At 40.7% G+C, this 288358-nt stretch overlaps 3 protein-coding genes and 1 pseudogene across 8 annotated transcripts; 2 read left to right on the top strand and 2 right to left on the bottom strand.

Annotated features, from left to right (window-relative positions):
* Positions 1–61218: 61218 nt before the first annotated feature.
* Anapc10 (anaphase promoting complex subunit 10) lies at positions 61219–186885 on the bottom strand. 6 transcript variants are annotated; one of them, XM_057753411.1, is made up of 5 exons: positions 186735–186885; positions 185829–185955; positions 179409–179499; positions 172629–172749; positions 61219–61345 (listed from the first exon to the last, which is right to left on the bottom strand). In XM_057753411.1, the coding sequence occupies exons 2-5, from the start codon at positions 185941–185943 to the stop codon at positions 61250–61252; spliced, it is 423 nt and encodes a 140-aa protein (XP_057609394.1). In that variant the 5' UTR covers positions 185944–185955; positions 186735–186885; the 3' UTR covers positions 61219–61249. The 6 variants fall into 6 exon arrangements, with proteins under 6 accessions (XP_057609394.1, XP_057609397.1, XP_057609392.1 ...); XM_057753414.1 differs by lacking the exon at positions 61219–61345 and adding an exon at positions 114364–114573 and having other exon boundaries at positions 186735–186883; XM_057753409.1 differs by lacking the exon at positions 61219–61345 and adding an exon at positions 135221–136424 and having other exon boundaries at positions 186735–186882.
* Positions 186886–186915: 30 nt separating this feature from the next.
* Positions 186916–215642, top strand: Abce1 (ATP binding cassette subfamily E member 1). The gene is made up of 18 exons (XM_057753408.1): positions 186916–187046; positions 190348–190477; positions 191415–191500; positions 195946–196043; positions 197252–197369; positions 197940–198077; positions 198212–198281; positions 198509–198605; positions 199826–199915; positions 205958–206079; positions 208105–208326; positions 209227–209286; positions 209384–209442; positions 210949–211059; positions 211163–211305; positions 211432–211554; positions 213140–213251; positions 213985–215642. The coding sequence occupies exons 2-18, from the start codon at positions 190375–190377 to the stop codon at positions 214030–214032; spliced, it is 1800 nt and encodes a 599-aa protein (XP_057609391.1). The 5' UTR covers positions 186916–187046; positions 190348–190374; the 3' UTR covers positions 214033–215642.
* Positions 215643–217544: 1902 nt separating this feature from the next.
* On the bottom strand, positions 217545–258910 carry Otud4 (OTU deubiquitinase 4). The gene is made up of 21 exons (XM_057753490.1): positions 258625–258910; positions 253330–253413; positions 248746–248796; positions 242605–242651; positions 241963–242035; positions 241024–241105; positions 238887–239019; positions 235603–235657; positions 234767–234884; positions 234604–234668; positions 234053–234147; positions 232194–232276; positions 231906–232095; positions 229770–229932; positions 227549–227669; positions 226774–226829; positions 225912–225989; positions 224621–224759; positions 223865–224119; positions 223076–223116; positions 217545–222350 (listed from the first exon to the last, which is right to left on the bottom strand). The coding sequence occupies exons 1-21, from the start codon at positions 258781–258783 to the stop codon at positions 221157–221159; spliced, it is 3282 nt and encodes a 1093-aa protein (XP_057609473.1). The 5' UTR covers positions 258784–258910; the 3' UTR covers positions 217545–221156.
* Positions 258911–285350: 26440 nt separating this feature from the next.
* LOC130863715 (tubulin alpha-1B chain-like) lies at positions 285351–287027 on the top strand (annotated as a pseudogene).
* Positions 287028–288358: the final 1331 nt, after the last annotated feature.

Raw genomic sequence — 288358 nt, 5'->3', positions numbered from 1 at the left:
AAAGCAAAGAAATGCAGAATAGCCAAAACAATCCTGTACAATAAAGGAACTTTTGGAGGCATCACAATCCCTGATTTCAAACTCTACTATAGAGCTATAGTAATAAAAAATGGTATGTTATTGGCATAAAAACAGATACATGGATCAATGTAATCGAACTGAAGATCCTGACACAAATCCACACACCTATGAACACCCGATTTTTTCTTTTTCTTTTTATCAATTAAATTTTTTTAAGCCAAAACTATACAATGAAAAAAGAAAGCATCTTCAATAAATGGTGCTGGCATAACTGGATGTCAACATGTAAAGTAAAGCAAGCAGTTCTATATCAGCCTGCACAAAACTCAAGTCCAAGTGGGTCAAAGACCTCAACAAAAATCCAGTAACACTGAACCTGATAGAAGAGAAAGTGGGAAGTAGCCTTGAACACATTGGCACAGGAGACAACTTTCTGAATAGAACACCAATAGCACAGACACTGAGATCTACAGTGAATAAATGGGACCTCCTGAAAATGAAAAGCTTCTGTAAGGCAAAGGACAGTCAGTAAGTCAAAACGGCAGTCTACAGAATGGGAGAGGACCTTTACCAACCCCACATCTGACAGAGGGATGATCTCTAAAATATAAAGAACTCAAGAAACCGGACATCAAAATACCAAATAACCCAACCCAAAATGGGGATCTAAACAGAGAATTCTCAACAGAAGAATCACAAATGGCCAAGATACACTTGAAGAATTGTACCCCACTTTTATTTTTTTTATTTTTTTTATTTTTTTTATTAATTAATTTATTTAATTATTAAAGATTTCTGCCACTTCCCCGCCACCACCTCCCATTCCCTCCCCCTCCCCCAATCAAGTCTTCCTTCCTCCTCAGCCCAAAGAGCAAGCAGGTTTCTCTGCCCTGTGGGAGGTCCAAGGACCACCCACCTCCATCCAGGTCTATTAAGGTGAGCATCCAAACTACCTGGGCTCCCACAAAGCCATTACGTGCAATAGGATGAAGAACCCATTGCCATTGTTCTTCAGTTTTCAGTAGTCCTCATTGTCCATTATGTTCAGCGGGACCGGTTTTGTCCCATGCTTTTTCAGTCCCCGGCCAGCTGGCCTTGGTGAGTTCCCGATAGAACATCCCCATTGCCTCAGTGTGTGGGTGCACCCCTCGCAGTCCTGAGTTCCTTCCTCGTGCTCACTCTCCTTCTGCTCCTCCTTTGGATCGTGAGACTTCAGTCCAGTGGTCCAATGTTGGTCTCTGTCTCTGTCTTCTTTCATCGCCTGATGAAGGTTAATATTCAGGGGGATGCTTATATGTTTTTCTTTGGGTTCACCTTCTTATTTAGCTTGTCTAGAGTCACGAATTATAGTCTCAATGTCCTTTATTTATGGCTAGAAACCAAATATGAGTGAGTACATCCCATGTTCCTCTTTTTGGGTCTGGCTTACCTCACTCAGGATAGTGTTTTCAATTTCCGCCCATTTGTATGCAAAATTCAAGAAGTCATTGTTTTTTACTGCTGAGTAGTATTCTAATATGTATATATTCCATACTTTCTTCATCCATTCTTCCATTGAAGGACATCTAGGTTGTTTCCAGGTTCTGGCAATTACAAACAATGCTGCTATGAACATAGTTGAGCATATACTTTTGTTGTATGTTCGGGCATCTCTTGGGTATATTCCCAATAGTGGTATTGCTGGGTCGAGAAGTAGGTTGAACCCGACTTTCCTGAGAAACCGCCACACTGCTTTCCAAAGTGGTTGCACAAGTTTGCATTCCCACCAGCAATGGATGAGTGTGCCCCTTTCTCCACAACCTCTCCAGCAGAGGCTATCATTGGTGTTTTTGATTTTAGCCATTCTGACCGGTGTAAGATGGTATCTTAATGTTGTCTTGATTTGCATTTCCCTGATTGCTAAGGAAGTTGAGCACGATCTTAAGTGTCTTTTGGCCATTTGAACTTCTTCTGTTGAAAAGTCTCTGTTCAGCTCAGTGCCCCATTTTATAATTGGATTGATTAACCTTTTACGGTCTAATTTCTTGAGTTCTTTGTATATTTTGGATATCAGACCTTTGTCAGTTGCGGAGTTGGTGAAGATCTTCTCCCAGTCAGTGGGTTGCCTTTCTGTCTTAGTGACAGTGTCCTTTGCTTTACAGAAGCTTCTCAGTCTCAGGAGGTCCCATTTATTCAATGATGTCCTTACTGTTTGTGCTGCTGGGGTTATACGTAGGAAGTGTTCTCCTGTGCCCATGTGTTGTAGAGTACTTCCCACTTTCTCTTCTATCAGGTTCAGTGTGTTTGGACTGATATTGAGGTCTTTAATCCATTTGGACTTGAGTTTTGTGCATGGTGATAGATATGGATCTATTTTCATTCTTCTACAGATTGACTTCCAGTTTTGCCAGCACAATTTGTTGAAGATGCTCTCTTTTTTCCATTGTATACTTTTAGCTCCTTTATCGAAAATCAGGTGTTCATAGGTTTGTGGGCTAAAATCAGGGTCTTCTATTCTATTCCATTGGTCGACTTCTCTGTTTTTATGCCAGTACCAAGCCGTTTTCAGTACTGTAGCTCTGTAATAGAGTTTGAAGTCAGGGATGGTAATGCCTCCAGACGATCCTTTATTGTATAAGATTGTTTTGGCTATCCTGGGTTTTTTGTTTTTCCATATAAAGTTGATTATTGTCTTCTCCAGATCTGTGAAGAATTTTGATGGGATTTTGATGGGGATTGCGTTGAATTTATAGATTGCTTTTGGTAGAATTGCCATTTTTACTATGTTGATCCTCCCAATCCAAGAGCAAGGGAGGTCCTTCCATTTTCTGGTGTCCTCTTCAATTTCTTTCTTCAAAGACTTAAAGTTCTTGCCAAATAGATCTTTCACTTCTTTGGTCAGAGTTACCCCAAGGTATTTTATGCTATTTGTGGCTATCGTGAAAGGTGATGCTTCTCTGATTTCCCTCTCTGCTTCCTTATCCTTAGTGTATAGGAAGGCAACTGATTTTTTGGAGTTGATTTTGTATCCTGCCACATTACCAAAGGTGTTTATCAGCTGTAGGAGTTCTTTGGTAGAGTTTTTGGGGTCGCTTATGTATACTATCATATCATCTGCAAATAATGAAAGCTTAACTTCTTCCTTTCCAATATGGATCCCCTTGATCCCCTTATGTTGTCTTATTGCTATTGCTAGAACTTCAAGCACTATATTGAAGAGGTATGGAGAGAGTGGACATCCTTGTCGTGTTCCTGATTTTAGTGGGATGGCTTTGAGTTTTTCTCCATTTAATTTAATGTTAGCTGTCGGCTTGCTATAAATAGCTTTTATTATATTTAGGTATGACCCTTGTATCCCTAATCTCTCCAAGACCTTTATCATAAAGGGATGTTGAATTTTGTCGAATGCTTTTTCAGCATCTAATGAAATGATCATATGGTTTTTTTCTTTCAGTTTATTTATATGGTTGATTACATTGATAGATTTGCGTATGTTGAACCAGCCCTGCATCTCTGGAATGAAGCCTACTTGATCATAATGGATAACTTTTCTAATGTGTTCTTGGATTCGGTTTGCCAGTATTTTATTGAGAATTTTTGCGTCGATGTTCATGAGTGAGATAGGCCTGTAATTCTCTTTCTTGGTTGGGTCTTTGTGTGGTTTTGGTATCAGGGTAACTGTAGCTTCATAAAAGGAATTTGGCAATGACTCTTCTGTTTCTATATTGTGAAATACATTAAGAAGTATAGGTATAAGGTCTTCTTGGAAGTTCTGGTAGAATTCTGCATTGAAACCATCTGGTCCTGGGCTTTTTTTGGAAGGGAGATTTTTGATAACTGTTTCTAATTCTTCGCGACTAACAGGTCTATTTAGATCGTTCACCTGGTCCTGGTTTAACTTTGGTATATGGTACTTATCTAAAAAAATGTCCATTTCTTTTGCATTTTCCAGTTTTGTGGCATACAGGCTTTTGTAGTAAGATCTAATGATTCTCTGAATTTCCTCTGTGTCTGTGGTTATGTTCCCCTTTTCATTTCTGATCTTATTCATTTGCGTGTTCTCTCTCTGTCGTTTAATTAGTTTGGATAGGGGTTTGTCAATCTTGTTGATTTTCTCCAAGAACCAACTTTTTGTTTCATTGATTCTTTGGACTGTTTTCTGTGTTTCTATTTTGTTGATTTCTGCCCTCAGTTTGATTATTTCCAGTCTTCTACTCCTCCTGGGCATGTCTGCTTCTTTTTTTTCTAGAGCTTTCAGGTGTGCTGTTAAGTCCCCAATGTATGCTTTCTCCGTTTTCTTTAAGTGGGCACTTAGTGCTATGAACTTTCCTCTTAGCACTGCTTTCATCGTGTCCCATAGGTTTGAGTATGTTGTCTCTTTGTTTTCATTAAATTCAAGGAAGACTTTAATTTCTTTCTTAATTTCTTCCTTGACCCAGGTGTGGTTCAGTAGTTGACTGTTCAGTTTCCATGAGTTTGTCAGCTTTCTGGGGGTAGCATTGTTGGTGGCTTCTAACTTTAATCCGTGGTGATCTGATAAGACACAGGTGGACACTGATATTTTTTTGTATCTGTGGAGGTTTCCTTTGTTTCCAAGTATGTGGTCAATTTTCGAGAAGGTTCCATGAGCTGCAGAGAAGAAGGTGTATTCTTTCCTATTTGGGTGGAGTGTTCTATAGATGTCTGTTAAGTCCATTTGATTCATTACCTCCAACAATTCTCTATTAGTTTTCTGTCTGATTGACCTGTCCATTGGTGAGAGAGGTGTGTTGAAGTCTCCTACTACTAGTGTGTGTGATTTGATGTCTGCCTTGAGTTTTAGCAATATTTCTTTTACATAAGTGGGTGCTTTTATATTAGGGGCATAGATATTCAGGATTGAGACTTCATCCTGCTGAATCGTTCCTGTTATGAGTATAAAGTGTCCCTGTCGATCTCTTCTGATTGATTTTAGTTTGAAGTCAGTTTTGTTAGAAATTAGTATGGCCACACCTGCTTTTTTCTTAGGACCATTTGCTTGAAAAACCTTTTCCCAACCCTTTACTCTGAGTAGATGCCTGTCTTTGTGGTTGAGATGAGTTTCTTGCAAACAGCAGACTGTTGGATCCTGTTTTCGTATCCAATCTCTTAGCCTGTGCCTTTTTATTGGTGAATTGAGACCATTAATATTAAGTGATATTAATGACCAGTGGTTGTTAACTCCGGTTATTCTTACTGCTTTTGGTAGAAGAGTTTGTGTGTCTCCCTTCTTTGAGTTGTGCTGTTGAAGGGTCGCTAGATGCCTGGGTTATTGTAGGCAGTGTTGGCAATGTTGGATTCCTTGGGTTGTGATTTTCCTTCTATTACTTTCTGTAGGGCTGGATTTGTGGCAACGTATTGTTTAAATTTGTTCTTATCCTGGAATGTCTTGTTTTCTCCATTGATAGTGAATGATAGCTTGGCTGGGTATAGTAGTTTGGGTTTGCATCCGTGGTCTCTTAGTTTCTGTAGTACCTCTATCCAGGACCTTCTGGCTTTCATGGTTTCCATAGAGAAGTCAGGTGTAAGTCTGATCGGTTTACCTTTATAAGTTACTTGGCCTTTTTCCTTTGCAGCTCTTAATATTCTTTCTTTAATCTGTATATTTTGTATTTTGATTATTATATGGCGAGGGGACTTTTTTTTTGATCCAGTCTGTTTGGTGTTCTGTATGCTTCTTGAATAGTCAAAGGAATATCTTTCTTTATGTTGGGGAAGTTTTCTTCCATAATTTTGTTAAAAATGTTTTCTGGACCTTTGAGCTGTGCCTCTTCTCCTTCTTCTATCCCTATTATTCTTAGGTTTGGTCTTTTTATTGTGTCCCATATTTCCTGAATGTTTTGTGATGAGAATTTGTTGGTTTTGGTGTTTTCTTTGATCAGTCCGTTTATTTTCTCTATGTTGTCTTCAGAATCTGAGATTCTTTCTTCTATCTCTTGTATTCTATTGATTATGCTTGTTTCTGTAGTCTCTGCTCGTTGACCTATATTTGCCATATCCAGCTGGTCCTCAGTTTGTGTTTTCTTCCTTGCTTCCATCTCAGTTTTCAATTCTTGGACTGTTTCCATTACCTGTTTGATCGTTTTTTCTTGGCTTCCCAGGGTATCATTTACGTATTTACTCATTTCTTCAAACTTTTTGTTATACTTCTCATCCATTTCTATGAGGGCGTTTTTTACATGTTGTTTAAGGGACTCTATTGCTTTCAAAAAGTCAGTTTTTTCCTCTTCTCCTGTGTTAGGGTGTTCAAGTCCTTGTGTTGTAAGATCATTGGGTTCTGGTGTTTTCATGTTGTTTTTCAGATTGTTGGGTGAATTCTTGCCTTGGCGTCTGCCCATCTCCTCTTACCGATGCTATCTATTGGGTTTGATTTAATTGTAGCGTGGCAATCTGCTCTCAGTGCAGGCTTCACTGTTTCTTGCCCGCACTATCCTGCATCCAGTGCCTCCGCCGCCCGGGCCTGCCTGCCGGTGCCTCCGCCGCCCGGAACTGTCTGTGCGCTGGTGCTTCCGCCGCCTAGGCCTGCCTGCCGGTGCTTCCGCCACCTGGGCCTCCCTGCGCGCCGGTGCTTCCGCCGCCTAGGCCTGCCTGCCGGTGCCTCCGCCTCCTGGGCCTGACTGCCGGTGCCTCCGCCACCCGGGCCTGCCTGCGCGCCGGTGCTTCCGCCGCCTAAGCCTGCCTGCCGGGCCTGACTGCTGGTGCCTCCGCCACCCGGGCCTGCCTGCACGCCGGTGCCTCTGCCGCCCGGACTTGCCTGCCTGTACCCCACTTTTAAATTGGATTATTTGTTTTGGTTTGGTTTTGATATCTAGTTTCCTGTTATATATTTTGGGTATTAGTCTTCCATCAGATGTGGAGTTGGTAAAAATCTTTTCCCATATTGTAGAATGCTGCTTTCCCTGAATGACAGTGTCCTTATCTCATAGAATCTTTTCAGTTTTAGGAGGTCCTGTTTATTAACTGTCGATCTCAGTGTCTGGGCTACTGATGTTTTATTCAGAAAGTGGTCTCCTGTGACAATGTGTTCAAGGCTGTTCCCTACTTTCTCTCCTATCAGGTTTAATGTACCTTTGCTCAGTTCTCAGCACCCAAATCGGGAATCTCAACTGCCTGTAACTCCAGTTTCAGGAACCTAGCCCTCTTCTGCACTCCAACGGCACCTGCACCTGTGTATGTGTCCACGGATACACCTATGAACATACACATGTATTTTTTTAAAAGTATATAAAATCCTAAATATTTTATTTTTTAAAAGTTGGGTCTTAAACATCTTTTTAAAAATCTTTTTGGGATCATCCTTTGTATTACTCATGTCTTCATTCCCACAGTCCTCTTTCCTGGACTCCTGGCCTAATATGTATCTTGAGAGCGTATTTTTGAAGTTGTTATTCATTTTGTTTGGGTTTGAGATGAGCAATTATTTATATACTTAAATTTATTAAATTAAAATGTGATGTCACTTAACCCGAAAACATGTGTATGGTTCATTCCCCTACTTACTGTCATTAACCTAAACGTTTGCTCCAAGCATAGCATTAAGACAGCAACAGACAGTTACGGCTACTTCATGTAAGATCCTATGGCACTATGGAAACTCAGCTATCTCCTGCTGGGTGGAGCATCTGCACAACCAGACTTCTACATTGCACAATGAACACAATGAAACTTCATAAATATTTAAAGAATTTTCCTTTTCAGCCAAACTGCTAGTGTTATGATTTACAGTGCTAGTGACCCTGGCAGGTCCCACTACAGGTGTGGGACCGTGGCTGGTAAGGGACAGAAGAATACACCATGCAAAGAGAACTTGGGTATGGAAGAGTTTATTTAGTGGGTGTTGGAAGGGTAGGGGGTATGGGGGAGGAAAAGATAAAGAGAGAAAAATAGAGGGACAAGGAAAGAGGGAAGAGGAGAGAGAAGAAGGGAAGGGGGAGACAGAGAGAAAGTTGCCTCTTCAGAAGGACAGCATACAGAGAAAAAGGTAGAGGCAGGCTTGCCTCAGTGGGCAGAGAGAGACTTGGAGTGGGCAAAGCTTGTCTCTTAAAGGGACAGGGTAACCAGAAGACAGGTCAGGCCAGCAAGATCATAACAGCTGGTCTTTTATTTTTTGACCATTCTTACTTGGAAACATTAACAGAGAAGGACTTGAGATTGCATACATTGATGCTGGCAACAAAAAAGGTGGGAAAAGGTAAAATAGTAAAAGAATAGATATTTCTGTTCACAGATAAGGAAAATATAACCTCATGGTTAGAATCATTGCATCAGAATTGGAGAAAGTTCCCTTGAACTTTGTTAATAGAATCTTAATGTAATTATACCAAGGATGTTGGTTGTAGATAGAAGTTTCTGTACCACAACCATTCAGTTCCAAATAAACACACAGAGGCTTATATTAATTATAAACTGTTTGTTCTCTTAAATTTACCCATAATTCTTGTCTATGTTTAGCCATGGGGCTTGGCACTTTTCTCAGTAAGGCATTCTCATCTTGCTTCCTCTGCATCTGGTTGGTAACTGCATCTCTGCCTTTCCTCTTCCCAGAATTCTCCTAGTATGGTTGCTCTGCCTATAGTTCCTGCTTTGATACTGGCCAATTAGCATTTCATTAAACCTAAATGAGTGACAAATCTTTACAGTGCACAGGAGCATTATCCCACAGCAATGGGTGACATTGGAACACCACAGGCATCTGCCTGTACCCCAATTCCCAGTGAATCCCATCACTAAAGAAAGTAAGAAATACGCTCAACCAGCATGCAGGGCATGTGTGAGTGCTGCAAAGTTAGGCCAGCAAAGGTAGGATGTACAGGGAAGGCTCCCTCCCGACCTCAACTGGACCTGTTGTAGGAGGCCGCTTGTCTGTTCCCAGCTGCTCAGCCCCCAAATAACCACACAGAAACTGTATTAATTAAATCACTGCTTGGCCCATTAGCTCTAGCTTCATATTGGCTAGCTCTTACATCTTAATTTAACCCATTTCTATTAATCTGTGTATTGCCATGTGGCAAGTTTCCGGCATGTCTGTTTCCAGCAGTGAATACATGGCATCTACTGACTCCATCGTCTTTCTCCCAGCATTCAGTTTAGTTTTCCCCACCTACCTCTATTCTGCCCTTCCAGGCCCAAGACAAATTCTTTGTTGACCAATGGTATTCACAGCATACAGAGGGAAATCTGACATCACCTCCCCTTTTCTGTTTAAATTAAAAAAAAGGTTTTAACTTTAACAAAACAGGTATCAAGCTAGAATTACAGTTGCAATATTTATATCTACTTTGTCTTTTATCATAACTAACAAAAACTGTAACTATAACTATCTATTATTCAATTCCATCAAAGACTCCAGAAGGATATATTACCTAAGTAAACAGGAAGTGCATTGTAAGCAACTTCCAAAACTTTAGAATTGACAGAGACTATGTGGACAGTCACCCAAAGGTCTTCTGGACTGTCAGGGCATTCATCTTCAGCCTACAGTCCCATTGTGTCCAGCAGACTTTTCTATGAAGTAAGAAATTTCAAAGACAGTTCCACCTATATTGGGAGTTTGTCAGTCACTTTTTTCTGTGTCCTGCAGAATGTCTAGCAGACTCTTTCATGAAGCAGGAACCCCAAAGAATCACCTCACCTTTAGGCAAGGTTAGCAGTCGTTTTTCTTTGGGTCCTGCATGTCCAGTTCATACAGCATAACATCAAACAGTCCAGTCAAGAGCATTTCTTGCCCAAATGGTTAGCAAACTCCATAAGGAGTGTCTTCGATGCCCATCTTCCTCTTGAAGTAATTGGTGCTGTCAGGAGCAGATGTGTCTCACTGTCATGAAAAGTCCTTAACTTTCTAAAGTTCTTAAACATTTTCAATGTCATATTCTGAAGATCTCTGAATGATTTGAAGAATAACTATCTAACTGAACTATATCTCTATATATCTAGAAAACCTAACTAACATGACTACCTACTTGACTATTATAGATGATTATCTATTAACCTATATTTCTTAACTATACGTTACATTTGTAAATGAGCTGCACAAACACAATGCCTTAATGAAGATAAGAAATACATATAGAAAGCAAGAAATACGCTCAACCAGCCTGCAGGGCATGTGTGAGTGCTATGAAGTTAGGACAGCAAAGGTAGGATGTGCAAGAAAGGCTCCCTCCTGACCTCAACTGGACCCAAATGGGAGAAAAATTAATTTTACATATCAGCATGAGCTCATTGATCACATAAGTTTACCTTTTCCTTTCCTATTAGGACAAATGTCAGTAAACCATAATATGAAATTTCTTCTCCATAGAACTTAAAGAACAGAGATGAAACCAAATCTCTTTAATGAGTAAGAATGATAGACACATAATGTTTCTGGCCATTTTCTAAAATATTAATCTAGAATCAACGACGGCAATTATACCAAAACCAAGAGGAGACTTTTTGCAATTTCTGCTTAAAGAGGGAGAAAGTGAGAGAACAGATTTAATGAGCTTCCCTGTTAACCATGATTAAATCAGAGTTTGAGACCAGGTGGCCCAGTAGAACTTCAGAATGCGAAGTTCAAGTTTAACTAATGAAGGAACAAAGACTTTAATTTTAGCTGAATGGCCCTCCCACTTCTGTGTCAGTTTCACACTCTATTAGAGCTTGTGAAACAAAAGGCTCAGACCTCCCACTGGGAATCCTTCACTGGAGTCCTGGGTTCCATTGTTGATTTTATCCTAAAGGGCTTGGGAACACATTTTATAAACATCAAAATAGAGAGCAGATAAGTGTGAGAAACACCCAGTGACAGAGGTCAGAGGCAGCAATGCAGGCACACACTGTTGCAGCCCACTGGATTTCTTTCCAGACGATATGGGTGGATGCATTTCTGGTTGGTGAGTTAGATGTGAAAGCGACACTCACTCATCCTTGTCTGCGCATGTGAAAGTGGCCGCAGTTTCTCAGGCTGTGTCTGTTGCTAGGTTACATAACCTTTCCGCTCCTCCTGTCATACAACCAGTATCTTGTTCGCAGCTTGAGCACAGGACGCTTTCTTAGAACAAACCAGCACTGGCTTTCCTTCCAGGGATACTTCCTGCAAGGAAAAGCTGGAATTCCATGGCCCTTGCAGACTAAGTCTGGCTTCTCACTGGATTCAGCGCAGTTAACTCTGGCATCAGAAACAGATCTCCAGTGAACTATCAGCCAAATGGATACCATTTCAGGGCATCTCTGATGCTGTTATTTTCTCTCTAAATAAAAATGAAATAATGAATAATATGATATCATCATGATGAATTTTGCACATGGCTAAAATCTAAAAGACAGAACATTACCTCTTGACCTCCCAGTATATGTGAAATACATTTTGTACTGAGATAAACAAAAAAAATGTAGTGTCTTCACAAAGGGTGAATGAATACAGCAGTTGCCTGTTAGATGAGAAGGAAGAAAACCCCCATTCATTCACAGAATGCTGCCAAAGATAAGTACTAATATCCAACATCGTTCTCACTCCAAATCAAGGAAAAGAATGTGCCATTCAATCCTTCCTTTAAATAAAAATATGAAAACCCTTATGCTTTAGTGCAAGAACTGTCCAACTACCCAGATAAATAATTCTGCCTAAGATAGCCTGTGTTTTCCAAGACAGACACAATAGAGAGGTGTACAAGGCGAAAGTTTCCTGAGGATCTTACGATAGTTCTGAAGTTGACTTTCCCATGAGAAATGATAGCTATGATCAATCAAAGTTTTACCATGAACTATAAAGTTAATAGTGGACTTGCAGTTGATTCTGTTAGTAAGCAACTATCAACCAGCTGGAGATGACACACTTAGTACAAACCTGGACAGATTCGGTCCCTACTCAGTGCATCTTATTGATGGCCATCCACATGATAAGCAGCATGGTGAGAACCAGGATGTGGGCAAAGCAGGCTTGGCATTCTTGTAGAGGGGAGCACAGGCTTACCAATCCATAAGTGACTGTGGCCCCTCAGACTGAAAGGATACCACCACCACTGGCATCAGCGTGACCAAATTCTTAGATTCATTTCTCTCAAAGCAAAGCAATGAAATTGGTTGCAAAAGAAAGCAACGATCCAAGAATTCTTATGACTGGAAATAACGTGTATAGACCATGTGTGAACTGTTTTTGCTTTGTTTGCGTTTTGTTGCTATTGTTGTTCTCCATCTGTCTTCTCTCTTCACAGATCAAATTATTCATGGATTGGAGCAGATTTAATGTTATGAACCACAGAAGGCTAATTCTCCTTTTGAGTCTTTGGCACCAAGTAGATCCAGGCAGACAGACACCATCATCATCATCAACCCTACTGTCATCATCATCGGGAGATCTGTGGTGTTTGCTTTCTCAACTCTATTATATCCATCAGATGTGTTTATAGCAGCAAAATGGCAGCAGAGACTTGCACAGAAACATATCTCAATACATAGCTGCATATATTGAATAGCTAATGGAATAGGAATGTCAGAACTTGCAAACATGCTGACAAATATAGAGGGGTGGACTCTTTGAAAATGTAATAAACTTCTAATAAAATCATTGAGCAAACTCACACATCTGTGAACAGATGGGATGCATTATGAAACACGGGTCATTGCTACAGCAACCTCTGACCCCTAGCTGTTGCTTCTGGGCCAAGGTTGAGTGTAAAGGGCCTCTGTGAGTTTATATTCTCTGTCAGCATTCAGGGAAATTGTTTTCAATCTCCTTAAGATGAGCTATTGGCATAGACAGTCTTTGACCCACACCCATAAAAATGATGCTCAAAACACCCCAAATCTTTGACCCAGGAAACAAGGTCTCAATGGTTGTCTTTGTTTGCTTGTTGAAAACATAATATTTCCATGAATGTATTTTCTTTTGGCCAGAATGTTCTGTCTCTGACAAATAGGAGAGGCGATAATGTCTGAGGTGGACTCCACTTCAATGTCGCTTCGGGGAGTCATTTCAGGAGTGGTCAAGCAGCTCCAGAAACCGCAAGACAGGATGAGAGAAAGGTTTGGAACTTTCAAGAAGCTACTTAACCAGATTCCACAGTAATATGAAACCAATATATAGAGAGCTCATTTGAAGGAGGATGCAGACACGCCTGTGGCTATGGGTGTGTACACGTTTTAGTAAATTCCAGAATAACAGTAGAACTCCTTTGCACCTACTCACTCCTCAAGCTGAAAGACTAAAACTTCTTCTCAAATGGATTCTCTCTTTGGAAGTGGTCAACATTTAATATGGACAATTTAGAGGGACAAGCAGGGGAGAGACAACACTCTGCAGCCTGTAGGAGCAGCTTTCAGAGAGCACGGGTGTGTGTTTAGAGACAGAGACCTATCATACAAGCCTTAGTGCTGGCTATACCTGGACTCAACCCTCCCGTTTGTTTGGTTACACGTCCTAGGACATGTTCTGTGTTAGTTAGATAATGAAATGCCCATCTGTAAGGTAGAGATAAAAAGCAAGTCCTGACTCGTGAAGTTGTTGCATGATATAAATTATGTTTGGTATAAAAAACACATGCAACAGTGGCCACCCATAGTAAGTACTCAAGACCTTGGGAGTCTCAGGAGTATGGGTGAACCTCACTGGGTCTACAGACAGCAGAGCTAAGCAGGGCCAGCAGAGACTCACTAGAGTCAAAGAATGGGAGCTCTCAAACAAACAAGAGAGCTAGGACACTTCCCTGGGCCAGCCTTAGCACCAGCCTAAATGACAGGAAAGATAACAGTACCCATTTTAACCAACCTTCCTGCCACCTAGCAGATTCTAATCTTAGAACTCAAAAGAAGTCGTTGAAAAAGCTTTTTGCTTCTTTGACTCCAGTCCCCCATTTATTAGAGCTATTTTAATTTTACATTATTTCTTTTCTTTTTCTTTCTTCCTCTCTCATACAATACATCCCCACTAGAGTCTCGCCTCCTTCCAGTGCTCCCTCCCCTCCCCTCCCCCCAGATCCACTGTTCTCCATTTTCCTTCAGATAGGGCTTCCAGTAGTGTCAAACAAACACTGCATCACTAGATGCAATAAGACAAGGCATAAACCCTCACATCAAGGCTGGATGATGAAACCCAACAGAAAGAAAAGGGTTCCAATAGCAGGCGAGAGTCAGAGACACCCCCACTCTCACTGTCAGGAGTCCAACAAAATTCCCACGCTATAAAACCACAGCATGAATGCAGAGGGCCTAGTGCAGATTCATGTGGGTGCCATGGTTGCTGCTTCAGTCTCTGTGAGTCCCTATGAGACCCGTTTAGTTGATTCTGTGTTCTCCTGTTGTCTTCCACCCCTCTCGCTCGTACATTCTTTCCTCCCCTTCTTCTATGGAGTGCCCTGAGTTCCACCTAATGTTTGATTTTAGTTCTCTGCATCTGCTCCCCTCAATTGCTGGAGGAAGCTTCTATGATGATGGGGCTAGGCACCCATCTATGAGTATAGCAAAGTATCATTAGGATTAGGAATCATTACATTAGGCTTTTTTTTTTTTTTTCGGTTTTTCGAGACAGGGTTTCTCTGTGGCTTTGGAGCCTGTCCTGGAACTAGCTCTTGTAGACCAGGCTGGTCTCGAACTCACAGAGATCCGCCTGTCTCTGCCTCCCAAGTGCTGGGATTAAAGGCGTGCACCACCACCACCCGGCTACATTAGACTTTTTTTCAGCCTGTTTGGTTCTACCCTAGGTCTCTGAGCCATCAGCTTCCAGATCCTGGCCATCCAAGCAGTGTCAGGCATGAGCTCTCCCTCATGGCTTGGGCCTCAGTTAGAGCAGTCATTGGTTGGCCACTCTCACAGCTCTGAGGCACCACTCCCCCAGAACATCTTACAGGCATGTCATAGGTTTCGTGGCTGAACTGGTGTCCCAGTCCAACCAATGGGAGCCCAGTCTGGTCACATAAGATGACCAGTTCAGACTCAATATCCTACATTGCTAGGGATCCTCGCTAGAGTGACCTTCATAGGTTCCAGAAGTTTCCACTGCACTAGATTTCTACATCACCCCTAAGATGCCCACATATTCCAGTCATTTCCCCCCATACTCTTTTCCTCCATCCCTCCCTCCCCAACCTGATCCCTGTTGCTTCTATTATTGATCTTAGCCATTCTGACAAGTGTAAGATGGAATCTCATCAAAGTAGTTTTGATGTGCATTTCCTTGATGGGTAAGGATGTTGAAGATTTAAGTGTTTCTGAGCCATTTGAGATTCCTCTATTGAGAATTCTCTGTTTAGATCTGTATGCCATTTTTTGTTGTTGTTGTTGTTGTTGTTGTTTTTGTTTTGTTTTTTGTTTTTCGAGACAGGGTTTCTCTGTAGCTTTGGTGCCCATCCCGGAACTAGCTCTTGTAGACCAGGCTGGCCTCGAACTCCCAGAGATCCGCCTGCCTCTGGCTCCCGAGTGCTGGGATTAAAGGCATGCGCCACCACCGTCCGGCTTGTATGCCATTTTTTTAATTGGATTGTTTGGCTTGTTGATGTCTAGTTCCTTGAATTCTTTATATATTTTGGATATTAACCTTCTGTCAGAAGTAGAGTTGGTGAAAATCTATTTCCTGCCACTGTCCCAACGATGGTGTTCGTTGCCTTATGGAAGCATTTCAGTTTCATGAGATCTCATTTATTAGTTGTTGATCTTAGCCTCACTATCAGTGCTCTGTTCAGGAAGTTGTTTCCTGTGCCAATGTGTTCAAGGTTATTCTCTGCTTTCTCTTCTGTCAGGTTCAGTGTTTCTGGTTTTATGTTGAGGTCTTTGATCCACTTGGGCTTGAGTTTTGTACATAGTGATGAATATGGATCTATTTGCATTCTTCTACCTGCAGACATCCAGTTAGACTAGCACCATTGGTTGAATATGTTATTATTTCTCATTGTGCTTTTCTTGTTCCTTTATCAAAAATCAGGTATCCATAAGTGTGTAGATTTACGTCCAGATGTTCAATTCAATTTCTTTGGTCAATGTATCTGTTTTTATGCCAGTATCATGGGGTTTTTATTACTATAATTCCATAGTACAGGTTGAAATCAGGGGTGGTGATACTTCCAGAAATTCAGGATTGTTTAAGCTATCCTGGGTTTTTGTTTTTTCATATGAAGAAGAGTATTGCTCTTTCAAGGTCTGTAGAGAATTGCATTGGAATTTTTGGGACAATTTTGATGAATTTGTAGATTGCTTTTGGTAGAATAGCCATTTTTACTATGTTAATCCTGTAATTCGCGAGCATGGGAGATCTTTTTATCTTCTGAAATCTTCTTCGATTTCCTTTTTTAAAGACTTGAAGTTTTGTGATATGATTGGGCATCGTTTGGGTATAAGCCCAAGAGTAGTATAGCTGGGTCTTGAGGTAGATTAATTCCCAATTTTCTGACAAACTGCCACACTGACTTGCAAAGTAGCTGCACGAGTTTGCACTGCCATCAGCAGTGGAGGAGTGTTTCCCCTTGGTCCACATCCTCTCCAGCATGAACTGCAACTAAGTTCATAGTATCTTCATTTGTAATATCCAGAACTTGAAAACAACATAGATGTCCCTCAACTGAGGAATGGATAAAGAAAATGCAGTATATCTACACAATGGAGTGTTACTCAGCTGTTAAAAATAAGGACACCAGGAAATTTGATGACAAATAGATGGAACTAGGAAAAAAATCATCTTGACTGAAGTAACCCAGATGGAGAAAGACAAACATGGCATATACTCACTCATAAGTGGATATTGGCTGTAAAATAAAGGATAACTATACTACAATCCCCAGACCCAGGGAGACTAGGTAACAAGGAAGGTTTTTGAGGGGACACCCAGATCTCCCTGGGAAGGGGAACTAGAAGAGATTTTGTGAGTTGACTGAGGGCGGGTGGGGATGGGAACATGAGCTATTAGGTTGGTGAGGGGCTAGAGGGAGAGCACTGAAATGGACTACTGGAAAGGGGAAGCATTTCAGGGTCAGGTAAAAACCTGGTATAAGGGAATCTCCCAGAAGTCTGCAAGGATGACCCCAATTAAGACTCCTAGCAATGGTGGATAAGTAGCCTGAACTGCCCAACTCCTGTGACCAGACTGGTGCCTAGCCCAATTGTTATCGAGATACCTCATCCAGCAACTGACAGAAACAGATGCAGAGACCCACAACTAAATACTGGGCGAAGTTCAGGGAATTCTGCTGAAGAGAGGGAGGAAGAATTGTTGGAGCCAGAGGGGTCAAGGACACAAGAAAACCCACAGAATTAACTAACCTGGGCTCATAGGGGCTCACAGAGACCGAACAGACAACAGAAAGCCCGCATGGGTCTGACCCAGGCCCTCTGCATATGCGACAGTTGTGTAGTTTGATCCTCTTGTGGGACTGCTGACACTGGGGCAGGGCTGTCTCCAACTCTTTTACTGACCTTTGGGACCCTATTCCTCACACTGGTTGCCTTGCCCAGCCTTAATACACGGGAGGGAGGAGTGCTTAGTCTTACCGCAACTTGATGTGCCATGTTTTGTTGATACTCATGGGAGACCTGCCATTTTCTAAACAGAAATGGAGGAGGAGTGGATTGGAGCGTAGGAAAGGAGGGGGCACGGGAGGAGGGATTGGGAGGAGAGGAGGAGGGGAAACTGTGGCCATAATGTAATATATATATATATATTCCATTTTTGTCCCTCCCGGCTCCCACACAGCTAGATTTACACCTGAAATAACAACACACAAACTGTATTCATTTAAACACTGCCTGGCCCATTATATCTAGCCTCTTCTTGGCTAACTCTCCTATCTTACTTTAACCCATATCTAGTAATCTGTGTATCACCACGGGGTCGTGGCTTACCAGGAAGATTCTAACCCACGTCCATCTTAGGCTGGAGCTCCATGGTGTCTGTTTGACTCTGCTTTCTTTCTCCCAGCATTCTGTTCGGTCTACTCCACCTATCTAAATTCTGCCCTATCAAAAAGCCAAGGCAGTTTCTTTATTAACCAATGAAAGTAACACATAGACAGAAGACCCTCCCACATCAAAAGACTTGAAGTTTTATCATACAAGTCATTCACTTGCATGGTTAGGGTTACCCCAAAATATTTTATGTTGTTTATGCTTATAATGAAGGATGATATTTCCCTGATTTCTTTCTCAGTCTGCTTGTCATTTGTATATTGTAGGGCTACTGATTTTTGTGAGTTAATCTTTCATTCAGCCACCTTGCTTTTGATCATTGTATTTTATCATAGCAATAGAAACCCTAACTAGGACATACATACAGTTCATGTAACTCATTTTTAACACAAATAACCAACTATTTTACTACCGTTTGCTAAGTCACTTGCATTTAACCCATTTTAAATTTTGATTGTATATAGTTCAGTATATATATATATATATACATATATATGGCTGAAAATGATTATGATTATTATACCTTCCATAGTTATCCCTTTTTCCCTTTTTGTGACTGAAGCACCTAAAATCTCCTGAGAAACTCTTCAATATACAACAGGGTGATGATGTTCTGCATGGCATACATTTTATTTCTACAGTATTCACACCTGATAGCTTCTGCCCTTTGACCTACATTTCCTTCTTTCCCCCACCTCCTCACTCCTGGTAACTACTTTTCTATCTAATGTTTATATGTACTTGCCTTTATTAGTGTTTGCTTGTTTGGTTTTGATACTCCAAATATAATCCAAAAAGTGATGATGCATCCCTGTAATTGCAACGCTTGGAAGGCTGAGGTAGGAAAGCTGTTAGGAGTTTGAAGTCATCTAGGCTACCTATTGAATACAAGACCAGCCAGGGCTAGAAAGTGAGACCCTGTCTCATAAAACAAAATAAAGCAAAAGCAGATTTTTAAAGACATGTAAGCTATGCATGAATGTCTTTCTGTGTTTTTCTCACTTTTAGCATAGTGTTAATTTCATTTATATTTTATTTTGTATGCATGCCACATCCCTTTACTAATTTCTCTGCTGATGAATATAGGCTGTTTATACATCTTAGTCATTTGTGGCATAGGTTTTGATATTAGTCCATCTTATTTATGGCTTTTCTATATTCAGTAGTGTTTTCTGAGTCATCTAGACTAGTCTAGTCCATTATTCTATGTTTTATCTCCAGTGTCTTCATTTCTTTGAACCATGACATCAAGTAAGGTAAATTCCTCAGTGTTCCTAAAATTTGTTTTGATTCTACTGGACAGGCAAAGGCTTAATTGTGAGCATCATGGGATACAGCTAGGACAAACAGATGTATTAGAAGGTGTTGTAGATTTCACAGTATTCAAGAAATATTGCATTTGGACTCTGGCTTGCTTTGATAAAATTTGTTTTATTGTTTAAAAAACCTCTGGTTTAAACTAGTTAATAAGTAATGATTACACATAATTCAAAAAGTAAATGAATAGATTTTCATTCTCACTTTGGGGGAAGGTGCTGATTTCAAAGCAGGGCTTGCACATCTAGGCATGTACTCTTCCATTGAGCTACAACCCTAGTACTTGTAACCCTCTCTTATTGTGTGTGGAAAAGATGGACTTCTTCATTTGCTTGCAACATAAGTGCAAAATGAAATGCCCTTTGGGGCTTCCTAAGAGCACCCAGAGAAATTACATATGAGTACATGCTACAATACAGCAATATAGACACAAAAAATCCCCACGTAAGGCTACAAAAGATTATATTAAAGAGCAGAAGGCATTTTTAAAATTCTTGTCTAATGACCATTCTCTTCAGGCTCAAAGGATAAATTATACTTTTAGTAATTTCCCTCTGTACTAATGGTGTACATGTATTTGTCTGTACATGACCAGTTGGTTCTGCTATCATATGCTCCTGTTAACCTGTTTGTTTACTGTGTAAATAAAGTCCAGAATAACAGAAAAGAAAGAATATAACCTTTAGAAAAAGTGAGGTTAGAAATTCACCCCAGTTCTTCGGAGTAGAGAAACAGCTAACCCAGTAACATGTTTGCTGTTTCAAGAATGAAAATCCACATTTAAAAGTCAAGCATGCCTATAAATAAAAAGAAAGAAAAAAACCATGTTATCATCTCATTAGATGCTAAAAAAGCATTTGACAAAATCCAACACCCCTTCATGATAAAGCTCTTGGCGAGATCAGGGATACAAGAAACATATCTAAACATAATAAAAGCAATATACAGTAAGCCAAGAGCCAACATAAAATTAAATGGAGAGAAACTCAAAGCGATTTCACTAAAATCAGGAACAAGACAAGGCTGTTCACTCTCTCCATATCTATTCAACATAGTTCTTGAAGTTCTAGCTAGAACAAAAAGACAACAAAAGGAAATCAAGGGGATGCAAATTGGAAAGGAAGAAGTCAAACTTTCGCTATTTGCAGGATATGATAGTATACATAAGTGACCCTAAATACTCTACCAGGGAATTCCTACAGTTGATAAACACATTCAGTAATGTGGCAGAATACAAGATCAATTAAAAAAAATCATTGTCCTCCTATATACAAATGATAAAGAAGCTGAAAAAGAAATCAGAGAAACATCACCTTTCACAATAGCCACAAATAATATAAAATATCTTGGGGTAACACTAACCAAAGAAGTAAAAGACCTATTCAACAAAACTTTTAATTAAAAACAATTAATTAAAATAATTAATTAAAAATTAATTTAAATAATTAAAAATTTAGATAATTGATTTTTTAAAAAAACCAAAAACTTTAAGTCTTTGAATAAAGAAATTGAATAAGTAGAATCAGCATAATAAAAATGGCAATCCTATCAAAAGCAATCTATAGATTCAGTGTAATCCCCATCAAAATCCCAACACAATTCTTTACAGACCTTGAAATAACAACACCCAACTTCATATAGAAAAACAAAAAACCCAGGATAGCCAAAACAATCCTGTACAATAAAGGAACTTCTGGAGGCATCACCATTCCTGACTTTAAGCTCTATTACAGAGCTATAGTAACGAAAACAGCTTTTTCCATTTTACTTTAAAATCACCCAGGTGTAAATATTACAATATCAATATTGCTGTTTTTATTCACTAATTCAGATACATTATTTCTCATTCTATTCATCTTTAATCACTTGTGGCAAATACGTGACTGAGAAAACTTAGAAATTATTTTAATTCAATTCCTCTGAGCAAAGAGCCCCAAGGAAGTATTTCATTCATAGTAGCAAAACAGCAAAAAGAAAGTGTCTGGTGCTCAAAGGTTTCCTTCTGCTTCCTCTTACTGGGCTTCTAGACACAGATGGTGTTTCTTGAATTAAAGGTGGATCTCCCCTCAATCAGTCCTTTTGGAAATGTCCTGCCTGAAACAACCAGAGGTATGCTTTCTTAATCTTCTAGGTCCTTCTCAATCCAATCAAGTTGATAAGATTACGTGATGTGTAGGAAACTTGATTTGAATCCTTTATAGTTTCTTTAAAGCAGAGACAGAATCTCCCCAACTTGAGTCAGAGCATAGCTATATGAGCTGTCCCTACTGCATAAAACATGAGCTCAAAAGCTAACAACCTCCAAGCAAAGTTCCTGTTGTCACTGGCATCCCATGTGGGTGCTGGGTGACTGCAGGTTTGTCTTTAGCGATGGGTCTTCACCCTCAGTGCCCAGCTGATGGGGAACCTGTATAAGGGACACTCCATTGTCATGAAAATACATAAAGGTGCTTAAACCTTCACTCAGCAAATGACATGTAGGATGTCACCTCATGTCCCAGGAACCAAAGAAGGCCCAATGTGAAGATCAGTGTCAACAAATCAAGGAAGGAGGAGGAGGAGGAGGAGGAGGAGGAGGAGGAGGAGGAGGAGGAGGAGGAGGAGGAGGAGGAGGATTGGACGCACATGTGACTGATCTGTGAAAAGAGCTCAGATTTACAGCCTCTGAAGAAAGCCTGGGAGGCCAGACCACCATGGCCTCTGCAGAAATTAGCTCTGAACAGTTAGGATTCCATTAATGACTACCAGCCTCTACTTTTTACCCTTGCTTCCAACTCCCTCAACCAGAGAAAGTAAAATAGGTTTTCCAACTCAACCACATAACATGCCCCATTTCTACTCAGCCTACATCCAGTTTCCCTATCTTATATCCTCCCGCCCCAAACCTCCAAGAACTTTTTCACTGAAAGTTTTCCCAAGCCCGTGCCTGCCTGAGAATTGCTGACAAGTCCTAGGACTAAGTTCCTTCTTCCAACTGAAGAGTCTCTGGTTTGTTCTCCTTTGGGTGGTCATTGCTGATGTACCAAATTAAGCCCCTCATGGAGCATGAAGGTGGTGATGACTCTTACTGAAAATAATAGCCTTCTCTGAGGAAGGACCGAGAAATGACAGGGGGCAGCGAGACCAGTGGCCACCATCCACATCTGAGGTCACAATGAGATGGCTGCTTCTCTCCCATCCACAGGCACAAGTCCATGGAATAGGAGGAATTAAAGACCAGGGCTTCCCGAGAGTTTGAGGTCTGAACATGGACTAAAGTATAAATTATATACCCAAGATACAGAGCAGCTCAAAAGCAAAAGAATAGTCATAAACATCCAGGAAGCTGAGGAGCCGGAAGCTGGAACACTCACTTAACAATGGCGGCACTAATAATTCTCTCTCTCTCTCTCTCTCTCTCTCTCTCTCTCTCTCTCTTTCTCTCTCTCATATGTTTTATTACATTTTAACCTAAAATCACACTTCAAATTATTATGCAAAATATGTATTATAGAATTCCCCCTTGCCGGGCGATGGTGGCGCACGCCTTTAATCCCAGCACGTGGGAGGCAGAGGCAGGCGGATCTATGTGAGTTCGAGACCAGCCTGGTCTACAGAACTAGTTCCAGGACAGGCTCCAAAGCCACAGAGAAACCCTGTCTCGAAAAACCAAAAAAAAAAAAAAAAAAAAGAAAAGAAAAAAGAATTCCCCCTTTCCGGTTTTTAGCTAAATTTCCCTTATTACACACCAGTCAGAGGCATTGTTGCACCTTTTAGAATTTTAATTACATATTATTCCCTTCCTAGGATCAATTCTTGTCTTAGTCAGCTTTGCTATAATAAAAAAAAAAATAAGTGTAACCCCACTAGGAAATCAGTATGTGTAAATAAACACATACAAAGACTTAAAGACAGGTGGTCATATGACCATCTCAACTGATACAGAAAAGACCTTCAACAAAGTGCAACATCCCTTTGGGATAAATGGGAAGAAACTAGGAACCAAAGGAATGTACCTCAATATAATAAAATCTATGTACAACAAGCCTATACCCAATATGAATACATTTCATATAAAATCTGGGAAGAGACAAAGGAAACTTCTCTCCCCTCTTGTCCAGTTCAGTGTATGATCTTAGCTAGAGCATGTCTGAGAGGCACCTGGGGGCTTTAATTGATGTTAGAAAGCCCATCCTAAATAAATGTGAGCGGCACCATCCAATGGGCTGGGAACCCAGACTAAATAAAAAGGCAACTGTGAGCTAAACACTGCTTTCTTCTCTCTCTCTCTCTCTGCTTCCTGACTGTGGATGCCGTGTAACCAGCTACCTGATGCCCCTGGCACCGCGTCTTCATTCTGTGGTGGACTGTACCCTCACACTGTGAGCCAAAATAAACCCTTGCTCTTTGTCAGGTATTTTTGTCATGGCAATGAGAAAAACAACAAATAATAAAAGTTGTCAAAGCACAAAGTCACTTGCCCTGCAGATCAGTGACTAAATACCTGTCATTTTACCCTTTTGCTCTGGCCAAGTGTTGGGAGCAGAATGTCATACCTTTTAAACTGGCAGCTGCTAGCTTGTGCTGGTTCTGTGCCAACTACAGAAAAAGTGTATACTGTAAGTAAATAAATTGGATAAAGCACGACCAACATGTAGTGAATTAGTAAAAGTTGCCTCCCTGGTTCACTACTGAGAGACAAGAGACAGTGCAAGGTTTAAAAGATAGGATAGATAATAATGATGATGATGATGATAATAGATAGATAGATAGATAGATAGATAGATAGATAGATAGATAGATAGATAGATGATAGATAGATAGATGATAGATAGATAGATGATAGATAGATAGATAGATAGATAGATAGATAGATAGATAGATAGATAATAGATAGATAGATAGATAGATAGATAGATAGATAGATGATAGATAGATGATAGATAGATAGATAGATAGATAGATAGATAGATAGATAGATAGATAGATAGATAGACAGACAGATGATAGAGGAGATGTATATCTCCCCTCACTCCTAACAAGCACAGCATTTAGCCAAGGTTTTGGTTCAGCAAGTGCAGTATGGTTTGACTGCAACCCCACCACTTGTCTAGGTGCACATAACAGTTCAGCACACGAAAACACACTTATTATAAATGACAGCTCTACATTTCACATTAAGCATTAGATGCAAAAATAAGAACTTATGTGAAACTTATCCAAATGAATATTTCTTTTCTCCTAGTAAATTACATTTTCAGCTTCTGCAGAGCAGCGTTGAGTGGTTTAATTAAACTCAGTGATGTGAGCCAGTCACTCACACCCATTCTCTATTAAGAAGGGAGCCTTAGGGAAGGCAGCAATTTGGGCACAATGAGACCTTTCTCTGGTCTGTAGGCAATATATCAGGCTTAGTGCCCCCCAGTGGAGTCATACACGTCCTTAATGCAGAACCAAACCCGTGGGCTGGAGTTTGGGTGTGTTTTATTTCTGTCGTTTGCATTTTATTTCCCTTGCTGGGTCAATCCTCCGTGCTCAGATCTTTACCCTTTCCCGACAATCGCCACTAACAGCATACTTAAAGAGATTTGTGCGGGTTTCCTCCCGACAGCTGTCATCAGCTACCACGCTAGAGGCTTTAGAGTAAATAGCTCTCATTAGAGAGTTTGCTCATGCCGTCACAAAGGAGACTTTTCTCGGCCTTGGACTTCATGCAGCATCTAGTTTAACATACAGACTGTGCAATGCTTCATGCCAGTCACAGACAGAAGTTCAACAGAGTGGTAAACAAATTAAAGCTGTTAACCTTTGTGAGACGCCAATGTCAAAAACATTTCAGCATCCTAAAATATAGTGTAGGGTTGAGTTTTTCAAATTTCTAGACTTTCTACTTTGGTGGTAATGCGTGTATGTGCGTGTGTGTGTGTGTGTGTGTGTGTTCAATGTCCAAAAATAGTGGTTGGCAATTTGTTCTTTAAAATAACTAGTCATGGGGCCTGGAAAGATGACTCAGAAGTTAAGAGAACTTGTTCATCTTCCAGGGCACCTGAGTTCAGCTCCCAGTGCCCATGCTAGGTAACTTGTAGCTACCTGTAACACCAGCTCTAAGGAATCCAACACATTCTAGAGTCCACAGACACATGCATACATATATGTGATTGCACACATAGGCATAAATAAAATAAATAATACAGACACACATACATAAATAAAAATTTTAAATCTATCTAGTCATAATAAAAGTAGGTATAAATAATGTTCAACCACTGATCAGAAGCCATGTAAACCTCCAAGAACAGAAATTAACAATTAACTAATTAATGGTTTGTTTGGTTTTCTTTGTGTAGATCTGGCTGTCCTGGATCTCACTCTGTAGACCAGGCTGGCCTTGATCTCACAGAGATACCCCTGCCTCTGCCTTTTGAGTTCTGGGATTAAAGGCCTGTGCCACCACAACCCAGCCTAATTAACGTTTTTAAAACACTTGCTAAGTTCCAAAACTTATCAATATACTTTGAAAGCCAACCTCTTAAATATTAGCTTTTAAATTTGTTTACAAAAAGCCCATGACTTTGTCTACCTCAGGTGAATCTATGCAGCCGAGTTTGGGTGGCTTCTGTATTGTCAGTGCTTTATGAGTTTCCTGAGGTCTTGTCCTTTCCCCTTTATTTTGTGTAAAGACAGAAGAAATATGTATTCAGTTGCAGGTAATAGGAACTCAAATGAAGCATTTATTGCACTTGATTTAGAGTAAAGTGTGGGTAGCATCAGGAAGGTAGAAAGTGGAACATGATGGGAAGAAAAGAGACCTCAAGGGGACTGGGGAGGGCAACAGAGTATGTGTGATATGAAAGGGGAAGGAGAATCCTGGGGTGCGATAGGACTGGGGGCATAATAAAGTATAGGAGGGGAACAGAGGTGAGCAACCAAAACTAGTCTGTAAAAATTAAAAACATAATAATAACAAAGCAAGAAATAGCTATACATAAAATAAATTATTTCTAAACAGACGAAGATAACCACCAGGAGAGAAAAAAAACGTGTGAAGTAACTGATAATTTAACAGGTAAGATGGGAGCCAAAAAGGGGAGATAGAAAAGGAAGGCTAGATAATTTTGCTTTCCGCTTAAAATGTTCTCCAGTTAAAATTAAATCATGATCATTTGTTAATTTGAAAAAAATTAAAGTCGGGTTGGAGAGATGGGTGGAAAGAGCACTGGCTACTCTTCCAGAGGACCCAGGTTCAAATCCTAGCACCCACTTGGCAGTTCACAACCAGCTATTAACTCCAGTCAAGAGGATCTGACACCCTTGGCTGGCTTATGTGGGCACCAGGCACACATGTAGTACACAGACATACATGCAAACAAGCAAAACATTAGATAAATAGGTAATAAATAATCATTTACAACGAATACTTAACAGAAATCCTTGCACATAATAAAAGACTGAAAAGTGACAGGTGGTGGTGGCACGCCTTTAATCCCATCACAGAGGCAGAGGCAGGAGGAGCTCTGTGAGTTCAAGGTCAGCCTGGTCAACAAGAACTAGTTCCAGGACAGCTAGGATTGTTACACAGAGAAACCCTGTCTCAAAAAACCAAAAGAAGAAAAAAAGAAAAGACTTAAAAGTATGGAAGGTCACAGGACTTTTAAATTGGGAGCTAATGGGATCACTCACTCACTCTACCCTCTCTCGCTGTTTGGCCTGTCATCTCTGGCTACTTACAGGATGACTTGAGTGGCTGAATTTACCTTCTGTGACTGTCCTTTCTGCACAGAGATCATAGAGCCTCCCCCAAAAGCTCCCCACCTCCCTCCTGAGCTAGCTCTGGCCGAGGAGTGGTCTTATCTGTAATAGATCTGCCCCACCCCTAAAACTGGGCAAAGATGACCCACTCCTGGTAGATCCTGGTGGGACGTTTCTATGGCACTGGTTTACGGTGTCACCGAATCTGGTGTCTGGGTTTAGAAAGAGGAAAGAGTGACGTACATCATCTTCTCGGACAGCTAAATTCATAAGTACTTTAAGAAATTTCACTAAAATTGCCACCAAAATCTCCAGTGAGATCTCATTAAAAAACATAAGGTTTTCCCTTCCCAAGAGATTCTCCAATTTCTTCACAAGGAAAGTTCTTTTTAATGGCCAGTCATAGAGGTGCATGCCTTTAATCTCAACACACAGGGGACAGAGGTGGGCAGATCCCTAGAGTTTGAGTCTGCCTGGTCTACATAGTGAGTTCCAGGACAGCAAGGTTATATAGTGAGACTTTATCTGAAAAACAAAAAACAGAACCAACTGTTTCTAAAAGCAAACAAACTCCCATATGTTCTCAGTGAAGCCTTTATATAGTTCAGTCAATCTCAAAACAAATATCTCACTGCTTTTAGGAGTAGCTACTTAAGCTCCTAATTGCTGTGAACTCACTACAGAGAAAACTGAGTGGGTTGGTCTCAATATGAAGACTTAGGGTGAGGCTTAAAAACCAAAAGTCGTCTCAGAAGACAAGGGAAATATTGCCTGCTTTCTGCTGTCTGTCATTTTTTCTGATGCTACTGTTACTGAGTCACATAATTTTGGATTTTCTGCAAGCAATCCATGGCATTTCTAAGTAATCTAGTACCTTGCTACTCAAAGTGCCATTCCTATCAGCTTCATCTTGGAATTTGTTAGAAATATGGACTCCTGGGACAGGGTCTGATGGGGAGATGGTTCAGTGGGTAAGAGAATCTGCTGTGCAAACATCAGAACCTGAGTGTGAATCCCTAACACTCATGTAAAATGCCAGGGGTGGCCATATACATGCCTTCAATACCAAGCACTTTGAGGGTGGATAGAAACAGGAAGTTCAATGGGGCTGGCTGTCTGCCGGCTTTGCTCCAGGCTCAGTAAACAACCATGACTTGAAGAAGTCAGACTAAAAGCGATAAAGCTGAGCTTCCTAAGTCCTCCTCTGGTCTCTGTGCTTGTGTACAGGTGTGCATGGCCTCACACTCACACACACACAGAGACACACACATATACTGAAAAACAAATATTCCCAAGAGTTGCAACAGCACACTCAAGTTGCAACCGTGGTACTCTAAAAAGAATGAGATCATCCTCTGGGTTCTAGTGTCTGTGATTCAGCAGTTCCACACTCCACACATGTCCCTTTAGCTCGAAATTTGGAGAACTGAGCGAATAATATGGATTCAGAGAGCAAAATATCTATTCACCCTTCTTCCTATTCCATGAATGCAGTATCAATACCCCAGTGAGACCCATGGGTTTGCACATGTGAACAATATCAGAACACGCCTGATTTCTCCTTTTGCCACGTTACAACACTCCTGACATCTGTATGTAGCTCTGGTAGTGCACAGTAAGAAAATCAGAATCACTATTTTCTTGGAGTCACTTCCATAAGTGCTGGTTTTATTTCTACCAAATGTGGACGCTGGAAGTCTGGAGGCCAGCATGTGGCTGGTGCCAAATAAATATGCCATGTTAATTTTTTAAAGTGATAATAAGGCTCCAGTTGCACACTGCAGTCTACTCCTATGGTTTGATCGTTTAGACAGGCACTCCATACTCAGAGGTTTATCTGCCCCACAAGTAGCATACACCCCTTCTTGGCATTTTTCTCATTTCCTCGAAAAGCCTTCTCGGAACAAACTTCAGATCAGAAGCCAAAGGAAACTCGGCTCAATTTGCCCTGCTCCCCATGGAGCTCCCAGTGACTGAGGGCTTTCATTCCCTCCTCTCCCACATTAATTCTGCTGTGCATTTGTCTCCATCCAAGTTCCCCCAGGTTCCAAGAAGGAAAGTGCTGGCTGAATCCAGACTGAGATAGCAAGCTGCTGCTTCATCTTGGTTCCTCTAGAATTGTGCTCCACTTAACTGCATAAGAAACTATGACCAAATGTATATCAAAGATTGGTAAAGTCTTTGAAGGTAGGCTCTGCAGTGTAGCATGCACAACCCCTCTGCCCCTTCCCCACCACCACTGCTTACCTGTGTCAGTGACCTTTCTCATTGTTGGGACACAATACCTACCCACATAAGGATAGTAAGGACGGGCATGTTTGTCTGACTCACAGTCACTGGGGGGTGCAGGAGGGTAGGGGCCTTTACATTGCACCCAGTCAGGAAGCGGAGAGGTGAATGCCGCTTCTTCTTTTTCCCTTTTTCCGAGTCTGGAAGCTCAGGCCTTGCATGGTACCACCTACATTTGAGGTGAATCTTTCCTCCTCTGTTAAAGCTCTCTACAAACACCCTCATAAACACACCAAGAGGTCTCTCAGAGCCTTCTTACAAGGAGTCCAAACCTGCCGCACATTGCCTAGCCTCAACAACTTTCTGGAATCTTAGTATGAGCTTGCATCATCCCCTAACCCTTGTATTTCACATACCTACACATCACCACCATGTGGGCAATGCCACTAAGTCCTGCGGCTGACTGGCCTCATTGTTCCACAGCTATAGTGTCCTCTGTAAGTCTTGGTGAGCGGCCTTGGGAAAGTACTTCCCTAGACAGTTGGGAAACCATTCGGTTGGCCTTCTTCATTCATGCTCTGTTCTGAGGAGAATCTTCATTTCACAAGTGAGAGCCTTGGAGGACTGGGTCTTGCTCGCACATTCCCAGGTCCCTTTCTTGAAGAGCATAGGTTTTCTTTTTAATGGTTCCAATGTTTTCAACAATATCTACTTTTGCTGCATGGTCTTGCTGCATATTATACTTTTCCGGGCTCCTTTCATTACAAAACTGCCCATTTTCTGTATCTTCCTGCTCCTCTTAATATAGAGCTGACTAAGTGCAGTGAGAGGTAACCATGCTGCTGCCTGAATGTTACATTGTCTTGAAATTTTCTTTGTCAAAGAACTTGGTCATGACTTTATAATTTAGTCTCATTCGGATTTTTCAGGACATGAGCAGAAAGCGGCCTGGTTTTTGGCAGGATGTAACATGAATGGACTCAACAGAATCCTTGCTCCTTTCTGGAAGCACATGAGCCAAACATGTGCAGTTCTATCTGTATGCCAGTTCCCAAAACTCTCATGGGGCTGCCCTTTCAGCTTGCCCCAGGTTACCAAACTATTCCCGATACTCACCTGCCTCGGTTCTATTAGTCTATTAATTCTTCTTTTGCCTGCATCTTCAACTTTTCCAACACTCATTTGCCTTTAACCATACATACTCAACTCTCTTCTACCATAAAGAAGGTTTTCATTGGGAATCTCTAAATTGGGAGTCTCCATCAAATCCTTACCCTCAGAGCCCAGGGAACCCCAGAGAAGAGGAGTCAGTAAGAGCCAGAGGGGATGGAGGACACAAGGAGAACAAGGCCTTCTGAATCGACATGAGCAAAGTTAATATGAATTCAGAGGTTGAAGTAGCATGCACAGAGCCGGCATGGGTCTGCACCAGGTCCACTCCGCATATCTTATGGTTTCCAGTTTAGTGTTTTTATGGGACTCCCGAGTGTGAAAATGAGTGGGTCTCTGATTTTTGTGCCTTCTCTTGCATTCCTTTCCTTCTGCTTGTTTATCTTGTCTGATGACAGAAGTTATAAAATAATCCCACACTAGTTCAGAACTGCGTATAATAAAGGGTTATTTATTTAGGGGTAGACTCACAGATCACTGTCCTAGATCACAATCCTCTGCATTAATGGGGAACAGGAACCAAATTTGGCAGTCAGAAGAGAGAGCCAGAAGCAAGAGAGCCAGCACACGCTTTACAGCTGCATTTGTAGTATAAGAGACCATGCCCAAGTGGGTGGGTATCTTAAAGATTATTGGCCAAAGGAGCTCCCACAGCACTTCTCCAAATCCAAAGTGATAGTTTTCATTTTATCTTTTTATGTTTTATTGTGTTGTATTCTATTATTATCCCCTAGAAGTCTGTTTTCTAATGAGAGGCAGAAAGGGAGTAGATCTTGATGGGAGGGGAGGAAGGGAGGAACTGGGAGGAGTAGAGGGAGGGAAAATTATAATCAGCATATATTCTGTGAGAAAATAATACATTTTCAATAAAAGGAGAAAAATTTTAAAGAATTAAGAATAAATTGTAATATTTTTGTAATGATGCAACTCTGCCTTTATGAACTGTGTTCTGCTTCTCAGCGTAGTTGATGCCTCTGGGTCCTTCTTCATATCCATGACCTTTGAAACAGATGTAAAGGAGAAAGAAGCTCTTGTCTCATGTTTGTTTATTATGGTTAAATCAATGACTATGCCATTCTCTCTTTTCCAGCAAGGCAAACAATTCAAACTTGTCTACATGCCTTGTTCTTCCCCTGTCAGCTTCCTCTCAACACCTCAAACCAGCACACTCAACCTGCACACACACCACCCACTGAAGCATTGTTACAAAGCTTGCCGGTGGCCCATGTTCTCATAACTGCAAAAGCCAGCAGACTAACTCATCAACCTTCATCTGATTTGACCTCATTCCTACACTTGAAAATGCTCCCAATGCCTTTCTTGAGATGTTCCTTTCTCTTGAATTCTAAGGCACAGCCTCTAATCCTGTCTGACCAATCCTTCTTAGAATCCTTTAGATGTCCTTGTTTCCTAGTCTTATAAAAATTACTAGTTCACATGGTTCCTTTTATGCATAATTATTGCTCTCATTTACATGCTATCTGAGTAACTCCATTATCTCCTATGGCTAAATAGCACTCATACAGACAAGAGTCTAGTAAATTCCATGATCTACTCATTTCTCTGGAGCCTTAAGAATACACAGCCATCACTTATTGAATGTAGCTACTAACACCTCAGATTTAACATTCTAAATTAAATATTAATTTATTTTACCACTAAAAATTGATAGATACCAGTTGGGAGTGATGGTACATGCCTGAAATCTTGGCATTCAGGAGGTTAAGGCAGGAGAATGGCATGTTCAATACCAGGCTGAAATACAGAGTAAGTCTGATTTCCAGTCTTGGTTATATAGTGAGAAATTTTCAGAAAGAGAGACAGACAGAGAGAGAGAGAGAGAGACAGAGACAGAGACAGAGAGAGAGAGAGACAGAGAGAGAGACAGAGAGAGAGACAGAGAGAGACAGAGAGAAAGAGGAGGAGGAGGAGGAAGGAAAAAGGAAGGGAGGGAAGGAGGGAGGGAGGGAAGGAGGGAGAAAGGAGGAAACTGGCAAATACCAATTTGGAGTTAGCAATTAGAGATAGAGGATTCTCGACAGTGTTTCTGTTATCTTGTAAAAAAAAATGGCAATATGTAAATCCAGGCATAGTGCTGTATACCTTTAATCCTAGCACTCCAGAGACAGAGGCAAGAGCCCCTCTGTGAATTCAAGGCCAGCCCAATCTTCATAGTTAACATCAAGACTTCCAAAACTACATAGAGAGACACTATCTCAAAAATTAATAAATAAAAATACAAAAGATGGCAATGTAGCAATAGTCTTCAGATAGAGATGTCAAAGTGAGCTATGTATCTGTACTCCTCAAAGATCAGATGTGGCTCTTGAGGGCTGATTAGTCATGGGGGTGGAGCTTTCATGATCAGGATCCATGACTTACAATAGGTGTCCCCTTCCTACCCTGCACGAATTCAACCAGCCCCCACCACATAAATAGAGCGCAATGGCACATGCCTGAATACAGTAACTTGGAAGAAGACCCTCGCCTGAACCCAAACATGCTGACACCCTGATGTTAGCCTGTTGTTCTCCAAAACTATGGAGTATCAATTTCTGTTGTTAATAAACCACACAAGTTTACAGACATTGCTAAAGCTGCTGGCCAGTTTAAGAAGTGACAGAGCTTCCCCATGGGCCCAAGGGCAGATATGTTGTTTGGTCTTGATTATAAATATGATTTCATCCTTTTATTTTTCAGTAGATCTTTTAAAAGGTTGAGTTTTTTAATACAGTTTCAGCTCTGATAGTCCACTGTATGCTTAGTATTCTCAGAGTCTGCCTCACATTGACCACAGGACTAGAAAAACAAAGAGAATTGGTACCAAGGTGAGGTTCATACTGCCTCCTATGCCAAGAATCCAACTATCTAGGTCTAAGTATGGCTCTCTGTTTCTTATTCATTGAGTCTTTGGAAGTATGGCCATCCTCCCTAGCATCTGCCGAAATCACTCCTGCTCAGAGACTGCTGGACCACTTGACATCTGTATGCTGACACAGAGACAGTGAGAGGAACAGGGCCAAGATGCTACATGACAGTTTGGCACCAATTTGATAGATGATAAAAATTTTTAAGTAGATTAAAGGTCAGAGGGATGCAATAGACAGGTAGCCAAGAGCAGAGACAAGTAGCCCTACAAGACTCCAGCTGCTTCAGTCTCTGAGGGAGGCACAGATCTCCCTTTCGAACTGCAGAAATCATCTGCAGTGTGGGAGCCACAGAGGTATGACTCACACCCGTGAGCTTCCTGTTGCCCACCGTGGAGACTCTCATTGATTCGCTACTTGTGTTGGACATAACAGAGTATGCAGAAGATCAATAAAAATAAGCAAAATTATCTTTCCCGCGTATTCTGCATCTTAGGTAAAAATATAGTTTGCCATCATCAAGTCAAAATCCTTGATTTCTTCTGTCCTACTCCATCAAATTGAAAATTCTACCTCTACAACATCTCTGGACTAAATCCCTGTGTCCCCATCATCTGTTTGTGTGGCTCTATTTCAAGTTGTGGTCACTTTGTGCCTGGACCCTTCCTGTGGACACAATGCATCTCTTTGCCTCAGGTCTTCTTTCTTAAAGTCATCATCTACCTTGGTGATCACCCCAGAACTCTGTTGGGGTTCAAGGCTGCCCACAAGATAAACCCTGCGTTGAAAATTGCAATGTAAAGTCCAAGCCACTCTGCCCTGTACCTAGATCTCCAGCTTCATCTCCCCTCCCTGCACCTACCACCCAAGATGTGGAAACACCTGCAGTTCTCCAAAACTCTTTTGCCTTGCTTATGCAACTGTCTCTGTCTAGAATGTTCTTTCTTCTCCTGGTGAACATGGCACTTGGTTTTCTGGCTATTTATCATAGATGCAGCTACCTCTGTGGCAGTGGTTCTCACCTTCCTAACTCGGTGACTCATTAATACAGTTCCTCATGTTGTGGTGACCCCCAACCATACAATTATCTTGTGGCTACTTCATAACTATAATTTTGCTACTGTTATGAATCATAATGTAAATATCTTATATTCAGGCTATCTGACATGCCATCTCTGTGAGAGGGGCATTCGAGCCCCCAAAGGGTCCGTGACCCACAGGTCGAGCCCCCAAAGGGGCTGTGGCCCACAGGTTGAGAGCCAACATTCTCTCACTCACTTTGACACTCTTTGCCACCACGCATTGGAGCCTTCATGGGGTTTTGTCCACAGTTCAGATGAGGCCCACCCATCACAGTTCTGTGCCCGCATGCTCACTCTCTCCACACCAGATTATCTGACCATTGAGAAGCAATGTGCCCCACACCTTCTTGATGCCCCACACCCTTCATGAAGCTGGTCTAAGTACTCAGTCAAGACGTCTTGCCAAATACAATAGATAAAGAAAATAATGTTTGCTTCCTTACCTAAAGCCTTGCCAGGTTCACTAGACTGAGATAAAAGATTATAAATTAGAACAAGCAATTATTTGTGAAATAATGAAAATATTGCATCTATCTTCAAGGTAAAGCACTTAAAGAAAGTTTAAATGTTTATTTGGTCTGCTTTTGGCTAAGTGCAGAAAAGAAAGGGAGAAAGAAAGGTCATTTTATTTTAATTCAAAACGTACATAAAATATGCTGCGACATTTTTGCATCCCTAAATTTTAGATCAAGTTCAAAGGTCATTGATAATGAATTAGAGGCCAGACCTAAATCTGTGCGATCGCCTCCAGCTGTGGTCTTAGAGCTCGGTTCTTATCAGTAGATAATCATCATTGAAACCAGGAAAGAAGTTGAACCCTGTGTTTCTGTAAAACCTGAGCTGAAATAAAGATCTGGAACATTTTAGAAATAGTTGATAAAATTTTTACAGCAGAGTGCTATTAAGAAAGATTATCGGGTTTCATCTCTTACAGATTTTCTTTAAAAGTTCTTCTTGCTAAATGAAAAAACTGCCAAAAGAAATTTATCCATACTTGACCACCTGCAGACTCTTTCCCAGCCACCTAGAATCCATCTGGAGACAAACCACGCGAATGCGTGTGAGTGTGGTTCGGAGTATTTGAACTGTTTAACTTCGCTGCTGCTGACACTTCTTGAATCATCTCTAAAAACCTAGACTAAGACTGTGCTAGAGCTTTAAGACTTAGAAAACCCGTGTAATCCAAACAGCAGAGGAGAGGGTGGAGGTAACTGAAAAAATTATAAGTTGTTCAAAAAAACTATCTTGGATCAATGTGAGAGGAAAATCTGAGAACATTTTCTTTAAAAGAAATAAATAAAAGGAAACCGAGCATGGCAGCTTCAGAGCTCAATTTGTGCCTAACTCTTTGTGTGGGATTTTTCATTCCAACTTGTACCTCCCAGGACCAGCAAAATAGCAATCTCTAAATCATGTTAATCTTCCGAGAATAATACGTAATAAAAGCCCTCCTTAAGGAGATATGCAAGCCAGGGCAAAACACACTGTGTATCTCTCTTCCTTCAAATCCAAAATGTTTATACAGATACTATCTAATGAAAACAAACACGAGCTGGCCACCTTGCTAGGGAAAAGGGGATGTGGAAGAGGAGCGTGTGGCTTAGGAACGAGAACGGGTCCGGAGACATTTATAACCGCTGCTCACTGCACACATTTTAAGTACGGGTCTTCTTCCTGCTATAGCTTTGGCTGATCGGTACCATTTCTTCTGGACACTGTCACACATGGAGTAAGTTTGAGTACAAGTTCCCCACAGCTGAGATATTAGCCAAGAAAATGGCCACGCCCCCACTTTAGCAACTTCATGATTTTCATGGCTAATACGGCATCTGAGAGACACTTCACTATATTTCTTTTCCAGATCGCTCTACATCTTTCGGGGCCCAACTAGTCTGAGATCTGATAGATTCCTTCAGACAAGTCTTAGAAAAATGCCCGTCTCTAGATCATCAGTCTTGCATAGATTGTCTTACCACCTTCTTGTCTTTTTCTAAACATTCTCTGTAATTTCAGGGAAGATGGGAGATGTTACCACTGCTTTGCTATGCCCTGAAGAAAAGACAGGGAACAACAGATCGGCGGAAGCTCCACTTTGGAGCCCTGTGTGTTCACAGTGGGCGCCCTGTGTGTTCACAGTAGGCGCTCTGCGGTTCTCTGGAGAGTGCCAGAAGCTGTGAGGTGCAAGAGAAAACAGCGAGATGACTGGCTATTCTCAGAACAGAAAGGAGGTGTTTCTGCCGGACCACCACTACACCTGCTGTGCTGTACTGAAATTCAGCACTCACATCTCTCAGCTACCCACACATGGGATCCGGCTAGCAAAAACACAGGCAAACTGGGTGTGCGGAGCACGAGCGATCTGTCGGTTCCTGCATAAGTAATTCTTGCAAATCTCTTAGGTTTTCTGTGTATAACTGAGCTGTGTCTAGTTGTGTTGGAAGTATCCAAACACTTTTGCTTCTCTCTCTCTCTCTCTCTCTCTCTCTCTCTCTCTCTCTCTCTCTCTCTCTCTCTCTCTCTCACACACACACACACACACACACTTTGAGAAGCTATTTGGCAAGGCATTTTGTTTTCACATTTGTGAAGAGCAGCCTAACAGTGTTCTTACTGTAAGGCGGCCTGAAAGTGATCGTTCTCCTGTACTTTTCTAGGACAAATTTATTTTCCCTATATGCTTTTGTTGGCTAGCAGCTCTGGCATGACCTGACTGACAATGAGCCAGAAGATCTGAGTTTGGGAAAAATGCATGGTTCTCAAGCCTTGGCACAGGAGCTGGTAAGAGCAGACCAACACCATGCATTCAAGCGGAAACCCGTGTGTCAGATCTGCTCAACTCACCAAAGGACCTCACTGACATCACAGAAAGAAGCCAGCAAAACAGGGGGAAAAACAAACATCCAAGGTCTTCAATGTTAAGACAATGAAATAGTTGCCCCAAGTATTTCTAGGCATAGTTAGCTGATAAACAGATGAGGTGGTTGTAGGCTCTGCTGTTCTCACGATCGCGGTTCCAAACACAATTCCAAAAAGGTCCCTTTTGATGCTTCCCTCTGCACTGCGAAGAGGGGGAGCTGTGTGTGGTCCGTCATAGAAATCTGATTTGGGTATCAGCATTTGGAATTGATCTTTGAATCTTATACTGCCAAGTTCACTCACAGGCAATGCATAAAAGAATTTAAAATATTACATCCTGGGTCAGGGATTCCTAGGCTTTTTCCACTCAATCCTTTTCTCCCAAAAACTATTTAAGTATCTGGGCAGCTAAGTCTATAAGATAGGTATACAAATCAAAGACTGAATGACTAAAGACTTACAGAAAATTCTTTAAAATTAATTCCTCTGAGGATGGGAAGATGTGCAGCAAAAGACATTCTGGACATGGCAGGTCATCACAGCCACAATCTCACGGAAGCTGTCATTGTCTGTGCAACATGGGGCCCATCCACATCCCCCATGGATGGGAGCCCCTGAGGCCTCCCTTCACACATGCCCATTGGCAGTTAATGGTTGCCGGGAGGCTTGCTTTCTACACTGGTGTAATCAGCTGCCCACGTTCCAGCAAAGCACCTCCCAACCGTGCTCCTGCAACTCCGCAGGTCAAACAACAGAAAAGGCAGGAAGGTAGGAGGGCCCTTTGTTGGCGACATAAAGGTTTCAGCAGGAGAGGAGGGAGAGGAAGAAAGGGTATGAAAACAATGGCAATTCATCGTTTGTATGAAACTGCCAAGCAATTAAAAGTCCTTAGTTTGGCATACTAATGAGATAGATATGCTTAATTATTTTTATATAAATGATTAAATGTTAGCTGGATATTTGGTACTGCAGGATATAGAACATCTTCAACATTTTTCAAAGTTAAGTAATATTTTGATTTTAGCATCATCAGTGCTGGGAACAATGCTTTGTATAAATACATAGTACAAAATGGCAGAATTATATTTAAGGATATTTAAAATTTTGTTGAAAATTCTGTCCTAATACTAACCTGAGATTCATTAAATGATGTTTTATGAAACTCAAATTGGCCATTCAAACAGCAATATTTTCAACCAAACATTCTCTATAAGAACAGAAGACTCTCGCATGTACAATATAAATAGTGCAATTAATAATCTGAAATAGTGTTTAAAGCTGTGTTCTCCACTCTCTAATAGGGAGGGAATGCAGCAAGATATGGAAGAATGAGAGCAGTTGTTCTAAAGCCAAAGGAAATGAAATACCAAATACAAAAACAAGAAATGAGAACATAAAACCGATTGGGATGAAGAAGGCAGCAGTTCTTGTTTTTGGAGAAAATGTCAATCCCCTTGGGGAACAATGGTTGATGCTGGCTCCCTCATTTTTACTGGAGACTACTATTTTAAAATATTGGCATCAAATAGCACAGTGTTGCATTTGAAAGCATGGGAGATTTGAAACTTGAAAACGGATCAACGCTAACTGGGAGGTAGGCTCATCGCATAGGACACCAGTTCTTTTGCTAGAGCCCATTAGCACAAATTACCTATGTCTCCACTAAAATGCAATGTGTAGATGTTTCCATTACCAGGAACATATTTGGGAGGAAGAAATAAGTAGTCCTGAGTTTTTATTCGCTCACCATTTCTTTAGTTTGTGAACATCATAGGGAATGTGAAGCATATTTACGTGAGTTGTGAGTAATCTTCTAGAAGGTCCAAAGTAGCTCCTGCTGACCTCGCACGGACACCATGCAAGGAAATACTGTAGCTACACTTCCCCGTTCACCAGAGACCCTGTGCACTGCGCTTGGCTCAGGAAGGAGGGATTACGATGCTGGATCCATCTTGAGCTAGGTTGATCAAGGAGCGATGCTTCCCTGAGAATGATTCGTTTGAGTTCTGCAGTCATGCCATCCTCTATTCATCTGCCGTCAAGTTCACACGCCCTCCTGCACGTTCCATTCTGAAGTTAGGCCCTCACATCGGAAGAGAGGCAGTCCTGCCGACTCCTGACGGGTGGCATGCTCCTTTTTGTCGCCACGGTTGACATATTACAATGTGTCACCTCCTCACTTGTCCTCCACCATGAACCCGAAAGAGTCTCCCTGGCATCTGAAGTCAGAGTCTCTCTTTTGTAAATTGTGTTCTCAATGTCAGACCCACAGTGGCGATCAATAACTTTTGTTGAATGAGATCAATGAAGAATGAATGTAGGAAGGATGGTATGGATGAGTGGAGGGCGGAAGAAAAGACTAATGATTGTTCATAGCCGACCGCAAATATTTTATTTCATCAAAGAAATATCACTCCTCACCTTCCATGAGTTATCAAAAGAGTGTTACGAATAGAGACAGCAAACACCACAGGGCCTTCCTGCATCATTCAAGAATGAGTCTAGTCATCATGGGAAGCCACCAGGGTACCCGTATAAAGAAAGACCATTAAGAAAGCTAATTACTCTGCCTGTACAAAGAAATGAGTAGTCACTCAGATGATCTCTCCTGATAATATTGGGATTTTTATTGTCTCCTAAAACAATACTTAAGGCATTTAGAAAACACATTCAAAGCTACAGAAATATCAATGAGCTGAATGATTGACACAGATGTTATATTGAAAAGGCAATTATCAACAATATACTATCAAGTTAGAGAAACATCACAAGCCCTGTCGCATACCACATTTCTTACATCTTCTCCTGTTCAAAATAAAGCACTGAACATACAGCTCCCTCTGTGTGAGTATTGTGCTTGCTTGGGTGCTGTTAAGGCAGAATAACTTTGGTAAAACTGATAAATGTCCTACAAAGTGAAACAAAGCATATAGCCAGGTACAAAAGCTGTGGTTTCAGTGTGGTTTGGCCTCCCTGAAGGGCACCTTGCAACTGCATTACTGCTATAAGATATAAGGGGTAGGGGCATCTTCAGATGTTGGTTAATTCATTCATCCAATTAATGAACCAAGAGGTGGGCAGGTCATCACCAGGGTGGACCATCTCTAAAGGTCGGTTTGCCTGTAACCCCCACACGTTGAGATCTCTCCTCATCTCCTCACACCACCTGGACTGCCATCAAGAAAGCCGTTCCCAGAGATGACCCTTCCAAACTTCAGCAGAACTACGACCCTTTCTTTGTAACTTACCTAATCTGTGCCACTGTTGTTAGCAACCAAAAATGGATTGAGACAGAAACCACAATAAATAATTCAGGTGCAGAGTCAAGAACAATTGTGCAATAAACATGGACTAAAAAGAGAACATCTGGGCTCTGAGGAGGGAGACTCGACTGTGAGGGAGATGGTTTAGCAACTTAATATGCTAAACCAGTGGTTCTTAATCAGAGATGATTCTGTCCCATGGGGCACATTTGGCAACACTGGAGACATTTTTAATTGCCACAGTTGACAGTTAGGGGTCAGAAGGCAGGGCTGCTGCTGAGCAGTCAACACACAACAGAGACTCCCCAAAACAAAGAATTATCTGGCTCGGATTTTCAATACTGTCAATGCTGAGAAACAAACACATCCAAAAATTATGTGATATTGGAATTTAATAAGAGACATGATTTTTAAAACAGCATTTAAAGCTTCCCCTCAACCACACATGGATCGAGAGTTTATGAGAATATTGTGTTCTATTTGAAGCAACAGCCTTCCCAGCATTCATGACTATGTCTTTATGATCTGCCTGGTCTCAAGATTCCATTTCTGCAAGAAGCATTTTGCTATTCACTTGTCTCTCCCTATGAATATCTGGACACAAGTCATGGCCTGTCCTGAAGCTGAATTCCATGTCTTGGGATAATGTCAAAATAAATTAAATTCCTGTACTTTTAAAAAATGTTTCCAAGATGCATTGTTTGATAAACAGATAAGTAAAAAAAAATGAATAACATTAGGTAGAATGTTCTGAATAATTAAGTCAATTCCCAATTATGCACTAAAAGAAAATCTCTGGAAGTCAAAATACATAGATGAATATCAAATACACCTAAAAAACACAGATGCCACAAAACTCTTAATGAATGGGCCAAGACTCTTACATTACCAACATAAAATTATCCCAAAGGTCCAACATGCTTTAAAAATATGCATTTCATAGTTAGAAAAGTGGTAAGACGTGAAGAGTGGAGGATTCCAAAAGAAACAAACAAGCTCCAGGTCACTTTAGAGTCGCCGACGTTCAGAAAGTGAATATGGCTCTGTGTGGAGCTAGAAGTGACCGTCTAGAGAGACTGACAAGCGGGCTTCTGTGGTAAGGAGAGGTTGTTTCCCGAGGCTGCACAGAGCAAAATGACACCCTGGGACCATTTTGTGTGGTCCTGTTCATATTTCCACTCAAGAGGCAAGGTTTTGATCCGCATATACTTTACTGCCAAATATGACAAACGGTGACTTTAAACATATATATTGTTTATTATTTAAATTTCAAAACAAGTATTACATTCAGAATAAAAACCACATACTGGTAAAGTATTTTTTTAAGTGCAGCCTGTGTGTGCAGACATAGTTTCAGTCTAAGTATCCTCTAAATGCTCTTTGACGAAAAGATTTAGTTGAAAATATTTTAACTTGTTAACCAACCTGTGCATTCACAAATGCATGGGATTCCACCTTGGTAGTGTGTAGGCAATTAGCTAAAAGGGTACAATGTGTATTGTGGTCCTGGAATCGAACCTGGAGATGAAGAACATTTAGGGAAATCTAGGGACAAAACTTTTCAGTCTCTCAGTCAACTTATTTCAATCTCTTAACCAATTGAAATTATTTCCCAGGAATATCAATATAAAATTAAGGATCTTATCAGAACTTCCTTCCCTGAGCCCTGGAGAGAAGCGAGATATGACTGGGTCAGCCTCTGGGTCACTGGGAATTGCTCGTGTCCAGCATGTGGCCAATACCACTGTTCTGGGAAACTGTTTTTGTCACCGTGCCATCAAACATGGCAGTCATCATTCCTGTCCACATGTCCCATCTCCTCATGTGGCACTCCCCGTGAGACAAATGTCAGACTCCATCATTTTGTCCTTTCTGTCTTTAAAGGTCTTTTTCCCCACCTTTCCCCATATACTACATTCTCACTACCTCTCCAGACAGATCTTTTCACTCGTGAATTCTTTCTTCCAAAGATGGGCATCCCACAGTCTACTGGAGTCTACTGCTTGCAAGCTGGAGGACTAAAAAGTCAGTGTTACAATTTAATCTAAGTCCAAAAGCTTGAGATGCAGCATGCAGACTTACAGGGAAAGTACCAATGTGCTTCCAAAGGCACAAAGCCAGGCGTGCCAGTGTCGAGGCAGAAGGGGAGAAGGTGTACCATTTCCCCACCTCAAGAAAATCTCTCATTTACACTTCCCTTTGCTTTTTATCTATGTAACCCCTCAGTGGTCTAGATGATACCCATCTCTATGTAGGAGGGCAAAATCCATTCCTAGTCTACTATTTCAAATGCTACTCTCTTCTGGAAAGACTCTCAGAGACACCTACAAGTAACGTAGCTGTAGTTTGAATCTGAGATGTTTCCTCCACAGTTCATATATAGAATATTTGATCACCAGCTACTGGTGCCATTTTGAGATCTGGCTGAAACTTTGGGGACATGGAGTCTAGCTGGAGGCTGTGGGTCACTGGGCATATGACTTGGAAGATCATATGAGGCTTCCACTTCCCCTTTGCTTTGTGTTTCCTGTACACAAGGTGAAGAAGCTCTTCCACTGCACACTCCTTAATGCTTTGATTCCTCTCCCACACAGGTTCACAGGTGGAATGATTCCGCCACATAACATGGCTGACACTTCCGGGTTCCAGGGCCACAGGTGTGCAGACAAGCCCTCAGGCAGAAGTGCCTAATGGCCCTGGGAATTTTAAAGGACCCCGCATGACCCATGCGCAGCATGGTTGCATCATCTACGTAAAACGCAGCTGTGTGAGCCCTTGTGCACATGCATGAGCTCCATCATCTGCGTATGATGTAACCACGCCATCCCCCCTGTGAACATGCATTAGGCAGCCCTTCAAAGCTGGAGGCACCATCTTCAGCCCCTCCCCCATCTCTGACTCTCTCTCTCTCTCTCTCTCCACACTGACCTTCACCAGGCCTTACACCCCCCACCAATAAGCTCCTGAGTGGGTTTGGGTTTGTTGAATGTTCCGTGTTTCCTTCTCACTCATGCTTGGTAATTTCATTGGTGCCGTGAAACTCGGAGGCTCTCCTGCCCTGAGCCCCTCTCCCAGGATTGGGATCCGGAACCAGGTATTTTTTTCCACCACAACCACATGTTCCATCTGCCTGAGCACAACGTCTACACATACCACTAGCTTCAATTGGTGAGTTTCCCCATTCTGGTCAGCTTAACTGTTTCTCTGAACCCAAGGAATTGACCATTGAGATCCTGGAAATCTTCTGGTGTTCTTAGAAATGCGGGGACAGCTCCCAACCATGGCATTCATGGCTACAGTTGAGCCCTTTGCTGATAATTCATCTCTGGATTGCTTCCCTTAGCTGAAATCATGTTTGGACAACCCGGGGCCAGTCCTTCCATGACTGGGGACCCAGGGTTCCTCAGATTTTTCCTTCTCCTTTTTTCTTTTCCTTTTCTTTTCTTTTGGGCCACTTGTCAGTGGTCTCCACAGTGACCTCTCTGACTTCCTAGTCACCCCAATTGGAGCCAGTCAGGCTTTAACACCCTGCCTGTAGCAAAAGGATGTTCTCCTACAAGCCCTGTGGTGTTCGCCGCCAACACACCCCACCTATAGAGGGGAGACATCCCCCTATAAGCCTTGTGGTATTGCCATTTTTGTGGGTTTTCATGGTTTTAGCTATGGATAGGAAGCCATCCAAGATCATCAACCCAGCCCCCCCCCCACCCCGCCGGATGCCTTTTAGAGGCCCTGAAACCCCAAGCCTCAATGCCCTACTTATAGATTCCCATACTTGTCCATTTTTATTCAAATAAATGGCCTCATTACAATTTAGATAACAATCTAAAGTGGTAGCCTAATGGCACCTTTGATCCCAATATTCTACAGGAACTTTCTAACTACCATCAGCGCACAGGCAAATGGAAGGAGTTTCCTTATATCCAAGCCTTTTACTATCTAAGCTCTAAGCCTAAGCCCTCTGTCCTTGCAAGTTGTTCACCTGCTCACATGTTCCTGGCTCTGCCATCTGAGCCGGAAGAACAGTCTGCTTCCCCTCTGGACCCAGCTAATGAAACCCTGCCTTTTTGACCTCAGCAGGAAGCTACCCCTGTTCTTTCAGCTCCTGCTCTGGACCCCAGTAAGAAATCCACACCTTCCCAACCTTAACAGACAGATACTTCCATTCCCTTACTTCCCACTGCCTCACCACCTCCCTCAGCTTGCACCCATACCGTGCAGGCTCCACTGCCCTCTTCAGCTCTCTCTCTTCCCCCACTAACTACTCCATCAGCCCCGCTGGATCATTCTTCCTCTCCGGCGCCTGGCCGCAGCAGCCACCTGGCTCTAGCACCCACCTTTACCCCCTCCTCTCACATGCACACATGCTGCTATGGAACCCAACCCTGACCAAGCCAAGTCAGCTGCAGTGCTTCCATTGCAAGAGATGGCCGGCATAGATGGATTGGTTAGGGTCCACATCCCTTTCTCCTTCTCAGAACTCTCCCATATAGAACAAAAACTGGGGTCCTATATGCCTAATTCTACCTCTTTTATAAATTCCAATGTATTACCCAGTCTTACAATCTCACCTTTCGTAATATCTATATGATCCTATCTAATAACCTACTTCCTGAGCCGGGCGGTGGTGGCGCACGCCTTTAATCCCAGCACTCGGGAGGCAGAGGCAGGTGAATCTCTGTGAGTTCGAGACCAGCCTGGTCTACAAGAGCTAGTTCCAGGACAGGCTCCAAAACCACAGAGAAACCCTGTCTCGAAAAACCAAAAAAAAAAAAAAAAAAAAAAAATAACCTACTTCCTGAAGAGCATAGGCAAGTTTGGGAGCAGGCCAGACTACATGCAGATGAGAGTCACCAAACACATGCAACAACTCTCTGGGGCAGAGGCGGACCCTGAGCAGGATCCACACTGGGACTATAGCACCCCAAGTGGAATTTTAGCTAGGGACCGGTTTTTTACTTGGCTTCTGGCAGGTCTCCATAAGGCTCCTTTACAGTGAAAAATTTTAAAGAAAACACAATAATACAAAGAATCCAGACTCTCTGTGAATTTTCCATTTTTACGTGGCTTATTTTTATTTATTTCTTTTAATCTATAACTATCTGTATTCTGTCTCTTTAAAGACTTTACCCTTTTTTTTTTAAGACATTAACTTTATTCTTTATATATATTTTTTTTTTCCTCTCTCAAGCCTACGTACATTTATCCAACAGTGTCTGAATCGGTTTTATTGTGAATCTGTAATTTTTTTACTATCCAGGAGCACTTTGTTTTGTGCTTTTAAATCGCTAAGCGCTTAAGAATCTAAGCTGTGACATTCCTAGGTCAAAAACAGGTACTGCTTGCTTGCCCCGCCCAGTCCAACATGGCGGAGCCGCTCGTGCCTCTGATTCTTGCACATTGCACCAGTAGCATGGTGGAGCTGCTTGTGCCTCTGAGCCGCAGCACAAAATGACTTCCTTTTAGGCACACAGTGAGTCTAGTTGCCATCAAACAAATCATAGCACTTTACTCCAAATGCTCCATTCAAAAGCTCTGTCTCCCGCAGGAGCCAGACAGAGATCGCGATGGCGGCACAGCCCAGAAAGCCGGCATTTTAAAACAGCCAGTTTTTTCCTGTTGCTGAGTCAGGACAATTTCTTTGCCGCACGCAACCCAGAAACAGCAAAAAGCTGTCTTAATTTTCTCTCTGTCCTTTTTAAGCCCTCTCAGGTTTTACGTGGAGTTTATTAGCACGTTGGGTGCCACTCTGTTGTAATAAGAGCGGCAGGGCTGCCCGCATGGCTAGCTTATACCCCGAAATAATTACACGGAAACTGTATTCTTTTAATCACTGCCTGGCCCATTAGTTCCAGCCTCTTATTGGCTAGCTCTTACATATTGATCTAACCCATTTCTAATATTCTGTGTAGTACCATGAGCTGGCTTACCAGGGAAGATCTTAACCTGCATCTGTCTGGAGTGGGAGAATCATGGCGACTCCTGACTCAGCTTCTTTCTCCCAGCATTCTCTCTGTTTACTCCACCCACCTAAGGGCTGGCCTATAAATGGACCTAGGCAGTTTCTTTATTAATTAACCAATGAAAGCAACAGATTAATACAAGATCCATCTCCATCAGCTGCCCTCAAGCCAGTAAACCACAATAAGCTCTCAGAGGTCATTCAAGATACAAAGGAAAATCCTTTTATATTTTTGGAATGCCTCACTAAAGCTCTGTTACAATATACTAACTTAGATCCAGAAACCCAGATGTGTCAGACCATGGGAGGTAGACAGTTACTCTTGACTCATTTTCTTTTTTCTCAGTACTATCCCAACATTAAGGTTAAGCTTAGACATTTGGAGAAAGGCCCCTTGACCCCACAGGTGGAAGTTTTAGAGTTGGCTTTTAAGGTGTACCTTACAAGGAATGACAAAGCCTGAAATCATCACTGTCACGAGCTAGCCATGGCCCTCCTACCAGCCGAGGCAGCAGACCAGTCGATCCGTGCTGTCTATGTTGCTTCCTTGCCCCCCAGGGCTCGAGAACCACCAGGCCCATGTTTCAAATGTGGCAGAACTGGTCACTGGGCCCATGCCTGCCCTAATCCTTACCTTGGTTCCACGAGACCTTGTCCAAGATGCCATAGGGAAGGACATTGGGCAGTTGATTGTTCATGCACATTGTGGCATGGAGACATCAGACCCAGAAAATTCCCAAGATGACCTTCTAGGTCTGGCCATGGACGAGTGAGGCTTCCCCAGGCTCCTTTGACCTGACTATAACCATCATCTGTAATGGGGAGCCATGAGTAAACATCACGGTATCAGGATGGCCCATCTCCTTTCTCTTGGACACCATACTCAAGGCCTCCATACTCGGTACTGAGGGAGTTTTGGGGGCCTTCCTCTGCTTCTAGTTTCCCTATTGTTGGGGTAGAGGGACAGCCTTATCTACCTCAGCAGACCCCACCACTTAACTATGCTTTTAGGGGTATTTATCTCACTCATTCATTTTTAGTCATGCCTACCTGTCCGGTACCTCTTATGGTAAGAGATTTTTTTAGCAAAGGTAGAAGCTTCTATTTTATTTGCTCCTTCCATTTACCTCACCCCAGGCTCACCAAAAGCTCCCCTCCTCCTTCTAGCCTCCCAACCTCCCAGCTCCAATGTGTCTTTTCCTCTACCAGCCTCTCAGGTGGACCCCCAAGTCTGGGACACTCCAACCCCTCTGTTGCTAAGCACCATTCCCCCATCATTATCCAATTACAAGATCCTACTAAGTACATCACCCAAGCTCAGTACCCCCTCTCTCTCCAGAGCCTTAGGGGACTTAAGACTCTGACCTTCTAAGAAAAAAAGCTACTTTGCCCCACCTCTTCTCCCTTTAACATCTGTTGACTGCAGTTTCTGTCCCACAATGTCCCACACCTGTTTAGCCCCCAAAAATCACACAGATTAGTTATAAAATGATTGACCCATTAGCTCAGGCTTCTTATTAACTAATTCTTATAACTTACATTAGCCCATTATTCTTGTCTATGTTAGCCACGTGGCTCAGTACCTTTTTCGGTGAGGCAGTCACATCTTGCTTCTTCTGTGGCTGGGTCACGACTGTAGACACTGCTTCCCTCTCCCCAGCATTCTCGTTGACCGGCCTCTACTTCCTGCCTGGCTACTGGCCAATCAGCATTTATTTAAAATATAAGTGAAAGAGTACAGACCATTGTCCCACAGCAAACATCCTTATACCTGTTGTTAAAAGACTGGATGGAACCTATCACCTGTTCAAGGCCTCCAGCTCATTAACTCCGCAGTGGTCCCTCTTCATTCTGTAGTGCCTAACCCTTACATACTCCTTTCCACTATCCCTCCAGGAACCTCCCACTTCTCAGTTCTAGATCTCAAGTTTATTTTTTTCTCTATTCCTCTCAGCTCTCAATCTCAAAATATTTTTGCTTTCACCAGGCTGACCAAGCAGCTAGAATAGCAGCATTCCAGAGCCCAAACCTACCTCAGTCACCTCAGGGGGTCCATACAGTACAGCCCACATTCTCACAGACACCCCCTGACATAGACAAATCCTGTCCTACCTACATCAGCTCCTTCATCCTAATAGCAAAGCTCTGTTTCATTTTGTCAAGGCTCACCTCCAACCCACCCCTGAGAACTTAGAGTTCTTTTTTTTTTTCATTTTTTTTATTCTTTTTTAATTAAAATTTCCAACTGCTCCCCGTTTCCCATTTCCCTCCCCTCCTCCCACACATTGCCCCCTCCCCCCACTCCCCTCCCCCATCCCCACTCCTCTTCTCCTCCCCCCAGTCCATTCCCCCTCCCTCTCGATACTGAAGAGCAGTCCAAATTCCCTGCCCTACAGGAAGACCAAGGTCCTCCCACTTCCATCCAGGCCCAGGAAGGTGAGCATCCAAACAGGCTAAGCTCCCACAAAGCCAGTTCATGTATTAGGATCAAAACCTAGTGCCATTGTCCTTGGCTTCTCATCAGCCTTCATTGTCCGCCATGTTCAGAGAGTCCAGTTTCAACCCATGCTTATTCAGTCCCAGTCCAGCTGGCCTTGAAGAGCTCCCAATAGATCAGTTCCACTGTCACAGTGGGTGGGTGCACGCCTCGTGGTCCTGATTTCCTTGCTCATGTTCTCCCTCCTTCTGCTCCTCATTTGGACCTTAAGAGCTCAGACCGTTGCTCCAATTTGGGTCTCTGTCTCTCTCTCGATCTATCGCCAGTTGAAAGTTCCTGTGCCATTCTCCTTGGCCTCTCGTCAGCTCTCATTGTCCGCCACATTCCGAGAGTCCGGTTTTATCCCATGTTTTTTCAGTAGCAGTCCAGCTGACCTTGGTGAGCTCCCAATAGATCGGCCCCACTGTCTCAGTGGTTGGGTGCACCCCTCATGGTCCTGACTTCCTTGTTCATGTTCTCTCTCCTTCTGTTCCTCATTAGAACCTTGGGAGCTCAGTCCGGTGCTCCAGTGTGGGTCTCTGGCTCTATCTCCATCCATCGCTAGATGAAGGTTCTATGGCGATATGCAAGATATTCATCAGTATGATTATAGGATAGGTTCATTTCGGGTTCCCTATCCTCAGGTGCCCCAATGAACTAACTGGGGACATTGCCCTGGGCATCTGGTAGCCATTCCAAGTTCAAGTCTCTTGCCACCCCTTAGGTGGCTCCCTTACCTAAGGTATGAGTTTCCCTGCTCCCCTATCCAACCTTCCTTTATCCCCAATCACCCCGATTCCCCCAGTTCCCCTCATACTCTCCTTCACACTTTTCTCTCCCCATCACCCCTCATCCCCATCCCACCCCACACCCAAGATTCCAATTTTTTGCCCATCAGTCATGTCTATTTCCCATAGCTGGGAGGATATCTATATGTTTTTCCTTGGGTTTACCCTCTTGTTTAGCTTCTTTAGGATCACAAATTATAGACTCAGTGGCCCCTATCCATGGCTAGAAATCAATTATGAGTGAGTACATCCCATGTTCTTCTTTTTGGGTCTGGGTTACCTCACTAAGGATCGTATTTTCTATTTCCATCCATTTGCATGCAAAATTTGAGAAGTCATTGTTTTTTACCGCAGAGTAGTACTCTAATGTGTATATATTCCACACTTTCTTCATCCATTCTTCCATTGAAGGGCATCTAGGTTGCTTCCAGGTTCTGGCTATTACAAATAATGCTGCTATGAACATAGTTGGACAAATGCTTTTGTCATATGATAGGGCATCTCTTGGGTATATACCCAAGAGTGGTATTGCTGGGTCCAGGGGTAGGTTGATCCCAATTTTTCTGAGAAACCGCCACACTGATTTCCAAAGTGGTTGCCCAAGTTTGCAGTCCCACCAGCAATGGATGAGGGTACCCCTTTCTCCACAACCTCTCCAGCAAAGGCTATCCTTGGTGTTTTTGATTTTAGCTATTCTGACAGGTGTAAGATGATATCTCAAAGTTGTTTTGATTTGCATTTCTCTGATCGCTAAGGAGGTTGAGCATGACCTTAAGTATCTTTTGGCCATTTTAACTTCTTCTGTTGAGAATTCTCTGTTCAGTTCAGTGCCCCATTTTTTAATTGGGTTGATTATCCTTTTAAAGTCTAGTTTCTTGAGTTCTTTATATATTTTGGAGATCAGACCTTTGTCTGTTGCGGGGTTGGTGAAGATCTTCTCCCAGTCAGTAGGCTGCCTTTTTGTCTTAATGACAGTGTCCTTTGCTTTACAGAAGCTTCTCAGTTTCAGGAGGTCCCATTTATTCAATGTTGCCCTTAATGTCTGTGCTGCTGGGGTTATACATAGGAAGCGATCTCCAGTGCCCATATGTTGTAGGGTACTTCCCATTTTCTCTTCTATCAGGTTCAGTGTGTTCAGATTGATATTGAGGTCTTTGATCCATTTGGACTTGAGTTTTGTGCATGGTGATAGATATGGGTCTATTTTCATTCTTCTACAGGTTGACATCCAATTGTGCCAGCACCATTTGTTGAAGATGCTTTCTTTCTTCCATTGTATACTTTTAGCTCCTTTATCGAAAATCAGTTGTTCATAGGTTTGTGGGTTAAAATCCGGGTCTTCTATACGATTCCATTGGTCGACTTCTCTGTTTTTATGCCAGTACCACGCTGTTTTCATTACTGTAGCTCTGTAATAGAGTTTGAAGTCAGGGATGGTAATGCCTCCAGAAGTTCCTTTATTGTATAAGATTGTTTTGGCTATCCTGGGTTTTTTGTTTCTCCATATAAAGTTGATTATTGTCCTTTCAAGATCTGTGAAGAATTTTGATGGGATTTTAATGGGGATTGCATTGAATCTATAAATTGCCCTTGGTAGAATTGCCATTTTTACTATGTTGATTCTCCCAATCCAAGAGCAAGGGAGATCCTTCCATTTTCTGGTATCCTCTTCAATTTCTTTCTTCAATGCCTTAAAGTTTTTGTCAAATAGATCTTTCACTTCCTTGGTTAGAGTTACCCCAAGATATTTTATGCTGTTTGTGGCTATCGTGAAAGGTGATGATTCTCTTATTTCTCTCTCTGCTTCCAGATCCTTTGTGTATAAGAGGACGACTGATTTTTTGGAGTTGATCTTGTATCCTGCCACATTACTAAAGGCATTTATCAGCTGTAGGAGTTCTTTGGAGGAGTTTTTGGGGTCGCTCATGTACACTATCATATCATCTGCAAATAATGCAAGTTTAACTTCTTCCTTTCCAATTTGAATCCCCTTTATCCCCTTATGTTGTCTTATTGCTATTGCTAAAACTTCGAGAACTATATTGAAGAGGTATGGAGAGAGTGGACAGCCTTGGCGTGTTCCTGATTTTAGTGGGATGGCTTTAAGTTTCTCTCCATTTAATTTGATATTAGCTGTCGGCTTGCTGTATATAGCTTTAATTATATTTAGGTATGACCCTTGTATCCCTAATCTCTCCAAGACTTTTATCATAAAGGGATGTTGAATTTTGTCAAATGCTTTTTCAGCATCTAATGAAACGATCATATGGTTTTTTTCTTTCAGTTTATTTATATGATGGATTACATTGATAGATTTGCGTATGTTAAACCAGCCCTGCATCTCTGGTATGAAGCCTACTTGATCATAATGGATAATTTTTCTAATGTGTTCTTGGATTCGGTTTGCCAGAATTTTGTTGAGGATTTTTGCGTCGATGTTCATGAGTGAGATTGGCCTGTAATTCTCTTTCTTGGTTGGGTCTTTGTGTGGTTTTGGTATCAGGGTTACTGTAGCTTCATAAAAGGAATTTGGCAATGACTCTTCTGTTTCTATATTGTGAAATACATTAAGGAGAATAGGTATTAGGTCTTCTTGAAAGTTCTGGTAGAATTCCGCATTGAAACCATCTGGTCCTGGACTTTTTTTGGAAGGGAGGTTTTTGATAACAGCTTCTAATTCTTCACGACTAACAGGTCTATTTAGGTTGTTCACCTGGTTCTGGTTTAACTTTGGTAAATGGTATTTATCTAAAAAAGCGTCCATTTCTTTTACATTTTCCAGTTTTGTGGCATACAGGCTTTTGTAGTAAGATCTAATGATTCTCTGAATTTCCTCTGTGTCTGTGGTTATGTCTCCCTTTTCATTTCTGATCTTATTAATTTGCAAATTCTCTCTCTGCCGTTTGATTAGTTTGGATAGGGGTTTATCAATCTTGTTGATTTTCTCCAGGAACCAGCTTTTTGATTCATTGATTCTTTCAATTGTTTTCTGTGTTTCTATTTTGTTGATTTCAGCCCTCAGTTTGATTATTTCCAGTCTTCTACCCCTTCTAGGTGAGTCTGCTTCTTTTTTTTCTAGAGCTTTCAGGTGGGCTGTTAAGTCTCCAATGTGTGCTTTCTCTGTTTTCTTTAAGTGGGCAGTTAGTGCTATGAACTTTCCTCTCAGAACTGCTTTCATAGTGTCCCATAGGTTTGAGTATGTTGTTTCTTTATTTTCATTGTCTTCAAGGAAGAGTTTAATTTCTTTCTTTATTTCTTCCTTAATCCAGGTATGGTTCAGTAGTTGACTATTCAGTTTCCATGAGTTTGTAGGCTTTCTGGGGGTAGCATTGTTGCTGAATTCTAGCTTTAATCCATGGTGATCTGATAAGATACAGGTGGTTATTAATATTTTTTTGTAACTGTGGATGTTTGCTTTGTTACCGAGTATGTGGTCGATTTTTGAGAAGGTTCCATGAGCTGCAGAGAAGAAGGTATATTCTTTCCTATTTGGGTGGAATATTCTATAGATGTCTGTTAAGTCCATTTGATTCATTACCTCCATTAATTCTCTTATTTCTCTGTTAGGTTTCTGTCTACTTGACCTGTCCATTGGTGAGAGAGGAGTATTAAAGTCTCCTACTATCAATGTGTGCGGTTTGATGGCTGCCTTGAGTTTTAACAATGTTTCTTTTACGTACGTGGGTGCTTTTATATTAGGGGCATAGATATTCAGGATTGAGACTTCATCCTGATGAATTGTTCCTGTTATGAGTAGAAAATGTCCCTCTCCATCTCTCCTGATTGATTTAAGTTTGAAGTCAACTTTGTTAGAAATTAGTATGGCCACCCCTGCTTGTTTCTTAGGTCCATTTACTTGATAAGCCTTATCCCAACCCTTTACTCTGAGTAGGTGCCTGTCTTTGTGGTTGAGGTGTGTTTCTTGTAAACAGCAGAATGTTGGATCCTGTTTTCGTATACAATCTCTTAGTCTGTGCCTTTTTATAGGAGAGTTGAGTCCATTGACATTAAGTGATATTAATGACCAGTGGTTGTTAACTCCGGTCATTTTTTAAGTTGTAAATTTTGTGTGTTCCCCTTCTTTGTGTTGCGCTGGTGAAGGGTCTCTAGTTGTCTGAGATATTGTGGTCATTGTTGGACTCCTTGGTTAGTGATTTTCCTTCTATTACTTTCTGTAAGGCTGGATTTGTGGCTACATATTGTTTAAATTTGTTTTGTTTTTTTTTTTTACTTATTTATTTATTTTTATTCTTTTTTAATTAAAATTTCCACCTCCTCCCCATTTCCCATTTCCCTCCCCTCCTCCCAAATATTGCCCTCCCCCCACTTCCCTCCCCCTATCCCCACTCCTCTTCTCCTCCCCCCACTCCATTCCCCCTCCCTCTCGATACTGAAGAGCAGTCCAAATTCCCTGCCCTGCGGGAAGACCAAGGTCCTTCTATCTACGTCCAGAAAGGTGAGCGTCCAAACAGGCTAAGCTCCCACAAAGCCAGTTCATGTATTAGGATCGAAACCTAGTGCCATTGTCCTTGGCTTCTCATCAGTCTTCATTGACCGCCATGCTCAGAGAGTCCGGAATCAACCCATGCTTATTCAGTCCCAGACCAGCTGGCCTTGGTGGGCTCCCAATAAATCAGTTCCACTGTCACAGTGGGTGGGTGCATCCCTCGTGGTCCTGATTTTTTGCTCATGTTCTCCCTCCTTCTGCTCCTCATTTGGACCTTAAGAGCTCAGACCGTTGCTCCAAATTGAGACTCTGTCTCTACCTCGATCCATCGCCAGATGAAGGTTCTAAGGTGATATGCAAGATATTCATCAGTATAGGATAGGGTCATTTCAGGTTCCCTCTCCTTAGTTGCCCAAGGTACCAGCTGGGGACATATTCCTGGACACCTGTGAACCCCTCAAGAGTCAAGTCTCTTGCCAACCCTAAGATGGCTCCCTTAGATAGGATATATACTTCGCTGCTCCCGTATCCATCCTTCCTATATCCCAACCATCCCAATCCTCCGAGCTCCTCCCATCCTCCCCTTCTCATATTTCTCATCCCATTTCCCCTTTGCCCCATGCCACCTCACCCGCAAGTTCCCAGTTTTTGCCCTGGAATCTTGTCTACTTCCCCCTCTCCATGCGGATGACTATATGATTTTCTTTGGGTTCACTTTCTTATTTAGCTTCTATAGGATCACACATTATATGCTTAATGTCTTTTATTTTATGGCTAGAAACCGATTATGAGTGAGTACATCCCATGTTCCTCTTTTTGAGTCTGGGTTACCTCACTCAGGATAGTGTTTTCTATTTCCATCCATTTGCATGCAAAATTCGAGAAGTCATTGTTTTTTACTGCTGAGTAGTACTCTAATATGTATATATTCCACACTTTCTTCATCCATTCCTCCATTGAAGGGCATCTAGGTTGTTTCCAGGTTTTGGCTATTACAAACAATGCTGCTATGAACATAGTTGAACAGATACTTTTGTCATTTGATGTGGCATCTCTTGGGTATATTCCCAATAGTGGTATTACTGGATCTTGGGGTAGGTTGATCCCAAATTTCCTGAGAAATCGCCACACTGATTTCCAAAGTGGTTGCACAAGTTTGCATTCCCACCAGCAATGAATGAGTGTGCCTCTTTCTCCACAACCTCTCCAGCAAAGGCTATCATTGGTGTTCTTGATTTTAGCCATTCTGACAGGTGTAAGATGGTATCTCAAAGTTGTTTTAATTTGCATTTCCCTTATCGCTAAGGAGGTTGAGCATGACCTTAGGTGTCTTTTGGCCATTTGAATTTCTTCTGTTGAGAATTCTCTGTTCAGATCAGTGCCCCATTTTTTTATTGGGTTCATTAGCATTTTAAAGTTTAGTTTCTTGAGTTCTTTATATATTTTGGTGATCAGACCTTTGTCTGTTGCAGGGTTGGTGAAGATCTTCTCCCAGTCAGTGGGTTGCCTTTTTGTCTTAGTGACAGTGTCCTTTGCTTTACAGAAGCTACTCAGTTTCAGGAGGTCCCATTTATTCAATGTTGCCCTTAATGTCTGTGCTGCTGGGGATAAACGTAGGAAGTGATCTCCTGTACCCATATGTTGTAGAGTACTTCCAACTTTTTCTTCTATCAGGTTCAGTGTGTTCAGACTAATATTGAGGTCTTTAATCCATTTGGACTTGAGTTTTGTGCATGGTGATAGATATGGATCTATTTTCATTCTTCTACACGTTGACAACCAGTTCTGCCAGCACCATTTGTTGAAGATGCTCTCTTTTTTCCATTGAATACTTTTAGCTCCTTTATCAAAAATTAGGTGTTCATAAGTTTGTGGGTTAAAATCAGGGTCTTCTACTCGGTTCCATTGGTCGACTTCTCTGTTTTTATGCCAATACCAAACTGTTTTCAATACTGAGGCTCTGTAATAGAGTTTGAGGTCAGGGATGGTAATGCCTCCAGACGATCCTTTATTATATAAGATTGTTTTGGCTATCCTGGGTTTTTTGTTTCTCCATATAAAGTTGATTATTGTCCTCTCAAGATCTGTGAAGAATTTTGATGGGATTTTGATGGGGATTGCATTGAATCTATAAATTGCCCTTGGTAGAATTGCCATTTTTACTATGTTGATCCTCCCTATCCAAGAGCAAGGGAGATCCTTCCATTTTCTGGTATCCTCCTCAATTTCTTTCTTCATTGACTTAAAGTTCTTGTCAAATAGATCCTTTACTTCCTTGGTTAGGGTTACCCCAAGATATTTTATGCTATTTGTGGCTATCGTGAAGGGTGATGCTTCTCTGATTTCCATCTCTGCTTCCTTATCCTTTGTGTATAGGAGGGCAACTGATTTTTTGGAATTGATCTTGTATCCTGCCACGCTACTAAAGGTGTTTATCAGCTGAAGGAGTTCTTTGCTGGAGTTTTTGGGGTCGCTTATGTACACTATCATATCGTCTGCAAATAATGAAAGTTTAACTTCTTCCTTTCCGATTTGAATCCCTTTGATCCCCTTATGTTGTCTTATTGCTATTGCTAGAATTTCAAGCACTATATTAAAGAGGTATGGAGAGAGTGGACAACCTTGTCGTGTTCCTGATTTTAGTGGAATAGCTTTGAGTTTCTCTCCATTTAATTTGATGTTAGCTGTTGGCTTGCTATAAATAGCTTTTATTATAGTTAGGAACGACCCTTGTATTCCTAATCTCTCTAAGACCTTTATCATAAAGGGATGTTGAATTTTGTCAAATGCTTTTTCAGCATCTAATGAAATGATCATATGGTTTTTTTTTTTCAGTTTATTTATATGATGGATTACATTGATAGATTTTCGTATGTTGAACCAGCCCTGCATCTCTGGTATGAAGCCTACTTGATCATAATGGATAATTTTTCTGATGTGTTCTTGGATTCGGTTTGCCAGTATTTTATTGAGGATTTTTGCGTCGATGTTCATGAGTGAGATTGGCCTGTAGTTCTCTTTCTTGGTTGTGTCTTTGTGTGGTTTTGGTATCAGAGTAACTTCAGCTTCATAAAAGGAATTTGGCAATGACTTCTCTGTTTCAATATTGTGAAATACATTAAGGAGTATAGGTATTAGGTCTTCTTGGAAGTTCTGGTAGAATTCTGCATTGAAGCCATCTGGACCTGGGCTTTTTTTGGTGGGGAGGTTTTTTATAACAACTTCTAATTCTTCGCGACTAACAGGTCTATTTAGATTGTTCACCTGGTCCTGGTTTAACTTTGGTATATGGTACTTATCTAAAAAAGTGTCCATTTCTATAACATTTTCCAATTTTATGGCATACAGATTTTTGTAGTAAGATCTAATGATTCTCTGAATTTCCTCTGAGTCTGTGGTTATGTCTCCCTTTTCGTTTCTGATTTTGTTAATTTGCGTATTCTCTCTCCGCCGTTTGATTAGTTTGGATAGGGGTTTATCAATCTTATTGATTTTCTCCATGAACCAGCTTTTTGTTTCATTGATTTGTTTTCTCCATTTATAGTGAACGAAAGCTTGGCTGGGTATAGTAGTCTGGGCTTGCACCCATGGTCTCTTAGTTTCTGCAGTACATCTATCCAGGACCTTCTGGCTTTCATGGTTTCCATAGAGAAGTCAGGTGTAAGTCTGATAGGTTTACCTTTATAAGTAACTTGGCCTTTTTCCTTTGCTGCTCTTAGTATTCTTTCTTTATTCTGTATGCTTTGTGTTTTGATTATTATATGGCGAGAGGATGTTTTTTTTTGATCCAGCCTATTCGGTGTTCTGTATGCTTCTTGAACCTTCATAGGTATATCTTTCTTTAGGTTGGGAAAGTTTTCTTCTATAATTTTATTAAATATATTTTCTGGACCGTTGAGCTGCACTTCTTCTCCTTCTTCTATTCCTATTATTCTTAGGTTTGGTCTTTTTATTGTGTCCCATATTTCCTGAATGTTTTGTGATGAGAATTTGTTGGCCTTGCTGTTTTCTTTGATCAGCGTGTTTATTTTCTCTATGTTATCTTCAGAATCTGAGATTCTTTCTTCTATCTCTTGTATTCTGTTGGTTATGCTTGCTTCTGTAGTCTCTATTCGTTTACCTAGATTTTCCCTGTCCAGCTGGCCTTCTGTTTGTGTTTTCTTCTTTGCCTCCATTTCAGTTTTTAAGTCTTGAACTGTTTCCATTATCTGTTTGATTGTTTTTCCTTGGTTTCCTAGGGTATCATTCACTGATTTACTCAATTCTTCAAACTTTCTGTTATACTTCTCATCCATTTCTATAAGGGCATTTTTTACATGTTGTTTAAGGGCGTCAATCACTTTCATAAAGTCAATTTTATCTACTTCTTCATGATTAAGGTGTTCATGTCCACCTGTTGGGAGGTCGCTGGGTTCTGGTGGTTTCATATAGTTTTTCAGATTGTTAGGTGAATTCTTGCATTGGCGCCTGCCCATCTCTTTCTCCGAATGCTCCCCTCTGGATCTTCTTTTACCGGATCAGGTCTCCTTGCCTACTGATGTACCTTCCCAGTGATGGCTCTCTGCAGTGCTAGCTCTCCTGGTGTTCTAGTGATGTCTCTCCTTGCTTGTTGCAGGCAGGCCAGTGAAACAAAGGAAGTCTCGCCTACCTACTTGCCCTGAGGATTTGCCCCCAGCGCCAGACAGACTGAGCTGGATGGTGTTATGTGCCCAAAGAGGAAAGGGGACAGAAGGAAGAAGGGTTCTGGATGCAAGCTGGGTGGGACAAGAAGAGAGAGGCAGTATGGGGGGTAGAGCCCCTGCAGGGAGCCTGGGGAGTATAGGGAGGGGGATGAGGAACTTCAGAGTTCCCTGTCCAGGGCTGCTTCCGCCGCCGCTGGTCACAAACTCACCGCACTGCTGTCTCTCCTGGTGCCGAGATTAGATCTCCATGCAGGTTGGGTAGTTCATAAACAAAGCGCCTACCTTGGTTGGTGCAGGCGGGCCAGTGAGACAAAGGAGGTCTCGCCTGCCTACTTGCCCTGAGGATTTGCCCCCAGCGCCAGACAGACTGAGCTGGATGGTGATATGTGCCCAAAGAGGAAAGGGGACAGAGGGAAGAAGGGTTCTGGATGCAAGCTGGGTGGGGCAAGAAGAGAGAGGCAGTATGGGGGGGTAGAGCCCCTGCAGGGAGCCCGGGGAGTATAGGGAGGGGGATGAGGAACTTCAGAGTTCCCTGTCCAGGGCTGCTTCCGCCGCCGCTGGTCACAAACTCACCACACTGCTGTCTCTCCTGGTGCCGAGATCAGATCTCCATGCAGGTTGGGTAGTTCGTAAGCAAAGCGCCTACCTTGGTTGGTGCAGGCGGGCCAGTGAGACAAAGGAGGTCTCGCCTGCCTACTTGCCCTGAGGATTTGCCCCCAGTGCCAGACAGACTGAGCTGGATGGTGATATGTGCCCAAAGAGGAAAGGGGACAGAGGGAAGAAGGGTTCTGGATGCAAGCTGGGTGGGACAAGAAGAGAGAGCGAACTTAGAGTTCTTAAAAGCTATCACTGCCTCTTGTAAAATCTGTCAAAAGCCAGATCCCAAGACCAAATATCGTAGCTTCCCTTTTCCCAACCAGGCCAGGGGCTTCCTTCCAGGAACTGACTGGCAGCTTGATTTTACTCATATGACCACAGTAAAATGAGTTAAATATCTCTTGGTTTTGGTAGACACCATGTCTGGGGATTGAAGCATTTCCCATCTCTAACAAGAGGGCCCAGACAGTTTCTGATGTTCTTCTCCAAGAAATTATCCCCCAGTTTGAAATCCCAACCTCTCTTCAGTCAGATAATGACCCAGAGTTTACCTTCCAGATCTCTCGAACTTTATCTAAGGTTCTTAACATTCCTTGACATTTTCATATCCCATACCATCCTCAGTCTTCAAGGAAGGTAGAACGAACTAACCATTCCTTAAAAAATGTTCTTGTTAAGATGTCACAGGAGCTTCATCTTGACTGGGTAAAACTTTTGCCTCTGCCCTTCTTAGATTTAGGGTTCTCCCCCAAAACCCCCTTTTCATCTCACCCTTTGAACTAATGTGTGGGCAAACAGTTTTGAGCCCTGGCCTCTCACCTAAAACCTCTCCCCTTCCTGATCACCTGCTTACTCCACTGTTATCCCATCTTCACTCCCTATTATGGGATTTTACCGACTACTCATTACCTCAACCATGTGCCAGTTCATGCCCACCACCAATTAAAATAGGAGATCAGGTACTCTTCTCCCCCAGACCAACACCCCTCACCCCTTTCCCCTAAATGGCAGGGCCCCTTTAAAGTGATTCTTGTAACTCCCACAGCTGCCTAGCTCGAGGGACTCTCTCATTGGATTCACCTGTCCCACCTTAAACCTTTTACTCTTCCAGCTCAAGATACTCCCTCATAGGCAGTAACTCAAAAAGGGCCCTGTTCCCTAAAGTTCCAGAGGACATGAAGATCAGTCACTTTTTCTCCAGTTACAGAAAATTAAAAGTTTCATCACCGTACTCAGCCCTCCTGTGTCAAAAAACTCCATATATTCTCCTTCTTCCTCTTTCTCCTATCTGCTTTACCAACTTTCTCTATATCTCCAATATCATACTTAAATTTCCAGTTAACTGCTCAGCTGTTATTACAGAGACCATCATTAAACATGGAGCCAGAGGTACAAGGATTGCCAAAAGCCCAGATGGTAAGGAACAATAACGAGTTTGGGGATATTCACAGGCCCAGACTCAAAAAACTCACAAAACAGACTTTAATATAACAGGTTTATCCCTGACTGCAGCAGTGTCTCCTGGATGCTAAGGTAATACCATGATGCTAAAGAGAACAAGTGCCTTAAGATCTGCTTCAGGAAAAACATTAAGGGGTCTAATAAATCCCCTTTCCAATAATTCCCCCTTCTTTTCCTCCCTCCTCCCCACCGTCTTCTATACCATATAATATACCATCGTAATCATAACCTTTGAATATGTCTAAAATTTATTTCTTTACAAACATTTTTTCATAAGCTTCAGGAAGCCAATTGGACATATCTAAACGGACCAGACTCACCCAGAAAAAGTATTTAATTCTTCACTTATCATTCCTGGTCTCGGGAACCTCTGGAAAATTACTCCTCCACCCCCCCAAAAAAAATCCCCTCTATCTACCATCTTGGGACTCTCCTCCCTTAATCACCGGGATCTAAAATTTTTTCCAGACATAATTTTCTGCCTTTCCAGCATCTTGCGAGGTCCAAGCTGCCAGCCAGCAAATTCCACAGAGACTGGGAAAAAAACACAAAGTAATCAGCCACCCCAGGACATGGTCAAGCATCTCAATTCTCCAAGGCCCACAAAATCAGCAAAAAGCCGTCTTGAGAGACCTGACAACATTCACAAAATCAGCAGGAAGCAATTGCAGTCATGAGAGACCTTATGATGCCCCATTCCCAATCATTAAAGACCCCAAACTCCCAAATTTTATAATAAACAAAAGGGTGGAATGTCATGATTCAGCCACACAACATGGCTGATACTTTCAGCTCAGCTTCATGAGCCCTTGAGCGCATGTGTGAGCTTTGTCATCTGTGTATAATGTAACCATGCCATCCCCCTGTGCGCATGCGCCAGGCAGCCCTTAAAAACTGGAGGCGCCATCTTCAGCCTTCTCTCTCTGTACACTGACCTTCACTAGGCCTGTACACATACACCCCAATAAACTCCTAAGAGGGTTTGTTGCGTGTTTTGTGTTTCCTTCTCACTTGCGCCAAGTCATTTCAACAGGGCCAAGCAAGCAGGGTATCTCCTGCCTGAAGGGACTCTAGCCTACCTGACCCTGGCACACATGATCCTGGCCAACCTTCTCTCCCATTCCCCCTGCCTTGCTAAAGCCATTAGATTATATTCCAAAAGGTAGCCACCAAGGTCTATTCCCTTATTTGGATGCTTCCTCCTCCTGAAGCCAATGCTCAAGATCCAACTCTGAAATATTAAAGTCCAACAATCAAATGACCCCTTTGGTTCACCTAATTAACACGCCCAATCAAAATACACCACCACATCCTAGCCTATTCGAACACAGACCTCCCTCCCCTTTTTCTCTTCTTAAAAATTATGCCTGCACGGGCACTGACTATTGTTTTTCTGCCAGAGTCAGAAGGCAGTCAACTTTTCTTTCCCACTCTGAAAACAGGTTTTTGGGTGGAGTTTGTGCCTATTCCGGGACCCCTTCTTCTGAAGACGGTCTGCTCAAGGGCACTTCCCCCCCACACTCTTTTCCCTCTCCCCACCCCACCCCCAGGCTATCACAGGGGACACCTGTGCCTTAGTCTTCAGTCCCCAGCACAGGCTTGGAATTGGCCAACATCAATTCTAAATTCGATCCCCAACTGATGCAGAGTTACTTAAATTCACCCAGGATTCTTGAGCTCTGCAAGTCTGTTCCTTCCCCTTCCCCACTCTCTGCTTATGCCTGCTCTCCCACCATGTCTTGCTCTTCCGTTTGTTACAACATGTAACATGCCAGCTGTAATCTCCACATGGCTCTTGCCCCTCCCTTCCTCCCTCCCTCCCTTCCTCCCACCACAGGCACTGCAGCTGGCTTTCCTTTCCATACAGGGATGGCATGTGTTCATTTGCTGTGGGATGGGGACAGCACTGAGTCAGTCACCCTCTGCCTCCCTCCGGGGTTATAACTTAGCATTCTGGAGCCAGTGTCCTGTGGGGGTGCTATGGGCATCCTCACTGCAGGGTCCTCCCTCCACCTGGAAACATCCACCCCATCCCATCTAGAAAGAAAATGGTTTTCTTGGACTATTTAAGTCCTTATCACCTTGTAAGGTTTGAAATAAATAACTTACTTCTTGAGCCATTAACCCAATTGTGGGCCCTAACAAGGCAAATTTTTCTTAATCTCTTCAAACATTTTTTTCCAAAGATACCTGCATCTGAATCATCCAGTAAGATACTATCTATATAATAGTATTATAGAATAAGGAAATTGTTTATGAATTATTTGTACAACAATGGCTATTGTACAAATTATTGGCACAAGTTAAGGCTGTTTAAAATCCCTTGTGGAAAAATTTTACACTGATACCTTTTAACAGGAATTATAAGTAGGCACTGTGAAGGCAAATTTTTCTCTGTCCTGTTCTGGTAAAGGTATAGTAAAAATGCAGTCTTTTAAATCTGTCACTATAATAGACCATCCTTTAGTTAATAAAAAAGGCAAGGGAATTCCAGGTTGTAAAGTGTAGACAGAAGTTTTTGGTCTGCCAGCAGCTCCTAAGTAAACACACTAAGGTTTATATTAATTATAAATGTTCATCCAATAGCTCAGGCTTTTTACTAACTAGCTCTTTCATTTTAAATTTATCATATTCCTTAATTATGTTCTTCCATATAGCAGTGCTTTTATTATCAGGACACACTTATCTCCTGCTCTCTCTGCATTTGTCTGTCGAACTTCAGACTCTGTCATTCTTCCGAGAATTTTCCTGGTCTAGCTCTCCTTCCTAACCTTATTCTGTTCAGCTATCAGTCAGTCAGCTTCTTTATTAAACCAATCACAATGACATATATTCACATGTAATGGAATATTCCACAGAAGTAAAAAGTCCATTGGCTGGATGACCTTATTAATAGCTCTTAGATCTGTTACCATTCTCCATTTTCCAGATTTCTTCTTAATGACAAATATATGAGAATTCCAAAGACTGATTTTTCTCAATATTTTGAACATTTAGCTGCTTCTATACCAGCTGTTCTAGTGCCTGTAATTTTTCTAATGTCAAAGGCCATTGTTCCATCTAGATAGGTTCTCTGTTAATTATTTTAAAGGTAGGGTTGTTGGTACCTTTGAAAGAGTGGCAGCTATTGTGCCCTGCTCATATATATCATGATAGTTCTTGATTATACCTCTTAACATATTTTATTTTAATATTTAATCTGTTTTTTCCATTGTTTTAACAAATAACATCCCCATAAATTAATTAAATTAACTCTAACCCTTTAATTTCCCTACCTGTCCTTCCGGCTCTATATACTTGACCATCTTGTATTTTGTTTTACCTGACATAAAGTTCCAATTCCTAGAAACTACTTTCCTCCTGAAGAGGCCAATCTGATGTCAAAATTTTGGCGAAATTATTATTACATCCATGCCTGAGTCAACCAAACCTTGAATTACAATGGCATTAACTTGTATTTTTAGCTTTGGGCTTTGATCATTTATAGAAGTTTTTTAAAAAAAAAAACCACTTGTTTTATGCTCTTTCCTGAAAATTTTGTTTTGTCTGTTGAAGCTGTTCTGTCATCCAGAGCAGTATGGTTTTTAACAAAAAGCATTAAGTCTTTTAGTTGCTCTGTGGATGAGTTTCTCCAATGCTGACAGAGAACAAATGAATCAAATTTGATGTTGGAGCCTGTAAGAGGCCCCCTAAGGGATTTCCCAATGGCAAAGGGTTACCTTGTCTGTCCCTTGTTAATATGCATCCATTAATCCGATGCCAGTCTTTTCCACACCTTCTTTACATACTCCAAAAGATTGAGGCCTTCTGTTTGGATTATTTTTTGAAAAAAAAAAAAAACAAATATTTTTTCTAGGAAAGTCTTGCCTACAATCCCTTTTCATCTCACTTTGTTTACCACAATTAAAACAACTGATTTTTTTGATTGTTCTTAAAATTTTTAGAAATCACTTCTCTTATTAAAGTAGCATTATGAGATCCCGGAACAGCTATATTTCTAATGCATTCATCTATGGGTGCTGATCTTGCCTTTAAAGAACTTTTCTCATTTTGAATTTCAATTTATACTTGAAATTACCTGGCACAAGTGAGAAGGAACCACAGAACATGCAACAAACCTGTTTAGGAGTTTATTATGTGTGGAGGGGGTGGAGGTTGTATAGGCCTGGTGAAGATCAGTGTGCAGAGAAAAAGAGAGAGGGCTGAAGATGGCGCCTACAGCTTTTAAAGGCTGCCTAGTGCATTGCACAGGGGGGTGGTGTGTTTACATCATACGCAGGTGATGGAGCTCACACATGCGCATAAGGGCTCATGCAGCTGTGTCATATGTAGATAATGCAACCATGCTGCACGTGGCTCATGTGGGGTCCTTTAAGATTCCCGGGGTCATTAGGCACTTCTGCCTGAGGGCTTGCCTGCACATGTGTGGCCCTGGAACCCTGAAGTGTCAGCTATGTTGTGTGGCTGAATCATTACAATCTTGTCTAACTTCTGGGTCTAATATTATTCTATTTACAGCTGAAGTAAATCTTTGTGAAAAATTCAGTGAAAATGTCTTTTGGGCCTTGTGTAATTTTTGTAAATGATTCAGTCCTCTTCTCTGACTCTTCAACCCTATCCCAAGCACTCAAAACTGATATAAGACATAGAGCCGAGGTGTGATGATCAAATCCAAGCTGTCTTTGCAAATCAGCATACTGGCCTTCACCAAGAATCTGGTCTTGAGAAATACCAATACCTATATTGTTGTTCTACGGCCCTAGCTTCCTCTTCCCACCATGTATTTTATTGTAAGTGAGGACCAGCTTCCAATATTACTGTAGCCAAATCTTTCCAGTCTTGGGGGATAATTATATTTCAAGGTTCCCATGAATTTAACATTGACTTCACATAAAGTAAATGTATACCATTTAAAATGACTGCTTCCTTAAATCTCCTCAAATCTAACATTTCTACAGTTAACTTCTGCATAGCATCTGGTGTTCATTCTTGTATGGTAACTGATAAACTCGGGTTGGTTTTCAAGTAACCTTGGGCCACTCCTCTTCAGTTTTGTCATGCAATGGTGAGGTAGGCTCTGCTCTAATTTCCTCTGTCTCTGTGTGAATACTTTTTCTTAGTTTCATTAGTAGATCTCTCTAAGAATTGTATCATATCAAGTGTTCATATTTAGCACAGATATCAAATCACTTTTTAAGGATAAAACATGAATTGCCAAACTGAAAATGAGTATTTAATGACATGTCAATCTCAACTGAGTATCCCTTCATTTAATTTTTCCACATTTCAAATGTGTGTGTGTGTGTGTGCATGTGTGTGTGAGTGTATTTTTTAAATAAAACTGAATTTCCCACTTAAGAATTCCTTGGTGTCTCACCATATCTTCCGATTTTCAGTTTTCCACAGCAGCAGCATTGGAGCTGCCGAGGGTGGGTAGCCAGCTGCAGAGGCGTTGCTCAGCAATGGTGGGACAGCACCTGGGCTAACTCTAGTCATCTGAGGCACTTGTGCTGCCAAGAAGTGAGGAGCCTCACAGGGCAGAACCGTTAGGCAAGCCGCTGCAATGGGGTGTCCAAACAACCAGGCTAGCTGCAATGGGGTGTCCAAACAACCAGGCTAGCTGCAATGGGGTGTCCAAACAACCAGGCTAGCTGTTGTATTGCACAGGCCATGCCTGAGGTACCTACAACTGTCCTCAAGCAGCCTAGGGCTGAGAGCACATAACCCCACAATGGCACTGAGAAGGGGCAACTTCAAAAGAAACCATGTGATTTCACCAAGCATTGGTGAAGCATTGACCTAGAGTATCCTATTATTAATAAAAACTCAGGAGTCAGATATTGGGGTTAAAAACTAGATAGATACAAAAGACAGGGGAGGGGGGAATGATCAACTATCCCTAACGCTCCATGTTTCCAAGATGAAAAAAGACCATGAACCTCTCTAAGACCCTCTGTATATCTTCCTGTGCCTCCCATATGGGTCCTCCAAAACCTCTACGGCTAATTCCCTGATTCTCTCCTCTGATTCAAGGTAAACTTTAATATTAGTCTTGGTGTGTCAATATGAACAAATATTCCACAACACAAACTCTCACTTGGGTCAAGGTCATCCAACAAACTCTGACCTCAACTTCACTGACACATTCTTCAATGCTTCTCACTGCTTTCTTTGTGCCTCTCTTCAGAGACATCCATCAGTCACAGGCCCTCTTGCTACCAATACCCCAGTTGCCAATGCCCCACTCCCACTACTGACTGCTTGTCCCCTTGACATCCAAGTCCCACTGTGGGAACCAAAGCAAAGCTCTCTCAAACTTTTCACAGCAAGCCCAGAACCTGTTTCGGACCATCCCCTCTACCACTTATGTTCCTACAATACCTCAATTCCAAAACCCACCCACAAACCCCACAAAAGACTATTCTGATATAACAGAAGCCTCTCAAATTGTATTCTCACCAATACAACCAGACCCTACTTTCAGATAACAACTGCTCCCCAATTAACCTTATATAGCAACCTAAATTTTCCTAGCTCCTCTCAAAATCTCTCAACAAACTCGAGGTAAGTACTCCTGCCAACCAACAGTTTAAGTTCTCCCTCCTACTGCCTAATCCTAAGGGTGGGATCTTTCTCCTTTCACTAGATGACTCCCGGTTTTCCTGGTCTTGAAACTCCTCAGCTACCAGGACCATGAATCTAACAGTTTCAAATGTTCATCCAAAAGAAAAAATAATTTTCTAAACTCCTTAACTTCACCTCTGTCCTTAGTATATTTGTTCCAACAGATTTCAAATCAACTTCAGGTTATTCCAGCAAACTTCAGAGTCTGCCCCAACTGTTTCTTCAGAACCTATATCCTTGACCAGCCTCACAGACTGCACTTTCCTAGCCTCAGATGGTTCCACAGACCCTGGACATCAATTGACATAGCCTGTTCTTCCCAAATTTGTCCAGCGACCCAGCCTCCTAGGGTCCCATAACAACAACATCCAATGTCAGCAGGAAGTCACTAGAAAAAATGATGCCCACCTACCCAATAATCGTCACCAATTAATAAAACAAAAAGGTGGGAATGAGGGGACTCTAACCAGTCCTGGCCTGGCAAACATGGCTGTGGCAGGCCTTGTCCTTCTTCCCATTCCCTCTGCCTTGCAAAAAACTATAAGATTATGTTCCTAAAGCTAGCCCTCAAGGTCTAGTCCCACATTTAGTCACTTCATCCTCCTGAGGCTGACTATCAAGGTCTAGCTATGAAAGTATTAAAGTCCAGCAATCTAAAGCTCACTTTGGTTCACCTAATTAAGCCCAATTAAAATATACCACCTCATCTGAGCCCATTCTAACACAGACCTCCCCTTCTCCTCTTAAAAACTGCACCTGCAAAGTTATTTGCTGCTGCTTTTCTGCCTGAATCAGAAATCAGACACTTCAACTTTTCTTCCCCACTTAACAAAGGATCTCTCTGTGACAACAGGTATTTGGGTGTGGTTTGTGCCCAATCCAGGATTTGAAGGGAGATCCCTAGCTTACCTTGGTTTCCTTCATTGCCCAAGTGTCCAGTGCCAAGCAAGCATGGTCTGTCCTCCCAAGTAATGAAAATAAAGAGACAACATACTCAAACCTATGGGACACGATGAAAGCAGTGCTAAGAGGAAAGTTCATAGCACTAAGTGCCCACTTAAAGAAAACGGAGAAAGCACACATTGGAGACTTAACAGCACACCTGAAAGCTCTAGAAAAAAAAGAAGCAGACTCAACCAGGAGGAGTAGAAGACTGGAAATAATCATACTGAGGGCTGAAAACAACAAAATAGAAACAGAAAACAATCCAAAGAATCAATGAAACAAAAAGTTGGTTATTGGAGAAAATCAACAAGATCGACAAACCCCTATCCAAACTAATCAAATGGCAGAGAGAGAACACACAAATTAATAAGATCAGAAATGAAAAGGGGGACATGGAAATTCAGAGAATCTTTAGATCTTACTACAAAAGACTGTATGCCACAAAAATGGAAAATGCAAAAGAAATGGACATCTTTTTAGATAAGTACCATGTACCAAAGTTAAACCAAGATCAGGTGAACGATCTAAATAGACCTGTTAGTCGCAAAGAATTAGAAATTGTTATCAAAAATCTCCCTTCCAAAAAAAGCCCAGGAACAGATGGTTTCAATGCAGAATTCTACCAGAACTTCCAAGAAGAGCTAATACCTATACTCCTTAATGTATTTCACAATATAGAAACAGAGGAGTCATTGCCAAATTCCTTTTATGAAGCTACAGTTACCCTGATACCAAAACCACACAAAGACCCAACCAAGAAAGAGAATTACAGGCCTATCTCACTCATGAACATCGACGCAAAAATTCTCAATAAAATACTGGCAAACCGAATCCAAGAACACATTAGAAAAATTATCCATTATGATCAAGTAGGCTTCATCCCAGAGATGCAGGGCTGGTTCAACATACGCAAATCTATCAATGTAATCTAGCATATAACTAAACTGAAAGAAAAAAACCATATGATTATTTCATTAGATGCTGAAAAAGCATTTGACAAAATTCAACATCCCTTTATGACAAAGGTCTTGGAGAGAGTAGGGATACAAGGGTCATATCAAAATATAATAAAAGCTATTTACAGCAAGCCAACAGCTAACATCAAATTAAATGGAGAGATACTCAAAGCCATCCCACTAAAATCAGGAACACGACAAGGTTGTCCACTCTCTCCATACCTCTTCAATATAGTGCTTGAAGTTCTAGCAATAGCAATAAGACAACATACGGGGATAAAGTGGATTCAAATTGGAAAGGAAGAAGTTAAACTTGCATTATTTGCAGATGATATGATAGTGTACATAAGCGACCCCAAAAACTCTACCAAAGAACTCCTACAGCTGATAAACTCCTTTAGTGATGTGGCAGGATACAAGATCAACTCCAAAAAGCAGTTGCCCTCCTATACATTAAGGATAAGGATGCAGAGAGGGAAATCAGAGAAGTATCACCTTTCACAATAGCCACAAATAGCATAAAATATCTTGGGGTAACTCTGACCAAGGAAGTGAAAGATCTATTTGACAAGAACTTTAAGTCTTTGATGAAAGAAATTGAAGAGGATATCAGAAAATGGAAGGATCTCCCTTGGTCTTGGATTGGGAGGATCAACATAGTAAAAATGGCAATTCTACCAAAAGCAATCTATAGATTCAATGCAATCCCCATCAAAATCCCATCAAAATTCTTTACAGACCTTGAGAGGACAATAATCAACTTTATATGGAAAAACAAAAAACCCAGGATAGCCAAAACAATCTTATACAATAAAGGAATGTCTGGAGGCATTGCCATCCCTGACTTCAAACTCTATTACAGAGCTTCAGTATTGAAAACAGTTTGGTACTGGCATAAAAACAGAGAAGTAGATCAATGGAATCGAGTAGAAGACCTGGATTTTAACCCACAAACCTATAAACACCTCATTTTTGATAAAGGAGCTGAAAGTATACAATAGAAGAAAGAGAGCATCTACAACAAATGGTGCTGGCAGAACTGGTTGTCAACCAGTAGAAGAATGAAAATAGATCCATATCTATCACCATGCACAAAACTCAAGTCCAAATGGATTAAAGACCTCAGTATCAGTCTGAACACACTGAACCTCATAGAAGAGAAAGTTGGAAGTACTCTACAACATATGGGCACAGGAGACCACTTCCTACATATAACCCCAGCAGCACAGACATTAAGGGCAACATTGAATAAATGGGACCTCCTGAAACTGAGAAGCTTCTGTAAAGCAAAAGACACTGTCACTAAGACAAAAAGGCAACCCACTGACTGGGAGAAGATTTTCAACAACCCTGCAACAGACAAAGGTCTGATCTCCAAAATATATAAAGAACTCAAGAAACTAGACTTTAAAATGCTAATTAACCCAATTAAAAATGGGGCACTGAACTGAACAGAGAATTCTCAACAGAAGAAGTTCAAATGGCCAAAAGACACTTAAGGTCATGCTCAACCTCCTTAGCGATCAGGGAAGTGCAAATCAAAACAACTTTGAGATACCATCTTACACCTGTCAGAATGGCTAAAATCAAAAACACCAATGATAGCCTTTGCTGGAGAGAATGTGGAGTAAGGGGTACACTCATCAATTGCTGATGGGAATGCAAACTTGTGCAACCACTATGAAAAGCAGTGTGGTGGTTTCTCAGGAAATTTGGGATCAACCTACCCCAGGACCCAGCAATACAACTCTTGGGAATATACCCAAGAGATGCCCTATTATACTACAAAAGTATTTATTCAACTATGTTCATAGCAGCATTATTTGTAATAGCCAGAACCTGGAAACAACCTAGATGCCCTTCAATGGAAGAATGGATGAAGAAAGTGTGGAATATATACACATTAGAGTACTACTCAGCAGTAAAAAAAAACGACTTCTTGAATTTTGCATGCAAATGGATGGAAATAGAAAACATTATCCTGAGTGAGGTAACCCAGACCCAAAAAGATGAACATGGGATGTACTCACTCATAATTGGTTTTTAGCCATAAATATAGGACAGTGAGCCTATAATTCGCGATCCTAGAGAAGCTAAATAAGAAGGTTAACCCAAAGAAAAACATATAGTTATCCCCCTGGATATTGGTAGTAGTCAAGATTGCTGGGCAAAAATTTGGAAACTGGGAGATGGGGTGGGATGGGGGAAAGGGGAGATGGGGAGAGAAAAGTGAGAAGGGGAGGATAGGGAGAACTTGGGGGAATGGGATGGCTGGGATAATGGAAGGTTGGATATGGGAGGAGGGAAGTATATATCTTAATTAAGGGAGCCATTTTAGGGTTGGCAAGATCCTTGACTCTAGAGGGGTTCCCAGGGGTTCAGAGACATGTACCCAACTAGGTCCTTGGGCAGCTGAGGAGAGAGAGCCTGAAATGGCCCGATCCTACAGCCATACTAACGAATATCTTGCATATCACCATGGAACCTTCATCTGGTGATGGATGGAGATAGAGACAGAGACCCACATTGGAGCAATGGACTGAGCTCCCAAGGTCCAAATGAGGAACAGAAGGAGGGAGAACTTGAGCAAGGAAGTCACCCACTGAGATGGTGGGGCTGATCTATTAGGAGATCACCAAGACCAGCTGGGCTGGGACTGAAAATGCATGGGATAAAACCAGACTCGCTGAACATAGTGGACAATGAGGACTACTGAGAACTCAAGAACAATGGTACTGAGTTTTGACCCTATTGCATGTACTGGCTTTGTGGGAGCCCAGCCGGTTTGGATGCTCACTTTCCTAGACCTGGATGGAGGGGGAGGACCTTGGACTGCCCACAGGGCAAAGAACCCTGACTGCTCTTTGGACTGGAGAGGGAGGAGGGAGGGTAATGGGGCGTGGGGAGTGGGGGAGGGGGAGGGAAAAGGGAGGCGGGGAGGAGGCAGAAATTTTTAATTAAAAAAATTAATTAAAAAAGACTAGAAGAAAAAAAAAGAGTTGTTGAAGTCATGGTGTCTCTTTACAGCAATAGAAGTTCTAACCAAGATTCAAAGAAAGCATGGTCTGTCCTCCCAAGTGCACAGGGCCAAGTAAGCATGGTCTCTGCTTTTAGGACCATTGACAAAAATAATTCTTTCTTCTAATTGTTCTCATGGGCATTTGTTCACAGCTATTCACAAGTAACTGCTAAACATATTTTAACAGTTCCTTGAGTATCCACCAGCCTAGTCAAACTTAAACATAAAATTAACTGCAGCACTCATCCACTGAGTGTTGTATCTCAAGTAATAGTATTTTTCATTTCTAGAATTTCTCTGCAGCTTTTTTCAAATCTACTTTTTTTCTTTACTGATGGTACCTTCTTTTTATATTTATTCCTTATTTTGTGTTTTAATATGCTAATATCACTTCACTTAATGTGTTGATGACTCTCAACATCAAGTAATGACCTTTTATCCACTTTTATTAAAAATGGATTTTTTTATATAATATATCTTGATAATGGTTACCTGATGGAGGAGGGTCATTTGTCTATTGTTACTCTCATTGGTTAATAAAGAAACTGCCTTGGCTTTTTGATAGGCAGGATTTAGATAGGCGGAGTAGACAGAACAGAACGCTGAGAGAAAGAAAGCATAGTTGGCCAGATGCTATGACGCTCCGACCCGAGACGAACATAGGCTAGAATCTTTCCCGGAAAGCCACCACCTCGTGATGCTATACAGATTATTAGAAATGGTTTAAGCAAGATATGAGAGTTAGCCAAGAAGAGGCTAGATATAATGGGCCAGGCAGTGTTTAAAAGAATACAGTTTGTGTGTTGTTATTTCGGGTATAAAGCTAACCATGCGGGAGCCGGTCGGGACAAAAAGCAGGCCTGCTCACTTCATCACTACAGTTACCCCCCCCCCACTACTCCTCCCAGTCACCATGGCCCTGCTCCCATTCAGATTTAGCCTTATTTAGAGTTCGTATTTCTCTTACTTTAAAGTGCCAGTGGGTAGTTTCATTTGCTTACCATTAAATTATTGAAAAAACAGACTCTAACTAGGATTGGATTGAGATGCCACAGGACATTGTCCTTTCACTTCAGTATGTATCCAGACAAGATATTGACACCAAATGAAAGCAAATAATTAGTTAATTGAGAATAATACATCTGGAGGTCTTAGAAATAAAGTAAAATCTCAAAGTCTGTGATTATAGGTCTAATTGTAAGTCACTCCCAATCATATATCTTATCAAAGTCCTAGCCCTCAGTGTTTCAGATTATGACCCTACTTGGAGACACATTTGTTGCTGATTAGATTAGTAAGTTAGAACCAAAGTCATTTGAAGGTAGAGTAACATCTTCATGTACATCTAAATTAATAACCCAATACACTCTGGGTTTCTTTTGTTTTACTTGGGGTTTCATGTTTGGTTTCCTGTTTTGCAGTGCATGTGTGCTAGCCAAGTGCCAAGATATTTTTTTAATTTCACTTTATGTGAATGGGTGTTTTGCTTGGGTACGTGTCTGAGCAGTACTTGTATGCCTAGTACCCAAAAAGGTCTGATCTCAAAAACAAAACTGTCTATATTTGCTCTGGGTATTTCCTGCATGACTTTTTACTATGCTGAAGTTTGTTTTCTTCTAAAATGAGTGTGGGTGCTTTACCGTGAAAGTATGCTTAGTTTTGTCAAATGGTTATTCTGAGTCACTTAAGATAATTGTGAGTGTTTTCCTTTCATCTATTAATGTGGAGTACTACAATAAGTGATTTTTTTATATGTTGAGTCATCTCTGTATTCTAGAAAACATTTCATTTGGTTATGGCATATGATCCTTCTAACATGGTTTTGAATTTAGTATTTTGTTGATCTTAATACCAATATCCATAAGGAACACTAACTTTTGTTTTCTTTAGTTATTTGTTATCAGGGTAATGTTGGCTTCCAAGAGTGATTTAGAATCTAAAGAGATGATTCAGCAATTGAGAGTACTTGCTGCTCTTCCAGAGAACCCACATTTGGGTTCTAGTTCCCAAAACCTACATCAGGCAACTCACAACCACCTGTAACCCCACCTCCTGGGGATACAGCAACCTCTCTGTCCATTGTGGGCACCTGAATACGTACTATACACAGACACATAGACTCACATAAATAAAACTAAAACTAAAAATATTTAAAGAAACTAAGCAATGTTCCTTCTTCAACGATTTTTAAGTTTGAGGGTACCAGTTCAATTTGAATACTTAGCAGATTTCATTAGTGAAACTATTGGGTCCAGAATTTTTCTCTGTGTGGATTTTTTATTATTGATTCAATCTCCTTGTTGTTTCTAAGTCTACTCAGATATTCTGTTATGATGTAGTCTCCTTAGCTTTTATTTCTAAGAATCTGTCCACTTCATCTAGATTATGTTATCTGTTGGTAAAAAGTCATTCAGAAAACTGTTCAATAATCCTTTGTGTTTCTATAAAACCCATAATAATTTTTCTGCTTTTATTTCTGAGAATAATTTGAGTCTCTCTTTTTCCTTAGTAAATCTGACTAAAGATTAATCAATTTTATTGAACATTGAGGAAAATTGGTTTTAGAGTTGCTTAATATTTCCTAAAACAAACTGCAATTTATTATTCATGTGTCCCCTTCAACTTTCAATCCTTCAATAGAATTGAGTTTCAAGATATTCTCATCACATAGAACTTCCAGCAAGATTGCTATGTGGGTGGGAGATGGATGCCTGGTGCTTCCTACTCATCAACAGTCCCCAAATATTTCTTTATGGACAGACAATTTTGAAGAATACAGAGTTTATAAACAATAACATTTCTGTCCAATGAGGTGTGTTCTTTTTTTTAAAGAGAGGGGAGTAGACTAACATAGCCACCTGTTCCTATATGGAAGAAATCGCAGCTTACAGTGCCTTGTATGGAGTACCACTCCACTACTATATCATAGAAACATACTTTGTAGGGAACACCACTCCATGAGCTCACCAGAGACACATGGCTGAGCTAACATCACTACTGTATTATAGAAATATTATTCCTAGAGTTTCCACGATTTTGTGATTCAGCGTGTAGAAGAAAAGGAGAAAGAATGAAATTCCTGAATAAAAAAAAAGTTAGATGCATGTAAACTCTGGACTCATTGGACTGAAAGTTCATACTACATCATGGAATAGAATGATAAAATTGTCCATGACACCTCTACTCATCCGACAAATACTAATTGTCTACCATTATTCCCCTAGTGCTGCCCTAGACACAGAATATACAAAATGAAGATTGCCAAGAGTAGAAGCACTTCAAGCCTAACAACCTGAGTTCTCTCCCCAGAACCACAACGGAAGAGGTCCTCTGATGGCCACACACATGGAGGCTTACAGCCCACTGAACTGACATACACACAATAATAATAACAATGTATTATTATAATACATAAGTGATGAAAACATGTTTAAAAGCCTCTTTCTCGGGAAGGTTGCATAGAGATAGGTCAAAAAGTAGCCACAACAAGTAAGTCATACAATCTGTACAGAGGTGTAAAGACTATGGAAAAACCATAAAGGGAGGAAGGGAATGAGGAATGACAGAGCTGGAAACAAGATGCTGGCTCTCTTGAATTCCAGCCTCACTGCAGCAAGCAACCCATCATTTCATATAAAACAGTGGACATACTATCTTGAACACACGTGTTCTCATATACAATATGGAAATTAGTCTTTCTCCACCTGAAGATTCTTTTGATATTTTTCCTCACTAAATGAAAATATACCAAAATCCTGTGCCCATCACTTACTGTATCAAGACCTTTAATGTTTTTTTAAAAAAGGAGGAAAGAGAAAACCTGAATAAATATTCCTAGCCTTCCCTTAAAGCTGGTGCAATTATTGAACTGATTCTATAAAGGACTTGTTAAAATGCCAAGAGTGCCACAGAAAATACGTCAAATAAAGATTTAAGTTTTCTTTATGAAAAAAAAGTGTTTAACGAGGGTTTATGGGGTCTTATAAAAACACCTTAACACCTTATAGACCGATGGGAGAAAGAGCTCTATTTAAGTATCATACCAGACCACCCAATGCTGGTGTCTAGAAGCCTCAAACAGACCCATCCTTGGGAGCCTATGTGGAGACCCTTAATTTTATGATCATTTTAATTGTATTTGGGTTATTACCTCATCCTCCAGAAAACACCTACACCATTTAATAAAAATGAGTGGAGAACACTGTTCTAGTTAAAGTATGTATTAACCAAAAACATAAACTAAGTATGTTTCACCATAAATTAACTGGGTGTTTAGTGTTTTACCTTCAAGTTATATTTATTTTCTTATAACACGGTATGCTTCAGAATGTACCAAATCAATGTTCATTGATTTAGAGTTTAGGCAGCCTGTGCTATCTCTAACTCGTATACCAGACACACCTGCCCTATGTTATAAGGTAATGAGTAGAGCTGGTTAATTCTGCATATACTCTGAATAATAAGTACAAAAAATTACAAATCTTAAAAACAAGAACAAATAAAAATAATCCATGTGTTTTTGCAATCTTTGGCAATGTGGCTGCACTAGAATTACTTACACTAATTAATGGTTCCGATACATAATGTTGGCATCTCCTACCATAAATAAAGAATATTGAGAAAAAGAAAATTTTCCTTCTTTTTGTATTGATCTAGAATCTAGACAACAGATTTTGAATTCTTAGCTTTAGAGCTCTGATTTTCTTTCTTTTTTTTTTTTAAAGAGAGAGTCCTGCAAGAATACCAAACTATACAAAGGCCTAGGTTAGACCCATGCAGGCTCTCTGATTGTTGGTCCAGTCACTGTGAGTCCTATCAGTCCAGGATCATTGATTCTGTGGGTTTTCTTGCAATGTGCTTGACCCTCCTGGCTCTTACAATCCTTCCTTCCCATCTTCTACAGGATTCATCGAGCTCTGCCTAATGGTTGACTGTGGGTCAGCATCTGTTTCCATCAGTGCTAAATGGAGCCTCTCTGACAGTAATTATTCCAGGATCCTGTCTATGAGCATAGCAGCATACTGTTAGAAATCATTTTGTTTGCTTCATTTATTTTTATTTTTGATGGTCATGTTTGGTTCTATCCTAGGTCTCTGAGACATACGGCCTCTGTTTTCTGGTCCCCCAGACTATGTCTTGGAGTGGGCTCCCTCTTGTGGCATGGGTGTCAAGATGGCCAGTCATTGGTTGACCACTCTCACAATTTCTTTTTTTTTTAGATTTTTTTTATTGCTTTATAAATAATACCATTCAAAATTTCCACCTCCTCCCCTCCTCCCATTTCCCTCCAGCTTCCCCACTTACACTCCTCCCTCCCTCTCCAGTCCTAAGAGAGGGCAGGATACCCGGCCCTGTGGGAAGTCCAAGGCCCTCCCCCTCCATCCAGGCCTAGGAAGGTATGCATCCAAACTGATTAGGATCCCAAAAAGCTAGTATATGCAGTAGAGACAAATCCCAGTACCATTATCATTGGTTTCTCTGTCTGCCCCCATTGGCATCCACATTCAGAGAGTCCAGTTTGATCACATGCTCCTTCAGTCCCAGTCCAGCTGGCCTTGGTGAGAACCCATTTGATCAGTCACACCATCTCAGTGGGTAGACGAACCCCTCATGGTTCTTGCTCATCTTCTCCCTCCTTCTGCTCTTCAACTGGACCTTGGGAGCTCAGTCCAATGCTCCAATGTGGGTATCTGTCTCTATCTCCATCCATCATCGGACGAAGGTTCTATGGTGATAATGCAAGATATTCATCAGTGTGGCTATGGGACAAGGCCAGTTCAGGCACCCTCTCCTCTACTGCCCAAGGACCTAGCTGGGGACATCCCCTTGGTCACCTGGGAACCCCTCTAGAGCCAAGTTTCTTGCCAACCTTAAATGGCTCCCTTAATTAAGATATCTTCTTCCCTGCTCCCATATCCACCCTTCCTCCATCTCAGCCATCCCACTCCCCCAAGCTCTCCACAGTCTTTCCCTTCTCCCTTCCCTCTCCCCATCTCCCCTTCTCCCAACCCTACCCCCACCCTTATCCCCATACTCCTAACTTTTGCCCAGAGATCTTGTCTGCTTCCAATTTCCAGGAGGATCTTTATATGTTTTTCTTTGGGTTCACCTTATTATTTAGCTTCTCTAGGATCACAAACTATAGGCTCAATATCCTTTGTTTATGGATAGAATCCACTAATGAGTGAGTCCATACCATATTCATATTTTTGGGTTTGGGTTATCTCACTCAGGATAGTGTTTTCTATTTCCATCCATTTGCATGCAAAATTCAAGATGTCATTGCTTTTTTACCTCTGAGTAGTACTCTAATGTGTATATGTGCCACACCTTCTTTATCCATTCTTCCACTGAGGGGCATCTAGGTTGTTTCCAGGTTCTGGCTATTACAAATAGTGCTGCTGTGAACATAGCTGAACAAATGCTTTTGTAGTATGATTGGGCATCTCTTGGGTATATTCTCAAGAGTGGTATTGCTGGATCCTGAGGTAGGCTGACTCTCAGTTTCCTGAGAAACCGCCACACTGCTTTCCAAAATGGTTGCACAAGTTTGCATTCCTACCAATAATGGATGAGTGTTCCCCTTACTTCACATCCTCTCCAGCAAAGGCTATCATTGGTGTTTTTGATTTTAGCCATTCTGATAGGTATAAGATGGTATCTCAAAGTTGTTCTGATTTGCATTTCCCTGATCGCTAAGGAAGTTGAGCATGACCTTAAGTATCTTTTGGCCATTTGAACTTCTTCTGGTGAGATTTCTCTGTTCAGTTCAGTGCCCCATTTTTTAAATTGGGTTATTTAGAATTTTAATGTCTAGTTTCTCAAGTTCTTTTATCTTTTTGGAGATCAGGCCTTTGTCTGATGCGGGGTTGGTGAAGATCTTCTCCCATTCAGTAGGTTGCCTTTTTGTCTTAATGACAATGTCCTTTACAGATGCTTCTCAGTTTCAGGAGGTCCCATTTATTCACTGTTGCTCTTATTGTCTGTGCTACTGGGGTTATACATAGGAAGTGGTCTCCTGTGCCCAAGTGTTGCAGACTACTTCCCACTTTCTCTTCTATCAGGTTAAGTGTGGTCAGATTTATACAGAAGTCTTTAATCCATTTGGACTTGAGTTTTGTGTATGGTGATAGATATGGATCTACTTTCATTCTTCTACATGTTGATATCCAGTTATGCCAGCACCATTTGTTAAAGATGCATTCTTTCTCCCATTGTATAAATTTAGCTACTTTGTCGAAAATCAGGTGTTCATAGGTTTGTGGGTTTATATCCAGGTCTTCAATTTGATTCCACTGGTCAATGTCTCTGTTTTTACGCCAATACCAAGCTGTTTTCATTACTGTAGCTCTGTAATAGAGTTTGAAGTCAAGGTTGGTAATGCCTCTGGAAGCACCTTTATTGTATAGGATTGTTTTGGCTATCCTGGTTTTTTTTTTGTTTGTTTTTCCATATAAAGTTGATTATTGTTCTCTCAAGGTCTGTGAAGAATTTTGTTGGGATTTTAATAAGGATTGCAATGAATCTATAGATTACCTTTGGTAGAACTGACATTTTACTATGTTGATCCTACCAATCCAAGAGCATGGGAGATCCTTTCATAACGAAAGTTTGACTTCTTCCTTTCCAATTCAAATCCCCTTGATCTCCTTATGTTGTTTATTGCTATTGCTAGAACTTCAAGCACTATATTGAAGAGGGATGGAGACAGTGAACAACCTTCTCTTGTTCCTGATTTTAGTGGAATGGCTTTGAGTTTCTCTCCATTTAATTTGATGTTAGCTGTTGGCTTGCTCTATATTGCTTTTATTATATTTAGGTATGAACATTGTATCCCTAATCTTTCCAAGAACTTTTATCATAAAGGGGTATTGAATTTTGTCAAATGCTTTTTCAGCATGTAATAAAATGATCATTTTTTTCTGTTTTTTTTTTTTATATGATGGATTACATTGATAGATTTTCGCATGTTGAACCAGCCCTGCATCTCTGGGATGAAGCCTACTTGATCATAATGGATAATTTTTTGGATGTGTTCTTGGATTCAGTTTGCCAGTATTTTATTGAGAATTTCTGCATCGATGTTTATGAGTGAGATTGGTCTGTAATTCTCTTTCTTGGTTGGGTCTTTGTCTGGTTGTCCCACCTATACTACCTGCCTGGCTACTGACCAATCAACGTTTTGTTAAAATACAATTGACAGGCTATAAACCATTGTCCCACAGCAGCACTGTATTAAAAAAAAAGAAAAAGAAAAGAAAGACATATAAGAGAGCATATGGAGAAAATTAATTTTGTTAGACAACTAAATGGTCATAGGAGAGCTGGAAAGAATACCTTTGTGCCCACCAGTAAACTGCTAATTCTGACAGGACAAGGATAGCCAAGTTACTAATAACCCAAACTGCTGCCAAAACCATTGGAAACAACAAGATTTTTCAGCGATAGTATAAACACAAAGAGCCCCAATTCACCAACCGAAAGATGTGAACTAAATGACAGAAATTTAAAAATAAGAATGAGTTCCCTGCTGTCTTTGACAATTGCCTTAATGGTAAATACATCCATTGTTCCATTTATTGAGAGTCAAAGGATGGAAATCTGTCCATCAAGCAAATAGAAGCCAATATGAGCTGTGATAGCTATTTTCACAACTAGTTAAGTAGACACAAATACAAAAGATCACTGCACATTTAAAAGTGAGCACTGTCATTTAAAAGATATAACAATTGAAATATATATTTCACATGTACATAAGTATCTATGTCTCATATGACAGGGCTCCCAAGCCTAAATGACATGAAAAGTCAGGTAGGTCCTGATCCAACAGTAGTGGGAGATTTAACACCCAGTTCTCACCTTTAGGTATGTCTTCTAAACTAGGAATCAGCACAGACACTTCAAAGTCAACTCATATCATAGATCATCCTATTTAATATACATATGCAGAATATTCCATCCAACAGATAACAAATACATATTGATCTCAGTGTCTCATGAAACATCTTTAACACTCAACAACATTAAAAGACATAAAGCAAGTCTTAATAAGTTAAAAATTAAAATAAAAATTAATTTGCTTGTACCTTGGCAGAAATAAACACCAAAAGAAAACACAGAAGTCACATGAATACTCAGATACCAAAAATACACTTTTAAATGAATAGAAGGAAACTTTAAAATTCCTAGGATCAAATAAAAATGGTGGCCCAATGTACCAGAACTTTAGATACAGCTAATAAAGATATAAGAGGAAAAATATAGTTATAAATTCTTACATAATAAACTTAGAAAAAGTCAGGCAAGTTGGCACACGTCTTTACTCCCAGCACTCAGCAGGCAGAGGCAGACAGATCTCTACGAGTCAGAAGGGAGTCTGGTCTGCACAGCAAGTTCCAGTCCAGATGAGGTTATATAATGAGACCCTGCTTCAAAAAAGACAATGAAACCTCAGAGAAGGGGCAGGCGAGCTAGTTAGTGGGTAAAATGCCTTCCCCAAGCCTAACAATCTGAGTTTGAACCCTGAGGCCCATGTATACACTGTGGCATTCACACACACACACACACACACACACACACACACACACACACACAGTAAGAGGAGGAGAGAAAGGGAGGGGGAGAAAGGGAGAGAGTTTCTGTAGGATAACTCTTTTGTATGCTGTGAATATGTTTTATTACCGTTGGTTAATAAAGAAGCTGATTTGACTCATAGCAGGGAATAATAGAGCAAGGTAAAAAATCCAACCAGAGATACAGGGGGAAAGAAGGTGAAATAAGAGAGATGACAGGAGTCACAGGGGAAGCAAGATGAGAAGTAACAAGCCACACGCTTCGTGGTAAAATACAAACTAATAGAAATGGATTAATTTAGTTGTAAAAGCCACTTAATAATAATCTTGAGTTAATAGACCAAACTGTTTGTAATTAATATTAAGCCTCTGAATAAGTATTTTAAAAGTGGCTGCAGGACCAGGCGGGGGGGGGGGAGCCTCTGTTTACATACGTTGCTTCAACGTGGGGCCAGAATTTCCACATAAGACCTAACAAACTGAAAAAATGGGTCTAGATACACAAAAAGGAAGGCAAGAGCAGCTTCATAGTTCATGCCTTTCACTAGAGGTCATGGTACAGAATTGCATCCCCTGACCACAGAGGGCCTTAGCCACAGGCAGTTCCTCAGCCTCATGGGTCATGGTGAAGAGGTTTCTCCCAGATGCTGCCTGCAGCTTGAGAGCATAGCTACAGGCTTAAAAACACCACTGTATGCTACATAGTACTACTTCACAGGGATGGGGAGGTAAGCGTAACTCTCACTGGTCCCCCTAACATGTTCAAAAGTTGGTGGAATGGGACCAACTGCCAAAGCCACTGCTTGGGTCCTAGCCATTCCTACTTAACAATTTAAAAACTCTCCAGGTCAAAAAAGAATTACAGTGATGTGGGATTCTCCTCTGTATACCATGAATATGTTTTATTACCATTGGTTAATAAAGAAGCTGCTTTGGCCTATGGCAGGGCAGAATAAAGCCAGGTAGAAAATCTGAACAGAGACAGTAGGTAGAGTCAAGGAAACATCATGTAGCTACCAATGGAAAAGGATGCAAGAACCTTATTGCTAAGCCACAACCTCGTGGTGATACACAGATTAATAGAAATGGAATAATTTATGATGTAAGAGCTAGCTATAATATGGCTAGGCTAGGCTATTGGTCAAACAGTGTTGTAATTACTATAGTTTCTGTGTGATTATTTGGGTCTGGGCAGCCAGGAAACAAACAAGCAGTATTCATTTACATTATAGAGGCACAAATAAAGACAGACTCAGATAAAAAAAAAAAGACCTCTAAAAGGTAAATATATATAGGCTTGGGAGAGAGGATAAAGTATAGACAATCATAAATTTAAAAAATAATTTAAAGATAATAAACTGAGGTTTTTAAAAAGAGTATAAAAATTATAGTAAGTCACATAAAGATTGGAAATATTCATAGATTATGGATTATGTATATTATTATGCTTTCTTTAAGTTTTTTGACTGTTAATAAGCTAACTGCTAAGAGACATTTGATTGTGGGAGCTGCTAATTTAAACCAACACATATATTTTAAAGGTATCTTAACTTCAAATTTTGAGTCTAAGAACATCTTGCTTTGGAAAAGAGGTTAGGCTTTTGTTTCCATAGAAGATGAGAAGCTGTGGATTCCTTCCAGATTAATGTAGTTTGATCAAGGAAGACTGCCTGCGAGGTCTCCAAAGGGTACAATGGTGCAGGTGATTCAAAATCCAGAACAGCTTCAAAACAACTGGCTGAGATGTTACAGCCTCACAGACTGCTACAGCCAAGATTTAACCATAATTCTAAATTTTCTCAGGATCCCTCAAAGATCACTATGCCCAATAATCAGCATGAAGCAGGCTAGAAAACTATATCCAAATTCCCAAAGTATTGTTTACAAATGTTTGTTTGCATTTAAAGGGGATTGCTTACAAATTGTTATTGGTCATAGACAAACTCTTTCTAAAAGAAGAAAAGAGAGTATGATATACAAATGATCCATTCTTTTGCAGATTATTGAATCTAAATTCTTAATCTCGAAAACAACTGCTAATCTCAAAATATTTTACATTGGTATGAATTTTAGTTTATTGCTATAAGCTTAGAGCCGATTTCATTATACTCTCTCTTTATATTTCTACTCTTGTTTAAGGTATGTGTTTCTATATATCACTTAAAAATATAATGTATAAATTAATAAATATAGACTAAAGTTATCTATAATAATTAAACTTAAGGTCATGTTAATTAGATTTTCTAGATATACAGAGATATATTTCAGATAGATAGGCAATCTTCAAACACTTCAAAAACCTACAGAATCCCAACCATCCCAATCCCCCGAGCTCCTCCCATCCTCCCCTTCTCATGTTTCTCATCCCATTTCCCCTTTGCCCCATGCCACCTCGCCCGCAAGTTCCCAGTTTTTGCCCTGCAATCTTGTCTACTTCCCCTCTCCATGCGGATGACTATATGATTTTCTTTGGGTTCACTTTCTTATTTAACTTCTCTAGGATCACAAATTATATGCTTAATGTCTTTTATTTATGGCTAGAAACCGATTATGAGTGAGTACATCCCATGTTCCTCTTTTTGGGTCTGGGATACCTCACTCAGGATAGTGTTTTCTATTTCCATCCATTTGCACGCAAAATTCGAGAAGTCATTGTTTTTTACTGCTGAGGAGGATACGGGAGCAGCGAAGTATATATCCTATCTAAGGGAGCCATCTTAGGGTTGGCAAGAGACTTGACTCTTGAGGGGTTCGCAGGTGTCCAGGAATATGTCCCCAGCTGGTACCTTGGGCAACTAAGGAGAGGGAACCTGAAATGACCCTATCCTATACTGATGAATATCTTGCATATCACCTTAGAACCTTCATCTGGCGATGGATCGAGGTAGAGACAGAGTCTCAATTTGGAGCAACGGTCTGAGCTCTTAAGGTCCAAATGAGGAGCAGAAGGAGGGAGAACATGAGCAAGGAAATCAGGACCACGAGGGATGCACCCACCCACTGTGACAGTGGAACTGATTTATTGGGAGCCCACCAAGGCCAGCTGGTCTGGGGCTGAATAAGCATGGGTTGATTCTGGACTCTCTGAGCATGGCGGACAATGAAGGCAGATGAGAAGCCAAGGACAATGGCACTAGGTTTCGATCCTAATACATGAACTGGCTTTGTGGGAGCTTAGCCTGTTTAGACGCTCACCTTCCTGGACGTAGATAGAAGACCTTCGTCTTCCCACAGGGCAGAGAATTTGGACTGCTCTTCAGTATCGAGAGGGAGGGGGAATGGTGTGGGGGGGAGGAGAAAAGGAGTGGGGATAGGGGGAGGGGAGTGGGGGGAGGGGGCAATATTTGGGAGGAGGGGAGGGAAATGGGAAACGGGGAGCAGGTGGAAATTTTAATTAAAAAAGAATAAAAAAATTTAAAAAAACCCTACAGAATATGGCATTTAAAATGTTTTAATAACTTAAAATTCTTTAAAGTTTAACAACTTAAACTTAAAATATGAGATACATATGCTCCTGGTAACACCAGTTTACTCCCTGAAAAGATGATGGGAACCAAAGACATTCCATATGGAGTTTGTTTTCTTCTTAGCAAAACTGGCCTATTAGGCAAAAATAACTGCCCTTGCCTTGACTGCTGACAGTAAGTAAACTGTCCAATATGAACAAGCAGGACACAAGGATAAATGACTGCTAAGCCTTGCCAAGACAGGATAGAACAGTCTTTCTAATTTTCCTGCTTCTGAAAATGGTCTATCAGGTATTGTAAGCCTACAGCCAAAGTTGGATGCCTCAATGTTTCAGAGAAAACTTGGGTGACTGTCTAGGCAGCCAGCTGTTTCTGTCATTTCTTGTATTTTTTGGAAGTCACTTGTTTACACTTCCTGCTTACTCAGGTAATACTAATTTGTTTTCAGGTCTTTGATGGAGTTGAAGACTAGATAGCTATAATCATCATTTTTTCTTAGTTATGATAAAAAGGTAAATTAGATATAAAACTTTAGACTCACCAAGATAGAATAGTTAAATATTTTCCCTAAATTTGTCAAATATAAGTAAACTAAATATTGTAATTGCAGTTCTTACTTATAGGTGTTTTATTGTTTGCAATGTTACTGTGTTAAAATTAAAACCTTCCTTTTTGATTAGGCAGAAAGAAGAAAATGCTGTGGGATAATCCCTCTGTATGCTGTGAATATATTTTATTACCACTGGTTAATTTTTAGTCAGGCAGAATAGAGCCAGGTGGGAAATCCAAGCAGAGATACAGGGAGAAGTATGGTGGAGTCAGAGAAAGATCAGCAGCCTCTGGGTAATTAAGATATGAGGTAATAAGCCATGAACCTCATGGTAAAATAGAATATTAGACATACATTAATGTAGAAAATTCTTCTGTATATGTGTTACTTTTATTGATTAATGAATAAAGAAACTGGCTTTACCTGATAGGGCAGAGTAGAGCTAGGTGTGAAAATTAAACTGAATGCAGGGAGAAAGAAGGAAGAATCAGAGACAAGCCATGGAGCTGTTGCCAGAGACAGACATGCCAAAATGTTGCTAGTAGGCCATGACCTCATGGTGATGCATAGATTAATGGAGATTGGTTAGTTTAGAATATAAGAACTAGCTAGCAATATGCTTAAGCTATTGGCCAAACACAATTGCAAATACTAAAGTCTCTGTGTGATTATTTCAGGGCTGAGCAGCTGAGAACAAACAAGCACCCTCATACTATTTAAGTTGTAAGAGCTAGTTAGTAATAAGCCTGAGCAATAGGCCTAACAGTTTGTAATTAATATTGAGTGATTATTTTAAAAGGGCCTTGGGACCGGGCAGGACAGAAAAAGCCTCCATTTACATTACACACAAGTGCACACACAGAAAGAGAAAAAAAGGAGGAGAGGGAGGAAGAGAGAGAGTATATAAGCAAATAAAGTGTACTGTAGTAAGAAAGAAAACCAAGGAACTGTCCTTCAGGTTCCAGGTTTTCAAAAGAAAAGCTCAAAGTGAACTCAAACATACAACCTAATGAAGTACCTCAAGTTTCTAGAAAAGTAAAAAGTCAAACTCAAATGCAGCTAGAAGCTAGTAATAAAGATTACTTCAGAATAGGGCCTACACACATCTAAGCCAGTAGGAGTCCCACTCCTGAGGTGAAGAAGACACAAGCCCCATCCCAAACCAGAAGCGAACTCCAATTGATAGCCACTCACAATGGGAAAATTAGTTTTCCCTGACAGAACCTCATTGGGTATATAACCCACACATAAGGGTCAGCCCCATGTCCAGCAGTTACATGGCCAATCAACAATGGTATTTTTGGAGGGTTGCTGTCTTGCAATGCTTTGGGCATTTTTTAACCTTACAAATCTTTTATTTATATATTATGGCTTTCCAGGTTTTTGTTTTTATGAGTTTTCTGTGAGAATGTGGGTGTCTCAGCATCTATATGTTTCTTGTGTGTTTTCTTTGGCTCTTTTTTCTGTTTGTTTTCATTTTATTTTAGATGTCTATATTCTAATGAGAGTGAAAGAAAGGGTGTGGGTTTTGGTAGGTGGGGAGAATCTGGAAGAGCTGGGGGAGGGAAAACTGTAATCAGAATATATTGTATGAAAAATCTATATTTAATTATAAAAAGGATTGTTGGAAAGAATAACAGGATAGAGACTGAAAGAATATTTGCAATCAAGCAAATATTTGGTTCTTTGAAGTGATAAATGAGCTGGACAACCCAAAGCTAATTAAAATAAAGAGAGGAAAGAATAAATTTAATAAAACTAGAGATGAAAAGGGAGTTGTTAGAAGAGATTTCAGTGTAATGCCCAAGGCTCATTAGAGAACACTGTCAGCACATCATCTAAAAAGTGGGAGAATCAAGAGGAAACAGATTAACTCCTGAACACATATGCCCTACTGAAACTAAACCAAGATGATACAAACAACTTAGACCACAGCAAGCAATAAGACGAAACATATTTGTAGCCAGCATAGTCTACATAGAGAGTTCCAGGACAGCCAGGACTACACAATGAAACCCTGTCTAAAAAATAAATAAATGTAAAGAATGTAACAACTCAGTAAGTTAATGGTTACACTCAGATATGATTCTTTATGTCAACACAATGGTATTCGTCACTAAAGCATTGGTTATCTATATTGTAGAATGTATCCAGGAAAAACTGTAAAGAGCTTTTAGGTAGAACACTGGCAGTGAATTACTGGAGCATGTTGGAGCAACGGCAAACCTCTACATACAATAGAATGTTTTGAAATAGCATAGAATATTTCTGAGATGGGCCATGGGATGATACAAGTGGACTCTAAGGGACATCCGCATGGCAATGATGTCAGGAAGACTGAGAAGAAGGGACCAAGATAACAGAATAGGCCACTGATGGCTAAGTAGAGGACATTGGGGTTTAAACTCTGATAGGTAGATGGGAGAGGAGAAACGTGTTAAAGAAACATATTTTGAGCTGTAGGACTTGGTAGCTGCATTTTAAAAATAAGAATGGAGCCACAGATGCCTAGCTATCTTCAAAGACAGTAGCATCTTGATAGAAATAAGGAAGTTGGGAGGGACAGATGATGAGCCCAATTTTGGCCATGCTGAACTTTAAGTAATGATGGAACAGTTGGAGATATGAAGATGGAACTCAGAATTAGAGATCCAAGCTGGAAGTACATTTGTGTCACCAGCAAAATGTCAACTGCTGAAATCATTAGCATCTCTGAACTCTTGGGTAGAGAAATAGCAACAGGGAAAATCACAGAACGGGGAGCAGAGGGGAAAGACTGAAAATACGCACATGTGTGGCTGTACCACTTATTAGCAGAAGATATGCCAACTTATTCTAGCAGCTATAATAGGCAGCTTTGGGGATGGTACCTCCTCACGTAAATGTGCAGTCTCTGGGAAGGGGCATGACTATGTGTAGCACTGCAGTGCCCATGTCTTCTAGATGAGGCCATTAGTTAAGGAGTGTAAGTCTGACCCAAGCACACCTAGTGACAGCCCCTATAGGAGGTTCTTCTCTCTATGTGTTGCTTTCATTGGTTGAATAAAGAAACTGCCTTGGCCTTTTGATAGGGCAGAACTTAGATAGGTGGAGTAGACCGAACTGAATGCTGGGAAGAAGGGCAGTGTGGCAGACGCCATGATTCTGCTGCCCGAGAGGGATGCTGGTTAGACTCATGCTGGTAAGCCACAGTCAAGTGGCGATACACATTAATGGAAATGGGTTAAACTAATATGTGAGAGTTAGCCAATAAGAGGCTAGAGATAATGGGCCAGGCAGTAATTTAATTAATATAGTTTGTATGTAATTATTTCAGGTGTAAGCTAGCCAGGCAGGACGAAAAGCAGGCCCTCCCTCCATCAACAAGCCCCTACCTCTTTCTCCCATATTTACTGCTTACAATTAAAAGACATCAACAGCTGTCCCGTGGAAAAGTCAACAAAATCTCTTTCCTAGTATTACTGGCACTTCATTTTAAAGGCTTAAGGTACTTAGGATCAGTATTTTAATGCTACAAACAAATATATATATCACAATATCACAAATATTGAAGCTGATAGTGAATCCCAAACTTTGACGCAAACATTAATCACACAGGAATTTTGTTAAATGTTGTGTTGAATAGTTTTGTGTTGACTTGACACAGGCTGAGATCTTCAGAGAGGAGGGAACCTCAACTGAGGTTCCATAAGGTCTGGCTACAGACAAACCTGAAGGACATTTTCTTAATTAGAGTTTAATGGGGGGGGGCTCAGCTTTTGTAGGTGGGGTCGTCTTTGGGTTGGTGGTCCTAGGCTCTATAAGAAAGACTAAGGAAGCCATTGGAAACAAGTCAATAAGCAGCATCCCTCCATGGCCTCTGCATCAGCTTCTACTCCAGCTTCAAGTTCAAGCTCCTGCCCTGCTTGAGCTCCTGTCTTGACTTCCTTCAGTGATGGACTACTTACTATGCAGAAGTATTAGCTGAATGAGCTCTTTCCTCCCCAGCTTTCTTTGGTCATGGGATTTCATCACAGCAATAGAAACTCTAAGACAAATGTAAATTCTGATTCATTGAGTACTGGCTGGAGATGGAGTCTATGTATATGAGCTCCCAGCTGATGTCCTCAGGGCTGGCTGGAGGACAGACCCATGTTACCTTCATCCCAAAAGGGCATGTGATTATAGCTGCAGAAGAGTCTGAAGCAAGCAAGGCAATTGAACTTACAAGCTCAAGTTGACCTGATGGTACTGAAATATGTAGCTGGGGGTTTCTCTCCCACCCACTAGGTCCTGAATAACCACTCAAAGACTTAATATTAGTATAAACTGTTTGTCCAATTAGCTCAGACTTATTATTAGCTAGCTCTTGCATTTAAATTAACCTATTTCTATTAATCTGTGTATTGACACATGTCCCATGGCTTACCAGTGATCTTTCTCCTTTGGCAGCTGGGTGGCATTTCTTCAACCCCACTCTTCTTCTCCCTGTATCTCTGCTTAGATTTCCTGCCTGGCTCTATTCTGCCTGGCTATTGGTCAAGTCAGCTTCTTCATTAACAAATGGTAAAAAAAAAAAAAAATATTCATAGCATACAGAGAGATATCCCGTATCATCAGGACTCTAGCTCAGAAACCAAACAACAGTGGTGAGGTAAGACTGTGGAACAGAAGTTTTCTGTGTAACTTCATGAACAAGAGGGATCAGGGTAGAACAAACAGACTAAAGGAAGGGTCCTAAGACTCAAGAGAGAGGTGAAAGTAAGCTAAAAAGGCATGGAGACACAGAAAGGTGATGCAAAGGAAAGAAGTCTAACTCCACATGCAGCTTTGCAGGAGGCATGAAGAGAGAAGCAGGGAACAGACATCCCTGGAGACAACAGATGGTGGGCAGTCCAAGCGTCCCAAGCAGCTTGGTCTCCTGGAAGGTGATCTCCTGCTCAGAGACCAGGAGAAAGCAGGCAGGTTCCTTTGGGCCTCCCACTCTGGTGCAGAATTCAGTATTCTCTTTGCTTCTCCACTTCCTGACTCACTCAGGCGATGTCTTGAAGCTTAGACATTTGTTGTACCTTGGGATATAGACTGGGGAACTTCTGGGGCAGGGGAGCTTTCTGGATCTACAGGCTATGGTGCCCTTAGGCACCAGCAGAAAGTTTCTGGCATGTAAAAACAGGACCCTTCTAAAGAGAATGCAGCCTTCAAACTGACAACTTTCCCTTTATCAGCCCAACCTTCAGCTTGTGCACAGGGCAAGTTGCTATACTCCAGAAATATGATTGTGACACACAGCCAACCCCAGTTCCAGGGAATACAGCATTTCCTTATGGCTTTGTTTGGCATTACATTCACATGCTGCCCAGACATGCATACAGTCAAAAACACCCAAACATACAGAATAAAAACACATATTTCAACATGCTTTCTCTTTAAACTTTATGAATAAATGTTTCCCCTGTAGGTATTGTACCATGTGTGTGCAGGGCCTGCATAGGCCAGAAGAGGGTGCCAGGTTCCCTGAGGCTGCAATAATAAGCAGTGAATGACGTGTGGGTGCTAAGAACTGAACCTAGCTTTTTTTGCAAGATAGCAAGTGCTCTTAACTACTGAGCCATCTCTCAATTCCCCAGTTTTTCTTTTACTGTATTCTGATGTCATTTTCACTGTATTTTCAACTTTTAAAATTATATTAGAATGTTTTTGCTCTTCTTCTTACTCTTATCTACTTGATGTACATATTTATGCTTTATTTCATGATGGGATGTTTTGTCAAGTGACACTTTATGCTTCTTCACATTTCTTTCCTCTTTTCTTCTTTCCCTCTTCCCATTTATATTATTATTAATCTTACCTTTATTAATTTTGAAATTTTTAGTTTAGTAGTTTTTCTATTACGTTCTTTTCTGACTGTTGTTATAGCAGTTTAATTGGGTTTTTATATTGCTATGCCTGGTTTGTTTCGGTGTCATTGCTGTTGGAGTGATTTGTCTTGCAATTTCTTAAGAGAAAGGCTGTTCCTTCCATGAAAGAGATCCTGAGGAAACTATAAAAGCACCAACATATTTTGTGTATTGATTTGTGGTTCCATCAAGATATCTTCATAGGGCCGGGCGGTGGTGGCGCACGCCTTTAATCCCAGCACTTGGGAGGCAGAGGCAGGTGGATCTCTGTGAGTTCGAGACCAGCCTGGTCTACAAGAGCTAGTTCCAGGACAGGCTCCAAAACCACAGAGAAACCCTGTCTCGAAAAACCAAAAAAAAAAAAAAAAAAAAAAAAAAAAAAAAAAAAAGATATCTTCATAGGAGAACTTAACAAATGCTACTTTGGGGCTTTTGAACCAATCATGGATAAATTGCCTTACCTAGTAACTCGGTCTATCTTCTCCCAGAATGCTTATTATAGCTAAAGACAGCAATGACCTCATGCGCCTTAGTCACTTATCCACCTGTTTCCCTCCTGTGGGTTCCAGGAAGAGATGATGTTGTTCGTCCTGCTCTTTCCCAGAGTGTTTAACTCAGAGATTATCAGAGAGACGGTTGTAGGAGGGAGGCCATTTGTTGGTTCCCAGCTACCCGGCTAGCTTAGACCTGAAATAATCACACAGAAACTGTATTAATTAAATCACTGCTTGGTCCATTAGCTTCTTATTGGCTAACTCTTACATATTAATCTAACCTATTTCTATTCATCTGTGTGTGGCCACCTAGCTGTGGCTTACCAGCTAAAGTTCCCAGCATCTGCCTCAGGTGGCAGATCCTTGGCTTCTCTCTGACTCCGCCCTTCTTTCTTCCAACATACAGCCTAGCTTTCCCCACCTAGTTCTGTTCTTCCCTGCTATAGGCTCAAAGCAGCTCTTTATTCATTAACCAACAGAAGTAACACATACACAAGGGCTCTCCCACACCAGACGGTGTCTATAAAGCCTGGACTAAACTATAGACATTTCAAAAGTTAGTTGCAACATGACACCTTGATCCTTCAGCATTGCCTTAAGAGTGCTTTGCGGCTCTTGATATCCTGAAAAGGCCATTTTGGTGTAAAAAGTCAGCATGGTGAACATCATTAAGGGTAACCTTGAGCTCCTTTGGATATATAACAGGAAAGTGAAGAAAAGGCAATCGTTTTATGGATGGATACAGTCTAATCTCTCACGAGCAGTCTCACAAGATCCCTGAGGATGGAAGTTGTCAAACTCCATCTTAGTGACTCTCAGAAGCCCTGGAGCTACTCTGACATGGAGCAAGAGCAGCAGTTATGAGAGTGTGGACAACCAGAAACAACAGAAGCACCAGAGTAAACACTAGAACCTCAAGGCAAATAATAAAGGCATCATTCAGGCTTATGGTGGAATATAAACTGAGTTAGAATAGTGTCCCTCACCCCTGAAAACTTTGTCTGAGAGGACCCATGGGTGTTTTGAAGAATATATTGTAAAATGTAAACAGTAGTGTAAATAGAGAAAGAGTGTTAGTGTCCCGACCACATGGTCCCAAATAATCACACAGATACTTATATTAATTACAAACTATTTGGCCTATAGTTCAAGCTTATTACTAACTAACTCTGATATTTAAATTAACCCATTTCTATTACTCTACATATTGCCACGTGGCCATGGCTTTTACCAGTCTGCTGGTATATTGTTTCTTAGGCAGCTTCTTGAGTCTCTCTCAACTCTGTCCCTCCTCATTCAAGTCCTCAGTTTGATGGTTCTGCCTAATCCTGTCCTACCTGGCTATTGGTCAAACAGATTTTATTATTAACCAATGGGAGTAACACACACACTATATATGTGTGTATATATATATACTCACAGCAGACAGAAGGGTTATCCCACAACACAATAGTCTCTCTTGCTACACAGAATATATTCCTTCCATAGATAAAAAACAAAAGAGAGTTGTTAAAAAAAAAAACCTACAGCAAAGGGTAGAGATTCTGCATAGACACAAAACTGTCTTCATACAGATGATATAAGAAGACCAAGAAAATATCCTAAGTAGTCCAAAGAAAAAGTGCAAGTGTTCAGATTCATAATGAGTAAAAAATTGATGGGATATATTTCATACAGGGATAAAACCAAATTTCCCACATGGGAGAAAAAAAGCTAAAATCACCACTAGGCCAGGCATGTACACTCAGCTGCCAATTACTTCCAGTTTATAAAGAGTTAATTGCTCAAAATGATGCAAAATGATCTGATCGCTGCAAGCGTGTGCTCTCCATGGCTCTATTTCCCACTGAGACACACAGCTTGTTCCTTGCGTTTACCTGACCCTTAGTAAGAACCCATCAGCTGTGCATTAACCATGACCATTGCAGCCACATTTTGACAAGTAAATTGCTGTGATTCCGTAGCTGGGTGTTGTTATCTGAGATGCCAGTATCCCACATTGCTCATTTAAAAAACAGCTACATTTTTATATTAGCGATCTACGTGTAGCAGAGCTGATTTAATATTTTGAGAACTCCTAGGCACCTGGCATTCTTTACCCCTGGGCAGAAACAGGACACAGGTTTTTCTATAAACCAAAACCAAATTATTTTACCCCAAAGAAATATGGATTTTGTTTAAAAAGCCAGGGGAGTATTGAATTGAGACTCCTGGGTTCTGTTCCCTGAAGTGGGAACATGCTCTCAGACCTGGGAAGTCCGGAAACCTGGTGTTTCTTCGGGAGCAGAACCTCTCTGGTGACATTGTTTCTACCTCTTCCAAACGGCTTCCAGTGGTCCTATGCTCTTTTCTTCTCTGCCCAGGCAACAGATGCAGAGCGCTGTGCTTGAGAATGAATCTGTGCAGAGGCAGAAAGCAGCCACTCTTGCCTGACATAGGGTGGCCTCACCCCCCGGCGTTCCTCGTCAGGCACCACCGTGGTGGTCCTGTGTCAGCAGACTGGAGGGGGCTTTGTTCACTCATCTGAATTTGTTCTGAGCAAGTATCTATTCTCTCTCTCCACACCCTCCAATCCAGGCCACGCCTCTTCTCAGGAATGTTTCTGTTGTCACTTTTCTGTTCTCTGTAGCTGACAGCTTCATTCAGAATCTAAAGAATCATGTAATCCTAAGTAAGCAGGCTGGGAGAGGGATTCGATCCTTCCTGCAGCAAAAGGGGCAGATCCTAGGCTCTCAAAATGCTACCTGTATGTTTAGCTTGGCCCATAAAAACTATGCATGTCATCAGGCCCTCGAAGAACTTGCAAATATGTTTTAAGTAGAATTAGTTCCCAGTGGAGAAGTTAGATGCAAAATATACATTCACGCAGCTGAATGAACTGGCCCGTTGCGTGGAGTTACTTATTGTTCATTGAAATACCGAAGAGCGTCTGTCAATGGCTCTGCCGTGGCTTGGTTGATGGTAAACTGTTGTGACAGTAAGCAGCCGCCAGGTTCAGCAGCTCTGAGAGGCAAAGCCTGGCTTGTCTTAACACAAGCACATCGTCAGCCCCAGAGAAAGGCACACACTCTACTGTTTACCAAGCCTTGATGCATTCTTCCCATTTTTCTGAATAGTAGTATCCAGTTACGTCTACATTCCCTAGGATATCAAGGTGAAGTGCTCCTTTTCTTACATTTAGAACTAGAATATTGTCCTGCCCACGAGAAATTTATAATAAATACCAGGATTATAGAGTTAGATTTATAGATTAATTCAAAAAGCATGGACCAAGTAGCCCATCTACAACATAGACATATAAAGATGAATGTCATGATCTTCTACCACTTAAAGTCGACTGAAATTAGCACTGACTGAAGGCGTGCATGCATATTACAACCTCTTGCCATGCCAGCCTGGGGCTGGTGTTGTATTTCTAATGTCGAGAGTTCCTGGATTTTTACTAATTTGAATGGAAATGAAATTCTGATGGTAGTGTAATGGCTCACAGCTATATGAGAGCACTGGCAATTGATCAGACCAAAGAAGCGGCTTCGCAGTTAAGAACATATACTTCTCTTGCAGAAAACCCGAGTTTAGTTCCCAGTACCCATGTTGGGCAGCTCACAAGAGCCTGTAACTCCAGCTCCAGAGGACCAGATGCCTTTGGCTTCTTCCAGCACCTGTACTCAGGTGTACAAGGACATGTGCACACACACTGATGCACGCGCGCGCGCACACACACACACCTGCACACATGCACACAGTTAATAAAATTAATTCTTTTCAAAAAGAAAATAATGTCATTTTTTGCTACCCATCTGTTTTAGCTGAAAATAGTAATCCATGCTTTTTTGTTAATTATTCATATCCCATCACATCTTTGTTCTTAATTGTTTTGTTCTAAATGAAGAAAATGATGGTTGCTCATTCTCATTCTTCATCTGGATATTATAGATCTTTGTTTTGTTTTTTTGAGACAGGGTTTCTTTTCTAATTTATTTATTTGTGTTTTTTTATGTACACTGGTGTTTTGTCTGCTTGTATATCTGTGTAAGGGTGTCAGATCCCCTGGAACTGGAGTCCTAGACAGTTGTCAGCTGTCATGGGGGTGCTGGGAATTGAACTCAGGTCCTGGGGGGGGAAGCAGCCCGTGCTCCTAACCACTGATCCCTCTCTCCAGCTGGAGACAGGGCTTCTCTGTGTAGCCCTGGCTGTCCTGGAACTCACTCTGTAGACCAGACTGACCTTGAACTCCCTGAGATCTGGATGCTGGGATTAGAGGTGTGGCCACTGACCACCTCCTGGCGTGGATGTATCTTTAACACTGTCAAGAAGAGGAGTTTCCTGTAGAGTGGTTAAAATTAAAACACAAATTGTGGCATACAAAAAGGCTCATACTTACAAAGCATACCATCAGTTTCTTGTTTTTTTTTAATTATACTGTTTTAAGTAAATTTGTAATTTGTGTTAGGCCATGTTCACATGTTACCACTTGTGGTCCACAGAGCATAGGTTGGATATGTATGCATGTAATTTGTGTTAGGCATGTTCACATATTACCACTTGTGATCCACAGACCACAGGTTGGATATGTATGCAAGCAAATATGAAGAGGTTGCTACATCCCCTTTTATCTGAAGTCAAGTGCATTCAGCGTGGCTTGGCCATAAACAAGGTCCCATTTTAGTAAGAGATGTGAACTCTCATAGCACAAAGTGAACTGTGTGAGTCTAGATTTCGGTCAAACAGCTTCTGGTACCATTGATGTGACTGGAATCTAAGGTTCATTACTAATTCACTCTACTGTAAAACCATAGCTAGGGGCTTATGGTAGGAAATGGATTTAATCACAGTTGTACCTAAAACTACAGAGAGATTCTCGGGGTCACTCGCCCTTGCCACAGCAGCGCTACACTTTGTAGAAAGAAAGAAGACAGCAGGAACAGAAGTCAGGAAGTCACATGCAGTTGTCTGAACTCGGAGGTAAATCATTCTTCCTCTGCTAGAGTTCCCGGCATGGAATTCCCTTGAGAACTTACTGTAAGGCCCGCATTACATTGGGGGTAGGACCAGTGTGATCATCCTAGAGAAGCCTCCCACAAGCAACTCATCCCACAGCTGTGTTCATTAACTCTCCTTACTTTCAGTTCCCAGTCTTCCACTGAACTCAGTTACAGTCACCACTCGATGTTCCCAAAGATAAGCAAGTTATAAAGGGTCCTAGCTTTGCCTAAGGCACCTGTGTTAGTTTGTACCGCCTGTGATTTTGACAGGATTCATGGCCACAGTGACTAAGAGGGAATATCTTCATGGGGTTAGATATTTGGGACAAGCTCATCTATCGAGGGCCCCAGTTTGTGTAAACACAAACTCAGTTGGAAGAGGAGAGCCCAGACTGAGAACATATCTGAAGGGATTTCCTGCTCTTTGAAAGCAACTTCTCTGGAAACAACACAGAAACTTATACAGATATTGTCCAAGGGGGACAGCTACACCTTGAACTGACAGCTGAACTTGGCAGCCATTGTCCATGTGCACTAGTTTTGTAGGCATGAAAGATGCAAATTCGAGGTTGTCAATAGAGTATTGCCCCAAGGCTTTTACAAGCCCAACCCTGCAGCCATTCAGCCTCCCAAAAAACACAAAGATGTCTACATTAATTATAAACTGGTTGGCCTCTTAGCTCAGGTTTCTTATTAATTTATTCTTACATCTTAAATTATTTTTGTCTATGTTAGCCATGTGGCTTTGTACCTTTTATCAGTGAGGTGTTCTCATCTTGCTTCCTCTGTGTCTGGGCAACGACGGCAAACTGACCCTTTACTCTTCCCAGAATTTTTCTGTTCTCTACTTCCTGCCTGGTTGCCCCACCTTTACTTCCTCTCTGGCTACTGGCAATCAGCGTTTTATTAAAACAATACAAGACCATTGTCCCACAGCATCTATAGGCAGACTATTTGTGGTAGAGTCAGTGTAAGATAAAAAGGGCTAGTGTAAAAAGCAGCGGTGGGCTGCTTCCCGCTGCCTGGCTCCCTGGCTAGTTTACACCTGAAATAATTACACAGAAACTGTATTCATTTAAACACTGCCTGGCCCATTAGTTCCAACCTCTTATTGGCTAACTCTTACATATTCGTTTAACCCATCTCCATTAATGTGTATCGCCACTTGACTGTGGCTTACGGCATGAGTCTAACCAGCATCTGTCTCAGAGAAGAGAGCCATGGCATCTGCCTGACTCTGCTTTGTTGTAATAAAAGCGGCGGGGCTGCGTTCCGCCACCCGGCCGCCCGCACGACTAGCTTATGCCCCGAAATAATTACACGGAAACTGTATTCTTTTAAACACTGCCTGACCCATTAGTTCCAGCCTCTTGGCTAGCTCTTACATATTGATCTAGCCCATTTCTAATATTCTGAGTAGCACAACAATCTGGTGGCTTACCAGGGAGATCTTAACCTGCGTCTGTGTCTGGTGGGCGAATCATGGCGACTCCCTCACTCGGCTTCTTTCTCCCAGCATTCTGTCTGTTTACTCCACCCACCTAAGGGCTGGCCTATAAATGGGCCTAGGCAGTTTCTTTATTATTTAACCAATGACCTTCCTCCATCACTGCTTTCTTCCTCCCAGCATTCAGTTTGGTCTACTCCACCTATCTAAATTCTGCCCTATCAAAAAGCCAAGGCAGTTTCTTTATTTGACCAATAAAAGCAACACATAGAAAGAAGACCCTCCTACACCACTAGTGAAAGAGCTAAGGAAACAGACCCTGCCCATAACCAATAAGGGAATTGAAATCCAACCAATCCTTGAGCATAAAAACCAGCCAATCCCAACCACAAGATCCAACCAATCTCTGATTTTGTTTCAAACTCAAGACTAGAGATCCTACCAATCTCTATTCTGATAACCTTTACCCTGGAAAGCCCTGTACCTGTTCAGTTTGGGGCTGCCTTTTTCCACCCTGGTAGAAGCAGCCACTCTCCTGGATTCCTCCCTCCCAATGAATCTCTTTAGTAAGGTTTGTTGCAATGACTTTCTAGTGAAGTAGATAGAACTATAACAACTTTCACTGGAGTGGAGCAGAGCTGTAACACTTTGGCTGGGGAAACTTTCTTTTGGTGGAGCAGAGTTGTTACACTCTGGGGAACCTGAGCAGAGCTGTAGCGCTTCTCTGGAGCAGGGCGGAAGAGAGCTGTAAGAACCTTGTTGGGGAAACCTCCCCTGCTGGAGCAGAGTTGTTGCACTTGCATTAGGGAAACTGTTCCTGGAGTAAGGACTGTAACATTTTGATGGAAAAACTACTCCTGTCTGTGGGAACAGAGTTTTAACACATATACTGAAATACCTTCCCTTCAGAGCTGCAGGCAATCCTTGACTTCCAGCTGCCAGGATACCTTTCTGTTCTGAGATGTAGGTATCCCATGGCTTCTGACTGTCAGGGTACCTTCCTATCAGAGCTGTAACATTTAGCTGAAGAGAGACTATTAGTGGTAGGGGTGTGATTCTGTGAATTCTAAGTTGCATTGGAGACTCCAGGCTGCTAGAGATTCCAGATCCACGAGACATCTGTCAAGAAAAACTGCAGGCAACAAGTGAACTGGCCCGAGAAACAAGCTATGTGTTGTGAAGCAAAGTTGCCAGGGAAGAGTCACCCAAGATTTTTGGGACACAGATGGTTCTGTAACAAGTCCAGGAGCAGGACATGAAGCTGCAGGATTTGCTTATTTTTATTTTCTCTTCTGGATTTTTGTCTTCGATTGGTCAGATCATCCCTCACGGTGCTTTCTCTGCTTTGCTAGTTGCTACCTTTTGGAATATTTAGTTCATGTCACTGCGTATTAAAAGTAGGCAATTTGTCTTATGATGTTAAAAGGGATTATAGTTATTTTTTTAAACAGTGAAATCCCAGAAGAGCCTTTGGAATTTTAAACAATCTTGGAATTATTAAGGACTGCGGGGATTTTTTGGTGTTTAACTGAATGCATTTTGCATTATGAGAAGGCCACAAGACTTTCAGAACTAAGAGTAGTAAGTCATGGCTTAAAAGTGACATGTTTGGGTGTCAAGCCAATAAGGTTTTTCTTGTCATTCTGACAGGTTCCAGAACCACCCAGGAGATGAGCCTGTAAGCACGCCCTTAAGGAATTAATTACATTAGACCTGCCTGTTAGAGATTATCTTGATTAATTTAAATAAAGCTGGAAAATTTACTCTACATGTGGGCAGCATCATCCCTGCGGGCTGGGGTCCTAAACAAAACCAAAGAAAAAGGAGAAAGCCAACCTGCACAAGCGCCCATTGCACGTGGCTTCCGGTGGTGTAATGTGGCAGCTGCTGCAAGCACCCGCCACCATGACTTCCCACAAAGCCTGTACCCTCAAACTGTGAGCCAAACCATGACCCTTGAGTCACTTTGGTCATGGTATTTTGTCACAGCCAGGAACTGACAAAGCGCCTTCACAGCTAAGCCATCCAAATGCTGTTGGACAAAAATCTGCAGACTTTATTGTACTTCTCAGAGGTCTTTCTTGAACAAGATGAAATGTAAACTACCGATGTGAGAAATTCAGATTTAAAAAAAAAAAAAGCAGTGCAATTTCTTTAGAAAAAGAGCTTCTCAAACTAGTACACTGATATTCAGCATTACGAACCCAGTGAGGTATCCTGTTAACCCCAGCAGCTGAAGGGCAGAGGCGTAGGGATCTCCAGGAGTTCAAGGCCAGCCTGTTCTACTTAGTGAGCTCCAGGCCAACAAAGGATATATAGTGAAACCTTGTCTCAAAATAAGCAAATGCGTAAATAAAATTCAGCATTGTATTTGCCTCATTTTACCTCAGTCTCTGACATTGGCCTATTCATTTCTTTGCACCTATGTTTTCTCATCCAAAGCATCATATCCATCACTAGAAGGCGATGAAAACCAAGTCCTTATTAGGTATTTATGAGGCTAGCTGTTCATGGAGACCCTTTACTATGTATGATAAAGTCAATGCGAACAGCAGGTACTTCACATTTTTGAACGACAGTTTCTTCACTTCTAAAGTGATCTTCTGGGGTTGGTGTGATGCCAAAATTCTAGTACCATTGTTATCCTGCTCCAATGGGAATTATGTTCAGAAAGGTAATCAAGAGACCAAACAACACACTGGAGTCACGCAACTAATATCACGAAGACACTTCTGATTCAACTTTTTCAATAAGACAACAAAACACCAGAGAAGCTTGCCTGCGGTGGAAGCGTTCTCCATCACCTCTAGACAGCTCAGAAGCAAGGTCAGGAGTTAATGTAGTCAGAACCACAACAAGCAGGCAAGGTGGCAGAGGGAATGGAGCACATTGTAGAGGAATTGCTGATTTTCCTCCATTCTCTTTATTCAAATCATCAACAACAACAACAACAAACTCCCTAAGAAACTTTTAAGTTGCATTTAATAATAAAATGTCAAAGTAGAAACATCATTAGGCATTTCCATAGACCACTCGTCATTCCTAGGGCAGTTACGAGCCTTCGGCTCTGGCATACTTGAAGAATGTATGGATCATCTTAATGGCATATTTACTAAAGCTCTTAATCGCGTGCTTTGGAGTAAGTAGATCAACCATATCCCTGCAGAAGCAGAGAGGTCCAGGTGAAAATGCTGTCATTTCTCCCACAGCCTGGGGTTCATGGCTACCGGGGGGCTTGTTAATGATCTCAACTTGTTAAATTCGAATTTGTGACCAAGCAGTCTTAATCTGAACCTCAGGCATGTCATCCATACCTGTCAATCCTCGCCTACAAAGAGAGCAGCTGATTTACTTAATAAGTTGGCCATAACCCTGCCATGGGTTGTTTTTGTGAGCATTCATTTTTTTACCAGTTCCCAGTCCAATCCAATCAAAACCAGAGGGACCAACAGAGTCACTCTAAGTTGAGACCAAATTCCATCACTGTTCCATCAGCTCCTCCATCCACATAAGCACCAGGCCTTGCCTGACAGATAGGATCTCGGGTTATTGGTTTATTGTCAGTTAAAGAAAGAGATTAAAGCCCATCTCCAGGGATAGTGGCAGAGTTCACTGTGTAACCCACATCTTCTCCAGCACGTTGTCATCTACAAGATGGAGGATGGTAACATCAAAATTCTCCAGACACTCAGTGGACAGCAGGTAAACTTAATTGTTCTGTGCCATCGGTATGTACTCTGTGACTTTTGACCTAGAATTTAAAAACCCAGTTATTCAAAATCCATCATGAAGAAGGCCTACTATTTGATTTTTTTGGAGCGGCATGAAGTAGCTATAACTTTGATGTCATAAGCACATCTGCTAGAATGAGGTAGAGGTAGATATGTACATATATTAGATATTGCATGCAGTTTTATTCAATCTACACAAGAAATGCTAAGATCTAAAACATAAGAATTATAAAAGGGCAGCTACATGGAGTATTCACAAGATAGAAAGGTGACTTTAAGTTATGATTGGCACGGGAGACTCATAAGAGATAAACTTTGTGCTGGCTCTGAAAGGAAAAATGGGATATAGACAAAAAGAACAAGGTGGAAGACTTAACATTGTGTCAAAATTTAGGTGTCCAATTAATTCAATGCATTGGATTATGCTGTAGGTAATAGGAAATTGCATGCAACATGTAAAATTGGAAAATTATTTAAAATATCCTTAAATATTAAAAGTTGTTTAGGAAACTATACAAAAAAGAAAGAGATTAAACAAATGGTTGTGGCGCTGAATTTCTATTGTCCTGCCCGTTCTGTGGAAGAAGAGAAGAAATTACAATTTTGAAGGACTCTAGATTAAGCCAAATTTTCAAGGATCCTTCGAGGTAATTTTAGTTTAAAAGCCTCCCCACCCCCACCACCACCACGAAAAGAAAGATCCTCTACGGTATAATAAAAACTGAAGGTACCTGTTTTAGCCTAACTTCTTCCGGAATGAGAGCATAAATGGCTGCCAATGACAAGAAAGCTATAAATAAAAGAAGATTTAAAAAAATCTAAAAAATGGATTTTAAATGAAACAATGCCACATACGAGTGAATGTTGTGTGACCTATCTTTGCAAGTGTAAATATTATTTCTGGTATTGTAAGCTAGCTCACAGGCTCAGTTGGGGACAGCAGCACATCCGAAATAGCTGAAGAGGACCAGGACAAAGGAGGGCAGGTGCCACTGAGACCACAGTAGCCATCCATGCAGGGTAGAACAGCCCCTTTCTCCACTGAGGTAATCAACATCCACAGATGCCCTAGAGATGAAGAGGCTGATATGAATTCTGTTGTAACACAGAAACGTAGCCAAGCTGCTACCACCCAAACCTAAATACACCCTTGAAACCTGAGCTGCAGACATCTCTGCGTGATGGAGGAAGGTCATTGGCTAATAAAGAAACTGCCTTGGCCCATTTATAGGCCAGCCCTTAGGTGGGTGGAGTAAACAGACAGAATGCTGGGAGAAAGAAGCCGAGTAAGGGAGTCGCCATGATTCTCCCACTCCAGACAGACGCAGGTTAAGATCCTCCCTGGTAAGCCAGCTCATGGTACTACACAGAATATTAGAAATGGGTTAGATCAATATGTAAGAGCTAGCCAATAAGAGGCTGGCACTAATGGGCCAGGCAGTGATTAAAAGAATACAGTTTCCGTGTAATTATTTCGGGGCATAAGCTCGCCATGCGGGCGGCCGGGTGCCGGGGACGCAGCCCCGCCGCTCATATTACAACATCTGCGCACTTGCATTTGAGAGTTCGACTCTGTGGCTGTATTCCTGTGTATTTAGAGCTATCACTGCTACAGCCTCTGCCCACCATGACCTTGAAGATCGCTTTGTTCTGTGTATGTCTGCTTGCACTGTAGATTTCCACTCTGCAGCTCTTTTATAAGCATCCAAATCTCTAACATCTGAGCCATTTTTCCCAGCAGATAAGCTCACCGTCTAGACTCTCAGAATTGATGAAGCTCCATTCATACCTGAGCTCCACATTCTGACTCCAATTGCTCCACAAGAAGCCTTGTCTTATACTACATAACCAACTAGGAGCAGGGTACCTGTGACCCAGGTACAGGCACTTTGGACCCTGGAGTCTTATTGTTACCACAGAGGCTCAGACTTCTGCCTCTGTCTCTGCAGCCACTCCACAGACATAATACACCACCACCCTAAGTGTGCCCTCCAAGTCAGACCCAGCACCAAAATGAATTCTCTCAACTAGAACTTCCTCAATGGGCAAATAAGAGGTCAGAAGAAACCTATCCCAAATACCAACACCCTTTACCACTGAGATAGTCACTCACACCCTCAAACACTAAGGATACTTGCTTCCTTGGCCAACACTAAGGTCAGCCACCAGAAGCTAGAATGCCTCTCCATCACTGAAGCCAGAACTGCTATGGCTCCCCCAAATCAGCTGTATGGGAAGCTGTTTTCCCTCCAAACGCAGTTCACAACTCTGGAAGAGGTGACTGTTTCATAAACTTTGCAAACATCCACACAAATAACTAAGAAACTGTAGCAACCAGGTTTTCTTCTGGGTCACCAACCAGCTCCCCAAAATGACACCAATACTTACTAGTTATGAATGCTCAGCCATATCATATGCTTTAAAAACCATTAGCTCTTATAACTTAAATTAACTTGTTTATCTTCATCTACGTTTTGCCTTAGGGCTTTTTACCTTTCTTTCATTCTGTATGTCCTACTCTGTATCTGGCTGGTTGGTGGCTGCCTAGCTGACTGACCCAGGCATCTTCCTCTCTTTCTCCCTCATTCTGTCCTCTTGAGCCTAGATTCCTTCTCTTACTTCCTCTCTGCCACCAGCTCCACCTGTCCCTCTGCTGTCTACCTATTGGCCATTCCACTCTTTATTAGACCAATCAGACACCTTAGGCAGGCAAAGCAACACGTCTTTACATCTTTAAACAAATTCAGCCTAAACGAATATAGCATAGCTTTGCCTGGTTAAAGTAATATTCAACATCAAGAACTAGGAGAGGGCAAGGGAATGGCAGTAGCAAGGCACACAGTTTTCTAGCTCCTGCAAAGAGGAGATTCTGAACCGACGAGAGACCCGAAAGTGTTTTCAAGAAGCACAGCAAGCTACAAGTGAACAGAGAGGCAGTCCAATGAAATCAGGAAAACAACGCACAAACAAAATGAACTTTAACAAATATTTTGGAATAATCAAAAAGAACCAATCCAAAACTGAGAAGGAAAGGGTACAACGAATGAATTGAAAAATGCAGTAGAGAACAGCAGAAATGACCCAACAGCAGAAAAAAAATATGTGGATTCAAAAAAATGCTACTTGAAAATAAACTCAGGAGGAAAAAGAAAAGGCATGAATAGGAATGAAGAAAAACCTTGGAGTAATGGAATTCTATCATTCACATGATAGGAGTTAGGGGAGGCAAAGGGGGAAAGGGAGATGGCTCCTAGGGTAAAGTGCTGTCTGGGGAAGCGAGAGTGCCTGAGTTTGGATCCCAAGAACCCACAGAAAATCCTGGGTGTGGCAACTTGTGCCTGTGACCCCAAGCAGTGGGAGGAGGAGACAGGAGGATGGGGGTGGGCTTTCTGGCTAGACAGTCTAGTTAGTGATCAGCTCCCTCAGGAACCAGGTGGAGAGCAATGGAGCAAAACAGTGGCTATCTGTGGCCTCCACATGTACATTTACAGACATGTGGGCATATGCACACAACATGCATACAACACAGAGAATAGTTAAATACTTTCTGAGTCTAGATAAAGACAGACCTATGTGCAGAGAGCTCAAAGTTCTCCAGTAACAAGACTACACAGGCATATTGTAACCAATCTGTTGAAAATCAAAGACAATGATAGAATCTTGAAGGGAACATGAGGGAAAACATCTTTACATACAAGGAAACCTCCATCACACTATCAGCAGATTTCTCAACAGACATTTTCAGACAAGGAGAGAATGGGGCGATATGCTCAAACCATTACAAGAAAAAAACAACTGCAAAATTCTTCTTCAAAAATGAGATAAATTGAAACTTAACCCGACCACTGCGAGCTGGGAGTTAATCACCAGAACTGACTTATAAGATAGTGAAGGAAAGTTCTTCAAGCTAAAATGAAAGGAAGCCAACTAACTGTGAGAACTATGTGAAAACGTAATACACAACACTAAGGTGAGCGCTCCACCAAACGAGAACAGGCCAGACTTCGATGGCAGAGAAAACATCACGTCTGTGAAGATTCACCCCGAGAAACAGCAAAGACTAAAAGGCAAAACTAGTAGAGAAAAGTTCAGCTGCATTAACTTCTTAAAGCACGCACATGTGAAAAAGTTGTAAATTGTCAACTAGGAACAGAACATAAGAGGAAAGAGTACAGAATAGGAATGAATGCAAGAAAACAAAAATCAATGTGACTCAAACTTGATCTGAGCTCAGGAGGCCTCAGCCCTCCACAGGGAGCTGCAGGCTATGGCAACTACAGAATCCTGAGCACAGGAAAACTGTCTTCCCAGGAAGCAGTGCACCAACTAATACTAAATGGCCAGCCCTGAAAACATATGCATACATGCAACATTATACAGACGGATCAGGTTGTAAATACATATATACATATACACACATGCATTTACATAAATGTATATAACAACAGTTAATGAAAATAAGAGGCCATTAATTTGGAAGTGAGCAAAGAAGGATCCTTGGGAGGATCTGGAGGGAGAAAGGGGAAGAGAGAAATGGTATAATTATCTTATTAATCAACAACTAAAAATTGGACTTGAATAAAAATTTCCCCAAATTAGACTTACAAATATTATAAAGAATATAATCAATTCTAGCCACCATTAATCACAGAGTAATGAAAATTAAAGCCATAATGAACTGAGGCACTGGGAGCAGCTTGGGCATATGTGTTTACATATATTACACTTGTTTGTAATTATCAAAATAAAAATACATTGATGCCAACATTGCTTTTTCTGTTTGTCATTAATTTAGCCATTTGGGGTCTCTTGTGCTTCCATGTAAATTTTAGGATCATCTTTCTATTTCTGTAAAGTGTCTGGAATGTAGATGAGGAGAGCACTGAGACTGTGTAGTGTTTGGTAAAGTGGGTATTTCACACTTGGTTCTGCTTATCTGGGAGCACGGAGGAGCATCCATCCTTCAGCTTCTTGCATCTCTCCCCTCAATGGCTTAAAGTTTCCCCTGCGGGGACTTCCATTTCGCTGAATTCTCTCCTAGATTAATGCTTCTTTGGAGCAATTACAAATGGGATTCCCCGCTCCCGATTTCATTCTCAGCAAGTTTGCCGTTTGTGAACAGAAAAGCTACTGAGCTTTGTGTATTGGTTTTGTAGTCTGCTCCTTTCTAAATGTGTTTTTAAGCCCCACGAGTTTGCTGGCACTGTCTTTAGAATCTTTCAGGATTCAGACCATGTCATCTGTGAATGGGGATATGTTGATTTTTTTTTCTTTTCTCACTTTCTATTATTTCTTGCTCTGTTACCTCTAGCTTAAGTTTTGAACATTATATTGAATAGAGCTGCCCTTGTTTCATTACTGATTTTAAAGTAAATGCTTTCTTCCCCCATTTAGAATAGAATATCACCTATAGGCTTGTCATATATAGCCTATATTATTTTGAGGTGTGTCTCTTCTACTCCCAGTTTCTTTAATGTTTTTATCATCTTTTTTACTCCTCCCTGAAGAACCACAGATGGTCTTTTTTTCATTCTGACTTAGAATCACATTGAAGCCCTCTGGCAGGAGATCAACACAGCCCAACCCCAGTGAACTGTGGGCCTCAACACCCTGGCCTTCCCCACTGTGAGCTGGAAGAAGGCGGAGAAAGAGAAGCAGCCCTGGGCATAGCTGAGCTGTGGCCATGTGGACGGCTGCCACAGCTGGGTCCATCAGAGCAACACGGAAACCAATAAGAGGGAATGTCCCGTGTAGAGAACTGTGGGTCCCTAGGCTCCTCTCATGGTGGGCTGCGAGATGTTGGGAAGGATTTTATGTCAATGCAGGACCCTCAGTTCACACTGTCATCCTTTGTGAACACACATGTTCAGGGAAGTCTGTAAAATGCTGCCCAGAGCCCATCACCTCACGGAACCCACACATTTTATGCAGTCTGTCTTGCAGCCCACATAGTTGGCAGGTGAACAGGACTGCACTAAACTGATTTTCCTTCCAATGACAGTGGGCTGACACCCTGGACAGCCATCCAGTGCCAGTGGACTGACACCCTGGACAGACAGACATCCAGTGCCAGTGGGCTGACACCCTGGACAGCCATCCAATGCCATTGGACTGACACCCTGGACAGCCATCTATATGCTACTAGCAAGTGACTGTGAAGACCTTGCCACTAACTCTAGATTCTGTCTATTTGTAAAAAAAAGAAAAAAGGAGAGTTAAGGGCAAGGCAGAAAGAGTTGGGGAAAAAAAGAAGGGGTATGGTGACGAAACGCCAGAGACCACCATGCCTTTTATGCTTCAATAGCAATATTGTCATTAAAGTCTGCTTGATTAAACTTTAATACCAGTGGGGGCAGAGGTAGCTGTTTAACTTGGTCGAAGATCTTTTCTGAAAATATTGAGCTGATCAGGTGATTTCTGCTCTTGCATGTATTGGCTGCATTACATTTATTGGCAATATTGCATTTATTGACTTTTTATGTTGTCATGATGCTGATACTTTAAGATCGGATTGGGTTACAAGATGCTCAAAGTGATTTCAACTTGGCTAGCTGAGACCATGCACCTTCTTACAATGTTCTGGCCATCACTTCAAATAAAAACTTCAGAAAAACCAAACTGACCACTCAAAGATTATCTGCAACTGTACCAGACAGTAATCTTGAAACTTAACTATCATTTTAGTTTATACAGGATCCCATAGAAATAACATCACCTCCATGACAGTTGGAAGTAATTCTAGAAGACGATGTCCCCTCTCCCAGCAAAGTTTGTCCTCAGGGTTAGGGACATCTATTAGACATTGGTTATAAGTGGTATAGGGTTGGGGTGAAAGTTAAGTAGGCTCAGGGATATCTTTGGGGGGGGAAAGGGATTGGAGCTGGGCGGTGGTGATGCACACCTTTAATCCCAGCTCTTGGGAGGCAGAGGCAGAAGTATCTCTGTGTGTTTGAGGCCAGCCTGATTTACAAGAGCTAGGTCCAGGGCAGGCAACAAAGCTACAGAGAAACCCTGTCTTGAAAAACCAAAAAAAAGTGTGTGGGGGGGGATTGGCTAGGATAATAGGTAGATGAGTGTGAGCTTACTCACACTTATAATAATAGTGAGTAAGAGTGAGAATACTTGTGAGCTATTATTTATAGACAATTTAAATTGGTATAGATTCTTGTATATTGATACAAATTCAAATTATATTGTTATATTGAATATATTCATATTTCTGTGTACAATATTTGTGCATCTATGAAAAGTTATTTTGTCATATTGTATGCATGTATGTTTCCACCTCTGCTTAAGATATTTTGTATACTGATGAAATTTTTAATATATATTTATCATATTACACTATACATTTCTACCTCTGATCAAGATACTTATATGTTGTTTACATTTTGAGGTCATTGTCCTCATTTGCTACACCTTTGTTTAAGGATTGTTTAATTTTTTAATATGAAGCCTTAGTCTTCAACCTATGTAGGTATTAAGAATTATAGGTCAATAATCATCCATGTTTGTCATACTTATAGTTAGACTAATCAGATTCTTTAGATACATAGAGATTGTATTCTGCATAAAGAGGTAATCTTCAACCACTTCAAAGAACTGTAGAATATGGCATTTAAATAACTTAGGATTCTGTTGATGTGAGACACGTTTGCTCCTGGCAGCACCGATCTATTCCCAAGAGAATATTGGGCTCTGAACACTCCACTTGGAGCTTGTTTTCTTCTTGGTAAAGCTGGCCTTTGGGCAAAGAACTGCTCTTGCTTCAACCACTAACAAAATGCACGGTGTCCAGACTGGACAAGCAGGATACAAGCAAAATTACTGCCAAGCCTTGCCAAGACAAGGTAAAATGTTTTTTTATATTTTTCCTGCCTCTGAAAATGGTCTGTCAGCTACTCTAAGCCTTAGCCAAAGTTGGTCGCCACAACATTGCAAATGAGACTTTGGGTGATTGCCTAGGTAGCGGGTTGTCTCTGTCAATTCTTGCACCTTTTGGAAGTTGATCGCACTTCCTGTTTACTCAGGTAATATTATTTCCCTTCTCATGTTTTTGATGGGGTTGAAGACTAAATAGTCATAGTTAACTTCCTCTCATAACTTAGCCATTTCTAATATAAGACTTAGACTCCTCAGAAGAGGATAACTATTGAAACACTTAGCATATGTTTCTTGCTTGATATTGCTCATGTTGGTTGTAATTCTAATTTTTATACTTGATATTTGTTCTTATTGTATATAGTTTTGTATTAGGCTTAGAACTCTCTTATTTAGACAAAAGGGGGAGGTGCTGGGGGAACTCCTTCAGTCAGTAGCCTTTAAGATACTGGTCTGCTTTGGGAGTGGTCATACGTACTATAAATACAGACGTAGGGGCGTGCATGGGCCCTTGGCTGCTGCATTTGGTTCCAGTTCCCAGTGCACGCAGAGGACTGTGGATCACTCCTCTTTCTGTGAGTTCACCCCCTAATAAATAAACCTTTATTATACTCCATTCTGAATTAGTGTGGAAGTCTTTCATACTGCAACGGTAATCTGCCCTGCCATAGGCCAAACCAGCTTCTTTATTAACTAATGATAATAAAAATATATTCATAACATACAGAGGAGAATCCCGTATCAAGACTTGAAACTATAAAACAGACAACATATTCAAAGATGTAAGTATAGGTAATGACTTTCTACAAAGGACTCCATGTGAGCTGGAGAAATGGCCCAGGATTTAGAAGAAAAAGGAAGCATTTACCTGACACCCACTTTATCCCTTAAACAGAATGAGCACATAGTCCAGTTATGTTAAGTCTGGGTAGATGTGCTGGTATAATTTAAATTAGAACCATCCTCCTCCATCTCAGGTCAGACACTTGGGCCCAAGCTGGTGGTGCTGTTTTATTTTAGTTATTTGTTTATTTTTCAGGACAGGGTATCTCCGTGTAGCCCTGGCAATCCTAGAACTCACTCTGTAGACCAGGCTAGCCTTCAACACATAAAGATCTACCTGCCTTTGGCCACCCCCTGGGATAAAAAATGTGTGTGACTCTGCCAGGCTTTGTGGTGCTATTTTAAAGGCTATGAAGCCTTTTGGGGGTGAGGCCTGGTTGAAAGCAGTAGGCTCCTGCAGGTCACAGCTGTTCTGCTTCCAGTCTGTTCTCACTACTCCACCACCTGGACTTGGACCCTCCGCCACATGCTCCCACCATATACATGACCTTGAGGGACATTATGGTGAGAGAATTAAGTCAGGCACAGAAAGAAGACATCTGCCTGATCTCTCTTACTTGTAGGATTTAAAACAGCCTTTCCCATTGAGATAGTGAATGCTTAACAGGGATGGACAGTGTGTGGTGACTGGGCGGATGTTAATCCAAGAATACGAAGTTTTGATCAAACTGGAAGGGTAATCTCTAGAGTTTATTGTCTGTGTAAGGATATTAGCAATAACGTTATTTAGTACTTAAGTATCTGAAAGAGTAGATTTTTAAGTGTTATGACTACAAAAATATCATAGCTACGTGAAGACAGATATGCTAATTAGACTCCATCATTTCAAAATATAAATATAGAAAAACATTACACTATAAACAAGTATAAAACTAAAGATTGCAAATTATAAAAATTAAAATATGTTTATTAGTCAATTTAATTTGCTAAAAATAAAAATATTAAAACTTATTCAGCTTAATTACTGGGCATAGCATATAAATGTAATTATCAGTATTTTGGTCTAAAAACCAGAAAGATTAATTTTCTGGGGTTATATTTACAAACATTAAATTTCCTAGCTGTTGGCATATGAAAATAAAATATAAAATAAAAATCAACTTCTCATTTTGGCTTGTCCCATGATCAAGGAACGATGCAGAGACAGGTCTAGTCTGTAACTGCCAAATCAGGCAAAGGAGAGGCAGCACTCGCAAAATTCAGTTTCACACTAGAAGTCTAAGTTGAGCCATAGAGATCAGCTGGTGTTAGCAAAGTCATATAGACAAGGGAACATCTCCATCAAGCAACTCATTCTTGCTGTAGTGCAGGGTTAAACCAGCAATTTCTAAATGCCACCTAGAGGGTTGTTGTTGTTGTTGTTGTTTACATTGGCATCTTCAAGGATTAATCCAAATGAAAAACAGTCTGATCGCAGAGCCAGTCCTGAAAGAGACTCTGTTCACATCCAGTCCAAACCAGCCTCAGCCAGCTTATTCAAGGGTCCTTTCTCCTCTGGATTCTGAGACCAAAGTTTTACTTCAAATACTTCCCCTTTAAAACTGCTAATGGGCAATTAAAGATCAGCCAAGAGCCAAAGACGTATTCCATGGCGAGCATTTTATTGTTGTTAGAAAATTCCTAGGTTATTTTTCACTACTATACTTTCAGCCCATTTTGGAAGAGCAGTTAGTGCTGGAATTTTTTTTTTTTATTTAGCTTTTCTCAAGACTACCTGCCAGTCATTAAAAATGTATCCCCAGCTGGGCCCATAGTTAATTAACTGCTCTTTGTAAAATCCACCTGTTAAGGTTCAATATAAAACACCTTTCATTTCCCATTTTGCTTGTGACCTAAGTTATTTGGTGTCTCTGCTAAGGCTAATCTTGCTCTAAGTCTCATAAAAATAAACACATTGGTGTGAGAGTTCACAGCCTTCAGAAACTGCCATTGCCTCTTTGGGGCTGCAGTTCTTGAATCACAGAGTATAGTGTGCACCCAAGTCCTGAGAGGACGTGGTTGGAAGTGTGCATAGCCCAGGGAGCATCTATTAATGATGATGGTATTTAATTAAGTTTTATAATTAAGAATCTGACTCCATGTCATGTAAAATATTCTCTGCCCCAGGATACTAAGTGTTGTCTTATCAGGGAGGACTTTTCCTTCTTCCTCCACACTTTGTTCTTCCGCTTCTCAAGACCCAACATATACACATGGAGAGAAAGTGAATAGAAGCTCTTTTAAGTATCAATTGCCACAAATGATTATAGCTCTGATAATCCTATAGAGCTCCCAAGAGGCCATAGCATATATAAAAAGGCAAATAATTCATATGGCAATTGAACCTTTTCGTTTCCATTTAGTTAAATAATATGGTAAAATATGTGAAGAATACTCGGAGCAAAAGTTCCTAGGTAATTTACCACCTGCACTTTCAGCCTCATCTTTACCACAGAGGTGATATTGGCTCCTCTCCAGATGGGCCTGCTTTCATTACCTAAGAGGTGAGACACACAAGTATTCTCCAGAAAGCACTTCACAAAGTACATATCTAGAAAACGGAATGTATTTTCAAAGAAATTCATATTAAATGTTTTCAGAATGATTTCTGCAAGATTTCATACCAGAAACGTAAGATACAGGGTATCAGACAGCAGAAAAAAATAACAACAACAACACAGAAAGCTGCAAATGTGGCATCGGGCAAAGCAAGAGGAAAATGTCAATATTTCTAAAACAGTTTGGAAAAAAAGAGCAGCAGGGCTGTTTACTGGGCACTTGTCCCCAGATTGGCTGCTTCTTGCATCTTTACAATGGTTCTGGACACCTGAAAAATTCTGGAGGTGGAAAAAGAAAACATCGGTTCACACACGTGCCTGGACTTAGGTCTCGGCTTTATTTCCAAGGGTAGGGGTTGTGGTAGGGATCAGGGGGTGCCTAGACCATGGGACACTAGACAGATGAAGATCAATCCAGTTAACATATTATTAACTCATCGATAATTTATTGGTTCAGTATCAGAGTGCCCCTACATATCTAAGTGCTGCTTTGGCCCCAGATTGCTTAAACAAGACTGAAATAATTAAAACACCAGCAGCAGTATGGAGTAGAAACTCTTATTCAAGAAGAAGTTTGGAAAGAATTGGAATTTCTCTAAGACATACCGGGGGAGTTGATCCCTAGCACTTTCGCGGTTATGTTAAAACACATTGACTTGATTTAAATAAAATTTCTATTGAGTTGTAAAGTTATAAAGTAGCCGTGCTTCTTGTGTGCTGTGAAGTCATGGAGAAAGGTGAAACTGAACACTTTTCTCCACAGTGCAGTAATCTTCACTTCCTTCCGTCTTCTCATTTCTGTCTCTCCTTCATCCTTCCTTCGTCACCCCTCTCTCTGAAAAGCAACCAGATTTGGCTAAGCAGAAAAGAATGTGACCTGGCTAACTTTTCACAGTTCTTTATTTTCATGGCCCCATCTTGCACCCCCTTCCCTAACAGTAGTGATAGAGAATGAAGGTTTTATTTAATTGGGTCGAAGGTGAGGATCCAGGACAAAGTTGTTCTTTTAATAGTCTTTGGTAGGACTGGAACATAAAATCACATGCTTGCCTTATCTACACATGCCATCAGCCTCAATAGGTATTCTATGCAGTACCCTCAGGCAGCTGACTCCAGATTCTGCCTCTACCTTGATGATCCAGCTTGATTTTTTTTGAATACTCGTCTATTCTTTATGCTTTTGACATATCTACCTTTTATAAACAGGTTCAGTTAAATCATGTCTCGACATAGATAATTAAATCTTTGGTGCCCAAGAAATATTATTATTAGTGTTCAATACTGCTAATGAGATAGAGACAGAGAGAGAAAATGAGAATAGATAAAAAAATAAAAGTTGGACATGATGGCACCGAGCTGTAACCCTAACACTCAGAAGGCCCAGGATTCTTCTGAGGCATGTGTTCAACGTCAGTCTGGGCTACACAGCAAAAAGTCTCAGACAATCTGATAAATGGACTTGCCAGAGAGAGTGAGGGCAAGCAGGCAACAAACAATGATGTGGGACAATGGTCTGTATTCTGTCAATTATATTTTAAATAAACGCTGATTGGCCAGTAGCCAGGCAGGAAGTGTAGGCGGGACAACCAGACAGGAAGTAGTGGTGGGTCAATGAGAACAGGAGAATTCTGGGAAGAAGGAAGTCCTAGTCTGCAGTCCTGACCCAGCCACAGAAGAAGCAAGATGTGACTGCCTCGCCGAATAAGTTACCAAGCCACGTGGTTAACACAGACAAGAACAATGGGCTAATATGTTATAAGAGTTAATAAGAAGTCTGAGCTACTAGGTCAATCAGTTTATAACTAATGTAAACCTCTGTGTGATTTCTTTGGGACTAAATGACTGTGGAAACTGGGCAGGACAGAAAACTCAGTCAACAAAGCAAAGCTTCCTTCTTTGTCCTCTTATCTGGGCTGCCATCAGAGGGGGCTGCCCATACTTAGGGTGGGTCCCCCTGCTTTCAGTCATCTCTTAAGAAAATCTCTCCCAGGAGTGCCCAACAGCTTGTGTTCTCACTGATTCCTAATGTGGTTGACAATCCAATTAGTTATTGCACTGGGTTTATGGCCTGCCTCTATTTTCTCCATCTGAAAAAGAGGACACTGATAAAACCTACATTATAGGAACGTTATAAGGATGAAGTCAGTTACTGTGCTTACAATGATAGTGTAGAGGAAGTGGCCAACAGCTATGAGCCAGCTTTAACACTTGAGACCCTAAAGACAGTCCATGCTGGGAACCAAGATGAGTACCAGCTATTAGGACCTGGGCTCTCTTAATGACAATCTGTCCTTCACCACTACCTTCCAATGTTAAAAAATACAAGTGGACAAAAATCTCTGGACAGCATTCTGTATTTACACATACAAAGAAAATGGGCAGAGGACTTCCTTGTAGAAAAGCTGAAAGAAACATTTTTCCAAACAGAGGATAGATCAAATCCAACCTTTACTGTACATGATGTGGGGTCTCTGTAACATGATGTCATACTCACTGGTGTGCTCACTGGTGAGGGGTCTCTGTAACATGGCGGTGTGCTCACTGGTGTGGGGTTTCTGTAACATGGCGGTGTGCTCACTGGTGAGGGGTCTCTGTAACATGATGTGTGCTCACTGGTGTGGGGTCTCTGTAACATGGTGGTGTGCTCACTGGTGAGGGGTCTCTGTAACATGATGTCATACTCACTGGTGTGCTCACTGGTGAGGGGTCTCTGTAACATGATGTGTGCTCACTGGTGTGGGGTCTCTGTAACATCATGTGTGCTCATTGGTGTGGGGGTCTCTGTAACATCATGTGTGCTCACTGGTGTGGGGTCTCTGTAACATGGTGGCATGCTCACTGGTGCGGGTCTCTGTAACATGATGGTGTGCTCACTGGTGTGGGGTCTCTGTAACATGACGGTGTGCTCACTGACCATGCTTGAGTGTGTGGGTTTTATGATGTGGCCACTAAGCACAGGAAAACAGACTCTCATACAGAAATAGCAAATCCTAGCGGCAGTAAAGCAGATGCTGTGCAAGCATGAACACCTGGGTTCAGGCAATGGCTGTGCACACCTGCAGTCCCAGAAATGGGGGCGGTCTCAAGCAGTAAGGAGGAAGTGCACACCCACATGCTCATACAAACACAGCAAACAAATGAAGACACATAACAAAAGTATTTTATTTCACAAATACAAGTGACAAGAGACATGTTGTGTGCACACATCCACATCCACAAACAAAAGAGGCAGTGCTGGCCAAATGGCTCAGCAGTTAAGAGACTGGCTGTTCTTGCAGCAGACCTCGGTTGGGTTTCCAGTACCCGCATGGTGCCTCAGTTACTTAGAACTCCAGGTCTAGGGAATCTGATGCCCTCTTCTGGACTCCTTGGGCATTCAGTGCAAGTGGTTTATATACACACATGCAAGCAAACACATAAAAATAAATATTTCTTTTTAAAGAAAACTGTTAGGTCAGGCATGGAAGCACAGTCCTTTAACCCCAGAACTTGGGAGGGAGGGGCAAGTAGAGCTTCGTGTCTTGAGCCCAACCTGGTTGACATAGTAAGTTCCAAACCAGTGATGATGAGACCCTGCCTCAAAAGAAAAAAAGTCTCATTTCACTTGACAAATGATACATGAAAAATACCTATGCATTAAGGAAGTGGTACTACATGCTTGATGGTGGTGATTTCTTTAACAATGATTTGGACGATAAAGTATTTGGGGCATTTTTTAAATGTGGAGCACACAATGACCCCACGGGTATACAATACTCAGCTTAGAAAGTAAAATATTATGAACGTAACTAGAGCTTCCCTAATGAGCTCATTTCCCCACTCCCTTACCCCGACCCCCAGATAATCACTACACTGAATTTCACGTTATTTATTCACGTGGGATGCATTCTTCAAGGTTATTTTCTCAAGTTAAAAGGGCCAGGCTTCTATCAATCTTCAGAGTTAATTATTCCCTTTGTGCCTCAGAGTAGAATTTATGATGTGGTGAGGTTTAATGGTATCAGAACTAAGTATATGGTTTTTATTAAATCAAAAGAAGGGGGAAAATACTATTTTAAGGCCATAGCAACTATAAAAATCTAATGTTCTTTTAAAACGTTAAGAGAGGATATTTAAAAACATGTTAAGAAAAGCTTTTATAGATGTAGGAAGAATTCAAGATTTGGCTTTCAACAATATGAAAAGTCATTAAAACTCTCCAGGTCATCGGCTTAAAATGCTGAGGGGAAATTGCACAAATGTTAAAAATGCACAGCTGCGGTCCTGCAAAAATTATGCAGATGCCAGGACTAAGGAAGGACCCGAATCTAGGGGTAGTAAGTGAGGCTGCCCCTGGGTTGGCTTCGAGGTGGGCACAAATAGAAACTACAAAATTACTTTGGTTTCAAAGGGAATCCACAGGCTAGAAGAGAAGCCGGCTCCTGCAAGGTGGCAAAGCAAATCTAAGACCTCAGCATAAAACTAGAAGGGTGAATTCTCAATTAGGGACAAAACGCTCAGTCGCATAAGAAAATAACAGACAGTAGAGACTCTCGGTTGTCTATGCTTGTATGCTAGAAGAAATTGCTTGAGAATTCAGAGTTGGGCCTGGACAGCATCCTGAACTGAGTTTAAGTGACTATGGTTTAAGAAGACACACTAAGGAAACTTAAAAGAACCCAGAGAACACCATAAAGTGCACACAGAAGTAAATTCAGTACTACTCTGGAGGAACACTCTCTAATGTTAATTCTATTTGTACGCTTGTGTATATTTGTGCATGTGGTATGCATGTTGGCATTCACGCATGTGGAGGTCAGAGCAAACTGTGTGGAGCGATTCTCTCCTTCCACCTTTACATGAGTACTGGATTCAGGTCTTCAGGCTCTGGAATCTTTGTAAGGGCAAGTCCCTTCAGCTGCTGAGCCATCTTGTCAGCCCCAGAAGGGCATTCTCAACCCAGGCTGCTAGAAGTTTTACAGACAGCCTTGTTGAATGCCATCCATATTAAATGGACGCAGCAGCCAAAACCAGCAGACTGAAACACACATAATAAAAATGTCTGATGAATACTACCTATAATTATGACAGAGAATTATCACACATTTAACTAATTAGTGTAAAATCCCCCAAAGATTTTAATAACTACTGCAAATTCTCTGTTCCTTACCATACACAAAAAGAGCAAACAAGTTTAGAGAAAGACAACTAGCATCGCACTGGGGAAAGGTGGGGAATAGGAAACACTGGATCGCTTGTAGCAGCTCCCATCAGAACCGTGTAATCATATAAAGCTGTGAGTACAGTTCACAGCTATTACATGAAAATGTCTCTGCTGGCAATCATGTAAAATGGGAATCATTCCTCAATAACGCGCATGAAACAGTAATATACACCAAACCAATGCCATAGGAACTAGAGAGGTGACTCTAGTGGGGTGCAACCTCTTAGCAAACCTCATCTCCAAAAAGATCTACATTGTGGTCATAACAGTAGCAAAATTAGTTATAAAGTAGCAACAAAGTAATTTTTATGGTTGGGGTCACAACATGAGGAAAAGTGTTAAGGGGTCACAGCATCAGGAAGGTTGAGAACCACTGCTCTAGAGGGTGCCTTCTACACATTAAAGATAACATCAGAATTGGAAAGCTAGGGGTTGTGAGCCGTGAAGAAGGATGCTATTCTACCTGTACATTTCCCTGTACTTACTCACACTGCGATGTAGATTAATGATTGAAAGATTCACCATGGCTGATTACTTGATTGGTTCGAGGCTTTTCTATGGCCCCTTATACCTCTGCAGCATGTCAGCATGTTAATTCTTATGATTCTCTTTTATTTGCTTTGTTGAAACAAAGTTCTGCTATGTAGCTAAGACTGGCCTCAAACTCATCCTCCTGTCTCAGCATTCATCAGGATGCCTGGTTTGTTTGCTGATTATCTTTACCCTAAACTTAAACTTTATGCCCAGTCCCATGTAAGCAGTCAGTGAGTTCTTTCTCTCCTCTACAGAGCCATTCCCTTCTACTTCAATGGCATGTTCCTGTCCACCCCCTGATCAAAGCATCTGGGGTTTCAATCAGTCAGCAAGGCTTTCTCGGAGCTAGCTGTGCGTCTTCTCTGTGTCACAGGTACTACACTGTCACAGCACGCTCAGGAGCTGTCTTTAATGCCTCTCTTATGACTCTCTAGACACATCCTGACGGGGTGACAAGATAATACGTGATCATCCACCTTTTCAAAAAATCTTCACTGGTTTCACAAAACTCACCTGACACAGATCAAATTTTGCCCAGATTTTAAAAGTTCTACAGAATTGGCTCTACCTCATCTCTCTCCTACATGCTTATCTGGTTGACAATGATCTGGGAAGTGTTATCTCCTAAATAGGCCATGCAAATTTCAATTCCCCTGGGAGTCAGACTGAGTAAGAACCACAAGTCAACTGTTTTTTTTTTTTTTTTTTTTTAGAGAAAACAAAAAATATAAAAGCACTCACTAAAGGATGAGAAATAGCTTAACACTCAAATACTAGTCAAAAATTAAGATAGCTCTGTTAAGTTAGACAACATTGATTTTGCAGCAGAAAACACTATTAAACACAAATAAGCATACTTCAAGAGAAGTCATTTCATAAATAAAGAATTCTTAATTTCTAGTGTGGTCCACCAGAAAGACAGAACAAGTCCAAATATGTATGTGGTTATTACAACAGGCCACATATATGAGAAATGACATAATTATAAGGAAGACCAGACAAGTTCACAACTGTGTACAAGATTTCAACACAACTTTCTTATTAACTGACAAAACAAGCAGACAAAAAAAAATCAGCAGGACATAAACTACTAGGTAACATTTGTAAAACTGACCTGATTAACATATATCAAATATTTCCCAAACTGACAAGTACTACAATAGGTTGGTTGAGAAAGTCTCCAAAATAGGGCTGAGGGGATGCGTCAGTGGGTAAGAACACAGGCAGCTGAGTGTGGCCACCTATTCCTGTAACCCCAGCACTGTGTGAATGTGAGAGCAGGCTGTCTGGAGTTTGCTAGCCAGCAGCAGTCAAGCTGGAGATTCAGTGGTAGACCATGTCTCAAACAACAATGTGGAGGTGATAGAGCAAGGTGAGTGATGTCCCTCCCTGGCCTTGAGATTCAGGTACCCATACCCACACAAGCATACACACACAAATGCATACATACATACATGGTTGGCTAGACAGATTTTAAGTTGCTGTAAATAATAAGCGAACCATTTACATTTAGGGGAGGGAATATGGCTCAGTGAGTAAGACTGTCTGCTCTACAAGCATGAGGCTCCGAGTTCAAATTCCCAGCATCCTTATAAAATGCTAGGCATGGCTACACGTACCTACAATCCTGGTACTGGAGAACAGAGACAGGCAGGTCTGGGAGTTTGGCAAATAGCTGGCCTCGCCAAAACTGTGCACTTCCAGGCCACAGAGAGACCCTGTTGAGGCAAAAAGGTGGAGAGGGACAGAAGAGGACACCTGATGCCTTTCTCTGGCTTTTTCATGTACACACACAAGCAGACACACACATGCATATGACACACACACACAGGACACACAAGATTTACATAAAATATTGACACTTAGGTTAAATATTTATATTATATTAACTAGATATACAAGGGCATACACAATTTGTTAATATTACTTAAAACCTAAAGCTGTGCTACCCTAGAGCTTTGTTCATGCTTCGGTTAACATCCTATGTAAAGGGGTGTTGGGGAAAAGTCACACTTTTTCAAATCCTTCTGTCTTAAAAGAAAGCATTCTTATTACGCATCCAAAAAGAAAGAGACATAAATTGGACCCAGGAGGGAAGTTGTGTTCTCACTCACGATGATTTTGTTGTATCATCCAACATGAGGTCTTCCAAAACCTAATATTTTTGTGATAGCCTATTGCGAGACTTATTTGGAGCTGCGTATATTTTCTGACCATCCTGCTGTTGACTGAATATTCCCTAGGTATTCCACTTGTCATCCAATCCTCTGGAATGGGGAAGGGATCTGGAACCACGAATGAGAACTGAGTAGGTATTTCCATGAGTCCACAGCCATCGCCCTCTGGGAACGCCCTTTGGAAGAGCACAGGTTCCCACCCGCTCTTTATCCCTGGCAGGCTTCTGATGTTCTCCTTCAGTCATAGATATTATATACACAGAAAATATTAAATACATACTTTGATTTACATTAAGCCATTACCTCCAAAACAAAGTCTTTGGATCAGGTGGTGGTGGCGCTTGACTTTAATCCCAGCACTTGGGAGGGGGAGGCTGGCAGATCTCTGTGAATTCGAGGCCAGCCTGGTCTACAAAGTGAGTTTCACGACAGTCAGGACTACACAGAGAGAAACCCTGCTTTGAAACACACACACACACACACACACACACACCCCAAAGTTTTTGTTTCAGAGTCTCCTTCACAGCTTGTGTTTGGACTATCCAGCTTTATTAACAGAGAAATACGAAACCGGAAGTGATATATATGCACACATGCATGGTTTGCACAAGGGTGTGTCTATAAAATCACAGCCTCTATTCTCCCTACCATCTTTCTGTCGACTAACAACACCCTGACATACCACAGTCTGAATATATTCTCCCAGGCAATGTGTGTTCAGTTTTCTTCCCCTAAAATGGTCTCTCTTTTCAACTCTCTCCCTCTATTTAAACTCTTTACATTGTTCTAGAATTATAGAGAAAGTTCAAGAAACTTGCTCCCTACTCCTGATGCTTCCCAAAGATGAAAACTCAATTCCTTTACCTGAGCCAATCTAATTCTCTGTTCCGTTATTAAGAAGGCAAAATCATCTGATCTGCGCATGAAGAAAGAATACTGGCTCAGCCCTTCCCATACAAGGGAATCAACGATGTCATGAGTCTGAGAGTCATTATCAGAATCTGAACTTGGCTAAGACTCATAATTACTTGCACCCACATGCTGTATCGGGAAGATAGCTAATCTGTTGGCTTTCACTCCCATCTCCCATCTACACTTTCATTTTCCAGCTTGCCTACAACCTCCTACTTGAGGACTGGGGATGCTGTAGTTGCGTAGCAGAGCGCTTACCTAGCGTGGAACAGCAAAACAACTTACCCAGAAAAGGGCCTCTTCAGAGGCTGGGACAAAGACTCAGAAAGCACAGAACGTACCACGTAAGGATGAGGACCTGACTTATGATCCCTAGCAATCACAAGAAGTAAGAGGAAGGGGAGAGGAAGAGGAGGAGCAGAAGAAGGAAGAGAGGGAGAGGAGAGGAGAAGGAGAAAGAAGGAGGAGGAGAGGAAGAAGGAAGAGAGGGAGAGGAGAGGAGAAGGAGAAGGAAGGAGGAGGAGAGGAAGAAGAAAACAGCAGTAGCCATTACCCTTACCCAGCCTGGGGAAATGGAGACAGGAAGATTCCTGGGGCTTATTGGCCAAGCAGTCTAGCCAAGCAGTGAACTCCAGATTCAGTGAGCATCTTGCATCAAAAACTAAAGTAGAAAGTAATTAAGAAAAATACAGACATCAGTCTCTGGTCTCCACATATGTGTACACATTGCACAGACAGGAACACACACACACACACAAAACCTCTTCATAGACAACTACATAAATCCCTATATCTTACCTATATGCCTTACAGACTCACTGGGCATTGATGGTATCTTTCCCTATTAAAATATCATAAAACTCATTATCTGTTTCATTATCACCTTGCTACTTGTAAATGCTGCTGTGTTTTCTGAGCCAGTGCCACCAGCTGGACTCTATCTGAATTGCCTCTCCAGATGAACCACTTATGCGTACTCTACATAGGACTGAAGGCATCCAGTGACAGCGCTGTCTGAGACATCTGCAGCATTCTCCTCCTCAGAGCTGATCAGAGTTCTAAGCATCGTATCCAACAGGGAGGAAGAACTGAGTTTGGGCAATAATTAAAAATGAACATTTTGTATTGTATACCCTTTTAGTAAATGTATGTATGTGTGTGTGTGTGTGTATATTGCTTTCTAGCTATGAAAAACTTCAAAAAACCAAAATATCTCTTTGCATTGGTACAACTTCTAAAATTAATGCTATCTTGGTTTTCTTAGAGCTATCCAGAGTAGGAATGTCTGCTAGAAAATGACTGTTTAGGAAAAACTAGGTACTATTACTGATGTCACTACTGATGGTCAAAACAAAGAAAAGGGCACTAAAGTGGTCAGAAGAAGAGACCAGTTTGGAACAAGGTGATTCTCGAGAAATAGAATAAGTGACTGCCATCAGCTACAGGATGCAGACCAGAGTCCAGACTAAGGATGGAGCCAGCAGAACTGGTCTCAAACTAAAGATACATGTAGAATGTGCTGGAGCTGCCTTTACTTCTGGAAATGAGCATGTTTCTTTCAAAACTTACCAAATGGGTTGGGAAGTGGATGTAGCTCAGTAAAGAGCTATGGCTTAGTACATAGGAAATCCTTGGTTAGATCTCCAGCATCCCTTGAAATAGGTATGGCGGTGCACCTCAAACTCCGTGCACTCAGAATGCTCAGAATATGCAAACAGGAGGATCAGGAGTTCAAGGTCATCCTTGCCCACATAGTAACTTCAAGGTCAGCCTGGGCTACACGAGACCTTATCTCGAAAACAATCCAAATCAAAACAAAAATGTGAAAGAAAAAAGAAACTTGTCAGGTGTTCAGCATCTAGGCCCCCACAGAAACTAGAGGAGTACAATATTGGCATATGACACGTGCGTACTTTAAATGATCTCTAACATACATTACAATGCCTAACAGTGTGTTTTAGTTAGGGTTTCCATTGCTGTGATGAAACACCATGAGCAATGAGCACGTTAGGGAGAAAAGGGTTTACTAGGCTTACACTTCATTGCTGTTCATCACTGAAAGAATTCAGGATACGAAGTCAAACAGGGCAGTAACCTGGAGGCAGGAGCTGATACAGAGGCCAAGGAGGGGTTCTGCTTACTGGCTTGCTTCCCAGGGCTTGCTCAGCCTGCTTTCTTATAGAACCCAGGACCACCAGCCCAGGGATAGCACCACCCACCACAGACAGCACCCTCTCCCATTGATCACTAAATGAGGAAATGTCTCACTGCTGGATCTCATGAAGGCATTTCCTCAGCTGAGGCTCTTTCCTCTAATGTCTCTAGCCTGTGTCAAGTTGACACACAAAACTAGCCAGTACAACTGACCCCTTGTCAACTTTACACACAAACACCTCACTATTAAGCCACAACCCTTCCTTTCTTATTCATCCCTCAAGATCTTTAATAACTTTAGAAGTCCCATAGTCTTTACAAATTCAAACACATTAAAATTTCAGTTCCTGGGGCTGGAGAGATGGCTAAAAGTTAAGAGCACGGACTGCTCTTCCAAAGGATTCAGGTTCAATTCCCAACACCTACCTGGCTGCCCACAACTGTCTGTATTTCCGGTTGCAGGTGACCTAATACCAACAGCAAAACACCAATGCACATAAAAAAAAAATCAGTCCTTTAAAATAGCCAATCTTTTTAAAAGTTCAAGTCTTTTAGCTGTGGGATCCTTTAAAAAATCAAAATTAAATACCTTCTTCAAGAGGGAAGAACCAGGGCATTGTTACAATCTCAACCAAGAAAAACTAAAATCCAACAGTATAAATAACTCAGTGTTCAGTTATCTGGGATTCACTCATGATCTTCTGAACTCCTCCACAGGGTTTGGATCACTCCTCCGGCTCTGCCCTCTGCAGCACACACAGCTCATCTTCTAGGCTGCAAATGACTCCACTCCATGGGTATACTGCTGTTCTTGGTGCCATCACATGGTACTGGCATCTCCAAAATGTTGGGTTTTCTGCTGCAGCTGGGCTGTATTTCACCAGGACCTCTCACAGGCTTTCCTCATGGTGCCAAGTGGCTCTGCTCCATCTTGACATAAGGTCAGAAAGCTCGAGCCTATTATTGCTCCTTCAAGGTTAAACAACAGGATATTTGGCCTGAGGTGAAGTTGCTAAGTGTCTTACCTAGATAACAGGATGCCTAAGGTGTAGCTACTGTATGTTTTGCTCCAAATAACAGGATGTCTAACTTAGGGCACAGACATTACATGTTTTGAGTAATAAGGAAGTAATCACTCTTGTTTGTTCCTTGTATCACGATTTTTAAAAAGCGCTTTTGCCTTCCCTGTTGGTTTGGGGTATAAAAGGGCTAAGAAAAATAAATTTGAGGCATATTTAGTACTCACTGGAATGCCTTCCCAACTCTATCCTCAGTCTCTCATCTATTTTTTCCTTAATCTACACTCACTCCCCTTCTCAAGAATGTACGAACAAGTCAACTAGATCTAGAGAGCCAAGTCTCAAACTCTTTGCATGACCCCTTCAGTCCCGGGCCTTCAACTGCCACTGAGGCTATACCTTCACCAATGACCTGTCCTGGGCTCTCCCAGTGCCGAACCTCAGCTGCTCTCCATGACCTTCATGCCTTCAAAACCAGGACCACCTGGGTGATGTTTATACATTACCAAGTCCAGCTGCCAACATGAGGTACAACCTTAGCCGCCTCTGGAACACAGCTTCTCTGTGCTCTCAGGAAACACTTCCCAGAAGATTTTACCTCAGTGATGCTGGTCTCTTTTTAATCACCACTAATTTCTTAGCTCCCGCTGACCAGCATCAAGTATCACAGCAAAGAGTTTTGCTTTAGTTCTGGTATCTTGTTGATCACTGCTGATTCTTCAGCCCTAGCTAACCAGAAACACAGGGTCTTAATTCAAAATAGCAAATGGCCCTGACAGAGTCTTTAATATTCCCTTGGAAATTTCATAAGCCAGGCCTCCGTCTCCTGCATTGCTCTTCACATTCTTATCTTCCATGTTCCCACAGCACATCCCATAGAGCTCTTAACACTCAATGGATCTTCTAGACCAAAGTTCCAAAGTCCTTCCACAGTTCTCCCAGAACATGGTCAGGTCTGTCATAGCAATTCCCCGCTATGCTGATACCAAAATGTGTATCTTTAAACGACCTCTAACTTACACTTGCAATGCCTAACATGGGGTAAATGCTACAAAAATAGCTATATCACATTATTTAGGCAATAATGACAAGAGAGAAGTCTAGCAGCCTACAAGAGACTTCAACAGCAAAAAGACTATTAAAAAAAATTAGGATGGGAACTAGCTGAGAAGAGAGTGGGTTCAGCAAGTGTGGAAGGAGGAGAGATTAGTGGGATGAATGTGATCACAACATCTCATACACATCTATGAAATTGTTTTCAAAGTTAATAATAAAGGCCAAAATATTTTGGTTACAAATGCAACCCTTTTCTTTATGACTTGTCTTTTTCTGACACAGGCTTTCTGTAATCCTGAATGCCCTGGAATAATCTCTGTAGACCAGAGTGGCTTCCAATTCAGAGATCCACATGGCTTCTGCTTCACAGGTGTGCACCGCGTGAAGCCCGGCTTGCGGCACTTCCTACAGATGACGCACTGTCTTTTTTTCTATTACGTTTATCCATTTGCATGTGTGCATGCAGAAGTCAGAAGACAACTTGTTGGAGTTGGCTCTCTCTTTCTGCCATGTGGTTCCTGAGGATGGGCCTCAAACACCCTGCTGAACCTCTCAGGAACCTTCAGATGCGGTCTGTTAACATGGAGATGGGCGAGCGCTGCCTCTAGTGTTCATGTTCATCAGACACATGGCGAATGGTGTGGCAGCCGCTCACAGCTGGTAGTGCTCCTGTCTCTGTAGACCAGTACTCCCTGGAGCACTACTGGAAGGCACTAATTCATGCTGGTGACAGGATTGCTTCCTGCAGTCTCTCCGGTAGCTGTGAGGATGTGAGAGGATATAGTCTGTCTGTTGGGATGTCCCCAGCTTCTCCTTGCTAGTACGTGAGCTCTGATGGCAGGTAGGCAACTTGTCATGACCTGAAAACAAGCTGGTCCTCTCCTGGCTGGGAGAACTGTGTGTCCCCAGAGTCCTCTTTCCTGGGCCTTCTTTTCACTGTGTTCCTGGGCTAAGTGGACTGTTGTTTGCCAAATAAAGACTATCTAGGGTCCATCCGTACACAGGATGCTTATGTGGCATAAATCCTAAAAATCTAGGAAGACATTAGGATATGAAGAATGGTGACCCAATTGGGCTTTTATTCTACCCCAGCTTCCAGCCAAAATAGACTTTTGGAACTAGGTCCAACTCTTGTGTAGCTTAGATAGATTAGTTATCATTGCTACTATTCATAACAACCGCAAATAACATTGATTTAGTGCATTCTGTCCTCTCTGGATGTGCCATTTTTTATTGTTTTCATTGAGCTATACATATTTCTCCCCTCCCTTCCCTTCCCTACCTCCCCCTCCCCTTCTACCCTCTCTCATGCCCTCATGCTCCCAATTTATTCAAAAGATCTTGTCGTTTTCTTCTTCCTATGCAGATCCATGTATGTCTTTCTTAGGGTCCTCTTCGTTGTCTAGGTTCTCTGGGGTTGTTGACTGTAGGTTGGTTTTTCTTTGATTTATGTCTAAAAGTTACTTATGAGTGAGTACATATATTTGTCTTTCTGGGTCTGTGTTACCTCACTCAGTATGGTTTTCTCTAGATCCATCAATTTATCTGCAAATTTCAAGATATCATTATTTTTTTTTTTTTACAGCTGAGTAGCACTCCATTGTATAAATGTATCACATTTTCTTTATCCATTCTTTGGTTGAGAGGCATCTAGGTTGTTTCCAACTTCAGGCTATTATAAATAATGCTACTATGAACATAGCTGAAAACATGTCTTTGTGGTATGATTGCGCATCCTTCAGGTACATACCAAACAGTGGTATTGATGGGTTTTGAGGTAGATTATTTCCTAATTTTCTGAGAAATAGTCATACTGATTTCCAAAGTAGCTGTACAAATTTGCACTCTCATTAGCAATGGAGGAGCATTCCCCTTACCGCACATCCTCTCCAGCATAAGCTGTCATCAGTGCTTTTGATTTGGACAGGTGTAAGATGAAATCTCAGAGCTGTTTTGATTTGCATTTCTTTGATGGCTAAGAATGTTGAGCATTTCCTTAGGTGTTTTTCAGCCATTTGAGATTCCTCTGTTGAGAGTTCTCTGTTTAGGTCTGTACCCCATTTTTAAAATTGGATTATTTGTTCTTTTGGTGTCAAGTTTCTTGAATTCTTTGTATATTTTGAAGATCAGCCCTCTATCTGATGTGGGATTAGTGAAGATCTTTTCCCATCCTGTAGGCTGCCATTTTGTGTTGTTGACCATGTCCTTTACTTTACAGAAGCTTTTCTGTTTCAGGAGATCCCATTTATTAATTGTCGCTCTCAGTGTCTGTGCTACTGGGATTATATTTAGGAAGTCATCTCCTATGCCAATGCATTCAAGTGTACTTCCCACTTTTTCTTCTATGAGGTTCAGTGTGTTTGGTTTTATGTTGAGGTCTTCAATTCATTTGGACTTGAGTTTTGTGCATGGCCATTGATATGGATCTATTCAACAAAATTCATGATAAAAGTCTTGGAAAGAGCAGGGATACAAGGAATGTACCTAAACATAATAAAGACAATATACAGCAAGCCAAAAGCCAACATCAAACTAAATGGAGAGAAACTCACAGCGATCTCACTGAAATCAGGAACAAGACAAGATTGTCCACTCTATATCTATTCAATATAGTACTTGAAGTTCTAGCTAGAGCAATAATCCACAAAAGGAGATCAAGGGGATACAAATTGTAAAAGAAAAAGTCAAATTTTCACTATTTGCTGATATGATAGTATACATAAAAGACCCCAAAAATTCTATCAGTAAATTTCTACAACTCATAAATTATAAATGTACTAAGTTGCCTGGATGAATGTCTTATTAAAGTAATGAAAGAAACATTTTGTTGTTGTTGTTGAGAGAGATTCTCACTGTGCAACCCTGGCTGGTCTGGAACTTGCAGAGATTTGCCCGCCTCTGCTCCTGCAGTGCTGGACTACAGGAGTGTACCACCATGCCAGTAAACTTAATTTTTAAATCAACAGTAAAATCTCTTTCCTTTATAGAGATTAGTAAATGTAGTGATATTTCATTTGTACTTTAATAAATAAAGCTTGCCTAAAGATTAAAGAATAAAACTGTCCCATTGGTCAGCCTTACAGACCAGGCAGTGGTGACACACACATTTAATCCCAGTAGGCACACTAGTTTGCCACAGAAACCAGACGGTGCATGCCTTTAATTCCAGTAGTGCACGCCTTTAATACCAGCCCTAGAGAGGAATATAAGATGGAGGAGACAGCTCTCACACACAGTCTCATTCTGACATTCCTGGAGGCTGGATCGCCATTTCAGACTGAGGAAGAGGTAAGAACCAGTGGCTCTGACCTGCAGGTTGAACCCCAATTTCTGTCTCTGAGATTTTATTAATCATGACACAAGTAAAGACCTGTGCAGTTATTAATACCTGAATGGCTTGCCATCTATTTACCAAAGCTACCTTCTCATTTCATCTTTATATCCATGCAACATGTGATTCTTATGTGTTCTTTTTGGGGTGGGAGGGGGTTGAGACAGGGTTTCTCTGTGTAGACCAGGCTGGCCTTGAACTCACAAAGATCCACCTGCTGCCTCCTGAGTTCTGGGATTAAAGGTGCGCACCACCACTGCCCGGCAGTTAACGTGCGACTCTTAACATGTTAACAGCTGAGAAAGACAGCTGGCTGAACTCTACTTCGGCCTTCTGGATCCTTCACTTCTTGGTAAGTGATCAGGACTTTGATACTGCTGTAGAAATAACAGGAAATGATCTGTTAAAAATCTGGATCTCCCACTACAGATGAGTGCCAGGGTAAGAAAAAGAACTAGTCTTGGGATAAAGTCTACAAAACAGTCTGCAGAATTAGTTCAAAGACCACAATTTGCGCTCAACATTGGCAATGTGAATGCACTGCAGAGCATCTTATGGTTAACTGTGGCCCACCTCAGTGGAAAGCTGAGGCTATAATCATGGTAATTTTGACTAAGATGGTAAATGCTACAGCCTGAATGAGAATCACATTAAATAGCTTTTCCATAAATAAAAATTTCCTCACAAAGTTTCACAAGTTTGAATACTTAAAAAATAGTAAGTTGGGTCTACTCAGCAGAGAAGAAAAATAGTAGCGATGAAGTTGCCATGGACTACAGTAAGGGTGTGCACAAGTGAAGCTGGAAACTTAACTGCTTAACAGCATGGAAACGAACCTTTGCGTTTCCAACACTAAAGCTGTGATAGGCTATAAACATTTTTGTTCAATACTATAATTTCCCAATTAACGAGACTTTAGATTCTCCCTGTGAGCAGAGAATATAACTATACACAACTAATACACTAATATTTGAGGCTCTTGCCCTTACTCTCGCTACCCTCCTTCCTCAAGGCTTTCTGGGCCCAGTGAGTGAATAAAACAAGAAGCAATAAATGGCAGAGCGGGCTCGAGAGCTTGGAGGTGTGAAACTGTCTACGCAGACAATATCCCAGCACTGGCTTCAGTGCATCTCAGGGTCATCAGGAAGGCCGGAACAATGTGCATGAAGAAAGATAATCCCGACCTTAAAGACCGACAAAACAAAAATGTCTACATACAACTAAGCCATGTAAATGATGTCCCCTAATATTTTAGTTAATATATTTTGAGATTTTTATTTTAAAAAATAAGTGATAAATCCCAGCACTCGAGAAGCAGAGGCAAATTTCTGAGTTTGAAGCCAGCCTGGTCTACAGAGCAAGTTCTAGGACAGCCAGGGGTACACAGAGAAATCCTGTCTCAAAAAAAAAAGGAAGAAAGAAATGATAAATTTAAAATTAACAAAGTAAAACTCAGAAGTAATAAATCAATTGTTCTACTTAAGTTTAAAGTGGTTACAGTCTTCATAGATGTTATAAAATAAGACACACGCACATATGTGTAACCATTTGGTTAAAAGAACAGGAGACATGGGGTCTAGAATTACTTTTAAAGATCTGTTTCTTTGTTGAATGCTTTTTTGTTTGTTTGTTTGGTTTGTTTTTCGAGACAGGGTTTATTGGTAGCTTTGGCTCTTGTAGACCAGACTGGCCTCAAACTCACTTAAATCTGCCTGCCTCTTCCTCCCAAGGGCTGGGATTAAAGGCATGCATCACCACTGCCCAGCTTGTTGAATATTTTAAAACAAAAATAAATGTATCAAAATGTCTCTTGGTTCAGAATACACAAATCACATTTCAATTTAATTACTCATATAAAAAGCAATGATAGTCTAAATTTAAGAACAAATTTTTAAAGTAAAATACTAGCCCATATCACAGAAAGTATTTATGAATTCTCTGTCCTGTACAATATCTTCCTTGGCTTCAGCACTACCTTCCAGGCTGAGAAGCAAACTTTATCTACAGTCTTTTTCAGAGATCACCCATTTTCCAGCTTTTGGTTTTCTTGGTTAGATCCTGATACCGTTCCTAGTAGACTGTAAGCAACTAGAGAACAAGGTGTGTGGCGGCTTCACTTTGGTTTCTTGTATGCCAAATCTAAGCAAACAAATGAGCGGCTAGTAACATCAGCTTCCTTTCAGAGCTGCGCATGTGCCCTGTAGTAAAGAGAAACTTAAAATTCTGCATCTTTAAAAGTTCCTGTGGCATTTCTCTCCTCCAACTGATTTTCCAAGTTACACTACAGATTACATGGAAATTAAATTTTAACCCTATAGCCATAAACCGAAATTGCAAACAAACCAGTGCCTTTTCTGTCCTTGTTCTAACTGTTCGATGACTTTTCTACTGTTAGATTTCTACTGAGGGCCTATACAATAAAAGGTATTATCACTCTACCTTTTAGGTAATTCCTAAAGTGTAAATGAGCTATTTCCTTACAACTTTAGTAACATTTAATCTACATACAATAACCCGCAAAAAATGTACAGTGTGTGATCTGGTAGTGCTGGGCCTATGTGCGCACCTGTGAAGACCGTATTGCTATCAGGAGGAATTTCCTCGACTCTCCAAAGCAGCCCTCCCTCCCTCCCTCAGCCTGTTCCCTAAGCGCAGAGTCACTGCTGTACTTTCTATTACCTTAGTTGTATTTTTTGGAATCTTATTATTTTAAAAAGATGGAATCGTAAGTGTACACTCTCTTGAAATTCTCTCTTCACATAATTACTTTAAAGTGTCCAAAGTGTAGCATATAGTCTGCTCATTTCTACTGCTGAACAGCTATTTCAACCCAGTTCCCCTGCAGTTTCTTTACACACCTTCCTACTGATGCAAACCTAGGCTGTTTTGAGGCTTTGAAGTTCAGATCCCTAATCCCAACACTCAAAATCTCAGACAATCTAGAACTTTCTGAGTACTAAATCATACCAGTGAACAACTCCACACCTGACCAGTGTGACAGGCACATTACAAACACTGCATTAAAGGGCTTTGAAAGGTGTACACGAAACAAATGTTATGTTGGAAAATCTGGGTTCCTATCTCGTAAAATGTCTCATGTGCAAGTGAATTATCACATTTACCAAACTTATATCAAATATCACATAATATCAAAATTATCTCCTATAAAGTTCAAACTTCCAAATCATTTCTGGTCTTAAGCATGAAAAAGGACACAGAAGCTGTACTAGAAATGAAGCTTCAAAGAACAGGCTCACGTGACTCTTCACAGCCCATGGGAACAGAATGGCTGGTACAGCTTTACTTGGTGAACAACAATGAAATCTTTTGCTCATTTTAAATTGCATTTCTTTCTTCCTGTTGAGTTTTAAGAACTGTTAAAAGTATGTATTCTAGATATAAGTCTTCGTTAACTATATAATGTACACTTTTATGTACACAACCCTGTGCATGCCAGGCGCGTTCTACCATTGAGACACATCTTCAGCCGAAACAGAAAATGTTTAGGCTTTGCTTTTGTTTGTAGACAATGTCTGTTTAGCACAAGGGGGCCTAAAACGCCTAACTCTCATCTCAGCTTCCAAAGTAATGAGATTACAAATCTCCATTTTTAAAAGTGTAGACGGGGTGATATAACTCAGAGGTAGAAAGGGTATTTACCATACACAAGACCTTGTGTTTAATCCCAGAACACACTGAAATGAGTTTTAAAATTATTCTTTTACAATCTGTCTTTCCCCCCCTTTGATTAGGGTCCCTCTCATTATTTCCCCTTATCTCATTCCCCATCCACCAAACACTTCTCAAGTCCCCCTTTTTTTTGTTACATTTTAGGTGACCCATTGCATGTAATTAGGACTGCCTGCAGGAGCATGGTGAGGGCCCTTTCTTGAAGGGTTATTGCAGCCTTCATTGGTCTGTAGTCCCTCTGGGAGAAATGGATCTTATGTGCCCTCCGCAGCAATGGAATGTTGATGGGTGAAGTCTTGTGCAGGTGACTACTGCTGCCGCGAGTTCGTGACAGCATCATCCACATCAAGTCCAGAAGTCTGCACTTTACAGAACTTACTGCCATCTTTCAGCTATGACGTTCTTTCTGTTCCTCTTCCTTGCTATTCCCTGAACTGGACAGGTGGAGAGACAGGTGCACTCAGCAGACATTTGCCCAAGCAGTGACAAGCTGTGGATCTCTGCATTACCCTCTACCCACTACTAGTAGATGCTTCTCTGAACAAGGCTGAGATGGGGGAAACTGCTTTGACAATTAGGCTATGGCAATATAATAATCATCATCTGTATTCCAAACTATTGTTATGCTATGGGAATCCATTATCTATAATCCACAGCTATCAAATTTCCCATGCTTATTAAGCCTGATAAAATATGACAAATAGGTAAATGGGATCGGCAGAATGTCTGCTTAGTATGCATGAATCCCTAGTTCCCTCCCCAGAATCACATAAAGTTGGGCATGTGTCACAGTCTGTGATCCCAGCACCTGGGGATAGAGGAGGAGGATCAGATCAAGGGCATCCTCGGCTACATGGCAAATTTGGGCTTAGCCTGGGCTTTATGAGAGCCTTTTTTTTTTTTAAAGGAAAATAGAATATAGGAGGAAATCACAGACTTTCCTGACATTCTTTTCAGTTCTTCTTGATTGAGGAATGCCTTAGCAAATTACTAGCAGGGTAATGCACTGAATTAGTCCTTAGGCTTTTTTTTTTTTTTTTTTTAAAGGCAGCTGGTAAGCAGTGACATTATTACTTCTATAGCCTTCTGTGTCTCTTAAACTCGCATTTCCTGCCCTAGAACTAATCCCTGCAGTGTATGTGACTGTTAACATCCTTGCCTGCTATATGCTCCCATTCTCATTTCTTTGGTCCTCCTTACATTTTCCTGTAGTCCCCAGCATCCTACACCTGTATCTTTACTAAACTTGGCCATAGCATGCTTTTTACTTCCAAGAGAATAAAACAACAAAAAACCTTTTAGTTCCAAAAGCAAGTGAAGCCATATTTTCAGTAGTAACCTAGTGAACAGTACGCGCTACCAGAATAAAGCAAAGTGAACACACTATTACTTTAAACATTCTTGGTTTAGACTTTACATATTTCCAACAATGGACGAACAACGTTTCTAAAACAAAAGTGAATCGAAGGGCAGTGCTGGGACTAATTCAGATACAGGGCATACCATGTTATGAAACAGTCAACATGCATTTTTTAAGCCATGTTCTACAGGGGAAAAAAAAGCTATTTCTTCTTAAATTCTCATAGGAAATATCTATGGAAGATGTTACAATGTCAGACACAACTGGAAGTTCTTCATATAAGTTCTTTACATGGACTGAGATAAACTGCAAATTAAATGGCAATTTCTAACATGATGAGTACAGACAACCCTGGTGTTACAAATATTTCATGGAAGAGAGAAGGTAGGACAACTATATCAGACTGGCTTCTCCCCTGCTAAAGCTCCTATTCCCTTTAAGAAAGGCTTTCACTGTATAGGCCACGCTAAACTGGAACTCATAATCCCCCTGTCTCATCCTCCAGAATGCTAGATTACAGGCATGGGGGGTCAAAAGACCTCAACAGAGTGGTTCATAACAGACATCTAATGCCAGTTTATTGTGATATTACGCCTAAAAAGAATCACACATTTAAAAAATTAAATTTCCCCTATAAAAAAATTAAATCTTACATTATTAAAAACTACAGGTACACTAGAATAACAGAGATTTGTTCCTAAATACCCAACAAGCATTATATAAAATAATCATATGCTAGTACAAAAATTATGTACATCTTGAAATTTTCTTAACTAGTTTCCTTTTACTATAAAGAAAATGTAAAGATTGGCTTCAAATTCACTTTTAGTAATATAAAATATGGACTTTATTGTATAAAACAATAAACAGGCATTACCAAAAAATTATTTATCTAAGTTGAAGTGTTTTAAATGTATATAAAATTGTGAAATGACATGCTTTACCACTAAAGATACTTGATACAATATCCAATGACAGCATAAAACACATGTCTACTTTACTTCTGCCCCATTTTCAAGTCACCGTATTGAACGATACATCATAAAATCAATGGTTGTGCATCTAGGGAACTTTCCAATAGAGCTCTCTTCCACTGGTGTGTATATCTTAATCTGTCTCATGTGGGTGTCTCTTCCATTTTGGTGATTGGCTAGAACGGCGATCTGTATCATGAACGTGCGAGTTGGCTTCTTATGATTGTCAGTTAAAGGAACGTGAATCCAGCCACTTGGCTCCACCAATTCAAGTTGCTGATAAGAAAAAAAAAGTCCAATTATGCTTTCACTCTGTGAATAAGTTTATAATGAATGCATTCTATAATTATTCTTAAATTTCTGCTCACTGAAAGAATAACAATACACTAACCACCTTGCTTGGCCTACTAACCCATGGCTTCTTAGATTTGTGAGCCTTTACATGACACTGAGCATATACATAAAACAGATATAGAAAGCATATATAAAACAGATATGGAAAGCAAACATGTACTGATAATAAATCAGAAAAAATGACTGTAAAATAATTCTTTGGTATATATAATTTTATAAGTTATAAAAGATGGAAGTATTTGAAAGTAAAAGATGTAGGGCACTGTTAGTATTTTTCAGCTGACTGATATTTTGATTTTATAATCACAAATGTCAAAAACTTCACTTTGCACAAATACATAGTACAAAATTATAGAAGTATATTTAGGGCTATTTTAGAAATTATGAAGATTCTATCATATTCCTGAACCACGTCACTGAAATTCAAACCAGAGTCTGCACTGTTTAATTTGCTGTTCTATCTTTATCCTGTTCCAAATAAAACTTTTAAAGGGAATTGTCACTTTTGTAGATAAAAACCAGAAGAGGTAAACTTCATTTCTATATGATTCTACTTTCTTAGGAAGAAGTTTATAAGTTAATATAAATTTCATTACTATCAAGTTTATAGGCTCCTTCCTGGTTTAAAGTTCTTTTTCTTTCAAAGTACTAAATGTGACCTCAAAGCAAAACTCCCTTTCTTCAAAGTGTATGTGTACCATACACACACACTCCACCACCACCAACTTTAAAAAGAAGAAATACCACCTCTACGGATAACCAATTGCTTTCTGACTGGATTTGAGGCCCAGCCCAAAAGAAGGACCTTGTGCCTGTTGGTGTAAACTTGGTCAAAAGCCTAAGAGTGGGAAGGTCATGGGCCCAACAGGACCTAAACTGACATGTTATCAAGCTGTAATTTAAATACTAATGTTTATACCCATAGACCAGTGCTGCTCTCTATTGCAATGGGTGGTGGTTAACTCAAAGTCTCACAAGTGGTCAAAACGCTGACAATAAATGAAAATGAAGAGATCGCCCATAAATGGGGCATCTATCTCATCCCCTCCAAGGTTCAGAGGGTATCTCGGAAGAGAGGCAGAGAGGATGTAAAAGCTGGAGATAGAGAGGTGTGCTGAAGTCCTGTGGCTGTGCCGCAGCTACTGTACTCATGACCTCATGCCACCTATGGCTACTCCACGAGACCCGCACAAGACAGCCTGTAAACATCCACCCTGAGCGGGAAAGGAACCCATGAGGCCTCACCCCTCCTTGAGGAACTGGCAGTTGTGGGGAGTATCTTTTTCCTTAGTGGTGTATCACTAATAAATTGTCCTTATCCAGTAAATAACTTTCCACCCATGCTCATATAAGCAATCGTAATTAAAGAAGTAAATTATTTTTTCCCTTTTTTATTTTTTTAAAAAGAAAACAAACTATCTTTTTTCATTATACATACCAATCCAAGTTCCCACTGCTTCCCCTCCTCCCATTCCCTCCACACACTCTCCCACCCCACCCCACCCCCAGCCACTCCTCAGAGAGGGTAAGGCACATTGCTGTGGGGAAGGTCCAAGGCCCTCCCTACTATATCTGGGCTGAGCAAGGTATCCATTCAAAGAGAATAGGATCCCAAAAAGCCAGTACAGGCAGTAGGGATAAATCCTGGTGCCACTGCCAGTGGCTCCTCAGTCTGCCCCAGCCATGCAACTGTCAGCCACATTCAGAGGGACTAGTTTGGTCTAATGCTTGTTCCTTCCCAGTCTGACTGGTGTTGGTGAGCTCCCATTAGTGCAGGTAGACTGTAAGAAGTAAATTATAAAAAACAAAGGCAGACATGAGAGTAAGAGATGTGTTGAGAGGAAGAGTTGCAGCAGGAAGGAAGGGGGATTGATGACAGTAGATAAAAGTAATAAAGTTCACTATACATGTATAAAACTGGCAAAGAAGAAAAGTAAGCCTCAGGCTGGGCTGATATATATAACACATCTGTCCAAAGACTACACAGATAGAGTCCTATTCTAAACAGTTATATATTTGCTGAGTACGATGGTACCTATCTTTAATCCCAGCACTTGGGAGACAGAGACAGGCAGATCTGAATTTGAGGGTACCCTGATCAATAGAGAAAGTTCAATATATTAAAATGCTCATAGAAACATTATATGTAATTGTTTGAATACACACTAATGGTCAAAGAAATAAACAGTGTATTCCTAATGTAGAATACCATACAGAAAGAAAGAGACAAAATCCATGCTAATCTATAGTGAGGATTTAGACACAATACTACACGTAACATATTTCCTCTGTAAGCAAGCAAAGTGAAAGGCAGATTTTTGGTTTGTTTTTTGATGACAGGAAGCATACTAGGCTTCAGACTTTGGAAACTGTGTAGAGGATTTCTTTAGGAACTTTATTTAATTGTTCACTATTACAAAGAGCATTTTCTAAGAAAATTCAAAGCTTTTTACTTTAGTGTGTAGATTTTTGTTTGTATCAGTATTAAAAACAAGAATTGTTTCTTTCTTTAAAATGACCCAGAATTTCCTTTCTGCACTGCCGTGCTCCCTGACTGCCCTGTGACAGACAAGTTCAGTGAGGTCAACAGGTTTTCAGAGGCTACCAAGTTTCCCACTGGCCGCATCTGTATCACATGCCTTTGTAAGAGGGCAGCGGAAAAAGTTTCGGACTTTTGCTGCTTTACTGTGGAAAATGAAGGACAGAAGGAGGAACATCGCCTAGGTGACAAGCAATGACCACATCTCAGACTTGTCCATGACCGTTTACCTATTCATGCTGCAGCTGCTACTGTCTTCCTCCTCAGGGCTGCTGGAGTCAGTCCCTGGGTAAAGCATGGACCTAAACACGCTCTCCTAAGCTTCTTAGCACAGGACCCAAACCACATTATCCACAACAGCCATGAAAGAAATCCATACTAAACTAGAGGCAGATTCTGAAACCTGCAAAGATCAAGAATAGACAAGGAGACACTGACTATACATCACTGAAAGTGAGCAAAGGCTGGGGCTGGAGAGATGGTTCAGTGGTGAACAGCACTGGCTATTCCTCCATGGAACCAGGGTCCAATCCCCAGCACCCACATGGAGGCTCATAAGCATTGGTTAACTCCAGCTCCAGGGAATCTAACACCCTCTTCTGGTCAATTCAAGCACTGCATGCAAGTTGCACACAGGCATACACACAGGCAAAACACACAAACACATAAAATAAAAAGAAAATTTTAAAACGGGTCAAGGGATTAACACACCTTTAGGTGAATTACTTTCATGTTGTAAAATAAGAACTACTACCGGAGCTTCTGCTCTGTCACGTGAGACCTTTGACCCCTAACCCTAATTTCCTTTAGGGTCATCAGGATGCTGGCTTAATGCATCTTCAGAAATCTAGTTCTCAAAGTCAGTGTAACCATGCTCATCACAGGCACCTTCCAATGTCCATGCCCTATTCTGTATATTATCGGGGCTACACCTTTCTGTGAATTTCTTTTGTCACGAGAAAACAAAAAGACAAAACAACCCTCAAAGTGCTCTCACCTAACTCTAACTTGGTAAAATGTGCTATATAAGGATCATAAGGAACCTGCTTAGATGAAAATTCATTCAGTTAACAACTTCCATGCCTACTATACAGCAGGATATGGACCGTTCTGGAAGATGCAGTAAGAGAAAACAATCACCAAGTCACTGTGCTTTGTGCCCTTTATGATCAGGAAGTACATCTCATCACTAGTCTTTATGCAAACAGCATTTGACTATGATCTGCAAGCACTCTGAAAAAGGAGTTCAGCTTTTCCTCTTGCTCTTAGATTCAACAGAATTAACAACGAGGCACTGGGGAAAACATAAATCCATAAAAGCCAGGAGAAGAACGACTAGACAACAACTGAGAAGTCTGCTGGACAACTAACGTCCAGTTCAGCTCCATCCATGACGTTCACTGTATGACATGTGGAAAGACAGGGCTGAGAGGACAAGAGAGAGGACTAGAAACCAACAAAAAGCAAGGTAACTAAACTTCAGTACCTGAACCTGGAGGGAAGGCATTTCTGTGGGAATAAACAGCAGGTTGGAACAGATATAAACCACTAAGAAAACAAAACTGGCCAGCATTCTCAGCTGCTTTTGGTTCATCAAATTCCTTCCCCATTCTTACAGAGAGGTAAGGCTTTTCTATGTGGACAACTCCGAAAAGGCAAACTTTTAGAGCTAGGTAAAACCAGGAAAAGATGGCAGAATCATATGATCCAATAGCAAGGCCCTCGGTCCCTTCATCTTGCTCAGCTACAAGAACACTGACTTCTCCATAGGTCATTTGTATCTCTCTACAGACTCTCCCATCTATCCTACTAGGTACTTAGGTGAGATAAGAAATCATTTCTGGGCAAAATGGGAAGTTTGTAAGAAAGACCTACAGATAGTGAAACACAAATACCCTCAATTTAACAGATTTTACTGAATGACTAATCACTTTGTGTTGAGCACCAATCTAATTCGTTTGATAAAAATAAAAACAAATGTAAGCAGTTTGTATTCTAGTGGGGGATGATAAAAAACCCAAATATGTATTATTAAACATATCAAATAATAAAAACAGTGTGGGAGAAAGGGAGAAAAGAAAAAGCCAAGGCAGAGAAGCATTGAGAGGCACGTATATGCAGTTTTAAATAAAGTGAACATTCTAAACTTTATAAAGGGAATGTGAGCAAAGACTTGAAGGACATGTTGGTTTCAGCTTGGTCACACAATCACAAGGCCCACCTCTAATATGAGCAAAAATTGTATCAAAATGAACTCTCTGAATATGAGAAAACACCCAAGAATCTACCAGCATATGAACAAATAAAATAAAATAGAAAGTGAAGTAAGAAAACAAGTAAAATTTTAAAAGGGGAATTTCAGGGAGAAGCATTGAAGGGAATGCAAAAAATTTCGAAACAAGCAACACATAAATATCTCCAGTGACACATATCCATGAAACAAGAATAAAATGCTGTTCTCTAAAAAAAAAAAAAACAAAAAAAAAAAACAAAACAAAAAAAAAACAAAGAACAGAAAGAAAATCCTAGAAATTAAAAAATATGCACTAAGGTGAAATGTTCTTTAAGAAATATAAATTAAGGGGCTGAAGAGACGGCTTTATAATTAAGAGCACTGGTTGCTGTTCCAGAGGTCTTGAGTTCAATTCCCAGCACCCTCATGGTGGTTCACAAACATCTATAAGAGATTTGGTGCCCTCTTCTGGCATGTAGGCATAGGTGCAGGCAGAACACTATATACATAAACAAATAAATCTTTAAAAAAATAGAAGTTAAATTAATTGCTTGGAAAACAAAGGGAGATGGGAATTTATGCACAAAGTATTATAGTTAAAAATGTCAGTCTGACTACTTGAGAGAGAACAGAGAGAACAAAAGGAAAAGTATCAAAGCACATGAGCATGTTACAAGGCACATGTCCCCAAATTGACAGGGGTCCAACACAATGACAAGGTACAGCACCATCAAAGTTCAAAGCATTAACAATTAAGAAATTATAAAAGCTTCTAGAGAGATAACAGGTCACATGTAAAGTATCAGATATTAAAAGTGGTGTTGTATTTCTCAACATTTACACTGAAAACTATGAGGTGATGGAGAATGTGTTTAAAATAATGAAGGAAAATCATTTCCAAGATAGAACTCCAAACCCAGCCAAACCATCTCTCAAGGGTGAGATTAAATAAAGTTTTCAGTCATACAGGATTTCAATAATTTACCTCCCATGTGGAAGATGAATTCCACCCAAAAAGGAAGCAAAACAAGAAAGATGAGGACCTGAGATTCGAAATAAGGACTCTGCAAACAGAAGAGGTGAGAGAGATGAGAGAGATGAAGAAGTTGGAGGGAAAAGAGCTAAGGAGATAGCTATGCATGCTGGAAAGCTGACGCAAAGCTGGGGTTTAACTACAGGAAGAGTCCAAGGAGAAGGATCTAGGAGAGACAATGAGACGAGCCTGGGGAGGCTTTAGAGCTGCCAGAGGATGGTGTGGGTCTGGCCCCAGGGACAGGCAGGCTTCAGTGCAATTACAGTAAAAATCCTGCAACAAACAAGCCACCTCTATCACCCCCAGAGAGACATATGCTCAGAAGAAACAGGGAAATTGATTCTAGACAGCAGTGTTGGGGCTATGGACCACCTGTAGTGACCTTGTGATGTGTTAATGTGGTAATCCACAGTTCATCCTTTTCATTAAGTGGTAGACAAGGGACATTTTCATGCAAAAAGTAGGAAATGAGTCAGAGGTGGTGGTCTATGCCCAAGGTCCCATCTACCAAACATGCTGGCCAAAAAGGAAGACTTCATTTTATACATGAAACAAGGAGACAAATAACTGTTGCAAGGGGCCAGGAGTGCAACACAATGGTGGAAGAAGCTGGAGACCTGTGGGTTTGATTCCAGCATCTCCAAAGGGGGAGAATGTGGAAAGCAGTAGTGAGGCTGCAGTGGAGCATAGAAATGAGGCTGCGGTCCCTTTCTGTTAATACTCAAGTCTAGCAGGTACACTTCAGGAGATCTGCAGAGGCCCACCTGCAATCACCTTTTCTTCTGCAGCTTCTTCAAGTCCTGGACATGAAAGTACAAGTCTGAACTCATACCACCTGAGAGGAACAGCATCAGCTGACTCTGTAGGACACTCACATCACAAGGCTAGAGGCTATGAGAGCTAGCACACGCAGAAGTGTTAGCTAATGTTCCTGGGTTGCAGACTCTTTGCAGATTCACGGTGCCTTACGCCAATCTTCACTTTTAAACTTCTGCCCTCTGTACTTCCACAGTATTGTTTCAATATACAACCTTACAGGGAACTGTATCCTATGTGAGGAGAGCACAAAATCCCTGTGATAAATCCCTTGTTACACACCCCTTGTACAAACACACTGAAGGAGCAACTGAGCTGACCATCCAGGAAGAGATGAATACAGGAAAAAGACCTGAAACTAAGACACTAAGTGTGGCTATTTCAAGGGATACTTTATTGAGCTGTCAGAGAAGCTAGAGACACATTGATCAGTATTTGAAAAATTAGGGCAGGAGAAGGAGACTGCTATTAATTTCAAGAAAAATAAGATAATGCTCCCAAATGAATAAACATAGGGCATATATATAATACACAGATGTTCACAATAATAAAATGTGTATGACTTCAGCAAATATCTTCATGAAGTAACCATACCAAGAAAATGAAGAAATCTATGAGACGAAAACAAATAATCAAAAAACAAAACAAAACAAAACAAAAAAACAAAACAAAACAAACAAAAAAAAACAGGTACTGTAGACCTAAATCCTGATTAAAGAGGTAACTGAAGTTTCTTCACTTCATGATTTCCTACTTTTGGGCACTTACTCTATTGAGCATTCTTTTAAAAAGTATCTAGACTGACAGTTCAACCTTGCAGCAGCTCTATGAGGTATGCTATTTAATAATTTTACTATCTAAGTAATATACTATTTAATTAGTATTTAAGAGTATAGGCATTTTGCCTGCTTGGATGTCTGTATACACTATGCATGCCTGGTGTCAACAGAAGCCAGATGGTTGTGAGCTGTGATGTAGGTGTTGGGAATCGAATACAGGTCCTCTGGAAGATCAGCCAGTGTCTCCAGCACCTGTTGTGGTATATCTGTACACTGTGTGGAGATATATTGCTGTGATTGGTTTGATAAAGAGTTAAATGGCCAACAGCTAGGCAGAAGAGATAGGTGGGACTTTTGGGCACAGAAAGAAAACTTGAGATGAATCTAGATGCAAGAGGAGATGCCATCGAGATGCAGAATGAGTCACACAGAATGGGAGAGGTAAAGGTCAAATGGTAAAAATGTAGATTAACAAAAAATATGGTTTCAGTTATAAGAGCTGTGGGGGCCAGGCATGATAAGCTAAGTATGGGCATGTCACCCAAAGGAAGTTCTTTACTTCCAACCACTATCACCTGCCAGAGTAGAACTCAACCATTGATGAATTTAAGAAGAGGCCTGAGTCTCAGTACTTTACCCTGAAGCAATGCCTGCTTGCCTGAGGAAACACAAGTTGAGATAACCCGACCACCAACCACCCAAGAACCAACCATTCAAAGGAAATGCCTAACATTCTAACCACTGTAGATAGGACCACCTGCCAGGGCACTTTCACCAGACACCCCTAGAAAAAATGTCAGCCAATCAGAGGTCCTGAACCTTAGGAAACCCCCACCACCACCTTTACTACCATAAAAACCTAATTCTAATTGAGCTCGGGGCTCTCTGGTTATTCCAATATGTTGGATATATGGAGAGACAGAGTTTGCAAACTTGATTAAAATAGAGGCTCTTTGCTTTTACATACAGGACTTGGCCTCCTTGTTGGCTTTTGCAGGGACTTCGTGGATTTGGGTATAACAAGAGCTAGTGGGACAAAGCCTAAACTAATGGCCAAGCTTTCATAATTAATAAGTCTCTGTGTCATTATTTGTGAACTGGCAGCCAATGAAAAAGCTTGCTACAAGCCTCAGTACACTATTTTAATCGTCACTCTATGTAAAAAGTCTAAGTCACCGAGATGTTAGTTTTCCAGTATTATGGTAAACAACACTACAGAAATTCAGTGCTAGTAGATGATGCCAAGGCTGTGCTTTTGGATCCTTATAAACCCAAAGAAACACATTTATACATAATACTTACATATTTTTAAAATACTTTTGGTTTCATGAAATTATATGACAAAGTTTATTATATAATTCTTTTATTAAGTGAAAATAATTTTTCATATAATATAATCTTATCATGGCTTTTCCTCCCCCAGATTCTCCCTTCGCCACCCACCAAAGTCATACTCCTTGCTCTCATTAAAAAACAAACAGGCAACTAAAGCAAAACAAACAAACTAAAATAGGGCAAAAACGAACAAACAAAAAAAAGGAGCCAAAGAGAAAGCACAATAAACACATACAGACATAGAGACACGCAAATTTACACACAAAAAAATCTCATAAAAACCCAAAATCAGAAACTATAATAATATATAAGCAAGACTTGTAAGGTTAACAAAAACCAAAAGTCCCAAACAAAGCATTATGAGACAAACAAAAATAACTTCAAAATACCACTGAGTTCATTTTGTGTTGGCACATCTACTACTGGCATAGAGCCTTCTCTTAAGTGTGGCTTGTAGACCCAGTGATACTCCATCGGACTGGAGAAAACTAATTTTCCCTTTCTGAATGCTTGTCAATTGGAGACAGTTTCTAGGTCAGAGACAGGGACTTGTGTCCACTTTCCCTTTCAGTGTGGGACCCCATCTGACTTAGACCTGTGTAGGCTCTGTCCTGTGCAGGCTGCCTCACTCTCTGAGTTCAGATGTCTGTCCGGCGCTATCTAGAAGTCCTTGATTCCTTGGTGTCCTCCATCCCCACTGGCTCTAACACTCTTTTGGCCTCCACTTCAGCAGACTCCCTGAGCCCTGGGGGAGGAATTTGACACAGACATCTCACTCAGGACTGAGTGTAGTCCAGTGGTGGGTTCCTGTATTTGTCTCATCTACCATAGGAAGAAGAGTCTGGTGATGGCTGAGGCAGACAATGATCTGATTTCTAGCTGCTGTCTACAGGATGCTTTAAAACCATTCACTGAACTGTCAGAGAGTGCCATGCACCTCATTCAGTCATTTTACCACATCTCTGATACAACTGAAAATTTTGTAGTTCAAACAAGTAGCACAATTAGTCTCAAGATCACTGTGGTGATTTGAATAACAATGGCCCCCCACAGACCCAGAGGGAGGGGCGATATTAGGAGCTGTAGCCTTGTTTGAGTACTGTGTAGCTATGATGGAAGAAGTTTGTCACTGGGGGTCAGGCTTTGACGGCTCAGATGCGCAAGCCACACCCAATGCTCCAGTCTCTTCCTGCTGCCTGCACATCTAGATGTAGACCTCTCAGCTATCTCTCCAGCACCACACCTGCCTGCATGCTACCACCCTTCCTTCCACGATGATAAGGGACTAAACCTTTAAACTGTATGCCAGTCCAAAATGAATACTTTCTTTTTTAAGAGTTGTTGTGGTTATGGTGTCTTCCACAGCAATAAAATATTAACTAAGACATCTGTGTGGTAAAGGCTAGATGGCAGAATTTATTTATTTACTTTGTGTGTGTGTGTGTGTGTGTGTGTAAGTGCATACATGTGGGTGCCAGAAATAGATGTCCACGTGTTCTTTTTAATTCATTTTATGTGTGTGAGTGTCTTATGTGTACCACACAGGTAGGTGCCTTGTTGCACATAAAGGCCTGAAAAGAGGGCCGAATCTCCTGAAACAGAAGTTTCAAATAGCTGTAAACCACCACTTGTGTATGTAGAACTGAATCCAGACCCTCTGCAAGAGCAGCAGGTATTCTTAACTGCTGAGTCATTTCTCCAGTCCATACTTTATTTTTTTGAAACAGTCTCTTACTGACTGTAATGTCAATTGAGCTAGACCAGCTGGCTGGCCAGTGAGCTCCAGAGATCCACCTGTCTCCTCTCCAGCTCTCCCTGCCATCCAGCATGAGGTTGCAGAAATATCCATCTTTTATGGGATGCTGGGGATTCAAACTCAAGTCCTCATGCTTTCTAGGCAGACAGTTTATATACAGAGTCATCTCCCTGGCCCAGAAGTCAAAATCTGAAAGTACTTTCACCACTAAACTTCTGAACATCACAAAAGAAATAAAGTAACTAAACCATGTCTCTCTGGGAAAAGAAGAGTAAGACAACACATCCAGAAGATGAATAGAAATTAATTCAAAAGGTCCTAATCCTACTCAGTCTTTAGAGAAAGGTAGAACTTTGAAGAAGAGTAGAAGTAATTCAATCACAGGAGTCTCACAAGGTACAGTGAGTCTCTGGGCACAGAGACAAGTCAGAACAATGAGGGTAAGAACATTCTTGTCAGATCCAGGCAGAAGCAAAACCCAGTGTACAGTTCTAAATATCTGAATGTAAGCATCTCTGAGGGGCCTCAGGAACAAGCAAAAGAGCCTCCAAACACAATTTGCTTAAGACATTTCTCATTTCCACTGGCCCTATAATTTATATGACCAGTGTCTTTTATAAAAATACAAAAGCATGAAACATCAAATTCATACCTTACTTTCAGAAGGGTTGCAACAAATTCAGGTTATCAGGTTAAGAATAAAGTGACAGTATATAAATCAGGGTTTTGGAGTGAGATGCAACAAATTTTACTTTATGTAAGTTTTAAAATGACTGAACTAACTCTACTACTTACAAACAGGCTTGGATATAATTTGACTTCATCTTCATGTGAACTGCCATCTTTGAGAAAAATGTTAGCCTGTTTCCTAAAACTGCAGCCACTGCCAACTGTACAGAAAAAGCGAGGCATTCTGTTCTGTTCACAAGCACCAACAAACAGCCCACTGGGGAAATGGCAGTGTGCCAGGTGCCCTGTGAGCAATTAGGCTTCGTGGCAATCACAAAACTCAGACCCCTGAGGCCTTTAGAAAACTAACATGTTAAGGACTTGTGCTTTTATTTCTCCCCAGAAGCCATATGTGAGATACAGTTTGCTTAGATAGCAATCTTTTCCATCCTCTAAACTGAAAAAGAAAAGAGATTAAAAAGCACCACTGCCTACCAGATCTACTGACTAAAATGTAATAGCCTGTCCTTAAAACAGTAATCTGGTTCTGATAATCCAAATTAATAATTAAGATACATACAAGTATCAGGAAATGCAAAAGGACATTTTTATTGATCAAGAAACAAAGGCAAATGAGTCTAAAATGATCTTTATGAGAAGCAAGTGAAATGTTAAGTTAGATTTTCTCTTTTATTAACTTCTACAGTAAAAAGTTTCTAAGTGAAAAACAAATGCTACACCTTATGGGCAACTGCAATCTAGATTTTCCATCTTACCAAACTGAGTTCCCTGTCATGTTGTAATGTTCCAAGTCTGAGTGGAGTTCCGACTGTCCATCATCCACTGGATTACATCTGGAAATTCACTGCCTGACTATGACAGAAACCTCAGAAGTAGCATGGATGCAGAAACAGATGAAGTGGACAAGCTCACGAATGAAAATTACTCTTTGGGTACATAAACACACTTCCTAACATGCTTCTAGCTTAGGAAGTGATTACTTAGAGCAGTGGGCCACAACCCCTCTGGGAGTCACAAATCAGAGATCCTGCATATCAGATATTTACAATTCACAACAGTAGCAAAACTACAGTTATAAAGTAGCAACAAAATAGTTTTATGGCTATGGGTCACCATAACATGAGGACCTGTATTAAAAGGTTGCAAACCACTGATTTATAGTCAGCTGAAAATATTGCCAGGAAAAAAAAATACACTTAAGACTCTGAATTTTAAGTAAAATATAGGATATTTAAGATATTATTATGTGTATCTAGTCAACAGATTTCACTTTATAATAAAATAAATTTTAAATGGTGAAAGTTAATATTCAATCACTCTTCATGCATGTCTTCAACAAAGATCATAATTTCTCAGCCCCAATTGTCCATTTTTTTACAGTATAAATACATAAAAGACCTTATTTGACACTTTCTGATGTGACAACATATACATGCATCTGTGACAAATCACCCTATAAAGCTATAAAGGAAGCTCTCACAATCCGGGAATACAAGGACCAGCAAGCGTTTTCACTACATCCAGAAAGCACAAAGTTTTTATATTCCAAGAGGAATTTTCGGCAGGGTGTGTGGTGGGGGGAGAGGTGGTGACAAGCAGACACTGATGGCTGCACAAGCATCCTGCAGACACCCTGCGGGCAGCTCTCTAGTTTCCTGGGCTTATGCTGTAGAGGTATTGGGCACAATGGGAAGATCAACACCATAAGTGCTTATTTCCCTGTTCCTAGCACAAGAGGTAAAGACAAAAATTAAGCACAAATATATAAATATAAAATGCTTTAATTATTTTGAAAGGATGTAAATTTACAACCATTACACAAATAAGGAAGAAGCACGGGGTGGGGGTGGGGAGGGTGGGTTGAAGCAGTGTTCCAAAGGTTCAGTTTACAAGGACCTCACACAAAGTTTTTTTTTTCTTGCCTCTGCAACTCTTACTAGAAACAGTATTATTTGTTGAAAATTCACTAGCTGCCAAGAGCTACGGTCCTTCTAAAGCAAAACTCTTAAGATGGAAATAGAGTGTTAATACAAAAAAAGGATAGGATTCTATATACAAATTCCTGCAAAAATCTATTAAAAACAAGGTGAAATTTTAATTTTGATATATCCTTTTACCTAAAAATGTGTAAGAAGAGATAAAATTGTAGACCATATACTAGTGTATTGAAGCAATCGGAAGTAATAAAATTTCCACTGTCTAATTAACCTTTTCTGTAAGTTATTGGGAATTCAGCACTGCCCTTGGTTCACATGAGGAACAATGGGGAAATTTTCCGAATGGTTGAACACTAACCCTGACGAGTGTGGAGAGCCAACTACAATACATTATATGGTAGCATAACTTGCCACCCACGCTGCTGAGAGAACAGCTTTCAAACACATGCATTGAGCTGGAAAACCACAAAATCCCTTATTACACATTGTCTTTCTTACTCTAGGTGAAAAATATCATCAATTATTTCCATTATAAATCTTTTTATATCACTATTTTTGAAACCCATTTATAATGTGTTGTTTTCTGACAATGGAGAAGGTGACTTTTTAAAGGAGAAAATACAGTACTTTTCATTCTCCTACAGTGTTACAAATAAGGACTGATATGACAGGACACAAATCTATCATTTTAGGGATCCATATTATCTAAGCTGAGCTTCAAGATAAAACTCCATTTCTTTGCTCATCACTGAAAAAGAGCTCACTGCAATACTAGCATCAGTAACTCACAGAGACAAGTGCAGAGCAAACGCACACACACCTACTCTCTCAGAAATTCACATACACTATTTCACTACTTTTTTGAGATTCAAGATAGTTGAAATGTTTTTTTAATGAGCTTCCTGTAATATTTTTGCCTGATTTATTCCTCTCCCAAATGCACCTCATATCTTTTATATTTCCTTTTCCCAACTCCTGTCCAGCATGACCCATTTCCATGGATAGCCCACTAACTGAATTACAACATTTCAAAAGTTAAAGATGTTAATGCTTTTTCTAGGGTTTTCATTTACCACATTGTTGGCAAAGGTAATTTTATTTTTAAGTATTTCTATAATGATAGGATCAATTAGTTATTCAAATGGGCCTGAAACATAACAATATATAACAATAATGGCCATCCAAGGAAATTTTACCTTAACAATCTATAGCTCTATAATTTGTTCCAAGTCAATAATGCATTATTTGACAAAAACTCCAGAAGAGAACCATACATGCAGTTTCCAACATCCTCATCAAGATTTCTCCCCAAGAGAAGAAAGTGCTACCACTTCTCCGAAACTTTCTATAAAAACAAGTGTCTGCTCTACTTAAAATAGTAACAAAACCTTTAAGTTATCAAGCACTATTTATATCTTAAAGCACAGAAGAGCATGTTTATTGAATGCTTATTATGGGATAAACAATATGAACAAGCACAACAACTATGACTACAAATTTCACAGAGTTAATAAGTGGAAAAATTAAGATTTGAAACCAATTCTACCTAGATCATTTGAAGCATCAATGAGCCTAAAATGTGTAAGATGATCCTTGATTTTCTGCCACTACCATCAGTGCAAAGCTCTAACGCCATTCCAGAAAAGGATTATACTCAATTATTAACGAAGAATACCGTGAAGATTAATGAGTAAGGGTGTTTTGACACTGATATGGTTAAATCAATATCTAATTTATATTAATGGTGAATAAACATTACCACTTTTTATATCCATTCCTTCTCAAGTACACTCATGGATATAAATGTGCATGTGAATGCTGACACATGCTTGCAGCTACATACATGCCTGCGCTTTCCCTCTCCCTCCTTCTCTCCCTCCCTCCCTCTCTCCCTCTCCCCCCCTCTCTCCCACACACACACACACACACACACACAGATACAAACTATCACACATCAGTTTCTAAGGCAAAAAGTACTATTCATTATTCCTGACCACAAAACACGAAAAGCTTTACTAACGCCCCTGTTGTCAAGACATCAATTTCTTCCCAAGAATGATTTTTCAGGTCATAACTGTTCTCTAGGTATTTGTCTTTGGTTTTATTTTATTAATTTTTAAACGATGTTAAAGAGGCATGCTCTGAGTCAGGCAGTGGTAGTGCACACACCTATAATCCCAGTACTTAGGACGCAGAGGCAGGCGGATCTCTGTGAGTTCAAGGCCAGCCTGGTCTACAAAGTGAGTTCCAGGACGGCCAGAGCTGTTACACAGAAAAATCCTATCTCTAAAAACAAGAATAAAAACAAAAAGAAAAAAGAGGCATGCCTTGAACACTTGGAAAACTCAGTAACTTCTGGCAGCTTTCCCACCTTTAGGATGCTATGATGATTCTCATAGCTTCATTCACTGTTTAGCAGAAAAACTTAGGAAAATAAATGTGCAATTAGGAAAATCAGAGCTTTTCTGAAACTTTTAGCTTGGTTTACATCTTGACAGTTAAGATGCACATAAATCCTTCTTTTTTCAAAAGAAAATTTCTATTTATATTCTCTACTTATTAATTTATTGCTGTAAATTTTGCATTACCAACTAAAAATAGCACATTCTTCAAGACAAGGAAAAGTGTGAGTGCTCAGAAGTAAAACCCAAAGTAATCCATGCTACTAAATCAGCTTTATTTTAAAATGATGCCAATAAAAATGAATCTCAAAACATAAAACACCTGGAGAACAAAGTGCAAAACTCAAAGGCAAAAGTTACCCTACCAGAAGATCAATGTTCAACATAACAGGGCTCTATTAGATTTTGTGTTAGTAGACAACATGAAATATATTTAAATTGCTTAACTGTTCCTTCACACACAACAGTAATTCACTGATAGTGTAGTTTCAATGGATTAAATCTGTACTATATAAAATCAGTAGAACCTGTATTTGTATAAAAAGCAGATGAGTTGTTGGGGTGGACACCAAATGCCAAATAGTAATGATTTTTCAAAGTCAACAAGTGACACTTCCAGGCTGCATCCAGTACCAGGGAACCCAACAGTCTATTTACTTTCCCTTGATCAGACCTTAATACAGATAAAACATTTTTATTTAGTGCTGTGCAGTCTCGGGCAGCCAAATGGGTGCAAGGCTAGAGCAGCAGCCAACATTTTGCCCTTTCCAGAGGGAGAAGCTGGAAAGGGCATTTGCATATGACTGAGACCACTGTTGCTAGTGGACAGGACATAAGCATCGTGATTAAAGCTGAGTGTCCAGTATTGCTCAGTTTATAATGGATGTCTACATAACATATCTCATCTCATCTTTACAGTTATTAAATAGGGTAGGAACTGTGAATCTCAGTTTTTTTTAAAAATAAATACTAAAAAATAAAAAGGACAGATCATATTATAAAGTAAGTGATAATACCAAGATTCCGATCCTGACCTGACAGACTCTAAACATCAAGCAGCATGTGGCAAAGACAATCTAGAAACCTGTTCCTTCTCATCCTTCTGTCCTACTCTGAAAACAATGTTTAAATCCCAGATTGCAAACGATGGAGCAGATTGCCCCTCCCCATTAGCCAAGGTTGAGAACTTGGAGTTCAATGGCAAGTACACTGTGAACAGACCACCTCAGATTAAATGGAGTTCAGTGAGGCATGGGAATTCCATATTCTAATAATCTGGACTTCAATTAACAGAAAACTCTCAAACATGAATTCCAAATTTATCTTAAGCAAGTCCCTTCCAACACAAGACAGCTCTTGATGCAAAAGAAACATTCCAAAGGCAGGAGCACCCCTCAAAATCTCACTGACAAGTCTTAGAGAAACGGTAAAATGATTTTTTAAAAATAATTAATGAGACTAACATTTCTCAACAAGATCTTATCAACTAGATGAGCATATTTTTTTTTCTGATCTTACCCTTTTCTGATCTTAAACATGAAGCAGTTCCTACCTAAATCCTAAGTCAAAAAGGGAAAGGGGAGTTTTGTCTCATTCCTCTATCTGTGCTTACCCTCTAAGATGCCCTCCTTATACTGAACCAAAGTTTCTCATCTTTGATGTAAATCTCATCATAAGATGTAAATTAGGAATCTTCTAGGTTCCCCAGAAGTATGCTTAATTCCCTTTATCATTGTCTCTAAGAGCATAAAGTTCTATCAAAAAGTAGGCCCACAGGACAGATGATTTAAGGACTGATCTGCCTTTAGTCCTGTTCTTCACTAAAGCTGAAACAGATGCTCTCTTCCCTGTTTTTAAACTAAATATCAAGAAACATTGCAGGGGGGAAATGTATAAAATATTAACTGAATCTAGTAAGTAAGCCAACTATATATCCACAGTGGAAGCTAGCAAATCTCTCTCTCTCTCTCTCTCTTACACACACACACACACACACACACACACAACTATTTAATAGGTCCAAATTTGTTCCTAGTATTTAAAATAAAAGAGTGTTATTCCTGGTTCTGACACAGTACAGAGATTCTTCCACTTACAGACTAGATGCCTAAGGCCTAGCACTAAACTCACCTAAGCACATAAGCAAATTTTTAGTACAGAAACAATGGTTATATCATCTCATCTATTGGAGGCTAAGAAAGTTGGCATACTTTCCTTTCTCTCCTACTCCTGTGTGCCTATGAATTAACAATAAAGAGAAATCCTAGATATCCTATAAAATCAAGCTTATGCAGTACTGCAGTCAATACAGAATATTTACAACTGCAGATATGCATACTATCCAGACAGTTCGTAATTTTAAAATAATAAAAGTATGGGAATTTTAACTCTTGCGGGAATATTCCACAGACCCAAGAGTAAGTCTTAAAGCAACTGGCATCATAGTTATGTCAATACATATTTTGTAGGTAAAATATCCTCAGCAATTCATAAAATAAGAAAACAAAGGTTCAAGATTAAATTCTGAGGTTTGACAATTATATAAAACAATAATGAGGCCGGGCGGTGGTGGCGCACGCCTTTAATCCCAGCACTCGGGAGGCAGAGGCAGGCGGATCTCTGTGACTTCGAGACCAGCCTGGTCTACAGAGCTAGTTCCAGGACAGGCTCCAAAGCCACAGAGAAACCCTGTCTCGAAAAACCAAAAAAAAAAAAAAAAAAAAAAATCTCAGTGCACAATGAAAACAAACGTATTGTGGTTTATAGGTTATACAGAGAAAAATAATTCTTTTTTTCTCAGAAATTTCAAGGAATATGTCAAAAGCCAGAGTCATATGTATGATTATTATTAAAAATAATAACACTATGTAAACAACATACATTGCCCAGATTCAATATAGGTAAAATGAGAGGCAGATCCAAAACCAGGAGCTTGCTGAATGTTCTACTCTCCCTGGAACTGTATAGAGACATCGTCCAGTTTTAAATAATTGCAAAGTACCTTTATGTTAATTTCAGAGTCATTTCCATAGCCTGGTTAGTTGGGTTAGTTAATTCAGTACAAATTGAAATGCTGTAAGTTAAAAAATATGTTATTTTAACTGCATATTTTTAAAAATCAGGGTGAAGTATTACTACATATGAATATTACTACATGTGAATTTTACTACATGTGAAATCAAAAAACAACCACAGAGACATCTGCAAATCCCTACGTATTGCTACTCTACTTACAATACAGAAGTAGCCTGATCTACAGAGCAAGTTCTAGGACAGTCAGGACTGTAACACACAGAAACCTTGTCTCAAAAAAAGAAAAAAAAAAGGAAAAGGAAAAATGCCTCCATCATCACCATCCCTGACTTCAAGCTCTACTATAGAGTTATAGTAATAAAAACAGCTTGGTATTGGCATAAAAACAGTCAGGTGGATCAGTGGATCAGCACTAATCCACACACCTATGCTGATTTTTGACAAAGAAGTCAAAATTGTACAATGGAAAAAAGAAAGTATCATCAACAAATGGTGCTGGAATAACTGAATATCAACATGTAGAAGAATGCAAAGATCCATATCTATCGCCAAGTGGATCAAAGACCTCAACATAAATCCAGTCACACTGAACCTCATAGAAGAGAAAGCAAGAAGAAAGAAAACCTTGAACAAATTGGCACAGGAGACCACTTCCTAAATATAACCCCAGTAGTACAGACACTGAGATCAATAATTAACAAATGGGACTTCCTGAAACTGAGAAGCTTCTATAAGGTAAAAGATATGGTCAACAAGACAAAATGAGAAAAGATCTTCACCAACCCCACATCTGACAGAAGGCTGATCTCTAAAAAGAACTCAAGAAACTAGACATCAAAATACCAAATAATTCAATTTAAAAAAATGGAGTACAGATCTAAACAGAGAACTATCAAAAGAGGAATCTCAAATGGTTAATAAACACTCCAAGAAATTGTTCAACATCCTTAGCTTTCAGGGAAATGAAAATCAAAAGGACTCTGAGACGCCATCTTACACCTGTCAGAATGGCTAAGATCAAAGACACAAGTGATCGCTCATGCTGGATAAGATGTGTTGCAAGGGGAACACTCCTCCATTGCTAGTGGAAGTGCAGACTTGTACAGTCATTTTGGAAATTAATATGGGGGTTTCCCAGAAAATTGGGACTCAAGATGCAGCTATACTACTGATGAGCATATACCCAAGGGATACTCCACCACACCACCAGGACACTTGCTCAACTACACTCATAGCAGCATTATTCATAACAGCCAGAACCTGGAAACAACCTAGATGCCCCTCATGACCCAAATGAAGAATGGAAAAAGAAAATATGGTACATTTACCCAATATTACTCAGCTGTTAAAAATAATGACATCATGAGGTTTACAGGCAAATGGACAGTACTAGAAAAAAAATCATCCTGAGTGAGGTAACCCAAACCCAGAAAGACAAACATGGTATGTACTCACTCCTAAGTGGATGTTAGATATAAAGCAAAGGATAACCAGGCCACAGGCCACAGTCCTAAAGAAGCTAGGTAACAAGGAGGACCCTATGAAGGACACACATCAATCATCCTAGGAAGGGGAAATAGAAAAGATCTCCTGGGTAAATTGGGAGAGGGAAGGATAGGGGATGAGAACATGAGGGAATGAGATGATTGAGTTGGGGGAGGAGCAGAGAGAGAGAGCGCGCAATGAAAAAGATATCTTGATAGAGGGAGTCATTATGGGATTAGGGAGAAACCTGGTGCTAGGGAAATTCCCAGGAATCCACAAGGATGACCCCAGCTAAGATTCCTTAGCAATAGTGTCTGGATTGGCCTCCTGTAATCAGATTAGTGACTACTCAAATTGTCATCATAGAACCCCCATCCAGAAACTGTTAAAAGCAGATGCAGAAATCCACAGCTAAGCACTGGGTTCAGCTCCTGGAGTCCAGTCAAAGAGAGAGAGGAAGAATTATATGAGCAAGGAAGGTCAAGATCATGCCACAGAGACAACTGACCCAAGCTAGTGGGAGCTCATGGACTCTGGACTGACAGCTGGGGAGCCTGCATGACACTTAACTAGGGCCTCTGAACGTGAGTGACAGTTGTATGGCTTGGCCTGTGTGAGGGACCCCTGGTAGTGGGACTAGGATTTATCCCTGGTGCATGAACTGGCTTTTTGGAGCCCGTTCCATATGGCAGGATACCTTGCTCAGTCTTGATGCAGAGCAGGGAGGGGCTTGGTCTTGCCTCAACTTGATCTGCCAGGCTTTGCTAACTTCCCATGGGAGGCCATACCCTCTCTGAGGAGTGGATAGGAAGGTGGGAAAAGGAGTGAGAGGGTAATGGGAAAACGGGAGGGAGGAGGGGAGAAGTCGGTATGTAAAATGAACTTAAAAATTTTAAATAATAAAAGAGCAGAATGAGAAAAAGAGAAAATGCCTCCATAAGATCAGGTTGTAAGTAAGCCTATACTACATTTTCTTAATTAGTGATCAATGGAGGAGGGCCCAGTACATTGTTAATGATACCATTCCTGGGTAGGTGGTCCTAGGTTCCATAAGAAAGCATGCTAAGCAAGCCAGTGAAGCAAGCAAATAAGTAGCACTCCTCCATGGACTCTGCATCAGCTCCTGCCTCCAAGTTCCTGCCCTGTCTGAGTTCCTGTCCTGATTTCCTTCAGGGATAAACAGTGATATGGAAGTGTAAGATAAACAAACCCTTTCCTTCCCAACCTGCTTTTTAATCACAGCAATAGTAACCCTAACTAAGCCAGTGAAATAATCCAGAACTGACAAGAACTGTCTGCCTTCTCTCACATGTGGAACCTATAAGTGTCTTATGAAATTTAATACTTTGTATGCTAATTAAAATTCAAAAGAAATAAATGAAAACATACATATATAAAACTGGAGAACAGAAAGGTGGATGCCAGAGATTAGAGGTGTAGGGGCTGGCAAGATGCTATTAAAGGATACAAACTTTCAGTCAAATAGGAGGAATCAGTTCAAGAGATCTATTTACATCATGGTAACTATGGACAGTAATATATGGTGTGGGAAGTCCTTCTGTATATGTGTTGCTTTTATTGGTTAATGAATAAAGAGGCTGCTTTTGGCCAATGGCTTAACAGAACATAGCCAGGCTGGAAGAGATACATTTAGAGATAGTAGGCGGAGTCAGTGAGAAGCCATGTAACCCCATCAGTGATGGGCATGGCCGATCGGAAGTTGTAATTAACCAAACCAACTTAATATTCAGCTTTAATAAATAGAAGAAAGGAAACTTACAAAACCAGGGTTCCAGCAACTCAGGAGAGCAGGAACACAAAAAGAGAGAGCAAGAGCACATGGATGTTTTTATTGACTATGTGTGGCCCCAGGAGGACACACCTTAAGCAGCATGTGATTGGCTGAAGTCCCCCATCACACCAGAGACAGGCAGCAGCGGACAGAACCTTGTGGGTAAGCCATAGCCACGTGGCAATACACAGGTTAATAGAAATGGGTTAAATTAAGAGGTAAGAAGAGCTAGCCAATAAGAAGCTAGAGCTAATAGGCCAAGCAGTGATTTAATTAAGTTTCTGTGAGGTTATTTCAGGGCTGAGCAGCTAGGAACAAACAAGCAGCCTTCTCCCAACAAATATATTCTATACTTGACAATTACTAAGACATTCTTTTTTTAATGTTTACTAATTTATTATGTATGTCAGGGGAGGGGTACAGTCAGCTCTTTGCTTCTAACCATATGGGTCTCAGGTATTGACCTCAGCTCATCAAGTTTGTCAGCAAGCACCCTTACCCAAGGAGCCATTTGACAGGCCCAATAAATGGTAGATTTTAAGATGTTCTCAATACAGAAGAAAGAAGAGGAAAAGAACAAGAGGAGGAGGAAGGGGGCAGAGGTGAAGGAAGAAAGGAAGAAGTGTTAGAGCTGGTGGAGTGCTTACTGTGCAAACACGAGGGACTGAGTTGGACCCCAGAACCCACATAAAAAGCTGGTCATACTGACACATGCTTGTTGTAATCCTAGCACTGGGGAGGTGGAGATAGGTGGATCTTTGGGGCCTGGGAGCCAGCATCCTAGCCTATTTGATAACCTGGGGGGGGATGTAATCTGAAGAGGAACACCTACAGTTGTCCTCTGGCCTTTACATGCGTACACATACACAAAAATGTTGTGAAGGAAAGTATATGCTAATATGCTTTATCTAATTCTTCTGCAATGTATGCACATACCAAAACATTTTGTTAACATAGAATTTTTATTAGGTTACATAACCAACACACTATCTGAACCATTTCCCTAGGGAATCATTTAGTCAAAACCCAGACCTTCTTTTGTTACTAGTTCTTTGAGGGCCGCAGAGACGATTCAGTGGGTGTAGTGCTTCCAGGAACCTGAGTTTACACAGTCAGTCATCACAGTATGTGAGTCTGTGATCCTGACTGCTAACAGAGGCAGAGAGGAGAATCACAGCCTGGCATGTGCAGTGGAGAGGAGACTGGCTCAAGAACAGTAGAAGAGGAATTCCAAGACTGTGCTAGCTCCTGCTGTGACCACTGGGGAGAGGAAGCCTTAATTGAGAAGATGTCACCACCAAATTGCCTATAAGCAAACCTGTGAGTCATTTTCTTAATGATCATTGTGGGAGGGCCCAGCCAACCAAGGGTGGTACCATCCTTGGGCAGGTGCTCCTGGATGTTAAAAGAAAGCTGACTGAGTAAGCCTGTTCCTCCATGGCCTTTGCTTTTGTTCCTGCTTCTGGATTCCTGCCTTGAGCCCCTGCCCTGACTTCCCCTAGTGATGAACTATAAACTGTGATGGACTTTAACATGAGCTTTAACATTAAATAAACCTATTATGAACAAACCTATTTAACATAAAACAAACCTATTATGAATAAACCTATATAAACTCACCAAGCTGCTTTTTGGCCATGATGTTTATCAGAATAATAGAAAGCAAAGTAAGACAGACCTCAAGGTCATCCACTGACTTCCTCAAGGCCGTCCACTGATCTCTACAGGTGCACCATGGCTTGCAGAGTTCTGTGTTTTCTTTCTCTTTCTCTCTCTCCCTCTCTCTCCACCCCTCAAGTCTTCCCTACCTACTATCTCTGCCTACTTGACTAAGCACCCAAATCAAAACTAGTTGTGATCATTCCTACACTAACTACAATGTAGAATCTTCATTCTAAAAATATCACCAAAACAGCTTAACCTTAACTTTAAGCACAAGAGGAAAGATGTTCAAAACCATACAAATCCTCGTATGATGACTTTTCTTAATTCTTTAGGAAAGAGAAACACTCACTGCCGTTTACACACAGCCTTTCATCCCAAGCTTTACTCCAATGTTTTCATTTCTTCGTTTTGAAAACTGAAGATCCAAAGGTCCTCTGCTTACCTAAACCGGTAAACCGAGCTGAGAGAAAAAGAAAGGTGCCTGACTAAACTCCCTTCCTAGGATATTCTGCAAATGCTACGGTGAGAAGGGGTGCAGAGCAGTTGCTGCAGTTCCTTCAACTCACTCATCAGTACTCAGGGCACTGAGATAAGAGAAGCTCATGTTCAAGGCCAGCCTGAGCTACAAAGCAAGGTAGAGGTGAGCCTGGGCTATACAGGAAAACACTATCTCTAATAAGGAAAGAAAGAGAGGAAAAGGGAGCCACTTATAGTGGGAGGTTTAAGCAGGAAGACTAAGAGTTCCAAAAAATACCTGGACTAGTGAGATCTTGTTTCAATAAAACAAAAAATACAAGTCACCACATTGCTAAGGGTAAGAGGGTCATGTAAATAGGACAGCCATGTAGTAAAAGTTTAGTCCTTAGCTTGGCACTATGTAAACTGTAAGAAGTGGGTTCCTGGAACTAGAGATGGCTCAGCAGTTAAGAAAAATGGCTGTTCTTCCAAAGGACCCATGTTCAGTTCCCAGCACCCATCTGGTGGTTTCACAGCCATTTGTAACTCCAGTACCCACGGATATGAAGCACTCTTCTGGCCTCCATGGGCATCAGGGTACACATGTAATGAACATACATACATGAAGGCAAAACACTTGTCTTAGTTAGGGTTTTATTGCTGTAAAGTGACACCATGACCACAGCAACTCTTATAAAGGAAAACATTGCATTGGGGCTGGCTTACGGTTCAGAGGTTTAGTCCATTGTTAATATGGTGGGATATGGCAGCATGCAGGCAGACATGGTGCTAGAGAAGGAGCTCAGAGCTCTACATCCAGATCCACAGACAGGAGGAAGAGACTGCTACACCGGGCGTGCTACATCTGAGACCTCAAAGTCCTTGTGCCCCTCCTGTGACGCACTTCCTCCAGCAAAGTCACACCTCCTAATAGTACCTATGAGCCTATGAGGTCATTTTTACTCAAACTACCACAACACTCATACACATAAAATAAAATAAGTAAATGCAAAAAAAAAAAAAAAGGAGGAGTAAGAATCGGTTCTGGGTGAGATAACCCAGTGGTTAAAAGGACACACTGCTCTTGCAGAGGACCTGAGTTTGGCTCCTAGCATGTACACTGGATGGCTCACTCTAACTCCAGCTCAGGGGACCTCTTCAGGCAACTGCACTCAAGTGCACACACCCACACACTCATACACATAATTAAAAATAAAACAAATCTTTAAAATTGTATTTAAAGAGTAGGATTCAGGTTTTCCAGACACCGGGACATGTCCATGAAGGGCATCCTAGGACCCTCATTACTTCCAACTATGATGCGAGCATCTCTGTCCTACTACATGCTTTACACCAAGACTCCATGACTTGCCATAGATAGGTTGCAAAGCAAAAGGACCGAAATCTCCCCAACTGAGAGCCAAAACCAACCTTTCTTATTCCTAAGCTGACTGTGCCCAGTACTTCTGTTATAGCAATAAAAGCTGATTAACTCAGGGGTTATGTAAAAATTGTGTATCTATCCATGGGAACAAAAAATAAAAGTGACCAGGTATGAGAGGTCAGTAAATAAAGCCTATTATAGGCGTAGGTGTTTTCCCCACTCCTGGCTATCTATTTCTCCTCTTGCATCTACCCAATTCATTCTATGTGTGCTACATCTTCCCTTATCTAACAGTTTGCTGTATTCTTTAAAAACATCAGTTTTTACATGCTCCTTCGCCTGACTGCCCAATCCAGCATATATCTCCTTTACCCACCAACCTCTCTTCTTGTTGCTGCAAACTTTGCTTCTATTTCTTGTAAGTCGAATTTATAAGGGAAAAACACACACACACACCTATCACAGGATCCATCAACCCTTCATCTGAGTGTACATCCAAGGAGTTGAAGCTAGGTCTGGAGACATGCACACTTGTGCCCGCAGCAGCATCAGTCTTTAAACTGACAACACGTGGGACCAATGCAAGTGTCCACTGGACAGAAATAGGCAAAATGTCAAGTGTGGGAGTATGTAAATGAAAACACAAACATTGCATTATTTCACTTGCATAAAGATGTGTAGTATAGTCAAATTCATAAAAACCAGAAAATATACAAATTCATGAGGAATACAGAGAAAAATGAAAAGCTATGATTTAATAAGTACAGAATTTCAGTTTTGAAAGTAAAAAGTTCTGAACATCTGTTGTACTACTGAACTATATATTTTAATTTTAATATATGTTGGTAAATTTTACAATTGAATTTTTTCAACGTCTATGAAAGAAAATCCAATTTTCCTGGACAATTTTGGAACAAGCTAGACAAGCATAGGTTACTGGCCAACCTATATACTAAAAGATTTAATAAGTTTTTGTGTGCTAGGTTTCAGCCACACATCCTCCTCCCTGCTTAGCTGGGCTATATGATGCCTTACAAGAGGAACTGGGCCAGGTCTGGCAGTATACAACTGTAATGCCAGCACCAGAGGGCAGAAACACGTGGACCATGAGCTCTAGGCCAGCCTGGGTTGTACACAGGAAGTTCAAGGCAAATGGATGAGGGGCGAAGTAATCAGTAATCTGTATCTCTAAGATCACACCATCTTCACTTCTGAAAGTAAAGCTTGTATTTCTATCAAAATATATTCCACCATCGTGTAAACAAAGTTACAATATTTTGTTTTCCTGCTCTTTAGCTGTCATTGTTACCACTCTGCATGAAAGCAATAGCACAAATCTGTAACTGCTAAGAAAAACAGTGACCTTAAAAGCCAAGAGGTAGCACACACCTTTAATTAGTCAGATCTCTTGGAGTTTGAAACCAGCCTGGTCTACAGAAGGAGCTCCAGGGCAGACAGGACTACACAGAGAAACCTGTCTCAGAAAAAGAAAAGAGAAGAATAGAGAAGAGAAAAACAATAAATGAGATGAATAAATAAATAAAAAATAACAGAGGTAGGGTAGTGACCTTAGGGCTAGCAAGATGGCTCAGCTGTGTCCATATCTCCAGGAACCAAAGCCCCCAAATGCAAGTCTGAACACCTGAGTTTAATCCCACGAACCTATGTAAAGGTAGAAGTAGAGAACCACCGCATAAAGCAGTCCTCTGACCCTCACATGTGCCAACCCTGTCTCTGTCTGTCTGTCTGTCTGTCTGTCTGTGTCTGTCTGTCTGTCTGTCTCTCTCTCTCTCTCTCTCTCTCACACACACACACACACACACAAGAATGTCCTTCAAAATCATCCTATTTGGTACAAATACTATTGTTTGAGTATCCCTAATCCAAAAATCTAAAATTCTCAGAACTCCAAGTACTGATTTTAACTTTATAAACAAAAATTCCACAGGACAAAACTTTCAAGAACAAAATGACTAAAAGAGTCATAAAATTACTTTCATACTACATATATATGAAGAATAAGTGAACTGCATTTTAGTCCTTATATTTTTTTAAATCTTAAGTCCTAAGTACTTTTAGTCTCAAGTACTAAATAATTGAATAATGGCTATTAATCCCTGCTGGCATTTCCATGGACCCAGCCCTAACCAAGTCTTTTCCTATGACTATTGTTAGTATTCAGGCATCTGTACTGGCCTGCCCTTGAGGTGCTGACAGGATACGTCTTCTCCTATGCATATTCCCTATGTTCCCTTATAAAAGGTGGGCCTTAACCACCTCCCGTCTCTTTCTCTGTGTGTCTCTCCCCGAGCCCTCGCTCTGCCTCTCCTCTTCTGCCTGCCTCTCCTGTCCCTAGAAGTTGGTCTCCCCTCTCCTCCTTTCCCATTCGCTGTGTCCCAATAAAAAACCTCTCCACTTGAGCACTGTCACATGACATCTTTTTGTCATATGCTACTTTTTAAAAAATTACAATTACACTCCCTGTATGAGCTAATACCACTTCTAAGCTGCTACTTACATACTGATGATCCTCAAATCTACCTGAAGAGAAGCCAAAAACTAGTGACTAAAATTAATCTCATCTATTCATCCTCTTCCCACCCTCCCGATACACAATCTCTAACCCTGCACTCAGTTTCTAATAAATGCTAACATTCAACCAGTTGAGAGAATCTAAGAATTCTAGATGCTCATTTCTCCTTACGTAGACCCTAGTCATAGTCCTGATATACCCCTGGTGGCCATCAGCCACGATTCCTTCCACATACCTTTAGATGCACTCCTTCCTCTTGAACTGCTCTAACCTCAACTAAATCCTAATGTTACCAGGATGTCAGCAGCCAGGTCCGCAGCACCATCAAGTCAAAATTATTAGCATTTTCTAATCTAAAATTTAAACTCCAAAGTCCAACTATTTGATTTCTGCCTCCTATATATTTTCATTGAAACACTTTCATAAGTGTCTCTAGGCAGAGTGAGGATTTTTTTTATTTCAGAGTCTTTGTTTTAATTTCTCTTCAACTCTATCAGTTCATCTGTGCTACCCTTCTTCAGGATTATTGCTATTCAGGCAGAGCTTTCAAACAAGGGCACTATTGTTGAATTTTAAAATCTTCCTGAGTGCTGGGACTGCTGGGATTGCTGGGACTGTAGACCAAGCTGGCCTCAAAGTCAAAGATCAGCCTGTCCCTGCATTCAGGATTAAAGGCATGTACTACCTACCACCACCCAGCTGCAAGCTGTTTTGTTTTTTTCCAACAAGAGTTTAGAAACAACTTTGAGTGCCTTCAAGATATGTGTAAGAAATTACTTCAGCTGGGCAAGGTGGTACACACCTTTAATCTTTGATCTCAGCACTAGGGAGGCAGAAGCAGGAGGAGCTCTGTGAGTTCAAGGTCAGCCTGGTCTACAAAATGAGTTCCAGGACATCAGGGCTATATAGACAAGGGGGGGGGGTTGGGGCACGAACAGGGGGACAGGGGGACGGGACGATGGACACAAACCCAAAGCCAAAATGACTTCAGTTCATATTTAAGCACAGAAAGTTCCATAACAATATTAAAAAGAACTAGAATTAGCAAATTGTTAAGTTTTTGTTTGATTTTTCTAAAATGTTTAAATAATTACATCAACTCTGTTATTTAGATAAAATTTTCTTTACATATTATTTTCCTTTCACAAAGCAAAACACAATTAAGTGAAAATATAACGTTAAAATACAAAAGATTTACCAGGAGGTGGTGGCATGTCATCAGTCCCAGCACTCAGGAAGCAGAAGCAGGCAGATCTCTGTGAGTTCAAGACCAGTATAGTCTACAGAAAGAGTTTCAGAGCAGCCACGGCTACATAGAGAAACCCTGTCTCAAAAAAACAAAAAAATAAAAAGATTTTAAAATTCAACAATAGTGCCCTTACTTGAAAGTTCTCCCTAAATAGCAATAATCCTGAAGAAGGGTAGCACAGATGAACTGATAGAGTTGAAGAGAAATTAAAACAAACACTCTGAAATAAAAAAAATCCTCACTCTATCAAGAGAATCTCTTCTATATATGCAGTGTTTTGTTTTTTGGTTTTTGGTTTTTTTTTGTTTTTTGAGACAGGGTTTCTCTGTAGCTTTGGTGCCTTGTCCCGGAACTAGCTCTTGTAGACCAGGCTGGCCTCGAACTCCCAGAGATCTGCCTGCCTCTGCCTCCCGAGTGCTGGGATTAAAGGCGTATGCCACCACTGCCCGGCTTATATGTGCAGTTTTTGCTTATAAAATCTCATCAATAGGTTATACAATTCTCTTAAACACCAACTTATAAAGTTTAAAAATAGATATGTGGCAAATAAATAAAATCAATTTTGGCAAAAATAATCAATTTGGCCCAAGCCAGTTTTTAAAAAAGATTTATTTATTTGCTATATATACAGCATGTTTGCCTACACACCAGAACAGAGAATCAGATCTTATTATAGATGGTTGTGAGCCACCATGTGGGAATTGAACTCAGGACCTCCGGAAAAGCAGTCAATGCTCTTAACCACTGAGCCATCTCTCCAGCCCCCAGGCAGTTTTCTATCAATATAAAGTCCATTTTAAGTGCCTCCTCAGCTACACTGCAGAATACTACAGATCCTCTGCAGAGAGTTTTCAGTAGAGATACAAAGATCTAGCCATGTTCTATAACTGAAATGAAGGGAATGATGACAGAAAAAGAATCATTTTAAGATACATAAGGTAGTCATTCATTTTTCTCACCTTCAACTCTTAAGTTACTATTTTAAATCAGTAAGATTACAAAAAAATAAGTATTTAAAATGTTTTAAGTAAGCAGATCCATAATTTCTAGGGGAAAAAAAAGAACTATTTAAATACCTCACTATATACTAGAGCCGCTCATAGGCAAAAATCCATGGAGAAATACAAAAGGATTTATTTAGACTTTCCATTCAGTTAAACCAGTCCTATAATTTATGAAATGATGGCTCCAAGCTCTCATAAAAGTTCAGTGATTTAATCATTTGTCTTTAGCATCTGAATTCAAAGAAGTCTCTCTTTAAATGTAAGTCATGTAGTGGAGAACTGTTAAAAAAAATATGATCTTACTTCATCTCTCCTTAAGACACAAAATACTATTTGACACTTCTTGAGCATATAAAAGGAAAAAAGTAAATGTAAGAAATTACCTAAAAAGATGTATAACTAAAAGTATCATTAACTATAAAGGTGCTAATTAAAAGAACTTCCAGAACTTGTGGTTCTTTAGTGAGAATTAAACAAAGCATTATTCTATTCATTAAGTTATTCCGGAAAATAGACCGTCACCTGGCACTCCTTAGGATTGCTGGTCTCATGAGGCCATATCGTCACCACATAGAAAGATACAAGAGAAAACTAAGACACTGCCTGTAAGACTCCCTTTTCTAAACCAGTAATACCACAAATTTAAACAACAGATGCAAAGACTAGATATTAAAGTATACCAAGGTCCAAAAAATATCATTTAAAGTTTCTCCTATTTACCTCTCAAACCCTTATTTTGTATTGTCAAACTCACTACAGAATAGAAGAGCTCCTCATAAACACAGAGATCTTGTATGAGAATATAAACTTCCCAAAATTCATCAGAGTTTTTTTTTTTAATACAAATATATTCTAGGAAAAACTACAACTAAGGCTAGTTGAAGCTTTGAGCTGATGACTAGCAGCAAACAAGACTAGAAAATAAATGCCAACAGTGACATCTAGTGGGCATTTCAGACAGCATTCGCCAGACCAGACTATTTCTAGTGCTATATTCACACAGCCTACACTAGGACAACTTTTACCTGTAACCCCAAATAAGGAAAGATTGTCCCCCCAAAAAAATCTTCTCAGTATGAGCAATCCATTTTGATAAACATGAACTATGTAACAAATCATTCAATTAAATGCCTCAAGTCCTCATAATACGAGGTACTGATTAAGTGTACTGGATATATAACTAAAAGGCTATCAACTGATCAAATGGGATCTGACTTTAAAAAATCAAGATATTAGCCGGGCGGTGGTGGCGCACGCCTTTAATCCCAGCACTTGGGAGGCAGAGGCAGGCGGATCTCTGTGAGTTCGAGACCAGCCTGGTCTACAAGAGCTAGTTCCAGGACAGGCTCCAAAACGAAAGAGAAACCCTGTCTCGAAAAACCAAAAAAAAAAAAAAAAAAAAAAAACAAACAAACAAAAAATCAAGATATTTTGAATAAAAAACATTAAAGCAAAGCCAATCAATGGTGGCATATGCCTTCAATCCTAGGTGTTGGGAAGAGAAGGCAGGTGAATCTCTGAGTTTGAGGCCAGCCTGATCCAAAAAATGAGTTCCAGGACAGTCAGAGCCTCAGAGAAACCCTATCTCGGTGGGAGGGGGGAGAGGGAGGAATTAAATAAATAAAAGAAAACCAGCTGATCTATTTGTGAATTTATTCAAGAACAAGAAGTGTATAATGATGTCAGAAAACATTTCAAACTAAAAAAGTATATTATTTATAAAAATCTTTCAAAAACTAAAATTATTTTTCAAGGAAAATTCTTTAAAAGTAAAATAACCTAAGTGTGCTAGCACACACCTGTAATCTCAGCACAGGGTGGGAGGATGTTAGTTCAAGGCTAGCCTCAGCATCATGGGAAGTTCCTGTCCTAAGAAGAAAAGGAAAGTAACAGTATACATATACAGGAGACCAGGTAGCTGTCTTCAAAAACAAACAAGCCCTGACATCAGCGAGATGGCAAAATGGAACTTGGCAATATCTGTCAATTAGATCAACTTTCTACACCTGTACACAAAAACGCCGCTGTAAAAAGCTAATAAGAAAGTCAGACGAGACTACCGAACCTGCTGGAGGGTGGGGGTCTATCAGCAGGACAGGAAGAGCAATTCTGTGTCTCTCGTGCCGCTCTTCCGACAGTCCCAAGCAGTGCGGTGAGAAGAGATGTCCTCTGCCTGAACTCTGCTTCAGACCCAAATGTGCAGTGCAATCCAGGAAGGGCCAGCACAGAGCAAGACACCACAGCGCCTAACTACACCAGTACTCATGGATGCTCATCAAGGGTGCATTGTACAGGGAGACATCTAGGATCAGCTCTGCCTGGCATACTCTGGATACGGGCCTACCCCATCACCACTCTAGTCCCCAAAGACTTAGGCCCTAGGTATAATGCAGGGCCAAAGCAGCCCTGGCATCTTTGAGCTCTGGACTGTCCCAATAACAAGCTGCATCCCATGGCCCAAGGCTTCAGTCCTGCCCCACCATCACACTATCCTTCCCCAAGTCCTATTCATTAGGCTAGCACCTGCTGTGGGTTAGCATTCACAGACAGAGGCACAGTCTTCCCTCATTCCAGGCTGAAGGAATAGGTAGACTCCAATGCTGGTCTGGCTACCTATTCCTTACACACTCAGGAGCAAGACTACCACAAAGATATGTCAGCCCCTGCAGACACAGACTTCTAGCTGTTCTTCATTAAAAAACAAGCTCTAGGGGCTGGAGAGATGGCTCAGTGGTTAAGAGCATTGCCTGCTCATCCAAAGGTCCTGAGTTCAATTCCCAGCAACCACATGGTGGCTCACAACCATCTGTAATGAGGTCTGGTGCCCTCTTCTGGCCTGCAGGCATACAAACAGACAGAATACTGTATACATAATAAATAAATAAAAAAAAAAGCTCTATTTCTGTTAAGACACCAGACGTACACATCAGCTCATTTACTGGAAGCAGGCCAGACTATCAGAGGACTGAGGACTCCAATGGTACACATACTCATGAATCACATCGGCTGTCCTGCCCAGGATCTCCAGATGGGCTGGCTGGTGGTGGGCTTTCCCAGATAGTCTTCATAGACTGGGATAATTTCCTTCTTCTTCAAGTACACAGACAGTAAGATCATGGCATAAGAATCAAGAACAATCCATGAAATACTACCCAAGCAAAGCAACAAAAAAAAGCACCACTGACTATCACAGGGGAAAGGGAGTGCCCTAAAGCTGCCTGAAATTCAAACTAGCTGCTTTAAGAAAACTCAAGAAGATTTAAAAATAGAAATAACTAAAAAAATTAGTACAATAAAAACTCAAAATCAGAAATGTAAGAAGTGGATATTGTTTATTTAACCAAATTCTAGAGCTGAAAAATATGATAAAAAATTTAATGCACAAGAGTAGAAATAATCTAAAGAACATATGAAACTAATCCACAAGAGGAAAACCATGCGAAGTCCTGATGAAAGCTTGCAAAACTTACGACCTAAAAAAAAATAACCAGTAGAAAGACAAGCAGCAAGCTCATTTAAATAACCAACAGCGGATTGGAAAGAAGGCTCGCAGTTGAAAGCACTTGCTGTTTTCCCAAAGGACCTGAGTTTGGATCCAGCACCCAAGTTCGGTGGCTCACAATCCCCTCTAACTCCAATTCCAGGGGACGTTCTAGCCTCTTCTAGCCTCCAAAAGCTCCCGGAACATGTGTGCATACACTAACACAAATATACACACATACACATATAAAACAATTCACATTAAAAGCATATACCTTTAAAATTTTAATATATAAGAGCAAAAATCCTTCCCAAATCTGGGGAAAGACAAAAATCTAGAACCACAATCTCTAACCAGATTCAGTCCCAACAAGGTGACACTAAGCTCTGGCTGGGAAGGGCTTTTCAGTGATACAGCTCCTTCTGAACCCCCATGCTCTGGATGGAATCCCCACACTGAGGAACTAAGCTGGACTTGGGTGGAACGGCTTCCTCGAAGCCTTCTCACTGTGCTACTGTGTTGGTTAGTGTTATGCCAGCTTGACACAAGCTACAGTCTTCTGAGAGGAGGGACCTCAACTGAGAAAATGCCCCCATAAAGCAGGGCTGTAGGCAAGCCTATAGGGCATTTTCCTAATTAGCAATTGATGGGGGAAGGCTCAGGCCATTGCAGATGGTGCTGTCCCTGGGCTGGTGGTCCTGGGTTCTATAAGAAAGCAGGCAGAGCAAGTCATGGGAATAAGCCAGTAAGCAGCACCCTTCCACGGTCTCTGCATCGGCTCCTGAGCTGCGTGGGTTCCTTCCCTCACTGCTTTTAATGAACTGTTATATACAACTGTGAACAAAATGAGCCCTTTACTCCCCTCAGTTGCTCTGGTTATGGTGTTTCATCACAATAACTAACCTCTAACTAAGTGCCCGGCCTGGCATGAACAGACATTTGTTTCTCTTGTTTTCCCCAAGAAAACATAATGATTTTATGTAACAAGGCATACATTTGTTGAAGCAGCCAAGTAAAATTTTGCAAACGCAAGTTGTTATTAATTACAATAAACAGCCATTACAAATATAAAATCTTTTATATAAAATTTGTAATTACAAATCTTTATGCAAATGATAAAGACTAAGATCAACAAATACCACTGGGAAAGTTACCTAAGCACAAAATTAGAAAAGAAAGAAGGTGCTAAGGGCCTAATGTGATCAAAGGGCAATGAACAAATGACAGCAGCAAGTTCTGGCCTGTCAGTCATCACTGTGAATACAGAGACTAAGTCCTTCAGTCAAACACGATCAGCTCATGAGTAGTCAAGCAACTGAGTGCCTGTTGCTTACATTGTTACTGTCCTCACCTTCAGGGGCATACACAGACCCAGAGTAAAGGGACAGAAAAAGACATCCCATGAAAGTAGACTCCCAAGAGAAAAATGTTCCGCAATTTAAAGGAACAGAGGCTACATAGATGTATACATTTGTTAAACCACCAAATAATCTACTTAAGATTTGCATAAATTGTATATGTCTCCCTTAAAATGAATATTAATCCAATACTGATAACTCTTACTAATATATCATCCTCACATATTAGAAATAAATAAAGATGTTATAGTAAACATGGAATTCACCTCTAGCTGGTCTCTATCCCATCCCTTGATAACTAATTCAGTGGGAGCAGGTTAGGGACCTGGTTAGGGGACCACTAGAGGCAGGTGAGTTCCCTATTAGATAATGTGTATTTCTTCCCTAGTGCAACCCCTAGGAGCTGATGTTTGTCTGGGTCTGCCCACAATTCCTACTACCTTTTCTTCCCTGCTGCCTTTTTCTTTCAGACACTGGCTAGAGCCTAAGTATGCATCCCCATACTCTGAAGCCCCCTCCCTGCCACATAACCCTGCTACACTGTGGCTTAGCAATATGTCGGCTTATCTCAAGCAGCATGGCTTTTTCCCCTTCTCTTCTCCATTTTCCTCCTCTGGCAACTGTTAAATTTAAACTGTTTGCCTGCCCTTGAATTTTTCTTTTAAACTATAATAAATTGTCCATGTGCTTCCATGAGTTCATTCTTAATCTTTTTCCTTTTATTAATGAGATTAAGAACCCCAAAAGGAGGCCCTGATTTCCCAAGTCTCATAAGGTTGCACTACCAGGACTTGTCAAGATATCTGGTAACACTTGCTTCCTGCCTTTTAATTCTTTAGTTGGCAGAGAAACTGAACATGTTCCTGTATCCTAGGTGGCATCAGGAACCTGTAACTTATTTTGATGAATTAAAAAATAATTTTAATAAAGCAAATATAGTGAAATATTAACATATTCCAAAGGTGAAGGGATTACTGTACAATTCTTTTAGCCTTTCTTATGCCTGAAAATTCCATAATTAAAGCATTAGAAAAAAGGATGAGAATTCAAAAAACACAAATATTATATGCATAGTTTTCAATATAATTTTCTTGTTTTATGACTATCATATATAGAATGAGTTAAAGAAACACACATAAAAAAAAAGAAAAAACTAAACAACATACCCGAATTTCTTGAAGGTTGTGAAAATGATTTCCTACTCTGACTGAGATTTTGCTTGGAGTATAGCTTTCATCAGATTTATAGTCTGCATAAATACACAATGTCTTCACTGTTGTTTTTCTTCTAAAAACAGTAAAATAAAAGTACACGGTTTATCATATCAAAAGGAAACAGTAAAATAAAAGCACACCCTCTTCTGAGGTTAAATCAACAATCTCCTGTGGTTTCCCTTCAGCTTGCAGGTGGAGACATGTAAAAATGCAAGTACATATGTAGTATTTTACATAGTCAAACACACCACATCGAGAACGTGGGCAAGAACTAACGTATGTAAAGAAGCAGTTATGCAGAAGTAGGTGCTTTAGCATGCAAACAAGTATTAATGACGCCCATCCTTTTTATTTAGACATTATACAAGGAAAGGGTTCAAGCAAGCCTGGATTTCTTTTACTAATTAATTAATTAATTCTTTATACTGATACTTAAAAACACTTAGCTAAGTAAAAAAATCAGGCTCAACAAATAAATACTTTAAAAAATAAAAAGCACCAGGCGGTGGTGGCGGTTACAAAGAAGGTGTGTGTGTGTGTGTGTGTGTGTATATATATATATATATATAAAATCTATTAAATATTTAGATTCTCAGTGAGATAAAAGTATATGACAATAAAGCTATTCAGGGAATATAATGTGTGAACAATTTTATGATTTTTTTCAGTACACAGTATAGAATGAAATTTACAAAACAATTTCTAGTATTACAATACAATTAAATTTGGATGTTCAATATTGAACTTTTAAGCTAACATGTTTGTATTCCTTGACCAGCAATTTATCTCATATTTATAGGATAGGAAGTTAAAGGCACAGGATCTGAAATCAGAGAACTTATGTTCAAATTGTAATTCTACCACTTATTATATGACCCTGGTTTTATCTAAATCTCTAATAAATTACACAGATTTATTGTGTGATATTTTACTCTTTTGGCTTTTTAAACTCTTTGGGGGGGTCCACCACCCAGCTCCTAAATAAATCACACACATGGAGGTTTATTACTCTTTATGAATGCCCGGCCTTATCTTGGCTTGTTGCTAGCCAGCTTTTCTTAAATTATCCCAACTTTCTTTTGCCTCTGGGCTTTTACCTTTCTTTGCTTCTTTCTCTGTGATGTACTGTATGGCTGGGTGGCTGGCCCCTGAGGTCCTCCTCCCCTTGTTCTCTCATTCTTCATTGTCTTTCTTCCCTCAGATTTCTCCTTCTATTTATTCTCTCTGCCTGCTAGCCCTGCTTATCCTTGCTCCTGCCTTGCTATTGTTCAGCTCTTTATTAGACCACCAGTATTTTAGACACGCACAGCAACACAGCTTCACAGAGTTAAACAAAGGCAACATAAACAAAAGTCACACACCTGAAAATAATATTCCCCAACAAAGATTAAATGAAATAAATGAGGTATCAGTTATTTTTCTCATTGTTGGGAACTAATTACCTGACAAGAAACAGAGGAAGAATTATTCTGACCATGTTTTAAAGGCATAGTCCATCATGGAGGGACTGAATGACACTAGGAACGGCTTATGGCTATGGCAACAGGAGATGATGTAGGGAAATGAGGTACAGTAGTGGTATTGGGATAGCCTGACTTATTGGGCTATACCAAGCCAGGATATACTTAGATCGCAATAGGACAGCTCTGGAGGGGTAGAGCCGCAATAGGACAGCTCTGGAGGGGTAGGGCCACAAAAGGACAGCTCTGGAGGGGTGGGGCCGCAATAGGGCAGCTCTGGAGGGGTAGGGCCGCAAAAGGACAGCTCTGGAGGGGTGGAGCCGCAATGGAGAGCCCAGCACTGGAGGAAAGGTGTCCTGACTATAGGGAAGCTGGGCTACCTGAAGCTGGGGTGCAGTGGGGGATGGTCTCCCTTCAGGATATAGGGATCCTGCTCCTCTCCTGGACAGCAGCTACAGCTGAGTTCTGCTCTGTTCCCTTACAGGAACGTCCTAGCAGAGCTACCTGCTTCTTCTCCAGCCCAAGATGTTTCTTCTGCTAGCACTGTGCTAGGGGAAGCCCCCTGCAGAAATGTAGCAATCTCCTCCGGCTCCAGGGAAAAGTTGTTACTTTTCCTCAGCTGGCCTTGCTCGCCCCCTTAAGGAGCATCCTAGCAAGGATCTTCTGTTCTGTTCTGCTCTGCCTTGCTGAAGCTCCCTAGGGAGTGTCTCAGCGAGGTTTTTCAGCTCAGTCCCCTAAGGGACTTCCCAAGCCAGGTTCTTCTACTCTGCGCCATCGAATAAAGGTCAGGCTCTTTCTAGAAAGGAGTCCACTTAACAGCAGCTCTCAATTGAAGTCGTGGAGAGGCTTATATAGGGCTTCTTAGGGGCAGAGTCTTCCCAGGAAAAAGGGGGATTGGTTAATTTTTCCCTGCTCAGGGATTGGTCAGTTTAGCTGGTCAGGGGACAGAGATGGCTCTGACTTCATGGCCAAACTGTGTTTCTTTCACTGGTTCTTTTTAGCTTTTTTACTCTAATATTAGGACCAGGGCATATTTCTTTCACTGGCTCTGATTCTAGGGACAAAGTGTGTTTCTTTGACACTAGTTTCAGAGCCAGGGCACATGTCTTTACTCCTGAGACATGTTTCTTTGTAAAGATGTTTCTCTCCCTGGCTCAGGTCTCAAATACAGAGTGTGCTTCTTTGACTCTGGGTTCAGAGTCAGGGTGCTCAGTGATTGTCGGTTTCCTGCCCCAGTTGTTCCTCTTACATGAGATTGCTAGTTCACATTCACGTAGAACAAGAAGCAAAGAACAGGAAATGATAGCACTCCTTTGGCTTTCTCCTTTCTCTTTTACTCAGTTTAGGTCCCTAAGCCATGGGATCAGCCAACAACATTCAAGGTGAATCTTGCCTCTTCCAGTAAGCTCTTTGGCATTAAACTATCCAGGACAACAATTCTAAACCCAATCAAGGGGACAATGAAGACTGCTTGGTAAAGGAAATGTTACTACATCATAACATTCAAGCTGTGGCCTGTTTATTGCTTTTGCATTTTCCCACATTTGCAGTGAGAAAACAGAGAAAATGGAGAGGAAAAAGAATATGAGCCCAGTTGAAGCTGTGGACAGAAGTATATACTTTGGCAGTTGTCTGAGTCACTGTTGTATTGCCATGAAGACATTATAGCCAAAGCAACAGTTATAAAAAAAAAGCATTTAATTGCAATCTTGATTAAGGTTTCAGAGAGATAGTCCATGATTGTCATGGCATCATGGGGCTGAGAGCTTACATCATCATCTGTAAGCAGGCAAAGAGAAAAGGCCAGCATGGACTTTGGAAACTTCAAAGCACACATAATAACATACCTTTTCAACAAGTTTTCATCTCCTCTAACAGGGCTACACCTCCTAATTCTTCCCAAACAATTCTACTAACTGGGGACTGAATTCAAGTACATTAGCCTTTGGGGAGGGGAAGTGTCAATATCATTCAAATCATCACAGCAAGGAAAAAAAAACTTGAACCCAGCGGAAGTAGAAGTCAGAGCAGGTTCAGATAAAGTAGCTGTTACTGATGAGAGAATAGCACCATTACAGAGAAACCTTGGGTTCGACACTGGGACATTAGAAAAGGTGGCTTGAGTAAGATCTCACCCATTGAAAGCTCTAGGACTTAGTCTGATGAGTGAGCTATGTAAAGCTGTGAAGGACAAAATCTAATCTGCAATGGAAACCAAAGATATTAGAGAAACCAGAAACACAAACATCAAAGAAAAGCAGCGGGCATTGCATGGAACAAGCCTAAAAGAGAAGACATAAATGCTGTGCACCCCTAAGTATAAATAGGTGGACCTCTCCAAGCCCATGGAGCCCAGATGATGGGCATGAAGCTACAAATTTCAGTGTTTACTCTGCTGAGTTTTGGTCTTGCTTAAACTGATCTTTCCTGGCTATGCTTCTGTTTGTCTCTTTTCAAATGGGAATGTTTACCCTGTGCCACGGTATGCTAAAATCGTGTACACACACACACACACACACACACACACACACACACACACACTCTTACATGAGTTTACAGCTTGCCCTGAGTCTCAGAGCAGACTCTGAATTGGGATTTTGAACAGTGGAATAACTGTGGGACTACTGAAAATCTGAAGACAGACTGAACGCATTTTACATAATGAAATGGCCATGAGCCTAAGGACCCAGTAGTCAAATGGGAAACGTCCCTTAGGTTCATTTCTCTGACTAACGGAATTATTGAAAGGTGAGCCTCACTAGAGGAAATAGTTAAAGTGAGGGATGGAGGATCTATTAGCCTTTAAATTTATAACTTGACCTCAGTTCCTCCTAGTGTCAGTTTCCTTGTTTCCTAAGCCACAAACCATTTCCACCACTGTGCTATCTCCACTATAACAGGCTGTACTCTCAAACTGTGAGACGAAGTCTTTCTGTAAGCTGCTTCTCATCAGCCACATGGTTTCACTGGTAAGGGAAGTAAATACAGATGGGTAATCATTTGGTAAAGTAGCAGGATTTGGGGAGGGGCGTTGAGTCAGGGTTTCTCTTTGTAAACTTGGCTGTCCTGGAATTCACTCTCTATACCATGTTGGCCTCAAAGACACAGAGATCCTCCCGCCTCTGTCTCCCAAGTGCTGGGATTAAAGATGCGTGCTACCATACCAGGCAGTAGCTACAACCTTAACCCTTAAAAAAGATAACTACTATTGCTGGCACATACATATTACAACCTAGAATAGTGCCCAACCCGCCTCACATCTCTTTTTACGGGATAAAGTTTAACCAGAGGCACTACATTCAGTCATTTATGCATTGGTATTTGGCTGTTTTGTGCTGTAATGGTAGAACTACATAGGTGAAATGGAAACCAGAGGGACCACAAGATTCAAATATTTACTATCTACTCAAAAGAAATTTGCTGATTTGTACCATACAGCAATAAAAGGAAGCACCTAAAAGTGTAACATTTTAGGATGGTAGAGAATACATATACGGCAGTGACGACAAGGAGAGGACACTGCAGTGACGACAAGGAGAGCACACACTGCAGTGACGACAAGGAGAGGACACTGCAGTGACGACAAGGAGAGCACACACTGCAGTGATGACAAGGAGAGCACACACTGCAGTGACGACAAGGAGAGCACACACTGCAGTGACGACAAGGAGAGCACACACTGCAGTGACGACAAGGAGAGGACACTGCAGTGACGACAAGGAGAGCACACACTGCAGTGACAACAAGGAGAGCACACACTGCAGTGACAAGGAGAGCACACACTGCAGTGACGACAAGGAGAGCACACACTGCAGTGACGACAAGGAGAGGACACTGCAGTGACGACAAGGAGAGCACACACTGCAGTGACGACAAGGAGAGCACACACTGCAGTGACGACAAGGAGAGCACACACTGCAGTGACGACAAGGAGAGGACACAATGCAGTGACGACAAGGAGAGCACACTGCAGTGACGACAAGGAGAGCACACACTGCAGTGACGACAAGGAGAGCACACACTGCAGTGACGACAAGGAGAGGACACTGCAGTGACGACAAGGAGAGGACACAATGCAGTGACGACAAGGAGAGGACACTGCAGTGACGACAAGGAGAGCACACACTGCAGTGACGACAAGGAGAGCACACACTGCAGTGACGACAAGGAGAGCACACACTGCAGTGACGACAAGGAGAGCACACACTGCAGTGACGACAAGGAGAGGACACAATGCAGTGACGACAAGGAGAGCACACACTGCAGTGACGACAAGGAGAGCACACACTGCAGTGACGACAAGGAGAGCACACACTGCAGTGACGACAAGGAGAGCACACACTGCAGTGACGACAAGGAGAGGACACAATGAATGCAGTGACGACAAGGAGAGGACACTGCAGTGACGGCAAGGAGAGAAGACACAATGCAGTGACGACAAGGAGAGAGGACACAATACAGTGACGACAAGGCTGACTAGTTTTCATAGTCAACAATCCCAAAGACTAGACAAACATACAGGTGTTTTCCTATCCTCAAAATAGTAGTCATTTTAAAACTAAGCTTATAGATTCTATGTTGAGTACAAATATGAAAAGTTACCTAAATATCATACCTAAGGAACTTACAAGCATCATATATTAAGGCATAATACCAGGCTATAAAATAATTTTTCTGACTCTACCTCTTAAAATTGAATCATATTATGTGAGAACCATAAACATAAAGTATCAGCAGAAATGTACAAAGAGGACCAAGGAGATGACTCCATAGGTAAAGTGCCTGCTCACAAGCCTGATGGCCTGAGTTCAGATCCTAGAACACACTTTAGCCTTGAGGAGGAGGAAGGAGGAAAGGCAGAGAGGTGGATCCCTGAACCTCAATGGCTTAGCCAAAGTAGTGACCTGAATTCAGGTTCACTGAGAGACCCTGTTTCAAAAAAATAAAGATGCAGAACAACTGAGCAAAGTATGCAACATCAACCATGGGCCAATACATGCAAATTCAACAGTGTACATGTGCACTCTTGCACACACACCCACATCACACAACACATGCACACGCATGCATGCATGGAAAAGAGAAATACATAAAGGGTAGGGCAAAATACACTGAAGTCGCTTGCAATCTGGATGGTAATAATAATCGCTAAGACTTAGAGTCTAACAGTAGTTAAGTATATTTCAATCTCTATATTTCCTTAAATTTTATGTAAATGGTTTCCCTATACACTTATAACCCACAGTATATAAAAAAGTAAAAACTGTATTACCTGAATTGGATGTTCACTAAATGAGGCTGAGAGCCATCAGATTGCCAGTAAGTTTCCAGATTGTCATCTCGTAATTGGTCCACACCAAACCCTACAAACAGTGAAAATGGCAATAAATTTCTATGAAAAAGTTATACATTTAAAACATAAAATTATCATACATATTTGTCCAGAAATTTTGATAAAGACTTTATCAAAATATAAAACTTAATCAAAACTCTTTCACTCTTTCATTCAGATCTCAGCTCAAGAAATACCACTACTGGCTGGTTGTGTCGATCACTGTCAGACCGCTTGTTTCTTATATGTGAGGCCCTGGGTTCAATCCCCTTGACACACAGGACAAAGAATTTGAGTGGCTGGGCTTTTTTAAAAGGCATCTCTGGGGATAAAGTCCTTATTTTCTCAAATCCAAATTCTTACCCTTTTTATAAACTAATCATAAGAACGATCATCCTGTGATAGCCTTTAGAATTGGCAGATTTGAGCAGGCTCATTATCCCATCTTAGTTTTTTGCTACTTTTTAAGTTCCCTAGTAAAGATAACTAAATTTCATGGTTCTTAAGAGAGTCCTTGTTAAACAATCTATTGAGTTAAAGGCTTCTTCTACTTATTTCACTTTGGTTATATTTTTTTCCCTGTTTTACAATTTTATTTCTATCTTATCTCAAAGAATTTCATAAAGTGGTATTTAGTCTTAAGCAAAACAGTATTAAACAAAAATCTTTAACTCAAGACTAATTTGAAATTTGCTTCTAAGACATTACTTATTAAAGTATAATGGGAAAAACAAATAAGCATAATCTTTTGAGAACTGATCATTCTGGACCTTTCCTTCAGGACACTGAGTATGATTACCAGCTCCACATCCACATTTTTTCTCATAAGCAGAATGTATTATGAGCATAAATTCACATGCTGATGTCACCTCTTTCTTAAGTGTCCAATATGATTATTGTATCTGAGTTAAGACAATGGCAGATCTGTTTTAACAATTTTGACAGGTATTCTGTACCCAGGTAAAGAACATTATTCAGAGGGAAAAGACTTTTATAAGTCATATCAGGCTTCAGTGGTTCTCTTTTTAAGGTTCTATTGCTTGCAGACACTAGTGAGAGTTAGAGGTGGTTGTGAGCCGCACAATATAAAATGGCAATTGAACTCAGGTCCTATGGAAGAGAGCAAGGCTTCGACAGTTGAGCTCTCTCCAGTTGCAGTGGTCCTACAGTGCGGCCCTGCACCTGCAACATTACTCTAGAGCTCTACATCAGCCTGCCTCACTCAAAGTATGTTTGAGGAATCTTTTGGATGATTCTGTTGCATGCTAAGATGTCACAGCTACGTCTCTAAGGTTGCATTTCTTATACTTGTCTTGGCACTACTCATTTTTTAGACTCAACAATGCCTTGTTATGAGGTCGCTGTCCTGACCTCTACTTAGGTGATGCCCAGAAAACAACAACTCTCCCTCCTTCCCATGGTCATGATGACAGTCAATCAATCTGCAGACACTGCTAAAGGATGGGGCTAGGGTATGAGCAATAAAACCATCCATAAGTAAAATCAACTGTCCCAAGGCAAAGAGAAACAATATTCTTTGTGGTTATGGTTATTGTTTAGTAAATACTCACTTTTTTCTGTTGGCCCTCCATTGGGGGTATATGGTCATATTTGGGTTAAGTCCAGACTGATTTGAGTTCGACACAATGTGAATGAATATGACACAAGCTGCGGTTTTAATGTGTTTACAAGGTCTGGATTAACCTTTGAAAAGTCTCTACCACACTAAGAGAGCATGTCTGGATTCATAGGGCAAACACCATTCATTGATGGAGGAGGGTCATCTTTTTATCTGTTGCTTTTATTGGTTAATTAATAAAGAAACGGTTTGGCCTCTGATAGGGTAGAATTTAGATAGGCGGAGTAAACAGAACAAAATGCTGGGAAAAAAAAGCCGAGTCAGGAGTAGCCATGATTCTCCCACTCCAGAAAGACACAGGTTAAGATCTTTCCTGGTAAGCCAGCTCATGGTACTACACAAAATATTAAAAATGGGTTAGATCAATATGTAAGAGCTAACCAATAAGAGGCTAAAACTAATGGGCCAGACAGTGTTTAAAAGAATACAGTCTCTGTGTAATTATTTTGGGACATAAGCTAGCCATGCGGGCGGCCAGGTGCTGGGGACGCAGCCCCACCACTCATATTACAACAGAGTGGCACCCAACGTGCTAATATAATTAGAAAATATAGGTTGCTAATGGATAATCACCAATAATAGTCAAGCTTGTAGTCATGTTATTTAGATTTTCTAGATGTGCATAAATATATTTTAGATGGACAGTCTTCATATCTTTCAAAGACTGCAAAATATGACATTTAAAATATTTTAATAACTTAGGGCTTTTCATAACAATGAGACACGTCTGCTCCTGGCAACACCAATCTACTTCGAGAGGAAGATGGGCATCAAAGAAGCTCCTTATGGAGTTGGGTAGCCATTTGGGCAAGAAACTGCTCTTGCCTGGACTGTTGCATGAACTGGACACAAAGAACCCACAAAAAAAGGACTGCTAAACTTGCCTAAAGGTGAGATGATCTTTCGGGGTTCCTGACTCATAAAAGAGTCTGCGAGACATTCTACAGGACACAGCAAAAAATGACTAAACTGTCTTTAAAATTTCCTGCTTCATAAAAATGTCTGCTAAACACTATGGGCCTGTAGGCCAAAGATGGATGCCCCAACGGTACAGAGGAACTTTGGGTGACTGTCCAGGCAGCGAGATGTCTCTGTCATTTCTAGAGTTTTCTTATTTCTTGTTTGTTTAGAAAATATTATATCCTTCTAAAGTCTTTGATGGAGTTAAAAAATGGTTAGTTATAGTTATAGTTTTCCTTAGGTATGATAAAGGATAAAATAGATATAAATATTACAATGTAATTATTGCTTAATAACTGTTTTGTTATATGTAATTTTACTATGTTAAAATGAAAGCCTTCTTTTTTGTTTAAACAGAAAAAGGGGAAATGATGGAGGAGGGTCATCTTTCTATCTGTTGCTTTCATTGGTTAATTAATAAAGAAACTGCTTGGCCTCTGATAGGGTAGAATTTAGATAGGCGGAGTAAACAGAACAAAATGCTGGGAAAAAAAAGCCGAGTCAGGAGTAGCCATGATTCTCCCACTCCAGAAAGACACAGGTTAAGATCTTTCCTGGTAAGCCAGCTCATGGTACTACACAAAATATTAAAAATGGGTTAGATCAATATGTAAGAGCTAACCAATAAGAGGCTAAAACTAATGGGCTAGATAGTGTTTAAAAGAATACAGTCTCCGTGTAATTATTTTGGGACATAAGCTAGCCATGCGGGCGGTCAGGTGCTGGGGACGCAGCCCCGCCACTCATATTACAACAATTCATTACATGAAAGATATATTTTAAGTGTCCAAGCCATTTTCTTCTTAAGCATCTCTAGAAACACAATTACTTTCAGACTGGATAGGGGTTACTGTAACTCAACCATATGCCTTGACTTTGAAGACCTAACAAGTAACATGTGGTATCAGATGTGGTGTTACACACCCTTAATCCTAGAACTTGGAAGGCACAGGCAGGCAGATAGCATGTGTGTTTGAGGCCAACCTCATCTACTAGAGAATTTCAAACCAGACAGCGCTACATAGTAAGACCCCATCAGAAAGACAAAGGCAGACAGACAGACAGACAGACAGAAAAAAATATAGCCTTCGTAAAAGAATTCATCTATAATTGTATCCTACAACTGTTTACAGTTCAGTTAAACAAAACCAATGAGCTTTCTCCTTGTACTTAAAATCCAAATTCTTTTTCTTTTTTCCTTTGGTTTTCTAAGACAGGGTTTCTCTGTAGCTTTGAAGCCTGTCCTAGAACTAGCTCTTGTAGACCAGGCTGGCCTCGAACACCGGAGTGCTGGGATTAAAGGTGTGTACCACCAACGCCTGGTCAAATCCAAATTCTTTGTGTGTGCATACATGTTTTATGTGTTCATGCATATATGTGTACATGCACAGACCAGAAGTTGATACTAGGTATCTTCCTCTATCACTCTCCACTTTATTTTGAATGCATATGTATTTTGGTGTATGTATGTACACATGGGTGAAGGGTTACACAAAAACGTAGAAGTCAGGCATCAATGTTAGGTGTTTTACTGGGAGGTTTTGTGTGTCAACTTGACACAAGCTAGTATCATCAGAGAGAAAGAAGACTCCATGTGATCCAGCTGTAAGGCATTTTCCCATCTAGTCATCAATGAGGGAGGACTCAGCCTCTGGTGGGTGGTGCTGTCTCTGGGCTGGTGGTCCTGGGTTCCATAAAAAAGCAAACTGAGCAAGCCCTGGAAAGCAAGCCAGTAAGCAGCTTCCCTCCTTGGCCTCTGCATCAGCTTCTGCCTTCAGGTTCCTGTGCTGTTTGAGTTCCTATCCTGACTTCTTTCAGTGACGAACAGTGATGTGGAAGTAGAAGCCAAATAAATGCTTTCCTCTCCAACTCGCTTTTTGGTCATGGTGTTTCATTGCAGCAATAGAAATCCTAACTAAGACAGGTGTCTTGCTCAATTACTTTCTTCATTATTTTATAAGATAGTGTCTCTCACTGACCCTGAAGCTCATCAAGTCAGCAAGACTATCTGGCCAGCAAGTCCCAGGGATCCTCTTATCTCTGCCTTCCAAGCCCTGGAAGTAGAGGCACCCCTGACACACCAGGATTTTTACATAGGTTCCAGGGATCAAACTCAAGTCCTATTGCTAAAGAGGCGGATCAGCAGTTAAGAACATTTGCTGCTCTTGCAGAAGACACAGCTTCAGTTCCCAGCATCCATGTGTCATATTCATTTATAACACCAGTTCCAAGGGATCTGTCCCAGAGGCATCAGGCACACACACAGTGCATACACATACATGCGGGCAAACAACCATATATATATATATATATACTTTTAATTTATATATAATAAATTAAAAAAAGAAAAAGAAAAGCTCACTGGGCAGTGGTATACACCTTTAATCCTAGAGTGCTCGGAAGGTAGAGACAGGCAGGTCTCTGTGAGTTCGAGGCCAGCCTGGTCTTCAAGAGCTAGGTCCAGGACAGGCTCCAAAGCTACACAGAGAAACCCTATCTTGAAAAAGAAACAATGATAATGTTGATGATGATAATGGACTATGATGTAGAAGTGTAAGCCAAATAAATAAACCCTTTCTTCCCCACTTTATTTTTGGTCATAGCATTTCATCATAACAATAGTAACCCTGACTAAGTCAGAAACTATGCCAAGAAAAATGACCAGGTTTCAATAACAGCCGTAACAACTGAAGATCACTGCAGTTATGTCAAGCTGATTTCCCACAGAATCAGTGAACTGACAATAAAAAAAGGAACATCCTACCAACACCTACAACAGCAAAACTCACAAACATACTACACTATGTAAAAGAAGCCAGACTCAGAAGCTTCCATACTATAAAACTATATTCATAATAGAATTCTTCAGCTGGGTAGTGGTGCCTCAGGCCTTTAATACCAACACTTGGGAGACAGAGACAGGCAGATCTTTGAAAATTTTACACTGATCTTTTTAAAATTATTACAGAAAAGAAGAAAATGCCTATCAAATTAAAGGTTAGATAAATGGGAAGAGATACACACATATCCTACCCTGACACATACTAGCAAAAGACATCGACTCCAAGAATAAAGAGAAAAATATTAAATGCTTCCAGAAAGAACAGCAAGCATAAAATGTGAATTAAACAACTAAATAACAGCAGAAATGGCACAGGAGGAGGAGACACTCTTATAAGAAACTTAAATCTAACAAATATTAAAAATCTTGTTAATATTAGTAATACAATTGGATGAAAACTACACAATAAATGAAAACCCAGTTCATTAGAATTAAAATAAAATATCTACACACACGCATACACACACACACAAAAAAAAATTAAAGGTAGTCCAATACATAGGAAAATTATTAGTAGGTTGGGCAATGCCTTTATTCCCAGCACCTGGGAGGCAGAGGCAGCCAGATCTCTGAGTTGAAGGCCAGCCTGGTTTACAGAGCAAGTTCTAGGACAGCCAGGACTACACGGAGAAACCCTGTCTCAAAAATTAAAAAAAAAGCCGGGCGGTGGTGGCGCACGCCTTTAATCCCAGCACTTGGGAGGCAGAGACAGGTGAATCTCTGTGAGTTCGAGACCAGCCTGGTCTACAAGACCTAGTTCCAGGACAGGCTCCAAAGCCACAGAGAAACCCTGTCTCGAAAAACCAAAAAAAAAAAAAAAAATTAAAAAAAATAAAAAAGCCAAAAGCCACGTATATATAAAATAAAAGAAAATGATAAGTAATTATTATCACAGCATCCAACTTTTGTTTTGCTTTACCTGGCTTGCACGAGGAGAGTGACCAAACAGCTTGGGACCCAATTTCCCTTACTGTCGCTGTCCTTTCCAACTGCTTAGGATCAGCACCAGGAGGTGTCTTGTTCGGTGTGGTCATTTTAAAATTATTCTGCGGAGAAACAAGCAATATTCATTATTCCAAGACTTGACCATCTTTCTTCAAATGTAAAAACAAAAGCTCAGTGCCCAGCCTTGTGGCCTAAGGCAGAGGCACAAGCAGAAAGATTGGCGTTCAAGGCCAACTTGTTCTACACAGTTCCAGGACTACATAGAGACCCTATGTCAAATAAAATAAAATAAACTTTAATGACTTCATCTTTTATACCTTTTGTTAATCCTAGCAAAGGTATGAAAACATGAGGAAGAAAAAACTTCTTGGGAAGTTGAGAGTATGTTGAACTGCTCCGGTAACCGTCATGGCTACTCTACATTATTGTAAATCCTAAACAGAACCAATAGAACTATAGACCATCTCCTTGACACGTTCCTTCCGATTCCAAGCTATCCCTATAACCGCCACATCCAAGAATCATCTAAGTAATCACAGAAACATTATAAATTCCGTTAAACCCTGAATGGTCTGCCACCGGAGGAGGAGGGGACAGGACCCATCTCGACATTGGAACAGACTGAAACGACCAGGCGGGCGGAGAAACAAAAGGCTAGGAGAGGAAAGGGTCCTGGACTTAAAGCCTAACACTGCAGGAGCTGAGCACAGGAGCGGAGCACAGGGCTGGGGATGCTGCCTGACGCCGCTAGTTCACCAGGTCCGCTAAGGCTCCACCCCAGGCCCACCACGCCTGAGGAGACAGCAAGCTCAACGCCACCGAGAACAGGGAAGAGCCAGGGCGGATCTCGAACTCGAGGAAGAGCCGCGCTCGTACAGACCTGGTCCGCCACAATCCGTTTCCGCGGCGCCTGCCGGTCCACGCCACTCCCACCGCAGCTCAGTGATTCCGGGCTCCCTCAGTAGACAAGAGTCGCAGCCCAATGACGTCAGAGGCGTCCACACCTTCCACGGCGCCGACTCCGCGCTCCGGCGCGCGCGCGCGCACTACGCGCTCGTCCCTTGCGCGAGGCGGCGGCTGGACCCCGCCATCTTGGTCGGTGGCGGTAAGAACACGTTGTGCGTCGGAGAGCTGAAGGCTAGCGCCGCTCTGACCGCTGCACGCCCCTTTGTAAGGGGACCGTCGTCTCCAGGTACGTGAGCGGGCGGGAGGCGGCGGCGTCCGGTGGCCGACCGCCGCCGTGGGAGCATGTAGGGACGCTCTCGAGTGTCCGTGGCTACTAGGCCTCGGTGGCGGGACCGTGGCGCGTGGCGCCCGGTGCCGGCTGAGCATCTGGGACCGCGGAGCGCTCCTCGCGTCCGCTCAGCCACCCCGGCTCGAGGCTGCCGTCCTCCAAACCCTGACAGCTGCCGTCGCCGCAGGCGTCCGCCCTGCACCGGCGTCCACCCCGCACCGGCGTCCACCCCGCACCGGTGTCCACCCTGCACCGCCTTCCCTTCCCCCGGCTCACACCCTGGAGCCGAGCGCCTTCAGGACTCACCGCGCCCCGCAGGTCCCCCCAGCCTCCTGTCACAGGCAGATGGCTGTGTTGTCACAGCATCGCTGTGGTTTCTCTTGTCCCTTTTAATGATTGTGGAGTGAGTCACGGCATCGTGCCGCCATGAAGCCCGGTACTCCTACTCCTCCCAGGCTTCATAGAAGTGATGCGCAAGTGTTCTGATTTCTCCCGGAGCGGCGTGTTCTCAGTTGAGACTCGAGTTGGCCCAAGTGAGTTTCCGAATTGAATGCTTTGGAAAGGCACTTTGTAGCACTCCTTACTCTTCCTTTTAGTGATTTAATCTTTTTTCGTTTATTACTTCTTAAGCTTCTTGACATCAGGGATGGTGGCTTTATTCAAAATATCTTCAGATACCCTTTTAAGACGCAGTACATTGTAGGCATTTAGTATTTGTTGCAAATAAATAATGGCCAAAGCTGAAATCCTGCACCCATAAGCTACATTAAGTATTTTTTTCTTTTTCAATGGTAAAATTGGTAACTAAGAAATAACTGTCAAAACAGATTTTATTAGTTTACCCTTTTCTTTCCATAGACTACTAACAAGGGAGTTAGGATAGTAAAGTCTGCGTTGTAGTCACTGGGCCTGCCTACTGAACGTAGTCGTCCTGTGTCTCCATCAGTTGATAGTTAATGTATTCAGTGTAATCAGAAGCTTTTTATATATAGTTAACCAAAATGTATTTAAGGTTTTATTTTTTAAATTAATGTAGCTTAGTTCACCTCTACAAATAAAACAACAAACACAGACAGAAATTTGTTTCACAAGAACATTTACCAGTTGCTGAAAGGCAGTCCATTAAAAATCAAAGCTATGTGCCTTTCCCAACTTAGTATGCTTTACAGGGCTAATTTGCAGGAAGCGTAGGTCATAATATTTCATGTGACCTCAGACTGTAAGTGTTTCCCATGTGTATGCTCACATCCATGTTCTCACTGGCCTGAAAGGATGGCACTGGAGCCATCGCTCTAAGTCTTCAGATCTTTATGTGGTCCCAGAAGTTCGTTGCTATAGTCTTCCTCTTCGAGCTTTTCTGTGCCAAGTTCTTATGGGAAAGAAGGGAACTCCTTTTCCCTAATTCTTGGAAATACTACGGAAGTTGAACAAATAGTGTTTACCTATGTAAGTAACTGTTATACAAAGAAAATCTATATTTATTTTTCTTAAATGTAAAATAATTTATTATTATGTAAATCAGCTTTTAGCCACCTCTAGTGTGTTTCTGTTCCACATAAATATTGTATATTATAGACTTAATAATTTGAAAATTAGATAATCTTAGTAGTTTAACAAAAATAAAAACCAACATAAACAATTTTATAGTGAAAGAGTTGTTTAATCTCTGAAAAGGAATTCATTTGCCAGGTAATTTGTTTAAAAAGCATTTTTTTATTCGTATCAGAATGCATGATGCCCAGTTTAGTAGCAGCAGCTTTGCAAAAATAGTCAATGTCTTAGAAAAATCACATGGTTTGACTTGGGATTTTAAGTTAACTCTAAGGTAAAGTAAAATCGTTTCAATTTCTTCTTGTAACTTAGGAGACCTGGATCACTTTAAAGAAGTGACTTGTCTGTCAGCATAGCTCTGTTAAGGTTATGTTTTCATTAACATAGCTTAGCTCAACTCTACCAAAAGAACGTAGAGCATTTACCAGTTAGAAAGGAAGTGATCTGATGGTCTGTAAATGATGAAAATATTTAGATCAGAGAGGAAAACCTGTTTTTAGGGAAGAAGAGGGAATAATCTAGAGCAGCACTGAGTAGCAAGACTGCTTATGTCCCTCCAAGTCTAATCATTTTAGTGGCTATGTTGATGGAGGTTCCCACAAGAGGCCAGCAAAATACCTTTGCAAATGGCTAGTCTTGGCATTTGGATTCTTCATTATGTATTGAAGTAAACTAGAATCTGAAGGCAGTTAGGATTTATTCCCTTTAGTCTCCAGAGGGAATTAATATCAGTGCACCAAACCCAATATCAAAAGATTGTTAAATTTGCCTTGACCTAAATTTGTGAGGATATCAAGACTTAGGAAAATCTTGAAAGCATGGTACATATGTATAGTGAATTACTACTAATAGACAAAACCTGCACAGTGGATGATGGCCATAGCTCTATTTGTCCCTCGCCATCAGTAGTCAGTGTAGTCAATTGGAAATGAAAATGAATTGATGATTGGTTATAGGAACAAAGAAGAAACATCTTGAGATTGTGTGTGTGTGTTCGTGTTCATATATAGTTCATTTTATAAGTTTATGTTTGTACAGTGGTGTTAAGTATTGAAGCCGTGGATAATTTTTCAGTCTGTCAAGTCTAAGCTTGAAGTTTAATATTCCTGGTTACTCTTCCCAAAAGAGCTTTAGCTTTCATTGATTTGATATTTTCTTTTACCCAAGAGATTGGATTGTATAAAACTGAGATAACATATTTTATTTGGTTAGATCTTTTGGAATTTAGTGTTTTTTTGAGTATTTTCCTGTGCATGTGTATTAAGTATATTCCTAGTTGGTTTTTTTTTTTTTTTTTTTTTTGGGTTGGGTTGGGTTGGGTTTTGTGATATTTTACATGATACCTGTTTTCTAATCTAAATCCATTGTGTAAAGTTTTGTTTTTCCACCTGAATAGATTATTTTGCTGTTTCTAATCATTTTTACACTTTTCAAATTTCTTTTTGTTTGTTTGTTTCGAGACAGGGTTTCTCTGTGGCTTTGGAGCCTGTCCTGGCACTAGCTCTTGTAGACCAGGCTGGTCTCGAACTCACAGAGATCCACCTGCCTCTGCCTCCCAAGTGCTGGGATTAAAGGCGTGCGCCACCATTGCCTGGCTACTTTTCAAATTTCTGAGCGCCAAATGATTGTGTTCTTTTATGACCATCAATTATTTCTCTTGGGTGATTATAATGAATTTGCTATAACTTTGTTCATTTTTCTTTAATAGGCAAGCCAGATATTCTTTGTTACAATTATGGCAGACAAATTAACAAGAATTGCTATTGTCAACCATGACAAATGTAAACCTAAGAAATGTCGACAGGAGTGCAAAAAGAGTTGCCCTGTGGTTCGAATGGGTAAGCAGTTCTCTTGGCCATCCAAGGGTAGGAAGTGCCTATGGGAAAGCAGATAGTGTGATAGCAAATACTGTGCTAGTCACAGATAGTTTCTCTGAACTACAAAGGTGAGAAATTTAAAATTATTCTAAGCTTTTTGTTAATTTTTCTAAGTTTGTGACTAAACGGTCTTTTAAAAGAACTTATAGAATATTATTTATTCTGTGAGATCCTGTAATTGAGTCACAGGAAAGGATTACCAGAATCTTTAAATTAGATGTTGTTTTCATCTTGAAACCAATAAATAAATAGATTTAAGGTTAATGACAGTCATTTCTTGGGGTATTGCTAGATTTTCGAGACTAAGTAAACCTAGCAATTTGGAGCTAACAAATTGTTGGTGCCTTTCGGCGTTGGCTACATGGCTACTGCCTTGTAGTAGTGTCTCTAGATGGTATCTGTTAATGTCTCCTGTGCTTTTCAGAAATTCAGTTTGGGAGGTCTGGAATGCTGTGCTTAATTTTACCTGTGTACTAGAAAACTACATAGCTTTTTGGAGTTTTATTTACCTAGCTGAAATGCTTTATTCCTATCTACAGTATGCCTTTCCATATCCAATACTTATTTTCTTTTATGAGTTAAAGAGTCATTTATTATATGCAGGACTGTGGGGTTGCAGTCAAAAACAAATTTAGCCAGTCAGCGTAAAGACAATATTTCAAGGTTTACCATTTTTACTAGTATTAGATAAACAGAATATATTGGCCATTTGCTTATTGCCTAGGAAGAATACATAATTAATAAACCCAATTGTTTAATTTAGGATGTGTTTCATTAAACACTAATGTAAGAAATTATCTTTGTCATTGAAACTTTTGTGTGGGATTTCCAGAAGCAGCATTTTCTGAATAACAATTTTAAAAGTGTTCTGACAAAGGAAATTATTTTTCTTTGCCAGGAAAATTATGCATAGAGGTTACACCCCAGAGCAAAATAGCATGGATATCTGAGACTCTCTGTATTGGTTGTGGTATTTGTATTAAGGTGAGTGATAATATTTTATTTATCAAGTCAAAAATAAACTCTTAAAATTCTAAATACTTTGTTTTTTTAAAAAGCAAAATTAGACCGGGCAGTGGTGACACACACGTTTAAATCCCTTTTGGGAGGCAGAGGCAGGCGGATCTCTGTGAGTTTGAAGCCATCTTAGTCTACAGAGCAAGTTCTAGGACAGGCTCCAACGTAGAGAAACCCTGTCTTGAAAAACCAAAAAAAACGTATAGAGTAGATAAATGAAAAAGTTTAAGAACATAATATTTTTATGGCAATATTATTGCTTTTTTAAATTAATGAAACCACGCTTTTATTGCTATTTTAAATTTATTTTACGTCTGTGTGTATGTGTGTTCTAACGTACTACCGTGTACATGTGGAGGTCGGAGGACACTGCAGATGTCAGTTCTTCTACCATAGAGGTTCGAGGGGTCAAATTGAGATTACCAGACTTGGTGACAAGCATCTTTACCTACTAAGCCACCTTGCTGGCCCCCAAATCAAACTTAATTACTTAATTTATGTGAGAGTTCCAGTGATCTTTAATGATGTTATGTAAGACAGTAGGCTTCTTTAAGTCCCTCTCTCTCTGGGGCATCTAAGATGAAAACTGTGAGGGACATGCTCTGTGCAGTGCATGCTATGTTGAGGCAGGGACTCCACAGCAATTCTCTCTTCCTCTCACTGGGGTGGGTAGTTCAGGATTCCTTACTCTTTGGAGGTTATGTGAACTATGAGGTCCATCATGCTGTTGCTGTAGCCAAATACATAGTTATTCCTGGAAATGAGCTGAGACCAGTGTTAACCCCACCATCAAAGGTGAAAGAGAAAGTATTGCTATTAAGTTCCCAGGAGACAACCTGGTTCCCAGGATGGATGCCCTTTAGGCCTCTCTCCAGTGTTTGTCTCACTGCCTTCTTGATGTCCTCCTGTTTGTCAGCTTTCTCCAGGTCAGATTTACCATGGACACACTGTGAGTAGGAATGTGGAAGACCATACCATTGAGCATCGTATTCAACTCTGAAATGACCGCCCACAGTCTCAGTGGAGCTAGTAGGTGTAGAGATGATGTTCTGGGCAGCCAGCCCTATGGCTGTCATCACAGTTTCTCAGAGGATCCATCTATAGTCTTCTTGGTGGCAGTGATAGCGTGGACTGTGGTCCTGAGTCCCTCAATGATACCAAAGTTGTAATGATTGACCTTGGCCAATAGCACTAAGCAGTTGGTGGTGATGGAGACATTACTGACAATCTTGAGTATGTTTTTTATTCTTACCATGGTTAATGCCTATCGCAGACATGGGGGCCATTAACAGAAGTGGCAGAGATGATAAATGACCTTTTTAGTTCAATTCAAGTTAGCCCTGTCCTCCGTAATAGTGAAGATACCATTGGACCCTCAGCACCAGCATCACCCTATTTGGTGTTGGTAGAGCACACTCCCAAAAGATAGAAATAGCCTTCCTTTAAATGACAAGTTTCCCAGCCCCAGCCTTGACTGTACTTTGGAAATACCATGGTTGTAATCTCACTGGAACATGGGTACCAGGTACTAGAGCTTCAGTGAAGGGATCATTTATAGCAACAGTATCCACTTTTCCCCAGTTGAAGGCAGCATGCAGTCCAGGCACTCAATGTGGCTAAATCTGTTCACTCCAGCCTTTACCATCACGTTTCAGGGATGAGGCTGATACTGCCTAAGAAGGCGCATCTGTCTCTGCACCTGCAGGGAGCAGAAAGGCCAAGGTTAGTCAGTGAGATGTCCTGGAAGAAAAAGGCGCTTTTTGAGCAAGTCTGATGATGTGATTTCAAACTGAGCAACCCACTTAACTGTAGAGAGCAACAACTCCACAGATTTGTCCTCTCAACTCCACACATGCACCATAGCATACACACCACACACACTCGGTAATCACATCTTTAAAGCAAATAATTGTCATATACAGCTTGGTAAAGATATTTCTAACTAGATTATTTCTCTGTATTAGCTTTTTATTACACGAAAAAATTGTAGCAAGTCTTTGTTAATATTCTGGAAATTAAGTATAGCTGGCATCATATATTCTCAAGTCTATTTTTTTGCTTTGAGACTGAGCTCACTAATCAGTTCCAGATGGTCTGGAACTGCTCTGTAGACCAGGCTAGCCTTCTCCTGCCTCAGCCTCCTAGTACTGCAGTTAAAGACATGCATCTCCGCACCTGGCCCAAGTTTATTTAATTTTAAATTTACCATTCTCAAGTAGAAATATTGCAAAAAAAAAAATCTTAAGTTTAATCTAAAAATGCTTTACTATATGTTATATAGGCTTCTGTTGTACTTTGTTACATTGGATAATTGACTTTTGACTTATGCGTGGTAGATTTCCAACTTTAGCTTATAAGAAGAATTTAACAACTGGTATATAAAGTTCTTAGATATTTTTGTTTATAGGTGATATAGACAGGAACTTCACCAGAGTATGGATACTTTCCTATAAATTGTTCATGTAAGCTATAGGTATGTTTTATGTCGGTTTTTGAAACCTTGTTTAAATATCAAGAAAAGTTTCATGGATTTTGAAAATGTTTTCCTTATTTTGAAAATAAAACAGGAGATAGTACTCCTAGAAAACCATGTGTGCATGCCATATGGTAACATTGGGATCTTGTGTGGACATCACAGTGTCATCTGTTCCTAGAAAACCTTGTGTGCATGCCATATGGTAACATTGGGGATCTTGTGTGGACATCACAGTGTCATCTGTTCCTAGAAAACCTTGTGTGCATGCCATATGGTAACATTGGGGATCTTGTGTGGACATGTCAGTGTCATCTGTTCCTAGAAAACCTTGTGTGCATGCCATATGGTAACATTGGGGATCTTGTGTGGACATGACAGTGTCATCTGTTCCTAGAAAACCTTGTGTGCATGCCATATGGTAACATTGGGGATCTTGTGTGGACATGACAGTGTCATCTGTTCCTCTTTTTTTTCTTTTTGATGCTGCAAGAAAATAATAGTCCACAATTTTAGATAGATATCTGAATGCCTAAAAACAAGAATTAAATAAACTCTTAGTAATGGAGGAGAAGGTATTGTGTTCACCCTGCACACTGGGTAGTCCACAGTGTTTATAAGCAATGTGAGTTTCTTTTCCGTGTCACGGAGCAGTTTAATCACCTGCAACCTGTTTCTATGCACTTTTTACACATTGATGAAAAGACTAGAAAACATGGTTGTAAAATTTTGGCAGTATGGTTAAGGGACAGAGATTATTAGAAAATAAAATAATTTTATTTTTTTTGTTTAATTTGTTATGTTTTCATAGTTTGAAATGAAAATTCACTGAATTCTCTCTGAGTCAGTTCCCTAAACTTACTGAACATATCTGCTGAGCAGAGCTCTAAGCTGACCTTATCATTTCTGGTTATGTCTCTATCATTGTCTGTACTTTAGAGATACATTTAACCACATTAAGACTGCTTTTTTTTTTCTTTATCATGCATGTGTTTGGGTGGATAGGTGTGCATGTGGAAGCCAGAGGTCAAAAGTCAGTTGTCTTTCTCAATTGCATCCCGCCTTGCATTTTTTTAAGGGAGGGTCTCTGACTAAGCCTGGACCTCACTAATCTGGCTAGACTGACTGGCCAGCAAGCCCCAGGGATCTTCCTGTTCCTACCTCCAGCTCCGAGATTTTAGGAACACACCTGGCTTTTTAATGAGTGCTGGGGGCATGTCTAAACTCAGTGTTAGAACCGCCTGAGCCATCTCCCCAGCCCACACACTACCACTGCCCTTAGTGACTTTCTTATACTTGCCATTCTTGTTCCATGGACATTTATCTGATAGTCAGATACTATATTGAGTGAGTTAACAGAAAAGCATTAAGCTTTGATATAATATCTAGGCTATCTATTAGCAAGATAGAATTAGCCCTCTTCCCCAATGTGATACAATCCAGACATCTTTTTTTTTTTTTTAAATTTTTATTATGTATACAATATTCTTGTCTGTGTGTATGTCTGCAGGCCAGAAGAGGGCAACAGACCCCCATTACAGATGGTTGTGAGCCACCATGTGGTTGCTGGGAATTGAACTCAGGACCTTTGGAAGAGCAGGCAATGCTCTTAACCTCTGAGCCATCTCTCCAGCCCCCCAATCCAGACATCTTTAAAGACTTTACCTAATGTAGGAAAGACACAAACAAGGACAGGAATAATCCTGTTATAGACAGATTATGGAAGGCATCGAACAGTAGTGTCCGATATTCTATGAGTGATGAAGAATATTAAATGTCAATACAGCTTTAATCTTCAAGGGAATTGGTTTTTATTTTTAAGTAAATAAGATAATTGTTTTTCACTTATAAAATTCATGCTTGGAAGATTTCAATAAAAATACTCACTTGGGTCACATATTTTATAAATTAATATATGATTCTTTATTTTAAATAACAGAAATGCCCCTTTGGCGCCTTATCAATTGTCAATTTGCCAAGCAACTTGGAAAAAGAAACAACACATCGATATTGTGCCAATGCCTTCAAGCTTCACAGGTATATTCCTGTTTACTTCAGTCAGGGTTCAACGTTTCAGAGACATGGAAGAAAATTATTTTGAACATCCAACAAAGATTACTAGAATATTATAAAATACAAGGTTATATTTATTTGTCAGCAGTTACCAGGCATGGTGGCATGTCTTTGATCCCAGCACTCAGGAGGAAAAGGCAGAGGCAGGAAGATCTGTATGTTCGAGGCTAGCCTTGTCTGTATAGTTAGCTCTAGGTCAGCCAAGGCTACCTTAGTGAGATCCTGTCTCAAAAAACAAAAAAAAAAAAAACAAAAAAAAAATGTTAGTTCATTCTAACTAATAAATAGAATTAATTCCTGAAGGATTTAAAGCAACTATAAAAGCTTTAGCCCGGTTCAATTATGTCATAAATGGTTATAGAAACTGGATATCTGGAAGGTAAAAACATCTCAAATTATTCTATGATCACAATTAACAATGACCATGTTCATAATACCCTTATCCCAAATAAACTTAAAGAAATCTTATGTTTTCACAGGGGAGGCTATTCTACTTGAGCCTCATATTAAATTACTAGGTCCTTAATTCCTATATTTGCTGAATATTAATGTATTAACATGCATTATATTGAATCTGAAAGTAGACTTTACAATAAAAGGGTCTTTTCACCCTGCCAACTGTAAGAAGACAGCAACAACAGAGAGAATGATATATACAGTTTGTAGTTAGTGTTTCACTTCCTCCATATAAGTAAGTTGCAGGCTAGAAAAAGTGACAGTATGGGGTTGTGCCTGCTGTGAAATTTTCACCAAAGCATTTTGTGTGTTAAAGCTGAGCCTTGCTGAGCAGTGGCATTGCACACTTGGGGATCAGAGAGTAGGCCAGCCTGGTCTACAGAGCAATTTCTAGGATAGACTCCAAAGCAACACGGAGAAACCCTGTCTCAAAAAACCCAAACAGACAAAAATACTGAGCTTTAACTGTAAAGAAAAATGTTATTTTAGCTAAAGAGATTTTTAAAAATTGGAATATTGATTATGGAATTATGGATATATTTCTAACAATTACTTTCTCTTGGCTGCTCCCCTCTGTAATGCTTAGCAAATATTTTTTAGCTTATTAATGGATATATGTAACATGCAAATGCTTCAAAGTACACTAGTCTGCTGTTATGTTCCTTCTTCAATATAATAACGAGTCTTTCTTCCCCTCCCCCCCAATATTGTAATAGATTGCCTATCCCTCGTCCAGGTGAAGTTTTGGGATTAGTTGGAACTAATGGTATTGGAAAGTCAACTGCATTAAAAATTTTAGCAGGAAAGCAAAAGCCAAACCTTGGAAAATATGATGTATGTATTAACAGACTATGAAAATTAATATCTGGGTCTTTTATGTGATTTTTGAGGGGAGGGATGGATATAGGGTTTTTTTGTTTTGTCTGTCTGTTTGTTCATTTGTTTTGGATGTTCTTATTTTTAATTTGTGGGATTAGCTCAAAGATGTTGTTTGGTCCAAGTTTCATTTGGTTTAGTTTCGTGTTTTAAGACATGTTCTTACTATGTAGCCTCAGAGGACCTTGAACTCAAAAGTCCTTTTGACTCAGCCTCTCAATCCCAGTACACACTACCATGTATGGATTTCATTTTTTCTTTTTATTATCGTTTGGGGTTTTTGTTATCTGTTTTGTGTATATATGTGGCAGGTCTCAGTCTATCCTTTCTAAGTTAAGATCTCTTAGTGTTGCTTAACTAAAAATTTATAGTTCACTTAAACCTTTAAATTTGTATGCCTTGATTTGAAATTAGGTCTATTTCCAATTTTAACTTAGATGTCTTCATTTGATATATGTTTAATTTTATTTAGCATTCATCTCTTGTATTTTTATCTTAAATTCTGATAATTATTATATGTATTTTTAGGATCCGCCTGATTGGCAAGAGATTTTGACTTATTTCCGTGGATCTGAATTACAAAATTACTTCACCAAGATTCTAGAAGATGACCTAAAAGCCATTATCAAACCTCAATATGTAGACCAAATTCCCAAGGCTGCAAAGGTCAGTTGATTTATAGAGAGATGCTATGTTGTAGATTATTGTTAGAAGAATAAAAGTTATATCAAAATAGATTTGTTTTGCTTTGTGTCTTTTTAATGCTAAAGGAAAATAGTGATGATTTTTTGTTACGATAGGGGACAGTGGGATCTATTTTGGACCGAAAAGATGAAACAAAGACACAGGCAATTGTATGTCAGCAACTTGGTAAGTATTTGAGTGCATGCTTTTCATAGATTGCATTTGTTCATAATCACCTGAATATGGATTGCTGGATTCGTGAGGAAAGCTTTTATAATTATCTTATGTTACTATGCAGTTTTAAATTGGACTATCATTCAAACTCAGTATTAACATGCAGTGTGCATTTTGCCCAGAAGAGGTGAAACAGAATTTATAACATTGAACACAATGCTTCTGATTATTCTTTGTAGATTTAACTCACCTTAAAGAACGAAATGTTGAAGATCTTTCAGGAGGAGAGTTGCAGAGATTTGCTTGTGCTGTCGTTTGCATACAAAAAGCTGATATGTAGGTTACTTTACACTTTTTGTGTATCTTAATCTTTGTGAGTTTGTATTTGTAATACTGCTAATTCAGTAGTAATCTTAAAAGGAATAATACTTAAAGCTCTGATTTTGAGGTAATAAGTTAAAGCAGTTGTATATCCATCACCCGTTCTCCCTGTTTCAAGTCCCAAGGCAGGGAAATCATTTGTTTTTATGAGTAGTTATTTCTGCCCTACAGCGAATTTTTAAAACTTAAGCACTTTATCCAGGTCCATAAGCTTTCTAAATATCTCAAGTAAAAGATGAGGTCTTTAGATGAGTTGCAGTCAGAATAGCATGCCGTGTGAGGGAGAGATGGAGTATGAAAGGCAGTTCTCTTTCCTGCTCTAATATCTCCCTCTCAGGTACTTACCGCTTCCATATTTTTCCACATTTCTGCTCTGGTGGATAATCAAGCCCCTGCTTCTCCACAAAATATTCTGTGAAATTCTGTGCATGAGAAGCGATCTGCTTTAAAGCCTTTTGACTTGAGGCAATTAAGAAAATGACTGTTTGGGGACAGCAAAATGGCTTAGTGGAATAGGTGCTTGCCACCAAGCCCTACCAGACCTGAGTTAAATTCTCCAGAGCCACGCGGTGGAAAGAGAACCAATTCAGGCAAGTTATTCTTTGACCTCCTCATACAGACAGTGGCATCCCCAAACACACAAAATAAATACGATTTAAGAACAAAAGGAAAAGTGTTCTTCAAATTACTTCCCACTGTGTCAAGAGTATTTGTCAAAAGAGTATTTTTCATGAGAAGGTACCAATAAGTCAGTGCAATCTTCAAAGCTCTTCTCAAGTTTGTAGGTATACATTTCTTCCTTTTGTAAATATTTTCTTCCTTCTGAACAAAATACAGAGTTTTACCCTTACTGTTAGCCTCCTTTCATTGGTATGTGAAATTTTTAATTCTGTTAAATCAGAGCCGTTATTGTGCTACATAAAAAGAATATATATGGGACTGGGCGGTGGTGGCGCACGCCTTTAATCCCAGCACTTGGGAGACAGAGGCTGGTGGATCTCTGTGAGTTCAAGGCCAGCCTGGTCTATGAGAGCTAGTTCCAGGACAGGCTCTAAAGCTACACAGAGAAACCCTGTCTAGAAAAGGGCGCGGCGCGGGGCGGGGGGGGGGGGGGATATGTAGTGGAATTTAGGTTGTTCAAACTGAGCGTGCTTGCTTCTTTTTTTTTCCCTTAGATTTATGTTTGATGAACCTTCCAGTTACCTTGATGTCAAGCAGCGTTTAAAAGCTGCCATTACTATTAGATCTCTAATAAATCCAGATAGGTAAGTATAGATCCAGTTCATGTCTGTGTTCTTTTGTTGAGGGATTGTACAGATGTTTAAAGATTAAACATATTCATGTTTTTCATTTTGATCATTTGTAGCCACCACCAGAATTTGCCTTCGTCTATCCTAGAACAAAGGTTCTTAGTGCAAAATTCATTTATTGGTACCTCAGATTCTATGTAGAGTATGTATGTGTGCTGTGTGTATTTTATATTTGCGGGGCTGGGGGGAGGAACATCTTAGTTGTTGCTAGATCATCAAATGCAAATCTCAGTCTTTTGTTTGTTTGTTTGTTTTTGTTTTTTGAGACAGGGTTTCTCTGTAGTTTGGGTGCCTCTCCTGGAACTAGCTCTTGTAGATCATGCTGGCCTCGAACTCACAGAGATCCGCCTGCCTCTGCCTCCCTAGTGCTAGGATTAAAGACGTGCCCCACCACCGCCTGGCAAATCTCAGTCTTATATAAGCACACATACTTAAACATGGTCACCAGAATTATGTTCTGTGTTTACAGACTCACTGAACAGAAAAAGAGTTCTTAGCAGCTTCTGTGGTCCATTGACAATGTCATGTGTTGAGTATGATGCTTCTCAATTTCCAGAGTTTCTTAATTCATCATTGTCCTTGATGCTTCTAGTAATTTTATTAGGTCTTTAGGTAGAATGCACATTTTGCATTTGAGAGAGCATGTGATCTAAAAAGGTTGTTAGTCAGTGGTACAGATTTATTTGACAAGGATGGTAATCAGTAGGGAGGATTTCAATACAGTGTTTTTATACCATAATGCCTCTCTTGAGTTACTGGTTTGATAAACATTGTTTCAAGGTAATGCAAGTCTCAAGGGATCAGAAAACAAAGTGAAACTAGGAAAAGAAGAGATAGGTGGGTTCTCAGACATTGTTTGGGTCCATAATGTTAGTAACACCCTCTGCAAATGGAAGCTTGCTTCTTGTGTTGGATTATCATGTTGCTTTCTTGGCAAAAAGGCAAATTGGAAACACATTAATAGTCCCGAACTAGAAATGCCAAGAAAGTACATTAGAATTGGAGTGATGATTTCCCTTTAATTCTGTTTTTGTACAAACAGGTCATATAGCTGTAGATTGGAAATGTACTGAACCAGTGGAATTGATGAGGCCTTTAGAGTGAGAAAGTAGTATAAGGAGTCTTAGGACGTCTAGCCCTACGGTGTGTAGAAACAGACAACAATGCATTTGGAAAAGTATGCCTGAGACTCTATACAGCTGTTGTTGTTGTTGTTGTTGTTGTTGTTTGAGCCAGGGTTTCTCTGTGTGACAGTCCTGGCTGTTCTGGAACTCTCTTGATAGATCAGGCTGGCTTCGAACTCCTGCCTCTGCCTCCTGAGTGCTGGGAATAAAGGCATGATCCCTGTAGCAGGAGGAGCAGCTAGCTTAACCCCCGAAATAACCACACGGAAATTGTATTAATTAAATTACTGCGTGGCCCATTAGCTCTAGCCTCTTATTGATTAACTCTCATATCTTGATTAACCCGTTTCTGTTAAATCTGTGTATCACTACGTGACAGTGGCTTACCGGCAAGATTCTAACTTCCCGTCCGTCTCAGGCCAGATATTGATGGCGTCTGCCACACTGCCCTTCTTCCCAGCATTCTCTTCTGTCTACTCCGCCTGTCTAGGGGCTGCCCTATCAAAAGGCCAAGGCAGTTTCTTTATTCAACCAATGAAAGCAACACAAAAACAGAAGGACCTCCTACAGATCCCGGCTGTATAAATTTTTACTGGTAAAGATGAATATGAGCTTAACTCTCCGAATAATATATAAATAAAATATAAAAGGCAGCTATCTCTAAACTTAGTTAATATACATAACAAGGTACAGTGTGTTAGCAGTGTTAGCATATTAGCTGTAAGAGCCTCAGAAATAATGCAAAAAGTTTAAAGTCTTAAAAACTAATTAATGAATAAATGTTCAAAAGTCCAAACAAATCTAAAGGTTAAAAGGATAAAGGATTGGGAAGATGACTCAGTTTGTAATGTGATTCTCATGCAAACATGAGGTTTTAAGTTCAGTCCAAGAATCTGAGAACAGGCCAAGCACAGAGCCATGTACCTGTAACCCAATGCTGGGGAGGCAAACGCATAAAGATCCCTGGATTTTTTTGCTAGTCAGCAAAGTATAGCCAATCAATGAACTTCAAGTTCAGTGAAAGATTCTGTCACAAAAACATAAGATAAAGAAGCAATTAAAGAAGATATGAATGTTGGCCTCTAGCCTCCATGAGTGTGCACATCTGTGTGCATAGTGACATACATGCATCCACACAAAAAAAAAATGTGCAAACATACACATACACGTATTGTAACATTAAAAACTCCCTGAAGTGCCGGGCGGTGGTGGCGCACGCCTTTAATCCCAGCACTCGGGAGGCAGAGGCAGGTGGATCTCTGTGAGTTCGAGACCAGCCTGGTCTACAAGAGCTAGTTCCAGGACAGGCTCCAAAGCCACAGAGAAACCCTGTCTCGAAAAACCAAAAAAAAAAAAACTCCCTGAAGTAATTAGATGAGTTCGGGACAGCAAAACGGTATTGGGAACATTAAAAAACAACCTCACAGTTTGTCAGTGCAACTGAGAAAATGGCATTGAAATATAAGGGGAGATTTGAAACGTGTTGATTATAGCAAGAACAGTATTCCTGAGCATGATGGCTGAGCAGGTGGAGTCACTTGCTGCATAAGCCTGCAAACCAATCCCTAGAACCCATATAAAATTGGAAGGAGGGAATCAACTCCGTAAAGTTATCTCTCATCTCAGCAAACCCTCCATGGCATGTGCACACACATACAATGGTCAGTGGGCCTTGTTGGTTTTGTTTTTGAAGACAGGGTTTCTCTATGTAGCCCTGGCTGTCCTGGAACTCGCTTTGTAGACCAAGCTGGCCTCAAACTCAGGATCTGTCTGCCTCTGCCTCCCAAAAGCTATGATTAAAGGCCTCTGCTACTACGCCCAGCAATGATCCATCTATTTAAAATTAAATATTCTAACTTTTAAATTAGAGGCATTGAAGGGATCATAGCTGATGGATTTTCAAAATTGATAAAAGCTCCAACTCCTCAAACAAAAGTTCAACAGATGATCAGTAACACTTAACATGTTTTGAATTGAATCAACAAGTACGTTGGTAGACTCTTTTGATTTTCGAGACAGGGTTTCTCCCTAGCTTTTTGGTTCCTGTCCTGGAACTAGCTCTTCTAGACCAGGCTGGCCTCGAACTCACAGAGATCCGCCTGCTTCTGCCTCCCGAGTGCTGGGATTAAAGGCGTGCGCCACCACCGCCCGGCTCATAAAAACCATTGGTAGACTCTTAATTGTCCAAACAGACATACTTTTTACTTCATACACATGATTGGGCATTATAAACATGCTTGAACATTTTAATAGAATCTGAGAAGAAACAGTATGAAAACGTAATCCTAATGTTTTAAGAACTTGGCCATATGGTAAAGAAAAGAATGCATGTGTGTCCTGCCCTTAAAAAGATACAGACAGATATAGATGATAAGGTAGTTCCTAATCCAAGCCCCTTTCAGTCATCTACTTTCATCTATGATTTTTAAGTATCAAATAATGTAACTTTAATAAAAAGAGCTAGAAGGAAAATAAATCAAGTGACTCACGTTTCAGTATGTAGTTATTCAGGGAAATCACTGGACAACAAAATACAGTTATAACTGAGTCTAATTAAAAGATAGAAAGTAAAGGAAGATTTAATAGGAATCAACGGATTTTATATAGGCTAGTGAGAAAAATAGATTTTACAAGATGTTTTAAGTATGAGAGAAAGGATAATGCCTTAATTTTAACAGTGAGAGCATGTTCAGACAAATGCAGTTGACCAAGCAGAAATAGTAAGTAGAAAGCTTTTGTAGGGGCACCAATCTCATGTGTATTGGTTGAGTTAACGTAATCCCATATGAGCGCCTGGCTTTGGTGGTGTGCTCCTTTGATCCAGCACTTGGGAGGCAGAGGCAGGTGCATCTCAGAGTTCAAGGCCAGCCTAGTCTACAAAGTAAGGTCTACAGAGAAAACACAGAAACCCTGTCTCCAAAAAAAAAAAAAGTAATCCATGTGTGATGATAGGTGGTGGTAAACAGCTAAGGGAAGTCTATCTTCTTTCTTTTCTGTTTTGTTTTGTTTTGTTTTGTTTTTCAAGGCGGTTTTTTCTCTGTAGCTTTGGAGCTTGTCTTGTAACTAGCTCTTGTAGAGCAGATTGGCCTCAAACTCAGAGATCCGCCTGTCTCTGCCTTCCGAGTGTTGGGATTAAAGGCATGCACCACCACCACCCATTTGGGAAGTATGTCTTCATTCTGAAACTGTGTCAAAGCATGCATTCTGTCGGTCTTTAATGCTACAAATACTTTGAAGATCATATCCTCCAGGAAAAAAGTAAGAAATCCAAAATAAAGTGGACCTTTTAGTTGTATACATTATCTATATTTTTCAGCACAGATTTTTTACTTAGGTATACAGATGCTGTCTTCTAAACCATCGGAAAACATCTGACTTCTAAGTTAGTTCCATTTGAATTCAAGAAATGCAAGAGATTTCATTAACTAAAAAGTTTTAAGAGTAGGGAAAATTCATTTGTATACTAGGAACAGTATTCTGGTAGGGAATAGGATTTAAAATGAATTAAAATAAGAACTAAGTGGTATTTTAATAGATGAAAATTTTGGTAGGTGACCATTTAGGAAGGAATGACCCTTAAACGTACAACACAGAGAAATGCATTATTGAGGGCGTGGACTTCATTTTGTATTTCTTTTTTCTATACATAAATAAAGTAACAATAGGATAGATGAAGTCAGCCAGGCAGTGGTAAGCACACCTTTAATCTGAGCACTTGGGAGGCAGAGGCAGGCGAATCTCTTGAGTTTGAGGCCAGCCGGGTCTACAGAGCAGGATAGTCAGGGCTATACAGAGGAGCCCTGTCTCAAAAAACAAACAACAACACAAAAAGGTAGAAGCTGTAAAAGCTCTTGAGAGTCTGAAAATACTCATTTCATGTGGAATTGAAAGACACATCCGGGATCCGGAAAACAGATTTGTTGAGATCTAGTAATCTTTATTAAAGAATTATGATGAGAGCCTGATTTACAATTTAGACAGGGAAGGGACATGATAATTTGCTAGCATAAGTTAGGGAAGAATTCATGCAGTTGCCAATCTCAGCAATATCAAGGGAAACAGAATTAGTCATTTTGTGAGAGTGATTTTCAATTTATACAAATAAGAACTTTATTTGTATGGAAAGCTGATATTTGAATTGGTATTTGAGGTGTATGAAAAATGGGTAGGATAGGAATAAAGTGCTGCACAAAAGCTTCCTGGCTCCATGTTTGCTAGCTTATGTTCTAGCACCTTAGTGGAATCTGCCCTGGCATCCCTAGCACATCCCCCTTGTTCTTAAAGCACTGTAGTGCATACTAACTTTGTTCTTCCTGGGTCTCAAGTCATCCATTCTCTAGATTATATTTTGCCATATAGCCTTTCACAGGGGAGTCACCATTTCATATTATTCATTACCCCAGCCAAATTTGGGATTTTTAGATGGTCAGTATTCTTATGCAAGGGATTCTGTTTAGTCTTTCTTTGAATATCCCATACTATGAGGCAGGACATTCTAAATCTTAAATAAGAAGTTGAATGTTGAAATAGTCAAACAAATTAAAGAATCTAGTCTGTATTTTAATTTAGTATTATAATGCCACTTTGCAGCATTTACATTAGGATGTTTCATTTTAGCAAGACAATTTTATTTTATATACCTGTAAACCTTATGAGTGTTTTTCTTTTAGCTGAGAAAACATTTCAGTTGTGAGCATTGATAATGAGCCTTGTATAAGAAAATATTTTATGTTATTTTACATAAATGTTCTTCTTTTACACTTTTTTAAATTGTGCTTTTCTAAAATTTACAACTGCAATAAAAAGAAATATATTAATCTTAGCTAATGATGTTTTGTTAAATTGGAAAATGAAAGTCTGTCTTGCTTCTCAGGTACATCATTGTGGTGGAACATGATCTAAGTGTATTGGACTATCTCTCTGACTTCATCTGCTGTTTATATGGTGTACCAAGTGCTTATGGTGTGGTCACTATGCCTTTTAGTGTAAGAGAAGGTAACTTTAAAACCTGTTTCCCATAATGTTGTAGCCTCTTCTTCTCTAATGCCTAGAAATGTGCAGCAGTGGATACCCAGCCCTTCGCACTGCTCTAATGTGTGTGAGACTGAATCATTGAGGGGGTGGAGTGCATTGTAAGGCTGCACACGGCCTCAGAAAAGAATTCCTCTTTGAGAATCTTCTCCTGGGATAATAAAGATTCATTTTCACTATTTTTTATTATTATGAATCTTTACATTTTAACGTATGCAGTATTTGTCACCTTCAAATTTATTTTTAAAGACTGGAACTCACTGTATACCCTAGACTGGCCTCAAACCCAGCAATCTTCTGTCCGCCTGAGCTTAGTATTACAGGAGTATGCCATACTCTGCTTAGAGGCAGTGCCTAATGTTTCTCTTCAACTAATGAGTACTACCATGTAATGTAGAATCAGGATGACATATGAATATACTCAGTAGTCATTCTTGAAAGTTCTTCTTGTAAACACTGGATCTACACAGTGATCTGGTGAGAGACTATCCTTGCCTTTCAACTGCTACAGCTCAGCGTCTGGGTCTGGCTGTGACAATCATTAGGACATATGTTCCAGTTGACAGGATAGCAAGGACTTGTTTGTTTATTTGTGTGTTTTTTGAGACAGGGTTTCTTTGTAACAGCCCTAGCTGTGCTGGAACTCTGTAGATCAGGCTTGCCTCTGCCTGCCTCTGGAGTGCTGGGATTGAAGGTGTGCTCACCATGCCCAACCAAAGTCTTTTCCTTACTTGGTAAATGAAGCTCTTAGACTAAGTTTTCTTTATCAGAGTTTTTGGGTTTAATTTTCTGTCTTTACACTTGATTCCTTAAAAATAACAACACTCTTTTAGAAAAGGTGGTTCTCTCATTCCTAAGGCTTCCAGTCCACTGTGTACTCAAGGCTGAGCATAAGAGTCCCTTAAATGGTCCAGATGAATGACAGCGTCCTTCCTCAAGACCTCCCAAAGCCTCAGCTACTTTTCCTTCTTATACATAGAAATGCTGAAAACACATCTTTCCATATATATTTAAATAATAATCTTTTTATTTTCAATTTGCCTGCCTTTGTAAATGTTTTATTTTTAATAGAGAAGGGTTTTATATACAATGTTAGTTTACTTTCTTCTACTATAAAACACTAGAGAATGGTTTTTATCTTAGTACAGTGAAACCAAAAATATATATATTTAATGAAACTAGCTCATTTAGTTTCTTATGAAACTATAAAGTTAATCAGAAAAATATATTAATAATTTGCTTAAATTACTTATTTTTCAATTTTATTCTCAAAAGTATTTTGTGTCAATTTCATACCTGAAATTATTCCTTCCTTCTGTATTTGCCATTTTTTTAGCGGGAAAATTACTTTTTTTAAATTTACATTTGCTTGTTTCCCTTTATGAGTATGTATGTACATGTGGGGGGGGGGCACTTGCATACAGCAGTGTGTGTAGAACGCAGAGGGAGACTCCAGGAGCCGGTTCTCCTTCCATACTGTAGGGCTTAAATTTGAACTCAAGTCATCTGGTACTTTACCCACTGAACCATCTTCTTGTCCCAAAATAACAACTTTAAAATGACATCGTGTTTCATATATTTATAAATATGGTCACAGATTGTTTAAACTTAAAGCTTACAGTGGGAGGAAGAGAGTCATTTTGTTTTGGTGGTGAAATTGCGTTTTTCTGGGGCATGGCCTCACAATATTACCCAGGCTACATTGCTTCTTCTACATTGCTAAGACTACATTAGCAGTCTTCTAACTGTTAGATTATAGGCACCAGTCACCATGCCCAGCATGCTTATATTGTTGAAACAGAGTCTTGACTTTTGATTATGTGCAGAATTGATATTGACAGAGATACATGAAGAGAAAATGGATATATGGAGTATAGATGTATCACCCGTCTCCTCCCCAAAAACAGTCTTAATCATTACTTTAGCTTCATTTTATTCATATTATTTATATTTTCTTCACTAATCTGTTGGCAATTTCCTTCCCAACAGGCATAAACATTTTTTTGGATGGCTATGTTCCAACAGAGAACTTGAGGTTCAGGGATGCATCACTTGTTTTTAAGGTAGCTGAGACAGCAAACGAAGAAGAAGTTAAAAAGATGTGTATGTATAAATATCCTGGGATGAAGAAAAAGATGGGCGAGTTCGAGCTAGCAATTGTAGCTGGAGAGTTTACAGATTCTGAAATCATGGTGATGCTGGGGGAAAATGGTAAGTAGTGATGGGTGAGAGTTGGTTCTATAAATGGCCTATGTTCATCAAGAACAGACTCAGGGCTGGCATTTGAGTTTGAATCTATAAATTTATTGTTTTAACTTTTTTGTGGTATTTACTAATTTAGTCTCACTGTTGTTCAAATAGATTAATATTTCTTTATTATTTCCACAAAATAATCTGTTGTTTCTGTTCTGATGATTTTTTTTGTGAATAAACCAGTGAGGTAATCCCTCATTCTGCAAAAGGACTAGAAGAAATAGCCAGTTGATAATTCAGACACATACCAGCTTTAAAACATTTCCTTGGGTGCCCGTATTTGTAATTTTCTTATTTGAAATTCAGAGAGCTGTCTACTTTCTTGAATAGTTTTATTACCAATATTTTCAATATTAAATTGTTCCTCTGACTGTAAGATGAATCTAACTATTAAATATCTAGTGTTGGTTTTATGATTTAAAGGTAATAGTTTGTAATAGCTTATAAAACTGTAGAAGAAAGATTTTACACAAAGAGATTTACAGTGTATTGGGCTTCACTCAGAATACTTAAGTTGTCTGGGCTAAGCATGTATTAAGATACACTGGTATTATTACTCCCAATAAATTTAGGCTAATACTTGACTGGTGGGAGAGGATTCTTTTTCTACTCCTCCTCCTCTTCTTCCTCCTCCTCTTCTGTTTTCTGTGTATAGTGAACTCAGAGATTCCCCTGCCTCTGCCTCCCAAGTGCAGGGATTAAACACATGAACCACCACAGCCCAACTAGGGATTGTTTTTTTCTTAAGAACTTTTGCATAATATCTTCAAGACAGATTTCTCAGATTGTAACAAGTAGAAAAGTATGCTTTACTTCAGAATGTGAAGGTTAATTTTGTTTTTGTTGTTGTCTTACCAGGTACAGGTAAAACCACATTTATCAGAATGCTTGCTGGAAGGCTTAAACCCGACGAAGGAGGTACTGTTACAGATATTACTTTTTTACTCTATTCCACAATGTAAATTTTAAATGTCTGAGCAGGTTTTGTGTGATATGTACTTATATTATTTTGCAGGAGAAGTACCAGTTCTGAACGTCAGTTATAAGCCACAGAAAATCAGTCCCAAATCAACTGTGAGTTGTTATTTTAATTTGGTTATTAAAATGTATGTATGTACGCTTTTGCTTTAGTAAGGGGTTAGGACATTAGCTCTGTAATAGAGTATATGTTTAACATGAATTAAGGCACTGAATTCTATACCCACCACACACCAAAAAAATCATACTAATATTCTTAGCCTTATTAGCATCTATACAGCCACAGCCTGGCCTAGAATCTATTATATAACACAAATACCTGAAATTCTCAATCCACTGCCCCTACTGCCCAAGTGTTGGAGTATTGGATGTAGATACCACATCTGGCTCTGGAAGTAGCTTTAATATCTGTCATCTTTTTTTTTTCCAAACCTAATGTGAGCCTTTGCCAAAGCAAATGTTCTTCCAAAGAAGAAATCCAGATGACCCATAACCACATGGAAAGATGCTTGGCTTTCTTAGTTGTTGCAAAAATGCAGATCAAACATGGTGAATACCAATTTTTTTTATTTTTTATTTTCGTGAATACTAATTTACAATAGTTGAATAACTAAAAAAAAATCCAAAAGACAGGCACAAGTCTTGGTGACAGTGGGAAGAGATTGGACACTGCACATCATTTCTGTAGCATAGACTTATTAACAGCAATTCTCCTCATTATGTAGACCTGAGCAGTGAACATACCTCTCGACCCAGAACCTACACATAGGTGTTCTAGCAGCTGTATTTGTCAGAGCCAAACAGAAGAAAAAACCCAAATGCCTGTCACTTGCTGAATGATATATAACATAACATATATAACATAAAGTATTCTTAGAATCTAAGTTTATTCGACCATAGGGAAATGAAATGCTGGTAAATCGTTTCAAATATAAAACGTGAAAATGTTTTGCCAAAGCACAAGTGTTCATTCAGTTTCTGAAAGTGTTGTAGTGCTATCAGTGTCACAGCACCAACCCTGTTCCACATTTCAGACGGTTTACCCTCGTTAGTACTTTAGATAATCTGTCCCACGTTCTCAGACTCAGATCTGTTCTCAGTAACAAGTAAAAGCCATTTTAGGATTCATCTAAGCAGATGGTGCATTGTGTGTTATAGCCTACAGATTATCCAAGGTTTCAACACTTTAACATTTAGAATTATTCCTGCTCTTAATTATTTCTCCACTGAAACATTCATTTATTTTCTACTTTAATGCTAAGACTGTTGCCTTTTTTCTTGTGTACATGAGTGCTGTTAAATAGAAAACCTCAAAACGTGAGCAAGATGTTGAATAGGGATTAAAAACTAGAATTGCCTAGGTATAGTGGTGCATGCCAGCCATATCCCAACACTTGGAGGCTGAAGCAGGTGGCTGAGTTGGAGGCAACCTGGTTGACTACATAGTGAAACCCTGTCTCAGAAGAAGAAAAAGGTTAGAATTGGTGTATATCGGTGGCAAATTGAAATCATTTTGGTCTGAAGTTTAGTACTAAAATTTATAAACAGAAAAGATCTTTCCTGGTAATTTATTATTTAAATACTTTTTCCCATTAAAATCAGGGAAGTGTTCGCCAATTACTGCATGAAAAGATCAGAGATGCTTACACTCATCCACAGTTTGTGACTGATGTAATGAAGCCCCTACAGATTGAAAACATCATTGATCAAGAGGTACTGTAACATTATCCTTACAGTTCTCTGTGCATCCTTATTTTGGATAAATATATCTGTCTTCACACTGTCTTCACACATTTTGCTGAACTTCTCCAATTAGGTGCAGACATTGTCTGGTGGTGAACTTCAGCGAGTAGCTTTAGCTCTCTGTTTGGGGAAACCTGCTGATGTCTATTTAATTGATGAACCATCTGCATATTTGGATTCTGAGCAAAGATTAATGGCAGCCCGAGTCGTGAAACGGTAAATGTCTTACTTCTAGAATATTTTTGATTATGTTTACTGGCATACAGATGTGTTTAATAAAACACTTGAATCTCATTTTGTGACTTAAAAGCTATGAAAGGTTTGCAAATTGTTGTGTTCCAGTTTCATACTTCATGCAAAGAAGACAGCTTTTGTTGTGGAACATGACTTCATCATGGCCACCTATCTAGCAGATCGCGTCATCGTGTTTGATGGTGTTCCATCTAAGAATACAGTTGCAAACAGGTAAAGATGGTTTTTTAAGTGTTCAGAAATAAAATTTTAAGTTCTAACAATTGGAGATTTATCACACAATAAATTTCTGGTAAACTCATAAACACTGAAGTCATTGCTTTTTTCAAGGAGATAGCAAGTAAATGAGTTTCTTATTGACTCCCTAGGATATTCTTCTGTGATACTGCACGAGGCCTGTATAGTAGTTTTTGGACTAGTACAGAATACTGGATAATCTTACAGAGCCCTAGACAAATACCTTTTCTTTCAGCTGAACTTTGTTCAATTGATTATTTATACTTCACAGAAAAATACTTTTTTTTTTTTTTTTTTTTTTTTTGAATTTTCGAGACAGGGTTTCTCCGTAGCTTTTGGTTCCTGTCCTGGAACTAGCTCTTATAAACTAGGCTGGCCTCAAACTCACAGAGATCCTCCTGCCTCTGCTTCCCGAGTGCTGGGATTAAAGGCGTGCGCCACCACCGCCCGGCTGAAAAATACTATTTTTATAGATAATTCTTACAAACTTAATTTTTGTGCAGAATAAAATTCAAAGAAGTAATGACTTGCCCAAGTACAATATAGTTATAGTAGGTGGCAAATACAGGACACTGACCCACCCCAGTTTCAGTGTGTTGTTCTACCTTCTCTTGATGTTCTGACAACACTGATCATACTGTAGGGAAAACCAAAATTCAAGTCTGTCAGTGAGACATAATTTTACCATTACTGCTAAACCTACATTAAGTTGTACCTTATGAAATCACCAATGAACAAAGTTTGGGCCCATGAAAGTATCAGCCAGACATGGTATCACACTCCTTTAATGCCAGCATGGGAGGCAGAAGCAGATGAATTTCTGTGAGATCAAGCCCAGCCTAGCCTAAGTAATTTGTTCCAAGACAGCCAGATCTACATAGTAAGTCTGTATCTCAAAAAGAAAGAAAAACAAAGAAAGGTACCATGCATCCCAAAAGATCTTTGTTTTCATATTGAGTTCTGTCATCAGTTATTGACAGTATGCTCCTTACTGGAAATTTCTTAGATATGTAAAATTTATTTCTTCAATAATAATCTTTGTTTTAGGTTTGCAGAATGCTTCAAAGTGTTCCATATTTTTTGTTATTTAGCAAATTTAAAAATTAACTTGTGGGGGTGGAGTGGCTCAAGTGGTTAACTGCACTGACTACGCTTCCAGAGGACCCATGTTCGTTTCCGAGCACCTACGTGATAGCTCACAACTGTCTGGGACTCTAAATAAACCTTTAAAAAAAATTAGCTGGATATAAAAGACAAAAGCAAAAATGGTTTTTAATGGAAACTTGTTTTTAGTAAGTAATACTTTTGGAGCCATGACAATAACTCAGTACAGAGTACTTCCCTAACATGGTACAGATCCATGCAAAAAAAAAAAAAAAAATCAACAAATATTCTGTCTTAATGTTTGCTCAACATCAGAAATACATACTGTGCTTTACACAGAACTAGGACCAACTAAGTGATGTATAGTAACGTTAGCCTTGGTGCATAACTGAGAGGGAAAAGTAATGATGATCTTGGGACTTGGCTAAATTTAATGAAAACTGTTCATTTTCCCTAGTCCTCAAACTCTTTTGGCTGGCATGAACAAATTTTTGTCTCAGCTGGAAATTACATTCAGAAGAGATCCCAACAACTACAGACCACGAATAAATAAGCTCAATTCAATCAAGGTATGTAGATAACTCCTACCATTGTAAATTTAAGGTTTTTTTATTTATTTATTTTTTTTGGTTTTTGAGACAGGGTTTCTCTAGCTTTTGCAGCCTGTCCTGGAACTAGCTCTTATAGACCAGGCTGGCCTCGAACTCACAAGAGATCCGCCTGCCTCTGCTTCCTGAGTGCTGGGATTAAAGACATGAGCCCACCACCACTCGGCTTAAGTCTTTTTTCTTAAAAATGTGTGCCGTATCTATTGATTCTCAGTTTGGGTTTTATTAATGAAGTTTTTAAGAATACTTTTAAGCAGTTTTTTTTTTTTTTTTTTTTTAAGAAAGACATAGTTAAAATGAATAAACAATCTCCTTTACTAATTAAGCCATGGCTGTATACTGAGTCATTTAAGGTGTTCACAGAACGTATTCCTAATAGCTGGTCAAGTAAATGGATTAATGACCACCATCCTATAAACAGTTCTGAGGAAATCTGTTTTAAATATATTTGATATAATAAGTGATTTGCAAGCTGGCAGTATTGTCTTTTGTACCAGGAGCTTAAAGGTGGAATTTAAGCTTCTCCAAAACTATTTGAGTATATGACAGATTTCATACATGTGAACATCTTAGCAGAGGCCTTCCTTGAACTGCTGTGCAGTGCTCTGAGAAGCACTTCTGAGTAACACTGCATAGATTGCTGTAGCTTCCAGGAGAAAAACTGTTCTGACTTTTGTTACTTCTCTTTTTTTAGGATGTAGAACAAAAGAAGAGTGGAAACTACTTTTTCTTGGATGATTAAATTGAATCTGAGATTATCAATAAGCCATTTACTTACTGGGATTTTTATCATATAAAACTTTAATCAGGTTTTATGGCCCCACATACTCTGGAGTTTGAAGTATGATTTTCTTAATGTGACATCAAAAGCCAGTTGTACTGTAAATTGTTATTTAAGAGCTTTTCTGTCCTTAAGATAAATCTCTGGGCATACTTCACTAAAATGGAGACATTTCAAATATGCAAATCACCTCTGGATCTCCATGATCTGTGGAGAGATTTTCAGCTCTGTATTATATTCATGTACCAGATGCTTACTTAGTGGTGTTGTCCATATTTTAAAATCTTGGATTTTAAAAGTATACCAGCATAATGAAATTGCCCTATTTAATAGCCAGTCAAAGACTACACTGCTAAGGTCTGATAAATAAACACCAGGATTATATTTGCTACTTGTTTTCAGTCTGTGACTATATTATCAGTGTGTAGCTGCTTTCAAGGAACATTGTCTGCTACAAACACCATTGTTAGAAGGTGGATGTTCGTGACCAACTTTTGCATTTTTTTTAAATTTGGGGGGGGGGGGTTGAACATCTGTCAAAAATTTTCAGTACCCTAATTTAACTCTAGGTTTTTGGTTTTTACATTCTAAGATTTACTTTGTAAACATAAATTTATATAATCAAGATGAGAGGAGGTATTTCTGAGTATTTGCTTCCTATAAAACTACTTGGGCTGGGGAGATGGATCAGTCAGTAAAGTGCCAACTGCACACTCATGAGGACCAGATATTAGACAGTAGGATTCTAATACTGGTCCTGGGAAGGGAAGTCAGACAGATCCTAGAGCAGGGCTGGCCAGCCTAACAGAATCTGTGAGTGCTGTGTTCTGGGAAAGATCCTGTCTCAACAAGTTAGGTGGACAGCAGTTGCCTGGCTCTAGCACAGAGATTTGTATGTATGTATACACATACATACATACACACACACACCCCTACCCCTACAGATATAGTCTTTACAATTGGTGACTTAAGTATCTGGATGTTAGAGTTTTGTTTTTAGTTTTGTTTTGAGACAGTGTCCTGTAGCCCAGGACAACCTTGAACTGAGCCCATTATCCAGGCTTGGGTTATGCAGTGCTGAGAATCAAACCAGGGCTCGTCAGGCCAGGGAAGCACTCTACCAACTAAGCCACCTCCCCAACCTTCTGTTATAGACTACAGATTTTTCTGTTGAGCAACCAAGGGCAACATTAAGCCACTTCTCCAATGAGTGCCAGAAATAGCAATACAAAGTTTCCACTGCTGCAGAACATATTCATTTGTAGGTGCGGATACAAAGGACATTATCCAAACCTTACTAATATGCTGAACTAGAATTATGAGGAAGGTAGATTACAGTGAATAATGGGGCCAGCAGAACAGGAAAAATAGATTTGGCAAAACTATTAGATTATTAGAATTTTAATAATCTTGATTAACTTGATTAATGATAGAAAGTTGGTTTTGACTGGACCCCATTAGGCATTCTAAAATGAATTTATATGAATAATCCATAAATACATATCTGTTGTAAAACAATGCAAATATACAGAAATATATGGAATAAAAATTTTCTCCCTTCATTACTCTGAGATTACTGTTTGTTCATTCTTTCACATTCATTATGCATTTAATGTTGGCATAGGATTATAGTGAACTATTTTGTTTAAGGATAGGTTAATTTTTTAATATTGCAGACACATGGAATGCAGAAAAACAAAGCATTTACTGATTTAAAATTGTCCTAAAGAAAACAAAATTAATCCATTTTAGTTGCTAATGACAAGGTATATTAATAAGATGCTATTTTTCATGCAAGTGAAATTTGAAAATACAAATTCAGATTATTAAACTTTTATATAGCAGTAGGAAGGCCTGTATATAGAGGGTTGTGGTGGTAATACACACCTTTAATCTGAGCACTTGAAAGGCAGTCAACCTGATCTACAGAGAGTTCTAGGGCAGTAAAGAACACAGAAAACCTGTCTTGGGAAAAAAGGACAAAAGGACTGATACACCAACTCAGAGATAGGACAGCAGGCACGGGGTTCAAACCAAAGCCCCATCCCTGAAAAAGGAGGTGGACACCAAGTCCCACCCAACCAGGAAGCTATTTGCAACTGAAAGCTGCTGAGAAAGGGAAAATCAGTTTTCTCCCATGATGTCACTGTGTCTCCACCACACCCCAGGCCCAGCAGTCAGCCAAAACAAAAGGCACTCCTTTAGAGCAGGTGCAATCTTATTAGGTTATTTTGGGGTTTCCAAGAGGTTTCTCTCTGTAGATTGGAGGCTGTCCTGGCAGTCACTATGTCAACCAGGCTGGCCTCAAACTGAAGAGATGTGCCTGCCTCTGCCTTCCAAGTGTTGGGACTCAAGTCGGGCACTAACACCGCCCACCTGGGCAGGTACATTTTGTGTTATTGGAGTTCTCTATTTTTGCTTTTTGTTCATTTCTGAGGGAAAAACAAGAATTTGGGTGAGCAGGGAGGTGGGGAGGATCTGGCTGAAACTGGGAGAGTAGAAAAATATGACCAAAATATACTGTATTTTAAAAAAATTAAATGGAAAGTGCACACAAGACACCCCACAGTGCATACTGCGTCAGGTGCAGTGGCCCAGCAGACCTTCAATTCCTGCACTGGATCCCACCTCACAGGGCTCTTCCAGGGCCCAGGTCGGGCTGCTATAAATGCCTGCAGCTCCAGGGAATCCATACCACTGGCGTCAAAGGGCACCTGCACTCATACACACAAGTTCATACATAATCCTAAAAAAAAAAAAAAAAAGACTCCTATAGCTCCCTGACTGACCCTAGAGCAGTTTCCATCAAGTATCTGTACTGAATGAGCAGTTTTGAGCTCTGCTTCTGAGAAAACCACTTTCCTGAGGAAGTTCATAATTTCAGCAAGAACATGGCAGTATTTTTAGTAAACTACTTAATGGAGAACATGCACTTAAGAAAATCATCTCTTTCAGGACCAGTAACAGAATTCAGAGGTTGAACACCTGCCTAAAATATACTTGGCTTGTATCTCAATTCCCAAGACTGCAAAAAAGTAAATAGATTTCAAAGTATTTCAGTATACCTGAAAACCTTATTTCTGTTTCCAATTTGTTCAGTCTTTCAAAAAAGACTGAACTGGGGGCAGGGGGTTAGGGATGGACAAAAAACTAAAGAGGTCCATTAGCCTATGAATGTCGAGGTGTTCTGCACCCTGCTTCAGTGCGCTAAAAGAGATGGTGGAACTCTAGCTCTAACACCATTTACACTGGAAGTACAACTCCACCACTTACTAGCTCCATGACAGCACCAAAGCTCTGTGATGCATAAAGAAAATAGGTGTAAATCTCATTTCAGTTGTCCCTACTGTAACTATGTTCCAGCATGAAAAATACATGGAAATAATGTCATTTTCAAGAGTTTACTAAGACTTATCCTCAGAATTACATGTGATATATTGGGTTACCCAAAGACCAAAGAATCCCAAGCAGAATCGACAGACAGAATTTAATATATGCACACGGTTGTATATATAATGCAGCATCACACCATGTAGGGCATTGACTTGGTTTATACATTCAGATCGTTTGAAACACTTCTTAAGGCTACGAAACAGAACATAGAAAAATAAACAGCAATATATTCAACACTTACAAAAGTGGTATGATAAAGAATATAAAGTACTATTCCTTTCAACACTTCAAAAGATATGTATAGATATGTATATATGTTTTTACAAGTAACATCACAAATGATCACATCTTCACATGCTTATAAGTATTATTGTACTCAGTGTAAGGCTAGGATCATTTTTCCATACATAAATTTTTTTCTAACTTTGTAACAATGCAATTTTTAAACCATTCAAGTAAATTCAACCCCAAAGCTGCTGCTTCTCAGCATTAAGACATGCACCCACCCTCTTACAGGATTTTTCTAAAACTTGTAATTTTAGGGAAAGTGGAAACTTTAAAAGAAAAACAAAACCCAATTAGTGGGAAAGCCAATGGCTAAGTAGGAAAATCTTAGCTCTTTCAAACTGACATACTCAAATGAGCCATTATGAAGATTAAAAAAAAGACATAAAATAGGAAGCAAAATAACAGTAAACAGAAATATAGTTTTCTCTTCAGCTACACTAAAATGGTTCTTGCAAGTACCCTAAGTGAAAGACAAACTTCACCTCATCTAAAATTGAAGGTAAAATGAGGCAAAATAAATATTGCTAGTTTCCAGGATGGCTGAGTATTTTCTAAACCAGAAATGTTTAGAAATGAACTGTATTGCACCGAGTCAATCACAAGCGAGTTTGCAGTTCACAGGCATTTTAGTTCACCCTTGGGCCAAAGAAAATGCTACGCTCAAAGAATGGTTTGCAGCACATCAACTGTCTCAGCACTGTGCATTGTGGAAAACCTACTCCTGTCAGGTTGTAGCAGCTATGAACTTAGTCCTGCTATGAAACAAACTTAGAGGAAACAACATGAAGGCTGCCAAGGAGTACACAGGGCAAGAACGGAGGATGTGCCTTGAGAGGAAGTGACCTGAAGACACAGTCTGGAAGGAAGAGGCGGGGTCTAGTACAACTAAAGCACCTAAACAAAACAGATGAGCTTTGGTCAGTGGAAGCATTTCTTCAAAATGTACCCATCATAAGGTTTCGTCATTTCCCGATTACAATACAAAGAACTTTTAGTTGTCATTTTCCCCCTTTCCTTGTGTAGAATACAGTATGTTTCAAAATACAGTATGACAGGTCAGTTCACGTGACGGAAAAAAAGGCTTGCTTGGCACTAGTCTGACCTTAGGATAGATAAGGCAAATCCCCTGGATGAATACACCTAAACACATACCTAAGAAGAAAACTGACCTTCATACAAGATTGATCATTTCAAACTACTGAAGTCAGAGCTGCAGTCCAGAGGTCACAAAGGAAGTACCACAGGCTAGAGTTCTTCCGCTGCTCCGCCACATCCCAGGGGTCATCAGTCCCCTCAGCAGCTACTAACCACTGTTCTTCACTAAGGTGAGACAGAGCCACTGTAAGAAACCAACATTACTCTTTCCTGCCCAATTTTTAAACATCTGCCCAGTCAGAAAAACACAGGACATTGGAAACAGCTACTTCTTTTGGACTCCTGAGACCAAACATGTATCAAACTTCTAAATCTACTTTATTATATCAAAAGGTGATTTTCATCTTGAAACTACGCAATAAAGCCAATTCTACATAAAAAGCACGGACTAAAAGAAGCTCCTCTACAGTCCTTACTCCATAATCCAGCCACTGATACTGAAGCACCGCAACACAGAACCTTTACAACCGTTCTAGCTTAGAAGACAACAAATTCCTTTAAAACAGGTTCTCAACTTTTTTCAGCACATCCCAGGCTATAAATTTTTTACCTAGCACCATCATTAATAAAATGTTATCTTTCAAAGTGCTCTCTAAAATCCTATGTTACAAAATTTCTAAATGCTAATCACTACTCAAATCAGCAGTTACACAGACATGAGGGTATTTGGAACAACACAGAGGTAAACACCATCATTACAGTACAGTGGAGCGTCACTGAGCCTAGCTGACAGCCAAACATTCCCACAAGTATCAGAGGACCCAGAAAACTGTCTGCTTCTATTTGTCATATTCAAGTTAACTGTATTCGCTTTTAAGTAATCTGCCCCCCAAAACAAAAGCCACATCTATTTCTGGTTAGGTATATTACACAGAACATGCAAAGAAAATCACCACCATACTACTGATTGCATAGCATTCAAGCTGCCTGATCACAAGGTAATTGCAACATTTAAAAAAAAGGTAGATTTTCACATTGATATACGAATGAGAAATACAAAGTACAGCTAGTTTCACAAAGTAACACAGATGAGTGAATACTGTGTTAACTTGTCTGAGTCCACTCTCTAAATGAGAACAGAACACAGCATGCAAAGGAGCCTCTAGTGAATACTGCAGATCAGACACAGCACTGATGGGGAAGAGCTACGAAAAGCAAAGCTAAGCCACCTCTAGCAGCATCCTCTAGAAAAACTAGAAGTCACAATCACGTTCTTTTTACACAGTAATTCCAGCTATGACAAGTTGAACATGCAACTGTAAAGTGATAAACATAACCAATGAGCAGGGAAGAAACACTCTATAGAGAAGCCTATCAAGTTAAAAATTTCAACATTTCTCACAAAATATTTAGAATCTGTCAGTGCATTAGTGTTAAAGTGGCATTAAAAAAACCTCTGCAGTTTTAACAGATGCAGATTATTCTCAAAATGCATAGCATCTACATTCCTTTCGGGTAGGCACCATGATATTTACAGCAGTGCTAAGAGTTCTGGATGGAAACAGCCATCTCACCGGACTTCCTACTATTTCTTAAACATCTATTGTATGCAATCTCAAGTTCAACAAATACTCACCAAAATTCAAAAATATACCCTATGGATATTAAAAGAACTATATACAACAATTCTGAGACACAGGTTAATAGGCTGCCTCGTGTGTAATAGTAGAGAGAAGACGTTATTCAAGTTTGACAGATACTGAGATGAAAGGCCTTTGGGTTGGAAGCATATTAAAAGACAACAGTGTTTGAGGCTGATAACTGTTTGAGCCCAGTTTATGACTAAGGCATTGCATAATAAAATATACATTTCTATTTGGTGCAATGTTATGTTTTGGAATCTATAGTGTGTTGAATGCTTTACTTTCTTGTCACTTCAGTAAACGCTAAAAGCACACATTTCCAATGTTTTAAAATCAAACTTACACCAGAGGAAAAGAAACAAACACTATGTCTATGTTTTATATTGAGTTGTTTATAAAAAAATACTTGCAGTCATGTTTACTTTTTATGGGGGCAGTAACCCAATAAACAAATTCTGAGTAAGAAAAAAACACAATGCCAAAAATTCATCTGCCCCTTGAACTCATGTCCAAAGTTTCATCCTATTCTGGAATAGGAATTAAGGGTAAATGGGGAAGGGAGGAGATAGTTCCAATTTGGGTTTTTATTTTAATGTTTTTAAAGCCTTCAGAAATACTCCACCTACAAAAAGGCTTCAGCTCTACAATATGAGCAACAACTAGCCATTAAGTGTGCTGTCCCCTGTGGCCATCTCCCATCCCTGATCTCCTCCTATCTCCCCTATATGGGCGTCCTCTAACATTTCGATGGTACTGAAAACCTTCATCCCGGCTTCTGTTAGGCTGCCCTTTCCAGGACTCCTCGCCTCTCACATGTTGATATCCACCTCTACCAGAAGAACCCCAATCACTTTTGTATTTCCTGCTTCCATAAGTTTGATTATAGAACTGCTTGGGTCTGCCACTTCTCAATATATTAGACACTTCATTCTCATCTTCTGAACTCTCTTCTTTTGGTCTTTGCAATCTATCCACAGAATTGGCCCCAGGGCCAGCTACATCAGCAGCAGCCTTGGGATCTTTCACTTTCTCTGGTTTTTCTTTCACACTCTGAATGGTCCTCTTAGGCTCAAGTTCAGCAGACATGGTTTCTCTCTCTCTGTTTAGAATCTGAGTGGGAGGATGAGTCTTTCCCTCTGTTCCAGGAGAACCTGAAGCCAAAGCAATGTCTGCCTTTCGTGTCTGGGATGACTGTTCCACTCGGCCTTCATGCTTGCTGCTCACACTTGCTTCAACGCTGGGTTCCGGAAATTCACCCACTGCCGGGACAGAGTCGCATTCTTTAGACAGATCTAGATTCTCCAAGGGCAAATCCAGTTCCCCTTTCTCATCAGAGGGCAAGACAATATTCTGCCTCATGACAGGATTTTCTACAAATCCCTGAAATGGATAGCCATACCAAACATGAGGAAAGAAAGGAGGTGCAATAGGAACAGGGCCTAAGAACGGGTTAGGGCCAAAGGACGGTTGTGGGTACATGTTCTTGCCACTTAGTGATTCTTCATATTCAGCATGAAGAAGTTGCCCGGGATTCTCAGACTCAAGTTCAGGTTGGTAAGACAATTGTCCATGACCTTCAGACACCTGAGATGGAGGGATAACCAGAGGTGAAGAGAATGCAGGAGGTCCAATCTCTGCCTGTGGCATCTGTCCATTAACACTGGCCTCGGGATGCATAGAGTAGTGGGCATCAGGACAAGGACAGTCACTTTCACTCTGTGCAGGAGGGGCTTCTTGGAACCAAGTATTATGAGGATACACAGGAACAGGGACCTTTGGGTACATCCTACAGGCTGCCATGTAGGCCTGGTGCAGAGGATACAGGTAAGAATGTGGGGCCCACATAGGACAACTATATGCCTGAAAGACAAAAACAGTAAAATAAACAAATACTAGAGGTTAAAAAGCTGTCTTTCTGAAAGTATTTAGCTCAAGCCAAGTCTCTCATGCTTATAAAGATTATATACTCTAAGCACCAATACAAGATGACCCAAGTGAAACACAACATGTAAAGAACTAGAATCACGTCACTTCATGACCCTGATCCTGGGTTCAGACCCGATGCCGGTTAACAGGAAGCATTAACACAGCCACCAGGAGTTTAGTTAAGCCTACTCACATCTTAACTTTAACCTGCCAGGAAAATGCTAGAACAGGACATGTTCTCCAACAGGACAAATAATTCTAGAAGCCCTCAAATTAATCCAATAACCAAGAATTAACGAATCAGACCTATTAGCAGAGGATAAAAAAAGCTGGCTACTGGATTGGAGCACTTGATAGCTTATGTTTATAGAACTGCAGCAATGAAGTCAAGTCAAAGACAGCAAAACACTGACTGACATGGACAGTGAAGCTTTCACCTAACCCCCATCAAGGACATTCCCTTGAGCAGTCCCTTCAAGGCCAAACAGTCAAGAATTAAAAGAACAAGCAAGTAAAAACTACAGCCCATTCCAAAGACAAACATAAAAGGTAGCATGCAGTAAACCTTAGATTACCAATCAATTAAGAATTAAATACTTTAAATTTTACTGTTGATAGTGATAAGAAGAAAATTAACTTTAAGGATAAAATATAAATACCTTTACACCAAGATTGAAGAAGAATCGAAGAATGTTCTTATCTGAAAATAAAAATTTTTTTTTTACTAAAACTACATAGTCAAAGCTTTTCTTTCCTTCATTATCAATCATTATAGCTCTAGTGACAAACTCTCCTGCCAGACTGCCTGTAGAGTAAAACACAAAAATGGAAACAGCCAAAATCCAGGCTGTTCCTAGGGTAACTCTGGTAACTTTTCTCTGCACTAAGATTTAGTCCCTGAATAGCTTAAATTTAGTCTACCTGACTAAAATTCAATCTGGGAGAAAACTCAGATGAACACTGTATTTTTCATATACTATAGGTGGTTTCAAAAAATTATGAAAACACTGGAAAAATAGTAAGATTTCTATAAAGCAAGCCAGCTATTATTAGTTCATACTTATTACCCAGAGCCCAGGAGAGAAAGAGCAGAAAACAAGCCCCAGGCAGCCTGAGCTGCACACTGACACACGACCTACAAAAGAAATTAAAGCCCAGAAATGATTTCAAAGTGTAGAATTGTTTCTGGAACGGAGAAGGAAAAGAAAAAAGGTACACGACAGGCTTCATTAAGCACAAAAACTCATTTTTTACTAAGACCAAGCTAACTAGAATAGGCCTGAACAATCACATGGTCCTGATTTAATAGCCAAACCTCTGCTCTTTGCTGAGTGAATCCCTTCTATGGCTTGGTAAAAACCAGAGCTCTGACTTCTACTTCTATCTTTCCATTCCTCACTAAATCTGTTTGTGCTCAGAAAAACGCATGATGAAAGTGGAGGCCTCACCTTTAGGCAGGTCCTCGCCGGTCTGACACAGTGAGTAAGGTGGTGCAATGGCTCGGTCTCCCTTCTCACTACAAGGAAACCCAGGATAGAGTGGGTCTTGATAAAGGCTCATCGTCTGAGGCAAAGGCATCAAGGGCTGGTTAACTGCCTGAATTGACACAGGAACTGGAGAAGGTGTTAAATGCGCTTGTGAGACAGCAGCATCGGGTCCAGTTGTCTGTGTCACTGACAAAATGGGAATCTGAGCAGGGACACCTAAGAAAGATGAGAACAAAAACTATATAAAAAAATAGTTAAAGCCACTTTCCTTTGGAATAAAGCTTGCATTAATTTCATACTACACAACTTGCACACCCTGTAAAGCATGCAGTGAACAACCCAAAGTACGTTAGGACCAATCCAGGAACTAAGTTGAGCCAGTGTCTTCCAACTACAGTTCCCTAAAACTCCATTAAGGTAAAGGTCTGTGTAAAGAGTCCTAAAGGAGATGTAACAGTATGGCCTACACAGCAAACACAGACTGTGGCCAAACAGAGGAACTGGCTCAGATGTCACAAACCGGAGATTATAAAAAGCATATCCTAACGATCACGCATCACGCAGTGCAGTTGGTCCTCGAAATCACGTCAGGAGCCCTAACAGGACCCACATTCACACTTCTGCTGTAGTCAAGCTCTCGCTCAACAACTTGAAGCCTCTCATTTGAGACGAATTTTTATTAGCTGGCTGGAAAATTTTAAAAAATTCTTCTCTAACCTGTTGGTCCGAAAGTTGTAGGTTCACTTGGCCAGGCTGGCACAGTGGCTGGTAAAGAAGGCACCGCAGGAGTGAGATGGACTTCTGGAGAGACTAAAAGGGGAGCTGGATTTGACAAAGATATATGTTCTGCTGGCTTCTTCAAGAATGGGAGGGAAAAAAAAGAAAAACAATCATTTTTCTCTGACACAAATTTATCTTGAGTGAAGTATAAAACACCCTACTATAACACTAAGCATTTAACTGTTCAGGTCAGTATCAGAGTTCACTCGCTGATAAATACCATGTGAACTCATTTCATGTTAACAGGTTCCTAGTGCAAGTCACAGGAAGAAACAACAAAAGCTTTTAAGGCAAGTGAACAAAATCATAGAAATTCCCTTTAAAGTCGTAAGCTTCCTTTTAAAGAAAGATTCTTACACAACAATTTAAAAAATATATACTTAAGTACTTTCATTTTATGAACACAAAGTATGTTGATACAACAGTAAGTATTTACTCTTACATAAGACCAAGAACCAAAATGTATGCAAAAACTGAAGTGTGTTAATTTGCTTGACAAACTACTGGTATTTTTTTAATGTATATGGAATAATTCATTGATAATGATGTAGATAACTTCTAAAAATATTAACAATAGAAATTTTATCTTCTTAATTTTCAAGCTGAACTAGCTCAAAATTAACAAGAGGTGCCAAACACAAAACTCAAATCAAGTCACAAAATCAATGCCAGAGAATGGCTATAGAATGTAATTCCATAAACTTTTGTAACATTTTAGACTAAACAGAATGACAAAAAAATTTAAGCACCCATATTATATCAGAAATGAATCCTTCCATTTACAATGTAGATGTTTTCACATACAGAGAAAAGAAGTCCAGAAAGAAAGGAGCTCTGCTTGCCTAGTGCAGTAATGCTGTGGGATAATGCTTTTGTACTCTGTAAAGATTGTCACTTGTATTGGTTTAATAAAATGCTGATTGGCCAGTGTCAGGCAGGAAATATAGATGGTACAACAAAACTAAGAGAATTCTGGGAAAAAGAAAGAGAGTCAGTCACCAGCCAGATGGAGAGGAGGCGAGATAAGAATGTCTCAATGAGAAAAGGTACCAAGCCACTATGGCTAAACATAGACAAGAATTATGGGTTAAGTTGTAAGAGCTAGTTAATAATAAGCCTGAGCTAATAGACCAAGCAGTTTATAATTATAATCCTCTGTGTGCTTCTTTGGGACTGATGGGCTGGGGGACGAGGTGGGACAGAAACTTACATCTACACAGTAACTTACTTGTTCTACAGGAGATGGGCAGTCTACTTTCTTTGTCTTAGATGGTGATGAAACTCTTGTACATTTATCATCACTGACCTTTGGGAGTAAGAAAAAGTTACACTGTAATTAAAAGAACTCCATTTTGGGTAACTGTGGTTGCCTTTCTAATTCAATCGGAGAACCTGATCTGGGAACCCACTCCCACTTAATTTTGTCTGCACATTGGTTTAATGTCACATTACTGGAGAGTTTTTATATGGGACTTCTAAGAACATAAGTGACTCCTTTACAACATCACTATATAGAGAATAAACACAGGCTGAGTGTGGTGGTGCATGTGTTTAATCCCAGCACTTGGGAGGGAGAGGCAAGAGGACATCTGTGAGTTCAAGGCCAGTCTAATCTACACAGAGAGTTCCAGGACAGACCAGGGCCACACAGAGAAATCCTGTCATGAAAAACAACAACAACAATAATAATAAACACTGTTTTGCAAGTTAAGATAGACTAACATTAAAACTTTTAGGGCTAGCCAGGTATGGTGGTGCACTCCCAGCATCGAGAGGCAGAGGCAGGCAGATCTCTGAGTTCAAGGATAGACTGGTCTACAAAGCAAGTTCCAGGGCAGTTTAAAAAAAAATAAAAATAAAAATAAAAAAAAGAAGAAAAATTTTTGGTGGGGATGGCTCAGCAGCTAAAGTAAGTGCCACCAAGCCTGGAGCCTTGAGCTCAATTCCTAGGACTAACATAGGCTAACATAGTAGGAAGTAAGTGACTCCTGCAAATTGCCCTGTGCTCTCCACACATACAGCATGGTGTACAGACACGCATGCACACACATTAAATAGATAAATGTTTTAAAAATATTTAAAAGCCTTACCTCCAGTGTGCTTGACTCGGGTTTTTTATCCACATGAGTATGGCCACGTAGGGAATCTGTAACAGATTAAGAATAAGAAAAATAAGGAGCATCAACCATCATTCAGATTTAAATAGAGAAAAACAAACACTGTCTTAGGTCAAATCAATGATTCTAATGTCAGATATAGCTTGACAATTTTAGTGTCTTTTCCCAGTAGTGATCCTTCTTATGCACAGTAGATAATCCTCCAGCTGACATCTGAAACTGTGAACGGCAACACAGTTTCTTATGATTTTTTTCCTGTATTTATAAAGTCAGCCAAAACTAATATCGAAGTAAAACAAAACTACAAACAACTATTCTGTAACAAGTTATGTGAGTATAACCTCTTGCAAAGGCCTCTTCACTTAAAGTATTCTGACATTTTCTGGCATACTCAAAATGATAACATCACTACTATGCACGACAGAAGCATTGCTGGAACACAAGCACTGCTACACCCAGTCAAAGTGATATTCATGACAGCTACAAAGAAACACGTGTGCCAGCAGCATACACAGTATGGTAACACTAGCCCTTCACATGTGAACAGGAAGAACCAGTGTATCAAAAGATACAGCACTCAATTTGACTCTTACAAATTTATGGAATCCTTCGTTCATTTAGGATTTCCAGACCACAGTTTACTTATATACTTAAAACTGCAAAATAAACAAAAACCACAAATAAGGCAGGAATTACTGTATGAAACTTGGCAAAAGTGTCAAGTGTCTTCAGTAATGAAGTAGTATACCTTTGTCCTTCCGTTCTTCTGCATCTGTTCTCCGCATGCTTCCTTTTCTATCCCTTGCATGTGAAGACTTCCTCTGGACACATGAGTTGCTATTCTGAGGGGACTGACTGACTGATGGGCTCTTTAAAATAAAGTCACACTTTGCATTAAAATTTTACAAACATGAATACAAGTTCTACAAATAACATTTATACTTCTAACCAAAAATCTCAAAATTCATAGCCATATATTCTTAATACTTTAGAATCTAGTTGATAGGTAGTTATGGATATCATCTAGCATCCGTATTCAAATATATGCTCTAAACTAAGTCTTTTACTGAACTAAAGTATCAGGTAATCAGATTTATCAGCCTAAATTAATAATTCATGTATCATTTTAAGAAATCACACTAATTAAATTGTCATCTTGCACAAAAATAACTTCTCTACCAACCTTCCCAGGGTCCCTTGTGAAGGGAAATATATCAATCAATTAGCAAGTATCACTGAAGTGATGAAGAGCAAATCCTCTGAGGCCTGAATGGCCCAACCATATCATTGGTAAAACAAAGAGAAAAGAGTAAGTTGTTGGTGTGGGTTTTTTTTTTTTTTAAACCCCGTTTTTACAAGACAGGGTTTCTCTGAGCAGCCCTAGCTGTCCTAGAACTCACTTTGCAGACCAGGCTGGCCTTGAACTCACAGAGATATGCCTGTCTTTCTGCCTCCCAAGTGCTGGCCATAACAGCCCAGCTAAAGTTGAATTTTTAAGATAAATTATCATTGAAGGTGCTAGATCCCTGTCATCACACTCTTAATCACATAGCAGGAAGGAGACTTAGTGTTCTATTCCAGTAAACAAACCTAATCCACTATTAAATCCAACACCACACCAATCTAAATGTAAAGTATAGAAGGTTGAAAAAATTTAATGAAATTTTATAATCTATGACCACATAACAAGAGCACTTTTTTTCTCATTCACTAAGGACAAAACTTTGAGTATAAGATTAAGTAATTAAAATTAGCCTTACAGAACAGCTATGTAAAAACAACAAATAAGACATAAAAGGAATGTCTTTAGTACACAGAGAGCACCTATCACACAGGCCCCTCTGACTTGGTACGTTTTGCAACCCTCCCTAAGCTCCAGACTGAACTGGTCCAGATAAGCTCTTTTAAACAGAGCTTCTTCCTCACTGAAGACAGAAGAATGAACTCATGCAGCTTGGCTCTTGTCTTGTGGAGCTTTCAACAGCATTCTTCCTTCATTCACTATTACCATTTTATATCATCTACCAAAACTTACAGACCACAAGTACAGTTCCTATGATAATCAATTAAGCCCTCCTGTAATGTCAACAAAACCCTCACCTACACTGTAGGAAATTAAGGTTTACTAGGCTGAGAAGAGCCAACCTGTAGTCCGCCTGGTGCTGATCACGTCTAGACAATGAGGGGTGACCATGTAGTGTCAACGGATTGGAGCACCTGGGTGCTGGGAGAGTATGTAAGAGTTTCCTGTTGTTAAATAAACGAGTCTGCTGTATGCCTTCTACCTGACTTGTCTAAGACGTTGACACTGTGCCTTCTCACTCCCCTACCCTAAGTAAGACGTTAGGGCCCAGCAATTCTATATGGCAATGGCTTTCCTTTCTGATGGCCCCAGAGCTAAGGAAACTGAAGGCAGAGTTGTTGCTTTCATCAGAAGTATCTAGTTCAGCCCACAGACCGACACACAGAACAAAACAAATCCATGTGCTTCTTGCTTACACTAATATGGTACTAATGCACACATCAATGAAGTTTATCTTGACTATTAGGAAAACCTTCTAAGAGAGGCCGACTGCATCCTAAGCCTTCCCCTGCAGGCTCTGCTTGCAAACACTACATCCTTGGTCTGAAAGGAAATACTCCTCACTGTCAGATGAACAGGTGAATTGCCTACTTTTTTAACAGTATCTTTAGTCCCGGGGTTAACTACATAAAGGCTTTACTTTTACTGCCCGTCCCTCCTGTCTTTTTATCTTGACACAGAATTTCACCAAGATGGCCTTGAATTTAGGGACACTTGCTTCTCAATTAGCTGGGATTATAAGCACATAACCACCATACCAAGGTTCCCATAACCTTTAAAATAGTTTCAGTTAAAAAAAAATTAAGTTCATCATCATTATGATACTACAAACTGTGTATCAAGAAAGACTTCTTAAAGTTAATTTTTAAAATTTCTACATACGTACAGAAAGGGCAGGAAAAGCCTGTTCATCCCGGTTCTGAATCTCATACAATAAACGAGACTCTTCAATAGCTTGTTTCTCTCTGCGTTCTTCTGGGGAGAGGCCAAAATAGTAAGATTCACGACTCATGTGATCAAAATCCTCAGCTCTTTCACGATCAGGTTTTCTGTCAAATAAAACATTATTTTTTCAGGAAAAAAAAAGGCAAATATGCAGAATACAAAAATGCAATGATCTTTTCTGCTGTACAAATATTCAACTAAACAACCACACAACACTTTGAAACTTAGGACAGCTAGCAACAAAATCAGCACTTAAAGCTACTTATAAAGTTAGATAAAACTGACAGTGGTGCACAATAAATTGGAAGTTATTTTACTCACTTATTTAACTCAGTTCCTTCTACGTGATACAGACGTAACTGATTTTTTGCTGAGTGCAGAAATATAAACACTGTACATATTCCAATACTATCATAAAAATTTACTCTGAAAAGAAAGATGAAGCTGCAATGCCTTAAGGTTTGTCATCAAGCCTGGAAATCGGAGTTCAATACGCGGAATTCATATGAATAAAGGAGAACAATAACACCTACAAATTTTCTTCTGACATCAACGAATACAATGTTGCACCCACACAAACAATGAAAGTTAACTAATTAAAATGTGAAGAAAAAATAGGTTTAAGAGAGGAAGAGAAAGCATTCTGATTTCCTGCTCTAAAGGCAATAACCAGATGAGACACAAAGACATCCTAATTACTGGCTACAGCACCAAGAAAAGCAGAGAACTGACAGCAATGATAGGTGTCAGACTGGGATACTGTCTGCCACTGAAACCTCAAGGGAACTTTGGTAAGAGAGAACCACAAGAGATACAATAATGCATTTACTAACAACTCTAATATTCATATATGGCTTGCAGCAATTAAAAGCAGTATGAAGGGCTGAACATGGCTCAGCAGTTAAGATGGATGTCTTACAAAGAAACCAGGTTTTGTTTCCTAATACCAACATAGCAGCTGACAACCAACTTAACTCTAGTTCTACAAGATCTTATGTCCTCTCTTCTGATCTTTTCAGGCACTAAGTGTGCAAAGACACTGCACTAACTTATACATGTGCTTATACATAAAAACAAACATTTCTAAAAAAGCAGTATGGATACTATTTCTATCACTTGTATAAACAAGAAATCATTCATAAAATTCAAAACTTAAAAAAAATTGAGATTGTGGATACTTTTCCTGCTGATGCCTGGTCAAATTACACATCTATTCAATGGAGCACTTGCAACAGTAACAAAATAAGGAATTTTATTGTAACTTTTTATTTCAGGCGTTATAACTTTTCCTTTTTATCTGGACAATACTTGATAAAAAAAATATATGTAGTTTTACTATGTTAGAGTTAGAACTTTTTCTTCTTAATTAGACAAAAAGGGGGAGATGTGACAGGAATTCTGTCCCCTGTTGCCTAGTCAACTGAGAGAAACATTTTGGTTCAAGAGGCGAGATTTTCATTGGGGATGAACATGACTGAGAGAAAAGGCTGAGAGAAGTGTGCAGGTCCTTTTGAACCAGGAGCCAGGGACTACCAGTGTTAGTGTGATTCAGATCAGGATCCCCTTTTGGTCTTTAATATTTGTGCATGGATTTTGCCCGTAAATAAACGGAAGAGAAATTTTACATCACCTTCTTGCCTCCTGTGGATCATTTTTCTTCTGGCCTCAGTGGTTGAGAGCTCCCACAGAGCTACCATAAACATTTGCCACACTTTAAACAAAATATTCAAAAATAAAGGCTTATTCCTCTGTAGTGTTATTTTGTACCATTTGGGAATTCTATCAATAATACTTTTTTTTTAAGTTTTATGAGACAAGACTTTTCTGTATAGCCCTGGCTGTGCTGGAGGTCGCTTTGTAGACCAGGCTGGCCTTGAACTCAGAGATCTACCTGCCTCTGCTTCCTGTGTGCTGGCATTAAAGGTGTGCACAACCACCACCTGGCAATACTTTTCAATACTACATTATAAACAAATACCAACAAGAAATTGTAACCAAAAAAAAAAGAAAATGACTATAATAAAACACATACAATGCCTCTCATGACTTCTACTTCTCTTGAATTCGTGAAGGTTACCTTATTATCTGTGAGGGTGTCCTACTTAGATTCTTATGCTCACTGGAGGATTTTTGAGACTGGGACCCTGAAGAATGACTAGAGAATGCATGCTGTCTTACACCCGAAGAAGGATGCTGTAGTCGAGGAGGTAGTGCTGATGGGGCTTTTATTGGCTTGCTTAGACTCTTTGGCCCTCTGTAATCCGTATCTGTGGAAAACACAAAACGATCTCACAATTTCCCTGGTGTAAGTTAACAACTCCAAGTACTATCATCATAATCTTAAAGAACTTTGTTGTGAATTTACCTGAATTAGACTTTTTCATCTTCTTTCCTGACACTGTGTTCCAGCTTTCTGGGGGAGGTGGCTTGAGGTTCTTCGGTGTATGTCTTCAAAGTAAATGAAATCTTTATTAGTAATAATATTGCATATGAACATGGCTGGAGAGAGGGCTCAGTGGTTAAGAGCACTGGCTGCTCTTCTAGAACCAGGGTCCAACTCTCAGCACCCTGGCTCACAAAGGTCCTAATTCCAATGCTAGAGGACCCAATACCCTCTCCGAGCCTCCTCAGGCAGCAAACATGCATGCACTGCACTTAACATGCCGACAAAACATTACATCTTTAAGAATCAACATTAAAACACATATCCTGCATTGATATTAGAGATTTTCTATCTGCAATATTTCCCAATTTTAGCCAGGCATACTAGCACATGCCTGGTCTATAGTGAGCTCTAAAACAGTCAGGTTTATGTAGAACCAGTCCCAAAAAATAAATATTTATTTTAGAGAGAAAAAAAGAGAAAGGGTAAATTAGCAAGATGCTACACATCCTTAATCCAAGCCTTCCTGGAGGCAGATGCAGTTCTATTTCTGTGAGGCCAACCTGTACTATACGCAGCTTTCAAGACAGGCAGTGCAACAAAGTGAGATGTTACAAACAAAGAAAACAAAACAAAACAAGGTTCATTAAAATTACTAAGTAAGGGCTAGGTGAGGTGACCTTTAATCCCAGCAATATGGAGGTAAAGGCAGGCAGATCCCTGAGTTTGAAGGTAGCCTGGTCTACAGAGTAAGCTCCAGAAAAGCCAGGGTAACACAGAGAAACCCTGTGCAGAGAAACCCTGTCTCAAAAAAGCCAAAAGAAATTAAATATAGGGAAGTAGTGATATTTATATTGGAGTTTACTGTACTATATACTTTACAGTCATATATATTTAAATTTGTTTTTTTTAATAAAGGTTAGGGTGTAGTTTATTACCTTTTCCTCTAGTAAAGGGAGCAGTAATTCAAACAAAAGGTGCACTACTCTATCCTACCTGATAATACTGACATTCTTTAAAAAAGGTTTCACTATGCAGCCCTAGTTCACATCAAGTTTGTCTACCACCTTGGCCCAGCAAATCTGCTTGACTCTACTTCCTGAGTGCTGGGTTAATGGCATACACCTCCACATCCAACCACTGACAAACTACTGACTGTATATAATCCTGCACTAAGAAAATAAAAAGGAATATGGTGCCTGTTCTATAACTCCATACTTTATAAACTCACCAACTTATGGTGTTCTTTAAATTTCTTTCTCAATATGATTTTGATGAAGAATATATTTTAAAACTGTAGCCATTAAAATTAGCTAGCATTTCAGAAAATGTACCAATGAGCAAAACATTAGATTTAAACTCAAACTACTGTGTGTGTTTGTATGCTGCCTATGTGTATGCTATATGTGTGCATGTTTCTATCAGGTTTTTCAAGGTACACCTCCAATGAACCTGAAGTTCATTTTACATGGCTAGCTGAGCACCAGGGATTCACCTACTTCTGATGTCCAATACTGGTGTTAAAGGCATACACAGCTATGTCTGGCTTTTATTCAGAAGTTAGAGATTAAAACTGAGTTCCTGGTTTTGTTGCTTTTATTCTCTTTTGTTTGGTTAGTTCTATTTTTAGTTTTGATTTTTGTTTTTATTTTATTTTTATTTTTTTGAGATGGGGTTTGTATACCCCTGGCTGCCCTAGACCTCTATGTAGACCAGGCTGGCCTTGAACAAGTTGCATACCTAGCTTCAAAATCAGTTCCTCTGCAAGGAAACCAGTATTCATATTTACAGGAGGCTAAATCAAAGAGTTTTAGCAAACACCTCAGCTGAAAAATACATACTTTTTTCCCGGTTCTTCTGATAAAACTGGTCCATTCTCAGAGTGAATGCCATGACTGTCTGCATTAGAAAATTTTCCATTATGATCCAATCTAACCTGTTGAACACCAAAAAGAAAAATCAGACACCCGATTCTTTTTAATACATACATCAGTAGCTCATTTTTAAATGAGTTATCAAGTCACCTATATATCATTTCAACTGCTTATGATTTCAAATCAATTGAATTCAAATAAAACGGATAAAGACCCAGCACTCAGGAGGCAGTGGCAGTAGGATCTCTGTGAACTTGAGGCCAGCTTGGCCTACAGAGTTCCAGACCAGTCAGGACTATACAGTGAAACTCTGTCTCAAAAACAAAACACAAAATATCAACACCAAAAATAACAAGGACAACAAAAATTTTACAAACAAATTTCAACATTAGGATGATTCTACTTGTATTTAGCATAAATGAATTGTGAAATCCAAATAATGAACAGTCAAATTTTAGTTGATAGTTTCTTTAGAAAATAAGATAAAGTCACTTTCTCTTTTAGTAGAAATCACTTACATGGCATTTATCTCCAACTTCATATTGTAATCCAGCAGCAATGGAATAATCACGTTTCTGTTGAGCTGTTAATTTAAAAAAAAAAAATCAATAAAATACCAACTTTATCTTCTTATTTTCAAGTGCTACAAGGCCATTTTACAGAACATTCAGTTTAACTTACCTTGTTTGGACTTCAGCCAAATTTCATACTCCACATTTCTATAGACTGCTGGGTTGAGCGACTTAAGAACCTTTCTGGACAGAGGAAGGTCAGCCACATTCCCATTGTTCTCTGGGTTCTAAATAAACAATGTCAGACTTCCAATCAACACAGAAACGTATTTAAAACATTGTTTCAAATATGCACAAAAGCAAAACAACAAAAAAAAAACTTAAGAAAAAAGCAGGAAGCAGCAAATAAGTTCCTTTTTTTCTTTCCTTTTTCCTTAGTTGTTTAATGGTAGAGCTTAGCACACTCCAGCACCAGGACTGGTGTGCAGTTGAAGCAGCAAGGACCGCTGTGTGACGTCATGGAGCCTCATGGAGAAAAGGATAAGGAAGGTGATCATCAAACAGAAGAGGCCCATGGCCTCAGACAGGGCAAAGCCCAGAAGGGCATAGAAGGAGAGTTTTGCTTGCAAGACAGTACAGTCAATCAAGCTATCAAACACTGTTCCAATGCAAGTCCCTGACCCAGTCACACCAACTGAGGCAGCATCAGCACCAAGAGCATGGTGGGCTGTGTCAATGTCCTGGAAAACAACACTGGTCCTGAATTCCCATCTGGCCACTTGGAGAGGGGAGTCGCTGCAGGAAGCTGTCCAGACATAGGCCTGATTAGACCCCAGTACAGAAGCAAACCAGAACAAGCAATGTCTTGGTGGTCTGCATTTTTCAATCTCCCAGCTTTAGTCCTTGGTCTCAGTGCTGAGCTCCCCCAAATAAGTTTCTTACTAACATAGCAACGCCAACTAAGGAAAATGATCATAAAATTTGGGGCTAAGTTAAAAAAGATACCTCACTGCCTGAAGGCTTAAATCCATTCACATCAGTAGCAGCAGTACTCTTACTCCTATAAAGGAACAAAACAACAATTAGGAACCGAAGATATATTTGCATACAATCAACCTTTCTTTTGTTTTTTTCTCTGTTTAACAGCTCTGGTTGTCCTGGAACTCACTTTGTAGACCAGGCTGGACTCAACTCAGAGATCCCTGTCTCCTGAGTACTAGGATTTAAAGGCATACATACTGTTATACTGTTAATGTAATCAACTTTTTTTTTTTTGAGACATGTTTTCTCTGTGTAGCTCTAGCTATCTTAGAACTCACTCTGTAGACCAGGCTGGCCTCAAACTCACAGGTGTGTACCACCACCTGACGTGTAATCAACTTTTAACCTCAAATAAAACACTGTAGTCAGCTACATACCAAAATGTGAGGCTCCAGTAAGTTCTTAAGTTTCAGTATATGCAAATATATATTACACATATATAAAGTGAGTGTGTGTGCATATATAAAAATCAGATTTATTACTATTAATTCTTACTGGCTTAATAAAAAAAATAGGGGTGGCAGGATGCAGTATGAGTGGGTAGAATAAAAATCTACAAAAGATTCAACATAAAACTTTCAGTAAGTATTAAAAACTTTTACAACTGTTATAACCAAATTATAGCATTTAATAAAAATTTGTAACAGATGTCTAAAGAGTCATAACCATTTTCTAAAAAACACTTCCTGATCCTCAGTACAACCAAGGAACCATCATCAGTCCACTTTTCATTCATTTACTCTACAAGTATGAAAGCCTACTATGTGCTGCTCACTACAAAACCTGTGCCTATACAATCCAGTACAAGTAAACACAAACTAGGTAAGCAGTAAGTACATAAGAGCTACTACGTACTACAGCAAACAAAAGGCAGCGAGCACAGCAATGTAAGATAAAAGACAAAGTGGGGGAGTGCTGAAATAGATGCCTTTGAATAAAGACAGGTAACAAGACAGTATATCATATCTAGTACTCCATACAAAGGAAGAGCCCAAAGTTGACAAGAGGCTGAAGAGGAAAAGGGCCTATATAGCCCCTACAGTATCAACTTTGCTGTCCTACTTCTCCTCAAGAAATTGACCTCTAGGTTTCAAAATAAGCTCCAAATATTCACTAAAGGGAGCAAAAGCCTGAAGTCTAGACCAGAAATCACTCATCATTCCAAGTACACTTCAAGATCCAACAATATGAAGGTGAAAATACACCTAGAGCATATTACACCTCTTTCCTCCTAGTTACCTCACTAAATGCATCTATTACTCGACAAGATTATACAGTATTCATCCTCTCAAAACCAATGTGACAAAAAGGTATCCCCCCACTTCTAGTACAGAAACTCATACTCAGAGCCTCTCACAAGCTAGGCAAGCACTCAATCTCTAGATATATATATATATGTGCCATATATAAGTATATATACATATATATACATGTATATAGCTAAAGCAATTTTAATGTGCATATATATTATATATATTGTATAGTGCATACATAGTTATACACACATACAGCAAAAGAACTTTAATATAATGAAAAGGTAAACTACATTTCAAAGACAATATAAAAGGGAAGCCAAGCACAAAAAAAAAACAAAACAAAACATACATCCTACCACATACCTGCTCGCCTTTCCAGATGTCTAGAGTCACATTCTGGATTTGCTTCTATAACACTACAAACATCTACAGCATTCAAGAGACAAGTTTAAAGACTCTCCCACTCCAAGTATAGGTAGCAAGTTAAAACAATCTATCTAGCTATCTCGTAATTTCTCTAACACATCTGGATCGAGTTATGTGTCTGGAAAAGAGGGGCAATTTCTATTTGTGCGCAATTAATCAGCATATGTTAGGACAAAACTGACAACAAACACTGTTCAAGTATAAATAATGGTCAAATCTTCAGTCCAAATCAGAAAGTTTTAATTCAACAAATTCCTAGAAGCCAAGCATGATGACATACACCTGTAATGCAAGCACTTGGAGGTGAAGAGAGGACAATCAGGAGCTTAAGTCATTCCTAGCTACTCAGCTCAAGGATACCTAGAGCCTGCCTCAGAAACAAAACAAAGGCCAGAGAGATGGTCCAGTGGGTTTAGGATCCTACAATGTTCTTGCAGAGGACCCAAGTTCAGTTCCCAGAACCTAGTCAAGAGGTTCACAAGGACCCAAAACTCTAGCAGCAAGGAATCTAATGCCTTGGCCTCTACAAACATCTGCGCTCACTCACCACAAACGCGCACACAGATACCAATTTACATACTTTCCAAAAAAGAAAACAAAAACAAAAACAAACAAGGATCCACTAGAGAATGCAGCTCACTGGTATAGGCTTTGCCTAGATATGACTCTGAATTCACTCCCTAACACAGAAAAAGGAAAAACTCTAGGGTCCAAATCAACAGACATACATCCATTTTAAGGCATGTTTGAAAGAACTAGGGATCCCGCTAAACTCAAGGTGTACCCCTAGTGTCACATGTACAGCCATGTTCTCATGCTTCAGCAAGAATGTTACAGGACTTTCATAAAAGATAAACTTCTTAACATTTATAAGACTTAACATCATAAGTTAACACACAATACATAATGAAACTATCTTACATTACATGCTCTCATGTAACTCACAAACTGTCCTCTAAGAAAACATTGAAATACCCTCATTTTAAACTATTGAGGCATTTTTTAAAAATTTAAATATGCACCTCATCTACCTAGCTAGCAAAAAAACAGACCTCATCTACCTAGCTAGCAAAAAACAGATATGTCGATGTCTAAAACTGTGTCTAGATGTTCAGGGCTGAGAATCCTAATCTGTCTAAGCCGCCTCAGTGACTATAAAAGGTGTTTATCTGTAACCTTGAGGGATTATCTCACATAACACCACACTGAAACACTCCTCATTCTAAAAGAAGGTGGCAGAAGTAATGGAAGAAAACTATAAAAGTCATAAAGATCAAAACAAACCTTTTCCATCACAGGACATGTAAACAATAGTTAACTTTACAAATGTACAATGCACACACACAGTTGGATCAAATCTACTCCAAATATGTGTATAAATTACATACATACAAATTGTCACTAAATAAAACAACCTTCTAAGATGACCCCATGTAGAAACTAAGTCAAAGTGACAACAGCAATAAAGAAACTTCCCTGCAGGTGGTATTTTATGAGCACACCTCAGCACAGGGGATTTCCTTAGGGGACACTGGAAAGGAGCGGTAAGATTGAAATGATTCTTACTTGCAGCTGTCATCCTCAGAATCTGATATTTCACTATTGCTTTCATCAACCACTTCAGACGTTTCTAGTCCCATCATGATTTTACTAACATCAGTTTTAAATACCTTCTCATACAGCAATTCATAAAGGAGAGCTGCAATATAAAGAGGCATAGTATGCAACATTATATGCATGTTTTGAAAACAGGGAAAGTGTGACACAGTAGCACTCAGGCTTCCAAAATTCTTAGTAGGTATACATAAAACCTTAGAGTTAATAGCGCCACTTAATTTGAAAGATACCTAGAAAGCAACAGGAAATTCTGTCTGTGCATATTATGTTTGAAACCTTGCTTTAGAGTACATATTTAAAATACAATTAAAAAGTATCAGATCTATGATACGAACATGACAGGAAAGTGAGCAATGACTTCGTTCCACACACTCCACTTAGCTCGCTGTGTCCTCTGTTTACTCCCAGCACATGAAGCACTACCATTTTCAGTCTACCGCCTAGGGATGTCTCGCAAAAGGCCTAACCCAAAGGTTTCAGATAGGAAAGATTAAGCAAAATTAAGTTTGTAGATATGCAGAACAGAGTACACTAGCTGACGAGTCAGAAGATTGGAATATTAGATAAAGTACTCATCGGGTTCTGTAAAACATGAGGGAGAAGGCTCCCTGTAATCTGGCTTCATATTTTAACTTTGTATACAATGAACTAAAAAACAAACAAAAAAAAAAAAAACAACTTAGAAAATATATTCTTAGGGACTTGGAAGATGGCTCAGTTGGTAAATACTTGGCATATAAGCATTAAGAGCATGGTTTGGATCCCCAGCACGCACATTAAAAAGCCAGGTGTGGCACCGTGCGCTTATTATCCTAGCGCCAAGGAGGTGGAGACAGGAGCTGCTCTAGTGGTTGCTGGTCAGAAAACTAGCCAAAAAGGTGAGCTCCAACCAGATTCAGTGAGAGATCCGGTCTCAAAATTTAAGCTGGAGAGGACATCCAATGTCCACCCCCACATTTTAGACACACGCACAAGCAAGACAAAATGCGGGGGGGGGGGGGGGGCTGGACCTTTGGCTATCACATGCATATATACACCCACATTTACAAACATTATAATAGGCAGACTCACAAAAAAAAAATATTCTCAGTCATCCCTGAAGGAGAGAATATTTTGATTAATTTTGTCTAATTTACAAAGTTGTAATAACGGAAAAAGTTTACCAAAAATTTAAGAAATATTCAAAACCATGTGAACTGTGATATTCATTTATTTATTACAGTGCACTTCCTGAAACTAAGTGCACTAAGTTCATGCTCACCATCTAAATGGAGCCCCACAAACCATCTCACAGACCATCTATCTTCCAGATTCTGGGTAAGAGGTGATAAAGTCTCAAAATCACCCACAGTCAGTACAGGGGAAGGCACTCTAAAAAGGCTTCCTCTTTCACAACACTGAAATGTCCTGACTTTAGCCAGGAAAGTAGGAGATGCAGCCCAAAAGATAGCTAATAAATATTCCCACCTCAAATATAAAACTTGTACTTTCAAAATGTTCACACTCATACTTTTACTGGATACTTAAAGTAGAAAAAAAAGTCGGTTGGTAGTGCATACCTAATTCCAGTAACTGGGAGACAGAGACAGAGTCAAGGCTAAATAGCAAGACCCTGCCTCAGAGAACAAAAAGGAAAAATAAGAAATCAACTACATACAAAACTACTGCTCATGAGGAAAAGTCACTTAAAGCAGAGAAGGTGGCCGTTTCTCTTCTCCTAAAATAGTATTCTCACATGTGTGGGAGGGAAATTTCATCAACCAGGAAATATTTAGGAAAACCTGTAGAAACTGAGTATCAATGGGGTACCAAATGTGACTCTCATCGACTGGATAAAGGCTAAGGTGCTAGTAAGCATCCTACAAAGCACAGGGAAACACCCCAACAGAAGAATCTGGCCGAAAATCTCTACAGTGCCAAGGGTAGGAGATCCTCCCTTCAAATAAAATACAATCAAATGCCTCATTTGTTCACTCACCTGGATTTCCAAGCTATATAATAACTTGAAAAATCAATACAAATCCTAACTAAGGCTGTGTAGCTTAAGCTATAATTTCTATATGTTTGAACACAAGAGGATACTTACACTGACACACAGCAGAACTATCTTTATATGTTATAGGATAGACAATATCATAATGATTTCCATTCGAAAAACACAGTAACACCTAAAGAGAAGAAAATAAGCAACATTTCAGTCAATCACACATTTAACATTCACACACAAAAAAACTGTTTCCAAAGCCTCTGAATCACTCATTTTCAAAACCGTATTTCAGAAACAACAAAGCTCCAATGTTGTCACACTACAATACACCATATCATGGTGAAAAGCCAGACTGCACTTAAATCAAAAGTTTCAAGGCCAGTTTCCACTATACAGTGAGTTTGAGGCCAGCCTGGGATACTTGAGACTCTGTCTTAAAAACAACAAACAAGTGCTATGATTATAGTTGTGCATCACTACATTATGTTTGAAACATGCCACAGACCAAAACACTGCAGATGGAACACTGAGATCAAGTCCTACGAATACTCACCCCTTCTCTCCCCATCCTTAAACGATAGCATTTCATCACTTCCTCTCCCCCTCTTAAACACAATTAAGACACAGTATCCTTCACCTGGACCTGCATGATTCCACTAAACTAATATTCTCTTACAGTGAATCAGCTGGTTTCTTTTCTTTCTAGGCTTCATAAAACTTTTCCACTGTTCCTACCCTATGACCACACAATGCAGCGATACTGCTGCTACCAAAATGACCTTTCCAGTGGGAAACAGGCAAAAGCAGTGCTATTTCCACAAGTTGTCGGACAACTTAATTAGCAGGATGAAACAGAAATAACCTTGGTTACATAAACATCCATTTTTAAAAAATATGACTTGACTAACTTTAAAAAAACAATATAACTTTCATATAACAATATTTCAAAAGTCATTTAAAATTACAGCTTAGGAGGTCAAGATACCAATTAAGCAGCTTTTATTTAAATATTTTTTAAATATTTCAAAAAAGTCTTACCTTTTCAGGAAAATTATTTTCAGTTACTTGTGAAGGAGAAACATTTGGCTCCTGATATATTACAAAATCTTTCCTAAAAATAAAACTCAGATATTACTTTTCAAAAAATGTATTTCATTGACTTATTCATTTATCTGTGCATCAGGCAATATTCTAGGCACTGAAGACAGAGCAGGGAAAAAAAAGAAAATGAAATAACTACACTATAAAATATCAAAAGTAGTGCTTCCAAAAACTAAAATCTCAAATTAATTCATACGTAAGCTATACAGCATAAATAACTTCAAAGATTAACTGTAAAAGGAAATCTGGCACCCATATAAACTCGAGTCCTGTTCCCGGAGCCATTCATTCTACTGGCCCTTAGAGGAAGCCTTTTCTCTATAAAGTTGGTAAACAATAGTTTTTAGAACACAGTAAGACATTTTTTTTTCTGTGCATTTTATCAACAACCCCTCGAGAATTAAAACATTTAAACACTGGTATCTGATGCAATTAAATAAACGGACAAAAAGCCTTAGAGAAGATCTTCCAGAACTAAGGTATAAAACAGCTTTGAATTAAAAATTTTGGTTGAATGCACTATACTAATTTTCCAATTATTTTATTTTTACTATTTTATTTGAGAGTTCTACAGTTTACCTGTACATAAGAGAAAGGGCACTTATTTCCACTTGTCCTACCCATTCCTGTATCAAGGGAAGAAAAATTGGCATATAAGTATCTCACACTTTACAATATATAGTATACACATTCACCATAAACAAAGCCCTCCCTCACCCCAGGCTGGCCTTGGACTCACTCTTGAGACTAGGATGGCTTCCAACTTAAAGAAATCCACCTGTCCCTGCCTCTGCCTCTGGAGTGCTGAGATTAAAGGCATGTGCCACCACCACGGCTTCAGGAAGGAACGTTATGTTTCAATAGCTCTTCCAAATTCAAGACAAAATAGGAGTCACATACTAAAACAGACTTCTTGAACTACACCTTAGCCTAATTAATAATAAGGCCTCTCAAATAGTCCCAATGTGATATCCTCTAGTAGAAGACTGTTTAGCTCACAAATACTACACTCTTCACTTATGCAATATGGGCCACATCACATCTAAAAATGTACATGTTGGGCTGGAGAGATGGCTCAGCAACTAGGAGCACTCGCTGCTCTTACAGAAGACCCAGACTGCAGTCCCCTGCACTCACATAATAGCTTACAATATTGGTAATTCTAAGTTCCAGAGTACTCATCATCTTCTAATGTCCACAAACACAATGTATGTGCAGTGCACATAGATATGTGAAATTAAAACATCATAAACATAAAACAAATCTTTTTTAAAGTAAAATAGCTAGACGTGGTCACGGTGGTGGTATACGCCTTTAATTCTAGCACTAGAAAGGCAGAGGCAGGAGAATCTCTGGGCAGCCTGGTTTATAGGACAAGTTCCAGAATGGCCAAGGCTGTTACACAGAAAAACCCTGTTGGTGGGGGACAGGGGCACTAGTAAATAATGTCTTCTTACGGTTAACCTTCCAAATAAGTTCTATTAAACAACGACCATCAACAAAATACCCTCATCTCCCTTAACCAAAGATCAGTCATCAGCTATTCCCATTAATAAATATTAATAAATAAATTCTATTTCTTAAAAGAAAATGAGCAGTGGGTAGTGCACACCATTAATTCCAGCACCCAGGAGGCAGAGGCAGGAGGATCTCTGTGAGTTTGAGGCCAGCCTGGTCTACAGAGTGAGTTCCAGACAGCCAATGCTACATAAAGAAACCCTGTCTCAGAAAAGAATAATAAATAAATAAATAAATAAATAAATAAATAAATAAATAAATAAAGGGTTATTCCTTTTATAAACCTAAAAATGTCAAAACCTAAAAAGAAGATTGATAATTTCCAGGAACCAGGTGGAAAGATTAAGCACAAAAAAAATAAGGAAATTAATTTTTTGGGCTTTTTGTTTGTTTTATTTTGTTTTTCTAGACAGGATTTCTCTGTGTAGCCCTCGCTGTCTTGGAGCTCACTCTGTAGACCAAGAGTGACTGACTGACTGACTGAAACCGCAATACTTGTGCTGGTGATCTGTGGAAAAACTAAGCTGTGGATAAATGGTAAATCCATATGGCACATTACATATATGAGACAAAGTCAACTTGGCTTCAACAAAGTTCACAGAAACATTCTTAAAAAAATTTGAAGTTTTTTTTTTTTTCAAAGTATTCTCCCAGAGAACTAGAGTAAGCAATGGAATTTACCAATCAACTATAGTAGTTTTCCTTAAATATAAACCCTGTATTAAAAGAGACATGGAAAAACAGGACAGTCTATAAAAATATGTTGCCAGTAGAAGTGGAGTGGGGATAGGGAGAGGGGAGCGGGGGGAGGGGGCAATATGTGGGAGGAGGGGGAGGGAAATGGGAAACGGGGAGCAGTTGGAAATTTTAAGTAAAAAAGAATAAAAAAAAATTACTCTAAAAAAAAAAAAATGTTGCCAGTAATGAAAAAAAAAAAACTGTTTCAGAGGTATCTAAGGCATTGAGGTAACAGGGAAGTGTTTCTTCAGGACTAAACCTAGCTAGACAACCCATCCCAGGTGTTCAAGCCCCTTCCATACAGGTAGAGCCTACCCCCAACCAAATAAAACTGTTAGTTTATACAGCCTCATTTCTTCTGCCTTTCAGGGTTTTACAGATATTAGCCTGAAGATCTTATGAAACACTACAGTTTTCTAATTAAATTAATAAATGTCCTTTATAATTCTTGGTATTTTCTCTAAAGCCAGCACAAATCACCTCTAGTTGCTGTCATTTAAAGACTACTACTGACATGACTGTTTATGTATCCATTTTACAATCAATTAATATATACTGGTCATCAGCTGGGCACCTAAATTAGGTTAATTACAAAAATAACAAAGCAATAAAAATATTTATCAATCTCTGTCTTCTAAGAGACTTGTAAATTAATGGGGGAGGAGATCCACATCCAGGAAAATGAGTCTGCTCATGTTTCTGAATTAATCAAAAAGAGCCTGGGTTGTGTATTCAGTGAAAAGGCCTACTGAGTGAGGTATTTGTCTCTAAGACTAGAGTGACATTACAATTATTCTTTTTATACATAATCATCCATTTTCTATATATAAAATACTTTTTTTTCTGTTTTTGTTTTGGAAGGGGTCACTATGTCACCCTGGCTATCCTGGAACTCTGTGGGTCTAGAGAGGCGGCCCAGTGATAAAAGTACTCCAAGATCAGGGTTTAGTTCCCAGTACCCACATGGCAGCTCATAATCATTTGTAGTTCCAGTTGCAAGGGATCCAATTTCCTCTTCAGACCTAAGCAGGCACCAGGCATACAGCAACACACTTAAAAAAAATTCTTGGCGGATGGCAGCAGCACATGCCTTTAACCCCAGCACTCAGGAGGCAGAGGCAGGTGGATCTCTGAGTTCAAGGCCAGCCTGGACTAAAGACTGAGTTCCATGACAGGCTCCAAAGCTACACAGAGAAACCCTGCCTCCAAAAACCAATTTTATATATATCACATATATAATAATATATTTTAAAAAAATACAATGAAAAAGTTGTTATGACAAACACTAAGTCCTCACAACCACATGGGAACTAAAAGGCTGACCTCACAGATGCAGAAGAATGGTGGTTAGAGGCCAGGAAGCAGGAAAGGAGAGGATGATTAGCATGGCTAAAAGGAGCAGCTTCTAGTACCTAACACACAAGTGCACTGTAACTGCCTATATTTAACTGTGCATTTCAAAATACTAATGAAGACAACTACAAACATTCCCAACACCAAATGCTGAAGGAAGTGACAGATATGCTGACAGACCATATGATGACAAATCTGATTTGATTATTACACTTTGTATACACCTACAAAAAGGTACAAACCATACCCCAAAAATACGGACAATTATTACAAGTCAAAAATGTTTTAGGTATTTTTAAAAATAAGAAATGGATGTCCAGTCTCATCCACTACTTGTTATTTTCAACCAGACATGGAGGTAGCATATCTATAATCCTAACACTCTGAAAGTGGGAAGAAAACCAATGAGTTCAAATTGGCCTGGTCTATGTACAGTGAGTTCACGGCCTGCATGATCTACTTTAGTAAAGCCCATGTCCAAAGACCACGGCCTAGGAATACAGCTCATTGACAAAGCCCTCGTCTAATACGCACAGGTTCTGGATCAATTCTCAGGTCTACAAAATAGTAACATTTTATACAATACGTTTTTAATTTATCCATCCTGACTACAAAAATCTGGGGCATTACTTTTGACTCTAGGTCATACCAATGAATACAACATAGAGAATTCTAAGTTCAAAGTGATGAATTCAGGTAGAAAGAAAATAAAATACACGAAACGATAGTTGAATGCAGGAGAACATCACAGTAACGTTGAGCAAAGTAGTCACAATTCTCACTTCCTAACTCAAAACCTTCAAATGTCTTTTCAATGGTCGATACCCATTCAAGGCCTTAGGGATTTAGGATGGAAGCCAACTAATCTACATTTGCACACACTTACTGGCCCCATCCTATCCTCCATCTTATTTCTCACTACTTCTTACCCGCACATGCTCCATGCTCCGTACAAACGGCTGGCACTGCCTGACTCAGTTTTTACTGCCTTTTAGAATGCCCTTCAGCCAAAGCACTGCTTGTTTGGACCTACGCACACTTCAAATGTGAACTCAAAGTCTTGTTGCAGTTGCGGCCTAGTAACATCCACCCTCTCAGTCTTTCCTGACACACGCTTTCCTAATTTATATCCGACCTTCAGAGAAATTCTGGTTATCTGAGATATCTACATCTCTCCAGAGTGTCTCAAGCACTGAAACTGATACTACATATCCATCAAATGGATACCCCATCACTAAGACACCCCTCCTCGTGTTACTCCCTTAAACAGGTACCTCACTCTCCACAGCTTTTTCCTTTGTCAATATAACTCTTTTTATAGATTTATTGGTATTTTATATGTCTGAGTGTTTGGCCTACCCATATGTATGTATACCACACACATGCATGGTGCCCAGAGAAATCAGAAGAGGATGTCAGATCCCCTGAAACTAGAACCACCACAAGTGCTATGAACTAAACCTGGGTCCTCTACAAGAGCAGTAAGTGCTCTTAACTGCTGAGACATCTCTCCAGTCCCTGCCATTGTTACCTTTACCTACATAATAGATGATGGGAACGTCTAAACCCATCCTATGATGGTTATTCTTAGCTGTCAACCTGATTGAATCTGGAACAGCTAAGACATAATTCTCAGGGAAGACTCAAGTCAAATGGAAAGGAAGAACAAGGCAATGCATTCCCAAAACAGGCCTGTAATAAAGAAGTCTCAAGGCAAGGGGGAAAAAAAAGTCAGGGCTGCTTTTGTCTGCCTACCTTTGTCTAATGCTGGTGTACGTATGTACCCTGCTGCTATCACCTTCCACTAATGTTAGAAGCAAGTTTAAGTTTCTTCTGTCTTCTGATGGGAAATGATGATTAGAGTACCAGGAATCTCCCAGGCCTTCAGCACCAGACTGGGACTGCTGAGGCATTCAGCCTTGGACAGAGCAACAGCTACGACAGAGCAACAGCTACCAGGTTCTCAGCCTCTCCAGCATTCAGATAGCCATTGCTTGACTGCTGGACTCAGAGCATGAAGACCACCTAACAAATTCCTTTGATAATATGCATTCACTCCTTCAGTTCTATTCCTCTAGAGAACCTGAACTAATGCATATTGAATATGGAACAGCTAAGACATAATTCTCAGGGAAGACTCAAGTCAAGTGGAAAGGAGGAACAAGGCAATGCATTCCCAAAACATGACATTGGGGGTTTATGAGATGTGGTGGTTTGATAGAAAATGGCCCCGCAAAGGGAGTGGCATAAGAGGTCCAGCCTTGTTGGGAGAAAGTACATCACTGTGGGGCAGGCTTTCTCTTTTACTTAACCTCCCTCAGTGTCAGTCGATTTTGTGTTGCCTCCAAGATGTAGGGCTCTCAGATATTCCTCCAGTGCCACATGCTTGTCACCATGTTCCCCATCAAGATATAGTGGACTGTAAGCAAGTCCCTCAATCAAATGTTCCTTTGTAAGAGCTGTCAGTCATGGTGTCTCTTCACAGCAATAGAAATCCTAAGACATGGGGACTGAAGTACAACATGCTAAGAAACTGCTAAGCTGTATATCCTTAGCCTACATTCTACAACATGGATTTTCAGTGAGCCTTTTAAGCAGGGGAGGAAAAAGAAACAAAGGTAGGTAAGACAGAAGAACTCTCTGCTCTCATTTCCCTAAGAAGAAATCAAGCTCCGTCTTGTCCAAGTCATACACACACCCTCCTAACAAATCATTCCAAAAATCACCCGAGTAATTGTAGATCTTGTATGCTATATTCACGTTATAATGACAAATATAAAAGACAGAACTCTCTCCTCAGCAAGACAACTTCTAGGAAGAGCTCCAATTATCTATTTTTTTAGACAAGATTTCTCTGTGTAGCCCTGACTGTCCCAGAACTTATTCTGCAGACCAAGGTGACCTCGAACTCACAGAGATCCGCCTGCCTCTGCCTGCCAAGTGCTGGGATTAAAGGCGTGCACCACCAAGGCCCAATCCAATTATCTTTCAACTAAGCACTGCACAAAGGGTACAGTCACTTCAACTTTCATACAATGTGCTACTGTCTTCCATCAATTAATTTTAATACATATTTGAATATGCACAAGCAGAAATACGACTAATACATACCTGTGGATTTTCCAAACGTTTTAAATATTCTTCAAATGACCCTTCTATAAACTGCAAGAGAAGAAATTCTATTAGGGACCTGTAGAGGTGGTTCAGCAGGTTAAAACACTTCTCGCTTTTGCAGAAGACCTGGGTTCAATCTCCAGGACTCACATGCAGCAGAACAAACCACCTGTATCTCCAGCTCCCTCTTCTGGCTAAGATACCTGAACACATGTTATACACATACATAGAAGCACATATATATTAATTTTGTTTGTTTGTTTTGTTTTTCGAGACAGGTTTTTTCTGTGTAGTTTTGGAGCCTGTCCTGGAACTATCTCTGTAGAGCAGGCTGGCATCGAACTCACAGAGATCCACCTGCCTCCACCTCCCGAGTGCTGGGATTAAAGGCATGTGCTACCACTGCCCTTTTTTGAGGGAGGGACCATTTTTTCTTTTCTGAGACAGGGTTTCTCTGTGTAGCTTTGGCTGTGCTGAAACTCACTCTGTAGATCAGGCTGGTTTCAAACTCACAGAGATCCACCTGCCTCTGTCTCCCAAGTGCTGGGAGTAAAGGCATGAGCCACCACAGCCCAGCAAAAAATACTTTTAAGAAATTTGCCAAACAACAGTGGGTTTACTGTGTAAAGTTCACTGAGTCACAGGGTTCTTATACAAACCTAGACTTTATCAGAAATATTAAAAGATACTCATGGGTATCTGTACAAATCCTTAAGACAATAAATATGCAGAAGAATTTAAAGTAGGAAATGTTGCCAGGAAAGGTTTCCAGGAAGAAGATGCCTTAACATAAGAGCTGGCCAGAACCTGGATGGACACAGGGGAGCAGCCACTACACAGAATACCAATGTAGCAAAGGAGGAAGACCTGATCAATCTAGCCAACTGAAGCAGGGCAACCTAGGAGGGAGCTGAATTGAGAGGATAGGAAGTGGGGTCAGTTCATAGAGGGCCTGGACTTTCAAACAAGACAGAAATGGCAATTCTGGCCCACTGCAGATGGCACTCTGAACTGAAAAATAGCAATGGTACTTTCAGAGTAACTTGGCAATGGTCAGTAGGTTCAGGCCAAAAGAAAGAGAAAACAGATTATGCTAACCACAGAGAAGAGTAGTAGGAAATCAGATCATTTCAATTAAGATTTTTGAAATACAGCTTGCTTTGTTTCTGTGTCATGAAATAATCTATACCCAACTATTTTTTGTTTTCATTATAACAACTACACAAATGTGAAAGTGCTATGGTAGTTTGAATGTTTGGTCCAAAGATAACAGAAGTCTTTGGGAAGGATTAGGAGGTGTGGTCTTGGAGGAGGTATGTCAATAGGAGGGACCTCTGAGGTTTCAAAAAGCCCACACCATTCTCAATTAGCTCTCTCTGTCTTCCTGTCTGCAGATCAAATATAAGCTCGCTCCTGCCCCTCTCCCTCACCCTCCCCACCCCTGTCCGCCCTGCCTGCCACAATGCTCCCGAAACCATGATGGTCATGAACTCTTACTATGCTATGCAACTTTGAGTCACAAATTAAATGCTTTCTTCTCTAAGCTACCTTGGTTGTGGTACTTTATCAAAACAGTAGAAAAGTTACTAAGGCAAGTGCTAAAAAGTATTCTATCTGACCATTAAGTCCAACTTTATTTAATTTGCAGTACTAGTTAACTTAGCAAGAGTGATACACTTAGACATCCGTTGAGTCATTTGTGAATTCTTTTGTAAATTGTATACTATCAAATTTCAAAACTGTCCTAAATCCCAACATGTCCTTTTTACTTGTCAGGTGCTGCTTTTCCATGAAATGTTTATTTCCAAAGCAAAAAGTCCTCAAAACCTCTCACATCTGGAAGACCTTCATGGTCTCCTAACACAGCCTGCATCTGAGTTTCCTTTCTAAGTTTAAAGTTCTCACACAGGCCGTATTCCACACTGTTGGTACCAGGGACATCCCTTCCCACGCACCTATTCCCAACTGTGCCAAAAGAAACTAGAAGGTTCTGTCTTATCTTTGTTTTGTTTTGGTTTTTTGTTTTGTTTGCTTTTGAGACAGAGTTTCTCTGTGTAACCCTAAGTGTTCTGGAACTCAATCTGTAGATCACACTGGCCTAAAATTCAAAGATCTACCTGCCTCTGCCTCCCTTGTGCTGGAATTAAAGGTGTACACCACACCGGGCTGAAACTAGAAGGTTCCTATCATCAACAATGAACCCTTTTTGCATTGGAAATTCCATCTTCTGACCTTATCTCCAATAAATATATGAAAGGCACTTAAGACAATGCCTGACATACAGGGTTCAATGCTAACAATGTAAACTATTATCAATAGTTTTGTCCCAAGGTTATAATGATTAAGTCATGGTAACTCCTCCAGATATTATAGACTACTTCACTTTCCCAGCCTACATTACCACTACCACCAACCCTAATCCTTCCATATCACTAGGTTCTGCATTATCAGCTTTTTAGTAAGGTTTCAAGCCATCTAATCAAGTAGGAAACACTTCCAGAATACATCACTACCCATCCTAAACCACACTGCTCTCCAATGGCTTAAATATAGGGATACAAACCAGTAACACACTCAAGTTGAGAACTTTTTTGCATATATGTGAACATTAAAGTTTTATTTATTCATAAAATGTCAATATTCATTATCAGTAAGTAGGGAGAAATAGTAGTTAAAGTTGTCAATTTATAGAAATCTAAGTCTTAAAATCAGTAACTCAGAAATGCTAGAAGGCTTTGAACTATGGCATTTTATTCCACTGACTACAACTACATACTGAGAAAATTTCGCTACATTGCTATACAGTATTTTATTAATTATAGTATTCTAATATATAATTTCACAATGCACTCTGAAAATTAAAGATTTATAAATGCCTTCTGATAAAAACTACACAAAACATTTGGTTTTATTCTCTGCGTCTCAATTTGTTTCTAACCCACTGTTAATAACAACCACAGATACCATTATTCCTCTCAACACCTAACTCCCTTATCAAGTCAGAGAAACTCACAAGCTTAGGTCATCCTCCCATGCCCCATAGTTCACAATGCCTTAGCCATCATTCTCCAAATGAACGGCTAGAAAAATCACAACTAATATCCAGCTTGTAGCTAAGTGTTTAACTCTGGGTGTCTGTCGAGGTCAGGACATTAGACTGGACCCATGAAGTAGGGAAGGAAAAACCCTTAAGGGAAAGAAATTGTAGGACAAATGATTTCAAAGAAGAGATGGGGAATGGAGATGAAGGGTTTATGTGCAAATAGAGAACAGGAATGACAAAGAGGTGGGGGGCAGATTAACCAAAACTACTGTTATTTTAAAGCCCTAAGGAAAGACAGGCATAGTGGCACATGCCTTTAATCCCAGCACTCCCAGAGGCAGGTGGATCTCTGTGAGTTTAAGACCAACACAGTCTACAAAGAAGAGTTTCAAGACAGCCAGGCTGTTACATAAAGAATCCCTGTCTTGAAAAACAAACAAACAAAAAAGCCTTAAGGAAGCCCTACTTTAACTGCTAGACAATTTTTTAAGTTTATTTTAAAAGAAGCTATTATGCATGGTGGACAAGTCCAGTTCCAGAAGATACAGGTTATTAAATGAAATTCTCAGTACCAGGAATGGGGTATCTATAAGCTAGTGGTCAGGAATGCTTCAGAGGGCCCCAGAGGAACACAAGCTATTACCACTGCTCCTCACTGCACAGCAGACTAGATGGCAGGACCTCCTGTGGAAGGCACCACAGACTTTGGTTGGAACACGAGAAACTAAGCTGGAACCGACTGGGAAACCCCCTCCCTGCTGGCTGACTTTCATGATGCTGGAAGGTGTTGTGTGGCTGCTGAGGGAGGAATACAATGGCCTCATCTAGCCCTGAACCCTGCATGCTACGATACTGACCTGCCTGGCAGGATGTACCCACCGGTCCAATAGAGGATTCCCTGTTTAGGGGGATAACCAATTGCTTTCTGATAGATGAGACCAGCTCCATCCCTTATGACCAAAGCTCATGGCTAGGGAGGTTACAAGTCCTATGGATGAAACTAACAGTTGCTGGTTTTGCTAAATCAACAAATCAAACTGTCTTATAAATTCTTAATGGTTTTGTTTTCGGGTTTTTTGTTATTGTTTTGAGACAGGGTTTCTCTGTGTAGCCCTAGCAGTCCTGGAACCCACTTGGCAGACCAGGCTGGCCTCTAACTCAGACACACTCCTGCCAGCACCATTCAGAATGTGGTCTGAAGGACAGAGAGAAATGCTGCTGTCTTCCATACACCCTGTGCACTCAAACTCATGGCAGCTGTGGCTACTCACACACAGAACTAGTGAAATTTCACAAGACCCTCCCTCCCCCCACTCTAGCTAAGGAGCTTCTCGGTGGGTTATGAGGTTAACAAAGCAATGCATTGGGGTGAGGCTAAGGGGAATAGATGAGCAAATTACAATGTATACATTTATGAAATTCTCAATGAAAAAAAAAACTTAAAAAGGTGTAGACTGTGGAATATCCACTAGAACATTTTCAATGGTCATAATGTAAATGCAAGTCAAGACACCATCATATTTGAATTTAAAAATTACCGCTTCAAACTTCTCTCTGTTCTCTCGAAGGTAGTGAATACAAGCCATTCTAACTTCCACATGGCGAGACTGAGAGTGCAATACCTAAAACAAAAAAAGGGAACACATTATTAAGCATTTTACTGTTAAAAAAACAAACTCAAGTTACAAGTTAATGACCTTTCTCACACTCAAAATGATGTGTGAACACCTTTTAATCTTTACTTATTCCAATCTCCTCCTCTGAGCACAATGACATGACACAGTATGATGGTCTAAATGAGAATGGCCCCCTCAGGCTCATTTATTTGAATGCTTGATCACCAGGGAGTAGAACTATTTGAAAGGATTAGAAGATGCGGCCTTGTTGGAGAAAGTGTGTCAATGAAGATGGGTTTTGAGGTCTCAAAAGCCCATGGCAGGCCCAGCATTGCATGCTCCCCCCATGTAGATGTAGTTTCTGGTACTGGCTACTGCTCCAGAGCCTTCCTGCACAGCACCATGCTCCCCACCATAATGATAATGTACTAAGCCTCTGACACTGTAAGCAAGCCCCCAATTAAATGCTTTCTTTCCTAAGACTTGCCTTTGCCATGATGTCTCTTCATAGCAATAGAGCAGTGACTAAAACATAAAAATAATACTCTTTAAGCCTAATGTCATGGGGGGGGCACGCATTTCAAGACATGGTTTCTTCGTGTAGCCCTGGCTGTTCTGGACCTTACTGAACCCAGAGATGATCCACTGCCTCTACCCCCTGAGTGTGGGGATTAAAGGTGTGCACCACCACAGCCAGTCTCTAATGTCACTCTATAGAGAATTTGTCACCATTTCTACAGAGGTCATAAAAAAAAAAAAGTCACTCCTTTGAGGACATTGTACTAAGAGCCTTTCCTCTACTGCCAACCTTCTACAGTAACTCTGTTCCTCACAATGCAGGAAAGAATCCCTGCTAGGGAATGCTAGGGCTCACCCTATGCGCGTTATAAAAAAGAACCAGAGGCAAACCTAGAGGTACAAATTTAGAATTCAGTTAGTAGGAAGTCACCCGCAGTGGGTGTCTCCATGTTCAAGCTCTGCGTGGTCGACTAAGTTGCCAGTGTAGGCAACTGAGGGAGAACTGCCAAAATAAAGAAATGAAATGCAGACTGCAGAGACGGCTCAGTGGTTAAGAACACTGGCTGCTCTTCCAGAGGACCCAGGATCTATTCCCAGTACCCACATGGCAGCTCACAACTGTCTATAATTCCTGTTTCAGACATATATGCAAGCAAAGCACCAACACACCTAAAATACAAATAAATTATATTTTTAAAAAATTGAAAAACAAGACTTGATGTGGTGGCACACTCCTTTAGTGTCAGCACTCAGGAGGAGAGGCAGGCCGATCTCTGGGTTTAAGGTCAGCCTGGTCTACAGAAGAGTTCCAGGACAGCCCGGGCTATGGACAGAATCTCTATCTCAAAAAACCAACAAGGGGGGCTGGAGAGATGGCTCAGTGGTTAAGAGCACTGTCTGCTCTTCTGGAGGTCCTGAGTTCAATTCCCAGCAACCACATGGTGGTTCCAAACCATCTGTAATGAGATCTGGCGCCCTCCTCTGGCGTGTGGGTATACATGGAGGCAGAAAGTTGTATACATAATAAATAAATCTTTAAAAAAAAAAGAGAAAGAGAAGGAAAGGAAGGAAGGACGGGCGGACAGACGGGCGGACGAACGGACTGACAGGGATATCTATCACTTAATGGTATATAGCCCAGCACATACAAAGTCCTAGTTCAATCCCGAAAAACCACAAGGAAAAAAGTTCTCATCAGTAACAGTAAGTTACATAGTAGGGCTACTATGGTTTCAGAATCATTATGTGTAACTTTGTTTATCAAGCTTACAAAATTCAAAAATACCCAATGGGCAGCCATGCTAAACTGAATGATGTCATCCTAAGAGGTTGTAGATTTGTTCTTAAATCTAAATCTACCTAGGGCTAGCAAGATGGATCAGCTGTTAAAAAAGCTTTGCTGAGTTTGGGCCCCAGGACCTGGTGAAAAGAAAAGCAACTCCCACAAATGTTTGACTTTAATGCTCAAACATACAAAAAATTAACAAGTAAACACAAATAAAATCAAAATACCAACCAAAATGTATGATCTTTCATCTGTTGCTTCCCTAAATAATCAGTTCAACAACAAAAGAAAAAATTAACTGGAATTTTATCTTTTTATCAAAATTTGAGCTCTGAAATAAAACAAACTCAATTTCTTATCATATGCTAATCCCCAATACTTTCACCATGATTAAAGAGAATAAAGTAAAATTACTTTCTATTAATACATATCTCAAATGAAGGTATTCCCAGTACTCCAAAAGTTCACACATCCCCTATCACCACCCATACACACATGAAATAGCACATCACCTCAAACTGTCAAGACCTCTTGCAGTTTTAAGGGTTACGCACACCTCCAACTGAATCACCCTAATGGTAAACGGGAAAATTCAAGAGAGGCCCCAGCTGCACATTTTTACACCTCTCTTGGATAACAGTCAGGGCTCATTTACACAAGGACCAGAGATGCAATGTCCCCTGATAGCCAGATTGTTCTAACAAGCCAAGAGACTGAAGATGTACTCCTTGAGGTTAGCTTTTTAATTTACCACCTGGCTGTTAGCCTAACCTTACTATTTTAGAACGTTATTAAAAAGTAGCCTTATACAGACAGGCTAAGCTTCCTTCATCTCAAGGATCATCCACATATTTTTAAAAGCACCAACTGTTTGTCATTTCAACAAATTACATTTGGCAATATCTTTCCTAGAAGCTACATGAGACACTGTTACGAATCAAGTATTATTAATATGAGTGAGCCACAATGTCATCTGATAGGGCTTTCCTGCCATCAGCAAAGCACCTTCTGTGTTAAAGTCATTCACCTACAACAGGTGGCAGACACAAGTTGCTCCAGCTTGTTTCTCATCAGTAACAATATCAGGAATATCTATTTTTTCTCCTTTTAACAACGGTTTCAGAACACGACATCAATGTGAACCTGCTGCTCAGATGCAAAACTCTCATCAACAACCATAAGTGTAGGATATTATTAATTTACTCAGCCACACAATACGAGAAAGCAAGACTAAAATGACAACTCTTCAAATAGTCAATTACTTCTCAAGACCCTGAACACTCAAAATTCTAATGGTCTGCTATGTTGCTTCACGAAAATAGGCTAAAGGTAGAGGCTTTGAGACAAGGTAGTGATAACACTGGGAAAGGCTGAGACACTGTTTTAGCAAGTCCTCTAAGAGTGCCCTATTTTTAGCTCCATGGCTAGGACTGATTCAGGTCAGGCTTCCTGCAGGCCCAAATCCACAAGTGTAAAAAAAAAGGAAAGAGCCTATCTAAATCAGGTAATCTGAAGAGGAGCCACAACTCCCAAGAACTATCATCCCCTTCTTTTAAGACTCTTTAAAAAAAAAAAAAAAAAAGTTACTGTAATTTTTACCAGAAAACAAATTTCCCCCAAAACAAATCCTTTCTACATTAAAAAGGTTGCAAAGGTTGACAATGTACTCTTTTCCTCACCATTATTTAGTCCACATCTACCAAATTGCGCCTCCCCATAGATAAGGCTCAATATACTCAAAATAATTTCCCAAATTTGTAAAGGGTAGTTCCTTGTGTCTCACCTAATCCCATGACAAAAAACAGGGCTTACCTATATCAATGAGTCCATAGCAACTAGCTCTTGCTAGTTATGCAGAAATGAGTCTCTCGCAAGCTTCTACTCTATCCCCAAGGATCTGTGCCATACATCATGGACAGAAACACACCCTCCTGCTTCAACTTAACTAGGACCTGGATAATTCAACTTCAAACTTCAAGCATTAGCCTCTACCTCCTTCCTACAGGAACCTGCTAAAGCCAACACTATAAAAACAGACTTCATTGGACCTCTTCTGCTTCCAGAGGTGTTAAGGAGTCCAAAAAGAATGAGACACGGAAGCAGAATCTTCTCCATCTGGAAAATTCACAAATGTAGCCGACTGTTTACCTACTAAGAGTAAGGACTGCGGTGGATGTTGATACACCCACCCACATTGGAGCTTCCTATGTTCTGAAAATAAGAGATGTCTTAACGAATAGAAATTGGTAGGTTGGTTTGGGAATACAGAGAATGTTTCAATGAATATACCTGTAACACAAGGCAAGGGTCTCTGGTTTTGTGTTCCTGAGACAGGGTTTCTCAGTGTAGCCCTGGCTGTCCCGGAGGGAGCTTACTCTGTAGACCAGGCTGGCCTCACACATATTTGTCTGCCTCTGCAGGGATTGAAGGCTTGTACCACTATGCAAGGGGTCTCTCTTGTTTTAAAATGTTCTATACTTACCAATCTTTGGAAAATATATGGCCTGATGATTTTAAAATAGAAACCTTAAAAGATAGTTGACACAAAAAAAAGGAAAAAAAGAGAAAAACGAAACTAAATTCTAAAAGCCCCAGTGTAAGGCAAAGGAAGCAAGTGTGGAATGTAGGACACAGCAGCGTGCACTGGGAAACGCTTCTGAGCCAGCGGTAGTCTCACAGACAGGATGGGTTCTGGTGACCCCACACCTACAATATGGTTATATAACATGCAGAAAAGAACTCTCTCAAAGCAACAGAAGAAAATCCTGAGTATTCTTCCCTGGAACTCCTCCCACTCGCAGGAGTTCTATCTGACTTCTCTTTAATAAATGGGCCATTGGGGAATAATCTTAACCATTAACGAAGGGGAAAGGGGAAGAGTGCTGTGCCTAGACAGAGTCTCCAGTTAATACCGTAGTGTTAGTAAAAGACTTGCACAAGAGTGAATTCTTTACTACACTGTCCCTGATTCCCACACAATGCAGCGTGGGCCCGACTCAAACAGTCCCTGAGACGACCCTATACAGAGGTTGCCTTCCTTAAACTTCAAAGTTGGCCTCCTGCTTTGCGTGACACCGGGGAGACACATTCCAAAGTCCAATAGCAGAAAAAATGTGGTCCACCGGTAACACGGGGTGCAACAGCTCCTCTAGTAAACATGCGCTTAGCCGGTGCGAGCGAGGAGCTGCTAAAAGCTGGGCGCAGGTGAACTCGGAAGGAGCGCGTCGCCGGCCCCCGGCAGCACGCTGCGAGCAGGCCGCCCGAGGTGTCCTCACCCCGTCCCGTGCCGACGTTACAATGGGCCGCTGTGACGACAGCGAGCCACGCGCGGCCCCGCCGTGGGCGGCCAGGCAGCTGCGGGTGGCGTGTCGCACCCAGCCCCGAGCCTTCCCGCTCGGGCCCCGTCCCTTTACCTGCTCGGCCACGGCCCGGAACAAGCACGACCCGTCCTTGGCGACCAATTTCCGATACAAGCCCAGTTTGCGCAAATAGGCGTCCATGGGCGTCGCATCCTCGAGCGGCCCCACGCCGCCCTGGTCCGCGCCGTCGGGCGCGTCGATGGCTGCCTCCATGTTGCCGGTCCGCTGCAGGGTGCGCGGCGCGGACTAGCCCCACATGGCCGCGCCGCTGGCGGCTCGACGCCCCGGCCTGGAGCGGGCTGAGGCTCGGGCTCTGGCGCCGGCGTGGACGAAGAGAGCGGCGGCAGGAAGCGGCGGCCCGAGGCGGCGGCCCGCGCTCTCCGGGCGCATAGGGAGCCCAGCCTAGTACATGGCCATCCGCACGCGGCCGCCTCGGCGGAGGGACACGCGCCCGCGGGCCGCCCGGGGGTCGCCGCCCCCACAAGTTTCCGGGTCCCGACCGGTGTGTGGCGAGGCAGAGCCCCGCCGGCGCGCGCCACCGGGCCGACAGAGGTTCAGCAAGGCCTGCGTCTCCCGCCGGCGCGCGTCCCACGCCGAGAGCCGAGGAAAGCCGGAGAGAAAGCCGCGGCCTCTCGCTTCCCCACCTCGCGGGAGGGCGACTGAGGGGCGGGGAGCGGGAAGGGGCGCCTGGCGGAGGGCAGCAACCTCGCAGCCTAGAATTTGTTTTCGCTTTCAGCCCGCAGCGCGGAGGATGACGGGAGTGGTAGTTTGAGCAGCGGCAGGAAGTCGGCGTGCAGAGGGCGGGGACGCCTGGACCAGTCTATCCGGAGGGGAGGGGCCCCACAGGCTCACGGACTACAAATCCCGACAACCGCGGTGGCGCCATCCCTAGAGCCGACTTCGCGCTTCCCAGGCCGCGTCCACGAGCAGGCCCGAGGGTGTCTGTGGCCAACGAGGGCGACCTGCGCTCGCCGCCCCGCCCTCCTTGCCGGTCTCCCGCCCTGAGCGCGGCCGGGCGGGCGGAAAGGAGCGCGTGCGTGGAGTTGCCAGGGACACAGTGGCGGTGCCACCGGCCCTTTGTGTATTCCAAACAGTGGCACACCTGTCTGCCCGCCAACCCAGCCTTCCCTCCCCGCGTTTTCTTAGAGGGGGCTTAACGCCGTGGGCGGAAAAGCCGGCTAAGGGGCGGAGGCTCTTGGACCCCAGCCTGAGGCCGACATTCTGACCCTCAGTCGAGTCCCTTTAGAAACTGGGACAGCTCACGCTCTGTGACCAGATTTGCCTTTGCCTAAGGCACGTCTGTTTTCCGGTCACCGCAGCTGCTTACCGCCACACAAAGGGCTGTCACTGTTGGTAGAAATTTTTTTTATTATTATTTTTTTAAGTTCGGTGACTCGCTGCTTGGAATCCGAGCTGAGCAGGAGGCTTCAAACTCAAATTGCTACCCTCCAAAGTTGCATGACGGGAAATGAGCAGTCCAGTTGGGTTTTAGAATCTGGTACTTAACGTCCTTTGGGGACACCAATATTTTATTTTACTAGCATACAATAGCATGTGGCATCTATTAAAATTTTAAAACTTCGGTCTTGAGATCATGCTGGAGGAAGAAAAGTGGTAAATTACGTTGGATTTAAAGGTGTAGTCAGTCTTGGGAATGGGGCCAAGACAGGCCAGATGGTAAGAATCCAACAAGTTACTGAAAATGTAAGTTATTAATATTTAAGTGTTCCTATAATTGTGCTATTTTTAGAAAATATATTGTGACCTAAAATGAAAAAAAAAAATCCTTGTCCCAATTTAAAATGTTCACTTGTAGAGGGAAAGCACTGAGAACTTTTAAGGGTTTTGCTTTGTTTGACATTATTTTTGAGGCACACTCCGTATAGCCCAGGCTGGCTTTGAACTAGCCATACAAAGATGGTCAGGAATTCCTGATCTTCTCGCTTCCACCCACCCTCCCCAAATACTAGCATTACTGGTATGCTATGCGGCCACATCCTGGTTTATATAGTACTGGGAATAAAGCTCAGAGCTTGATGCATGCTGAACAAGCATTCTACCAACAGCTTCCACTTTAGGTGGGAAAATGTAGTTTGCCTTAAAGACCCACAATATTTTTTTGAGTAACATCTAAACTATAATGCTTAAATACAGTTTCTAAAATGAGATGCTATAGCATCAATTCATTAACAGACCAAGTGTGAACAGGGAAGGACATGCCTTTTGACTTTCATTTTGATAGTCCTTCAATAACTTCTGGGACTAACTTTTTATTCCATACGTATTGTAGGAAATATATATATATACACACACACATATATGTTAAACTCATAGTTTGATATTTTTTTCAAAATTTATCAGTCTTAGTGATTGAAATGTGCAAAATTGCATTGCATTTTTTAATCATTCAAATGAAAAGTTTTGCTCAATTTATATGCCCGGGGCCGGGAGTGGGGGGGGAGTGTTTCCATATATTTTCCACCTTAAGGCATATTCATATTTTCATTACTTAAATGTGCTTCCATTTTTTAATGAAATAATACCAACTTCTAAAGCCCAAGGGTTACTTTGACATACTTAAGGGGAACTAAAATGTCTTTCATTCTAAAGTATCTTTATTTCCATCACAGTAATTTTACTCACTAGTAATAAAATAATTAAGATATTAATGGATATAATAATTAATTTTAATTATTCTACTATAAAGCCTGGCAGTAAGGTCTGTTTTCTGGTTTTTTTTTTTAATTCATTAGTAAATGCTTAAAAACAGAAGCCCTTATCAGAATGCACTAATCCCTTTTTGTCACACTGATATGCATGAGAAGAGGTATAAAAACAGCAAATTTCTGGGTTTTCACATTGGATGTCGCCTGACAGTTTCTTGCGTTCCTGTTGGATGAGTGCGCAATGGCCCCAAGCTGCTTCCAGTTCCAAAGTTAGAAGAGATAACACCTGTCATGATGTCTGACCCCTGGTCCTCACCAGGAAATCTCCTAGGTATTCTGAGCCCTAATCCAAGACAGACCCTCTGTACGTCAACTCCCCAAATATAGTTCAGTGCCGAGGCAGCATCAAAGGATCCTGTGTCTTCAAAATGGGCCCAAACATGCAGAAACTCACTTCTAAAGAGCCTTCAGCTAGCATTAATCTCTAAAACTCTTCAAGAAACCAAACCAGTACTGATTGAAAATGTTCGTTTCTAAGAGAGCCACTTCTGACCAGTAAAAGTAAAGATGCCTTACAAATTTTTTTTTCAGGTAAAACCTGAAAAGAACAAGGCTTCTGAGAACCTAATGAAATTACTAAAACTTAATCTTCTGCGAATGTGCCCCCCAACTTTTTCCCCCTATATATAGTCAATACCTCAATTTGTTTTTGTTTTTTTACAAACTTTAGAGTTAATTATGATAGGTAGAATTAAGGATATTTATTTATTTTGGAGGAGAAGTCTTAATATTTACTATTGACCTGGAGCTCACTATGTAGATTAGGCTAGCCTCGAACTCAGAGACCTGCCTCTGTCTCTACCTTCTACATTTCAAGTGCTCAGATTAAAGGTTTACTCCACCTCCACAATCTGACGACCTTTTTCTACAATGGTTCAACACAGGGCCTTGCAAGTCCTTGGCAATGCACTCTACCACCAACTACACCCCCAGCTCCAGAATTTCTTGTTTTTTTTTTTTGTTTTTTGTTTTTTGTTTTTTTTGTTTTTTTATGAGAGGTTGGTACATTACAGGCCAGTATGGGAGAGTTTTCCCAACATTGGGTTAGCTATTATGCTAAATAGCCTTTAAGATAACCCACAGGGATTCTAGGCCATATTTCACACATTCTTAAGTGAAGGTTAGTCTAAGTGCCTAAAAGAATAGTTCAAAAAGAATGTCTCTTCTGAGGTCAGGTGATCAGTGGATTTGCATTCTGCACCCTTGACTTGTTCTCCCTCCCCCACTCTCCCTCTTAACCCTCCTCCCTCCCCCAACTCTCCCTCTTACCCTCCCCTCCACTTGTGCAAGCTGTCCGCTCTGTAGCTGGCCTATTGAGCTCCCTTTAGTACAGACCTGGTAACTCTCCACCAGAGACACAAACCAGGTTGAAAGCAAACCCTCAAGTCATGCTTTCAGGTGCCTGCAACCCTGAAGAAAAGCTTGCCTGCAGCGGCCTCTCAGGAGCAGCCCTGAAGCAGAGCAAGCTGGGCTCTGAAAGTCCAAACAACAGAAATAGCACAGGATGTTTTCTTTTCTTTTTTTTTTTTTTTTTTTTGGTTTTTCGAGACAGGGTTTCTCTGTAGCTTTGGTGCCCGTCCTGGAACTAGCTCTGTAGACCAGGCTGGCCTCGAACTCCCAGAGATCCGCCTGCCTCTGCCTCCCGAGTGCTGGGATTAAAGGATTAAAGGCGTGCGCCACCACCGCCCGGCCACAGGATGTTTTCTATCAGACTTTTGTATTCAGCAGATGGACGCTACCACAGAAACCTACAACTGGTCAAAATGCAGAGAATAAGTTAACATGTGGTGCCCAGCCCCAGCGGATACATCTACAACACAACCCCTAAGACTCAGTGTCCATCCCAGAAGAGGGGAGGAAAAGACTGGGAGCCAGAGGACCAGGGCATACGCTGCTGCAAGGTAGTGTCTTCTACAGGGCTGACAAAGTCTCAACAACATCTTCACCTAAACAAAACCAACGCAATGGCCACCCAGCCCAGTTTTGATCTAAGTTAGCATAGCGAGATGGGTTTCATTATGCCCTGCTTCCCCTGACCTGTCAACAGGTCATGCTCCCCACACCACCCTCTGTCCTGAACCACTTCTCTCTCCCACGCCTTTTGCTTTCCAGTCACGTGTATTTCCTTTTCCTCCCTTCTCATAATCCCTCTGGTAGGCCAGCAGTCACTCTTACCTGGTCCTGGGCTTCTCTTCAATGGGAGACTTTTAAAGTTGTGATCTCAGTATGTAGCCTCAGATTCCTGGAGTCATACAGACTCAGGCTAGCCTTGAAATCACACAGAAATCCAACTTCCTGTGCCTCCTGAGTGCTGGGATTGTATGTGGCACAGCAGTAGATGCTGTTGGAACCTAATTAAGTTGTCTATATCCTCTTGGTCTGAATTTGTTTTGTTTTACCTGGGTGTCCATAAAGCTGAGGCTGGCCTTGAACTTGTGATCTTACCACGACCATCTCTGGAGTTTCTTTGTTGGTTTTCCATCTGGATAATCTTTGTAAAGGTGGGAGCACTGTATTAAAACCATCTCTAGTAGCTGGGCATGGCATAACATACATGCAAACCTTGAACTTCAGAGGGAGAAGCAGGAGGTTCAGGAGGTTGGTTCATCCACACCTACTTGACAAGATCAAGACCATCCTAGGCTATGTGAGACCTTTTTGAAAAAACGACAGTGTTGCTGTGTGGTGGTGACTCGTGTTTTTAATTCCATCACTCAAGAGGCAGAGACAGGCAGATCTCTGTGAGTTCAAGGCCAATCTGGTCTACAGATCGAGTTCCAGGACAGCCAGGGCTACACAGAGAAACCATGTCTCAAAAACAAATACACCAAAAAAAAAAAAAAAAACAGTATCAACAAATAAAAAATATAGTCAGGAACTGATTTCTGTGTGTGTGTGTGTGTGTGTGTGTGTGTGTTAGAGTGACTTTTCATAGGTCTTTAAACATTGGCTTCAGAGGGGGTGAAAAGCTACTGCTCTTCCTCAGGACCTGGGTTTGATTACCAGCATCTAGGTGGTAGCTCAGAACCATCTGTAACTTCAGTTCTGGAGGATCAGATGCCCCCTTCTGGCCTCTGCTGGCATGAGGCATGCAAGAAGCACACAGACACACATGAAGGTAAAACACTAATACACAGAAAACTGGTTTTATTGCCACATAACATTCATTTATTCTGAAAATTTAAGCAACTGAATCCCACTGAGCATGGATACCTACAATCCAAGTATCAGGAAGTGAGGAAGATTGGGAGTTGAATGTCATGCTTAGTTAGCTATAACAAGCCTTGGCTACAAGAGATCCTGTTGAAAAACAAGACAAAACCAAAAAATAGAATCCTATTAAAAGTGGACATTGAACCTGGGCTCAGTGGCTAAAGGCTACACAGTCCTGACAACCTGACTGTCAGACAAAGCCAGGTGAGGCTGCATACACTTGCAGTCCCAGGTTACAAGAGTTATAATCCCAGCACTCTTACAGGAGACTCGCTCGGAGGCTAAGCCACAGAGGTTACAGTACACAGCAACTACAGAAACACCCCACTCACCCACCCATCCCACCCACCCACCCACCCCACCTCTGCCACCTCAACAAGATGAGGACCAACTTGCCAAAGTTGTCCTCTGGTCTCCAAATGCACCCTGTTCTGTTGTTTTTCTGTTGGTTTAATAACTGCATCTGAATCTACTGATATTTTAAGTCCCATCTGTGCCTCAGGGCCTGGCAGGATTTCTGGTCCCACTAGCACCAGCTCGGCCATGGCTGTCAAATGTAGGTTTTAACACAACTATCATTCTGTTTAGCAATAAAGACTTGTGAGTCAGATGTTGGGGTGAAAACCTCCTAGATCAGAAACACCAAGAAGCAATCTGCTAACCTTTCTTTTGGGCCTGAGACCCAACAAGGGAGCATCTCTCCACTTGTTCCAAACCAAAAAGACAGCGAGTCTCTAAGTCCCTCCCTACTCCTTCCTGTGCATCTTTTTATCCATTTTCCTGGTTCCTCTGTCCTCTCTATGGCTAATTCCTGTCAACTAGTCACTAGCTCCACCCGATCCAAAGCTAATTTTATTAATATAGTCTCAAAATTTCACAGTGCCATCAAATATCCTGCAATATTGTTCACCTATGCACATGTGTGTGTACACACACACACACACACACACACGCACGTGCACACACACACAAATTTGTGATATATTTTATGAAGGAAGACCTGTTTTGCCCAGATCAACAATGTTAAAGATTGTCCTTTCCTGTTCACATTTAATCTCCTTGGAATATTAATGTTTCTGGGATCTATGTCCTCCGGGCTCCCAGTCCTCATGATCTCCATCAGGTTAATCCAAATGATCGACACAGAGTGTATTACAGACAATGTGAGGCACTCTCAAGGGGGAGAATGCATAAGGAATAGAGAGAAGAAATTGCCCAACAATGGGCAGTGAGGCCATTGTGTAGGGCCTAGCTCAAGAATGAGAGCCAATCATGACTAAAGGACCATTGTGTTGACCAACGCGGTTAAATAGCTTTTTCTTTTAGATTTTATTTTTAATTATGCGTGTGTGTTTACCCACTTAAGTGCAGTGCCCACAAGTGAGTAACGTTTTGTTGTTTCTATCAAAGGTAGTTAGCCAGACAAGTACTCGTTTCCTGAGCCTTCCCATTCCCCTTTTTATTGATTAGCCAATCATAATCAACCAGCCTTATGAGAGTGTGCAGTCAAGATTCTACCAATGGCATGAGATATAGTCACGCCTAGGTCAGATCAAAGAGAGCACTGTGAAGGCCCAGTGTTTTGCTTTTTACAAAAAGAATTGTCTTGTCAAGCTACGTTAGCTTTGTGTCTTCCACAGAATGCCAGAAGAGGTTATCAGGTTCCCTGGAGCTGGAATTCCAGACAGTTGGTGGTCACTTGACTGGTGCTAAGAGCTAAACCCAGGACCTTTGGAAGAGCGGTACACATACTTAACCTCTGAGCCATCTCTCCAGCTTCAAGTTTTTTACTATAAAATTTTATAAGCACTTCAAAACTTTAGGATTTTTTTCATTTAATTTTTTATGTGCTGTTTTGCCTGCATTTATGTTTGTGTGAGGGCGTCAAATCCTAGAGTGTAGTGTGACACTTTACTCTTTTGGCTTCTTGAGGGCCACCACCCAGCTCCCAAATAAACCACACACAAAGGCTCTTCTTAGTTTTGAATGCCTGACCTTAGCTTGGCTTGTTTCTAGTCAGCGTTTCTTAATCTAAATTAACCGGACTACCTTTTGCTTCTGGGCTTTTATCTTTCTCATTTCTGTACACCTTTCTTTGCTTCTTTTCTGTGGCTTACTGTGTAGCTGGGTGGCTAGCACCTGATGTTTTCTTGCTCCTTGTTCTCTCTTCCTTCTTGGTTCTCCTATTTATTCTCTCTGCCTGCCAGCCCCACCTATCCTTGCTACTGCCTTTATTAGGATAATCAGGTGTTTGAGACAGGTAAAGTAACACAGCTTCACAGAGGTAAAACAAATGCAGCTTAAACAAAGTCACATACCTGAAAATAATATTCCCCAGCATGGATGAAGTTACAAACAGAGCTGCCATGTGGGTGCTGGGAATTGAAATGTTCTCCGAGATGTTCTGTATTGTGGGATATTTGATCACACTGTGTGAAGATGTGTCTGTTTTACCTCACCTGCCTAAGGCAACTTCTGATTGGTTTGATAAAGAGTTGAAAGGCCAATAGCTAGGCAGGAGAGGATAGGTGGGACTTCTGGGCAGAGAGAGGAACTCAGGGGAAGAATCTGAGGAAGGAAATTCACCAGTCAGACACGGAGGAAGTTGGACATATGGTACTGAGGAGAGAGAACAAGCCCTGTGGCAGAATGTAGATTAAAATAAAATAAAGTTTTAAGAGCTAGTTGAGAATAAGCCTAAGGTAAGGCTAAGCTTTCATGATAAAAAGTCTCTGTGTCATTATTTGGGAGCTGGCAGTCCAAAGAAAGACCTGCTATAGTTCTTCATTTATATTTTATAGTTTTTACTTCACAAATTAGAATGTTACCAAGGACAAAATGGATCCATCCTCAATAACCTTCAAAGCTGCTCATTTCTAAGTTAAATTGAGTGGGTTGCATTCAGCTCTGGACTACATTTCCCAAGTACCTTGGAAACAAATGTAGCCATGTGGTTATAGGACTATGAGAAGTTAGCTGATAATTTCTGACTTAAAGACGAAGCCTCATCAGGCAGATCTCTGAGTCTATAGAATGGCTTCCAGGACAGCCAGAGAGGGATACACAAAGAAACCCTGTCTCCAAACCGGAAAACAAACAGAAAAGACAAAGCCTCCTGATTCTTACTTTCCTACTGCTCATGAACTACTTAAACAAACAAACAAACAAACAAACAAACGTATCTGGGACTAACCATATAGTAAGGATTCAGTAATAGAGTTTTCTTAGTGCAAGACTCTGGGCTCAATCCCCAGCACTAAAGAATAAAAATGGAAAGAAACTGTTGAGAGAATAACCCAATAATAATGTTGCCAGTCAATATTATGCAACTACAGACAACCCGCCAAGAAATCACAGAGCAATGGGATGGAGGAAGCAAGGTCACTTGGAAACGTCCCCCATCCTCAGAAGTCTACTTCTGCTAGGCTGGCCCATCGTCATGTCTATGTTAAGTGTTGATTGCTGTAGTAAAACACCAGGATCAAAAAAGGCAAGGGTTTATTTGACTTCCGTGTCCCAGTCCCAGTTCATCACTGAGACTGTCAGGGCAGGAGCTTGGATGGGGTGGGTGGCGGCAGTAAATAAGTTGCCAACATGACTGCTCCACTGGGGAGGGTTTTTATTGTGGGTGAGAGAGAGAATATCCGGAAGCATCTGCAAGAGTCCAGAGCAGAGAGAAAAGAAAGCAGACTGGATATGACCAGGGCCAGGGAAGAGGGAGAGCAGGGGAGGTGAAGATATCAAGCAGAGAGGAGGGGTGTGGGGAGGGGAGCAGAGCATAGAAAATGTTAGGAGTAGAGAGACTGCACTTTAGAAGGAAGATGAGTAGTTGGGGGGAGGGATCCTTTGGGTGGGGGAGCACATGGAAAACCCATTTCACAAATTCCTGAGAAATGCTGACTTTTCACTATCCACCAGAAACCCTACAGCCCAGCTTCAGCTTAGTTTTAGACCTATGGAGGGCCTGAGACCTAAAGAGCTCAGGGCAGGGACCTGGAGGCAGGAACTGAAGCCGAGACCATGGAGGAGTGCTGGCTGCTTACCACCTTGCCCCCACCCCCACCCCGCCGCCGCCTTGCTCAGTGAGCTTTCTTACTTGTTCCAGGATTATCAGTCCAGCGGTGGCTCCACCCACAATGGGCTGGACCCTGCCATGTCACCCACTAAAGAAGACAATGCCCTACAGGGTAATCTTATGGAGGCACTTTCCAATTGAGGTTCCCCTTTCTCATATGGCTCTAGCTTTTGTCAAGTCAACAACAACAAAAACTGCAAGCTAACCAATAGGGCTGGACAGTGGCTTAGGCTTTTAATTCCAGCACAAGGGAGGCAGAGGCAGTCAGGGCTGCATAGTTAAACCCAGTCTCAAAAGAAACAATCAACACAGTCTGTTTTTGATCCTGGGGCCAGAAATCCTCAAGCCCCCACCATGCTGCTGCCTGTCTGTTTGTCCATGGCGTTAATAACTTTTCTGACAAACTCCTTATCCCCTCTTAATCCATCTCATTGTCCCTCTTGAATTCCCCCCAGGCTAACAGTTTATATATTCTACCATAATTTTCCATCCAAAATTAAGAATTTAGAAGATGCTCAAGTAAGAAATGAAATTATAGAGATTTACATTAATATGAAAATAGATGATGAGCAGGCTAAATTTTAAAGACGTACCATTCTTAGTGCTGTGCTCTATAGTATGAACTATGACATCTAAAGATAAATTGTATTTTTTAAATGGACGGTGTGGTGGTTTAAATGAAAATGGCCCCAGACCCATAGGGAGTGGCACTATCAGGAGGAAGTGCGACACTGCGGGTGGGCTTTGAGGTTTCAAATGCTCAAGCCAAGCCTAGGGTCTCTCTTCCTGATGCCTGATGATCCAAGTGTAGAACTCTCAGCTACCTTTCCAGTACAACGCTTGCCTGTGTGCTGCCATGCTTCCTACCGTTACGATAATGGGCTAAACCTCTGCTCATGGTGTCTCTTCACAGCAATAAACCCAAACTAAAACAGTTGGCCAGGATGGTGGTGGCACGTGCCTTTAATCCCAGCGCTTGGGAAGCAGAGGCAGGTGGATCTCTGTGAGTTCAAGGTCAGCCTGGTCTACTACAGAGCGAGTTCCAGAACAGGACCCAAAGCTACAGAGAAACCCTGTCTTGAGAAAAACAAAACCAGTTCCCACCCCCCAAAAAATCAGTTGGCAAAAGGAATACAGTATTATTCAGTTTTCAGTTTCTGTAACAGATAGCTAAGAAAATTAGCTTTTTTATTAAAAAAAAATACTTTTTTTTTTCTAAACTAGGGTTTCTCTGTGTAGCCCTGGCTGTCCTGGAACTAGCTCTGTAGATCAGGTTGGCCTCAAACTTACAGAGATCTGCCTGTCTCCACTTCCCACGTGCTAAGATTAGAAGCATGTGTCACCAACACCCAGCAGAAAATTAACTTAAAAAGATTTAGATCTTTATTAACTTTTATTATATGAATATTTTGTCTTTCATGTATGTCTGTTCACCACATGTATGCCTGGTCCCCACTGAGGTGAGAGGAGGCTATCAGATCCCCTGGAACAGGAGTTACAGGTAGCTGTGAGCCACTGTGTAAGGCTGGGAATCAAACTTATATCCTTTGTAAGAGCAATCAGTGCTCTTAATTGCTGAGCCATTTTTCCAGTCTCTTGAGAAAGTCAACTTGTCAAGAGAAAGGATTTTTTGAGGAAGTGGCCCTTGGAGAGTGCACATGGTACCCATGCACATATCAGCATCATTAACTGGACTTAGAGGGTTATTTAAAAAAATATCAGGTTGAGAGGGAATAATGGGGGGCATGGCAGGTGTTAGAAGAAGCAAATGGAGGGTATACTTGATCATATTTAATTAATGTTTGAATAATTATTAGTATATATTTAATTATTAGTAGTACATATCTAATACATGTTTAAAGTTCTCAAAAATAAAGATTAAAAAGAGAAAACATTGTTTGGTTTGCCGAGTCAGAGGTTTCAGTCTATGGTAGACTGGCTCCAGTACCTTGAGCCATGTGGCAAGATCACATCAGGGAGCATGTCATAGAATGAGCTGCTCACCTCATGGTAGCCAGTAATCAAAAGAGGAAGAGAAAGACACCACTGTCCCAGAACACCCTTCGAAGGTGTGTCCTGGGGCCTGACTTCCTCTGCCAGGTCCTGCCTCTCAAAGTTTCCACCATCTCCCTATATGCACCACTGATTAAGCAACAAGTTTTGAATACATGGGTTTGTGGTGGATATTTCAAATCAAGTTTTAGAATATACTAATAATTAAATGTTAAAAACAAAATAAGGCATTGTTATAAAACTATGCCAAAATGTAGCATAAAAATCCAAACCAGCATAAAAGTGGAAAACAATACTTTTAAGAAAGATTTTAAACTTACATAAAATAATTTTTACAAATTTTATGATATAATTGACATTGATTAACTATAATACTTAAACAACACAATTTGATGTTTTGATATAACTGTCTAGAAAACCAACAACAATCAAGAAAATGAATATATCATGTTGATGGATACTAAATTGTTTCCTAACTGTTAAGAAGGTAGGAGGGTGGCTCAACATACAAAATCTGTCAATGTAATTCATCATATAAACAAACTGAAAGAAAAAAACCTAGATGATCAGCTCACTAAATGCTGAAAAACCTTTGACAAAATCCAACACCCCTTCACGATAAAGGTTTTAAAGAAAACAGGGATGCAAGGAACATACCTAAATATAATAAAGCAATATACAGCAAGCCAACAGCCACAGCAAATTCAATAAAGAGAAACTCAGAGATTTTACTAAAATCAGGGACAAGAAAAGGCTGTCCACTCTCTCTATAGTGGTATATTATTTGTGTTTTAATAAATGAAGCTTGCCTAAAGATCAGAGTGCAGAGCTATGCCACTAGAGTCCAGGGGATGGGGGCACATACCTTTAATCCCAAGACTCAATGCCACCCTGGGCTACCCAAGAGTGAATCAGTCTAACAGAGAAACAGAGCTCACACCTTCGATCCCAGCACTTGGGCTGACAAGTTCTAATCCCAGCACTAGAGAGGAATGTATGGCAGGAGTTCAGTGCAGTCTGGGTACAGTCTTATAGAAAGCCGTGTGGAGTCACACCTGATGGCAATGTGTAGAGACCTGCGTGGAGCAGCACCTGCTCTCTACACATTGTCATCAAGTGTGACTCCACACGGCTCTCTACACAGTCTGAGATCTGGTGGCGAGCACAGCAGTCTCCAGTCACACTAGGACAGGATTGCCCCTTTGTACGTCTGGGCCTTGGTAGAGGTCAGAACCTCTAGTGGCTTGGCTGTTTTGCTTTTCTGGTCTTCAGCTTGAACCCTAATATCTGTCTCTGGGTTTCTATTATTTGTGCTACATCTCCATATCTATTCAATATAGTATTCAAGGTTCTAGCTAGATCAATAAGGCAACAAAAGGAGATCAAGGGGATGAAAATTGGAAAGGAAGATGACAAACTTCCATTATTTGCAGATGATATGATAGTATACATAAGTGACCCCAAAAGCCCTACCAGGAAACTCCTACAGCTGATAAACACTTTCAGTAATGTGGCTGGATACAAGATTAACTTAAAAAAAAAATCAGTAATCCTCCTATATACAAATGGTAAATGGACTGAGAAAGAAATCAGAGAAACAACCCTTTACAATGGTCATAAATAATATAAAATGTCTTGTGGTAACTCTAATCAAACAAATGAAAGACCTTTATGACAATAATTTAAAGTCTTTGAAGAAAGAAAGTGAGGAAAATAATGGAAAATGGAAAGATCTCCATGCTCATGGATCAGTAGGATTAACATAGTAAAAGCAATCTACAGATTCAATGCAATTTCCATCAAAATCCCAACACAATTCTTCACAGACCTTGAACGAATACTCAACTTTATAGGGAAAAACAAAAACCCAGGATAGCTAAAACAATACTGCACAATAAAGGAACTTCTGGAGGCATCATCATCCCTGACATCGAGCTCTACTGTAGAGCTACAGTAATAAAAACAGCTTGATATTGGCATAAAAATCAATGTGGATCAATGGAATAAAATTGAAGATCCTAACATAAATCCACATACCTATGAACACCTGATTTTTGATAAAGAAGCCAAAAATATACAATGGAAAAAAGAAAGCATCTTCAATAAATGGTGCTGGCATAACTGGATGGTGGCATGTAGAATGCAAATAGATTCATATTTATTGCTCTGCACAAAACTCACATCCAAGTTGATCAAAGATTTCAACATAAATCCACTTACACTGAAGCTGATAGAAGAGAAAGTAGGAAGTAGCCTTGAATGCATTGGCACAGGAGACTTCTTCCTGAATATAACACCAGTAGCATAGACACTGAGAGCAATAATTAATAAATGGGACCTCCTGAAGTGCAAAAGCTTCTCTAAGGCAAAGGCACTGACAGTAAGACAAAACCACAGCCTACAGAATGGGAAAAGATCTTTACCAACCCCACATCTCACAGTGGACTGATATTCAAAATATATAAAGAACTCAAGAAACTAAACATCAAAAAACTAAATAATCCCATTAAAAAAACATGATACAAATTTAAACAGATTTCTCAACAGAAGAATCTCCAATAGCCAAAATACACTTAAAGAATTGCTCGACATCCTTAGCCATCAGAGAAATGCAAATCAAAATGATTCTGAGATACCATCTTATACCTGACAGAATGGCTAAGATCAAAATGGCTAATGATGTCCTATGTTGGAGAGGATGTGAAGTCAACAAGACACTTTTCCACTGCTGGTGGGAGTACAAACTTGTTAGTATGGCAGTTCCTCAGAAAACTGAGAATCAATTTACTCAATATATACCCAGCGGTACCACCCTTGGGTATATACCCAAAGGATGCTTAATCATACCACAAGGGTACTTGTTCAACTACATTCATAGCAGCATTATTCGTAACAGCCAGAACCTGGAAACAACCTAGATGCCCCTCAACTGAAGACTGGATAAAGAAAATGTTGTACGGATGATAAATGGGCTGAGGACGAAATCAGAGAAACATCACCCTTCACAATAGCCACAAATAACATAAAATATCTTGGAATAACTCTAATCAAAGAAGTGAAAGACCTGTATGACAAGAACTTTAAATCTTTGAAGAAAGAAAGTGAAAAAGACATCAGAAAATAGATCTCCCATGCTCTTGGGTAGGCAGAATTAACATAGTAAAAATGGCGATCTTACCAAAAACAGTCTATAGATTCAATGCAATGCCCAGCAAAATCCCAGCAAAGTTCTTCACAGACCTTGAAAGAACAATACTTAACTTCATATGGAAAACCAAAAAACCTAAGATAGCCAAAACAATCCTGTAGAATAAAGGAAATTCTGGAGGCATCACAATCCCTGACTCCAAACTCTACTGCAGAGCTGCAGTACTGAAAACAGCCTGCTACTGGCATAAAAACAGACAGAAGGACCAATGGAACCGAATCAAAGACCCAGATATCAGTCTACATACCTGCGAACACCTGATTTTTGACAAAGATGCAAAAAATATAAAATGGAAAAAAAGAAAGCATATTCAACAAATGGTGCTGACATGGATATTAACATGTTTAAGAATGAAAATAGACTCATATCTATCGCCATACACAAAACTCAAATCCAACTGGATCAAAGATGTCAACATAAAGCCAGCCACACTGAACCTCACAGAAGAAAAACTGGGAACTACACTTGAATACACTGGCACAGGAGACCACATCCTAAATATAACCCCAGAAGCACAGACACTGAGAGAAACAATTAATAAATGGGATCTCCTGAAACTAAGAAACTTCTGTAAAGCAAAGGGCACTATCAACAAGACAAAACGGCAGCCTACAGAATGGGAAAAGATCTTCACCAACCCCACATTGGTTAGAGGGCTGATCTCCAAAATATACAAAGAACTCAAGAAATTGGTCATCAAAAGATCACACAATCCAATAAAAAAAATGGGCACAGACCTAAACAGAGACATTTCAACAGATGAATCTAAAGTGGCTGAAAGACACTTAAGGAAATGCTCAACATCCTTAGCCATCAGAGAAATGCAAATCAAAACAACTCTGAGATTCCATCTTACACCTGTACGAATGGCCAAGATCAAAAACACTGATGACAACTTATGCTGGAGAGGATGTGAGGAAAAGGGAACACTCCTGCATTGCTGGTGGGAGTGCAAGCTGGTACAACCCCTTTGGGTGCCAGTGTGGCGATTTCTCAGAAAATTAGGAAACAACCTTCCTCAAGACTCAGAAATACCACTTTTGGGTATATATCCAAAGGATGTTCAATTGTGCCACAAGGACATCTGCTCAACCACATTCACAGCAGCTTTGTTTGTCATAGCCATAACTTGGAAAAAACCTAAATGTCCTTCAACCAAAGAATGAATAAGGAAAATGTGGTACATTTACACAATAGAGTACTACACAGAAAATAATAATAATAATAATAATAATGACATCTTGAAATTTGCGGGCAAACATCATATTGAGTGAGGTAACCCAGACCCAGAAAGACAAATGTCCTATGTACTCACTCACAAGTGGCTTTTAGACATAAAGCAAAGAAAAACCAGCCTACAATTCACAGACCCAGGGAACCTAGACAACATTGAGTACCCTAAGTGAGACATATATGGATCTAATCTACATGGGAAGTTGAAAAAGACAAGATCTGAGTAAATTGGGAGTATGTGGACCATGGCAGAGGGTAGAAGGGGAGTGGAGAGTTAGAAAGGGGAGCAGAGAAAAATATATAGTTCAATAAAAACAAAAGAATTTTTTTAAAAAAAGAAAGAAAATGTGGTACACTTACACAATGGAGTATTAATCAGGGGGGAGGGGGACAACAGCATCATGAAATTTGCACACAAATGAATGGAACTAGAAAAAAAATCATTCTGAGTGAGGTAACCCAGACCCAGAAAGACAAACATGGTATGCACTTACTCATAAGAGGATATTAGGTGTAAAGCAAAGGATGACCAGGCTACAATCCACAGCCACAAGAAACTAGGAAAGTAGGACCCTAAGAGGGATGCATGGACCTCCCTGGGAAGAGGAAATAAGAGGTCCTGAGCAAACTGGGGAAGGGGTGTAGGGGAGGTGTTGGGGGAATGGAAACTTGAGGGATCAGGGGAGAGTAATGAAAGGGATTTGTTTTGTTTTGTTGTTTTTCCAAGACAGGGTTTCTCTGTAGCTTTGGAGCCTGTCCCGGTACTTGCTTTGTAGCCCAGGTTGATCTTGAACTCTCAGGAGCTATTTTGATAGAGGGGGCCATTACAGGATTAAGGAGAAACCTGGTGCTGGGGAAGCTCCCAGGAACCCACAAAGATGACCCCAGCTAAGACTCCTAGCAATAGTGGAGAAGGTGCCTGCACTGGCCTTCCCCTGTAATCAGATTGGTGACTACCCTAATTGTCATCATAGAGCCTCCATCCAGTAACTGATGGAAGCAGATGCCGACATCCACAGCCCAGCACTGGGCCGAGCTGCAGGAGGACAATTGGAGAGAGGGAGGAGGGATTCTATGGGCAAGGGGTTGGGGGTCAAGAACGTGACGGGAAGACCCACAGAGACAGCTGACCTGAGCTTGTGGGAGCTCATGGACTGGACTGACAGCTAAGGAGCCGACATGGGACTGACCCAGGCCCTCTGCATCTAGGTGACAGTTGTGTAGCTTGGTCTTTTGTGGGGCCCCTGAAAGTTTTTGCAGCCCGATAAACCTTTCCGCCGACATAATAATTCAAGTCAAACCAAATCAAATTGAATAAGAAAAAGCCCAGGTTTAATGGACACCAGCACTCCCTGGTGGCCTTTTAGGCCCTCAGAGAGGAGATGGGGAAAGAAAACTGCCACGTGTTTGCTCTCTGGGGGGCAGTTTAAATACCCTGTGGGAGTGGTCTTGGGCATCTCTGAGGAGGGGGTCATAGTTTTGGTGGGCTTTCTCAGATGTGGAGTCTGGACTGAGGCAACTCCCAGGGGAGGGGGCTTGGGATGGAACTTTCCACTCAAACATGCCAGACTCTTTGGGTATATAGTTGTCAGGGGCTGGGGTGAAGCCTCTAGCAGTGGAACCAGAACCTGTCCTTGACCCATGAGTTGGCTCGCTGGAATTGATTCTCTATGGTGGGATGCTCAGCCTTGATGCAAGCAGGAGAAGCTTGGTCCTGCCTCAACTTGATATGCCATGCTTTGTTGACTCCCACGGGAGGCCTTACCCCTTCTGAACGAAGATGGAGGAGAGGATGGAGCAGTAGGTAGAAAGGAGGTGGGGGGAAGAGAAACTGGGATTGGTGTGTAAAATAAATAAATAAGTTAATTAAAATTAATTTTTTAAAAAAAGTAGGTAGGAACATCCCAATATCCATTAGCTCGTGGGTGGGTAAACAAACACGATATAGCTACATGATGAAATACAGTAGAAGAAATACTAGCAGATAGGATGAAAGGGATGAGCCTTGCAAACACGGCAAAAGGAGCCCAGCCTGGCCCAAAAGGCTGCATGGAGGAGTCTGTGTGAGTGAGTGTCCACAGCATGCAGATGTGTAGACAGAAAGGCTGGGAAGGAAAAGGAGGGGCAGGAGGCTTTTGCTGCTGTTGGTAGATTTTAAATAACTATTTGTTAGGTGTGGGGAGGGTGCACATGTGCCTGCCGCTCTGCGTGGAGGCCAGAGGGTCTATTTTAGAAGGTAGTTCTCAGTTTCCTCTCTGTTGAGGCGGAGTTTCTCTTTGGCTACACTGTGCAATCCAGGCTGACTGGCCTGCCAGCTTCCAGGTGACTCTCCTGTCCCTGCTCCCATCTCATCACAGGAGTGCTGGTAATACAGACACAGGCCACAGTAACTGGTTTTTCCCCCCCAAAGGGGATCTAATTCAAGCCCTCAGGCTTTTGAGGTTAGCGCCTTCACCTGCTGAGCCGCCTCCCTAGGTCTATTAGGTAGGATTTTTGAGGAAATAAAAAAAGATGATCAAAAATTAGATGGTATTAGGAGTTGTACAAATCTATGGATATGGAACTAAACAAGAAAATGTGCACTTTGCCCGGTGGTGGTGGCGCACACCTTTTCTCCCAGCACCCCGGAGACAGAGGCAGGAGGATCTCTGTGAGTTAGGAGCCAGCCTAGTCTACAGAGCAAGTTCCAGGACTGCAGGGCTACAGAGAAAAACTCTGCTACAAAAAACAAACAAACAAAAACAAAAACAAAACAAAGCTGGATGTGATGGCATATACCTTTAATACCAGACAGAGGCAGGTGGATCTCTGTGAGTTTGAGACCAGCCTGGTCTACAAAGTGAGTTCCAGAGCAGCCAGGGCTACACAGAGAAACCTTGTTTCAAAAAACAAAAACAAAAACAAAAACAAAAAAAAACAAAAAGAAAAAAATTGTGCAGTGCACTTTAGCAAGATGAATTTTATGGAATGCAAATTATTCTCCAATGGAGGGTTATTTATTTTTTTAAACAAAGTAGAAAGACAAAATAAAAGGCTAAAACTGAATGGATTTTATTATTTGTTTTTGAATCTACTCATGTCTCAGTTTTATAAACATTTTTGTGTGCCAACATCTGCTGTTTTCAGTGAATTCAATTAGCATTGGTTTTATTTTCCTCAATTAGCAAAAACAGTTAACATGTTTACACTGATTAGGTTGCTAATATAATCCGTTTATCTTGCATTATTTTCTAGAATAAATAGCCACAGCTTTACAAATACACATTTAGTCCCCTGACTACTCTTTCTAAATAAACCTCTCCCGTGATCTTAGACGCTAGACACTAAAGTGCCCAACGCTAATAGAATGAGAAAACAACATACAGAACCTGAACTTTCTACGAATTTTCATGTTTTCTTTCTAGTTCTTTGCAACAAACACATTCCAGAGAAGGCATTTCTATTGCCAATCTTAAGACTCTAACAAAGTATTTCTCCGACCTGTTTAAAGCCCGAGCCGGGGTCAGTAAGATGGCTTAGTGGATAAAGGTACTTGTGACGCAAGCTTGATGACCAGAGTTCAATCCTCAGAACAGGCATAAAGGTGAAAGGAGAGAATCAGCTCCACATGTGTGCATGATGATGTGGGTACACCTAGACAGACACACAGTAAAATGAAATACATTCCAAGCACGGGTGTTAATAGGCTTCAATGGTGTGTTGTAAAAGAAAATTTAAAATATACATTAAATTTGTGTAAGTACTCAAATGCAGGTTGGGGGTATAGGAGAAAAAGGCCCTAAAGGAAATGAGATAGGGAGTGGTGCTTGTGCATTTACCTAGGAATGTCGCAGAAACATCATGTTACGTAAGTGCCCAAAAGAACCAGGTAAGTGGTCTGAAGATTAAACGGCACCTCACCAACCAGCCAGTTCCCAGACTGCACAGCGGGACACGCCATGCTCCTCACTCAATTGGCTTCAGCTTGCTCGCTGGCTTTTGCCCAGCTAACCAGCTGAGTTCAGACGCTAACTCTGCTATCAACCAGCTAGTCCATACCTACACTGTCCCTGCAATGGGTTCAGTCTCGCCAAGGACCAAGAAAATCTTGAGCACCCCAGAGTGGTCAGGTGGCAAGTCATATCCCCAAACTCCAGCTGCACTGTGACAGTGCTGAATTCCACCTTCTGCGATGTGGAAAGGAAAAACATGGGTAAATGACGGTCAACTTTCCCACCTCAATTATCTCAGAACCCAGATAGAACCTTTCGTGTAGGGTAGGAACTTCGCAAATCGTATTTCCCAAGTCATTCTACCTGGCCACCATTTAATTCGGCCAGTTTGGGGCACTGAAGAGGGAGACTACAGGGCCGGGTAGGAAAGAGTGATGCCCTTGACTTCCTGCTGGTTTCGTGGTAACCAACATTTTCGATCTCAGAACATCTCATTACCTTCTGAGAGTTGGCCAGCGAGTGGAAAACACATCTCTGGGGCCTCAGCCCCAGTTCCGCAGCAAACTCAAACTAGCTGCTCTCCTGTCGCTGTGATAAGCACTCTAATGAAAATTATAGGAGGAGTTGTTCATTTGGGCTAATAGGTCCAGAGCGGTAAGAGTCTACTATGACGCATGGGAGCAGGCCTGGCGTGAGGAGCAGGAAGCTGAGAGGTCATGACCTCAACAGCAGAGGCCAGAGAACACACTAGCAGAAGAGGGAAGCAGTGTACCCCGAAAGACGGCCCACAGCAACACACTTCCTGTAGCAAGGGCTCATCTCTAAACCTTCCCCCAAACAGCACCAACAGCTGGGAAACAAATGTTAAAATTTGGGGCTCAGCCGGGCGGTGGTGGCGCATGCCTTTAATCCCAGCACTCGGGAGGCAGAGGCAGGCGGATCTCTGTGAGTTCGAGACCAGCCTGGTCTACAAGAGCTAGTTCCAGGACAGGAACCAAAACCACAGAGAAACCCTGTCTCGAAAAACAAAAAAAAAAAAACAAAAAAAAAAACAACAACAAAAAAAAATTGGGGCTGGAGAGACCACTCAGTGGCTAAGGGTACTGGCTGGTTCAATTCCCAGTGCCCACATGGCAGCTCACATCTGTAACTCCAACTTCAGGAAATCCAACACTCTCACTCGCATGCATGTAAAACTCTAATGCACATAAAATAAAAAGAAATAAGCCATTAAAAATACATGAGCCTCTGAGGGACATTCTTGCTCAAACCACCCCTCAGGGAGGTGAGCTATAATCCCAGTGTATTCTTCCAGTCCTACATCACTTGAGCAAATAAATACATCAAATTTTCCTGTTAAGATGATCTAATTTTTGGCTGGACAGTGGTGGCATGGCACATGCCTTTAATTCCAACACTTGGGTGGCAGAGGCAGGCCAGATCTCAGTGAGTTCGAGGCCAGCCTGGCCTACAAAGTGAGTTCCAGGGCAGTCAGGATTGTTACACAGAAAAACCTTCTCTCAGAATACCAAAAAAAAAAAAAAAAAAATGCCTAATTTTTGGGGGGCTTTCTTGGTGTTTTTCTTATTGAATCTGATTTGTACAATACCCTCAGACAGGCATAACATGTAGGAACATGTTGTTAGAGGTTTCTGTCCCACCTAGTCCCACAGCCATTCAGTCCCAAAGAAACACACAGAGGATTATATTAATTATAAACTGGTTGGCCTATTAGCTCAGGCCTCTTATTAACTCATATCTTACATTAACCCGTAATTCTTGTCTGTGTTAGCCACGTCTCTTGGTACTTTTTATCGGTGAGGCATTCTTATCTTGCTTCCTCTGTGTCTAGGTGATGACTACAGACTGAGCCTTTCCTCTTCCCAGAATTCTTTTGTTCTGGTGGCCCTGCCTATACTTCCTGCCTGGCTACTGGCCAATCAGCATTTTATTAAGCCAATACAAGTGACAAATCTTTACAGGGCCATTGTCCCACAGCAGGAACATCCATCTTTTCTTCTTTTAAAGTTTTATTTTTTTAAAATTTTTACAGACAGGTGTTATTATTTTTAGAAGTAGCTTTGGCTGCCCTGGAACTCACTTTGTAGACCTGAGTGGCTTTGCACTCACAGAGATCCGCCTGCCTCTGCCTCCCAACTGCTGGGATTAAAGACATGTACCACCACCACGCAGCCTTATTTTTATTTTTTTATTTAATGTGTTTGGGTGTTTTGCCTGCATGTATGTTTGTACATCACATGTGTTCAGAGCCAGAGGAAACCAAAAGAGGGTATCAGAGCTTCTGGGACTGGAGTCACTGATACTTGTAGTCTGACTTGTGGATGCTGGGAAACACACCCAGTCCTCTGGAAGTGCAGCCACTGCGTCTAATGGCTGAGCCATCTGCAACTGTCTCTGCCTTTATACTGATGGAAGAAAGAGCCAAAAGAAAAAAAAGATAAGTTTTGGTTCTTGGCTGCCTCTATCCATGTCTTTCTAATGACTTAAAGTCTTCTCGATTCAAATGTGTACTTGTTTTCAACTTGCTTAACCACCTGTTGTAGTGGGAGCGGGCTGTGTCCCGCTGCCTGGCTAGCTTAGCCCCCGAAATAACCACACCAAAACTGTATTAATTAAATTACTGCCTGGCCCATTATATCTAGCCTCTTCTTGGCCAGCTCTCACATCCTGATCTAACCCATTTCTATTAAATCTGTGGATCACCAGGAGGTTGTGGCTTACCGGCATGAGTCTAACCAGCATCCGTCCCGGGAAGGAGAATCATGGTGTCTGCCACACTTTTCTTCTTCCCAGCATTCTGTTCTGTCTACTCTGCCCACCTAAGGGATGCCCTATCGAAAGGCCAAGGCAGTTTCTTTATTCAATCAATGAAAACAACACATAAACAGAAGAAACCCCTATACCAATCACCCATAGAAAACTTCCTATACCAAATGAATCAACACCTATAGGCAAATAAGTTTTGAGTAGCTTTTTTATACAGTATGTTTTATTTAACTTTATTTTATGTGCATTGGTGTGAAGGTGTCAGATCCCCTGGAACTGGATTTTCAGACAGTTGTGAGCTTCCATGTGGGTGTTGGGAATTGAACCCGGGTCCTTGAGAAGAGCAGTCAGTGCTCTTAACCGCTGAGCCATCTCTCCAGCCCCTTTTTTTATACAGTATGTAACATGGTTTTAAAAATAAAATTTAGTTTAGATGAAGTTGCAGAGCTGTCCCTGAGTTTTCCTGGACCTTCACTGATACTCTAATGCTAGGCAAACACTCTACTAGTTACTAGTTACTCTACTAGAGGTATTAATTCACCCCTTTCAAATTTGTATTTTCCTGTCACCTGTAGACTTGGTGAAGCCTGCTGAGACACTTCATGACTTCTCTAAATTGTATTTAAGTACAGAAGAAAAAGACTTCTGGATGCCACATCTTTTTTCTTGTTCTTTTCTTTCTTTTTCTGAGACAGGGCTTTTCTGTATAAAGGCCCCAGCTGTCCTGGAACTCAGTTTGTAGACCTTGTAGACTAAAGGCTTGCACCACCACATCCGGCCTTGGACGTCACATCTTTAAGATGAATTGATCAACTGGGTGGTGGCGGCACACACCTTTAGTTCAAGCATTCAGAAGGCAGAGGCAGGAGGATCTCTGAGTCTGAGGTTAGCCTGGTCTAAAGAGAGAGTTCCAGGACAGCTAGGGCTACACAGAGAAACCCTGTGTTAGAAAAAAAAACACCAAAAAACTACAGCAATAACAAAGAGATGAATAAACAAAACTGATGGATGATTTTTTAAGATAAATATTTAAGAGAGAGAGAGAGAGAGTGAGAGAGAGAGCACGCGAAGGCGAGAGAGAGAGAGAGAGAGAGAGAGAGAGAGAGAGAGAGAGAGAGAGAGAGAGAGCTGTTGAGTTTAGATAAGCTGGCTGGCATCAGCAGGGGTGGGAGGTTATTTGTTGGCACATATTTGCCTGTGTCCACACCACTGAAAAACTGGCACCCCTCACGCCCTCGCAGCAAACATTAACTGCCAATAACTTACACAGAGGGTGGGGATCTCTTGAGCACCTTCGCCATCAGTGATGTCACTGAGAGTGGTCTTGAGCAGGTCTCGTGAGGTGCTACGGTTATTACGAGTCCACAACGGTACTACTGAGTCCAGAGGACCCAGAAAAGGACTCACAGCACTCTTCCCTCTTCTCTGCCTCTGACAATCCATTTGTCTCCTCTTATGCAAGGCTCTCTGAGCCCTGGGCTGATACAGATGTCTTCTTTAGGGCTGAGCAGACAACAGCCGTTTATTCTCTGCACTCTGACAAGTTATTAATCTCTGCTCTGCCTGCTGCCTGCTGACACAGAACCTTCTCTGACGGGGGCTGAGAGCAGAACTAATCTATGGGTGTAAACAGAAAGACTTGGAAGGCAGTTTGACAGCATGACCATTTAGCACAACAGTGTCTGTAGGTTCCCCAATAGTACCTGAGGCCACCCTTTTTACAGGCCCCATAGCCAGGTTTGCTGTGCCAGGTTTGAATCCCTTTTGGTGGAGCAGCTTCAAAAGCCATCAAATATAGATCTCCCTGGGAAGGGGAGATAGACAAGATCTCCTGAGAAAATTTGGAGCATGGAAGTAGGGGAAAAGGGAGAGAGGAAGGGGAAGGGAGAAGAAGGGCAAAGGGGAGGAGAACTTAAGGAAACAGGATGGTCGAAATGGGGGAAGGACAGAGAGGGAGAGCAAGGAAAGAGATATCTTGATTGAGGGAGGTCCATTATGGGGCTAGCAAGAAACCTGGCACTAGAGAAATTTCCAGGAATCCACAAGGATGACCCCAGCTAAGACCCTAAGCAATAGTGGAGAGGCTGCCTGAACTGGCCTTGCCCTATAATCAGATTGATGACTATCTTAAATGTCACCATAAAACCTTCATCCAGCAACTAATGGAAGCAGAGGCAGAGATCCACAGCGGAGCACTAGGCTGAGCTCCCAAAGTCCAGTTGAAGAGTGGGAGGAGTGAGAATATGAGCAAAGAAGTCAAGACCATGATGGGGACACCCACTGAAACAGCTTATAGGAGCTAATAGGAGCTCACCAACTCCAGCCTGACAGTGAGGGAACCAGCACAGGACCAAACTAGGCGTCTGAGTGTGGGTGACAGCTGCATGGCTGGAGCAGCCTGCGGGGCCACTGGCAGTGAGACCAGGATTTATCCCTGCTGCTTTTACTGGCATTTTGGAACCCATTTTCTTTGGAGGGATACCTTGTTCAGCCTAGATGTAGTGGGGAGGGTCTTGGTCCTGCCTCAAAGCAATGTGCTAGATTTTGTTGACTTCCCATGGGAAGCCTTACCCTTTCTGAGGAGTGGGTGGGGGGTAGGGTGGGGAAGAAGGTAGAAGGATCAGGAGTAGTAACTGGGGTTGGTATGTAAAATGAGAAAAGATGGTATTTTATTGTTTTTGCTTTTTGTTTTGTTTTGTTTTGTTTTGTTTGTTTTTGGGTTTTTGAGACAGGGTTTCTCTGTAGCTTTGGAGCCTGTCCTGGAACTAGCTCTTGTACACCAGGCTGGACTTGAACTCACAGAGATCCGCCTGCCTTGCAGTCTAAATTCCTTTGGAAGGTTGTTTTGCTTACTAGAACAGTCTTTCCTCCTAAGCAGCTTTGAAAGATTATCCATGAAAGCGTGTTTGCCAAGGTGGTTATTACTAGTTTTAATGTGACGATTTTGGTTGTAAAGAACTCATTTACTATCATTCAAATTTCAGCTGCACATGCGTGCTGGAGAGCCATGAGAGGAGTGTGGGTGTGCAGACTGCACAACGGGGCAGTGTCTCTCCAGTTGGGTTTCGTAATGTTACAACAGATGAAACGCACAGCTGACACATTCAAATGTTTGTTCTCGAGCACAGCAAATAACTGATTTAAGCTATTGCCACATAGTAGGTCCCTTTTGATTTTATTTTTCCACTTTACTTTAACAGAAATTACTTAGTTATCCACAATTCAAAGATGAATTTTGTACAATCACAGCAAATAGAACCAGGCATGGTGGGGCACACTTTTTGTACCGCTCAGGATGCAAGGCAAAGGCAGGAGGATCTGAGTTTGAGGCCAGCCTGGTCTACTGAGTGAGTGCCTAGCCCACTTAGGATATTTTTAAAGGACACCTTAGAGAGATGTTTACCAGGTGGGGGAGGCGACTCAGGGGATAAAAACACCTGCCATGCGTGCTTAAAGACCTAAGTTAGAATCCCCAGAAACCGCACAAAAGCTGGATACGATTGTGTTACTTACCTCAGCTCTTATCTGCCGGGAACAATAACTGGGTCCCAGTGTCTGCTTCTGTCACCCTAGCCTTCTTACCTGTAGCTACCATGTATGAGTGTGTTTTCATCCACATCTGTCAGGCTCTTGTTCATATCAGCAATGCCTGCTGGGAGCTCTACTTCCTGGAACATGGCATCCAGTCTGATGTTCAGATGCCAAGTGACAAGTCTTGCCTTGGCAATCACATGCCCTGGGCAGTGTTCATACGACAGGAACCCACAGTTAGTGATGAAGTTCACACTGGTACCCACCACCAGCTCTTTCACCCTGAGTAGCTTATCACAGGCAAGGAAGATGTTGCCAATAACTCTGCCCAGGGCCACCACACCATTGGCAAGGAGATCATTGACCTTGTCTTGGACCTAATTCGCAAGCTGGCTGGCCATTGCATGGGGCTTCAGGGCTTCTTGGTTCTCCACAGCTTTGGTGGGGGAACTGGCTCTGGGTTCACCTCCCTGCTGATGGAGCGGCTCACTGTTGATTATGGAAAGAAGTCCAAACTGGAGTTTTCTATTTATTAAGACCTCAGGTGTCCACTGCTATGGCTGAGATCTGCAATTTCATCCTCATCACCTATATGGCCCTGAAGCACTCTGACTGTGCCCTCATGGTAGACAATGAGGCCGTCTATGTCAACCATTGTAGAAGCCTTGGCATTGAGCACCCAACCTACACTGACCTTAGCCGCCTTATTAGTTAGAGTGTGTCTTCCACCACTGCTTCCCTCAGATTTGATGGGGCCCTGAGTGTAGACCTGACTAAATTCCAGACCAGCCTGGTGCCCTACCCTCGCATCCACTTCCCTCTGGCCACACATGCCCATCATCTCTGCTGAGAAAGCCTGCCATAAGCATCTTTCTGTAGCAGAGATCACCAATGTCTGCTTTGAGCAAGCCAACCAGATGGTGAAATGTCACCCCCGCCATGATACATGGCTTGCTGCCTCTTGTGTGTGGTTCCTTGTAGGAGGAGAGAGCCGCTTGTTGGTTCCCAACCGCCCGGCTAGCTTAGACCCAAAATAAACACACAGAAACTGTATTAATTAAATCACTGTTTGGCCCATTAGCTCTAGCTACTTATTGGCTAACTCTCACATATGAATTTAACCCATTTCTATTATCTGTGTATCGCCTCGTGGCTGTAGCTTACTGATTAAAGTTCTGGCATCTGTCTCTGGCGGGGCTACACGGTGTCTCTCTCACTCTGCCCAGCCTCCTTTCTCCTGGTATTCACTTTAGTTTTCCCTGCCTAGCTCTGTTCTTTTGCCCTATCACAGGCCAAGACAGTTTCTTTATTCATTAGTCAATAAAAGCAGCACATAGACAGAAGGACCTCTCACACCAGTTCCTAAAGATATCAATGATGCCGTTACCATCATCTAGATCAAGCACAGCATCCAGTTAGTGGCCTGGTGCCCACTGGATTCAAGGTTGTCATTAGTTACCAATCTCCCACTGTGGTACTTAATGGAGACCTGGCCAAGATCCAGAGAGCTGTTGCACTCTGAGCAAGACCACAACCATTGCTGAGGCCTGGGCTTGCCTTTATCACAAGTTTGACCTGATATATTCCAGGTGTGCCCTTGTACACTGTATGTGGGTGAAAGCATGGAGAAAGGGGAGTTCTCTGAGGCCTGTGAGGACATGGCTGCCCCAGAGGATGATGAGGTAGCTGATGTGGATTCTGTTGAAGGAGAGGGTGGGGAAGAAGGAGAGGAATATTAATCCATTCTTCCAGACCTTGGATCTTGTCAAACTTCCAGAACTTCAGCTTCAACACTAGCTGACAAACATGAGTGCTTATGTACTTGCAGTGATATTTCATTTGTATTTTAATAAATAAAGCTTGCCTGAAGTTCAGAGAGTAAAACAGCCCCACTGTACAGACCAGGCAGTCGTGACACACACCTTTAATCCCAGCAGCCACACTAGTTGCCATAGAAACTGGGCAGTCATGGTACATGCCTTTAATGCCAGTTCTAGAAAGGAATATAAGATGGGAGGAGACAGCTCTCAGACACAGTCTCATTCTGAGGATTCCTGGAGGTAGGATCGCCATTCCAGATTGAGGTAGAGGTAAGAACCCATGACTGGCTGTTTTGCTTTTCTGACCTTCATGTTGAGCCCCAATATCTATCTCTGGGTTTTTATTAATAGTGCTACGTGTACTGTCTGGTTTTATATCAACTTGACATGCGCTAGAGTCATCAGAGAGGAAGGATCCTCAGTTGAGGAAATGCCGCCATAAGATCCAGCTGTAAAGCATTTTCTCAATTAGTGATCAGTGGGACTGGGTGGGGCCATCCCTGGGCTGGTGGTCCTGAGCTCTATAAGAAAGCAGGCTGAGCAAGCCCTGGGAAGGAAGTCAGTAAGCGGCGCCCCTCCATGACCGCTGCATGAGCTCCTGTCTCCAGGTTTCTGCCCTGTTTGAACTCCTGTCCTGACTGCCTTTGATGATGAACAACCATGTGGAAGTGTAAACTGAATAAACCCTTTGCTCCCCAACTTGCTCTTTGGTCATGGTGCTTCACTGTAGCAATAGAAACCCCAAGACAGCTTCTAGTTGTGCTATTTTCCTTCTGTGATCATGTGTGCTTCTTCTCCATGTGGAATTGTAAGTTTTTTTCTCCATAATGTCTGTAATCCCAGTGTTCCATGGGGAGCATTGAGGTAGAGATAGGGGAATCCCTGTACATAGCACAGGTTTCTATAATCCCAATTAGCTGTAAAATAAACGACAAACACACCTAAGGTACAAAGTGTCATGCCAGAAACCAAGTTCTGTGCTTAAGGAACAAGCTAGTGATTGAAGGCAAACTCACAACGCCTCCCCTCCTCCCTATACCTTCTGTGTATTTTTCCGAGAAGGAAAACAAACTGTCTCTATGACAAAGGGACTAACTGAAGGCAGCCTCAGACACCAGGAAACGAACCTCAAACACACACTGCTCCCTAAGTTGGGTGACCCTAAAATACCTGCAGCAGAGTGGGTACCACTGTGTTCCTCCTACACGGCGTTTTTTGATCTCTTGCCTGTTTAAAACATGGAGTGGGAA

This window comes from Chionomys nivalis, chromosome 21, assembly GCF_950005125.1.
Source record: "Chionomys nivalis chromosome 21, mChiNiv1.1, whole genome shotgun sequence".
Taxonomy (NCBI): Eukaryota; Metazoa; Chordata; class Mammalia; order Rodentia; family Cricetidae; genus Chionomys; species Chionomys nivalis.
This window is presented reverse-complemented; position numbering and strand designations above follow the sequence as displayed.

Bases quoted from the DNA above. Each gene is read 5' to 3' on its own strand.
- Anapc10 (XM_057753409.1), bottom strand. From the start codon at position 185,943: ATGACCACACCGAACAAGACACCTCCTGGTGCTGATCCTAAGCAGTTG. The intron at 179,500-185,828 runs GTAAAGCAAAAC...CACTGTTTGTAG, and splicing joins ACTCTCCTCGTGCAAGCCAG to GGTTTGGTGTGGACCAATTA. The intron at 136,425-172,628 runs GTATGTTGTTTA...TTTTCTTATCAG, and splicing joins ACAACCTTCAAGAAATTCGG to CAACTTGAATTGGTGGAGCC.
- Abce1 (XM_057753408.1), top strand. From the start codon at position 190,375: ATGGCAGACAAATTAACAAGAATTGCTATTGTCAACCATGACAAATGT. The intron at 190,478-191,414 runs GTAAGCAGTTCT...TTTCTTTGCCAG, and splicing joins TTGCCCTGTGGTTCGAATGG to GAAAATTATGCATAGAGGTT. The intron at 196,044-197,251 runs GTATATTCCTGT...ATATTGTAATAG, and splicing joins AATGCCTTCAAGCTTCACAG to ATTGCCTATCCCTCGTCCAG.
- Otud4 (XM_057753490.1), bottom strand. From the start codon at position 258,783: ATGGAGGCAGCCATCGACGCGCCCGACGGCGCGGACCAGGGCGGCGTG. The intron at 234,885-235,602 runs GTATCTTTTTTA...TTGTTTATTTAG, and splicing joins TTAAGCCTTCAGGCAGTGAG to AACCCAGAGAACAATGGGAA. The intron at 234,669-234,766 runs GTAAGTTAAACT...TTAAATTAACAG, and splicing joins TTGGCTGAAGTCCAAACAAG to CTCAACAGAAACGTGATTAT.